This window comes from Hippoglossus hippoglossus, chromosome 7, assembly GCF_009819705.1.
Source record: "Hippoglossus hippoglossus isolate fHipHip1 chromosome 7, fHipHip1.pri, whole genome shotgun sequence".
Classification (NCBI taxonomy): Eukaryota; Metazoa; Chordata; class Actinopteri; order Pleuronectiformes; family Pleuronectidae; genus Hippoglossus; species Hippoglossus hippoglossus.
This window is the reverse complement of record NC_047157.1, coordinates 10,088,903-10,351,380: the sequence shown is the minus strand read 5'-3', so window position 1 is coordinate 10,351,380 and position 262,478 is coordinate 10,088,903. Positions and strand designations below refer to the sequence as shown.

General features: G+C 40.8%; 12 protein-coding genes, 2 long non-coding RNA genes and 9 other non-coding genes across 29 annotated transcripts; 3 read left to right on the top strand and 20 right to left on the bottom strand.

The window, feature by feature from the left end:
* Nucleotides 1–47,962: 47,962 nt before the first annotated feature.
* LOC117764196 lies at nucleotides 47,963–60,296 on the top strand. The gene is made up of 3 exons (XR_004614342.1): nucleotides 47,963–47,973; nucleotides 52,128–52,133; nucleotides 60,162–60,296. It is a non-coding gene; the product is annotated as an uncharacterized LOC117764196 (long non-coding RNA).
* Nucleotides 50,760–60,167, bottom strand: zgc:136971 (S9 family peptidase). Its single transcript, XM_034589766.1, has 21 exons — nucleotides 59,622–60,167; nucleotides 58,115–58,250; nucleotides 57,708–57,783; nucleotides 57,548–57,623; nucleotides 57,328–57,440; nucleotides 57,086–57,220; nucleotides 56,844–56,935; nucleotides 56,607–56,644; nucleotides 56,384–56,505; nucleotides 56,221–56,281; nucleotides 55,403–55,497; nucleotides 55,014–55,065; nucleotides 54,166–54,269; nucleotides 53,670–53,802; nucleotides 53,502–53,585; nucleotides 53,306–53,386; nucleotides 52,559–52,647; nucleotides 52,151–52,344; nucleotides 51,966–52,068; nucleotides 51,237–51,343; nucleotides 50,760–51,078 (listed from the first exon to the last, which is right to left on the bottom strand). The coding sequence occupies exons 1-21, from the start codon at nucleotides 59,737–59,739 to the stop codon at nucleotides 50,979–50,981; spliced, it is 2,109 nt and encodes a 702-aa protein (XP_034445657.1). The 5' UTR covers nucleotides 59,740–60,167; the 3' UTR covers nucleotides 50,760–50,978.
* A 1,864-nt stretch (nucleotides 60,297–62,160) lies between the features above and the next one.
* On the bottom strand, nucleotides 62,161–76,463 carry ifrd2 (interferon-related developmental regulator 2). 2 transcript variants are annotated; one of them, XM_034589769.1, is made up of 13 exons: nucleotides 75,937–76,463; nucleotides 74,950–75,006; nucleotides 70,185–70,301; nucleotides 69,970–70,054; nucleotides 69,403–69,527; nucleotides 69,076–69,233; nucleotides 68,345–68,398; nucleotides 67,417–67,595; nucleotides 66,633–66,741; nucleotides 66,224–66,358; nucleotides 66,000–66,128; nucleotides 64,390–64,482; nucleotides 62,161–63,025 (listed from the first exon to the last, which is right to left on the bottom strand). In XM_034589769.1, exons 1-13 carry the CDS (start codon nucleotides 75,977–75,979, stop codon nucleotides 62,945–62,947), a joined length of 1,365 nt encoding a protein of 454 aa, XP_034445660.1. In that variant the 5' UTR covers nucleotides 75,980–76,463; the 3' UTR covers nucleotides 62,161–62,944. The 2 variants fall into 2 exon arrangements, with proteins under 2 accessions (XP_034445660.1, XP_034445661.1); XM_034589770.1 differs by lacking the exon at nucleotides 74,950–75,006.
* On the bottom strand, nucleotides 71,185–88,448 carry amt (aminomethyltransferase). Of its 2 annotated transcripts, XM_034589772.1 has the most exons (10): nucleotides 88,195–88,448; nucleotides 85,632–85,799; nucleotides 85,082–85,162; nucleotides 84,856–84,987; nucleotides 84,567–84,645; nucleotides 84,166–84,311; nucleotides 83,734–83,914; nucleotides 83,193–83,348; nucleotides 82,366–82,574; nucleotides 71,185–71,209 (listed from the first exon to the last, which is right to left on the bottom strand). In XM_034589772.1, the coding sequence occupies exons 1-9, from the start codon at nucleotides 88,321–88,323 to the stop codon at nucleotides 82,399–82,401; spliced, it is 1,248 nt and encodes a 415-aa protein (XP_034445663.1). In that variant the 5' UTR covers nucleotides 88,324–88,448; the 3' UTR covers nucleotides 71,185–71,209; nucleotides 82,366–82,398. The 2 variants fall into 2 exon arrangements, with proteins under 2 accessions (XP_034445663.1, XP_034445662.1); XM_034589771.1 differs by lacking the exon at nucleotides 71,185–71,209 and having other exon boundaries at nucleotides 82,243–82,574.
* LOC117764189 (nuclear factor 7, brain-like) lies at nucleotides 76,724–78,106 on the bottom strand. Its single transcript, XM_034589768.1, has one exon. The coding sequence runs from the start codon at nucleotides 78,104–78,106 to the stop codon at nucleotides 76,724–76,726; it is 1,383 nt and encodes a 460-aa protein (XP_034445659.1).
* On the top strand, nucleotides 81,244–81,836 carry LOC117764195. The gene is made up of 2 exons (XR_004614341.1): nucleotides 81,244–81,474; nucleotides 81,568–81,836. It is a non-coding gene; the product is annotated as an uncharacterized LOC117764195 (long non-coding RNA).
* Nucleotides 88,449–90,320: 1,872 nt separating the features above from the next.
* On the top strand, nucleotides 90,321–92,904 carry si:dkey-20d21.12 (uncharacterized protein LOC556245 homolog). The gene is made up of 4 exons (XM_034589774.1): nucleotides 90,321–90,492; nucleotides 91,198–91,340; nucleotides 92,119–92,337; nucleotides 92,507–92,904. Exons 2-4 carry the CDS (start codon nucleotides 91,208–91,210, stop codon nucleotides 92,641–92,643), a joined length of 489 nt encoding a protein of 162 aa, XP_034445665.1. The 5' UTR covers nucleotides 90,321–90,492; nucleotides 91,198–91,207; the 3' UTR covers nucleotides 92,644–92,904.
* Nucleotides 92,905–93,577: 673 nt separating this feature from the next.
* Nucleotides 93,578–110,187, bottom strand: hyal3 (hyaluronidase 3). The gene is made up of 7 exons (XM_034589767.1): nucleotides 110,007–110,187; nucleotides 96,361–96,663; nucleotides 95,333–95,768; nucleotides 94,950–95,097; nucleotides 94,669–94,795; nucleotides 94,074–94,163; nucleotides 93,578–93,975 (listed from the first exon to the last, which is right to left on the bottom strand). The coding sequence occupies exons 2-7, from the start codon at nucleotides 96,634–96,636 to the stop codon at nucleotides 93,670–93,672; spliced, it is 1,383 nt and encodes a 460-aa protein (XP_034445658.1). The 5' UTR covers nucleotides 96,637–96,663; nucleotides 110,007–110,187; the 3' UTR covers nucleotides 93,578–93,669.
* Nucleotides 97,522–114,151, bottom strand: LOC117764193 (N-alpha-acetyltransferase 80). Its single transcript, XM_034589773.1, has 2 exons — nucleotides 114,005–114,151; nucleotides 97,522–98,516 (listed from the first exon to the last, which is right to left on the bottom strand). Coding segments are annotated over exons 1-2 (954 nt in total). The 5' UTR covers nucleotides 114,007–114,151; the 3' UTR covers nucleotides 97,522–97,564.
* Nucleotides 102,454–102,567, bottom strand: LOC117765426. Its single transcript, XR_004614575.1, has one exon. It is a non-coding gene; the product is annotated as a U5 spliceosomal RNA (small nuclear RNA).
* LOC117765446 lies at nucleotides 103,831–103,944 on the bottom strand. Its single transcript, XR_004614595.1, has one exon. It is a non-coding gene; the product is annotated as a U5 spliceosomal RNA (small nuclear RNA).
* Nucleotides 105,214–105,327, bottom strand: LOC117765429. The gene has a single exon (XR_004614578.1). It is a non-coding gene; the product is annotated as a U5 spliceosomal RNA (small nuclear RNA).
* On the bottom strand, nucleotides 106,546–106,659 carry LOC117765455. The gene has a single exon (XR_004614604.1). It is a non-coding gene; the product is annotated as a U5 spliceosomal RNA (small nuclear RNA).
* LOC117765424 lies at nucleotides 108,168–108,281 on the bottom strand. Its single transcript, XR_004614573.1, has one exon. It is a non-coding gene; the product is annotated as a U5 spliceosomal RNA (small nuclear RNA).
* LOC117765425 lies at nucleotides 110,975–111,088 on the bottom strand. Its single transcript, XR_004614574.1, has one exon. It is a non-coding gene; the product is annotated as a U5 spliceosomal RNA (small nuclear RNA).
* Nucleotides 112,163–112,276, bottom strand: LOC117765456. Its single transcript, XR_004614605.1, has one exon. It is a non-coding gene; the product is annotated as a U5 spliceosomal RNA (small nuclear RNA).
* A 644-nt stretch (nucleotides 114,152–114,795) lies between the features above and the next one.
* On the bottom strand, nucleotides 114,796–114,909 carry LOC117765435. The gene has a single exon (XR_004614584.1). It is a non-coding gene; the product is annotated as a U5 spliceosomal RNA (small nuclear RNA).
* A 1,070-nt stretch (nucleotides 114,910–115,979) lies between these two features.
* LOC117765427 lies at nucleotides 115,980–116,093 on the bottom strand. Its single transcript, XR_004614576.1, has one exon. It is a non-coding gene; the product is annotated as a U5 spliceosomal RNA (small nuclear RNA).
* Nucleotides 116,094–117,651: 1,558 nt separating this feature from the next.
* Nucleotides 117,652–164,137, bottom strand: prkar2aa (protein kinase, cAMP-dependent, regulatory, type II, alpha A). 2 transcript variants are annotated; one of them, XM_034591854.1, is made up of 11 exons: nucleotides 163,476–164,137; nucleotides 162,350–162,636; nucleotides 133,396–133,431; nucleotides 128,263–128,399; nucleotides 126,007–126,113; nucleotides 122,780–122,921; nucleotides 122,288–122,389; nucleotides 121,947–122,021; nucleotides 121,191–121,256; nucleotides 120,675–120,813; nucleotides 117,652–119,021 (listed from the first exon to the last, which is right to left on the bottom strand). In XM_034591854.1, exons 2-11 carry the CDS (start codon nucleotides 162,597–162,599, stop codon nucleotides 118,897–118,899), a joined length of 1,179 nt encoding a protein of 392 aa, XP_034447745.1. In that variant the 5' UTR covers nucleotides 162,600–162,636; nucleotides 163,476–164,137; the 3' UTR covers nucleotides 117,652–118,896. The 2 variants fall into 2 exon arrangements, with proteins under 2 accessions (XP_034447745.1, XP_034447746.1); XM_034591855.1 differs by having other exon boundaries at nucleotides 162,350–162,632.
* Nucleotides 164,138–169,968: 5,831 nt separating this feature from the next.
* On the bottom strand, nucleotides 169,969–209,207 carry mgll (monoglyceride lipase). 2 transcript variants are annotated; one of them, XM_034591856.1, is made up of 8 exons: nucleotides 209,009–209,207; nucleotides 207,156–207,291; nucleotides 192,690–192,796; nucleotides 188,132–188,268; nucleotides 178,685–178,795; nucleotides 178,036–178,125; nucleotides 175,641–175,856; nucleotides 169,969–173,893 (listed from the first exon to the last, which is right to left on the bottom strand). In XM_034591856.1, the coding sequence occupies exons 2-8, from the start codon at nucleotides 207,281–207,283 to the stop codon at nucleotides 173,786–173,788; spliced, it is 897 nt and encodes a 298-aa protein (XP_034447747.1). In that variant the 5' UTR covers nucleotides 207,284–207,291; nucleotides 209,009–209,207; the 3' UTR covers nucleotides 169,969–173,785. The 2 variants fall into 2 exon arrangements, with proteins under 2 accessions (XP_034447747.1, XP_034447748.1); XM_034591857.1 differs by lacking the exon at nucleotides 209,009–209,207 and having other exon boundaries at nucleotides 207,156–207,513.
* A 3,759-nt stretch (nucleotides 209,208–212,966) lies between these two features.
* LOC117765354 (solute carrier family 26 member 6-like) lies at nucleotides 212,967–227,894 on the bottom strand. 3 transcript variants are annotated; one of them, XM_034591850.1, is made up of 20 exons: nucleotides 227,573–227,894; nucleotides 227,152–227,288; nucleotides 226,264–226,403; nucleotides 225,980–226,090; nucleotides 224,755–224,930; nucleotides 224,261–224,425; nucleotides 223,195–223,347; nucleotides 222,945–223,027; nucleotides 222,683–222,830; nucleotides 222,483–222,596; nucleotides 220,791–220,868; nucleotides 220,513–220,608; nucleotides 219,698–219,804; nucleotides 219,469–219,538; nucleotides 218,170–218,262; nucleotides 216,638–216,748; nucleotides 216,336–216,467; nucleotides 215,852–215,906; nucleotides 214,585–214,706; nucleotides 212,967–213,308 (listed from the first exon to the last, which is right to left on the bottom strand). In XM_034591850.1, exons 2-20 carry the CDS (start codon nucleotides 227,274–227,276, stop codon nucleotides 213,285–213,287), a joined length of 2,103 nt encoding a protein of 700 aa, XP_034447741.1. In that variant the 5' UTR covers nucleotides 227,277–227,288; nucleotides 227,573–227,894; the 3' UTR covers nucleotides 212,967–213,284. The 3 variants fall into 3 exon arrangements, with proteins under 3 accessions (XP_034447741.1, XP_034447742.1, XP_034447743.1); XM_034591851.1 differs by having other exon boundaries at nucleotides 227,152–227,269; XM_034591852.1 differs by having other exon boundaries at nucleotides 227,152–227,269; nucleotides 227,745–227,894.
* A 13,267-nt stretch (nucleotides 227,895–241,161) lies between these two features.
* On the bottom strand, nucleotides 241,162–251,955 carry LOC117765355 (solute carrier family 26 member 6-like). Its single transcript, XM_034591853.1, has 19 exons — nucleotides 251,843–251,955; nucleotides 250,795–250,934; nucleotides 250,497–250,607; nucleotides 248,995–249,170; nucleotides 248,532–248,696; nucleotides 247,971–248,123; nucleotides 247,767–247,849; nucleotides 247,517–247,664; nucleotides 247,322–247,435; nucleotides 246,811–246,888; nucleotides 246,394–246,489; nucleotides 246,126–246,232; nucleotides 245,864–245,933; nucleotides 244,934–245,026; nucleotides 243,783–243,893; nucleotides 243,456–243,587; nucleotides 242,944–242,998; nucleotides 242,278–242,399; nucleotides 241,162–241,303 (listed from the first exon to the last, which is right to left on the bottom strand). The coding sequence occupies exons 1-19, from the start codon at nucleotides 251,953–251,955 to the stop codon at nucleotides 241,280–241,282; spliced, it is 2,091 nt and encodes a 696-aa protein (XP_034447744.1). The 3' UTR covers nucleotides 241,162–241,279.
* Nucleotides 251,956–254,746: 2,791 nt separating this feature from the next.
* On the bottom strand, nucleotides 254,747–262,242 carry wdr6 (WD repeat domain 6). Its single transcript, XM_034590943.1, has 6 exons — nucleotides 261,860–262,242; nucleotides 261,190–261,327; nucleotides 257,678–260,405; nucleotides 256,784–256,861; nucleotides 256,000–256,116; nucleotides 254,747–255,734 (listed from the first exon to the last, which is right to left on the bottom strand). The coding sequence occupies exons 1-6, from the start codon at nucleotides 261,927–261,929 to the stop codon at nucleotides 254,759–254,761; spliced, it is 4,107 nt and encodes a 1,368-aa protein (XP_034446834.1). The 5' UTR covers nucleotides 261,930–262,242; the 3' UTR covers nucleotides 254,747–254,758.
* Nucleotides 262,243–262,478: the final 236 nt, after the last annotated feature.

Sequence of the window (262,478 nt, the reverse complement as noted above, 5' to 3'; positions counted from 1 at the left end):
TTCTGGCTGCGTCAAAGCTGGTCATAATACTGCCATAATTGGAAAAAACTGCTCTAACAGGAGCATCTGTTGTACAGCAAATGTCCTTCAGAATGGCCACATGCATTGTGTCAACTGAAATGACAATTCCTCCCTCGGTGCAGTGCAATCACGCCACACTTAGCTGGATGTACTGGTCCCTGGCTTCTTGTCCACCTTGTTTCACACTGCAAGTGATGCTGCTACATTTAGCCTGTCCTTTTCTGGAGAGACCTCACCGTCAGCAACCTTTTGCTACAACCTTACTCTTTCCTGTTCCACCCCACCGGATCTTTTCCTGGGCTCTTCCCATCAGGCTTTTTGTCTTTGCAAGGATTTTCCATGATGTGTGTGAGTGGTGTTGCTGTCCTCTGGAAACTACTCGCTCAGCACCCACTGCCTCACCCTTGTTTCACCCCCATCGCACCCAGCAGTGGAAAGGAAATAATTATAGCTGATCTAGTTGCATGGATTATTTTTGGTCTTTTGAGTTAAAATTTTTTGCACTAATTGTGTCTGGACTTTTTTCTTCTTTGACTACTTTTGAAATGTTTCGTTAAAGAGACTACTTTATAACATTCAGTAATTCTTTTAGTTTAGTGACTTATTTTGAGAGACCATGTGAGTTCCAGCTTTCATAAACAAGCCAAATTCTCCTGTGATTCACTTCTCTGGTCCACATTGTTACTAAAAATATACTCATAATAAAAAAATTACTTCTTTATCCTCAATAACACAGTTGTGCATGCAATCCTCAACTATTCAAAAAGTACAACTTAGAAACAGCATATAATAGTATTAAATACAGCACTGTAATGCTTAACATAGTAATATATGCTATAAATTTGAGCAGGAAATCATCCTACTGAAACTACATGTCTGACACTGACAAATGTACAGTAAATATGTGCGGATTGGTTCAGTTGGCCTTGTAGAGCACCTGACACTGGGAGGTGACCTCAACTCTCACCCTAATCTGTTGCAGTGTGGTGCTGTTACACGCTCCAGCAGCTTCCTGTTGGAGATCCAGGATTTATCCACAGTCAGCGACTAATACACAAACCACCTATTTTTCATTCACATTGTCCTTTTTTCCGGAAGCTCTCCAAAAACACACTCACTTTAACGCACCATTATCATTCTTACGGCAAACCATTGTCGGCTATTGTAAAGTTAAGGCAACACCTCTGCTTCCTTCTACAGTCCAGAGACATGCAGATTGGACCGTAGCTCAATTTAGAGTCTCTAGAATGGTTGTTTGTATTTTATACTGTCCTCTGTGTACCCTGCCTCTTGCCCAATGCCAGTTGGGATTGGCTCCAGCCACCCCAGGACCCTTTAAAGGATAAGCGGTATAGGTAATGAATGGACATAAGGAAAAATAGCAACAGCAAAACTAGAATGGCACACAGCAAGGCTCAACAGTCCCCTGCTGAAACCACACTAAAATATAGAAAAACTACAACAAGAAATCATCAATCAAAGCTAATTGTAACATCCACAACCTACTTCGAGAACAACTTGTCAAAAAAATCCAGGCAAAGGTGTCCGACATGAAAATAAATGTACATTATGGGCACAGTCTATTAAGAGATGTCAACTGACTGATCTTAATCGTTATTCTTAATATCTTAATTATCACAGGTCAGATGTTGCTTCAAGAATCAAAGTCAGAAGTAACAAAAAGACCTGAAGCATTAAAAAAAACACATCTTACTAATCTTGATCGTCGTTGCGAAAACAAACTACCTAAATTACACTTGAAGGAAAGGACAGTGAAATGTCCTTATTTAGGATTTCTCTATTTTGTGAGGATGTGTAAACCCTCATGGCTTCTGTGTAGATGCATGTGCAAGTACACGCACGCCTATAATACCTGCTCCTGTTGTTTCCTGGCATTGTTGCGTCTCCATTTCCCAACAACCTCTTATTTAACAGTACACCACCTGCACCACCATTTGCTATTGCGACACATTTCTTTTCAATACACCTTCTCTTTTCATCGCTCACAGATGAGGAGAGGCCCTCAGATGAGGAGAACCCTCTCCCTGTCTGAGCACAACCCATACATGTTCCTCATTACTTGTTCTAATCTGTGTTCTGCACATTTAGGGCTAGAGTTTATGTTTGGGACAAAGTGGTATATTCCACCTTTTATGCTTTTCTTAGATCTTTCATTTCCAACATGTGAAGCTCATTGCTCATGTTTACTCTCCTTCTGTCCCTTGCTTTATGTCACTTGTTCCACATGTTTCCAAATGAATTCAAATGTTGTTCATTGCTGGCTTCAATATGTGTTGCTGTTTAAGCTCAGTACCAGATCAATTGAGGCAGCATCTTTTTCTATTAAATACATAACAGTTGACAGGTGTGATTGACCAGACCCTCATGCCTCTCGCATTTCTTTGACCTGTGATCACTGTCTGTTCATTCAGTCAGGCAGTCATTTAGCATTCATGTCCCTGGCCTATGCTACTGTATGTTAGCACAGTAAAGCTGCTTTCAGACTTACCCTGAAGTCTGGACATTTTTCCTGCCGGACCCCTGGTAGAAAATGTCAGAGTGAGGGAGCGGGCGTGTTGATGGCATTTCTAAAACATACACAAAGTTGACGCAGACAAAGATGTCATCTTGGAAAGACAATGAGATTCCAAAGCTTTTGGCGATGAGGGCCGAAGCAGGTGTCAATGTGCTGTAAACAAAAACACTGTGCTGTTCACAGTGGAATTCACATCCCCCACCTAATTGTTCTGGACTTTTTCCTGTTACTGTGATCGCATTGGACCCGGACAATATACTGCTGCGTTCTTCATATGTGAAAGTCCAGAAAATGTCCGGTCCCAAGACAATTTCCACAGTTCATGTCCGAAAGCATCTTAAATGACCTCAGTCCAGAGTTTAGTTTGGTCATAGCAGATCAGATGTGGACGAGATTTGTTGCCTTTTTGAGCACTGCCCACAGCATCTTAAACTAAGTTCCATGGTAGTGGAAGTGAAACTGAAATTAACTTCCCCCAGACATAGGACACTGGCCATCATTCCTAACTCCTACTGGAATATGAATCAGCTTTCTGCTTTTACTTTCCTTATTTCTCTTCTCATATATCTCTTCTCTTCAGCTCTATTGCTCCATGCATTTTTGTCATTCTCCTCTTCCTCCTCTTTTTCTCATTTGTCTTTACTCTGCTCCTCTTATCCATGTGTTCATCCTCTTCTGTTTGTCTCGTTTCTTTTATCTAACCATTGTTTCTTGCAGGTCAGATTCCCGACTGCGGGAGTTACTGTGGAATAGAGTTGAATTCTTTTAAAATCATGTAGAGGTGCACTTGAGTGTGTAGCTGCTCATCTTTTATGATTTATATGAAATTGGCATACAAGCAATGCATCTCTAAAACAGATGTTGGCCCTTTATGCTAAGACAGCCTTCATTTGCCACTTTTCTTTACCCATAACACTGCACAATCTTTATAATGTCACACAGACACTGACAGAACTCAATCATATTTTAAAATGTCTGGATCTGAACTTTAAACCGATTTTGTTTCCATCTCCCATGAATATAACTCAAGGCTTCAGAGGGTTAACGTGTTAACCATTTCCTCACATTCATATATTTTTTTCTCTTCCGGCTTTTTATTCATTCTTTACTCTCTCCATATGGCAGCACTGGTGTGTTTTAACAGTCAATGTCTCCCCTAATTTTCACACTCCCTCTCTATTCTCCGTTCCTGTCCATATGGCAGCATCTCTGTGTTTTAACAGTTAACCTGCTCTGTGACCCCCCCATGGCTAAAGCAGATGTTGGCCTGCTCCATCCATTAACAGTAATGTCCCAGTCAATTTCCCCAGTCCTCTTTCTTTCTTTGAATTTCCCCAATTTCTTCTTCCTCCCCCCTCTCAGACTTTCCTTCCATCCCCTCAGACTCATGTTTCTGTTTGACCAGTGACCATGTGTTGACTCCAGCAGTGACTCATTTGTATTTGGGGCCGTATCCACAAAACTAACTAAAAGTCTAAAAGTAGCTCTTTAACAGGCTCGAGTCAGGAGACGAATGGAGCATGTGTCAGTTCAAACAATAGCAGGGGCATGTCTTTGGTCCAAGAGTCATTCATTTTAGCTCTTAAAGTAGATTCTAGATCTGAGAAGTAGTTCAGCTAAGAAGACACTAAGTCACCAAGACCTGTTCACAGTGAATGTATGCAGATAATCTGCCTCATCACATTTAAGAAGTGTATTTGATGGTGGTGTGACAAGTCATTAATTTACAATAAGTAGAAGAAGCTGGTTTCATGGCCATTGACGGATTCTTTCATTGTAGAATTAGAAGTGTGAACACCTTTACCCCTTAATTTCACATATAATAGCATGAAACAAATATGGAGCTTCTAAATGTTTAAGACTGGTAAACAAAGGTCAGCGAAACAAATGTCTTCTTTGTTAGAAACTAGAGATGTTCTGATACCGATACAAGCATCGGTAATTCCTCAGTACTGCCGAAAATAGCAGGTTGAGCATAGTTCGCGAAACTATGTACCAAACTGATACCAAGTAATTAAACTATATAACTTTCACCCAGAAAAAACTGCCAACTTTCTTTTCCCAAAAATCCTCTTTTCTTCACAGCTCCAGCAGTTGCTCTGTAAATCTACTGGCAAGTACTGTGTTTAGAGCCGCGAAGAAGTGGTTTCCAGTGGTGCAGTGTTGGCCAGATCTAGCTAAAATGTCAGTAATTCTGTAATATTTCACACTGGAAAGTAAAACAGTGACGTGTACGGAATGCAGGGCTTCAGTTTTAACTGGTAACACCAGTGTTGCCAATAAAAACACAAACAATGTCCAACAGCAGCAGCAGCAAACTTGATGCAATAAATTCAACAAAGACAGTCTCCAAGAAAGATATCAGACAAACCTGTCCAGCTCATTGTGTATTCCTAGATGTGTTTATTTGTGTAATGTAAATAAACAGATGTTTTACAGCATTAATTCTGAATATTTTATGCCAGGCAGATTTTTATTTGTGCATACAACCATGCATGAGGACAATTGAACAAAGTTTGACACAGCAGTACTCAGTAAAACAAGCTATGTCTCTATAAAACAAGCAATGGAATCTTCCCATCTTGGCTTGTGTGCATATGTGTGTGTGTGTGAGTGTGTGTGTAATCCCTCTCATCTGCCTTGAGGGAGACTTCTTCACTTTATCACCCTCAGACCATTTCACAATTTACTTTTTTTCGTCTTTCTTCTCCTTGCTCCAAGATCAATTGTTCATTACACCTCTAACCTCACTTTTACTCCTTCAACCCTCACACCAGTCTATCCTGCAGGTGTACAGATTAGCGTCCTTGAAAAACTCATTTTCATTTCATTTCTAGATTCAGTCCTATCTATCATTCAGACTGTAACCCGCTGCCCTTTCAATGATGTACATCATGTCTGCGCCTGTCTGCCTCTTCCACATCCAAGGCCACAGCTATATTTGTGCTGCATGTAGAGCAAACATAAATTAATGATTGCATTACATTAGTACACTGGGGAGGCTAATACATGTTTGACTGCCCATATTTTTAACCTTTTAATGAATTTGTTTTCACTGAGGCTTCACCTATTTTTCACTAGAGTTTTATTTTAGCCATGATTTAAAATATTTCACATTTAAGACCAGCTCCATCTCCCTCTCACACTATTCCCCTTGAACAAAGACCAATCACTGCAGCAACAACACCAATACAGAGACATTTAAGAGCAGGTGTGTGTGCAGTGTGCACACACGTCCATTCAGTGAGAAAGAGACCTGCAGGTGTAGAAATCCAGACCCTCTGACCACACGTGAATAATTGTTGTGTCTGGAGCAGAGTGCGTGTCTCAAGGTAGAAAGGCAAGAATCTACTAATGCATAGTTAACGTCCGTGATGAGGTGATGGATGTTCCTCTCTCTTCAAGTGATTTGGTCTTTTCACGGACGAAGAAAGGATGTGATGAAGCCTCCAAACCTCAATATACTCACTGCCTCTGTGAACAAAGTTGTGAAAACCTCGGTCCAGACAGCATGTGCATTTGTTTTGGAAGTAGTGAAAAAAAGAAACACACCAAGAAAACACTGCAGCTCTATTCGGATGTTTTTACTGTAATGATATAACATGAAACAAGGACTGCATCAGTTTTCATCCTCTTCTCAGACCAATGTCTCTCTCTGCTCCAAATGCAAACAGAGTGATTCCTGGGCGCACGTACCAAAGCGCAACAAGAGGGGGTTCAAAGATCAAAATACTGAACATAGTCATAAAGATACATAAAATGTGGATCCATTTGTCAGCAGAAAAAATATTCTAACAATATTAGAAATTATTTAACATAACCATTGAGTATTAAATACATTCATACAGGTGAAAGAAATCCATACTTCCCCCTCTTATGTGGGAAAATGGAACATCCCACTTGAGACAATACCAAGTCATGTATAGGGGCTTAAAGTTGGCTGGAATATCAAACCACACCATTACACACAGCTGTTTGCTGGATGCTTGGCGATAAAGTAATGTATTGTGATTCTCATTCTAATCTCATCCAACTTCGTTTGTAGGAGACATGGAGTTGGCGAGGACGGACTCGGGGGCACTGGTCTGTATGGGTTAGACCAGTGCCCCCGAGTCTAACCCATACAAGGTTAGACCGTATGCCTTTAGCCTCGGCTTTGGCCTAGCTCGTAGCCTGGCTTGCTTCACCCGCTTGATTCCCTCCCTTCTGTTTCCTCTCCCTCCACCTAAACATAGGCTTTTCCAGCCTGACTATCGTAAATCGTTGCTCTGACCTTGCGGGTAATTCGCCCCGGCTACAGAAATTGAGAATAGTTTATAGAGGCAGAAATATTCAAATAAAACCACTTCATAACCAGTTAAGAACTCCTTGTTGGGGCTTTAGGATAGTTCACCAAAAAATGAAAACTGTTTTGTGGACTACTTGTTGTCAAAGTACTGTGGGCTCTTTTTGTAAAAAAAAAAAAGTACATTGGGGGTAGACTTGTTTGCTGTCTGCTGGTTTATCAAGATTGGCAGAAGCCCTTAGGAGTAGGAGGATGTGTGACCCCACAGTTTCTGAGTGAGTGTGCGACCTCGACCATGAGATGCTTGTTCTTTGGTAGCACTATGTTCTATGTTGTTTTATTTTAAAGATATTTTGTCACCTTTATTGAAAGGACAGTAAGTGTTAATGGTCTGTATTCATTATGTTTTCTAGACTTGATGAAAAAGTGCTTTACAGTACAGATTTGGCATTTACCCATTCACATACACATTCATACAGTGCATCTATGTGCACTTCCTCTATCATACATCAGACCCACAGCAATGGGCCCTGTCAAAAAACGAACTGCAGAAGGACTCAGGCTGCAGGAGGACTCACACTACACGGTGAGTTACAGGACACCCTGGTTGTATTAACTCCTGCCATGTTTCTGCCTCTGTATCTTTAAATTTACTGTTGTAGAGTTGGCTTTCAAAGAATACCTGGGCAGGTATGGTCAAAGGACAGTAACCTTTTCAATTAGGATACATTCTTTTTAGGCTTGTGCCTAACAGTGGGGGTGTCTGCGTCCAAACTGTAAACTGGTTTCTTGCCAAAAGTTTTGTTTTCTATTTCCACATGTACAGTGTTTAAAACTAAAGAAATAGACCAATCCCTTTTTTTACCTTTACTTTATTCATATTTATGTACATTATACTAATATATTATTAACATACAAAAGAGTTAACGCAGTGACCTCCTCAGCCGTATCTAACCTCATCTGTCTTCCAGATGTGGACAACAGTAGAGGACAATCCAGAGCCAGACAGATTCCAGCGAAATTCAATGTTTTTCATTATCCGTCTCCTTGTGAGAGAGGAAAAAAACGGAGCCAGTTTATCACTGATGGTTCTTATTCAGACCAAAGCGATGAAGGACATTCTGACCTCATGTCCCCTCTACTGTCAGCTAAATGGTTCTTCCCACTCAGATGGCCTCTGAAGTGAAAACATCACATACCAACACGTCCAAAAAGCTAACCATCTCCTCCTTTCTTCAAATCGGAAGCAATTTAAAGTATGAGACTTGTCATGATCTACTATGGTCTGTGTGGTCTGTAACTGCCTGTCTTCCTCCAGCTCCTGTTGTGGAGCTACTTGGGGGAGTCTGACCCTGAGTTCCTGCTCTCACCCCTAAAACACACACCTCCTGCCACTCCTTTATCACTCACTGTTTTCCTCCCCTGCCGCTGCTTTCACTTCTTCACTCTCTCTTTTCTGGTTCTCTATTCAGTGGCTCGTTCTGCTCTGCTTCGTTTCCTTTCCAAACAAATAGCGCTCAATCCCTTTCCTTTTTTTTGTTTCTCAAAGGAAACTTTTCCCGTTTTAGGTGCTGGTTGTGTGTCTGTGTGTGTGTGTTTGCGTGTGTATTTGTGTATTTGGCCATGCATGCGTGCAGTGAACCACAATGTCTCACAATATGTCAAATTAGTGAAAGCTAAGCTGCTGCTCAGAAGTCACTACACCTGCTTGCTTTCATGCGTATAAGAAAAAAATGAAAACCAGATAAGGAATCAGCTTCATTATAATGTGTTATTTTATCCTCTTTGCTTTGTTATAGGAATCCAAATGAATCCAAAATCCCACCCTCCAGACTGAAACCCATGACGGGTTCACAGTCATCACTTCAAGTCTGCGGTGTGATACACTGCCAGCATTTATAAGCCACAGGTAGACAAATTCTCGCCCACTTTTCTCATCCTATATTTTTGTCATTACAAGGCTTTTATAGGCTTCAATCACCTACTGACTAAAATAATTTTAAAAAGTTTTTAGATTTCACCTATAGCCTGTGGTTCTACATATACCTGTACAATCTTGCCCTCTGCATCTCACATGGTGTTACGACCACTGGCAGCATAACTACAGCAGGCAAACGTCCTTCTTTGATCATATATATATAATCATGAATATAAAGATGGACAAAATGACAGCTCCCCAACGGTAAAGCCAAAGAGTCCTGATTGCCACCTGCGGTCTGGCTGCAGTGGAGGTCATACATCCTACCACCACCATGTTAGTTGACGGGACATGGACCAAACTAAAGAGTCTTAGTACACTTCATTTTTTCTGTTTCTGACAACGTTGGTCTGGGTCATTTTTGGTAGTTCTAATCACACTTGTGTTTTTCCAAGTGTCCTTTTTTCCAGTATGTTTGGTTACAATGCTATAAACACGATGAAACGTCATGATTGACAGCTGATACTGACTTACGATTGGTCGAGCATGTGAATCAGTGAGTCACAGATCCATACCACGGATAGCTTCTGCACACACTCTGGCTTCAGATGCGCAAGATGTCGGCGCTCATATAATTTGTGGATAGTGGGAGGAAGAGGAGATGCATCGTCCATCTTTAAAGACAGTTTATGGTTGACAATAAAGACGTGGTTATGGTTGTGGAACAGTCATGGTTTAAAGAAACAATGATAAGTGTTGGTTAAACACAATCAATCAAACTGCAGTGTCCTGCATTTTGTTGATGCAACCGTTCTCTTAACCCACACCTTGTCCTTCTATATCATGCATCACCTGACTTCCTCCTTTGTTTGCCTTTATAACTACTACATAACAATAAACCATAACTTTAAGTTGTGAAAAGGTGTCTGCACAGATAAACACTGTCAACTTCATAAGTTAGTGCACTGTTAATTGTTATTTTATGAATTCAAAAATATGGAAATTGCCCAATGATGCCCAAAACTTAAACTATATGAGGAGGAGGAAGCAACATTAGCACTGCATCAAAAAATGCAAACTTCATTTTCATAAATGGGAACACTGCATTGACATATAGCAGGGGTCCACTATTTTTTTACAGAGAAACAAAGAGTAATGTGTTTGGAAGAATCTATCAATTTGAATGTCATCGTTTTGAATGATATCCTGAGCCAACTCACCCACACACACTGTGGCAAGTTCAGCTGGTAAAAATGCATCACTCCTTATGAGTTTAAATATAGGTCATGCTGTTCCCGCAGAGTCAGCGCTTAGCTCTCTCTCTCTCTCGCTCTCTCTCGCTCTCTCAATACACACACATCGCAGTACTTAATGGGGATGAAGTGGACAGGCCCTCCAGTGTAAACGAGTGTCACGAAGCACTTTACATCAAGATTCATGTCAAGTTTGTTTTTCCTCTTATATTTCTGTGCCTCTGACAAGTCAATAGACTGGCTCTTCTCTGTCAGCAGTGACCCCTCTGTCGGATGTAGAGAGTCTTAGCATTAAAGATCAGTCCTTCATTATTTTGTATGAATATTAAACATTCTCCTTAGGCCAGTCTGCAATCTCTAGAGTATGTGTTACATTGAATTTATGAGAATTACAAGTCAAGATCCTTTATACTGTATCTTGTTTTATGTAGAATATTGTTGTTTTACTTCCCTTTTTCATAATGCACGAGTCTGCTGGCCTGGCGAGATGCAGCAAGGTCAAATTTGATTTAAAGTTTTCTACAACGGCTTTCACACAAAAACTGTTCAGACAGTGTACTTTAAAACACGCACCTGAGCCCGACAGTTAACCCTTGATGAAAAATGTACATAAACCGCAAATAAACCACGAAAGCACTTCATATCTCACCCATAAGCAAACGCCTTTTCCCACAAGACTAGTCTGTCACTCAAAGTATAAATAACTAAAAAATACTAACAATGTGGAGCATTGGAAGATTCATACATTATGCTTGAATATCCTCCATTTAGATTTTCCAGCCACGCAATTCAAGAATCTTTTCCCTCTTACCAATGGCATGACTGACTGTAGTGAAATTACACTTTTGTGTAAATTAAATTTTCTACTAAAAATACAACACAATGGCTCAACACAATATAAAACAAAAAGAACACCTAACAGCAATATTTTCACTCTGTACAGTAATTTACTGATATAATGTTGGCCTATCAGTAACATAAGTCTATATATCCTGTCTTTATTAACCTATATACATACACAGTTCAATGCAAGTATGACTACTTTTGGACAGATGGTAACAAGGCTACTAACAAAATTGACGGAATAAACTTTCTGCAAAAATCGGAACAATCTGTCGTTATTTCATCCACAGTAACTGAAGGTTCAATCTAAATGGCTGTAAAATGTGTTGTATGACCTAGAGAGGTATTCATGAATTCTGGAAGGAGTGATGATTGAATGTCATCACAATGATGGTGTTAAATTAAAATTCAACCGCACAACCAAACACACAGACACACACACACCCGTTTCCACTGCAGTTTCATTTGTTATGGAGACCAGCACCAGATGTACAATCCACTTTATTCTGGTAATGACCCGTTTATAAAAAATGACATATTTTGTCTTTTCCAGAAAAGTAGCCACATTTTTTTTACATTTGCCTCATCTGGAAAACGCCAAAGAGAAATCCCATAATATTACAGAAATAGCCACTGCTTGCCCTGGTTGAAGGGTATGGTGAGTTGTAAGGGTGGTACGATGTATTTCCATGAGACTGAGGGGAAGCATCAGTTCAGGCAATTTGGCTTGATCGATAAAGGTGAGGGAAACGTTGAGTCGCTTTAATTTATGTTAAGAGTGGCTGGTCTGGTGAGCCCAATATAGTATATAGAGTGTGGAGCAACCCATTGCTGTAGAGAGAACTGCTACAATCATTTTTATGAATTAATACATTTGAAAGAAACATTGGGAAAAGTGACTTAAATCAGGTGCCTGTCCACAACCGTGGATCTTTTTTCTGTGTGTATTCACCCATACTGGTTAGCACCTCCCAGTAGAATGCAGTTTGTTCAGTCAACACTAAACATTGGTGCAGGCTTTACAGAACATTGATTCAATTCCTAGACGCTGTATATTATTAAAACTGTTATTTCATCAAAACTCTATTCAAGCATTAAAATAAACCACATCACGGCTCACCTCCACCTATGAACACAGCAAGAGAGCGAAAATGACTTTGCCATCATTTCAATTGTTGGAAATAATTTTAAGGTGATTTTGTCATCTTTGACTTTGTCATTTGTCAGATAATCCCAACAATATATGAACAATTCTATGAGCTCTGAAAGTTAAAGTCATGTTATTCTCCTGTTCTCTCCTCCCTACCTCTCTCCCTATGCTCCCACTTCTTCTCCTCTGCTTTTCTCTGCTTTATACCCCGAGGCTGTTCAGCCCAGCATAGCCTCATTGCAAATGGTGCAAGTGTGTGTGCGTGTGTGTGTGTGTGCGCAAGCATAAAGTATAATGAAAAAAAAAAGAAAAAGAATTACAGTGGGGGGTGGAAACAGAGAAGGTCGGACAGATACAGGGAGACAGGAGGTGAAGAAGTAAAGTTTGAGGTGGAACCTGGAGTATAGAGGAGTATGAAGAGGATGTATGCAGTAAATAATTGAGAGGAGATAGCACCCAAAAACTAAAATATAGACAATAATCAAGCATAAAGTATCTTGAGCAGCCGATATGTTGCAGTTCATCAGATCCCACATTCCAGAGCTGCACAATAAACCTGCAGGCTTCAGTTAGGCTGGACATGCTCTTACTTGTATGCATGCGTCTCTATATGTGTGTTTGGATTTGTACAGTATGTGAACACGTGTATGTGTGTTCCTGCTGAGTTTATGTGAATGCTTGAGCAAATCTGTATCTGTACATACATGTGTAGGGAGTGCGTCCCTCCTCCTGTTTCCCAATGACCCTCTTTAGATACATCCTCCCACTCTGCCAAGTTATTTCATCATGGAATGAGCCGGGCTCTATAAACCTTTCACCACTGACAGGAATATAAAACCTCACCCTGCTGGGGAGGGGTGAGCATGATTAATAACAGGGGAGGAGCACTTGAATAAGTACATTCTACTTAAAACCTTTGTCTTTAAGTCATCTGTATAGAACATTTAGCAGACTCTCACACTAACTATGGCACTAGGAACGCTTTGGTGTTGTAAAAGTTTACGGCTAAAATAAATTGTGAAAAACCGGCAAACGCATCAGAGCTGAACACCTGACACTGGGACTAAAGATTTACACATTGTGAACTTGTTGCATCGAGGGGAAGTACTTAGTCACTTTTGAGGGATAGCTAGCAGCTTTATGGTTATGGATGGTTTAGGTTGGGAACATCTAATGAATTGGCTCCCATTTTTCTAGGAACAATCTTCTAGCCACATAGCTACTGTTTTATGTCTTAATATTGTCCGATTTCAGCGGAGAAATGAATCATCGACACCAGCAGCAAACATCACTCAGGACAGAAAGAGTTTCTTTAGGCTGAGCATACATGGTGTGACTTCAGAAATGTTGTTGTTAAATCCCACCTCACGATGTGAGTAAATAATCTGACATGTGAATCTAAAAGCTCACGATTCATGTGCTCACTGTCCAATCGTGTCACATGACCTGACTGCTCACACTGTACGTTACCATCAGCTCCTCCAGACCAGCTCCAGACCGTTGTCATTGTCAAATAATTAAAAGTTTGTTTCCAAACAATGCTCACAAGTGGAAAACACGCTGCATTGACCATATGTGTCATTCTGTGTCGAAACGTCCCAAAAAATAAGAGGCGTCAGCATATGGACATGCAGGTGGCTTGGAGGACGTGGGCCTTCTGATTTATCTCTTTTGCAAAAGTGAGGGGAAGAGGTGCTGAGTTTGGGAAATCTACTTGTGACTCATTGTGCGAGAGTATGAAGACAGCCAACCAAACTTTCTGTCATGTCAAAATGAATCTGACTAACCGACGATGGGTCAGTAGCACGTGAAATCAGGTGAAAATCAAGCTCAAATCACACAGTGTATGTTACTGTTATACCTGATATGTATGAGATCTTACCACATGAGAAAGAGCACCTAAGAGAAGCACCCGTGAGGGCAACATTACAAGTTTCTGTTTCTGACACTTACTTGTCAGAGACACTTAACAGTAAAGGGTTGTTTAGGTAGAGTGGAGATCCACTTACGCTTCATCTAGGCCACGTGCCAATCATCAAATGAATCCTCAATGTCACATCTGTTGTGAAATGAAAGGAGCTGGAAACAAGATCTGGGAAAATACCTCCATTACGATAAATCAGTTTCCAGCGGCACGGCTGATAGAGGAAAACAGATCCTTTTACACTGTTTTTGGGCCAGATGCCATGGAATTAGGAAACCTGTAGTGTGGAAATACTTTAAAGAAAGGTTGCAAATTCGAGCAGCGGGCAGCTCCTCGGGTTTCAAAAGCAGATGTGAATGAATTGGCCTCTGGTCGTGAAATGTTATGACTTAATGGAATAAATGTATGAATACAAAGACTGTATAAACACAGTATGACCGATGATAAAATATAACAAAGGTGTGTTGAAAACTATTTGTTCATTGTTGGAGTTCACTTTTTTCAGTAACAGTCAGTGACTTGTTTTTTGATCGTCTGTGTCGGAAGCGATTTGCCGTCAATGTATATAAGTTGTCTATAATATAAGCTGTTAAGTTTAATTTATTGTAATTTTCTGTTTTGTCTTTTACTATTTCAAAGACATGAAACTGTGATAAAGTGGGGATTCCAAAGTTGGCAATTAGCAACAAATAAACCAACCTACTGTGATATACAAATGAAGTATTGGCTTTGTATACAAAATAGTTAATTAAATTAAAGTTAGAGCATCTTCAGCTTCTGTAATATACCATTTTCAGGACAGCCATTTTGACATGAAAAAGGTAAACACAGGTATTACAAGCCACATTAATTAGGTTGTGCTGTGTCTGAAACCACTCACCAATCACTATGGTGACCCTTTTGTTGTGGTGTCCGTTTAGTGAAGTTATTTATACCCTATATAGTGCAATCTCTGTTTCCCATAATGCATCATGAAAAATTGTGTATGGTCACTAACCGAGGAATATCTACCATCATGCATTGCGCTCGCGGTAGAGAGAGACGAGAGGAGCGAAATGTAATTAAATGTAAATAAAAGCAGAGCATCACAGCACAAACTGAGACAAACAAGTTTACTTCTATATTTAAATATTGTCATTCAACATGTTTACTTACATTAAATTATTAATACTTAGTGTAAAATAAACAATTATATTTTTTGTGCGATTTCCCACTAGCTGTCATTGTACGTCATAAACCTGCGACAACGACGTCATTACCGGCACAAAAAAAATTTGCTGAGCAGTATCAGAAAGCGTTTTTTCTTTATTTTTTCAATGAGCTCACGATAAAATGCTCTAGTTATAAGTCCCTATGTAGTGAAGTAGGGAATAGTGAGTGAGTGGGTGGGTGATTTCAGACACAGTCTTAGATAGAGCCTTAATTCATGTGTCTACCTACTGTTTCATGTCGAGGCTGCCGTGAAAAGGGTGTATTTGCCATATTTGTAAAAACCCTTTTTTCTGTATTCAATATTCTCTCATATAAAATTAAACCTTAACTAACAACATCATACATTTGCATGAAAATAGTCATTTCCACATTAGTATTGTTCTTTATAAATAAAAAGGTTTCACACCCTCCTGAGGCGGATGAGGAGAGAGAAACAGTGTTAAGTTGTAAGAGTGATGGGGCCATCGGCTCACCTGGACAGGTAGGGACGTGTTTGGTCGTCAGGAGGGGAATAGGGAGGGGGAAGGACGGGGCTGAGGTTATCTTGCCCCTGGCAGTTCAGTCAAAACTCACTTACCGTGGACCAAAAGCATGGGGGAGGAAGCAGATGTCAGGCTAAAGAGGAAAGGGAAGTGATGGAGGGTGTAAAAACATTTGGGGGACAAGTTGATATTTGACGAGGATGCATCTTGTAACATATAATAAACTCTGATGCTGATCAAATGTGGCTCTCTAGCAGCATATGCATTTTATGAATTTACACAATAAATTGGCCATTTCTTAAATATATACATTCATATAAGTGCCAAAACTAGGGAGAAACAGTTTCTCCTGTTTATCAAGATGCTGAAAACAATCAGCCGTGTCGTTACCCAACCTGTAGTCCCCGAGGTTAACTTGTTGTTTGGCTGTCAGTGTATATGGTGAGGGGTCAAAGGTTAAGGGTTAGGGGTCAGAGAGATGAGCAGGGCAGTAAAGAAAGATCTGCACAAGCTTGCCTCTACGCCCTCAGGGCCTGATATCATGTTTATTCTTAAAACACTGATGCGCACGCGCACGCGCACGCGCACACACACACACACACACACACACACACACACACACACACACACACACACACACACAACCACGGTATGACCCCCATGTCCAGACACACACTATACAAATAATCACAAACATGATGAAAGGAAAGCAAAAACATTAGCCTTGCATTAAATTATTTACATGACCTCTAACATGAGTGTATAATTTACATTACACTCACATGCAGTGTGGGTTGGACATTTTGTTTTGCTTTACAGCACAACACTCACTCCCTTCATACAATCTCTGTTTCTTGTCTCTCACTCTATAGGTGGACTATTGTGTGTGACCTGGTTCATTCCTCTCTCATGTTGGACATAGAGGTTAAACAAAGAGTGATTAAAAATGAAATACATATTTAATGACAATGAGAGACAAGAAGATTAAATGCAGATAACACAAGAGATGATTTCACTCAAATGTCACATATGTAGATATAATTCAGCACAAATTCCACATATTAACATTAATAAAATAAGACCTATTATGTGGATAACGACATCTAGATGGATTAGCACAAAACTTGGTATATTAGTGGTTCCCAGATGATATTACATCGGTGATCCCCTGACTTTCCTTCAGCGCCACCCTAAGGTTCACATAAGTGGTTTGGGGACAAAAGTCTCACAACTAATGTATGGTTCTATTGCTTTTAAATATAACACAGAATTTCCCCTCATCGAATCAAAATCCAAATGTTCTTCGTTTTATGACCAAACAGCTGCTGAACATTCCCATCGGCCTCAGCTAGTTTGTCTAAAGTGCTTTTGGCAAATACATGCAGACACACTAAAATGAAACAGAGAGCCTGGTAAAAATTATACTGTACCTGCTAAACATAAGGATATTATCATTAGCATAGTCATTATTGCCATGTTAGCATGTGGGCATGTGGCTGTAGACTCTAGAACTTGAAAGCATAGTTATACGTTTTTTTGTTGAAAGGTTTTGCATTTTATCAGCGTTTCCCACAGAATTAATTCAATCTATGGCAGTAACAGAGGTGCAAGTGTACGTGTACGCCCACAAAGGTCCCCCTCAGCACCAGAGATTCCAAGTGACACAGACTGAAGAGTGAAAGTTAAGTTCTCGCATGAAAGAGAGAACTGCATTGCATGCCAGTGGCGTGTGTGCACACAGCTGCAGCTGACACTTAGAGACCTGACTGTCTGCATGGACGGCAGAAATCTTTTAGCATTTTGGACCATAGCGCAAGCAAGCAGTAACATGATAGCACGAGCGAGCTGGCAGCGTAGAGCACAGATTTACAATGCAGCAACAGAGCAAAACATCAACTTCGAGATCTCTGATATTAATATGAGCTGTACGAATAACTTCTTTGGTTAGCTATGAAACTGTGGTGGTATATAAATTTGAATATGGCGGACTGCCACAGTCTAGATAAGTAATGGGAAACGCTGTGTAGTTTTGTTTAACTGCACATAATGAGGTTCCAACTATGTGTTGAGTTCACATTAAGGTTGTGGCACAACTAACACCGTACTTTTGTGTTGAGCTAAAATGTTGTGGGCACCTATCTTTACACCAAAATCTCCTCTTATCTGCAGGCTGACGCTGTTAGGGCCTGCTAACACTCATCATGGACCAACTATGTCCTTGAACACACACCCACATATCACTGAGAGACATGTACTGTACATATGTTATGAAAATATACACTTATCTATACAATCTACATTAACAACCCTGCTCATGAAACTGACAGATCCACGTGGAACATTAACCACAAGCGGGTCATGTTGTTACACACACATGAATAGAAAAGTTGTCTGCCAGCAAGAATAGAAACTTCTCCCATTTCATTTGTAGCAGGCGTGAAGACATGTCAAACATGAAGAGCAATGTCTTCCTAGGAAATGTGAATTGTTTTCACTGCTAATATGAGTCAACTTCAAGTGTAGTGACCCAAAATGAGTAATCAAATAAGTATCATTTTACAGGGGAAAAAATTCACGATAGGCACTGAAATGCACCCAGCTGCCCGGAAACAGAGCAGACAACAGGACAACAGGAGGAGGAAAACACAGGTAAAGAGACAGAAAGACAAAACAGAGACACCGACTTCCTTTATACATCTTGGGCGCACACGGTCAAAGGTCGTGGTCTCATGGTGACCTCCGGGGGCCTGTGAACACTTAGTCTGATCCCCATGACTAAGCAAACAGCAGTGACTGACAGGACAGCAGCACCCTTACCAAGGCGATTGACGAGTCGCTGTGGTGACTGGCAGGCGTTGACACTGTCACCACAGTAACTGACAGGCGGTGATAGAGAGGCAATAAGGAAACAACGTGCGAGTGAGCTGATCCGCGCCGAGACGCAGAGAGGATGGAGAACGTGCACAATGGGGCTGGGATTAGTAATGATACTACCAACCATGATATCCTTGAGTTGTATTGAGACTTGTTTTTGTTTTTTGTCCGTGTGTTTACTTCAGCTTTCTTCTGATGACCAATCTAAGCTCTGACATGAAGGAGGGACATGCACAGGGTTAAGTGTTGCAGGTTTTAATAACAGATAACTGCTGAGTGCAAAGATCACAAACAGAGATCAAAGCCAAGAAGAGCTGCTCGCACACTTTTCACAAACTGCCATCTTAGTGTCGGCTACCAATCAGATTTGCTTTCTTGTTCGTCAAACAATGAATACTGATTTTAACAAATTTAACAAGAAATTAAATATAACCTGTTTACCCTAATTATTTTAATTCATCTTATAAAATAAAAATCATATGTGTGCTACAGATATATTTTTTTCTAAATGAGCTTTTGTGAAAATCACTTTAACTATTTTGTTTGTTGGATGGCTCTTGAATAAAAGCTATTGGCACTTGTTAGGTTGCCATCTTAACTCATCAAAACAATGTAATGTTTTGAATTAAGGTCCATAATAAACCTGTAAAAACTTTATTTCTGTCAGATCGTTTAAGCACATAATTATGGTTAAGATGATGGGTTTAGGCAGGTACAGGTGAGGAATAAACACTAAAGTTAGTGCATGAACATGAGTCATTGACAATGTGTGTGATGAAAAGTCAGTTCAGAGTTTGCCAGATTGTGTGTGTGTGTGTGTGTGTGGGTGTGTGTGTGTAATAAGGTGCGGCACACTGCATGATGCTACTTCGCCCTCAGAGCACATAAACCACAAGCTGGCTCACCTCCACATGGTAGATATTACTGCCAACACTTCCCCCGATACTGCAAACACAGCTGTAAACACACACACACACACACACACACACACACACACACACACACACACACACACACACACACACACACACACACACACACACACACACACACACACAGAGTAATCTGACAGAGCAAACACACCTGACAATGATGATACAAACCAAACTAACCTGGAAATATGACTAAATATACACCCTATAGGACAGAAAATACAGTGTAATAATGACGTCAATGAAGTTAGGGTCCAATATGATTGGACTGATCAGCAACTTAATGTAAATCTATATATCCAATATAATTGGATCCACCCAATCATAGGCTGCATTTAAAGATTGACAACATGTCTCCCCATTTTGAGTCTGAGCAGTAGAGATCGGAGGATGGAGCCGCAGTAGTGAAGTAGTGAGGTTCCATAAATAAACCAAAATTAAATGGAAAATAAACACTTGAACTTACATCATTGTGTTAGAAGCTACCTAAAAAAAACATAAACCTTTCTCTTTGAGAAAAAGTTTTTTGACGTCCATTTAGACGTTTGGTCCATGTCCTACCCACTAACATAGAGGGGGTGGGACTTATTACCTCCGCTGCAGTCAGCCAGTAGGTGGCATTTGAGACACTTTGTCTTCACTTGTGGGGAACAATCATGTTCTCCAACTGTATTTAACATCTATGCACCCAATTAACAGCACAATAATAATACTATAAGTAAGTACATTGTTGTAAGAGTAACTGAAAATGTGAATACACTATGAATAGCTTTTTAACCAGTGATACAGCAAGGTATCAGATGAATAATTAATCAGTTGGATTAAAAAAAAAAATCCTAATTTAATGCTTCTACTTATTCTTTTTTTCCTTCTCTCTATCCTTCAGTGTCCTTCTCCTCTCTTTCTTGTTATAAGGGAAACGAGAGAGAGAGTGATTTTGCCACACAGAAAAGAAAAGGATTATTTGTTGGTTAAAAATCCTCACGTCTCAAGTGTTTAAGTTCTACTAAGCTCTCTGAAAGACTGTGGGAATGACAGGAATGTGTGTGTGTGTGTGTGTGTGTGTGTGTGTGTGTGTGTGAGTGAGTATCAGGCTACTTGTGACTTCCATCCAAGTCCTAATGAAGCTCTGCTGGTGGTTTCATACCTTGCGTCCTAAAACTGACCAATGGCACACAAGGTCACCGTCCAGCCACCGTGTGGGCTGATCCAATCAGAGGGGAGTACAGCAGGGGGGCAATGAGGTGACCAGAGGACATGAGGAGGGGGAGGAGGAGGTGAATTTTCTCCCCAAATCCTCCTCAAACCCTTGTGATGGAATATAATCAGATTCTGAGAAGCTTAGTGGGAATTTCCCCAGAGAAATTGTCTTATTATTATGACTTCTTTGTTTAGCGGATGCCGTTATCTCTGGGCTGAATTAGGAGGATTATTCCTTTATTCCACACTCCCATAACCTATAATAGTGGGAAACTGTTTCCTTGGTAAATAGCTGAGTGCCCTTGTGTAGTCTGCCACAGTGTTACAATGCTGTTAGCGGCCACAGCATGAAATGTTACCATGAATTGGTGCCTCACGCTAGTTTATAGTTGAGGGGTTTTCAACTTTAACCTCTTACTCTGTGGGAAGGGTTTCTGCATTGTTTCCTTTCAATGGGTCGCCATTCATTAGAGAAACCACCAGGCACAGTCTGAATGTAAATCTTTTAACAAGGGAGATGTAAAGTGACCGTAAAGAACACAAGTGGCAAGGGTTTGTCTTTAACTTGAGACAGGAGCAAAAAAGAGGAGTTGCCTGTGGCCAAGTACAGAAGTAAATGACAGCTTTGCCTCTTTTAAACACTTAAAGTCTATTGTCGTGTCAAGCTGTGCATTTCTGTTCACCTTAACATGCAGTTGAATGACTGCAGAGATTTTTCTGGCCCTTTGTTTAGTCTTGAAAGTGTTTCAGTAAACTAGCAGGTGGATTATTTTGCCATGGCACCAGAGAACAAACGACAAAGTTTGGCAGCTGGTGACTTTGATGTTCTGTCTTTTGTGAAAGATATTAGCAGCTTGGTGTTCAAGACATGGCCTGGCATGTTAGGTGTATCGGAAAGTTGTGTTGTGGGTTTTGTTTTATACTTTCTTCTCAGTGTAGTCATCCACCAATAGACCATTTAGCTCTAACACCATAATACCATCAAATCAGTCTAAGTAAATAGACCCTGCTTAAAGAGGCATTAGTGTGGCATTAGGTTGGTAAACTGTGTGGCAGGTAGAAGAGAGGAATTAATGAGGAATGATCTCACTGTGTTCAGGAGTGTCCTGTCAAATAATGGCTGCTTAATGAAAGCAAGTAAAAAAAAAATGGAAATGATGTGGATGAAACACTTATTTCATCCACAGTTTATCATGATTGATTCAGGCAGACTCCAAGGTAAAAAAACAGCCTGAGATCTTCTGTGTGAATAAATTTGGCAGTAGTGGTACACAATGTTACACCTTATTGGGAAATCATTCAGATGGAGAGACATCTCACTTCCATGGGAAATCATCAGTCCCACAAAAGCAGGGAAGTGAGAAAGAGTCACTAAGAGTAAAATAAGAGCTTTAGGTGTAAAGGGAAAAACTAGAAGACTCACACCCGCACACTGAACTTGGCATTTTCTCTAGATGTCTAGAAGACGAATTGAAGTCAGTGCACATCCTCTTCTGTCACAGTTACGTTTGAGGAGTAACAAAACAAGCACTTCCTTCTGTTTTCCCTTTTCTTGTCTGATGACTATATATGGCATTCTCAAAATTTGACATCTAAGGTTTATGGTGGGTGACATAAGACATAAGATGGATGATATGACACTTAAGCTGCTTTCAGACGTGCTCTGAACTGGCCAAACATATTCCTAAATTTTCTGAAGGTGCTGTATGTGAGAACGCAAATGTCTAAGTCAGTTGCTCAAAACATTTTTCACTTTTAATTCCAGCCCACCAAGTTAAACCTTCAGGAAATGAGTGAGCCTAATACAGCAGGATGATGTCAGGAAAGTTTACTGTGAGCTAGTGGACATTTCTGACACGTGACAGCAGCAAATTTGAAAAAGGAGAAAACAAAAAGAATGCAAACATCTCAGGATTAAAAGGAGGTGTCATTGTGGCAAAGTCCCTTGCCACGGGGGATTTCCCAACACAATCACACAACAGCCAGTCATCACTTATCATCTTTACTAACGTTAATTTATAAAAGAAACGTAAATTGTCTGACACACAAACTTTCCAGGTGGTAGCTCAGCTCAGCTCTCTGGTTCCTCCTTGTTACTACTCTTCATGCATTGAGTTGTAAACTTGTAAAGACAAAGAGATTCTAGATCTTTTGGTGTCAATGTGCAGCAAACAAAAACACATGGTCTCCGTAGCTGTCTCCTCTGCAGACACGTTCAGCGACAGACACACATTATGAATCCGGTATCCTTGCACCGTGCTGTATTACCCCGCCGCATGTCCTCGCTCCTCACTCCCCCGCTGACCTGCGATCACTTTACATGTTAACAATAAACAGCGCCTGACGGAATGTTTGACCGGCCCGCCCCCGCTGCTGAAGAAAAATCCTAGTGGAAATACTCAGACACTACCCTTCACCTGAATGCTCCGGACATGTTCCTGTTGTTGTGAACGTGTCTGACCCACACAATCTCCTGCTTTCTTGTTCATGTTTAGACCCAATTTTCTGGACATTTTCCAGAGTTCATGTCTGAAAGTTAACGGACATCCAAAACATTAAAATGCCCCCCCCCCCCCCTACTTAAAAGGTCAAGTAGTGCATTTGAATGATGTCCATGTGGTGTGGTGTGTATGGTTTTCACATGTCCTCCATACTATCGAGAAACAAGCTGCAGGAAAGAGAAAAGAGAAGGTTGGGAGAAATTGCTCTTCCTGGGATAATAAAAGCCGTCTAAGTGCTTTATGTCTTGTCTCATTGTCTCTGAGTCCCAAGGACAAAGTGTGGCAGGCAGACCCGGCTGGTCACAGTCTGTCAGCTAAAGCGTTGTTCCTCCTCTAATGACCTCAGAATCGACATTCATCTCGAGCCACAGCAAGTGGGAACACACAAATACCTCTGAACAGTCTGTGCCTCTCCAGCCGTAACAACATGCATCCTAATACCGGTGCACACAAACACGTCCAAACCCCTCCACCTGTCTAAATGTGACCATCAGGCTCCAGGTGGTTTCCAGTGTAAAGATGCACTTCAACAGCTGTTCTGCCTTTCGCTCACAGTCCTCCTCCTCTCTTGCTCTCATTATCTCGTCCCGCTGCCGTTCCGATGAATGGTCTGTCTTTTAATAGAAAGGTGTCACATTTGCTTCTACTTTAAAACCTTACTTTATCCTTTCGCAAGATTTTCACCCTTGATGTAGCCACTGACTGTGTGTTGCTCTGGGTACAAATGCAAAAACAAAAAAAAAATCAGTTCTCTCTAAATCCCTTTCTGTCCTTACTCTTTTCTTCTATTCTCTTCTGCCAATGTTTTCCACATCTTCCCTGAGGTTTGACCATCTGCGGATTTATCTCCTATTTGCTCATTGCTATAGGAAATACTTGGCCTCAGCTGACACACGCAGGCAGATGCACCGCAAAATACACACACAACACACAATGTCCACTCCAGCAGGGACTCCTAACCTTTAACTGCACTGCTCCAGGGAGAGTAATGCTGGTTGGCTGGTTCCTCTGTCAGCTGGAGTCAAATATCTCAAACTATTGGATAAAATGAGAAAAGTTATAATTTCGTGTGTTTAAAATGTTTCTGAATCGTTTTATTATCTATGGAAGGTTCATATTATTAATCGCAAGCTTTATAAAGTTAAGTGCAACCGGCTAATGTTGACACGCACCTCCCACACACTTCTAGTGTCCACACATGAAGCCAACCGCAACACAAACAAGGTGTGTGTTATGCTACAAATGGAGGAGATAAAGTGAAGCTGAGTGATGGTGGAAAACCTCTTTTCCTGACTTGGCAGGTGCAACAAGTCAGTACAAAGAGCATATCTCACTCACACAGAAAATAACTGGGGAAACTCTATAGATAATTACTGCACACACTGTAATGCTGACAACTGAGCTCACTAGGTGGATTCACACACAAGCACACACATCAAGATACAGCTTTCACATGGTGGCAAACAAAACCTCACACACACACGCATGCATACCACACGACACAGAGAGAACCATGTCATTAATCATCAGGCCTGGAGCATTTGTCAACAACCCTGTGAACACAGGACTTCACCACAACACAGATGCCCCTGTACGTGGAGGTGTATGTGTGAGAGGACATGAGCCAAAAACACAACCCTCCTTCCATCGCGTCAACGCCACAAACAAATTAGAACTGCTCTTTGAGTAAAGGGGACACGTGCACTGTAGCCGGTTTGTTAGAAGAAGACTTTACAGCAGTGACTGGAATGCAGCATCTGTTACCTCTGCTTGATATTGAATAAAAGCGTGTGGTTAATATTGAGTTTATGAATCATTCATGCACAGATGCCCACAAAGCCCTTAACTACAAGCATGAATAGCTATATGCAGGAAACACACACACACCAACAGGTTTCTCTCGGCAGACAGTCAGATGCAGGCGGAGATGGAGCAGACAGACTTTGATGTGGAAATCAAAGTGTGGTGAGAAGCTACGATCTGATAAAATGCATTTAACTGTCATGTTAGTGTATGTTTAAAATGATCTATTAAAGAGTGAAAATAGAGATGGTTCGCTAATTGCACAGAGAATAGTTTAGAGACTTAGATGTAGAATCAGGGATCAACATGGAATTAAGATGCTTTCAACTGCAGCAGGCTGACGGCCCGTTTTGGTTTGGAAGGGCAGAAGTGGAGATGTTTGGAAGTGATGCTCACAACTTGATAATTGGATCTTTGTGGTCACGACGTAGCCTTCACTGATTCATCCGGCCCTTTTCACATGACCTAATTCTGGAAGAAAACCACCGACATTAGCCGTGACTACCAGTGTAGAACACAATATGGATAATAAATTACAAGTGTGACAGACTCTGTTGTCTTTGCTAACGACTGTTGTGCAGTTAAATTCCACATTTGACTTTTGGCGATTGCTGCTTCTCGTTTTTTAGCCTAGCTCTTTCTTCAACTAACAACCAAATGCTTCCTGTTTACACTGGCACACGTATGCCAATTATATGTGAGTGGTCATGAGATGTGCATTTCTAGGTTAGCATGAACAGGGATTCAAGCTAATACGGAACCAAAACGTGTGGACGGATCTTATTTTTGTTTGAAAACGTAGTAGTATTGATGTAGCCTGAGGCTTCACCCGTTTGCCTTGATTCAAATAATGAATGCAGCCAAAACCTAAAACTCAAGATATGATTTAAATACAAAAGAAATATTATATGTCTACATTATTCCTGGACGAAATAGGACGCAAGTAAAAACAAAGACCAGAGCAAATGGTGTCAGAGTTTTTATGTTGTGGTTTGATCTGCGGTGTTGTCATCAGTATGTGGTTCAGTATCCTGATTAAAGTCCAGCACTGCATTCCACTTCAGCTGTGATTAGAAGGTGGGTGAGCCTGTAGGGTGTGTCTGTGTACACCTGCCTATCAGAGGCTGAGTGTAAATGTCTGTACATTGCTGACCTAATGTGATTGTGACAAAAACACATACCTGTAATGAAGAACACACGGATGCAACAAAATAAAAGCACGGCTGTGGATGCAAAAGCAGAATCGGCAATTGAAAGACAACTTCTTCACGTCTGTTGAACGTCTAATGTCCACAGTAGAACTGACAGCTCAAGGGAAGCAACATTTCAAAGCAGCAAAATTCAAACTGGATCTTTGACTTTTAGATTTCTATCAATTTGTTGTTGCAATTTCAGGTTTCCAGTCAGGCTGGACAATAAAAGTGTGTCTATACTAAATCAATTTCAACCTAACTCAAGTCCAACATAATTCAATGTTTTGCTTATACATTGCCTAAGCACAGTGGACATAATGAAGTGCTTCTTTCTTTGGAATAGACATAGTTTCTTACAACATCTATTCAAAGTCCTGATACTTGTGATAATGTGGTGTGGATGAGACAAAAGATGAAGTATTTTGTTATTTCAGAAACCTTTACTAAAGTATAACTTAACAAGAAGCTAAATAATTCTCATGTTAATGCAGGCGACAGGCTGATCTTCTGATAATCCCCCTCTAACATGACACGTACTTAAAATTATGACTTAATTCTTTATATTTTATATATTCTCTTAAACTGGCCCTAATACTCTACTGTAAGGATTCACAGAGTAAATAAAAAGCCATCCATCCATTATCTACAGCTTATCCGTTGAGGGTTGTGGATGGAGCACGAGCCAATCCCAGGGCAAGAGAGCAAGAGGTGGGTTACCTCCTGGACAGATAGCCAGCATATCACAGGGCCAACACATAGAGACAAACATACATTCACTGTCACATTCACGCCTACGGTCAATTTAGAGCCTCCAATTTACCTAACCCCAATCTGCACGTCTTTGGACTGTGGGGGGAAGCTGGAGAACCAGGTAAAAACCAACACAGAGAACATGTACATTACAAGATTGTGCTGCCGAAAATAAAAATATATGTCACAATGTCAGTCATCATTGTCAATTGACCCAGGTGGTAAAACATGAAAAAATTTAAATTAAAAAAACAGAGACTCTGGAAGTTGTGTGTGAGATCAAAGTGAAGCACAACTTGAAGTTTTCATTTTGGTTGTGATAAGACTATATGGGGTGAAATTGCAGTTACAGCTATCGGACTGTATAGGCTTAATGCTTATCTCCTCCAGAGAAAGGTTGTGGGGAGTAAGAGGGGAGTGAAACAGGAGGAAAGTGTTAGAGGGAGGCAGGCAGAACGAGATGAATGTGCGACATCCACTAAATTAAAGTGAGAAAGAAAGAGTGACATGAGGCGCAAGACAGGGGGGGAGGAACACAGAAACTGTCACATACTAAATCTTCAACATGCTTTTTAGATAATAAGCTGAGTGGCTATTCGAGAAAATGAAGAGTGAACACATTTCACTTAAAGGGATAGTTCACAGAAAAATGGAAGATCCACTCATTATCTACTCACCATGCCGATGAAGGGGTGGGTGATTTGTTTGAGTCCACAGACGTAATAAAACAACAGAAAAAACATAACATGCCTCCATACTGCTCGTGTGGTGTCTTCCAAGTGTCAGCAAACCCTGACATTCATATTTGAGTCGAAACAAGGTCATTTACACAGTGTTTTAAGCCTTGAAGTCCACAGGAAAAGCTAAGCTAGCGGACTTAGCTACACGATGGTGTGTCCGAGGATCAGGGAATGCACCTCGTAGAAAGATATCAGCGGACATTTAGGCTGCAAACATGCAGACATGCAAAAGATTCTGAGTGACAGCTCCACCAACTAAAGAGTGAAAGACGAGCTCTCACGTGAGAGACGACTGCATTGCGAGCCACTTAAGGGTACGCCGACAGTTGCAGCTGAAACCATGATGGCTGACTGTCTGTGTGGATGGTAACAACTTTATGGATGAAAGTGTAAGTGCACGATTGAGCATGCAGCAAATAGCACAGCACAGAGCTGTACAATGCAGCAACGGAGCACATCAACTTAGAGATCTCTTATGTCACTATGAGTTTAAAAAATAATTTTGATTCATAATGAAACTGTGGCAGAACAAATTGGTCTGGATTTTAATATAGCTGAGGGCCGCCTCAGCCAAGATGGGAAACACTGACACAAGATTATAGGCCGAGGGTTGTTTGCCAGCAATTATCTCCCAATATTCACTTCCAGAAACTTTGTTGCCTTGTGAACCGTAAAATACTGCACGGAACCAAAGTGCTCCAGGTAAGTTGATCCAACCACGACAACAGACCCAAAGAAAACACTTTGGTGGTTTTAACCTAATCAGGAGGCAGAGATTGGTTCAAACTGACTTTCAACTACATTTTCTGTCCTCACAAATCCAAACAAGCCTCCATCCACACACACCCGAGCACAACACATTGGGTAACTCACACACTCAGAGAAAACAGTGCAACAGTCACACAGCTCTGTTATTCACCTTTGCCTCACAGCTCCTCAAAAAGCACCTCTGTAGAGGCGGTGCTTGTCCGGACCTCAGGGCTGTAACGCACTCCTCAGTAACAACCGTCACTTCTGTTACGTCTGTGGCTACATAATAACCAGGTACACACAGTGTCATTACGTTTTCATAGAGGCATTAATGTCAGACCATAGTGCTGAGGACTTTTTCTCCTTTTTTCTTTTCTGAAACATCATTTTTCTTCACAGAGTCAGTAAAATCCTGCTGTTACACAAGACGTCAGTCAGTGTCTGTTTCCACATACCGGGCAAGTCATAAATCGTCATTTCTACAGAAAGATATTTCTAAAAACATGTCACAACTCAAATAGATCACCAGAGAGAAAGAGAGAGAGCTGTGTCAAACATTACTGCTACAACTTTGACCTTTCTGCAATAAAAATAATAAAAATAATAGCAATTATGTGCTTTTTAGATCCCAAGTATCAGTTTATAAAAAAATATTAATATAATATATAATAAAATGAAATAAAGCACAAGTCAAATAAAAAAGAAACAGGTAAATGATCTGTATTCATATACAGCTTTTCTAGTCGATGACCATTCAAAGTGCTTCACAATACAATTTTGCCATTGACCCACTAACATACATTTATATAGTGAATCTATGTGCAGCACTATCTCTCACATGTCGATCACACACTGCCGGCACAGCCATCAGGTGCATTTTGGGGTTCAGTATCTTGCCCAAGGACACTTCAGGGCGAGGAATGCTGGAGACTGGGATCAAACCACCGACCCTCTCCTGAGCCACAGCCACAAAATCTGAGCAAGCTCTCTAATAGAATGTTTTAATCAGGGATTTAAACGATATCACTTGTCACTAGTTACTCAAATTTATCAATGAGATCAAATGAATTCCAAAATATAAAGGAGCCACGGTGAGGAAGTTAAAACAGGTGATGTGACCACTCTTCATGATCAATTTCAACTTGTCCGGTCACATCTTTCCCTCAATGCTCGAGGGTGGATTTGTGTTCACTGTTTTCCCACACACCTTCTTACATTATCACAACGTCCATAAAATCTGCAAGCTTAAATAAAAACTCATCACTTCTGTGGCCAAATTGTGTTTCTTCCACTCAAGCACCTCTATGTGTATGGCCTGTGAAGGCAAATCCAGTTATTCTCTATCATTCCTCATGTCCTGACAGAAAATACAGGAAAATGGCGAGGCAGGTACCGACATGGATGGAGGTGGATATGAATGTGCTGTACACCCTGCTCATGTTTGTTAAGCAGTGAATCCCTTCACAGCTCGCTGAACTGACAGAGCGAGCAGAGGCGTGATGGATGGAGCGAGGAATGACAGAAAAGAAGATGGGGCAAAGGCGAACGGGGGAGAAGGTCATGTGTCCCACAAACAACAGTTGTGGAAAGAAACCGCTGTCTCGAGGGCAAAAAGCTTCTTTTTTTTCTGAGAACGGGAATGCAATTTGTAAATGTCCAATGTGTTGATTGAAAATGTTATGTCACTGAAAGTTGCTGTGGAAAAAATGGCGGTCATACCATTTTTGATGTTTGGAAAGGTTAATAGTTCAAGGTCTTGACGTTGTTATTGCTCTTCCATATTTGCCCCAGTTTAAAATCAACGCAAAATATTTACATTACAATATATTTGTAAACAGTGAATAAAGAAATAAAGAAAACAGAGATGATTCACAATAAGAAGAATCTGCAGTTACATAGATAACAGTAATTTGTTTGTATTCATTTCTTATGAAACTAGAGAGCTTGAACATTGTCTAAAACACCAATCACACTTCAATTCTCTTGATTGGAGATATTAAGTATTTGAAAACATTGCAAAGTCTTTTGTTATTTTCTAAAATAAACCAGCATTTAAAACAGGCAAACTTGCAAAATGGAACTCTAAATCCTGGAGTTCTACAGAAGCATAATAAAAATCAGCAGGATGACATCACTTGTCTGTGTAGGGAAACATATACACATTGTATATCCTTCTTCCTGGGGAGAGTCTTCAGAACCTCCAACGTCTCCACCAGCTGAGCTACAGCTCCCACACAGATCTATAGCCGCTCTCACAAAAGAGAATTAAATATGAAGTTCAGATGAGGCTTCATCGTCTGATCTTAATAATATAAATTTTGCCATGTTCTAACTTTTAAGTTGACTCTCAGACTGAACTTAAAGACGGACGCTGTGTCTTCACTTACTCACACTATCCAGAAATGAAGCTAAAATATAGAAACACGCCCTTAACCAACCACAGGTCAGTCTCAGCTGTCAATCATGACATTTCCCCCCGTTTTTATTAAGGGTGTAAATTAACAGAACGATATGATATTGATTCTTTGGACAACGGTACAATATGTTCAGATATCATGAAATCTGCCACGATACGATTCCTTGATGCCATTAATTAAGGAGCATAAATATTCTCAGACGGGTCCTGGATGGAGATTATAGAGATTGTTGTTAAAGATGAGACATTCTGCAGGAAGTTACGGGAAAACTGCGACCGGTTTGTCAGGGCAAAGAAGTGCACAAGCCCAAAGTGCCAAAGTGCTGGTCCAGGAGGACACAAGCTGCTGCTTGTGTTGTTCTGTTTGTGATTTTCTTTTTCTTTCTTTCCCTTTTCTGGCGGTGTTGTTGTATTTTTCTCAGCGGCGACACTGGAGAAGACTGCTCAGTAAGGTTTGGGCTGATGGACGATGGCAACATCCATCTACGATGGCTGACGGCCATCAAGATGTTGAGCCAATATGTGTCTCTGTGTGTGTGTCTGCGAGTCGAGTAAGAACATTTTTTTAAATGACCAATCAACCCACTGCACAGAGTGCTCAGCCCTCAAGGGCGAGGGAGACAGAAATAGTCACGGTAACACGTTAACATTAGAAAATAAAGGCGCCTCAACGATACAGAAGTATGAATTGATGTTTATAGATGTTTTCCCTTTTGCGTCAATACATTATATAGTTGTTCATTCAATTATTATATAGATCTAGATCACTGAATCGTTACACCCCTTATTTTTATAGAATCAACTTACCAGAAAAATTAACACTTATACTTACATCTATCAGTGTGATAAGAACTAACTAAAATTACTGAAACCATCTTTGAGATAGATGTATGCATTATAGTTTGGCCGATGCTACCTTCGCTAATATGTAGGAGGCAGGGTTTTTTAACCTATATTTTAGCCAGCCACCAGGGGGCGAATTGGAAAGCTTTGGGAGTAGTCATGTTGTCCATCTTTCATTACAGTCTATGATATAAACACATACACTGGCTTTTAAATCACTACAAAGACTGAACAGCTGACTGAAACACAACTTGTGTTATTTCATGTGAATGACTTTAAACAAGTTGGAGCAGAGGCTGCTTCAGGGGCTATTATCTCTTTTTTGGCTCCTTTTCTTTCTCTCCTTGAAATAAACACGCACACAGTGACACGTCAATAAACACAAACAGGAGAATCTCCTTTGCAGGACAGAGTCTGTGCTGCGGCAGAGGACAAATTTCGCTCTGGGCCTGACAATGGTTCAGAAGCATGGGCCAGTGCTCTAGAAGAATGTGCTCGCGATAGATAAAAGTTGCGTCTGTAATAATATCTCCATCCTTAAATGGCCCTGAGTGCGCCAGACTTCTTTGTTCAACTTTAAAGTTATGGACTGTCAGAAGAAAAACACTCTGTGGATTTCGTTCCCATTCCATCTTTATTATGAAAATATTGCAGGGACGGAGGCACATTTTTTAGTGTATTACTTTAATATTTCATCTTTTCATTTTTTTTACTTCTCTTACATGATCCCTATTATTTTGACCTTTGTTCTTATTACTGATGGCCACTTGCTGTTATGTAAAGTACCACCATCTGAGAAATGCAAATAATAAAATGCTGCACGATAGTTTATAGCTTTTTATAGAAGGATGCAACAGAAAGCACATGTGAACAGATGTGTCACACATTTAAAAGCACATATTTAACCTATAAAAGTGGGTGGAATAATAACTAAAATGGGATGAATGAGTGGAACAAAGACCTTGAGCAGATTGGCAAATCTCCATTATGCTTCCTAATGTAATACTGCATTAATCGGTCCTGTATCAATATTAATTTCTCATTATGGCCGTCACCCTGAGCTGTGCTGCCAGGTGAAACCAGTGAGCATCTTGCAGGAGAAATGAGAGAGCATCCATCCATTTGCAACACAAATGAGCATCAAACAAGACCATATGTTTACCATTCATACATCCGTGCCACAGCTGCTGTTTTCTAAGGGAGCAGTTTACCAACGTGTTCAGTCTCCATCTTTTCATGCACCGATCACCAGACTCCATGCATGAAAACACCATATATTCCCTGACCTTTGAGATCCTTGCTCACAGACAGACATGTGCAAATAAAGCAGTTTTCCAGTAAGAGCAGACAAATTGCAAAATCAATAGAGTAACTACTGCATATATGTGAGTGTGCAAGTGGACTTGGAAAAAGCCGGGATGCACGTTTTTATAGTGCTGACAATTGTGTTTGCCAAGCATGACGGGCACCTTCACTGAATCTCCACACAGATGAACACACTACAAATGCTGAGGACACAGGGCTTCCTGTGCCAGCTGCCAGGGGGCCCATCTAAAACTCTACACACAAAAACTTCTCACATCCATAAAAGGTCACAAGCCCAGGGCCAATTCATCTCAATGTCAAATTTCACGCAGCCCCTCACATAGACGTGGCGAACAGTGAAGTGTTTAACCAACTACAAATGCAAATAAAAGCTTGTAAACAAAACAGAATAAATTCATACACCCATACTGTAGACTGTGTATAAAAATGGACGTACACTGTAAAGTGAAGTCAATGCAGACAGGCCTCAAAGTGTAAAACTAAGTTGTTATGGCATCAGTAGCTAATGTTCTCTCCTTCCGATCAGCGAGCAGCTGGTCCCCTTTTAATTTCTAGGACTAACAAAAAAATAAAATGAAGTATAAAGTACAAAATCCCAATGATTTAAATGCACAATATGTAACTTCATCTACTAGGGTTCTCTCAATTAAACCAATTACAAAATACCTAGTTTCGTGATGTCATGAAGCATGGTGGGATCATGGGAGTTGTTGTCTTCACCACCATTGCCAATGAAAATCTACCTGATGTGTAAATCATGTTCCCGGATGAGAATGTAATAAAGTGTTATTCACGTTACACAGCGAACAGTGAGAAATAATCCTGATCCATTGTGAGTGGCCAATATAAACAGTGGTAGGAAAAAACAGTCGACTGGTTAACAGTGTGTTTACGTTATTTGCCCTGAAAGTTAAAGCAGAGACGAACAAAGCTGCGGGTAAAGCGGATATGACGCAAGTAAAAGGCGACTAGAAGGGAACGTCCCATTACTTTGAATGAAACAGGGGATTTCTCTGGGTTTGAACATTGTTGGAAACATTTTGGATAATGTAAGTACATAGGTCAACAAAATATATAACACAGGGCGTTGTTAAAAATGTTTATGAGAAATTGTTACATATTATAACTTTAAGAGGCGATGTGGTTCACCTGATTTTTTTGACATGCGGAAGTGACTGTTATAAATCTTTTTCACACTCTTTTAAACGCAAGTCAAAAGTGAAATATAGACCTTCTGCTTTCAGGACGCTACAGGAGGCCCTGTCTCTCTCTGGCCTTGATGTGCCGTCTCCGGATCAAATGAATGTTTCATAAATGATAGGTTATTCAATAGCCTGGTATAATCTTTGCAAGTAACAGTCATACTGGTGTAAATCATCAATTTGATAATATTACGCCTGAGCAAAGGTCTTGTGTGAAAGGAATTACAGGCCCGTCACAAATAGAGACTGGTTGAGTTCAGTGATTGAAGTAAATAAAAGCCCAGGCTATTTATCACATTTTTATGGTAACTGACTTCTATATGTTAGAGCTGATGGCCATAGAGGATGAAAGAAATGTACCCATAAGGCTCAACATTATCAAATTGTGAAAAACGGTTTATACAGTTTATACATTAGTGAACTATTTTAGTTTCTGTTTCACAAAGACTAGAAGAAATACATGGCTGCAAGTATGTAGGCCTTCATCAGAGTATCTGATATACAATTATAAGTCAATGGCCACATCAAGCCTCCACATGGCCAACAAGGCCAAACATCAAGGCAAAAAAACGACAAACGCATGGGACAGTGTACTCTGAGTGAGTGATGTTCAATAAGAGTGTGTCATTTACCTTTACATAAGTATCATCTTCATCAGCGTCCTCCTCTGTTGAGCCATTACCCCAATCTCCAGCGTCTTCTGTCAGCTTGTCCTGCAGCGTCATCCAGGGCGTTAGTGGGTTTGTAATGTCAGCAGTACCTGCACACGTAATCTAAGTGTAAATACTAACATTTGCATTATAAAATGTCTCTGGTTTCACTTCAGAGTCGATTCGCCTACTTTTTTTGTAAATCCAGAATTTGCATGTAAGTCACCTTGTTCTCTTTATAACTTTTTCTTGAAGATAATGACATTAAAAAAGATGAATGAATAACGGCGATTCAGCACTGCTAACATTTGTTCTTCTTCTTCTCTAATGATTTGAGGTAGTTAGAAAGTCAAGTTAGGTGTAAGATTCTGTGACGCCACACTTCATGCCTGACTTCACGCCTGACGACATCTTTATTAAAGAGGGCATTCTTTACTTAACTAATATATACTGTTGAAACAAACAAAGTTCTGAAACTAATGAGGTGAACACAACAAAGTCTATTTGGTCGCAAATAAGAAAAAATACATTTTATATTACAAAATACAATATTTCCCTTAGATATAATTCAATTTTTTCTCTTTCTTTACATGTAGCTACAGCTCAGCAACTATAACAAAAGTTACTAAATAAAAATTAGACTAAATAAACCACGGCAGCCCCTACTCAATCATATACTCCAAATATTAGCTTAGACAAATATTCTGTTTGTAGTTCATCATAGAAAAAGATTACAACCAGTTTAACGGTGTATTTTACTGACAACAAACCTGAGCATCAGGCGGAAGTTACCACAGGTGTTCACAGTGACGTCTCTGTGCAGAATGAGGAAAACATCGCGATATCTCCTGAGATGTGGTTGGAGGCAAAAGCAACCGATCCCAGGTGAAGAGATTGAGACTAATCTGCAGATCACAGATTAATGATAAAACATTCGTGTATCATTGTTTTATTATAACTTGTCACGTGCTGATTAAGGTAGAGGTGCAACAATCAAATCCAATCCAGGAAGTCCAGTCAGAATAAAAGATGAATGTGCTTACATTATTTTACAGGTCTGGAACGTTATCACCATGGCAACTTCAATTAAATAATAATAATATAATCTTTTATTGTGTTGATAGTGAGGCAAATGATAGAGACATGGCATCCCTGTTGCAAAGTAATCTACCAGTGGTTATCATTCTTTCGAGGGGAACATGAATGAGTGTGTAAATCATTAATAAAAACCATCTTTCAAAAACACAAATGTCAGGAATAATGACGTTTAGATTGTCGTACATTTCTGCATGAAGTTCACTTTTTTGCACCAAGCTACTATATAGTAGTTCATACGTAGTTGTTTGGATATTTGTTTGTACCAAAGTGGTGAGTCTACTGACAACAATGACACAGCTGACTTGTTGTGTAAGAGGGTTTGTGTGCAGGTAAGCATGGAAACCCTGTTAGATCTACCCACCAGGACACCACTGATCCCCACTGGAAACACACAGCAAAAACAAATGCAAGAAGCACATAAAGAAGAACAAGCTAAACTTGTTTTTTTGTACTTCCAGTTACTTTGGGGTAAATATTAAGTTTGGAGTAGTTTGGCTTTATGACAAGTCGGCAATTATTGCACTGTGTTTAGATGTGTTTGTGGTTGAATTTTGTTATGAATCCATTCTTGTATATGTGCAGGTTTTAAATGGAGTGTGTTACATCGTTGTTAGTCTGTTTTGTGCCTTTTTGACATGGCTGTGTGTGTGTGTGTGTGTGAATTTTAAATGAAATTTGTCCGCAGTAAGTGCCTATGCAGAGTGTATGTGTATCAGTATATTTGAACTAGTCGAGTGTGTCCATGCTCGGTGTCTATTCAGCCGTGGGTTCGTGTTTGCGTCCTTAGTTTTTTCCATGACTCAGCGTTCTGAGTCATCCAGAGATCAAAGTGTTGAGAGCCAAATGAAAACTGCAGCAAAGTTTCAGCAGCTGATGAATAAACATGAGGCGGCACATTTATGCAACGTGCACATACACACAGCAGACAATACATACACACCAATGTTACTGCACACATACACTACACTGACGCAGTGGGATGAACACACGTGTGCTGTATACACACACATACAATGTAGAAGGTGGACTTACACTTAGAATTTATTCAGTCAGTGTACACTCACACACATTATTCAATAAAGGTTGAATAAAGTGAGTGTGTGTGTGTGTGTGTGTGTGTGTGTGTGTGTGTGTGTGTGTGTGTGTGTGTGCGTGCGTGCATGCATGCGTGCGTGTGCGTGCGTGTGTTTGTGTGTGTTTCATTAAGTGGACTCAAATCCTACGTGTTTGTTTTGGTGCAGAGCGGGGGCAACAGGGTAATCCTGCATTTATGAAAGATACACAGACACACACACATACACAACATTCTCACACACCCTCACTGTCTGAAACCCACCCATGCACCAGCCAAACTAAGGAGGCACACACACAGACCCCCAAATGCTGCACATGCACATATAAGTGCATGAGAGAGCAAACACACATTCATGCGCTCCTCTCTCTCCCTCTGATCCGACCCAGAAGGAGCAGAGGCCTTTGGCAAACACCCCCACTAATGGATAAAGTGTTACGGACTTGAGCAGCAAATGGCAGGCTAATCTCCAGACAGAGCAAACACATAACGCAATACGGCACGGGGTGAAAAAGAGCGAGAAAAGAAAGTTAATTAAAACAGAAAGAAGGCAAAGAGACAGACAATAGAGAAAGAAAACGTATTCAAACCTAAAATCTGTAACTCTACTCTAAAGTTAACAAAACACGTCCCGAGTGAGACGCCTTTTGAGAAATGTACTTTTCAGGTACCTCAGTTACATGAGAGGAGACTGGGACGCTGGAAGTCAGTCACAGCTGAGGGTTCTGAGACAAAGTCTATATAATGATGTCATAATAAATACGCCACAGCAGCAAGACATTCATGGTTTTTGTATTAATTTGAATGAACATTTTATTACAGCTTTTATACCATTTTAAACTTCAACAGACAGTAAACTTGGCTTTAGGGCACTTAAAAAAGTATTTTGAGACATAGCCAAACCACTAATACCGTCATTAAAAGTCATGTCTCACATTGTATCAGGCACCACATAAAATACACTGTGTTCTAAAATGAACAAAGTTTTTTTTTAAATATGAATCTCTGCCCTGTTGCCATACTTCTCAAAAATAATTTACTCTAAAAAATTACATTAAATTATTTAGACAATTTTTTTGCCTCACGGTTCCAGTCTCTTGCCTGTAGGAGGTGCTGCAGCCCCCATCCAGCATATACACCGATACTAATATATCTGTGTTGACTTAATGTCTAACTGCCATTGTGATGAATCAGTCAGGCTCTAGTCTGTAAGCAGTGCAATTATAATATAGCCAGCTATTTCAGACACATGTAATTATGAAATTATGAATACAATGAATATTCAATATAATGGCTATTATATTATTTCACAATGTAAATGAATATGTTCTGACACATATGTTCTCACACATAGGGTTATGTCCATATCTGCATATCTATGATGTACAACATAGCATTAAAAAAGGAGCATACAAATAACATTGTTTGATATATACAGTATCAAGATGACTGATCAGAGCAGCTACATAGTAAGAATGACCTGGTTGCCCCTCAAATCTGTCCCCAGAATGGCAGCCATTTTTGATATATTTTAGTTTTATTTGTTATTTGGTTACATATGTCCACAAGGATGTACCATTTATATTTTCAATTAATATTATCATTTATATCATATTTATTGCAGGATATTATTGCACACTACACTGTAAACCTTTTCAACTTGTGTCTTATTCGTATTGTTTTTTACTAATTTTCTTGGAGGAAAATCTGCCAAAAACAATCCCTTCCTTTAAGCATGTCACATGGATTTTCCTCTTCAGCACATGTCTCTGGATTTTAAACCCATGGTCCCAGATAACATCTGAGCAAAGCACTTATCTATTATAAAATATGGATTTGATTTGAACCTTCTGACAGGCATCACTGTACAACACATGTAGGCAGAAGCTGTTAAAAGGCGACTGCTTTATCCTAAACACAGCCGCAAACATGTGGGAATGTATTTATGTGGTACTTTTAATACCCATTGCAGAGTTAAAGATATATAAATTATATACATCAAGTCAACACAATGGCACATCTAGAATACACACACACACACACACACACACACACACACACACACACACACACACACACACACACACACACACACACACACACACACAGAATGAATCAGTGAGCAGTGTAATGATAGGTGAGTCCAGGATGGCATCCCAATTGGTTTGACTAATGAAACAGCATCCCATCTCTTATCAATGAATAATGCATCACGCATTACAAAATGTTTCACTGCATGGATTATTAATACAGACCCACAATCTGCATACATGTACAGACGCACACACATGCTGACACAAACACGAAAAAATGCTGAAATGAACAAAAAACTTCTAAAGTTTAAATAAAACGCCAAAAATGAACTTAGTGAAGGTTTTATTCATCAGTATGTGAATCCATCATTGATCATGTTGCAGGTTTCTGATATGAGGAGGGTTCTGCATGCTAGTAGCTGTGTGAATCAGCTTTAAGAGAATCTGTGATAAACTCAAGATTCAGTCTTTGTCACAGAGTCATAGAGGAGCAGGGCAGTAGCTGAGTGTATTCCTTCAGTCACATACACAGATGTTCCTTCTCAGACTCTGACCATGGTGGCATAATCAGGATTAACATAAAAAAAAACATTAACTGATATCATGACATGTTTAATAGACTCTCACGTCCACACGATCCTTAGCGATTTATCGGTTGGTCAATAAAAACTGGCCGATATGATCCTTCCACAGACATGTCAGTATGAACCTTTATGTTTACAGATATGCACCGATATGAAAAGTTTGATTTGACAGAATAAATGATGCAGAGAAGGTGTGTATTTATGTTTATTTTCTTAATTCATGTTCTATGCATTTGTGTTTTCTTTTTATAAATAGTTAAACTGTAAAATATAAAGCCTGTTGTCACAAGGGCTACACAACAACATCTTAGAAATTATTGTCAAAGATTATTATAAGTATATATCAGCCAGTATATCAGGATCGGCCCATAAAAATCCATGAGGGACTCAACTCCCAACTATATTTACTATTTAATGGGTATCTGCACTGGTCAGTGAAAAGTGAGCACAACATCTGCTCTCAGATATGGAGCGAAGCCTGCGAGCTAGTTCAGGCAGCCAACTGGAGCTGCGCGGCTCCAATCATGTGACATACATCATGTGACATACCTTACTCTCCACAGTCATCTATAATACACACCAACCTTATTAGGCGGTCTATTTAAGCTTCAGCCCCCCCAGCATCCACCTGTAGGCTCCGACGGGGGCTTACAAGTATTTGCTCATCACTAACATGTTCTACTGTTGCAATAAACGTTTCAACTTGAGTTGTCTGACTGAAATCATGACATTAAAGAAAGTAAAAACATTGTATAATCATACAAAGCGAACTCAGGAAAAAAAAACAAGGCTGACACTAAAGTGTGAGAACAGCGTTGGATTCCCGCTCCTCCGAGGTGGTCGGCAGCTGTGGTCATTTTGGCTTCACAACATTTAGAGCCACCCAGAACATCAGCCAAGAGGTTAAGGGTGGAGCCATTACCTGCTGACAGAACGAGAGTTACAGCAGAACACTGGAACCAAATACCTGAAGTGATTTGTGTTGAAAAGAGAGGAAGGATCTAAGTAATCAGTCATTTTTTACAACAGGACCTCAAACCACTGTGAACATTTATATTGATGCTGTAAACCTGCAGTGTATTTTACCACTTTGTAGATATATTAAGATAACACAATCATTCACAGAATCCTAACATATGTTGAATTCATTTTGTGTGTTCTGTACAGGCCGGAAATGGACCTCTAAAAGAATACACAAAAACAAAATTGGATCATTTGTTTGTCAGGTTTGTAAATATAAATGTTTTGACTGTTTTGACTTTTTTCTCATCCAACAACTTCTATGAAAGTGCACAAATTGATTGAATAATATAATAATTAGACCAATAAAATAATGATTCATAAAACCAATAACAGGAATAAAAATAAAATAACAGGCTACTTAAAGCACTGCAGCGAGAAAGGAAAGTTTTAAGTTTAGTATTAAAAGATGAGCTAAGTTCAATTCTCTCACTCCTTTCTTTGAAGGCCGTTCCAAATAAAGACTTGTAATAAAGGATTATTTAACCAGTTATATTATCTAACATCTTGCAGAGTCATGTCAGGCTTGAGTCTGTGGTGACCTGGTTCTCAAAGAGTATTTATTCGGTTTGACACATACTCTTTAAAACCCAGTTCACCCAGACTCAAGCCTGAGGTGGATGAGGTGGCTACTTCACTGTTGAAAAGGTTAACAAGCAAAAGGAAGTTCATACACAAGCTTATGTATTCCTTTCACTGCTGAGGGAGTCTCAATAACTTCAGGAGCTGCGATAAGCACTCATGGCTTTTATTCTGGATTCCTGTCATTCCTGAGTCCTGACACTGATCTGGAGTTGGAGAAGTAAAATGTTTTTCCCTGACAGTGATCGTGGCTTCAGGGACTGGGAGCACAAACGAGCTGAAGTGAGTTTAAAGTGAATAAACTTAAGTCATAACTGTTTTCAGCAGACAAATGACTGACAGTCAATCTACTGCTTCTATATTTATCTTGCACTTGAGTGACTCCACAATTACGACAAAGTCACTGGTCATGAGGAATTCATTGTGTTTGAGAATTGTCAGGTATATTTTAATGTTAGATTCCAACAAAGAAATGAAATGAATGATGCTTGTCGTTACCTTTTCAGACAGGACTGGTAAACTAATCCAGGCGTATAAATTCAGGTGTGTATGTTTTTGTTTTCTCTCTCTCTTTATTGAAGAGCATGGTCTTTCAGTTTGAGAGCAGGACTTTCACGTACAGATTCTTTAACACTCTCTCTTAAAACCCTGCGCTTGCATTTAATTATGCCCTGCTTGTGCTTAGATTTACTGCACTCAATCCACAAGGAGGGCGGGGCTATTTCATTCGTTATCATTACACCTGGCATTCTATTGGTTGGGCAATTTTGTCCGACTTATTGCACAAAAGATCCGAGAGCAGAGGCGAAATCCAATAGCAGACGTTTCACATGACCACAGAAGCAGCATAAACTCAAGAAGAAGAGCATAAAGCTGAAGTGAAGGAAATCTAAGCACAAGCAGGGTGTATGTGAGGGCGAGTGCAGGGTTTTGAGTGAGAGCATGAACAAATCTGAGCGTGAAAGTCCTACTCACAAACTGAAAGACCAAATACCCATAGGTGTTTCCCTTAAATTATGCTATCAAGAACTCAATGAACTGTTGCTCCTCCATCATCCGCCCATCTCATTATTTACACTAGATAAAGGCCCTGATGAACACTCACGTCTCATATCAGCGAATTCAGGGGCAGGAATGTTGCATGTAAACAAACTGTCCTATCACAGATTCTGCAACCAGCAGGTCATTGACACCTGCATCATCCCTTTAACCACAGGAGCAAACAACAACAACGGGCTCTCGTCCTTCTCTGGAGTAAGTTGTGTAGTAAGGCATTAATAAAAACATGTGGACAATGTACACAACGAAAAAACAATAACGAGAAATATATCAGCAGTTTAACATGACACACCACTGCAGACACTCTCCATCTATAGTTATTATGTCTGTTAGAAGCCAAAGTTCTACCAGAAAATTTGAATTAATGTGTTTTTCACCCACTGTGATGTACAAGGAAAAGTTCAGCTTCATGTATGTGATGCATTGTTGATCTGTTTCCATTGCACTTTGTCAAATTTTGTTTTTAATTAATACACCAACTTTTTAATCTCAGCCCAGATTAAACAGTTGTTATGCTATAGAATTTAAACCTTTAGTGTTTCCACTTAGGTGAATGAAAGTGCGTATTTTCCCTAAACAAGACAATTATTCTGGCATTACAGTAATAGTAATGAAACAATCGGATTTTTAGTGGAAACAGGTAAAAACTGGTGCAAAGCTCTACATATGGAAATAAAACTAAGTTGAGTAAATGTGATTTAGACAGGGAAGCATTAATATAATATGCTGATGCTTTTATGCTTTTATTCCACTAAAATTCATCTTGGAATCTTTTCTATTAGTTGTTTCCCCTATCATTGTTAATGATTGATGTAGGAGGAAATGCTGAAAAACATTTAGGACCACTGATCTAACTTGAAAACAAATGTGAACTAGAATGGCACTCAGTAGAGCACATACCTCCACCAGAGGCCAACAGTCCCCTTAGATTCAATCAAACTGCACCACATTACACTCACTCATAGATATCAGTGCCTGGTCTTTCTTGGCCCACGTACCAACATTCCACCAAGTTACATCCAAATCCGTTCAGTGAATCTTAACCCTGTTTATGTCGGAGGTAACCAGACCAAACCAAAGCCTTTATAGTGACCTCACAGCCACCAACACACCTTCCTCACTACATTAGACAACTGGTCCACCTCACATAGATGCAGAAAGAGCCCCAGCTGCAGTGTAAAACTATGTGAATCCCACCACCCCAAACGCACATAAAGATGGATAAGATGGATAAGATGAATAAGATGGACAAAGGGATTCGATAAGAGAGAGAAAGAATGAGAAGAATGACAAAAAGAAAATTAAAAGGTCACGCCCCTCCTTCCCTGAGCCGGGCCCTCACTGTTCAAACAGTCCTCTGCAGTCAAAGGCTGAAGTGAAACGGAGATGGTAAAATGCTATTAAAGCCTGTGGTCACGGGCTTGTTAACAAACGCTGTAAACACACACACAAAAATTGTTTTGAGTTAAAAACAGGGAGACAAAGAAAAGGCAGGAAGAGAGTTCACATACCGGGGATAAAGCGTAACGAGGAGCAAACGTTTTATTGGATGATGTGAAGTCAGGCTTTAAACACACTGCCTCTTCAAAAAAGATAAAACTCCTATTCAACACCTAAGGTCTTGGCACAGGCTCTGTGTCCTCAGGTGAACATTACGGCTCGGGGGCTTGGATGAGAAGTTACCATTACAAAGTGTGAACAGCCCTTTAATCCCAGAATTCAAGTCATGTCAAAACCCATCCATTTATTCTGTTGGCTCCAACAGCACAATACAATACTTTCTCAATCCCATAATTTGATGAGGTCTTCAAGGCCCATTTCCTCCTGTAAAGCGGCGCACAGCAGATTTACGTTCAGTCAAGGATTACAGCCAGGGCTTTTTATGCTGAGGGTTTGAGTCCTCCAGCACCAACAAGGGCCGTCCTCCTTCCAACATTAGACCTCAAACAGGACACATTCACTTTTTGCTCAAAATTAAACTCCAGCAGGTTGATTCTAATCCTTCAGATTAGGAAAAAACTGCATACTCTTAAAGAGTAGCTCCATGGTGCCACTAGAGGTCAAAGTTTCCATAAAGATGAAGCTACAGGCAGGAGATGGTTAGTATAGTCCAGCATCAGGGCCGGAAGCAGGGAAACACAGATAGCCTGAGCAGCCTGAACCTGACCTGGAGTCCAGGAAGTTACTTGGCCAAGAAATGGTCTGACACATTATCTCAACAAACAAGATATCCAGTGTTTAGCTGTGACATGAGATGACATAACTTTCATGAACTGTGACCCAATTCAGGGGCTGCCAGGACTGATTGAGGCGCCACTAGGCTGTGTCATTCCAAAGGCTCCTCCACACGCAGCTAATAAATGCGGCCTTTCATCCCTGAGCAACACGGAAGTCCTCTGTAGACCATGCCGTCCCTTTCTGTGTGGCTTTTGCAGTCTACGTGGACATTGCAGTCTATGTTAACGTTGGACAGGCTAACTCTTTCTCCTTGTTTTCGGTCGTTGTAAGGTGAGCAGCTGTATATCCATAGAGGATCAATCCTGTTGTCTTTGGTCATCTTTCCGATGATAACAACAAACTTTCCACCTGTACGGGAAATAAAATTCTATGTGTTGCATGTTCCACAAGCTGCCCACTGGCGCCTCCCTCAGGCTAAAATGTCACATTTTGTCCTGCTCTCTCTGCAGACCGGTCGGAGCGGGGGAAACACACCAACTCCAAAAGGCTCTTTGTTTCCCAGAGTGAGAAAAGACTCTTGAACTCTTTCCTCTCTTTGTCCGTCTCCCACCTACATACACTCAGCATGAGCGTGAGTCTTTCCTCTGTCTGCAGCTTTCAACAATGCTTCATCTCTGTGCCCCAGCCCACACACGCCAGAATGCCACAGAGGGACGCTATGAACTTCTCCTTCTATCTGGCTCATTCATTTTGTGGAACGCTCGCCTCTGTCTCGCTCTTCTTTTCTTCGTCTGTCACTTCCTCATCAACACAGTCTCCATCCCCTCCCCTCCCTCCAGCCCATCTCTCAAATTGGTGACCTCACCCACCGCCCACAGCCCAGTGACTTCATCAGGCGGCAGCTGCAGTCAAGGCCACGGTGCAAAGTGTTGGTGCGAGAGGGCAGTTAATCCCGATGCTGTGTCTGGGACAGCAGGGCGCTGAGAGGAAACTCCTGGAAGCCATCAGACCACCTCCATGTCTCATCTCGGACATTTAATCTTTTTAAAATCTGCATCTGTTCATTTCCTCTGTATCAGTACCAACTGCAGTAATGCCCACTTGTGTTGTCTGGGAAATGAGAGTGGGACTCTTCAAGGTCACTGGCGTCTCGACGAGGTCATCAGAGAACTGACAGACACAGGCTTTGTTTTCCTCAGCTACAGTCTCACCTCTTTTCCTCATCTCAGATCTCTTCACATTTTAGCTCTTTTATCGTTCTTTCGTTCTTTTTACAGATACTTTGTTACTGTACTTGAGTAGATTTTTTACTTTTTACTTTTACTATCTACCCTTCAACACAAATATCTATACTTTTGACTCCTTACATCTTTAAAAGAGGCTCGTTACTTTTGTTTTAATGCATTTTAGGAGTATCACTTTTTAAAATTTTGCATCATCAAGCTCCGCCTTCCAAGACATTAAGACATATTTCAACCTAAATGCACAATGACACACAAGAGACAAATGTTTGTTGTGTATCTATCAGTAACAGATGTAACTCGGCATTAAAGACACATCAGAGGACGCATGGTGCATGTGTCCGTGACAAGGAGGAACAACATAGAAGAAAGTGAAGAACCAGCCAACATCACTGATAGAAGCACAGCAACAAAAAGTTCCCCATCCCTGCCTGGGCTCATTCAAACGAATAATACTTCATTCAATACATTAAACACATTTCGCCCTGAACAATTTTTCATGCTCACAAATCTTTTCGCTTTAACCCTGTTTTTAATATGATGTTTGTTTTATTATTTTTGAAGCAAGAGTGGTTCAAGTTAAATAGTCTTTCAACTATATTAATGTGACATGAGTCTCATTTTGCTCTGCACAGATACAGCCAGTAGAAACGGCCGTCACTGGGGAACTTTCACTTGATTAAAGATGTTGAATCACTACTTATACTTATTACTTGAGACATTTTTAACACAAGCATCTGTACTCGTTATTGAGAAAAGAATATCTGTACATTCGCTGTCTCTGGTAGCTTTAAGATCTAAATCGCAAACCATCCTGACATGGAGGGTTGGGTTACTGAGCAGAAGAGACTCACAATCTATAATGGTCATGTTGCAAGACTTTGAAGGGAGAATAAATAACTTGGCTTAGAGGTCAGCACTACATTAGACTGTGTGTACGGGCAGCTCTGTGAGGTAGGTGGTCAAGAGCCTCAGCTAAAGGCTCCAGATTAGGTTTCGAGTGGTTTGGGGGGGTTTACAGCTCTGAAGTGGGTCTGAGTGGTTACAAGGCTTCAGATGTCACATTTTTGAAATGTTGTCGTTTAAGTTACATGAAACACTGAACTCTTAGTCTCTTTGAGTTTTCTAATTGGTAACTCAGATTTTAAAAGCAAGCAGCCATCAAGAGGGTCATACCTACACCGTGTGACTTTAATACCACTGTGAGTTGATGTTGTGCATTCACTCTGATGCAACTCATGTTCAATTTGTTTAGTTAAAAATATATTTTATAAAGTCATACATACATATTTGCTCAGTGACGAAGTTGCTATAATAAAAGGTTGAATTTGTATTTGCACTAGCTGTTCACAAAATTTAAGTTATATATATATATATATATATATACACTACCGTTCAAAAGTTTGGGGTCACCCAGACAATTTCGTGTTTTCCATGAAAACTCACACTTTTATTTATCAAATGAGTTGCAAAATGAATAGAAAATATAGTCAAGACATTGACAAGGTTAGAAATAATGATTTTTATTTGAAATATTAATTTTGTTCTTCAAACTTTGCTTTCGTCAAAGAATGCTCCATTTGCAGCAATTACAGCATTGCAGACCTTTGGCATTCTAGCTGTTAATTTGTTGAGGTAATCTGTAGAAATGTCACCCCACGCTTCCTGAAGCACCTCCCACAAGTTGGATTGGCTTGATGGGCACTTCTTGCGTACCATACGGTCAAGCTGCTCCCACAACAGCTCAATGGGGTTGAGATCTGGTGACTGCGCTGGCCACTCCATTACAGACAGCATACCAGCTGCCTGCTTCTTCCCTAAATAGTTCTTGCATAATTTGGAGGTGTGCTTTGGGTCATTGTCCTGTTGTAGGAGGAAATTGGCTCCAATCAAGCGCTGTCCACAGGGTATGGCATGGCGTTGCAAAATGGAGTGATAGCCTTCCTTATTTAAAATCCCTTTTACCTTGTACAAATCTCCCACTTTACCAGCACCAAAGCAGCCCCAGACCATCACATTACCTCCACCATGCTTGACAGATGGCGTCAGGCACTCTTCCAGCATCTTTTCACCTGTTCTGCGTCTCACAAATGTTCTTCTGTGTGATCCAAACACCTCAAACGTTGATTCGTCTGTCCATAACACTTTTTTCCAATCTTCCTCTGTCCAATGTCTGTGTTCTTTTGCCCATAGCAATCTTTTCTTTTTATTGGCCAGTCTCAGATATGGCTTTTTCTTTGCCACTCTGCCTAGAAGGCCAGCATCCCAGAGTCGCCTCTTCACTGTAGACGTTGACACTGGCGTTTTGCGGGTACCATTTAAAGAAGCTGCCAGTTGAGGACCTGTGAGGCGTTTATTTCTCAAACTAGAGACTCTAATATACTTGTCTTCTTGCTGAGTTGTGCACCGGGGCCTCCCACTTCTCTTTCTACTCTGGTTAGAGCCCGTTTGTGCTGTTCTCTGAAGGGAGTAGTACACACCGTTGTAGGAAATTTTCAGTTTCTTCGCAATTTCTCGCATGGAACAGCCTTCATTTCTAAGAACAAGAATAGACTGGCGAGTTTCACATGAAAGTTCTCTTTTTCTGGCCATTTTGAGAGTATAATCGAACCCACAAATGTGATGCTCCAGATACTCAACTAGCTCAAAGGAAGGCCAGTTTTATAGCTTCTCTCACCAGCAAAACAGTTTTCAGCTGTGCTAACATCATTGCACAAGGGTTTTCAAGGGTTTTCTAATCATCCATTAGTCTTCTAAGGCGATTAGCAAACACAATGTACCATTAGAACACTGGAGTGATAGTTGCTGGAAATGGGCCTCTATACACCTATGTAGATATTTCATTAAAAATCAGACGTTTCCACCTAGAATAGTCATTTACCACATTAACAATGTATAGAGTGTATTTCTGATTAATTTAATGTTATCTTCATTGAAAAAAACTGTGCTTTTCTTTGAAAAATAAGGAAATTTCTAAGTGACCCCAAACTTTTGAACGGTAGTGTATATATTATATATATTTTATATATATATACAGTCTATGGTCTTCATCTGTGATTAAAGTATGACTTTGAAGTTGATCAAAGGAACCCTCCTTTGATCAACTTCAAAGTCATACTAGTGTTGTAGAATGAAACAGATCATAGCAAATTAGCTCACCTATTTAAGAGAAACATTTGTCAGTGGAACCAGACACGACGACCGTGAGCCAACGTCAGACACACGAGAAACTTCTCTCCAGTGACTTTCGACCATCACAAGACAAGAGAATACTCTACAAAAACTTTTGTACACAGCTACAGAAGAAAGTACTCTACAGAAACCTTCTTGCTACACTGCAGCACCTGTTAATCGACATGGAGAGGATCAAAAGCTCAGGAGATGAGCAACACAAGTGCAGCATGAAGAAAAGGCTCCGCCGAGCCCTCCAGGACTCGCAGAGGGAGAACCAGGAGCTGGCGGCTGAAAACGCCCGTCTGAAGGAGCTTGAGGCTGAAAGCGCCCGTCTGGAGGAGCTAGAGGCTGAAAACGCCTGGCTGAAGGAGCTGGAGGTACTAAACGGCCGACTGGAGGCTGAAAATGGCTTGCTGAAGGCTGAAAATGCCCGGGTGAAAGACCTGGAGGCTGAAAACCAACAGCTGGAGAAGCTGAGGGCTGAAAACGCTGCTCTCAAAAAGCAGATCACCATGGAAAATATTTCCTGGGGAGAAGAGAGGAAGAAGATGGTCGAGAAGTTAGATGAAAGGAGGTCCACCGAGCACGAGGAGTCCCTAGAAAAGGAAATCAAGCTGGAGGACGCCATAAAACTCCCAATCCAGGAGAACATTGTGCTTCAGGTACGTTACACCAACTCATTCTGATTGAATAATATTGGATTGTTGATTTGTTTCTGATTCAGACTTTGAAAAAGAAAAGAGTGAAACTTATGTTGTCTCTGTGTTTTCAGGAACAGGCCTTGAAGACTGACAGCTACAAGGAGAGGGTCAAGAAGGAGAAAGAGGAGAAGAAAGAAAGGAAGAAGAGCGAGAAGGAGGAGAAGATGGAGAAGAAAGAAAGGAAGAAGGAGGAGAAGATGAAAAAGAAAGAAAGGAAGAAGAGAGAGAAGGAGGAGAATGAGGGGACGACGAGGAGGAGGTTCCCCTGTTTTCTCTTCAACTTCAAACCGTCCTAATCTCCTCTCCCATCCTTTCTCTCCCTCTGCCCTGTCAATCATCCCCTCATCCCAGCTCCCCCCACTCCCTTACACCTTAACCCCCTACCCTCCTTACCCTCTTCCCTCCCCTCCCCTCCTCACCCTCCATCTACCTGTATGTGTTAGAAAATGAAAAAGAATGACATATACAGTAAATAACAGTGACTTTTCCTCTGTCTAGTGATTCCAGAAAGCTCTGTCAGTATGTGACTTGTATATCTCAAGAACTGTTCTTCTTATCAGCTACACACGTTTATTCAAAGGCCGATTGAAGAGCAGTTTTTGTGACTGTTGTGATTTCTTTTTTAATAAACTTTGAATAAACAGACAACCAGCGCTGTGGCTGATGTTTGGTCCACAATCAAAATTATGAAAACCAAACATTTATATGTAAAAAAAACTAAATATCTATTTATATTTTATTCCTTTGTATTTTAGCTGGAAAACACACATTCTCCACAGCACTATCCTTTTATTAGATTTAATTATATTATTTTGAAAGACACTGACAGACTATGTATCTACTTAGCTAAGGTATGTTTACTTAGTTTTTCTGCATCAAAATATACAGAGGCTGTACATCACGTAATAACTCCGCTGCAGAGATCACATGGTTTTGTTGACACCCCATCGACACCGGTGTCGGCTATCCTCACAACAAACTCTCTTTACGTCTTCATCCCACAAGTAGAGACTGCCATCTACTGGACAATGTGCAAGTTACATTTACTGTATATGATGAGCCATGTTTATCAGGTTCAATCATATTTGTAGAAAAAGAAGAAACCACAAGCCACAAAACACATTAGGTTTAGCAGCGTTCAAGTCATTTGTTGATTTATTTGTTTGTTTATTCATTGTTAAAATAAATAAATAAATAATAAAACAAATTTTGAGACATTTTTGACGCTTTTTATAGATGTAGCAATACAGGTTTGTAAGATTTTCTTTATTTCATGCCATGTTTTTACAAAATTAGGTAGATGTTTTTTTGTTAAAAAGGCAGAAAGATTGAATACTGCTGTGATAGTAATCTACTGTAAACTTCATGTTCAGCAGCATTGTGTGTGTGTGTGTGTGTGTGTGTGTGTGTGTGTGTGTGTGTGTGTGTGTTTTCAGAGGTGCTGGTACAACCACAGCACCGTGTTGAGGAAGCAGTTGGCCTGTGTGTCCACTCTGGACAGTGAATGTCCCTCTTCTGCAAACCACAACAGCCTAGACAGACGAACAGAACAGTACACACAGATCAAATCAGACTTCATCACAATTAATAGTCTTAATGCTTTGATAATGTTTTTCTTTGTGAGAGGAATACTGGAGTTTAATTAAATGTTGGTCTCTTGTATGTTTTCTTTATCTGATGAACTTTGTACCTGACGGGTGAAGATCTGCTCTTCAGTGCTTTATAGAGCTCCAGACCTTGATGAGGGGACACTCGCCTGTCTCTGCCTCCCAGCATCAGCAGCACTGGAGCCTTGATCTACACACATACACAAACACACAGATTATGTAGTGTACAAAGGCACAGTTACACATACAAGTACAGTTTCTTTGTGAAACTGATTTCTGATCAGGCACTACACTGATCGACATTGTCAATTATGTTGCGCTTTTCTGAGTGATTATTCTTGGGGGCCGGATTAAAACGTCTTGCAGAGAGAAGCTGATCCTCTGATTTCCCTGTTTCCCACAGCCGTTTTCAGACAAACTCTGGAAAAGAGACTTTGTATTCTTTTTGTTGTTTTCAGTTTCGCATCAGTCACGTGTTAGAAACGTAATCAACTTGCTCGCTGGCAATTTTCTTGAAATATTATTAGTGGGCCAGTAAGGGCAAATGTTAGACGCAGTTGCTCTGGAAAAGGTCCAGAGCTACTGAGGCTAACATTTGCGTTCTCACATTTTGCCCCTCTAGAAACTTTCAGGATAATAACCAGAGCTCTGTGCATATCTGCAGCTTTTAAGATCAACTTTTAAAGATTCATAGTCTTGTTAATTAAAGAGAAAATAAAATTCAGAATAGAAATAACTTCTGGCTTGAGAACATGTTAGTCATTTGTACATTATGACTAAAAGGCTGTATTTTAAGTGTGCACGAGTCTGACCTGAGCAGCATGTGTGATGGGTGACTTCTCTAACATGAGAGCCAGGGCCTCAGCAGTGGGGATCTGGTCATACGAGTACTGGATCCCCACACTGGTGTAACGCCTTGAGGCAGGGAGAGAAGAGTCAAAGGAGCTAAAGCTTGTGTCCATCATGTGGATGAGTTGTTTGTATACACGTCTCTCACCAGTCCACTATGTCACTGGTTCCCAATAACGTAGCAGCATTAATGACAGGGTTCCTGGCTGCACACGCTCTGTAGAACTCAGGGTACTGACCAACCAGGTGACAGGATAGGAAACCCCCGTGAGAGCCACCAATCACGGCCAAGCGTTTGGGGTCAAGGGTCAGGTCGCTCTGCAGCGCAGTAAGCACGGCCCTCTGGGAAAAGACAGTTAGTCACACCAAGACAACAAATCATTTACAAGGTGATACCGAGAGGTTTACGGAGGACTGACTAAAAAAATGGGCATCAATTTGTCCTTTTCCTCCCTATTGACCAATTTATGAGATTCTCATGTTTTTCACTTTGGGGTTTTTCAGCACCTGCACATCATCCAGGTCTCTGAATCAAAACAGTGGAAACAGCTTGTACCTGCACGTCTTTTACATCCTGACTTCCAATGTGACCAATCAGGGACAAAATGTTGTCCTGGCCAAATCCTGTGGATCCCCGGTAGTTAACTGGATAGAGAGACACAGAGAGGAAGGGAAGATACTGTTAAACAAAAACTGAATGGTGTTTCAGACAGGAACATCAACATCTTTGTGAATGTGAATTTAAAAGGTTCAGTATTTTCACCTTTTACCAAATGGTTTGTGTTTCTTTAAAAAGGCCAGCTGGATTAAAAAGGGTTTTCATCGACCCTCGCACAAAAAAACATCTTGTCTAACTGTGTGCGAGTGTAAAATTCAAAGAAAATAAATGGAAAAAAATAGAACGACAAATGTTTTTCCTTTTACAAGTATTTAAAAAGAATTTAAGAAATCAAACAGAATTTCTGACTCCCCTTGCGGCTGTAATCTTGCCCATTGTGGGAGTAATAAAGGATAATCTTATCTAATCTTATCATATGTAGAAAAAAAATCTATTTTCAATTAAAATGTATTTATTTATTTATTTCATTTTTTACCCTGAACAGAGTCAGACTAGCAGTTTTCCTTTGTGTTCAGTTTTTATGTGTGAACCAGCTCCTGGCTGTAGCTTGATATTTAACTTTAATCAGTATCACTGTTCTCATCTAACTCACAGTGATAAAGCAAACAGGCCTGTTTCCCAGAATGACTAACTCGTTCTTTAAGTGACCTGCGTGCATACAGCTGAGAGAAACAGGAATCTCACCCATGAGCACAGCAAAGCCAAGTTTAACCAGTCCAGCTGTGGTGCAGTTCCACTCTGCAGGGAACTGGGAGTGAGGGCCACCTGGAGGAGCAAATAGACAAAACTGTTATAGTAGTGTGTTTTACTATGTTTCTTTCCAGTAAGCAGAAATACAGAAACACAACATCCTCACAGTAAAAACCATGTTTGGACAAACCATGGATGAAGACGACCAGAGGTAAACTGGCCTCATTCAGGGGATGAGACGGTTTAACCAGGACAGCACCAAAGTCTAGACCCGCTGAGGTGACAGAGAGAGAGAAAGTAAGAATAGAGCTAAACGTCGGACTGAGTCTTATTATCAAAGAAGTGACTGAGAGCTCACAGTAGTTTGTGTTTTCCTCCTCAGGTGCAGGTGTGACATCAAGAATTGTCCAAGGGAAATCAAAAGTAATGACGGGCGGCTGCAGGGTTCGCCAGGTCACAGCTTCACCTGCTGAGGGAAGGAAACCCACCCTCTGTACACAGACACACACAGACACACACACACACACACACACACACACACACACACACACACACACACACACACACACACACACACACACACACACACACACACACACACACACACACACACACACACACACACACACACACACACACACACACGTTTGATTGTGGTCGAATAAGGGGACTGTTGGGCTTCGGCAGAGGTATACACTCTACTGCGGGCCATTCTATTTTTTTATGTAACCAATTTCTCATTTTATTTCTTGATGTTTTATAAAACAAAGTGGTATATATTATTCAACCATATCAATTGGTGGTGCCTGTGTGTGCGCGCGTGCGTGCATGCGTGCGTGCGTGTGTGGTCTGACCAGAGTGGGTGGTGTATTGGGGCTGGAGCAGCAGATGATCATCATGTCCCTCTGGACTGTCAGCAGCTTCCAGCTGCCATAAACTCTGGAAACATCAGAGAGACCTGCAGAGGACGGAGAGCAAAACAGAGAGACAACAATAAAGTATATGAAGTGATGAAGAACAACAGGAGAGAAAAATGATAAGAGCAGGATCATTTACAGAGATAAAGGTCTCAATAGTGAATAATGAAGTGTTTAAATAATATTTAATGTGAAGCACACAAATATCCAAATCACAGATGTAGATGAAGAGCAATTTCTATTGAAATTAAATTTTTTTATTTGAATGGTTGAATGGTCTCAAGCTCAAGTAAAATATGTTTCAGAATACACAAATCTTAACCACTAGCAACATCTCAGTGCACATTTCAGCAACCTTTTCTTTTATTTTGAAATTTTCCAACAGGATGCTGATGGCGACCTTAAGCCTGTTGGTCTCGTCATACCTTTCAGTTCACTCTTGTGTTCCTGATGACGAGGGAGAAGAGGAGGAGGAGGAGGAAGAGGAGGGAGGGGAGGAAGAGGAGGAGAAGGAGGCGGAGGAAGGTCAGTGTCAGAGGGAGGGTGAGGAACTGGACCAAAAGGAAAAGAGGGAGTTGAAAAAAGAGGGGAAAGAGGAACAGCAGGAGGAGGAGGAGGAGTAGTAAGAGCAGGAGATGGGGGTGGATTGGGAGACCAACAAGGGGAGGGAGGAGGGGGAAGGAGAGGAGAGGGGGGAGGAGGAGGGGAAAGAAGAGATGGAAATGTGGACAGAGAAGAGAGACGAGGAGGAGGTGGAGGAGGTGTAGGAGAGGATGGACTCTTACTATCAGAGAGGGAGGAGACTTTTCTCGTTCTTCTGTCGACCATGAAGAGATCCTGAGAGAGACGAGGAGCGAGTGAACGAGTGTGTGTGCGTCGACATGATAATTCCACAATAAGAACAAATACACAAAGATGATGAGATATTTTAAGAAATACACTGATTTGCTCTCTGGTTGGATGAGAGGACGGATATCACTCTCACATCTATGTATTGATTATGAAGCTTCAGCCAGCGGGTGATTAGCTTAGCTTAGCATAAAGCCTGGAATACAAAGGGAACAGCAAGCCTGGCTTTGTTCAGTGTTGAACCAATGTTATGAGCAAATTTCCTCCAAGTTCTAAAAGAGCATATTTCCTAAAAAGTCAAACTAATCCTTTAAAACATTGTTACCTTCCAGTTCCTGCAGGCGCTGCTGAACACCACTCGCTGACTGTCTGCAGACCAGCAGCAGGACGCCAGAGACTCATATACTCCTGCAAACTCGCCTGAAACACACACGGACAAGGAGAGAAATATTCACCTGTGAGTTTAGATCATTTGAATTTCAGCTCTGGTCTTCCAACAGGCTCTATCATTCTCTCCATCACTGAGCAGCTCTCTTCCGCGAACTTCAGCTCATTCAAGGAATACCAGCATTATAAATAATGGTAGAGTCCAATGAACTTCTCTGAGTAAATTATTATCTATTCTATCTATTGTGCAAACATATCAACAAAGTCAAAACCAAAACTGTCATGGTGGTGCTCGATGTAAGATCAAGGGATCAGTAACATCAGTAAGATACATCCTCTGGGAAACATGAACATGTGTTCAAATATAGAGTCTGACTGAATAATCAGTTTGCTGAAACGATTTGTCAGTATGAGCTTTCACAGACATTTGAATATCAGTGTTCAATATGAACACACAAATGAAAACTTGTATTTTACACAATAGACTATGCAGAAAAGATGTTCAGTTGTGTTTACATATTTTTAAAATGTTTATTTTCTATAATTTCATTTTGATTTATTTTCAAGTTCTACAATAAAGTTTACAGTGAAGTTTACACAATGAATGGAAGTCAAAATATCAAGCCTCTATTCTTTGTCATAAGGGTTTGATAATAACGTATAAACTGCTCCATCTGCAGAATTGACTCATGGAGCAACACTGTTATTAGACTCAGCCATGAGCCACAACACTGGATATTTGTACATGTGACCTACCGGTCTGTGGTCTGTGGACAACATCCAACAGTGTGGATGTCTTCCTGCTCTTCAGGTCCAGCTGTGAAGGATTAACAGTCACTGTTTAACTGTTGTTACAAGAAACACACACACACATGCATGCACACGCACTCTCACACCCACTCACTCACACACACAGTACCTGTTGCAGACTGTGGCACTGGTTGTGAGGACCAAACACTCGTCCCTGCAGGTAGATCAGCGTGGACCCGTCTGGGCTCAGCCTCGGACAGGACACTGACAGGTTGTCCCCTGACAGACACTCTGGAGTGGAGGGATGAGGACGTACAGGGAACCGATTAACTGAGGTTTCATTAGTGAGTTCATTCATTCATCAACAAAAGGGACAAAGGCAACATCCTCACCACAGTGTCCATCCAGGTCTAACTTGAATAACGCAGACCTGAAACACAGTTTAAAAAGAAGCAGACATACAGTGAAGAAGAGGTAAATAGTTACATTTGGTAGTTAGAGGCCTGCTAGACCCAAAAACTGGGTCAAGCAGTTGCTTGCTTGAAAAGTTTGTTCCTCTTCAGTTATGATTAAGAATGATGTACATATAATAATAATAACAACAACAATAATAATAATAATAAATTCACCTGCGGTTGGAACAGAACTTCAGGCCGAGTCTGAAGGGTTCGTGGTACCAACCGACAAAAACCACAGACTGACTCCCGGGAGCCCACAGAGCCTGGGGAGAGAGAGAGGGAGAGAGGGAGAGAGAGAGAGAGAGAGAGAGAGAGAGAGAGAGAGAGAGAGAGAGAGAGAGATTAATTACAGTCCAAATGAATCCTCTCTGGGTCAGAAGATGAGGAAGTGTAAATCTCTTCGCCCTCCTCACCTGTCCAGGAGAGACATCCGGCGGTACGCCCTGCAGCACAGTGACGGTGCCGCTCTGCAAGTTCACCACACAAATCACTGGGCTGCTCTTGTTGGTCAGAGCCTCGCCCCAGTCCTCACAGTACACACTCCTGTCCTGTGTAACAGATAACAGACATGAGATGAATGTGAGACATGTCAACAAACATGTATTCTACAAAACGTTCAATGCTTCTGTCGTGTATATGTGTGTGTGTGAGATACCTTCCCACATGCAGATTCCCCATCACATGTTTCTGATGATGTGTTCTTGCTCCTCTCAGCGACATACAGCAGATGGTTCTCACACTCCGACCATGACATACACCCAAACTGAGCTGGAAACACACACACACACACATTGACATGAATATTTGTGTAATCATATACATGAACACTAACAAATAAGGGCACAAAACAAATCATTTACAAAAACACGTCTCACCATCGTCATATATTCGGCCATGTTTGTTGAGGGCAGTCAGGTTGAGGCATTTCCTGAGGCCGTTGGAGTCCCAGATCTAACAGTAACAACAAAACAGCAGTCTGTCCACATGTTCACACACACCACTCTCACAGGGCGTGTTCCCATCCACTCTTCTCACCTCAAGGAGCTGGTGACCACTGGTCTCTCTGACAACCGCCCTCAGGTCTTGAATGGGAGAGCGTCCACTCAGTAACCTGAAGGACAGGAGAGAGGTAAAAACTCTGTTTAGTTCAAACTATTCAGATCAGTTTGGCTTCAGTGAAAGCACAACACCAGGCTGAAAAGTGGTATTTTACTGCCCCCTCTGGTTAAAAGTTTAATCTCTGTCCACACCCAACATCACTGATATCTGATATCTAAGTGTAGCCTGGAGTGTGCTCTGTTCACTGCACATCACTGCACAGAGGGGACAAGTAAAAAGATTTTCAGCTCAGATTCCAAAAGCGCCAATAGATTCTTTTGCCAATTACATATTTCTAACACTTGAAATTGGTCCTGCGTTTTTTAAGTTAGGACAGAACTCACTCTCCAGACACTGGTGCACAGGACCCAGGAGGGAGGACAGCCCTGATGCTCTTCTGATCGTTGACGTCTGCGATCACTGTCCACTGCTGAGAGTAGCGAAGTCTGGAGCATCGGACCAGGTCGCTCTGACTCCACTCTGAATGCAGACACAGGGATTAGTTACACAATAAATCTTCTGCATTGAAGTTATTACTACAAATAATTAACTTTTACCACTTTTATCTTTAATATGACTTGTCATTCATTGCTTTAGCTTAAAATTATCCGCTCTTAGACGTCACTTTACGGCAACTCTGTTGATATTAAAGAAACACTGTGTCAATTTTAGAGCAACAGCACCCTCTGCAGTCACATGTGGTAATTAATTATGTTGGGCTCCATGTTGATCACATTGGTGTCTATCAGGTGAACCTGCAGAGACAGAGTAGAACCCATAATACTTCCACACGCAGCCTCTCAGATGCTTTGGTGTCGTGATTGTCTACTCAGGGCGGCTTTACTTGCCAGTGTCTTCCATGTTTGTAGCAAAACAACAAAAACATGACTGGTTTACTTTAATGATAGTGAGCTCCCTCTGCTGGATCACAAGGCAAACTACATCCGACGTCTGTTGTGCTTCTAGACTGTATATTCAGGTCATTACAGTTCAAATGTTAACTTCTCCACTCATGTGCGAATTAATGTTTGAATTTAAAATTAAAGTGACAGCCCTGGTGAACCATCAAACTATTTTTGAAGCTACTATTTTTAGGTAAAAACGTTGCATAGTGTTGCTTTAACCAATCCTTTGAAAATTGTTTAATTTGATGTAATTATGTAAAAAAAAAAAAGCCCAGTATTTCATTATTACACTGTTCTCAAAATTGTTTCATATATATTTTTTCTTCAGCCTCAAAAGCCCCAGTTTTTTTTACAATGTGCCTCATATAATCTGCTGAAAAAGTTGAAGCTGAATCCCACCAGGTCCATTTAAACTTTATACTTCAATCAGTGGTAACTGGTGTAATGAACAGGACATGAGTGCGCCCCCCCCCCCCTCTCGTCTGACCTCACAATCCAAAGCAGTAAACAGTGTGGATGGTATCCCAGCAGGGGAGCAGATGGCCTTGCTGTGTAAACCTTGTTAAACCTTTAGGACATGATCAGTGGTGTCAGTAGCAGAGCGCCTCTGAGCAGCAGGTTTCCATGGCGCCCAGAGACATGCTGGAGGTCAGAGTCACTCTCAGACCGCCTCATTAAACTCTCATTGGGCGAGGGTCTCTTTAACTTCCTGTGAGATCCACCTGCTGACTCTGGAGGAGGAGGACCAGGAGTCCAGAGCTCAGTGAGGCTCAGTTCAGCTCTGTGGTTCTGAGCAGGGTATCTGAACTACTACTGGAACAAACATGACATTTACGTCACTCTATATCCCCCAGTGTGTGACATGATGGCTCTCTTACTTTTCACGAGTTTTAAAGTCTTAAAGTCTTAATGTGTGTGTGTGTGTGTGTGTGTGTGAGCAGCTCACCAGCAGTCACGGCGTAGACCCGGAGCTCCGGGAGCTGCTCCTCTCTCACATGGGCAGAAAGAGGCGCAGGGAGGCCGCTGACCTCTGTGTACACCCCGCTGACTTCACGGGCCTCCATTCCTGTCTGCACGCACACGCACGAACCTCCAGTACTGGAACTGCAGCACACACACACTCAAAAACACTCACTCACACACACACACGCGCTGTCAGTGCACGTGAACACACTAACTCACTACCGGGAGCAGCAGCAGAGACGGTTGCATCACGTGACTATGTGGGTTCCCAGCAGCAGGTCACTTCATGGACTCAGCTCCGTCGCCTCCATTAGTCTGGACTGAACAGTTCACCTCAGTGTTTCTGCTGAAGCAGCCTCCATGTTGACTTCATGAACGGACCATACCACTGTGCTGCAGGCTGCAGGGGCGCACTGCACCACAGTGACCTCAGGGGGGCAGCAGAGAGTCACTCAGGCGCTTATCTTAGATTTGTTTACATTTTCAACTGGATAATATTTCTAATATTGACACTAATTATGAGGCTTATTTTCAAATACATGTTTTCTTCTGTGGGCTTAAGATAAGACAGGATAAAACTGTATTGATCCACACACAGGGGAAAATCTGTTATTTCAGCAGCAGGCAAGTCAGAATGAGATAGACACAGAATAAAAACATAAAATAAAAATAAAAGGATTAAATTAAAAAATGCAGAATATGTACATAATATACATATTTCACTGTAGAAGTGGTTTGTATAAAAAAGTTAGTGAGCAAAGTGCAGAGGTATAGGATGATTGCACGAGCATGTAAAAAACTGTTTGTACATAAGAATAAGGAGATATTGGGAATGTATATGTATTTTATACAGTATATAAATGTAGTAAACTAAGAACTGAATATTTTATATAGTACAATTGTAGAAAGTTGTATATACTTTATAGGTTTAAATTCAAAATAGTATGCAATATAGTATGCATATAGAAAGGTATGCAGGTATAAATTTAATTATAAATAGTCGTGAAATCAAAATAAGACGTATAATACGGGTAATGTGCAGAGGACACTAATATGCAAAATTACATTTTCAATATAAACTTATTCTCCACATGGGGCAGTCTTAATTATTATACGCATTTCATAATCTAATATAACAAATATTTACAAACACGTATGACAGACAACCATTCAACAACACTGGTGTTTCGACTAAATGACAAAGCTGTTATGTAAACAATGTGTGTGTGTGTGGGGGTGGGGGGGGGGGGATTATTTGCTCCAACATTACATTCACTAGTGTTCAATACAAGCACCAATACCATGAAATACAAATACCAATTGATAATTTTTTGTTTCTGCTGTAACTTGACAAAAGAGCTATTTTTCTAACTACTTTACATATGTTACAAAACAAATCTGATGGACACTGACATGATTAATTGTAGAGGCAAGAGACTAAAACAGTGGTTAAACACAAATGAGTTTCCCTCTAAAACATCACAAAGAAGTGAATAATCTCAGTAAATGGATATATTCAACTAATGTGAGGAAAACGTGTACAGTAATACTTTTGACTTTCCTACCACTGTTAAACAGAAGTAAATCTTTCGGTTTTTAATGTTTTATCATACATTTTAAATCTTTTAAGCAGCAAAATCTCAGTTTATCGTGTGATCTGTCTCAGGCTATAACATGAACCACTTATTCAGGTTATCAGAGTGGTAACATCTGTTTACTTTCTAAAGCAACACCATTAACTTCACAGTGTATAGACATTCATTCCACAAATATATCATTTCCAGGGAACGAAACACAACGAAAACCTCTTGAAAATCACAAAAGACAAAGAAAGTGTTCACATAGTCTTTTATTTTCTATTGATCCATGATCCCTTGAGCCTCAACACCAGAACTACTGATGAGACCGTTTGGAGAGGCTGTAGTACAGGAGTCAAACAGATGAAATATTCAACACGGTACAGAAACATCCAGGCAGCTGTTAGTTGTGTCATTTCAATTTAAACATTATAATGGATGATTTGTGGATGCTAACCTGACCACTGCTAAAAACAGCAACTCCACCAAACTCTTCTGATCAGCAGCTCCGGTTATAGTGGCCTGTATGTAAATGGGTTCACTGCCCATCAAGAGGGAAAATCATTCAAATGCATCCAATGATTCAAGTAGACATCTCCTCATGAGCCCCTATGTACAGTATATGTGCATTACATACACATGGATAGATTGTATGACCCTCCAAACCTGCATTAAAATACAATGAAAACAAAAATAGAATATTCTTCCCATAATTGTGTCTGTAAACAGTTCTTAAAAATCACACAGTTCCTTTAATAAATTAGAAAGTAAAATACCATTATCCACCAAAAATGGTTAAAATGTATTTTTCCTCTCAAAAATATGAATTAAAAAGATGACAATATTAGCCCATTGATTCACTTTTTTAATTAGGCATCTCTTCCTTTTTTTTTTACCCAATGATCTTAATTAAAATAAAACTCACACCACACACTTTTTCTTCTGAGTTGCACTGTTTCTAACGTCAGTTTCTGGTTTGGCAGCTGAAGTAGTGACTGAGTGTAAAAGAGGAGAGAGGACGAATTTGGGTGTTAGCGAGGAATAATTTAGCCCATCGAAGAAAAATATTTTTGTCAGAATATTTCCATGGCTCTTTTTGGTTTTTAATTAACTATAGAAGTTCAAACGCAAAAATTCAACCAGGACTCGTTACGTCCAGGAAAAGGCAGCAGAAATGAGGATTAAAAAAAGATTTGACTGACGAGCCAAACCCCAGGGCAGCAGCAAGAGCTGAGCATCAAAAACAATACTCATCAGCACCAAGGAGGCTTTTCAGTGACTGTTCCAAAGATCTGAAATGTACCATAAAGCTTCAAAATGTCTGACTCTCACAGGGAGACAAAATACTTCACTTTCCCTGTCTTCATTGTTAAAAGACATTTCTGAGGATCCCAGTAAATGTGTTCACAGAACATTTAGTCTTCTGTGAAGTCGAGATGTTTTTATCCTGCTTGAAATGAGTTTAATTATTGATGCAACATCAGGACTGTTACGTAGAAAATACTGTAAACTGTAAAGCCACTCCTCATCAAAAGAAGATTAAATGGTGGCCATCTTGAATCAGTAGAGTTAAGTTGCAGGTGAAAAGCACATGTGGAAAAAGCCCTGTCCAGGGATTGCTGAGTGTGTCTGACAGCTGAAACGTCGAAGGCATCATTTTGTATCCGTCTCAGTACAGCCCGGAAATTTCCTCGCTTACTCGTCCCTTCGCTCCGTCCTCGTCCGTCTCTCACATGACGTCAGCCCGTTTGTCCCTGACTTTGCTCCTCTGTTTTGTCCTGGCCTTGAAGGCAGCGGAGTTGAAAAGATGCTGTTGAAGAATAAGAGAAAAGACATGAGTATCACATTTCTATTCTTCTCAGGTTATAGTCACACAACTACCTAACCCTTTTAGCCAACCTGATTTTCCCTGTTTCAATAGTGTATTATCTAAAGCTGAAATACATTGTCATAGCGTTTGTTGAGTTGATGCACTCTTTTCGGTTATCATAGAGTACATATGGATTTGTGTTGCTGGCTCTGGTTAACATGTGGCTCTCTGCTGAGGAGTGTTTTGTTGTGGCACTTCTGCATCCCACTCTGACAACGAGGATCTGGACACAAATCTCCTACAGTATTGTCACACTTTAATGCTCAGAGCATGGTGCACAGGACAAAGGTTGGTTTGTAATTTGCACCCCCAGCTGTTCTTTCTCTTTATACATTTGGCTCCTTCCTCTCCCTCTGGTTGAGGTTGTTTCTAAGCCATGAGCTCCTCATCAAAATGAGGAAGAAGAGGCAGCATTGTAGCAAGGCTCACATAGACTGTCTGGTGATGCTCGCTGTCAAACACCAGCAGCTGCAGAGTTAAGAACCGGGTGCGAAAACCTGGAGGTCAGGCTGCACCAGTACTCTTACTGGTGCAGCCTGACCTCCAGGTTTTTTCGCTCGAACAGAGAGACCAGCAGAGAGGCTCTAAAAGAGGCAAACACAGCACTTGGACAAAAGCTCATATTGACTGCCTGACTTTGCTGGTTCTAAAATAAAACAAGCTCAAGAGCTGTGCGTGGTTCGGCAGAGGACGCTGCCCCCAGGTAGATGGATGAGGAAGAAGAAGGTGGATGAGGAGACCACGCGCACTGACTGTGAACTCTTGAAGGAGAAAAGGGAGAGTCAGCCCAAGAAGAGAGAATGGGGCGGAGGTCTGTCTTGAGTCCCATCAACCCCCCCCCCAAAAAAACAAACCCCCCACCCTCCTCGTGCATGTTATATAATGCACATTTTTCCTATCATTCAATAAATCTAATTGTGCATTACATCTGCCTGTGTGTGTGCCTAAATATAGATACAGGATTCATGGCTCTGATCAATTACTACAGCATTACAGTATTAATATGCTGTTTACATGCCAGTGTCTTATTCAGACTATATATTTAATCAGATAAAATCTGAATATTAGTGTCCATGCAAACATTGTCTTTGTCATTCACTCAATAACTAACTTATTCATTCACTCATTACGAGTACCTCACCGACTCAGTCTGATGGGGGTACGTACAGATGTACATACGTATGGACAAACGTACAGACAACACAAACACTGGCTGGCACGGAGGCATAAAAATGTAATAATACATAAAGTTGGATTGTCCTAATGGGCAAGTTGAGATTCAACAACAAAATAGAGGCTGTTACCTTCTCAAATCTTGAGATCTTGTTGCCTTTGACAGCAGGGTCCAGGATGAGGGGGGCGCCAAGGCCAAAGATGTCTCTAAGTAGTGGGTTGAACTGCACCAAAAAAAAAAAAAAAACATAAACGCACATTACGAACATAATTTATGGACATAAACAAGGTTTCCTATTTAATGAGCCGTTATTGGTCAAATCTTTCAGTCAAAAAATCATTTGGCAAAAGAGCTACCAACAGCATGCTCACAATGCTCTCAAGCAAAACGGGTGTTTATTAAAATTGATATAAATATAATTTAAAAAATGAAAAGGCGAAAACACACTGTATAACCCTACACTAACACTAACCATAGCGCAATGTTGACGAAACAGAAATCTGAAAAATAATTACAAGGTTCCAGTAGACTTATAAAAATAACAGAGGTTAAGAACACAGTGAAACATGAGACTGGAATTACTGTGTGTATGCCTCCGCTAATTTGAAGAAATTCCCTAAATGCAGATATATAATAGACATAATGTTCAAGGGGCCAACAACTTGTTTTGTGAGGCCACCATGACCTTTGACTGCCCAAAATGTAATGAGTTAATGTTTTAAGGAATCTCTCAAGACTTGAAGTTAACACGTTCCAAGAGCATAAAAAGGATATCTGAGGTCGCAGTGGGCTTGACCTTTGACCTCCAAATTGTAATAAGGTCATCCTTGAGTCCAAGTGAATGTTTGTGCCAGATGTAATGAAATTCCCAATGGGTATTCCTGATATATCACATTGACAAGAAAGTGAAGTCACAGTGACCTTGACCTCGAAAAATGTCTAATCTGGTCTTTGAGTCTATGTGTAACGTTTGTAACAAATATGAAGAAATTCCCTCAGGGCCTTCTTGAGATATCGTGTTCACAAGAATGGGACATACACTCGAAAACATAATGCCTCCCGCCACTAGATGTCGCTGGTGAGGTGGTATAAAAAACATGCACATTTAAAAACACACCCAACCGAATACAAAAAGACACTGCAACTAACAAAACAGACGAAAACAGGTGTTTCCAGGGGACACAAAAGATGATGAACCCGGCTGGAGTGTGCTTGTTGTTGAATGCTTTCTGTATTTGGTTGTGTTGTTTGTATTTGCAACTCATGTGTGGACAAATCGATAGAGATGTTTTATGAATTTGCTTTAGTTTTTTTCTATTTTCATGTGTTTTCTTAAGTTGCAAAATGAAAAAACTGAACTCTTTTTCCTCTTTACACAAACACTGAAAACAGAAAACATCTTCCCCCTGAGGGGTGATGTGTGAATGATCTGTTATCCCTGAACTAAAACAGAAATTACATGTGGACAAAAAAGCCAAAACATCTAGAAATAAAATTAGGGTTTTGAAACATTCCTGTGACCTCAGGCTGTTGGCTCTGCAGTCACATTCTCTGCAGCCTTCCTGCTCAAAATTTTAGTGGTGTCCAATCCAGATGTGAAAGCAGAAGTGTGTCAAACTATCAATCAATGAAAATAACACAAAACATATGTAGCACAATAGCAATCACATGAAACAATCGACCAGATGCTAGAGACACAAAACAGGCAGACCCCTCTTTTACATCAGTGTGTTTCCTGACCTGTAGGTGGTGTCTGACTCCAGACTCCAGGATCTCTTTGAAGGCATCATAGATATGTTTCCTCATCCAGCCGTCGATGTAAATGCTCTCCACTCCAAACCTGATCTTCTCCTCTGTGAAGTCCTCGCTCTGCCCGAGAAGAAAAGGGGCATCACAAAATTAAAGCCAAACAAGTGACATCATTCATTAGTAACAAATATAATCTTTGCGTCTTTAAAACAAACCTCTATATAATGTAAAACCTCTCTGAAGATGGAGCGTTGTTTTCTCCTGTCGTTCTTGGCTCGGTGTTTGTTGCCGTCTGTTGCTAAACTCTTCAGAGATTCACACAGACTTTCACTGTCCTTCACCTCAAATTCCTACACACACACACACATATCAGTGAAAAACTGTGGTACAGTAATGTAACATTATATACAGTAATATAACACTAACAGAGATATTGTTAAACCATAAATATGTATGGGTGTCATGGGAAAAGAATTAGAACACTTTTAGCTTCAGCTTCACCAGATTAAGAGCTTCCCTTCTTGCCCTTTATTTAATAGACTGTGTATGTGTCCAACATTTAGTTTATGCAAACTTGCATTTGCGTGCCTGCTGCAACAGGTACAGAACTGTCTATATGTTTACCTCATCTATTTCTCGGCCCAGCTCCACCAGAAGGGCGATGGTCTCTCCCACTGCGATCCTGTAGTTGACGTCATTGCTCTGCAGACACGCCTGCAGTTTGGGGAGGTGACTGCGAGTAAGAAAATGGAGCGAGAGAATAACTGTTAGTTACAACATTGTTCGAAATGTCATGCCCATAAAGGTTAACAGAAATGAGTGGAAGTGAGACTGTAGTGAGAGTAAAAAACAAGAAGAGAGAAGAGGAGAGTTTCTCTCATTTCAAGTTCACATTCTGCTTGTACACAGCAGATGGTCATAAATACCAGAAATACTTAACTGCTAGTGTACTAAAGTTATCTTTTTCCAACAGGTGGACTCTGCTAATATTGACAGGAAATACCGCATACAAACAGGTGTTGAAACACATATTTAAATTTATTACCACAAACGCAACGAAAACTGAGGGGCTTTCTCGCTCTGTCTTGCCAAATTAGCATGTTCACCCGGGTGTCTTGTTTCGATCACTGCAGATCAGGGCAGGACCAGATTAAAGCCCATGTCTAGTGCAGAGTCATTTGACCCGGGAGTGAATGCCAGTCGCATCCATTCCCTGGGACAACAGCCAGGTGTTAGTGACTGTTTTGAACAGTAGAAAAGGGGCTTAAGTGATGCTAAACTGCTAATGTGAAATTAGTTTGCTGTTGCAACATTTTCTTGTGAATGAGACCACTTAAACAATTTTACACCTTTGGACATTAACTCAGATTAGAGCCGTCATTGTGAATACTGAGTTTGTTGCACTCACAGGTCGAGCAGCACCGTCAGTCTAGAAGCAGGACACAGGGTGACCAGCAGTGACCAGGCCTGCAGAGCAGCACCGTGAAGACCCGCACTCCCAGGTTTAGGAGTGGGCAGCGTCCCCTCTCTGTTGGGGTAGGAAGACATGAATATGCTCTCCAGGAGGGCCAGTGACTTGATCAAGTCCTGTTGAGGGTTCAGCAGCAATGTCGGGGGGGAGAGAAAAAAACATTTAATGAGGAATGAGAAAGAGAAACTAACTGCACAATGATTAATTCAGCTATTGTTGAGTTGACCCTCATTTGATAAGGTTTTGTCTAGAGGATTTTACAGGGTTTTTGTTGCTTAGACCAGGTGAAACGTTTGTGTTCTTCTTCCCTGAGAGCCAGATGAGCTGTACATCTCATCCAAAATGTCAACATTTTCACGACATGAACTGATGAAATACATTGTGATTTTCTGAAATACAGCTAAGGCAAAATGCATTATGGGAAATTAAGTTTGTTTGTTGGAGCTCTTAGCCTGCAAAAAATGTTTTTAAAGCAGTGTTTCAGACAATGGCTGACGACAAGGGGAGCGACACTGAAGCAGGTTACAGCAGCTTTTCATAAAAATAAAAAAAACAATGAAGAAGATTACGATATCATATGTTTTATTTAACCTCTATTGGCTTCAAAGGCTAAAAAAAAAACGTAAATGTGGGAAATTCTGTCTCCTCTTCTCTTCAGGAAGCCCTCAGGTTTTAAGTGGTGGTTTTCAAACAACGCTAGGTTTTAGAGCGCGTTTGTATTCAGTGCCTTAGGTCTTAATTTTCTTAATATTTTAGTTTGTACGTTAGGTGTAACATTAGTAGAGTGTTGCTCTTAAGAGCAACACTCAAACGATTCACGGAGACGCACATATTTCCCTGCAACACTTTAACACCATGTTCTCACCTCTCCGTCCTCAGCAGCAGACACATAGCAGCACATCCCCAGAGCTCTGGCACACTGCAAGGAAATTCAGTTAACCAAACATGTGATTCAACAGGGACAGACACAATGACGCTGCAATTCCTCTCTCAACTCCTTATACAGTGTAAGGCTAGCTAACATCCAGTCATTTAAGAAAGAACCTGTTCTACCTGTGCATATTAAGATCCACTTTGACAACCATAGTTACATTGTTCCTTCTGTGTTTGCAAACTCCACCATGAAACACGTAAGTGGCTTCTACTTCAGCTAAGCAACAATTAAGAAAATAAACTATGTATTTAAAGACACATTACTCTTTATTTTACGGGACAGTAAGACTATGATACGAGTTCCCATCCCAGAGTCAGTAATGGCTGTTGGTAATGTCACACTGTGGGAGTGGTCCTCAAAAGTCCCCTAAACACGGCCCTGTGCTTTTATGTTTTTTTGTTTGTTTCCAAAATGGACACAGTTGACACAAAACAGAAGTTGACCAAGGTGTTATGACGCATAAACTGTCATAACTGCAACCCTGACAGGCTGGTAAACTCTGAATTATGAAATTATTTAAAAAAAACTACAACCAAAGAAAATGTCATATACTTTCCTTTTCTGTTATTTTCTTTTTTCCCCCTAAAGGTTTCTAGAGATAGTAGCTAATCCCAAACCCTAAATCTGGTACAATATCAGAGAAGGTTCACGTCATTACTCACACTCTGGCGGGCTGCTATACTGGCACTGTTGTCAATCAGGATGGCAGTGAGGATGGGGCGAAGCATCTTGAAGCCCTCCTCTGCCTCGTCTCCACTCCCAAGCTGGATACAGAGCTGGGCAAATAGTGTGGCAGCCGCCGCCTGCTCCTCTCCACTGCCTGGACACACAGATAGAACAGGAGGGGAAATAATAGGGATTATTTATGGTCTCAATTACTGCATCTGAAGTTTAATGTAGTACGACCCCAAGAAACAGAAAGTCCCATACGAAATGATATGCTTTCTACTACAGTCAGGCAACCAGTTCTCTATCTTGCCATCTCTCACCTTTTTTAAGGCTTCTTTCCAGGCAGTCGCCAACAGTGAGGCGTCTCTCTGTCAGGAAGTCGTACAGTACTCTGGAAGAGAAGGCCTGTCGCAACGACTCGAGGGCGGCAAGCCGAGTCTTGGCACTGAGAGAGAGAGCAAAGTAAAGAGAGAAGGGGAAATATTCAGCAACATCACTTTCTGTAATGTCTGCCATTACAATATATTTTTTATAATGTATTTAATCTATCACTTTTTAAGCTTAAGCACAAAGTGCAAAGAGTAGAAATTAAAATGAGAATTTTGGAAAATGACAGCATATCTACAGCACTGTATGTTGATAAATGAATGTACAAGTATAATATTGTTATAAATAAATTAAATTAAAACTAGGTGTGGTTAACAGGATAGATATAGGATAGAATAGGTTACAATATGCCCCATTTAGGCGTAAATTCAATATAAATAAAGGAATTAGCAAGGTACACAAGGTTGCAATAACAATTTGCATTTATCTTCTCGCTTTTTCTTTCTTGACATTCCCTACTTTTATTGTTGAGAGTAAGTGGGTTAAAAGTAATGCCTCACCTTTTATCCATCAGGTTGTCTATACATTGTTTGAGTTTGTCTTCTGTCTCCTCCTGGGCGGTCTGCTCATCAACCTGCTCAGCCCCTGAGTTTGGCACAAATTAACAGTTGAAGAGGAAAATATCTAAGGTAGGCTGCACACAAGAAGTAACATGGTCACTGTCCAAGATAAATAATATTCTAACAGTGTGTAGTATCTGCATTTATGTACTAACCTGTGCCCTCTTCCACCACAGAAGTGGTTTCGCTGGCACTGCTGCAGTGGCTGAGAATATCAGACGTCAGCTCATCGTCACTGGCACCCGACTCCCCCTTCACCCCATTTTTAACACCTAGAGAGAAGAAGATGATGTTGAAAATGTGAGACAGAGGGAAGTATACAGGAGAAAGGAAAGATATTATATTTAGATGATGACAGACGGCATAACAAATCAATCTGGCATAGGGTCTCAGGTCACACACAAGCTCTGATTCTGGGGTTATGTCAAACGTGAGCAAGTCCTCCTCGTCCCTTGAGGTGCAAAAGGCATCCAGGTTCGGCCTGCATCTGGGCCTGTCCTGGGCTACGTGTTGGGCCTCTCCCTAGGTCACACCCATCTCTTTCAGCTTGGCCGTCACAGTTTTTTTATTGTTTTGGGCTGACCTTGTTTGCATCATCCAGATGGTGTCCATCTTAGACAGGCCTTTGGTATGCGGGCGGTTCTGGTCCAATCTGAGGACTTGTCCAACCCATTGTATGCACGGACGTCTTATCTCAAGCCCCCCCCACACACACACACTGCAAGTCTTCCTGTGAAGTTCATTATTTCAGATCTTTTTAGACCAGATCATATTTTCCTGAGGTATCAATTGTGGAAGGCATTGATCTTGTTCATGTCTCAAGGCTCCAGACTAACTTTTTACAGAACACAAACACAAATTAAACTTCAGTACTGTTCAGGTCCTAATAACTTGTGATGAGTGTTGGTCTTTATAGTTGAAGTGTAAAGTGAGTGCAGGTCAGCAGGAGTGTGGAGGGAGGACACTCAGAAAGAGACTCTGACACGGTACAAACAAACCGCTGCTCCTGCTCTGATCCTGAATCAGCGGCACTAATCGTTTTGTATTGGCGGTCCGTAGTGGAAACTCTGTATTCACACTTTTTGTTGACACTGTTGGACATTTTCCACCTCGTTCATCGCCTCTCATCTCTGCTTTTTTGTCTGTGTGCCAGTGTGTGTGTGAGTGTGTGTGTGTGTGTGTAAACTCCGGAGAGGAGATGAGATGAGGAAGCGACACGATAGAGACACACCAGCTAAATGTTTAGCACAGATTTTTGGTTGCACTCTGGAGCCCTGGTTATGTCAAAGGATCAAATGTGAATGAATCACCCGTAAATTATGATGTGAGAGAACACATAAACAAAGTCTTAATGCTCCACAGTCCTGCTGAAAAACACACGAGGTGATAGGGGATTTAAAATCAGCTGATCTCAATGTTGAGCATCTCTAACATCACAAGTATGGAGAGGACTAACTCTTTTCGAGCAGAACAAAATTATATGTTATATTTATATAATTTATAAAAGATATAACATAAAATTATATTTGAATGTTTTCTACATAGAAGCTGCAGTATTATATGGAAACAACAGCTGTTTCCTCCCATTATTGTCCAAAATGTTTCCCTGTCCTGTGTTGTCTTATTCTCATCAGGCTGCAATTGAGGGGAGTGGACAAAATCGCTTTATATTTGCACGTTCGCAACGACAAGATCCCTGTAATAAATGACACCACTACATAGCTTACAATCGTCACTTTTTGTCTGTAAGAACAAGAAGAGGATTTATGTCATCTCTGTGGTGATTTCTTTTTCTGAGACTTTTAACAAGTATGTTCATTCCTGCAATGTGAAATAAAAGTAAGTGAAATAAAAACACCAACAAGAAGCAGCCAAAACTAACCAGAGGTTGGCTGGTGGCCATTCCTGAGTAATGGCAGGTTTATGAAGCTGACTGTACGCCTCCTCTGCTCAGCTGTCTTTTTTTGTCAGTAACTGTACACCAGCAGAGTTCTTCTTCAACACACACAAACCCATGGGGATGAATTGCATACCCCAAACTGTCATTTGTGAACCTCAGCAAAAGCTTCACGCTGAGACTGATGAATTCAAATCTTATTCTAAGAAGCAGATCTATCCCCCTCCTGAGACACAAGACTGATTCTTACTAATGAGGTCTCTTTTAACATATGAATGTGTTATTTATGTGGAATAACTGAAGTTATGCAAAGTGACATTCAAACTAAAGACATGAGGTGTAAGCGCTTCACCCCCGCCACCCCTGAACAGGGTTAGAGGCCAGGCAGGCGAAGCTAAGCTAACCCTCAGGTTCCTGCTGGCTCAGTGCTTTCTACTGTTGGTGGGATTAGACCACTGTGTACAATCCAGAATGGTCAGTATGAGAGTGTGTGTGTTTGTTGATGCTCAGGTCAAACAGTACAGTTAGGGTAACTAAGAGGTCACTGCTATAGTTGCAGCAATGCAGCATGGGGGTTGTAGTTGTGTAACTTTTTCAACTTTCTCAATAAAAAATAAATAAATATGGGTGTTTCCGTCTGTGCTAAAAATAAATCCCTGGATACAGGAGTCTATTTGAGCTGAAAACGTGGAAACTGAGTAAAGTGGGATAAAGTTCAGCCATGACTCGAGTAGGGTGTTGACTCATTGTTATCCCATCTTCTATTGTCCTTTCTTCACACTGAAAATGAAGCATTCAGAGGAAAAGATATCTCCAGCAAAAGCAGTTCTGAGTTTCTGCTGTGGTTGACCAATTCACTTTTAAATACCAGAATCATTTGCTCTTCTATTCCTGCTAAATAGATGACAGTAGCAGCAACATTTGCTCATATAATGTTGGAGGATTGTTGCTGTAACTCTGCACTGCTTGTTGGCTGCTGCTTGTGAAGTTATTTACAGTTGAGCCGACTGTAGAATAGAATAAAAATAAACACTACTGTGCCTGTGTGTAAGTGCATGCAGTGCTGAGCTGGCAGTGCACATTTCAGCCTGCAGTCTCAAGTTGAAATCATAAAACTTGTTGTTTTGGGGAGGAAACATCTGGGAGTGGGAAAGGCTTTGGATTTGCCAAAGTCAAATTTTTTTAGGAACGAGTTATAAGATGAAAAGGAGCCCAATTAATATGGATATAACAATAATGTTAGATAATATTATAGATATCATGTGGTACAACCAAAAACATATTTAAATAATCTTTTGGCATCTTACATTGACACTATTTTGCAGAGTATTGGTGGACAACGACTGTACACCTAAACAAGCACAGGAAGTCAATTTTAAATCTGAGAAAAAACTATTCCACTAAATTCAGAGAAATTAATGAATGAAAAAGACATTTTCATTCACATGCCTGAGTGATAACATTCAACAAAATCTAGTTTTTCACTGAAAATAAACCTGAATGCAGCCCGACAGTATCTCTTTCTTATGTAATATTCTCAGTTCTTTGACAGAACAGCCTGCAGGCACTCACTCATAAAACCTACTGAACACAGCTGAGATAAAGCCTGTAGCAGCCGGTTATTTCCCAGCCAACATCCTTGAACTCCCAACCACTGCAAAGGTTACAATACACACACACACACACACACACACACACACACACACACACACACACACACACACACACACACACACACACACACACACACACACACACACACACACACACACACACACACACACACACACAAATTACACACCTTCCCATGCAAGCCTGCCCACATACAGCATAGTTATGTGGAACGTGGGCTTCATGCAACGGCTCACGTGTCATCTCCACTTTGCTACTTTAAGCTTAGATAGCAATCAGTCACAAAGCTCTGGCCGTCAGTCAGTCCATGAGCAAGAGGCTCCGCTGACAGACCCTGAACCAAGAGGGCGGGAGCCTATTTCAGTCCCCTGATCGTGTAGTACAAGTGTAAAGGGAGGACACATAACTTTCAATGACCTTAAATTAGTCTATGTTCTCTCCACAAGCATATTGCATGTTGGGATTAACCAAAGGATATTCCCCTGAAAGCTTCAGAATTAAGGCAAGGAAATCAAATTTGGCAAAACTGATCTCACTGCAACATTCTGCTGAACTTCACTAATGGCACATCAGATTATGTCAATTATGCTGTGCAGAATAACACAAAGTTGCTGATTTCAATAATTTAAAACGCACATTACCTGTAAAAAATATCAAAATAAACATTTAGGTGAAGCATAGTGGGAGCCACAAAGAAAAAAACAATGTAGTGATTTGAACTCAGCATAAATAATATCACACTAACAGGACATAACGTACACATATGCAGAAGTGAGAAGGAAAATAGTCCAGGAAGCAAAGACTTCCTGGAACCTCTCCTGGAAATTCAAATTCTCCTGTTCTCCTATGTGCAGATAACAGAAAAAGGTGTTGGACACCTGAAAAGATTTCAAACAACATGATGGCATGATGGGAGCACACACGTGGGATGATAAGGGAACACTAGTTGTTAGCAGCCACCTTATGAGTGGAAGGCTGGATGAATGAGAAAGCCAGATATAGATACATATCCTGTGATGGTAATTTTTTTCAAAGCAATCAATCTCAGCATGAAGGTGGGGCGTCCGTTAACTCATGGTGTTCAAGCAGCATGACATGCATAGGGAGGACACTCAGTAATGGAGTGATGTTGACACTGCGCAGTAAAACCACAAAGAGGCTGTGACACAGTCAGGCAGGCAGTCAGACTTTAAAGCAGCCTGAGCAGGTAATGTATGAGGGCAGAGTTAAAACTGCTCAGTGCAGCTGGAACACACACACAGCGGGCTATCAGGCGAGTGAGGGTCTGCTGGGGTTTCTGCATGCACTGCAGTGAGGTCCAAGGGCTGCTGGACACGCCCAAAGCTGGACCTGAAGCTGAGATCAGGGGCGTCAAGGGGCAGAAGAGTTACCTTTCACAGACGACTTAGTCGACAGCTGCAGCTGAAGAAGCTCCTGACGGAGAGAGCCTGGAGATGACGTACGAAAGGAGGGGAGGATGGATGAATGAAATAAAGGGGGTACAGGTTGGAGGGGGAAAGGAGGACGGATGGTGGGTGGTGGATGAATGGAGGGATGGGTAAAATGCAGGAGTGACCATAATAGAATACATCAGAAGAGAGCTCCACTTTTCCAGTGATGATATGTGGCATTGGAAAAGACTGAAGCACAATTGAGAAAAACTGCACAACAAGTTCAGTTGGTGATAATCAAACTAACAAATATAATGAATATATCTCATCACTCAAAAATGCACACTTCACAAACATGTGTGAGTGCATGTGTGTATCTGTGCGTGTGTGTGTTAGCACGTGTGAGCGTCCAGGACAACGTCACACATAAAACGTGAGGGTGCTGCAACGCCTCTTCCAGGCACATGCATGGTCCACACCACCGCTGTACATGGATAGAAAACCATGTGTGGCTGCGCCCTAAAGCAGCCACTTCCCTGCCTGTCAGCTGTCTGTCATGTAAATATACAGTTGGACCATGATGCACTTGTTGCACGTGACTGATCCTGTACGGCACTCATCACCCACCTTTTTTTATGTGGCACGAAATCGCTGCTAAAATTAGCACATCTTGGTTAACTTTAACCCTACCGGGGCAACTTTTAGCACGCCTGGCTCCAGGGGGTTAGCCGACACACTCAGTGGATCTTAACTTGCTCACCCACATGAAGTGAGCTCATGGGGGCTTTAAAATAAGTCACACTGCTGAGCTATGATAAGCCACATGGATGGAGAAAAGCTGCTGCTGTACACTTAAAAACAGTGTGGATATCGCGGTGTAAAACGTGTCCTCTCACTTGGATTAAATCATGTTCAGTCGTTATACTCCTGTTGTTTTGCATCCTACATCAGTGAGTTAGCACGGCGGCTCAGCTACATGCTACTCACCCGGTTTGCCGGAGCCACGTTTCCCCTTTTTACTCCGCGGCATTTCCAGCAGCGGCGCTTTGATCCACCACGTCACAACAGAGCTAGCTGGGTTTAGCTAGCTGAAGTTAGCTAGCCGCGCTGCCCACAGGTGGTTTGTAGGACGCAGCAAAGAGCTGGATAGTGTCCGTAAATCTTCTCCACAGCCGGGCTAGAGAAGCTCTTCCTCCACACTTGTGTTGACACTTTGGCTAACGACGACTAGCGTCCTTCACCAACCGCCACCACGCTCCGCAACTCTCCGCCCTCTTCGCACCGGGAAATCAAGAGTTGCCCTTAAGGCGAAATAAGTCACTCTCCTCCGCGGTTCTCTGGGTGTATTATCTGTGATTGTCCCCGGGTAATCTGTATCTAATGCCGGGCTGAGACAGAGCGCAGTTTCCACTGTGTTTGGGACGGAGTTCAGAGCACGCTGCTGTCACGAAGTCCACCATCTTCCTCAGGAACTACTGGCCACACCGGCAGCCCGGGTTGCCAGGTTGGTTTCGTCAGCATCCCCCGTTAGCGGTGATATTACTGAACCATGGACTCTAAACACAGATTGAGTGTAATGCTGACTGGAGTAAAAGGTCAATACGTCATAATAGTTAGGCCCGAGCACCGAACAGTAGGAGACAGTGTATTGAAATTGTAAAAATGAGTGAGAAGTAAAACGAGAAATAAACAAAGCTTTAGAATAACGAGTTTAACATTTAAATTCAGCAGATTTCTCTTGAAGAAATAAACATGATGAATAAAATCTTTATCTCTAACTGCTCTGATCCAGCGTCACAGAGACATTCACAGGTAACAGCTTCAAGTTATCTCCAGTGTTAAAGTATGGAAACATCTTCTGAGTGAAAGTGTGTGTGAAGGTGTGAAAGTGTTTGTTAGTATCAGGATCAGAGAACGACAGTCTTCCTCTGTTCCAGTCCAGTTTCACTCTGATCCTCTGGATCTTCTGCACAGAGAGAACATATGATGCTGATGGTGACCATGCTGAGTATTCACCTTCATTGAACACTATTTCCCATAATCCAGACTGTGTGCTTTCCTTCCTCTGGACAGACTCTGCTCTTATACCCAGTGTCCAGTAAGTACTGTCTCCAACCAGGACGTCCCAGCTGTGAGTCCCTGAGTTAAAACCCTCAGATCCCAGGACTGAGTTGTAATGATCAAACCTCTCTGGATTGTCAGGAAGCTTCTGTCTCTCTCCTTGTCTCAAACTGGTCAGATCTTCAGGCAGGACGAGTACTGGATGAGCAGAGTTTGGGTCCAGAACCACAGGACTGTAGGAGACCACGTCCTTCATCTTGTTCCAGATGTTGAAGCTCAGGTTGCCCAGATGTTTGGCCTTGTCTATCAGAGCTCCTGAGGCCAGCTGTGGATCATCCAGCAGGGGGCGCTGCTGGACTCGTTCCACTGCAGCCTTGTAGTTGAGCAGGAACGAGACGTCTTCAGCTCTCAGCTCGTCCTCTGTGGTTCTGATTGTGTCTGAAAGAGCTGTTATGTCTCTGCTCAGAGCCTCAATCTTCTCCTTCATCATCTGACTCTTCTGCTCCTCTTCCTCCCTCAGTGCAGCCATCCTGGCCTCCTCTTCCTCCTCCAGAAACTGATGAAGCTTTTTAAACTGCGCCTTGATCTGCGTCTCTGTGAGTCTGGCCTGGTCCTTAATGTGTTCTGCTGTTTGTTCAAACTCTACTTTAACACGTTCAAAACACTGTAACTTCTTCCTCAAGGGCTCCAGAGTTTCCTGAAGCTGCTTCTTGTGTTGTTGTGCAGCTTCATCGATGGGTCTGATTTTGTGCTCGGTGTGTTTTTCTGAATCTCTGCATATGACACACACTGGCTGATGATGGTCCAGACAGAAGAGTCTGAGTTTCTTTGAGTGCAGACTGCAGAGAGCATGTGAAGAGCTCTGATCTCTCTCCTGTAAGAAGGTCTCACACAGGTTCTTTAAAGCCAGGTTACAAGGTGGTTCACGCATTGAATTTCTTCTCTTACAAAGTGGACACTCTTTCACTTCTTTGTCTTTCCACCATTTCTTCACACAGTCTTTACAGAAGCTGTGGCTACATGACAGAATGACAGGATCTCTGAAGACATCATGGCAGACTGGACAGCTGAGATCCTCTTCTAATCTGGAAGCCATTGAGTCTCCAGGTGAAGCTGAAAACACACAGTCAGTCAGCCACAGCTCCACGAACTTCACTGAGGTTTACTTCCACTCTGAGTCCAGGTGTTTGTTAAACTCATGGTCAGTGTGTGGAGCGTCGGCAGGTTGTAGTTTGACTCTTCTCTCCTGTAGCTGGACTCACTCAGGACGTTTGGTCTAGTTTGGTTTAGTTTGGTTTGGAAGGTGAATGTGATCGTCTGGTTTTCAGCCTGCCTCTCTTCAGGGAGGAACAGATGCTGGTTTCTCTGGTGTGTCAGGACACGATTGTAAAAAGAAATTCAAGCCTTGGATTTGATAACTGGTCAAAAGTAATTTGGCAGCAACAAGCTCACACAGACAAGAGACTTGGTTGTAAAATAGCTGCTTGAATATGTTTTTGGTCTGATCAGTGTTCAAAATTCAGAGGTCGTTCTGCCAGAGAGTGAAAGTGAAAGTTAAATATTAACAAGAAGTGCAGGGGAGGGAGTCTGTGACGTAACTGCAGAGCTGAAGTCACATTAAAGAGACAGAAGCAAAGTGCAAACAAATGGAAACAATGTCAGAAAATGAAAAGAATGTTTTATAAATTCAAATCAGCTCAAGTTTTCTTATTAATTTGTGTGAGTGCAGTAAAAAGTATGACATCATCAAATGATTGTACACTTTGGTGTGATTATTATACCTTAAGTGTGACACCATTATAAGATGTGACTTTGGGCATTCAATACATTTGGCTATCAGAAACATATTTAATATAAATATTAAATAGTAACTTTAGTTTGCATTAAAGCTACCTCGGGGCACCAGCCTTCAAAGGAAGGGAAAAGAGCCATATGGTGGTGAGACCCTGACGAAGACTGTGATCGCTGAAATACTTCAGTTACACAATGCAAAGATTTCCATATGTCTCATTTTAAAATGCTGCTTTCCTCTCAACCATTATCCCTTTATTGAGATTTTTCTTTCCTTGGAGCGGCCTTTTATTTTTTTCTTTAACATGCTCAAATCGTTACCAAAGTTTGCAGAAAATTAGAAAGTGGTGAAAATGTTGTGAAATGCATTTATTCAAATGGGATAAACCCCTTGAGTTGCACCAACTGGTTTTCAAGAGGTTGGTTGCTTTCATGACAAATGTGGGAACATTGTTGACGGCTTGTCTTGTGTTTTCTGCTGCTTATATTGATTCCTGTGGTATTCTTGTCATTTAATGTTGCTATTTAAATGAATGAGTGATACGTGATAGCGTGATGCTAACTCTAACTACAGTATTTAAGGCAAAGTCAAAAAGACAACAGCTGTCACTGCCAATCAAATTCAGATTCAAATTCAAATGGAAGCATCTGGTTGCCATGGTGACTGATGAGGGAAGTTTTGCCTCTCTCTCTCTCTCTCTCTCTCTCTCTCTTTCTCTCAAACCAGCCATCTCTCTGTGTGTCTCTCTCTCTGTGCCAATTATTTTATATTGAATGTCTGTAAATAGATCAATTTCACCTAAATCTTAAACACTATTTCATGTCACCTGCAGACAACCGTTTTTTGGCGCCAAGATCCAGACGAGAGCAGAATATTCTTGCGAGAACAAATCCTCGACAACTACTATTCGACAAGAAGTCAACAACCAACCGAACAGACGAGAGGAAACTGTGAATCCACTCTTTGAACTCGAGTTTCTTCCGTGCTTAATCAAGAAGAAGTTCTTGTCTCAGTTGTGAAATATGCAACAACAAGACACTGTGAAGAGCCTCAAAGCCGAACTCATCCGAGCCATGGATGAGATAAAGGCTCTCAAAGATGGAACCTCGTCTCTGAAGGAGCAGGTGGAGCAGCTGCAGGAGCAGCTGAGAGAAAAGGATGGTCTCGTGAAAAAAAAAAACAGGAAACGACGTAATCGCTTCAGAGCCTACATGGACTGCCTGGTCGAGCTCACTGAGTGTCAGGCCAAGTGTGGGAGACTGGAGGCAAGTCTGCACCAGGAGCCACCTCAGCCAGAGACGAGCTGGAGCAGAGAGGTGGAGGTGGAGAAGGAGAACCAGGTTCTGAAGGAGGAGGTCGACCTGCTGAAGGTCGGACAGAGGAGGCAGGAGGTGAAGCTGCAGCAGACTCGATCTGAGAGACTGAGCTGCAGAGAGGTGGAGGCAGAGACGAGCTGGAGTAGAGAGGAGGAGGTGGACAAGGAGAACCAGGCTCTGAAGGAGCCGGTCAACCTGCTGAAGGTCAGACAGAGGAGGCTGGAGGTGAAGCTGCAGCAGACTCAATCTTTAAAAAGTTCAGTGAGAGAGAGAACGAGCTGAAGTTTGTTGAGAGGATGTGGAGGAGAGAGGAGCAGCAGCTGGGGACAGTGAAGGTCTAGAACAAAGACAAACTCCTGAACCAGCAGACAATCATTGTACAAAGAAGAGAGGGATGTGTAGATAAAAGTTTGTCCAAAATATTATAATGATGTAAATATTGTAAATATGTTTAATTTTGTAAATAAATATAACAAGTAAGGTAACATCTACCTGTGTATGTCTTTCTGAATATAGATACAGGATTCATGGCTCTGATCAATTAACACAGTGTTGGAGTTAAACACATCGGTGTGAATGGTTTAGTGTGCTACTGTTCACAACAACACAGCAACACAAGACAAACAATGTTTCTTACATTTTTACTATTGGTTTTATTTATATATTAATTATGACAATAATACAATAATAATAACAATAAATGACCTCGTCATCAGTTAGTTTTCATATTTATTTTAACTGTTTGCTGATGATAAATGTAAGAACACGACATTAGGCAACCATCTGTTTTGAAAATCTTGAAGATTTCATTTTTTATTATTTATTTTTTTCAGGCAAATGAATTGGCTTTTTGAGGGCTTTAATTAAATATGTTTTAGCAAATTCAAAAATAAATTTTAGAGTATATTTACAACTGTATGTCCACACTTATTTTTGAATCCTTGATATTACAAATCAGAATTCAGCATTTCAGTAGTTAGAATTTTGACCCAAGAGGGAATTATGAAACCAAATACTTTTTTTTAAAAGAGACATAATTCAAACCTTTTTTTAACCAAAAGTTTTCCGTAGTCACATCAAGACAATTTCATCAAACATTTAATAATTTTCCTATTATTTGATGATTTCAAGAATGTTTTTATACACAAAAAAAAGACATAAGAATAAAAACTGTGGGTCACAATGCAGAGAAAATTGCCTTTATTGAGGAAAAGATATTTTAAAATGTTGATATTAAAATCCACACTCATACATACATTGCACTTTCAAGCAGTAGTATTATTTCTATCTTTAGTTATCATTATTTTAATAAAATATGACAAAGTGATCCACAAAAAGTCAAAAGTCAATGTCCTAGTTTAATAAAGAAATTACATTCTATCAGTAGTCAGAGATAAGACAGTTAACATCTTTAAACTAAGTTAGACTATCATTGTACCACACCTGGAGTAAACCTAGAGTTTATATGAGGAGATCTGGTGATTGTTCAAATCAACAGAGAAAACCACAACTCCCTAAAACAAGATCATTGTGAGAAAATCTGGTCATTAACACAAAAAGCCAACTGGACAAACTGGACTAACATGTTTGTGTTGATTAGCACATTCTCAGGGGGGGGATTTAAGAGTTGACAGGATTACAAGCTGGCTCCGTTTTGCCCCTTTAATCAAACTAACAGTAATGTCAATAGAAATCTGGCCTACTTACATTTTAAACACCTTAAAAAAAAGAAAAATGCTGATTTAATGTATAAAAAAAACGTTTTGATTTTCTTTTTCTTTTGGTCCAGCATTGACAGATACAAATTGCTTCATAATTCATTAGAAAAACCTATATTCTACAACAAAAGGTTGTATTAATACTTGGTGTTGAACTTGGTATATGAAGCACTTTTACAGAGCATCTGTTCACATGTACACTGTGGTCATACATTCATTCTCAGACTAATTTATTCCACGCATCTCATGTATAAACTGTTCACAGCTCACTACCCAACCATCAGCAAGTGAAACCATGTTAGTGTACACTGTGTTTCTTCAAAAAGCACATGTAGAATACTGACTGACTGTATGTAGAGTGACAGTCTCATTAGACCAGTACACACATACACAAACACTGTATTTCATTACAGTTTGAGAATCAACTTTTTCCAGTCTTCCATTGGTGCTGCATTTCTGGAGGTAATCAGAAGGGGGCAGCATTTCTTAACAAGGGACAGAGTGGAGTAATGCTCCAGTGTGTGTCTATGTGTGTGTGTGTCTGTCTATGTACATGTTCCTCCTATCCTGAGTAGTAGTTAGTGGGGACAAATGGCATCTTGCTGACGGTGGCCGGCACTGCTTTCTTCCTGACCTCGACCTGGATGTTTGTTCCGTTCTTAGCGAATGCAGCATCCACGTAACCCATGGCAACGTTCTTTTTCAGGCAGGGAGAGGGGCAGCCACTGGTCACCTCACCTAAATAAAACAGTGAATGACAGGTCTTTAAATCTCTTAGAGAATACAGAATACACCATTTTAGAAGAAGTTTTAAGTTGGTCCTATTTTGCATTGGGAATTTGCTTGTCTACTTTGTACTTTACTTGGACATTAGATTCATTCATTCAGTCAATAAATTCTGGCTTGAAATCATCAGGATTTCTTTCAGTGCATCACAGAGGTTCACGCATTTAAAAAACAACGTGACAACATGAAAATAAATAAAACTACATTTATATTTATCACATTCACACACACACACACATATATATATACATATATATATTATATTATATATTACATAATGTATGATGACAAACAAGACTAAGCAGTTACAATCCATTAGGCGACAATGTGTAAGATTTGAAAATGTCTGACTGTAGCAACCCCACAGGATCATAGAAGACACTTTATGAAAAAACTCAGCACATTTTGGCCTTAAAAAAAACAACTTATTTCCATAAGTGGTGGAACTTTGGCAAGTGCATTTACTTTGGTGTAAGTTCTAAATAATAAAAGTTGAATTTATTGTTTTAAGATTCTATAAAATTCTCAATTCTCTTATCTCACAGCTCTCGACAAACGGCCACTCCTCACCTATGACCTTCCCGTCAGGGCTGAGGATGGGTGTGTGCTGCCTGACAGGCGGGCCGGTGGACACCAGACCGACTCTCTTCCTGGCCGTCTTGGCTTTGATCTGGGGTACGATGATGTCAGCACCAGGGAAATCCTTCGTCTGTCGTCGACGTTTTCCTGCGGGAGAGAAGACAGGTTTGCCAAAAATGCTCTTAGATTTCAATGAAAATGGTCTGAACTTTGCTTCATCAATTTTCACTGGGATTGTTTCATTTCTCTATAAAGAAACTTTGCCTACAATCCCATTACAACTTCTTACAGGGGGCTTGAACACAACAACATGAATGGGGACTGATTTACATCTTAACATAGCAGCATTGACATTCTAAAATACATATTTAAATTACCAAATTACAGACAGAAACAATAGTTTCAACCCTTCCAGGTCTTTGGATATATTCATATGTATTTATACAAATTCCAGAGACAACTGTGTACTTAAAATATGACTTTTATGTTTTGCATGGATACAAATGTTAAGTAATTAACACTTGAACCTCACCTATGGTCCAGACCAGGGTGGCCTCCACAGGTGTGGTAGTCTCATCGATGTCGTTGCCATAGAGACAAAGCCCGGCTTCAAGCCTCAAACTGTCCCTGGCGCCCAGACCAGCCAGCTTCACCTCGCTGTTCACCAGCAGCTTCTCCGTCAGCTCCACCACTCTGGACTGAGGGACGGAGATCTGACAGACACACCCACACACACACAAGGAAGCTTTAATGGCTGTTATGAACTGGAAACAACAAATTTTAACTTTAGAAGTGTTTGCTGAGAGATTAGTGAGATGAGTACTTGGAATGTTTAACAGTGTTACTAAGGGACATGGCACCATGTTAACCAAGTTGCCCAACAACAAACAGGAATACAGTTTTGATTGACAATTGTGTCCATGGTCAAAATCTGCTGTGAAAGAAAAGTTTGACAGAAGCTCACCTCCACTCCGTCCTCTCCAGTGTATCCACAGCGAGTGACCCTGCAGCCAGGAACACCAAACACAGTGGCCAGGGCGGAGGTCATGAAGGTGAGTTTACTGAGGTCCTCCTTCAGCCCCTCCTGCAGCACCCGAGACATGGACGGGCCTGAAAACATACAGCTTATTATTAATCCACATAACCTGAGACATGGAGGGCGGAGGAGGACACACACACAGAGGAGGTCAAACAGTAACACTGATAAAGGATTCATAGAGGAAGGAGGGAAATAAAACTACAAGAATACGTGAAAAAAAAAGTGAAACAGAAACATCAGGCAACGGAGATATACCAACAAGGACAGACAGAACATTAGAGACAAGGGTGGACGTAAGGAAGGAAGGATGGAAGTAAGGATTTTACCCTGCACAGCAATCAGTGCCTCATCAAGAAACTCCAGATCCACATCAAGACCCGCAGCTTTGAACTCTGCCAGTCTGGTCTACAGGCAAAAACACACACACACACACACACACACACACACACACACACACACACACACACACACACACACACACACACACACACACACACACACACACACACACACACACACACACACACACACACACACACACACACACACAGAGTTACTATCAGTCTCCCTGACTCCAGACCTGTCACTCTACATACAGTGTTTGTCTGCATTTACCTTCATATGAGCTGAGTCCTTGTCGGCACAGCCAGCGTTGGAGACGACGTAGAGGTAGCCCAGGTCTGTCCTTGTCACTATGAGGTCATCAATGATCCCCCCTTTCTCAGTGGTGAGGAGGGACAACGTCCCCTTGGGGGTGAGGGAGGAGAGAAGAAGACATCACCAAGTGGACAAGCAATAGTGAGTTGACGCAGGTTCTCAGAGACACACCCCTTCATCTCACCTGGTTGTCCTTAAGTTCTGCAACATCTGCAACCACCAGAGACTCCATGAACTTCACTCTGTCTTTGCCATGGACTTTGGTCTGACAGGGGAAAACAAAGGGACATGATTAAATATAGAAATAGGAATAGTTTTATGTAGTCATGAACTGTCATCTGACTGATTACCATGTTATACTATGATAACACATGTCCCATATGTGATATGAAAGCTTACACGTGTATACACATGTTTAGAATATAAACTGTATAAAAAGATGGCCTGTTCCCCAAAGGTGAAGCCAAGGAGTCAAAGAGTCTCGATTGCTCCCTGTTGGCTAGATGCAGAGTGGGTCTTGGATCCTGCCTCCTCCATGTTAGTGGACATGACATTGACATTGCTACATCAAAATGATGTTGTTGGAACAAGATGGCAGCTTTTGTATATGGGATATATTAACTTCATTTGTGGATAGTGGGAGGAAGTGGAGAGGCTTCGTCCATCTTTATGTACAGTCTATGGTTCAGAGGTGCATGTGTCTGTCTGCCTGTGTCAGTTTACACTTGTCCCACCTGCAGCATGTGGCTGACGTCGAAGATGGAGCAGTGCTCTCTGGTGTGCATGTGTGAGGCGATGTGGCTGTCTTTGTACTGGACAGGCATACTCCAGCCTGCAAACTCCACCATCTTCCCCCCATGTTCTCTGTGGAAGTCAAACAGCTGAGTCTTCTTCCAGGTCGCCTGGGGGAAACACAACACTGTGATGAGTGTACAAAATAACAGAGACATTCAAGTTCCAGAGTTTTAATACAGTAAAAGAATTACCTCCGCCAAGTTTATATTGTCGCCGCTGTCTGTTTGTTTGTCAGCAGGATCACATAAAAACTACTGAACAGATTTCCATATAACTTGGTGGATATGCTTATAAAGAACCCATTTCATTATTTAGGAATAGTGATCATCAGTTTTGTAGGGAATAATTCAGGTATCCTGGTGAAAAATCAGGCACATTAGGGAACTGATATCTATGACTGTTAGCAATTTTGTGCAACTTGATTGAAGTTGCTAATTTGATGCTAGCCATTCTAGTTTTAATGCTTATAAGAAATAAACATTTGCAAATATGTATCTTAAAGGTGTTGATTATTTTGTTTAAATCTATACAATGATATAATACTTAAAATGTGTAATTTTAAAATCGGATTTTTGCAATTTCATATTAGTGCATAACTGTTTCAATGTATATATTTTGTTTACACTGTACAAATTTATACGTTTAATATTTCCTTGTCTTTATTTTCTACTTATTAACACCTTAACTGGTTCTGTATTTCACTCTTATGTAACACAGTAAATTAGATATGATAAACTATCTTATCATATCTAATTGATATATTGGTGTATCTGAATGTTATAACAAGTCAACTCCTATAATTGAAAAAAATTACTTAGAAAAGTTTGTTTCCTTAATTGCAAACAATATACCAATTTGTATATTTATGTATTATTAAAATGTTCTCTGTTGTGAGGAACAGTGAAGGTCTTATCTCTGCCCTGGAAGTACAGAGGGAAGGAGGGAAACCAGATGTCCTCCCTGATCAGGTCTCTTTCAGTCCCACTGATAAAACTCAGCTCAGCAGTTTATAGCCTGATCAAACAGTCAAATGTCAGGTCAGTCAGTTTCCACACTCATCATGTTCTGTTCTTCACACCCCAACGTCTGACCTTTGAACCAGCCAGTGAAAGGTGGGGGGGCTTATCAGCGCAGCACAAGCAGCAGTGCATTATGGGATATAGTGTGTCGGCATTCTACATCTATCTAGACTCAACTGCATTTGGACCAGACTGCTCAAGTCCAAAGTCGGCTGTCAGACACACACACTCACACACACACAAATTTCAACAATCCACATCGGCACTTTTACATTGTGCAACATTCAGAGATAAATCTCAGCTGATGAATTAGGTTCGACTGATAATATTTCCACATCCATGAACAATATCTTAACAGCTTGATAAACTACAGAAATCCTACATTTTGACTCATTATACACCCCCCTGCTGTGTATTTCATTGATAACCTAATCTGTGAATGAATGAATGAATAGATCTCACTACAGACTGAGATAACAGCACGTTGAATAAGCAGCAGCTCAGACGGGGCTGGCAGTGCTGTAGAGTCAGTGACTCGTGGTTGTAATAAAATCATGGTGTGCAGCTCAGTGAAGTGAAGCAGGCAGACGGCGGGAGGAGGGTCTGCTGGGACAGATGTACATTATATCTGCATGAGCTGCTGCGACACACTCCGGCCACACAGTCCTATTACTGGAATGTAAAACAAATCCAAAAAAGAGGAAGTCAGATTATTATTGTTACATTGTTCCTAAAGTTGAAAGTGGAACATAGCTCCTCCAACACTTTCTCCACTTATATCCTAAATAGCTTTACAGTTTTACAAGTAAAGCTTTGAATAGGAGCCAGGGACAAACTTATTAATGAGGTCAATATCACACATGATGGTGCAAACTTTAACTAAAAAAGAATATTATGAGAGAATTAGATAAATATCTTTTGAGAAGGTGTATATATGCATATGAACTCACCTCAGGTCTACGGCTGTCACGATATCAGAAATGATTGCGCTGATATTATTGAGACCCTTTTATACCACGGATATTATGATAATATAATTGCACAATAATGCAAGTGCACCATTTCGAAGCGCAAGTAACTTTTCATTCGAAAGAATATTCAGTCTGACATTGGAATTAGGATTCAAAACAATAAATAAAACGGTTATAATATAACCAGACAGAAACAAAACATTCAGTAAAATCGACTCTGTTGACAAAAAATAAATATGAAACATTTGCCACAGGGTGTATGTCCGCAGCTCTGTACACTGGGTGCAATGGTTAGATGAGCTGTAGGTTTGCATTTGGGCCACTTTTACTTTCAGATCAGGATGATCATGATATCATGACAGGACACGTATGGGTGAGGCTGTAGTTCACCACAAAGCAAAGCTCATCTGTTCAGATCCTCCAGTCAGGAACCTGTGGTTGAACTGGCTACAGTCTGTCTTCAGTACTTAGCAGAACCAGTAGCGGTGAAAGTAACGTTTCACTCCTCTCACCTCTGCACTGGACGCCGGTCTCTGCTGCTGCCTCCTCCCCGCACATCCAAGCCCGGCGACCCGCAGCAAATCGTCCCGTGAAACCCGCAACGCGAGCCCCGAGCCCCCGACCAGCCCCCGAGCCCACATGATGCCGCCTGAGTCCCCGCTGAAGAGTCCCACTCACACCCGGTGCTCCTCAAACTGCAACACTTCCGCTGTGCGACTCAACTCTGAGGACTAAACACTGAGGATCCCCTCCTGACCAAAACACGTGAAGCAACAGCGACGGAGGGGAGGCGCAAAGGCTCATGGGAAATGGAGTCGATGAGTCTGTTTTCTCTGCAGCATGTTTAGGCATAGTAGAAAGTTACGTTTATTATTATAGACAGTGGGCTTTATACACATAGACTGTGAGATCTATGATTATAGACTGTATGGTATATGCTTATGTAACGGGTGTCCCTGTCTTAAACAGTCTTTATTTTAACCTGGTGACACTTATATACTGTATGGTTTGTGCTTATAGATTGAGGAGTTTATGATTAAAGACTGTTGGGTTTGTGCTTATAGACTGTGAGATTTATGATTATAGCGTGTTTGGTTTGTGCTTATAGACTGTGGTGTTTATGCTTACAAGGTGTATGGTTTATGCTACAGACTGTGGGGTTTATGATTATCGCGTGTATGGTTTATGTGTACAGAGTGTAAGGTTTATGCTTATAGAGTGTAGTTCACGCTTATAGACTAGGGTTTATGCACATAATATGTGAGTTTTTTGTATCTAAAAAATGTATGGTTTGTGTGTGTATAGACTGTGGGGTTTATGCATATAGACTTTATCGTTTATGCGTATAGACTTTAGGGTTTATTCATATAGACTTTATCCTTTATGCGTATTCAATGTAGAGTTTATCCTTATATACTTTATTGTTAATGCATATAGACTGTAGGGTTTATGCATATTAGATAAGATAAGATAAAATAAGATAATCCTTCCAAAATGGGAAATTTTGCAACGTTGGCAGCAAGAGTCACAAATAGGTATCAGTAAGTAATAATAAGTAACATGCAATACCTAAGTGTAAGGAAAATAATACTTAAGTGTAAGGAAATATAAAAAACATAGAGAAATCTGAATGGAATAAAAACTAGTATATACATGTGTAAAAAACAGGAAAACACATGTGCAGTGTGAGAATAGGTACAGTGAATGGATTGCACATGAACCATTGTATTGCACAGACAGAATGAATATTGCACAGTTAAGTTAAACTTGAGTTAAAGTGCAGTCCATAGAAGGTGTGTGTAGTTCTACTGGGAGCAGAGCTGGTTGTACAGTCTTACTGCTGCAGGAAGGAACCACCTCCTTCAGACACTCAGGGTGGATCAGTCTGTCGCTGGGAGCTGCCCAGTGCTGTGATGGTGTCCTGCAGGGGGTTGTTCAAAAATAAAGACTTTATCGTTTATACATATATACTGCAGGGTTTAAACATATAGACTGTATGATTTAGGCATATAGACAGCAGGGTTTATGCATACAGACTGCCGCAGCTTCTCCAGGGCCACAGACTCTCTAGTCTTGTTTATGCTCATCGCCATTGAAACACCACATTCACCCTCAAAAAGCAATAAATAACCGCTTATATAATATCTGTCAATTATAAAACTGTGTTAATTTTGCATTTGAATCCATCAAATGAGGTCAGAGAAGTTTGTTCCACTGTGACTTTCCTCCCTGTGGTATTTGTGTGTGTGTTTACCCCTGTGTATCCCATCATGCTCTCCACCAGATCATTGAGTCATCCTTTGGCCTGAGAAACTAATAATACCCCCTGTCTCTGCTGCTATTTTGGGCTCTGAGGGCCTGTAGGGCTGGGTGTGTGCGAGAGCATGTTTGGGGGGGTAATGGGGCTGAGAAGACTTCACCTCCCTCTCCATAGCTCTAGCTCTCTCTACCTCTCTCACTGGGCAGCCAGGGTGGGCTAAATTGGAACACGGACACACACAAACATAGCTGGTAGAAGAGGGTGGCACTGGGGGCGTCCTACAGTTGCTCAGTGACACACAAGGAGTGGGAAGCAAAACCTGGAGGTTCCACGTGGTTTCACACGCCAAGGATTCTATTGGAATCACTTTTTCATCGTTCAATCGTGTGGATATTTAACTGTCATATTGCAGCTCCTGTTGCTGCAGATGCTTCTTTTTGGCACTTGAGCGTCTGGGTGTGAGACTGGTTTAACAAGAGGAGTGCTAGACAAGAACAGACCAGGAGAAACCCATACAACCGAACACAGCGCTTGTTCTTCGTGACAGAAGGTAAGTGTGAAGATTGTACAGTTGTTTATCTTGTAATATCTTATAAGACCCAGTCTGTCTACAGTCAGGTCGGCTGTAAATCAGTTCATTGATCATCCATTCATTCAGTAGGTTAGTCATTAGGTGCCTGTCCCGTACTTTGGCCCTAATTCAAATTCCAGTAGCATTGTGCCTTTATGGGGTTGACAACCAGCTCTAATAATAGTTCTGATAAATCAGCTTCTCATATAACCAATATGTTTTGTCTTCAAATTAAAGGCAAACAGATCTGTTCCCCCTCGAATCCCCTCGACCCACTGCCCTATTTTTATTTCCTACAGAAGTATTTCTTATTCCTTACATCCCATTTCTACCACTGTCTTAGAGAACCCACCATATTCTATATTATTCTTTCTATTAATTACATTGATATGTCTGGATATTTGAGATTTTGAGTACAGGAAACTTGGTTCCAATAGAACTAACAATCCCAAAAAATCAAAGAGAACGGCTGTAAAAATCTGTTGATTGACTGTGTATTAACACTTCATAAACAGCTGCCATGTCTTCACTAGTCTTATCAAAAGTACTTTGCCTCTTGGTCTTGCAGTGCTTTGAAGAAGATATATCGTCCAGATATACTAAATCTAGTAAAAGAAGTGTTGACTAGTTGAGTGCCATCTTGACTCATGTGATCCTTGTCCTAATCCTGAATTTTCCCTCTAGAGGAGGCGAGATGTCAAGGCCTCCTTCACAGACCACCCCTCAGTTCTACAGAGTCAGTGAAAGGGATCTCACTGAGATCGAGCTGCATTCTGTGGACTCCATCAACGATCTCCACCGAACACACCCCGAACACAGCCACAAAGGTACACACACAAATACTGTGAACACAGCCACAAAGGTACACACACAAATACTGTGAACACAGCCAGAAAGGTACACACACAAATACTGTGAACACAGCCACAAAGGTACACACACAAATACTGTGAACACAGCCATAAAGGTACACACACAAATACTGTGAACACAGCCACAAAGGTACACACACAAATACTGTGAACACAGCCACAAAGGTACACTCACAACTACTGTGAACACAGCCACAAAGGTACACACACAAATACTGTGAACACAGCCACAAAGGTACACTCAAATACTGTGAACGTAGTCACAAAGGTACACACAAATACTGTGAACACAGCCACAAAGGTACACTCAAATACTGTGAACGTAGTCACAAAGGTACACACAAATACTGTGAACACAAAGAAGTACACACACAAATACTGTGAACAAAGCCACAAAAGTACACACACAAATATAACGAAGACAGCTGTAAAGGTACATGCATAAATACTATAAACAGTCAAACAAAGAACATACACCAATAATAGGAATGCAGCCACAGAGGGACACACAGAAATACCATGAATACAGTCGCAAAGGTATACACGTAACTATTTTGAACACAGTACACAAGGGTACACACAGGGACACACACTGAGGCAGAAATTTATCAAAAAGCTAAAAAGGTACATCCACCTCAAAAACACAACAAAAGGGCACAAACACACGGTCCAAACACAAGGAAGTGACACAAACAAAGGGGACACTGACTGAGTCCACTGTGTGTGATTTCAGGGGTGAGGCCTCCTCGTCCTGCCTACACACCTTCTTCGAATGGGAACCTCTACACGTGTGATCCGACAGGTGTCAGTCAAAGAGGCCATCCAGTCAGCAGCAAATGGCAGAGCCGTCTGCAGGACATGTTGACACCCAGTTCATCACGCGCCTACGCCATGGGCTGTGCTATCATCACTTTGCTTCTACTTACAGTGTTTCTCATTTTCTACTTTTTGGGTGAGATTTCATATTGATTCATTTTCAATTGTTCCCCTTGATATACTCCTTTATGTATGGATTATACTTTGTCATGGTATTTGTCCATTTAACAGCATGTCATCTGATTTGATTTAACCCAAAATGGACAGACTGACATTATGCTTGTGTGTGTCTGTTCCTTCTCCAGTCCAGCAGGGCGGCGCAATCCAGATGTTGACAGAGGCAGTGAAGGAGAAAGAAGCTGCTGCCTCAGAACTGTCACTACTGATCCAAGAGCTGCAGGCACTGAGACACAACCTGACAGCAAGGAGAGGGGAGACATGACCAAGATATACACAGAACCACAACATGCACATGAACACACACACACTTTAAATATGGACATGTGACATGGGACAAACTGCAGTAAAACTGTGTTTTACACTGAAAATTCTCTTGAAGTGGAAACATTTGTCAAGACGTTCTCTCAACGTATTTTTGTTTCAAGATGAATTGTATGTCATAGAACCGTGTAATTAAGAGAAGTTTCTAAAACTTTCCATCTCAAAGTCACATTATTAAAACAGCATGACTGGTTGGATTAAATCAATTGAGTTGGTTTATCTCGTGATGTTACATCACACATTTAACATTTACAGAAATCTAATTCTTCATGATTGTTTCTCAAACTAACAAGTGGATTTAAATTGCAGCCACTGTGCCACACATAGTGTTTTAATGAACGGACTCTCTAGCTTGTTTTGTGCTGTCAATCACTTTGTGTGAGTAGGTGTCAGTGATATTTCACTATGAGCATCACTGAAAAAATCTACTCGAGGATCAATACACAGCAAAAATGTGATGGACTGTGGAAAAGGAATACAGATATTATTAATGTAGACGGTATTGTTATCTGAGTGTGTATTTATTAGCACTGGATAGTAAAAATATATGTATTTAAAATGAGTTTATGAATTGTGTGTAACCATGTCATAAAGTAAAGACTTTCACTGAGATTATATCTCCTGAACGAATCTCTGTTCTCTGCAGATAAAATAAAATCTAATAATGAACAAAGTTAGAAAATGCTTCTGTAAGTAACACTACGAGTGAAGAGAAAATGGAGGAGAATGAACCAATGATGTCAGAATCTGTCATTACAGTAATAAAATAAAATCAACAAATAATGAGATGTTCATGCAAGCGTTTGTAAAATTTAGTTTTATGTGATTTCCACGTTGTTTAAAAAGAAAAAGCTAAATAAAACCAAATTCACAAAGTATTTATTTATTTTATATTCCAATTAGAAACTGACATGTCCCTGTTCTCTCATGAACACAGACTGACAACACTTTGACCGAAAGGTTTGTGTTACTTCTGTCCGTTCTTTGGCCTGTGGTCATCCTTCATCATCTCTCCACACTCCTGCCCTGTCCAGCCTGGGAAACACTGACACATGAAGTGGCGATGAAAAGCTTTGACGCTGGAGGAGTCATGAGGGTCGGAGAGCACAGCTTGACCCGAAGAAACCATGTGACCGGAGTTGGGGTGTCGCCTGGTGCAGCGCCCGTTGCCGTGACAAAGCTGAAGGCTGCAGCGGTGGGTGTCAGACCTCAGTGATCGCACAAACGGACCCAAGACGGCGTGGATGTAGTCTCTGAGAAAGATGCACTGCTCCTGGAGGGTGGGTGAAGGGGAGAGGGGTTACACACAGATACATGCAGTGATACAATCACACAGAAACAACCATTTCTCCCTCACATCACTGCACAAACCTTGGATTTGGCAAATTTCCGCTCTCCCCACAGCACCACTCCAGCAGCTCCCAGTGAGGCACTCTCCCCAAGTGTATGCTCCAGGTCTGTCTACACACACACACACACACACACACACACACACACACACACACACACACACACACACACACACACACACAATTGTGCCACATACTGACTCAAATGACCATTAACGTTGATAACGTTTCGAAACAAAGATGAAAACTGTGATATGCGCGTCCACAATCTTGTGCCTAGATACAGGAGGAAAGAGCCACTTCCACTGTTGGTGCAACTGTAACAAAACAAATTTTTCCATTCCAAAATTCACACAATAAAACAGGTGAACCATTAACTTACATTTCATTTGTTCAAGTTGGAAATTATTAGTATTCTTTTTAAAGATGGGTTTTTTAGATTTCTTCGAACTGCATGTGTCATGTGACTATTTTGGTCCAATTATTGAGATTGAGTGACCATCCCCTTGGTAAAAGTTTGAAAATATGATTCATGGATTTGGAGAATCGTTACCTGTACTCACTTTATTCAAATGTGAATAAAGTCAAAGTGTTCATGAGTTGTAACAAGCTCGTACCTCATTGAGAAAGTTGAGCGTGTGTGTGAATGCTAGTCTGGCATAGGGAAGAACTGGTGTGGCGTGGTGGATGTTGTTGTCGTGGCGCCACAGTGATGCCACCCTCAAAGCCTCCAGCAGTCTGTGTCTGAGTGAAAGAGACAGAAATGTCCATCAGTAATTCCATTATCGACCTGTGTGGATAAAAAGATCGATAACAGTTTTTTATCCCCAGCTTCCACGAGGTCCTGTAGGCTGTTTGTATGACATAACACTTCTTCCTGCTTGTTATCTCTGTGTACCTGACCATGAGAGCTGCGTCCTGTGACCCTGCCAGCCGTTGAGGCAGGTAGATGCTGGGATAGAGAGCAGTGGACTGACTCCAGAGCCACGACAGACGCTCGTTCTGCTGTCTCGTCCCTCTGTGACAGCGTCCTGTGTAGCTCTTATCTGGGCACATGTGTGAAACAAAAAAGACACAGGACTTAGAAAAGATTTCAACTTTGTATTTTCAACTTTAACTTTCGTTTTTTATCAGCAGTTAAATAATGGTAACATAAAACCTCTCATCACAGTCGTGTTATTTGAAAAGTGGCATACTAATACCTTCCTATAGAAAAGGATTTAACAAGGTGATTACATGTACAAACAATGCCGTTCACAGTCCACTGACCATTTGTCCTACCTGTCTTTATCTTGTGCTTATTAAAGCAGGCAGGAAAACCATAAAACCCCCACAATCCCTTGGGATGACCTCTGACCGCCGACCGCAATGTCTCCTCCATGAACATCTGAGCGCTCTCTTCAAAACTTTTTCTCGCCAGTGATGTCACAGCCCTTTCAGACAAATCCGGTCTCGCCTGTCTCACCAGGTGCTTGGACAGCCTCCGATACTCCATCTTGGATCCAAAATTTCTCTCCCACAGTGGGCGCCACTCCTCCCAGTCGATAACGGCCAAACCTGCGAAGTTTGGCTGCAGCAAGCCAGACATCTGCATCGCCGTAAGGGAAAGATGGGCGGCGAGGTCGCCCTCCTGCGGTACTCCTCCGTTCACCTTCCTGCCGTCTCGGGAGAGGTATGGATATTCCCCCAGGCGGTCACGGTAAAAGATGGTCATTTTCTGGAAAGATTAAACATTTACCCAGAGAAGATTATCACACAACATGTAAAAATACTCACGAGTCAGTGCTTTGTTTGTCCGTTCTGGGCTTCTGTAGAAACATGGTGGTGCAACACAGCGGACTCCGTTAAAGACGAGTCTGTGAGGAAGAATCTTTCTAAGCTAATGACAACACAACGGCCCCTATTTTCAGGTGATTGTATACTGGTGAAAACTTATTATATTTCAATGGATCCCCATAAATTCTACACACTGGACCTTTAAAATTGGGTTCAAATAAGACAGATCGGACCATAAAAGGCTGTTTGTAGAGGACTTTCAACAAACAATAGACTTGTGCCTGATTACATTTAGAATACATTTTAAAGAAACACTGTAAAATCACATTTTCCAAAATACACTATTAAGTTCATAACCAGGTACATTTAAAGTACCTTTGATAAATAGATATGTCCAGTTTTACATTGATTACTTTAATGCAATAACAGAAAGGTTCAAATAATTTTACATTAAGATAAATATATATTCTAATTATACAGGGATAAGGAAAGTATCACATCCACTGGTGACACCTCCCACTGCGTGTCATCACCTGTCCCTGGAATCTCTGCTGTCGGTTCTCTACAATATCAAAGTCTCCCAGGTTCAGGTGGACGTTGTAGCGTTTCTGACAGTGCGACGTGGGCATGTTCCACACCACGACAAAGGGCCGGTCCTTCAGGATGGTGCCTGCTGCAGCCACAGCAGGGGCGGGGGTGAGAGGGAGAGGATTTCCATGGCTGAAGTTCCCAGGCAGTGATGTGAGGGGGAGGGGGGAAAGGGAAAGAAGGAGGAGGAGGAGGTGTCGATGGAGGTGAGACAGCACCATGGCTGCTCAACAGATGATTTGTCCTTCCTGGCAGGAGAGAGGGATGAGCCAGTCAGATCGAATGATGAGGGACTTTACTTTGAGCAAATACAAACTGTTGACGATGTAAATTAAATACATCTTAACACAATGTGAGTTTATACTTCATGATCAAAAGTCCTTGCAATAAAGTCCCAAATAAAATGAAAGAATAAACACACACCAAATAAATATTTCATTAAATTTATTTCAATCATTTTACACCATGGAAAAACCACCATGTCTCAGTTTAATAACATAACAAATCTTATAAATGTTAATAAGGCTTAAGATCTCTGGCAGTTCAAAAGGCACATTCAACCTTCGAGTTGAACATAACAACATGTCACAGGATGTCACAGCATGCAGCAGTTCAATGATCGTTTCAAGATAGAAATAATTAATTTGAATTCAACAATGAACATATTTGTCAGCGTGCAAGTTAGCTAACCAACTACCCACAGGGAGAAAACCAATTATTATATTTTTGAGCCCATCTCTTTCAAGAAAAACTTTCAAAATATCGAAATGATTCGACTGAGCAGGTAAAGATGATTAAAATGATATCTACACCTTCTCCTCAATTGAAAAATACATCATGTGTGAACGTCAAAAACATTTTAATGTCCAAGTCTGATGGGTGAAAATGAGATGTGTTCACTGGAAGTTCCACTCTCATGTGTCCTGATGATGAAAGTTTCCTCCTCATGATCTGTGTTAGCTGCATTATGGGACAGTGAGTGGCTTTTAACAGTAGATGTAGTTCCCATGTCACAAAATCCTCAACGTTCATCCAAGTCTTACACTCTGATTCAAAGAATGTGAAAACAGTCTCAAACTCACGTTATTCATGAATTAACAACAACAATGTGGGTGTAGGCACTGTCAAGTTTATACGTTTGTGTGTTCATCAAATGTCTTTGTGCATCCAGTAGATGGGAACTCCTTTGGCGTCACTGTAGGGAGTCTCGTTCAAGGTCTGAACTACGAGCACTGCAGACAGAGGAGGAGGAGGAGGAGGAGGTGGTGGAGGTGGGGGGATGGAGGAAGGCGGTGGGATCGAGGGTGGAGGTGGCGGGATGGAGGGTGGAGGAGGGGGTGGAGGAGGAAGAGTTGGTGGAGGAGGAAGAGTGGGAGGAGGAGGCCGAGGTGACCCTGCAACATAAGCACCTTCTGAGTCTCTGTTCACTTGTGGTATTTGAGCGTCCATCATTGTCCGTGTTTGTTTCTGCGTGCTCCTCTCGTCACTCTGTATCCTGGAGAACCTCAGAAGCGTCTCCATGGGAACGAACGATGTCATGCCGCCTGCGTTCTGCACTGGCGTTGAGAGCATGTAACCGAGGTGACTGTAGAAGTGCTGCTTATCGTGGGTGGTCAGGCACAGGCGCTCGAACCCTCTGCCTTTCGAGTAGCGCTCGGTCTCATCCATCAAAGTCCGTCCGTAGCCCTTCCCTCGCTCCGCCTTGGACACGACCACGGACTCGACAAACAGGCTGCTGCCGTGACCCACGACCTGGGACAGCCGGACGTGGCCCAGCAGCCGCTCTGACTCCCCACGGCCCTGCAGAAGAACCAGGCAGAGGGGGAACTCTGGACAAGACTTCTGGAGGGAGTGAACCCGGGCGGCCTGACTCCTCTGCCACTCAGAGTTCACCAGGTCGGCGCAGGGAACCAGCAGATCTGGACGCTGGTGGATCGGGACCGCATGGATCCTCCCCGGTGGTTCAGAGTCAGCGTTTGGCTTCACTTTCTCTTCTTCAACATACTGTGTCTGACAGTCCGATAGGGAGGTGGGCGGCAGGTCAGCGTTCAGCTCCTCTCCGGTCAGGGATTTGGAAATTGCCGATGTTATGGGTTCAGACCTGTGGTGATCAGGGTTTAACTCAAGTCAGTTTTCATTCAACTCCTGCAGCTGAGCGCCAAAAAGTCAGAAACTGTTCTGAACATGCACTTCCTCAATTTAGCGGTTAGTCTGACTACATCACCGTCTGTATGACACAATGGGTCTTTTGAGCCAAGTCCAACATGAGCTCTGTCTTCCTGACTAATTTCACAATAACAACATGACTCTCATTCTCCTGATTACACACTGGGATCAGATCTTAATCATCCTGCCTCCTGAGCTCAGTCCTCTCTGCATTCACTTCCCAATACAACTTAAACCATCACTTTTCACCTCCTCTGTTTTAGATATTGTTGTGGGAGGAATGTGCCTTGTTAAACCATTTTTTAATCTGTGGATAAAAAGCAAAGGATCGGTGTTCAGGGGTGAATGTGACTCATAAAACTGCTTCTCTAAACATTAGCCCACTGTGCAGAGGAGCTCCAAAGTAAAACAGCAAGATCGATTCAATCAATTATTATTAGGTCTGAGAAATGTCAATAAATAAACATACAAAATGCCCATCACACTTTACTAAAGCCCACAGTCCTGTCTGAGGGGCGAGAATAACAACACTTTTGGTCCACGTTCATTTAAAAAATATGTTAAATGATTATTCAGTTACCAAAAAGCAGAAGTGACAGGGGACGTGTACTGTATGTCCAAGTCTGCACTGTGACACAGCACATGCATGTGTGTGCTGATTCATTAATATGAACCACAGCTGAAAACTCTAACAAGACTCTCAGGCTGTGAATTTTAACAGAGTGTGTATGTGTTAACATTTATTTTGACAAAATAGCCAACCTTTTGCAGTGAGATTTATCACAGATATATACTGATGATTGTAGTTATCATGTCTAGAGTTTAAAAATAAATATAATTTTGTGTTATATTTTATTCTATGATACATTCGATGACAGTGTATAGTACAAAAAAAGGGAATAAAATGATGGATAAGATTAAACTTGAAGGTTGAGTACAAAATACAGAGACTTTTAAGCTAATCCCTTAGTGCTGATGGTACGCTAATCCTCTTTGATTTTAGAGATAAAACATGTGGGAACATCAACTGTTAAATCTCAAATGAGAAAATGCAATCATTCCTCTTCCTTCTACTATCGTGGGATGAGAGGACGACCTGAAAAAGTGGCTTCAGATAACGTACACCACCACTGCTGATTCAGAACATAACAACTACTGTTAGCAGTTGCAGCACTACTGTGAAAAAGGATCGTGGGTATAGTGAGATAGTGGTGTTAGCATTTCCAGCAGCTAAGACAGCTAAGACTACCGCTAACCCAAAGAGGATAAAGAAATAACAAAAAGCTGGAGACCCTCATGAACAATGGTGAGCCTTTCAAGGGTAGAGAGATCACCAGGAGTCGGCTCTGGACTGTGCTGCAGGCAGCCTCCACCCCACACCGGTGTGTGATCAGCAGCCAGTAAGAAACACCAGTGGTACAGAAGTAACATACATCAGTGTCTGGCTGTCTGCTGCTTCCAGGGCACTCATTGTCGCGGCTGATTCTGGTCGTTGAATGTAGTTTGTGTAAATTCAGAGGGTGTGTTTTGTCTACAGACAACGCTCATATATACAGTGGCTAATTCCAACTTTTTGCAATTGCACGTACATGAATGTCATCCCCCAGAATGAGTGCCCCCCCCCCCTTTAAAGCTAGCGGACCTGTTTAAACCACATTACATATATATAGATTGTCCATTTGATTTATTAACTAAACTCATGAATAGGGACATTCATTTCTAGCATGATTCTTTTTAAAGCTAACTCACTACATCGCTCAGCTACTGAATATTTACTGAAGTTGTCAGAATGCGATTCAGCTGATGTCTCCTACAGATCCGTTTACTGTGGAGCCACAGAATGATGCCGTCTTCACTCGGTCTCATCCGTGTGAATCTATTATCTGACCCATTCTGCCACATGGTTTCTTCAGAGACTGAGCTGTGACGCAGTGAACATTAAGTACACTAGCTTCTTATTCTGTCTAATTCTTCCTTATGCTATTTTTGTTAATTTTTCAGGCTAATTTAAATTTTAACCAACTGCTAATGTCGAATTCTATACTTTCTTGAGAAGAGTAAACTCATATTCTCATATCAAATGTTACTAGAGCAGAATGTCTAATGTCGACACTGTGCAGCACAAACTGAGTGAACAGTTTGATGGGAATCAAGGAATCAGGAGTCACTAACTCTTTGCTACACCAACTTAAAAAAGGCCGAGTCGAGTTCATCTTAAAGCTGCAAGAAAACAACTTAAAGAGTTTCTGTGTTTTCTACTTATCGGTAAAGGTTCAATGAGGAAATAATATGAAATCTAAAATTGGTCCCAACAGCCAGGGATTCAATTTTGCATTTCAGTAAAAAGAAAAGGAAACAGAAATAAATAAACAAAGATAATAAAAAGATAGAAAAGAGGAAAAAGGGGAAAAGACCAACAGTTTAAAAAATACCAACTCACCGACAGAGACAAGCTGATGAATGTAGTTCTGACTACTCAACGCAAGATCACATTCTCGCAACATTCAGTAAAAAGGATGTTGGAGAGATGCAACAGGAAACTGGCAGTTGACTGATAATCGCACTGAAGTTTAAAATAACTAAACTCACGTTAAAAAAACAACACTTCAGATGTACACCAGCATTAAAATCAGGAAATAACACCTACATTTTCTCACTGATCGCGTATTTTTAGTGCCACCTTCAACAGATGACTCAAACAATATAAAGGTCCTCGGTAACTAATTTATGACCAGTCATTAATGACTCTTGATGCAGTAGTAGTGAATACATCGGCACCTTTTTTAGAAGTTATAGTTTTAGGCCTTTGACTCGTCACAGAAGGAAGGAAGTTGGAAATCAGTCTGATAATCGATCTGATACCAAGTCCACATCTTTGTTTAGTATTGGTGATTGCTACCAAAAGAATTTCTGCATTCTTGCTTTTTATTGCTGTAAAAATGTGACAGTGGTCAAATCCTTCCCCAGCACCATGTCAGCGGAAGAAGGAGTTGGGGAGTTGTATCTTACTTGATTGTTGTAAATTACTTGACAAAATGAAAGGGAAGCTGGAACGTAGTCGACAAAACATGGTCACCTTATATAAGCATTAAGGTTATGGATGAGTTGTAAATATGTATTTTGAGCACACATTCTGCCTGCTCTCAGCCCTGTAGCTCTAAGACCAGCTCCGTCATGTTATTTTCATCTGAGAAATATTTCTAGATTGTCAATTTACTTTAATGATCTCCACAAAGTGTTTCATGCTTTTATTCCTGTCCGGCTAGATTATTGTAATGATTTGTTTACACTGTCTGTTTTTAAATTATCTCTCAAAACTTACTTTTAATTAATGTCTCATATTGATTGTTTTCTCATGTTTCCTTGATCTTTTTCTTGATGTTTGTCTCAGGGTATCCCACACACATATTACTGACTCTCACTCCGCATAGGCCAATCAGTCTTTTCTTCTGTAATTCAACCCCACCTCTGTCAGAGGTAACACTCTTTCTTAAAATTTAAATAATAAGAAGTTGACAGTTCTGCACAAAAAGAGTTCAAGTGCACTAGTTCCCATGGTGACTGAGACCTGAACGAAGTCTGTATTGGTATTTCCCACTTCAATTATCATTGATTGGGGCACCTTTCACTTGTAAATCATCAGTTATGCTTTACTTGTCACACTTATATGATAATGCTGACACAAATCTCACTAAATTGCACTAATTTATCATAGTAGAAACATTCATTTCAATGTTAAGGATATTGATTTTAGATTTCTGAAGAAAGCATTTAGATTATTTTTGGATTTACATAATAACATTAATATCTTTTAAATTACATTAATCCTGTCATAACTTGATCATTGGGTTTATTATTAAACAAGTAAAGGAAGCCCCGCATGAAGCAGGGCATCAAAAAATTGAGATAGACTCTTTTTGGTCCTCCCCACGGAAATCTTTAGTAAAAGGCGAAAGATTTATGCGATCTGAAGAGAACCAAGAGCAGATACTTGAAACACGGGTTGAACCTCGAGTCTGTGTCTCCGTCTAGACCTTCTCTGTTATGGTTCAAGTTTGAAGGACACATCTGAAACATCGCGGAAATAAACTGAAACATACAGAGTTTATATTATGTGGTGAGCAGACCTCAGCATTTTGAGTAGAAATCTGGTAGAAATGTATAATTTATTAAATACACCGTTGCACAAACGCTATGCATTATGGGAACATGGCGACGACGGCCGCGCCTCTACTTTACCGTTTCTTTAACTTTTCTAGAAAACTAAAATTCTTATCGATAGAAGAGTTATAGCTTGATACGTTGATGATCGAACCAAACCAGGAGGTGAAATGTTTGCGTCGTATTTATAAATAGCAAACATTTACTCTTAACAGCTAAAGTTGTGCGACTGCGCATCACGAGCTCCGAAGATTAAAGGTGTCAAGAGGACAATCGTCTCTTGTTCAGCCTGGGCGGACATCTTTCCTGTTTTTAGGATCGTTTGGGCATCAAGCTGATTTTCTACGCAGTGCTCGTGTCTCCAGGATTCTAATTAACGATCAGTCTTCAGTGATTCAACAAAATATTACAGTTATTGTAATAAAAACGATGTGGGTGGGCAGTAAAATAAAAGCACGGTGGTGTGTCAGACTGAGGAAGACACAGCCTAGAAATCCTCCAACTAGTTACATGATCTACAATATGCCTAAATAAATTACATCATGTTATATTACATATAATATTAATACCACTCTACAGTGAGCTGAATATTCTGCACACTGTATAATAAGTAGGAAGCGTGTTGCATTCAGCTGAGAAAAAATGCTCAATTTTTCTGGATGATGCCTCGATCCCCAAAAAAGCTCTTATTTAACATAGAGAGCATTGAAACATTTAATTGAGAAATGTATTTCGTTAATCCAGAACAACTGCACTTTGTTTTCAAGTGAATGCATCATGCTTCTGTAAATATGGGCCAACCTGTATTTTATTATTTTATACCTTATGAGGTTGAGTCTCTGCTTTTATTGTTTGTTACCTCCTCATTATTTTTGTGTCAGATCTATAAATAATATGTTGTGCCACGGTTTCATGTGAAGAACAGTTTAAGGATCAAGGACGAAATAAATTTCAATTTTACAGTTACATGATGAGTCTGTATTTCTTAATGCACGTGGAACATTAAAATTAGATGTATTAAAACAGAGAGTATTGACAGTGTTCCCTTCAATTATAATCAAGTGGTTTTATATTGAACAAGTAGAGTAAGCCCCGCATGACACAGGGCATCAAAAAATTGAGTTAGACTCTTATTGGTCCTCTCCACGGAAATCTTTAGTAAAAGGCGAAAGATTTATGCGATCTGAAGAGAACCAAGAGCAGATACTTGAACACGGGTTGAATCTCGAGTCTGTGTCTCCGTCTAGACCTTCTCTGTTATGGTTCAAGTTTGAAGGACACATCTGAAACATCGCGGAAATAAACTGAAACATACAGAGTTTATATTATGTGGTGAGCAGACCTCAGCATTTTGAGTAGAAATATACATTTTATTTAATACAACTTTTGTTTTACAAACGCTATGCATGATGGGAACATGGCGACGACAGCCACGCCTCTACTTTTTGAAACTTTACCGTTTCTTTAACTTTTCTAGAAAACTAAAATTATTATCGATAGAAGAGTTATGGCTTGATACGTTCAAGATCGAACCGAAGAAGGAGGTGAAATGTTTCCGTCGTATTTATAAATATCTAATTTTTACTCTTTACATCTAAGGTTGTGCGACTGTGCATTACGAGCTCCGAAGATTAAACGTGCCAAGAGGACAATCGTCTTCTGCTCCGCCTGAGAGGACATCTTTGTTGTTTTAGGAATTTTTGGGCATCAAGCTGATTTTCTACGCAGTGCTCGTGTCTTCATGATTCTGATAAACGATCAGTCATCAGTGATTCAACCAACTATTACAGTTATTGTAATAAAAACGATGTAGGTGGGTAGTAAAATAAAAGCATGGTGGTGTGTCAGACTGAGGAGGACACAGCCTAGAAATCTTCTAGTTACATGAAGTACAATATGTCTAAATAAATTAAATCATGTTATATTACATATAATATTAATACCACTCTACAGTGAGCTGTATATTCTGCACATTGTATAATAAGTAGGAAGTGTGTTGCCTTCAATTGAGAAAAAATGCTCAGTTTTTCTGGATAATGCCTAGATCCTAAAATAAAGCTCTTATTTAACATAGAGAGCATTGAAACATTTAATTGAGAAATGTATCTCGTTAATCCAGAAAAACAGCACTTTGTTTTCAAGTGAATGCATCATGCTTCTGTAAATATGGGCCTACCTTCATTTTATTATTTTATAGTTTATGGGGTTTAGTCTTTACTTTTATTGTTTGTTACCACCTCAGTATTTTTGTGTCATATCAATCAATCACATGTTCTCCCACAGTTTCATGTGAAAAACAGTTTGAGGACCAAAGATGAAATAAGTTCCAATTTTACAGTTATGATGAGTAAGTACGTCTTCATACAAGTGAAACGTTTGATTTAAGTGTATAATAACATAATGTATTGATGGTTTCCACTAATACACAATCTCATTCAAATCAAGTGGATTTATATTAAACAAGTAGAGGAAGCCCCGCATGACACAGGGCATCAAAAAATTGAGATAGACTCTTTTTGGTCCTCCCCACGGAAATCTTTAGTAAAAGGCGAAAGATTTATGCGATCTGAAGAGAACCAAGAGCAGATACTTGAAACGCGGGTGGAATCTCGAGTCTGTGTCTCCGTCTAGACCTTCTCTGTTATGGTGCAAGTTTGAAGGACACATCTGAAACATCGCGGAAATAAACTGAAACATACAGAGTTTATATTATGTGGTGAGCAGACCTCAGCATTTTGAGTAGAAATCTGGTAGAAATGTATAATTCATTAAATACACCGTTTGTTGCACAAACGCTATGCATTATGGGAACATGGCGACTGAGATCGCTCCTATAGTTTTTGAAACTTAACCGTTTCTTTACCTTTTCTAGAAAACTCAAATTCGTATCGATAGACGAGTTATTGCTTGATAAGTTAAAGATCGAACCAAACCAGGAGGTGACATGTTTGCGTCGTATTTATAAATAGCTCATTTTTACTCTTTACAGCTAAAGTTGTGCGACTGCGCATCACGAGCTCCGAAGATTAAACGTGTCAAGAGGACAATCGTCTTGTATTCACCCTGAGCGGACATCGTTCCTGTTTTTAGGATCCTTTGGGCATCAAGCCGACTTTCTACGCAGTGTTCGTGTCTTCAGGATTGTAATAAACGATCAGTCATCAGTGACTGATTCAACAAAATATGTGTCAGACTGAGGAGGACACAGCCTAGAAATTCCCCATCTATTTACATGATCTACAATATGCCTAAATAAATTACATCATGTTATATTACATATATTATTAACACCACTCTAAAGTGAGCTCTATATTCTGCACATTGTATAATAAGTAGGAAGCGTGTTGCATTCAGCTGAGAAAAAATGCTCAGTTTTTCTGGATAATGCCTCGATCCCCAAATAAAGCTCTTATTTAACAAAGAAAGCATTGAGACATTTAATTGAAAAATGTATCTCGTTAATCCAGAAAAACAGCACTTTGTTTTCAAGTGAATGCATCATGCTTCTGTAAATATAGGCCTACCTTCATTTTATTATTTTATACCTTGTGGGGTTGAGTCTTTACTTTTATTATTTGATACCTTCTCATTATTTTCGTGTCAGATCGATAAATGACATGTTGTCCCACAGTTTCATGTGAACAGTTTAAGGCTCACAGAGGAAAGGTCCAATTTTACAGTTATTATGAGTAAGTATTTCTTAACACATATGGAACATTTAAATTAGACGTATAATAACAGTATGTACTGACAGACAGCACTTCAATTGAAACTACGTGATTTTATATTGAACAAGTACAAGAAGCCCCGCATGACACAGGGCATCAAAAAATTGAGATAGACTCTTATTGGTCCTCTCCACGGAAATCTTTAGTAAAAGGCGAAAGATTTATGCGATCTGAAGAGAACCAAGAGCAGATACTTGAAACACGGGTTGAATCTCGAGTCTGTGTCTCCGTCTAAACCTCCTCTGTTATGGTTCAAGTTTGAAGGACACATCTGAAACATCGCGTAAATGAACTGAAACATACAGAGTTTATATTATGTGGTGAGCAGACCTCAGCATTTTGAGAAGAAATATCTAATTCATTAAATACACAATTTGTTGAGCAAACGCTATGCATGATGGGAAAATTGCGACGACAGCCGCGCCTCTACCTTTTGTAACTTTACCGTTTCTTTAACTTGTCTAGAAAACTCAAATTATTATCTATAGAAGTGTTATGGCTTGATACGTTGATGGTCGAACCAAACCAGGAGGTGAAATGTTTTCGTCGTATTTATAAATAGCTATTTTTTAGTCTTAACAGCTGAAGTTGTGCGACTGGGCATTACGAGCTCCGAAGATTAAACGTGTCAAGATGACAATCGTCTTCTGCTCCGCCTGAGCGGACATCGTTCCTGTCTTTAGGATCTTTAGGGCATCAAGCCGACTTTCTCCGCAGTGCTCGTGTCTTCAGGATTTAAAACACTTTACTGAGCAAAGACATATATTGAAGTCAGGTCCTTTTAACACTGGCGTAGTGTTCCAGTGGCGGAAGCCATTATTTAGACAACCTGCAGCAACGTCTGTTACGTAGCTTGAGCTAACATAATGACTGGTTGTGCAGGACAACATAAATATTCTGGTCCATATTCCAACTTAAAACCCAACCGAGTGGCATTTTTATCATTATTATTACCAGGCCTGTAAATATTTATAATTAACGACCAGTCTTCAGTGACTGATTCAGCAAAATATTACAGTTATTGTAATAAAAACGATGTGGGTGGGCAGTAAAATAAAAGAATGGTGGTGTGTCAGACTGAGGAGGACACAGCCTAGAAGTCCTCCAACTAGTTACATGATCTACAATATGCCTAAATAAATTACATCGGGATATATTACATATAATATTAATATCACTCTACAGTGAGCTGAATATTCTGCACACTGTATAATAAGTAGGAAGCGTGTTGCATTCAATTGAGAAGAATGCTCTGTTTTTCTAGATAATGCCTAGATCCCCAAATAAAGCTCTTATTTAACATAGAGAGCATTGAAACACTTAATTGAGAAATGTATTTCGTTAATCCAGAAAAACAGCACTTTGTTTTCAAGTGAATGCATCATGCTTCTGTAAATATGGGCCTACCTTCATTTTATTATTTTATACTTCATGTGGTTGAGTCTTTACTTTTATTGTTTGTTACCACCTCTGTATTTTGGTGTCAGATTGATCAATAACCTTGTCCCACAGTTTCATGTGAAAAACAGTTTGAGGCTCACAGAGGAAATAAGTTCCAATTTTACAGTTATATGAAGAGTTACTATTTCTTAATCCACTTTGAACTATTTACTTAAACGTATGATAACTGACTGTATTGACAATTTTTAAATTGTACTTATTCTAATCAAGTGGCTTTATATTAAACAAGTAGAGGAAGCCCCGCATAACACAGGGCATCAAAAAATTGAGATAGACTCTTATTGGTCCTCTCCACGGAAATCTTTAGTAAAAGGCGAAAGATTTATGCGATCTGAAGAGAACCAAGAGCAGATACTTGAAACACGGGTTGAATCTCGAGTCTGTGTCTCCGTCTAGACCTCCTCTGTTATGGTTCAAGTTTGAAGGACACATCTGAAACATCGCGTAAATAAACTGAAACATACAGTTTATATTATGTGGTGAGCAGACCTCAGCATTTTGAGTAGAAATATATAATTTATTAAATACACCATTTGTTGCGCAAACGCTATGCATGATGGGAACATTGCGACGACAGCCGCGCCTCTACCTTTTGTAACTTTACCTTTTTTTAACTTTTCTAAAAAACTCAAATTATTATCGATAGAAGAGTTATGGCTTGATACGTTGATGATCGAACCGAAGAAGGAGGTGAAATGTTTGCGTCGTATTTATAAATAGCAACTTTTTACTCTTAACAGCTGAATTTGCGCGACTGCGCATCACGAGCAACGACGATTAAACGTGTCAAGAGCTTCTGCTCCGCCTGAGCGGACATCGTTCCTGTTTTTAGGATCTTTAGGGCATCAAGACGATTTTCTACGCAGTGCTCGTGTCTTCAGGATTTAAAACACTTTACTGAGCAAAGACATATATTGAAGTCAGGTCTTTTTAACACTGGCGTAGTGTTCCAGTGGCGGAAGCCATTATTTAGCCAACCTGTAGCAATGTAAACTACGTAGCTTGAGCTAACATAATGACTGGTTGTGCAGGACAACATAAATATTCGGGTCCATATTCCATCTTAAAACCCAACTGAGTGGTATTTTTATCATTATTATTACCAGGCCTGTAAATATTTCTAACTAACGATCAGTCTTCAGTGACTGATTCAACCAACTATTACAGTTATTGTAATAGACACGATGTGGGTGGGCAGTAAAATAAAAGCATGGTGGTGTGTCAGACTGAGGAGGACACAGCCTAGAAATCCTCCAGTTACATGAACTACAATATGCCTAAATAAATAACATCATGTTATATTACATATATTATTAATACCACTCTACAGTGAGCTGTATATTCTGCACACTGTATAATAAGTAGGACGTGGATTGCATTCAATTGAGAACATTTTTCTGAATAATGCCTCAATCCCCAAATAAGCTCTTATTTAACATAGAGAGCATTGAAACAGGTTTTTATCATGAAAACAGAAATTGATCTCGGCCATTCAGAAAAAAACATTTAAAGTGAATGCATTATGCTTCTGTAAATATGGGCCCACCTTTATTTTATACCTTATTAAGTCTATAAGTTGAGTCCTTGCTTTTATTGTTTGTAAACACCACAGTATTTTTGTGTCAGATCGATCAATGACATGTTCTGTTTGAGGCTCAAAGAGGAAATATGCTCCACTAGTGCTGCAGATACATGGGTTGAGGGTTCAGTTCATAGTACTCATGGAAGACTTCACTTCCAGATTGCTTGAATGGAGTCAGTTTACATCTTCTTTACAGGGCTGTAAGAGTTTCTCCCACCGCTGTTAGTTGGAGGAACAGCCACTTGGAACAGATGAGCTGTTAATGTAACATTCAGTTCATAATCACATCTTCTATTTTACCATGTAAGGTCAAACTATAGACAACTAGGGACGTGGCTACATGCTAACTAGCTCCTCCTCTTCCTGTCATCTTTAAAAGTACACTCACAACAGTCAAACTATTTCAATCCCATAAAGAACCACAACACTGGTATTGAACAACACAACTGAATCTACATGTGTGCATGTCTCAGCACCATGAAAGTGAACCTACATGTTGGATCTTCTCCGCTGCTCGTCCTCCTCCCAAGCGCGTGTTTACTCAGCTGTTCTCAGATCAGTCTGTTCTTTCAGCGACAAATCAGAGATTTCTGGACCGCTGTCACCGTCTCTGAGATCTGTTCCCCGGTCAGTGAGTTACCGAGATCACCGCCTCCTCCCGGACAGGAAACGTTTGTGTTCATCATGAGTAATTCCAGATGTCCCGTCTGCCCCCTTGCGGATGGGAGTGGTATGACATAAACAAAATGAAAAAGTCCACCCACATGTTGGAACACGAACAGCCCTGCATGAAGTAACTGTTCTGTGAGACATGATGATCACCAGAACATACATGGCGCTTATATATACCTGTTAATCTGCATTAGAATCTATTCACATTATTATATTTAATGATGTGTTAAATCAGTCACGTGCAGCCACAGTAATGACAGTATGCTGTGGTAATTAGATTTTGCAAATCCTGCAAAACAAACATAAATGTTCCCTGAGGAAAAGGTTAGTACAGATGTAATAATGCAAGATTTTCACCTGCAAAGTTCATGCTTCTGTTTTTCACAAGGCACAAACAATTTTTTTTTATTGCCACACATAAAATAATAACAATAATAATAATGTGGGGCTTTAGTAGCCTTGACACTTTATTGCAAAGAGTAGAGGTATAATTATACACTTAGAGCGGACAGCACCTGTCCTCTGTGAATCAAAACTTTATTTACATACAAGAAATCAAATGCAGTTGAAAGTTCTTTACAAGCGATCTACTGGTTCAAACCCAGTGGTTGCGATGGGATTTTGCTGTTGGCTGATCTGGAGGCAGATGACAATATCTGGTAGCAGCGGAAATAAGTTCAGTATTTCTTCATACACGTGGAACTATTACTTATACGTATGATAACTCAATGTATTGATAGTTTCCACTTGTGTTCTAATCAGGTGGCTTTATATTGAACAAGTAGAGGAAGCCCCGCATGAAGCAGGGCATCAAAAAATTGAGATAGACTCTTATTGGTCCTCCCCACGGAAATCTTTAGTAAAAGGCGAAAGATTTATGCGATCTGAAGAGAACCAAGAGCAGATACTTGAAACACGGGTGGAATCTCGAGTCTGTGTCTCCGTCTAGACCTTCTCTGTTATGGTTCAAGTTTGAAGGACACATCTGAAACATCGCGTAAATAAACTGAAACATACAGAGTTTATATTATGTGGTGAGCAGACCTCAGCATTTTGAGTAGAAATATCTAATTTATTAAATACACCATTCGTTGCGCAAACGCTATGCATGATGGGAACATGGCGACGGCGGCCGCTCCTCTACTTTTTGAAACTAACATAATGACTGGTTGTGCAGGACAACATAAATATTCTGGTACATATTCCAACTTAAAACCCAACTGAGTGGTATTTTTATCATTATTATTACCAGGCCTGTAAATATTTCTAATTAACGATCAGTCTTCAGTGATTCAACAAAACATTACACTTATTGTAATAGACACGATGTGGGTGGGCAGTAAAATAAAAGCATGGTGGTGTGTCAGACTGAGGAGGACACAGCCTAGAAATCCTCCAGTTACATGAACTACAATATGCCTAAATAAATAACATCATGTTATATTACATGTATTATTAATATCACTCTACAGTGAGCTGTATATTCTGCACATTATAAGTAGGAAGCGTGTTGCATTCAATTGAGAAAACAATGCTGTTTTTCTGGATAATGCCTCGATCCCCAAATAAGCTCTTATTTAACATAGAGAGCATTGGCACATTTAATTGAGAAATGTATCTCGTTAATCCAGAAAAACTGAATTTTGTTTTCAAGTGAATGCATCATGCTTCTGTAAATATGGGCCTACCTTCATTTTATTATTTTATACTTCATGTGGTTGAGTCTTTACTTTTATTGTTTGTTACCACCTCAATATTTTGGTGTCAGATTGATCAATAACCTTGTCCCACAGTTTCATGTGAAAAACAATTTGAGGCTCACAGAGTAAAAATAAGTTCCAATTTTACAGTTATATGAAGAGTTGCTATTTCTTAATACACTGAACTTTTTACTTAAACGTATGATAACTGACTGTACTGACACTTCTCAATTTTATTCATTCTAATCAACTGGCTTTATATTGAACAAGTAGAGGAAGCCCCGCATGACACAGGGCATCAAAAAATTGAGATAGACTCTTGTTGGTCCTCTCCACGGAAATCTTTAGTAAAAGGCGAAAGATTTATGCGATCTGAAGAGAACCAAGAGCAGATACTTGAAACACGGGTTGAACCTCGAGTCTGTGTCTCCGTCTAGACCTTCTCTGTTATGGTTCAGGTTTGAAGGACACATCTGAAACATCGCGTAAATAAACTGAAACATACAGAGTTTATAATTTGTGGTGAGCAGACCTCAGCATTTTGAGAAGAAATATCTAATTTATTAAATACACCATTTGTTGCGCAAACGCTATGCATGATGGGAACATTGCGACGACAGCCGCGCCTCTACCTTTTGTAACTTTACAGTTTTTTAAAACTTTTCTAAAAAACTCAAATTATTATCGATAGAAGAGTTATTGCTTGATACGTTGATGATCGAACCGAAGAAGGAGGTGAAATGTTTGCGTCGTATTTATAAATAGCAACTTTTTACTCTTAACAGCTGAATTTGCGCGACTGCGCATCACGAGCAACGACGATTAAACGTGTCAAGAGCTTCTGCTCCGCCTGAGCGGACATCGTTCCTGTTTTTAGGATCTTTAGGGCATCAAGACGACTTTCTCCGCAGTGCTCGTGTCTTCAGGATTTAAAACACTTTACTGAGCAAAGACATATATTGAAGTCAGGTCCTTTTAACACTGGCGTAGTGTTCCAGTGCCGGAAGCCATTATTTAGACAAACCTGTAGCAACGTAAGCTACGTAGCTTGAGCTAACATAATGACTGGTTGTGCAGGACAACATAAATATTCTGGTACATATTCCATCTTAAAACCCAACTGAGTGGCATTTTTATCATTATTATTACCAGGCCTGTAAATATTTCTAACTAACGATCAGTCTTCAGTGACTGATTCAACCAACTATTACAGTTATTGTAATAGACACGATGTGGGTGGGCAGTAAAATAAAAGCATGGTGGTGTGTCAGACTGAGGAGGACACAGCCTAGAAATCCTCCAGTTACATGAACTACAATATGCCTAAATAAATAACATCATGTTATATTACATATATTATTAATACCACTCTACAGTGAGCTGTATATTCTGCACACTGTATAATAAGTAGGACGTGGATTGCATTCAATTGAGAACATTTTTCTGAATAATGCCTCAATCCCCAAATAAGCTCTTATTTAACATAGAGAGCATTGAAACAGGTTTTTATCATGAAAACAGAAATTTATCTCGGCCATTCAGAAAAAAACATTTAAAGTGAATGCATTATGCTTCTGTAAATATGGGCCCACCTTTATTTTATACCTTATTAAGTCTATAAGTTGAGTCGTTGCTTTTATTGTTTGTAAACACCACAGTATTTTTGTGTCAGATCGATCAATGACATGTTCTGTTTGAGGCTCAAAGAGGAAATATGCTCCACTAGTGCTGCAGATACATGTTGAGGGTTCAGTTCATAGTACTCATGGAAGACTTCACTTCCAGATTGCTTGAATGGAGTCAGTTTACATCTTCTTTACAGGGCTGTAAGAGTTTCTCCCACCGCCAGTAGTTGGAGGAACAGCCACTTGGAACAGATGAGCTGTTAATGTAACATTCAGTTCATAATCACATCTTCTATTTTACCATGCAAGGTCAAACTATAGACAACTAGGGACGTGGCTACATGCTAACTAGCTCCTCCTCTTCCTGTCATCTTTCAAAGTACACTCACAACAGTCAAACTATTTCAATCCCATAAAGAACCACAACACTGGTATTGAACAACACAACTGAATCTACATGTGTGCATGTCTCAGCACCATGAAAGTGAACCTACATGTTGGATCTTCTCCGCTGCTCGTCCTCCTCCCAAGCGCGTGTTTACTCAGCTGTTCTCAGATCAGCCTGTTCTTTCAGCGACAAATCAGAGATTTCTGGACCGCTGTCACCGTCTCTGAGATCTGTTCCCCGGTCAGTGAGTTACCGTGATTACCGCGTTTGTGTTCATCATGAGTAATTCCAGATGTCCCGTCTGCCCCCTTGCGGATGGGAGTGGTATGACATAAACAAAATGAAAAAGTCCACCCACATGTTGGAACACGAACAGCCCTGCATGAAGTAACTGTTCTGTGAGACATGATGATCACCAGAACATACATGGCGCTGATATATACCTGTTAATCTGTATTAGAATCTATTCACATTATTATAGTTAATGATGTGTTAAATCAGTCACGTGCAGCCACAGTAATGGTGTGGTAATTAGATTTAGCAAATCGTGCAAAACAAACATAAATGTTCCCTGAGGAAAAGGTTTCTACAGATGTAATAATGCAAGATTTTCACCTGCAAAGTTCATGTTTCTGTTTTTCACAAGGCACAAACTAGTTTTTATATTGCCACACATAAAATAATAACTATATCCTTAAATCCCCTTTCTCCAGCTGAAAACCAATGAATGTGGGGAATCTGGTAGCAGCGGAAATAAGTTCCAATTTTACAGTTATATGAAGAGTTAGTATTCCTTACTGCACCTGGACCCTTTTAACTAAACGTATTATAACTTAATGTGTTGATAGTTTCCACTTGTATTCTAATCAGGTGGCTTTATATTGAACAAGTAGAGGAAGCCCCGCATGAAGCAGGGCATCAAAAAATTGAGATAGACTCTTATTGGTCCTCTCCACGGAAATCTTTAGTAAAAGGCGAAAGATTTATGCGATCTGAAGAGAACCAAGAGCAGATACTTGAAACGTGCGCTGAATCTCGAGTCTGTGTCTCCGTCTAAACCTTCTCTGTTATGGTTCAAGTTTGAAGGACACATCTGAAATATCGCGTAAATAAACTGAAACATACAGAGTTTATATTATGCGGTGAGCAGACCACAGCCTTTTGAGTAGAAATATCTAATTTATTAAATACACCATTCGTTGCGCACACGCTATGCATGATGGGAACATGGCGACGGCGGCCGCTCCTCTACTTTTTGAGACTAACATAATGACTGGTTGTGCAGGACAACATCAATATTCTGGTCCATATTCCCACTTAAAACCCAACTGAGTGGTATTTTTATCATTATTATGACCAGGCCTGTAAATATTTCTAATTAACGATCAGTCTTCAGTGATTCAACAAAATATTACACTTATTGTAATAGACACGATGTGGGTGGGCAGTAAAATAAAAGCATGGTGGTGTGTCAGACTGAGGAGGACACGGCCTAGAAATCCTCCAACTAGTTACATGATCTACAATATGCCTAAATAAATAACATCATGTTATATTACATATATTATTAATACCACTCTACAGTGAGCTGTATATTCTGCACATTGTATAATAAGTAGGAAGCGTGTTGCATTCAATTGAGAAAACAATGCTGTTTTTCTGGATAATGCCTCGATCCCCAAATATGCTCTTATCTAACATAGAGAGCATTGAAACATTTAATTGAGAAATGTATCTCGTTAATCCAGAAAAACAGAATTTTGTTTTCAAGTGAATGCATCATGCTTCTGTAAATATGGGCCTACCTTCATTTTATACTTCATGGGGTTGAGTCTTTACTTTTATTGTTTGTTACCACCTCAATATTTTTGTGTCAGATCGATCAATGATATGTTGTCCCACAGTTTCATGTGAAGAACAGTTTGAGGCTCACAGAGGAAATAATTTCAAATTTTACAGTCATATGAAGAGTTAGTATTTCTTCATACACGTGGAACTATTACTTAAACGTATAACAACAATGTATTGATCATTTTCACTTGTATTATAATCAGTAGGTTTTATATTAAACAAGTAGAGGAAGCCCCGCATGACACAGGGCATCAAAAAATTGAGATAGACTCTTATTGGTCCTCCCCACGGAAATCTTTAGTAAAAGGCGAAAGATTTATGCGATCTGAAGAGAACCAAGAGCAGATACTTGAAACACGGGTGGAATCTCGAGTCTGTGTCTCCGTCTAGACCTCCTCTGTTATGGTTCAAGTTTGAAGGACACATCTGAAACATCGCGTAAATGAACTGAAACATACAGAGTTTATATTATGTGGTGAGCAGACCTCAGCATTTTGAGTAGAAATATCTAATTCATTAAATACACCATTTGTTGCGCAAACGCTATGCATGATGGGAAAATTGCGACGACAGCCGCGCCTCTACTTTTTGTAACTTTACCGTTTCTTTAACTTTTCTAGAAAACTCAAATTATTATCGATAGAAAAGTTATGGCTTGATACAATATCTGGAAGCAGCTGAAAGGTGCAGTGTGTAAGATTTAGGTGAAAGGGATCTATTGGCAGAAATTGAATGTAAAATAATCAAAGTGATTTTTTTCACTAGTAAGTTTCATCTGAATTGTACAAATTTCTTTACCCTAGAATGGGCCCTTTATATTTAAATACTTTATATTTACATTGGGAGCAGGTCCTCTCTAGAGGCCGCCATGTTTTTTACAGTAGCCCATTCTGGACAAACCTAACACCTTTTTAACAGTTTTTATGACCGCAGAAAGGCTACCACAGGTTCCCTCATGTTTCAAAGGTGTGGGTGAGGTGAGGGGTATTCAGCTGCAACATGCAACTTCAACACTAGATGTCACTAGATTCTACACACTGAACATTAAAAGGGCACAGTCAAACATTTGCCAATGTGTCAGTTGAGAACCTTTGCCTCCAATTCACTTCAATCTGTGCGAGGGAGGAGCTGAATAAAACATTTGCTTTGTATGTTTTGTGATATACGTTTCTGCGTGAAAGCTCTGGTATCTTCAAGATGCTGCAGTGCTGTGTTCCTTGTTGTTTCTGGATGTCAGAAGATTAAATATGACGCAAAAAAAAAAGTTTGTGCCAAAGTGTGTAATGTTTGCAAGCTAGACTTAGCTGGGAAGCACAAAAACAACTTTGTGAAGATAGAAGGTAAGTTGAAATGAGTAGAGTCCACTGTGCTCCTGCTCTGCCGGGAAAAAACATCCTTAAATAAAATGTGTCCCCTTTTTACCCTCATTGATGCCTCACTAAAAAGACACAATGGTGAATAAATCCACAGGTTCTGCAACTGTTGTGTGGACATGGACATGACGTCACTCAACAAGCGGATACACAGACACTGCCCAGGAGTGGATACACAATTTCCTGTAAGGAGGCTCTCCAAAAAAAACTTCAGGGTGAAGTGACATTTTAAAAACAAACACTGGTTGTGGTATCATTAAAATTCTGAGTATTTGTAATATTAGTCTTACAAATGACTGTTGAGTTCAGTCAATATGTCTGACCAACTCTCAACAAAAGCAGAATGTCAATCACTGAAGTGGTATTTACTGTAGAGCTGCTGCCTGCATTGAAGTGTTGTCCTTTTGTGAAAACCATGTAGTTTATGGCTGAAGCTGTAAAACAAGATTTACCGCACGCAGTTTGCTGAACATCATTCAGCTGAACATCCTTCAGCTGAGTTGAGTAGAATTCCAACAAAGAGGCAAGATTTTTAACAAAATCTTTGCTTTATTTTTTCAGGTTTCTTTTATCCAGGACAACTTATTCAAGGATAATCAAGGAGAAATAAGCACTATTTGTTTTTTTTTTATTAGAATTTTTTTTCTCTTTTTACATTTTGTCAGAGATGGATGGTGAACTCTATCATAATTGGTCAAAGCAAAACAAAAAATAATAAATGAAATATATAATAACGATACATTAATAATTAATTCAATACAATGAAGTGTGGCGTTGATGATAGAATAACAATTGCCCAGAAAACATAGGGTTGTTATCGTTTTCACTGCTTCTTCTGTGGTACTGCAATAATCACCAGCACTAACTCAACTCAATCAACAACAGTAGAGGAAGAAATGGAGCGCACTCACAAAGTTCTGCACCCCGCCCTCCCGAAGAGGAAACACTTTTTTATTTAAATAATATTTTATCAAAGCTTCTGTTTTTTATCTTCATAAAACATTTCTAAAACTTCTGTCTTCTTTAAACATATCAATTTTTTTGCATTTTTGATTGGTTTTCCTTTTCAGAGATTTTTAAAGTTTTTTGTCTTCATTTTACCACAATGTGTCCGTTTTTGCAAGTGTGGCTGCCTATGTGTATGAGAGTCTGCATCTGTACCCGAGTGTGTGTGTGCATGTGTGTTGATGTGTCCTTGGCTGAGGATAGTTTGAACAACTTTGAGTTGTTTAAGTGCTCGTGTGAAGCTTGCACATATAAAGCATAATGATGGTTGTTTTTTAAGTGTATGGAGTGTGTGTGTGTGTTTGTGTGTTTTATGTCCTTACACTGCTCTACCTGTATTAAGGTCATTGCAGCAAAGACATTCATACTGGGAGGTTGAAGCTGGCTCAATAAACAAAGGGTGTGGGCCTTTAGCTAGCTGTGTGTGCGTGGCTGTCTGTCCACAACATAAGCCTGTCACTGAGTGTGTTGAGCTAGAATGTGTACGAGGGTGAGCAGACTATAAGTGTGCTTCTCTCAGTGCCTGTATAGGTGTCAGTGTAAATGTCTGTGTGTATGCGACTGTGTCTGTTTGTCTTCATAGGAAGTGAGGATTTATGTACCTGCATGTGAGCCAAGTACAATTTCTCATGTGTTTGCACGGTTGTGTAAAGCTTATTATGAGTCTGTATGATATGAGTGTGTGTGTGTGTGTGTGTGCGTGTTTGTGTGTGTGTGCGTGTTTGTGCGTGTGAGTGTGGTAGAAGGCACGGAGGGTGGTGTGGGAGGCTCAGTCTCTCAGGTCCATGCTGGAGCCGAACAGGGCTACCAGCTGCTCCTCGTAGTGGGTGATGTTCCTCTTCATGATCTCCTTACAGGAGCCCAGGAGGCGCTCAAACGCCTGGATGTCTATTACTGCAGAGAGAGAGAGGGAGGGAGAGAGATGTGTTAGCTTGGGTATTAAAGACATAAGTCACAACAAATTAAAAAATCCACTGAACTAAATGTCGATGGCTTTAAAATGTTTCACAAAATCTCAAAAACAGTGACAGATAAAAGAACTAGTTCATGTGTATGTGGATAAAGTTTCTGGAGATTCCCAGACTTTATCCATCCACGACCACTGCACCAGAGTGAAACAATATCCTAACAACATGCTAATCAATTCAGGGTTTTGCCAAGAGAGTCTTCAGCATAACCTAATCTGTTATCAGTGGAAACATACTGCGAACAAGGCCAAGTGCATAGGTAACATGAACCCAGCAGATGATAACAGGGTCTAATGTTCATCCCGTCACAGCAGAGAAAGTTAAGAAAGTCAGAGAAACATATTTCAGATGATTCAAAGAAGTGAGAAAAACCGGGAACAGACAAGGTTTCCCCCTGTTTTCCTTCAGCACAACAGCTCAGTCCAAACACTGAGCTTCTCTTCTGGTACCCTCAGAACGGAATACTTAGATCAACAGTGAAATGTTTCTTAAGTTCAGCTGACTGTTTTATTTTGTGTTTAGACTTTTGGCATCTCCAGTCTAAATGTTCCTAACGTGGCCTCAGGGGGCCCTCTAAGTCCTGTTCGTCTTTTACATCTGCAACAGAAGGAGTACGGTACATGTACAACAGACAGCACATTTCATCTCAGCTGCTCAAAACAAGGTGCTGCACCATCACAACAGTAAACTTGTTCTAACACTGACAAACATGATGTGCTGATGAGTGAGTGTAATGACTGATGCAAGGTTAATATTGAAAGGGAGAAAATGAGAGCACAGAGACAAAGAGTAACCAACTGCATACACTGACAAAAAACTGGGTGGATAAAAAACATTTTAAAAGCTGAAGTAGATTTCATGGGAGGTGTCAGAAAAACATGACCAGCGATTTAAAATCCCGTGTTGATTTAAAAGAGAGAAGAGCCGCTCATCGACTGTAGAGCCTGAATCAGAGCCACTTTAAAAGTGAAATAATTACTGAGCGGCCTTCAAATCAACAAAAAGTACAAGGTGATGAGAGCGAATCTAAACACAAATACCACTTGATATCTCATTGCAGTCTGCATGTAGCAGTTCAACTAGAGGAACAAGAGCACGGCAGGTTTTGTTGTGGGATTGAGTGAATTACTGCGTATTAAAACAAGTTTAACTATATACTCAGGATTTATGGAATATTTTAAAGCTTCATAAAGACCTGGTTGATAATGAAGTAAAACAATACCTTTTTCTTTTTGAAAGCTTTTGGGAATGTTGGATTTGCATTTATTTACAAGGTTTTTATTTATTTTATTTTTCGTCATTTTCACTGGTTTATCTCATATGTGGCAAATTTCCTTCAGTAAACTGCCTTGTCTGGTTTTTAATTTGTGGGTTTTACTTCTTGTTATTAAGCACTTTACTAAGTATAATGTTATTAAAATCATGTTATTATTACTATGATCACTGGTTGAAACTTTAAAACTAAGCTACTTTATATACACATCTAACTTCTTCAAACTTCCATATCAGTTTTATTGTGACTTGGTATTGAAACTGGCAAATGGGTTAAAGGAGTGCTGTGGAGTGTATCCTTTCTTACCCAAACACTTGACATTGCCGACTGCGTAGGCTGAGGCGGCCCGGGGCTTGTTAGTGACCAAGGCCAGCTCCCCAAAGTACTGACCCCTGTTACAGCGCGTTATCTCCACCTCAGCATTGTCTGCATGGTCCGCCTTCGTCTGTGGCGAGGGGAGAAGAATAGGAGCGGATTAAAGATTAGGAGCCGAGTGCCTCATTCTTTTTTCCCCCAGCTGGAAGCACTTGCAGGCTGAGACTATTGTGATTCCCCCTGTTGCTAGGCAAAAACACTTTTGTGCTCTGGTGGTTTTTAATGGGGAGTGTGGGCTGTCACTGTCAAAATCTTCTGCATAGAAGCTAGCTGGTAGAAGAATAAATCAAGTGATTTATTCTTCTAATAATTTCAAGTGATCTTTCCTTTTTTAACCAACTGGTTGTTCATTAAAACTGAGCCAAGAGAGAAAAGACAGCTGGAGAAATAAATTCACATTCACAGTAAAAATCTTTCAACTGAAAACATGGGATAAGGTGATCTTACTTTACTCTTCATCATGATCTTGACCTCCCCAGATTCTACAACGTAGAAGCACTCAGCCTTGTCTCCCTGAGGAGAAGAAAACAGACACGTTATCATTACTTTGAGAAAAAGTTATGTAGTATTATATAAAAATGTGGAAACTATAAGCATTTCACTGCTGAGCCGTTTTCCGACATGAACTCCGGAAAATGTCTGGACAATTGGGTCTAGACTTTCTGCAGAGTTCAACTTTCACATGTGAACAACTCAGCAGGAGATTGTGCGGTTCTGTCACATTCACAAAAACAAGAATATCTTAAAAACATTCAGGTGAGGGGTAGCGTCTGGGTAGATCATGCAGGAGGTGGGACATGATGTATAAATTCCACTGCAGTAATCAGTAGGGTTTTTTTAAACAGCACATCGACACTGTCGTCAGCATTTATCCCCAAAAACTCTCGAATCTGGTAGTCTCTCCGAGTTGACATCTGCATCTTTTACATGTATGACACCTCTTTTCATCTTGAGATATTTGTATTCTTTACGTTATTTCTGTCACATGTTAGAAACGTCATCAACTCGCCCACTCGCTGTCTGATAATCTCCTGCTGTATTCTCACATGGGCTCGTTCATTATCTAGAGGTTTTGCTAGGGAGCAGGCAGGGTATAAACTCCAGAGAATGTCTTGATTTGCCTTCTCAAAAAGAACCCCTCCGGATAACTTCGGACATTACCCAGAGGTCAGTTCGTGTCTAAATGCGGCTTTTGTGTCTCACCTGTGTGATGATGCGTTCACCATCTAAGAACTGCTTTGCTCCTAATACATCCACTATCTTCATCCTCTCGTTTGCCTGGACAGAGAAATAAGGGAGAAATGTAGATGAGGATGAGTCAAGACAAATAAAGTAGAGACATGGAGTTTATGCAGATTATGATCACGTAAACACTGTAGACCATTAATGACAAAATAAAGTTTTGCGATCATCAGAATTAAATAGACAATTTCTTAGTGAGTGTAGACTGTGCTGCGGTTAGCTGGATGACAAACTTCACATGTTTGGTGGGACAAAAGAAAACAAAGAAGCAGCAATGAGAGGATTACAACAATTAAACTAACCTCCAGTGATTTGAGTAAGGGCACAGACTCGATGAACGTTTCGTACATCCTCCTCTTCTTGGCATTGGTCTTCACAATGAGTCTACGAAATGTGGCACGGTCCTAAGGAAAACAAACACGAGTAAAGAAACCTCCTAGAAGCAGATTGTCTGACTGTTTCTGGTCATCCCCCGTCTGGCCACAGGGGGGAGCAGCAGCAGCAAAAACCATCAGAGCTGAACACTGGCTCCATTCATAGATCACAGGACTCCATTCTTAAAATGTCCATGCATCACAACTCAATGTGCTGTGTATGGTAACTGACAGTGTTCACAACTGGACCATTTAAGACTAAATAAAACCTCAGCAGTATCAAGCAGTGGTTTACATGATCAGTGAATAACTACGAAATAGTCAGTATTTGCAAATACAATAAAAAGCACTAAAGTATCACACATGACGCTGTCTGCTTTAGCACAGTGTGTGTGTGTTTGTCTATTTTGACATTCTTACCAGTCCCCATAGTGACCCCTCTTCGGTGGCGACGATGGTGGCGGCACGTGGCGTGTTGTACATGAGGGCCAGCTCCCCAAAGCTGCCCTTATTATTATACTGCCCCACACAATTTCCCGATACCACGATGTCGAACACACCCCTGGAGCGAGAGAGACAGTGATGGAGAGTTGGGAAAAGAGGAAACCAAATAAATGGGGAAAGAGAAACAACAACTTGGATTGTTTTGGATTAAACAGAAACATTTATTGATTAATCTAACTTAGTAGTTAAGAGGTGATTGGTGTTTAGTTTAATGACCCACTGACTGGTTTAAATAGATCTAATTACAGATCAAAGCCTCAGGACAGGACCCTGTTAGTCTGGCACACTGGGTATTTGACCAAGTTTGCACAGTTATGTCCATATTTCTTTTAAAGCAGTTGTTGTACATCTGCATGTACAGTATCAATAACTCCATATGCTGCTGATTCAGTATAATACCGCACTCCCCCTCTCTCTGTACGAGGATTAAACCTGGGGAAGGTAATTTACAGCATTGTTGCTCGCCAGGATTAACCAGTCATTTTGAAAGATATCCTGTCCCCCCATTGGTTGCGTAGTAGGGCTTATAACCCTTGTCGCTGGTGGAGTATTAAGTATTACTTAGTTTGACTGGATTACCATGAAAACAGGGACGATGATCACTTGTGTCCTGTCAGTTTAGCTTAGCACAGTTTAACAGGTCGGTCCACAGACTGTTTAAAATACTTTGTTGCTTGTTCTTTAATAAGAGCGACAGAGCCAGAGTGAAAACTGTTGATCATTGATAAATTTCACACAGTGAATCTGCCTGAGCCAAGAAAGGCAGATGTTAAAAATATAGACCAAGATTCTTGGAATAACTATCTTTACTTTTTCATAGAAACAGGAAACTCACCCACGACTAATTTAAACCCAGAAGAAGTTAAAATAAACAGAATTTCAAATTCTTACACTTTTCTAGAAAAAGAAGAAGAACGCTACAATAAAGCCGTAGGGCAAACGGATGTGACTTCTTGCATTGAGAGGCTGTGCGCATAATGAAGATGTTATCTGCCTCGTCAGCCCCTGGGCCTTCAGATTCATTCAGATCTCACCATTTACCAGAATAAAAAAACTCTTAGTTGTCAACAACTAAGAGCTTTCAGCATAATTAGAAATTTGCAGGCAGGACATCTTTGATGAAAATGACTGATGGAACATCAAAGAGCCCAACTAAGCACAATTATTATTTATACTAGTGATGACTTATAGTTGAAGGGTTGCTTGTCTCTGTATGTGGGCCCTGCTATACACCAGTGAGCTGTCCAGGGTGTACCCCGCCTTTCTCCCAAGGCCAGCTGGGATTGGCTGCAGCTCCCGCCGCAACCCTCAAAATGATAAGCAGTATAGATAATGGATGTTTGACTTACAGTTGGAACATCCACCCAAACTCATTTGTGTGGTTACATTAAAGCAGCTTCAAATGTTTTAAAACCAAAGAGCTCAATACCACAATGATTATTTTCACATCATTTCCATGTCACCACTCTTGTTTTATATTTACTCCTCCTCCCTGAGGGCTTCTCCAGTTCCTTCCTTCCTTCAAGGCTTCAGAACAGGATTGTTCAGGTTTGTGTGTGAAGGCTGCTCCTTACATATACATACACATTACAGACGATCTCAGGCTGGGTAAATGCTTGGAGGGCACACTTATGCTTTCAGTCTCTTCCATGCCTCATGAAACTGTCGAGATTGATCATTTTTCAGACAGTGGCGTTGTGGAAATTGCATAATATCCCCACTAATAAAGACTTAAAACAGTGTAGTACATCTGACAGCAGAGACAAATGTGTTTATATTGATGGTTAATGTGACGCCAACAGGACTGCAGAGATGTGTATATATAAGGTTTAATGACTTAATACAAAGTTTGAACATTTAAACATGTTAAAATGTCCTCTATTCTTCCCCTGCTTTCCTTTTTTTTTGTGCAGTTTATCCCTCCATCTCTGTGTGCGTCCATGCTCGCACCCCACCCTGCTGGTGACATTAACTACCACCTACCCTTTTAACAGGTCAGGGAAAACTCTGGGATAGTATACGACCAGGCAGGCGTGCTGCTATTAAAGGTCGTCGCATGTCTCCTGTAAGGCCGCACGCTGTGTTAGACAGAGTGTTGGTAGATGGCAAGATATAGCACTCAACAAGAGGAGATAAACTGCTGTGATAAACTGATCTGTGCCATACCAAGAACGACTAGAAGCTGCGGTGGGATAAACAATGACCAGCCACTAGCCTTAGACTGGTGGGTCTCTTCTCCTTTTGCTGACGGAGGTCAAAAACCCCCATCAAGGTTAGTTCATCACTTATCAGCATGGTGTAAGACAATTGAGGAAGTTTATCGAAGTTAAACCATCATTTTAAAATAAAGATTCTAACCAACAATGCGTTTTTTGTTTTTATTTAATCTTTTTACAAAACAAGTCCCTGGGAACTAATTTTCAGAAGCTAAATGCATAGTTTTTTTCAGTCTTTTACATCAAGAGAGATGAGATCCACTTTACTACTCCTGCAATGTAACAGTGTAATCTAGCCCAGGCTACAAAACCTCAGCAGCTGTTTACATTAACAATAAGGGTGGAAAATTACATCTACAATAGTTTTTAATCTTCAGGACAAATTTTAAACCTGTAACTAATAATACTGATAATATGTAATATTTTATTCCTCTGTATGTGAAAAAGCCCTTTTTTATACAATGCAATTTATAATGCCACCCTGCATTGTTCCAGATTCTTGGCTGAAGACTAAGAGGGACAGAGCTTTTCAAATCTGGAACATCCTGCCCGGAGAAATACAGTAGGCTGCTTTGGTAGCTTCATTTAATTCAAAGCTTGACGCAAACTTTTAACGTAAAGCTTTCGCTAATTTTACCTAATTCAAGTTTGTATTATTGTCTTGGAATATCATGCTTAAATTTCTGTAACAAATTTAGTATTTATATTCTTTTAGAACTGTGTTTTTTCATTATTTTCTAATGTATTTGTACTTCTCCGTTTGTGATTTGTGAAGCACAAGTGCTACACAAAAGAGCAGCCTCAAACCAGAAACTATGACTGTAAAAATACTGTCATCTCACCAAAAACAAAAATGAAGAATTTGAATAAACAAACTTTAATGACCCAACATGTGTGTGTGTTTGTGTGTGTGTGTCTTCCTCCTACCTCTCTATGACGTAGAAGTTGTCTCCATCATCTCCCTGGTCGATGACGTGGTCCAGGGGCTGAACCCGTGACTCAAACATGGCGTCTAGCACCTCAGAGAATTGCTCCTGGATGGGCGATGGAAGGAGTGATGTCAGACACAGACGAGGCAGAGAAACAAATAGTAGGAGTGGAAATGTTTCCGTGTGTTTGTGTGTGTGTGTGTGTGTGTGTGTGTGTGTGTGTGTGTGTGTGTGTGTGTGTGTGTGTGTGTGTGTGTGTGTGTGTGTGTGTGTGTTTACACTAGCAGCTCAAGATGCTATCTATCCATCTGATATGAGTCCTGCTCCTGAGCAGAGTCCAGATGAGGTTTTATTATCCCAGTGGGGAAATAAAGAACATAAGGTAAAGTACAGTACACATTTTCATAACACTGATGTCTTATTTTGCATACATCCATACTCACTCTTTCTATTTTGAGTGCATAAATAATCTGCTCTCACTGACAAGTATGGTAACATACAGTGTGCTATGAGGGTGTCCTCAAATCGGTCAAAAAGCTGAGGTGAAGGGAGGGACCATCAATTTGTGGTCAACAAAAGATAACCTGTCATTGGCACAGATGGCAGCATAAGACCCATGTCAGAAAGTAAAACATTAATTGTTTAGGCAAGTGAACAAAGCAGCAATGTTGGCAGGAGATAATCGTGGTCACATGTTGCGATCGTCATTCCTGGTGAGTGCACAACAGCCTTATTTGACACCACCCTATTGTTATTCACACTACACCAGTGATTATACTGTGTACACAGTATATGTGGGTGTCCTGACTGAAGTATCCAATGAATGACTGTTTATATTTTACCGCAATATGCAAATTTCAGGATATTATTTCTGTCACTGGGGTTCGAGTCCTTTGCATTTTATTATGATAAATAGAATAAAAGTGGTTTTAATAACATCAAATTATTTTTAAGCACATATTCTAAGCCAAAACAAATCTATTGATGCTCAAATAAAGTAGGGTCTTACTTAAGTCTTTTTACAACACCATCAAGAATCAAGCACATAATCACAGCACTGTAGCCTTGGCTTTCAAGCCAATGAGACACGCAAATTAAACAGACTTTTACTGATTCAAGATACAATGTACACACCAAAGATGTTTAACAAGTGTTTGTTTGTCCTTTTCCCTCTGCAGTTTATCATCTGACCTGCCCCAAGAGCAGTTTCCTCTGAAGCCAGTGTTACACTGTAAATGACAGCCCACTAAGCTCCGCGTGACACATCAGACGGTGTGCGCGAGGCTCCGTGTGGGCGGCCATGTATCCATCAATTTGTTGTGTCCATTCAAATAAAAACCATGCAACATCACTGACTGAACACACAAATACCTAAGTATTAGTATTTAATAGAACAGTATTATTTGCAGGGCTTCTGTTCTCAATTGTATGGTTTCTTCTGGTGACTCCGTGAATGTAGAATGAATGTAGATGTGATGTCAACATGCAAGGATCTTAGGGCTGCAATGATCCTGAGCCAGAAACGGACATTTTGATAAGAACGTCCAGAATTTTGTATCGTCATACAGAATGAAAGAATCGCAAAATCCCATACCACGATTAACAATATCACATGTAAATCACAAAATAACTATCTTATTTAAACTTAGAGAAAGCTGTATATTACACACTACGCCTATTTTTATTTATTAAGTTCAATCATGATTTGTTTTAAAGATATATATGGGGGTTTTCAGCTTTTATTTGACAGGACAGAGTTAAGGGTGAAAGAAGGAGAGAGAGCAGGGAAGACATGCAGCAAAGGACCGGATCAGGATCCAAACCTGCGGGGCTGTGGGAGGACTCAAGCTTCCCGAAATACAGCACCCGCTCAACCAGGTAAGTGATTGGTTGCCCCAGTCCAATCACGATTGAGTGATCATGCCTGCAGTAAGTGTAATTGATGGATAATATCTCTGAAATGTCAGAATACCCAGACACATTCATATCACCAGTGTGGGAACTTTACATTTTTTCAATAAGAAACTCTAGTGAATCCACATTCAGGTGAAGGATCCATGTAAATACAAAAGTGGAGAAAATTAATCTTCATATACGCACCATGGGTCACTGAATGGTTTGATGAAGATCTCATCCCTGTAGTAATCTATATGCACTGAAGCACTTCTGGGAGTTCAACATCGAACTAAGACAGTGATGTTTATCTTTCACTCATCTGTATGTGGACAGAGTTTTGTCTCAGAGTTTTATTTACCTGATCTAATGTTTTGAAGAATAGAATGTCTCGGCAGGCCTCCTGCAGTCTGCAGCGCTGTTCGTCTGTTTTTGGGTGAACCACTCGGGGCTCTGTGTCCTCATCGTCGTCATCTGGGTTGAACGCCTCCGCACACACTAGAGGGAAGACAAGCAAACCCACTTAACACACTGCAACATGTCCTGTGTGATCACACTGTAATCAGACAGAGCAAACAATCCAGGTGAGAGAGTATTAGACAGACTTGTTTAGAGGTTAATCAAGTCACAGAAGCGATTACGTGTTAATGAAATGAGCCTCCAAATAGCCTTGTAAACAAGGATAAAAAAATGCAAGAAAACAAATAACAAAGGGCCGGTCAACAAGTTGCTGACAGCTCAGGTAATGACAACCTTTTAAAAATACACCACCAACAGAGGAATTGATCCTGAAACAACAGGGGCTTCCGCCCAGCGCAAAATAATTTAAGAGGTGAGACATTGTGCTTCTTTTAAATGGTGACAAATTGTAACTCGGTCTGAACCATCCATCTGATGCTCTCCTCTTCTTCACCTCTCAAGTATCTCTCCCTCTTTTCGTGTTTCATCTGTCTTTCACACTTCTCATCTCCTCTCTCCTGTCCGGACCATGAAAAGGAGGAAATCAGGATAACACAATCAAATTACTAGATCTCTTATTTTTGAGGTGATGATTACATCATACATATGTATAATTTATAAATTATAATAAGAAGAATTTACCAGTCATCTGAATTTAGACCAAGATCAGATTATGCACAATTTGGGCCGACAAAACCCAGCAAAACAACTCGATTGCTATTTATGACTTACTGCAGTGCAATCAGTGGATTCTGTGCTCTCATTACATCTGTCTTCCATAAAATCCTCTATCACACCTCATGCCTTCCTCTTTGTGCTCTCTCTCTAGGAATCAGTTGCCATACCCACTTCAAATATATGGGTTTCAAACTTAGACAGCTTGTGACAAAAACTTTGGAGAACACCGAGCTGAAGGCTTCTCTTCTTCAGCAAACTGAGCCTGTTCTCACGTCCTGAACCACCTGCTGCTACAACAGGAGAAAACACTTCCTCTACCTCCTCGTTTCACCTGCGCCTGCTGCCTTCAACCTTTTTCTTTTTGAAAGGGCTTCTTATAGCCACAGCCTTCAAGTCGTGCCACAGTGAATTAGCTTGCTAGTTGCCTCCAGATGCCGACAATGACAAGTAATCAGTGCACTCTCTCTCTCGCTGCCTCTCTTTCTCACTCGCTCAAACAACATGCACATGTGCAGAGTAGGAAGATGTAGATCAGCTGATTGAATGAGAGTAGTTGTAGTTTGTAGTTTATGATCAACTATATCATTAGGGCTTTACAAACTCCAGCATGTCCAGAACTCTGCCGCCCGCCTACTTACCAGAACCCAGTCAACTGATCACATCACCCCAGTCCTCCATGACCTCCACTGGCTCCCGGGAAAATACAGGATAAACTTCAAAATTCTGCTCACCACCTACAAGACCCTCAACAACCTGACTCCCCCCCAACATCTCCGACCTCCTCCACCAGCATACCCCCACCCGACACCACAGACCTGCTGATGCCAACCTCCTTCAGGTCCCTAGTACCAAGCGCTCCTAGGGTGACAGGGCGTTTTCAGTCGATGCCCCCTCTCTGTGGAACTCATTACCACCCCACATCAAAAATGCCCCAACACTGCTATCATTCAAAAAGGCCCAGAAAACCCACCTGTTCAGACTTGCCTTCCCCAGCTACACCCCCCCACCCCATGTTTTTATTGTTTTATATTTTTCTTAGTATACCTCATTCTTATCCCTTTCTTTGTTTTAAAGAGTATATTGATTGTTTCCTTATTTTATCCTTCACTATATAACGCGTCTTTGAGAGCTTTGAAAAGCGCTATATAAATGTAATGTATTATCATTATTATTATTAATGTATGCCAGGTATGACCAATGAAAAGATCCGGGGCCAGGTCTGGAGCAGCAGATGCCCAAGCCAGACGACGGCTAAGACTACCAAGCAACGAGTAATACAAACATTCACTTCCTGTAATAACCTTGACAGAGTCTTTTTTCCAGTAACTTGCACAGCCGACACACAAGGCTGTGGGATCATTGATTCTACACTGATGTAAATACAATCATCATAGTGACAGACATTGTTTGAAGATGCTATAGATGTGACTGGTAAATCACATCTTGAAAATACAATCATCATCATGACAGACATTGTTTGAAGATGCTATAGATGTGACTGGTAAATCACATCTTGAAAAATCTAGTCACAAGATGCAAAAGGTATCAAGAGATACACACACACACACACACACACACACACACACACACACACACACACACACACACACACACACACACACACACACACACACACACACACACACACACACACACACACACACACACACACACACACACACACACACACACACACACGACAAGGAAAGGTAAGATGTTACACAAGCACTGGCAAAAAGCAGAGAGGAAGATATTGTATAACACAACACGAGGCAATGGCCTGCAGGAGAAGGGAATAGAGGACATCAGCACTACAGGACAGTAAAGGAGCCCAGAAGTGAGGAAATGACACATGCACTGACACATGTTTTACCACACTGGATGACAAACACTGACAAGGTCATTACAAGTGGTCATTGATTATCTGTGTTTCCTCCAACTTCCCTACAATTCTCACATGACATTTACCACATGGAACAGTGTGTGTTTGTGCAATCATGACATTGTATGTATGTGAATTCATGCCAATCATGTTTGGAACCATGTGACCTCATACGTTTTGACGTGTTAACTCCTTTAGTTCAGCTTGATCAGGCAGATTAACACAAAGGACCAAATAAAAAGCAGTTACAGTGTAAGTCTAAACCCAAATTTGATGCAGTCACTGGTATGAACACAATTCAGAATCAGATAAGGCCGAAGGTACAGGCAGGTCCATCATGCTCATGGGTAACTTGTTGGAATGTGATTTGCCTGGTTTCCCTCATGCTGCCAAAACGTTTACAAGCCACAGTTCACTTGTAACCTGGGAGTGTGATCATATATATATATTACATCACCCTATTTCATGATATGGTTCTAGCATTATGTACCGGATGTGAGAAAACACAGAATTTTACTGACAGAAATTCCTGTGTAATGCATGTGTGTGGGTACTTTTACACTGAGATTGCGAGATAGACTTTTCACAATTCCGCAATGAAAATGAAAGCATAGTGGTGAGAAGATAATGAGTGAATTTTCATTTTTGGGTAAACTATCCCTTTAACATCTTTTGTCTACAAAGTAATTTACTGCCTTAATTTCCCAAATTTATTCTGAAAGTATTTCATTAGCTGCAAGGACATGCGTGTGTATGTACTTTGAAGGGGTATAGTTAGTTGGACTTTAAATATTCTGTGCATTTACATCTTTGTAACTTAAACCCTCAGTAACAGATTTATTGTTGTCAGTTGAGGGGATCAGAAACAACTTGTGAACAAAACTCTACCACATCATCTTTTAAGTTAATTTCTAGACTCAGCAAACAGTTACTTATTTATGCATCCAACAATAATAGAGCAACATTAGCATTCATGTGAAGTTGTGTTTCTGGCCATCTGATCAATGTGAAATCCAACATTCACCCTTTTTCAGTTCGTTTTTGGTCTTTGCCAACTACTGAGGAAAAGATCTGGCTCTTCAGCTGCTCCGTGTTCTAACATGATCACCAGCTATTCACAAACTGTCTATCTTTCTGTTGTTTGGTGCTGAGCAGGTAGTGCACAGTGGGTTTTTAGAGCTTTTAAGTGGAAAACGGTTATTTGCTGCAGCCAAAAATGAGATAATGAGTGAACCACACAGTAAAACGGTGGTGGAGACAGTTAAGGAATGAGCGGAAATTGGCAATAAAGCTCCATAAAACAGAGGAAAGCTGGAGATCTGGGTAAAGATCTTTTCAATACTATAAACAACCTCTTTCATACTGTCATATTGTAATTTTATACATTGATACAGTTGAACATAAAAGATCTGTTTTGTGCCATTGCTTCATTCTAAATCTGTGTGTAGCATTCTTTGCCAAGCTTGACCAGTCTCTGTCATGTTAGACCGGCTATCGGCAACCTCGGGAGAATTCCTGCTGCGTTATTGGACCATCGCCTCATTTATCGGGGGCAAGATGGTTTCTCATACTGTTTAATATAGTACTTGTTTCCAATTTGAAATATGGGCTAATTCATTATTTTAACAAAAGAAAATTGACTGTAATTCTGTGTGTGGCATCATTTGGAGTTATTTTTATGGGTGTAATGATTTTGTTGTTGTACTTACACAATTCTTTAGAACTCCAAACAGATTTTACATCATTGTCACTACAGAAGGTCTACTTATACCACACACCATTTGTCAACAATTCTAACTGTGTTGTTTATTATAAAGGGACAAAAAATGACATCAGTAAATAGATAAATACATTAAAAAGAAATACATTATGCTAATGAAAAAGGGTATTTATTTATTTATGCATTTATGCATTTATTTGTGTCTATCTATATTTACTTATCTATCTATTCATGTACAGCCAACGAGACATTTTTTACAACTTTCCCCTACACCGCAGGACAACAAATTAACACCACGTACTCCTAACCTTTTAGATACTGGTTTAGCACGCAGGATGAACAATAATGGTAGGGCAGCTGTAAAGATAAACGTCAGTAGACACACCCAGAGCCTAATCAAAGTGCAGTGTGCTGTGACGGCTGACGACATTCATTTACTCGTATGTAAACACTAGACGGTGCGTGAGAAAACAAAAGCCCCGTTCACACACACAAGATTACAGACACACAAACACAACCCATTGGCACTTTTGACTCTGTTTTCTTTACATGCATGGCATAGGTAAATATATTCAAGTTGACAGAGAGAAACAGATCACCAGTGTCCCACATGCATGACACACACAATGATGCACACACACCCTATAATGTCCCTGGTGCGGATTATACTTACGGGACATGACGTCACACACACACATGCACGCTCACGCTCACACACACACACACACACACACACGTTGGTGAACACACGTTACCTGACACTCTCCTGTTGAATCTGCTGGGTGGTGGAGCTGTGGAGAGAAGAGAGGGAGGCATGGAATTAAAACCATTGTTTTTACACAATGACATTTAATACGATTATGTAATTGCTATGAAATTCTCATCATCGTGATCATCTCTTCTGATGAGGTGTTTATGACATTATGTGAAGTGAAAGTAGGAGGATTTAGAAAAAGGAAAGGGGGACAGAGGGCAGACAGTGAATCAGAGCGACAGTCAGCATTGGAGAGTAAGTGATGAAGATAGTCAAACAGATAAGGTGAAGAGAAAAGAAAAAGTAGGACATGCTCAAAAAAGCACATAAGCGATGAAATGAATTGAGGAAGGAAGACAAAGTATTGTAAAGTTCACAGTTTCTGAATACTTTATAAGCAGTGGCGACAGCCGACTACACGATCATCAGACACAGACGCACACACTGGCAGCAAGTTTTTCAAGACTGCAAACTACAAAAATCTTAAAATCGAACATGATCAAACTAGCAGCTACAATCACATGACCTGAAACCAGACAGATATGAGTGGATCAACTAATAACTTAACGAAAGCCCCTCACAGTTACCTCTTTACCAGTAAAATGTTTACAAGGAATAATGTATCAGGAGAGACAAAGGATGAGAGGGTTTTGACACTAATGTCAGTATTGATTCCATTACACTGTGGCTTCATAATACCATTTCCTAGCAGCACCATTACATCTAATCAATTAGGATCCAGCAACACATTTCCTTCCACAAATGACAACAGGTGTCGCATCTTTATTTTTGATGCCAGAATCGACCATTGCTGCGTCCTGTGTTTGTCACAAACAGAAAACATTGGGTGAGAAGACGTTTATGTTTGGACTTGCCTGCCTGTTCCACTGTAGCCTCAAAAAGCTTCAAGCTGTTCACTGTTTGGATACACAGATGCTGCCGTTAATGTTCCTCAACAACCAGGACGGCACATTTGATCTCACACTGTAATCGTTCAATGATTCATAACAGCACACATCTGCCCAACTGAAGGGCAAGTCACAAAACCAGGACACTCGTTGCCATTCTGAACTCTGACCCCGTGTAGGTCAGAGCTACTACAGATACAGCTACAGTGCTGGAGTATTGAGAGAGCAAGTATTGTTGTGTTCACTACACCACAAGTTAAGTCAGTGTTGTGATGCTGACCAACTTAACTCGCATGGGGGTTAATAGAATTGAAAAGACTGATGATAAAACACAGCAATCTCAAATCAGTAGGGGTGTAATGGTACTCAAAAAAGCATGGTTCGGTACATTTTCGGTACAGAAGAAACAAGGAACAGAAAACATTAAACCGATTTTTGATTTCTTTTTATTCAACACTGGTTTAGTGAACAGACCATGGCTGTGGCTTTCGTACCTAAAAAAAGTTAAATTTACAAAAGCAAAATAAAAATTCTCTCAAATAAATAAATAAAAATAGTAAAATGAATATCAACTAAGGTGCAGCATGTAGAAAATTAACTGTACTATTGTATAATCATAATAATAATTATTAAGAATATGGATTTTCTTTTTTGGGCAGACAGGGTAGCCCTGTGGCACTAATAATGTTTATAAAGGGCTGGTACGACATGCTGGCTGAAATGCAGACAAGAGGAAACGATTACTTTTTAGCTTGAGTTTGATCCCTGCATTCTCAACAACAGAGAAGGGTCACATATTCGCCCTCGGCATACGGCTTTTGTACGATACACTTGTCTTGTCCGTCGTCATTACAGTTGTAAATATATATGTTCATTTAGATCATCTAGAGATGTGCAAATTGTATTCTTCCATGACCCAATTGATTGGTTAAAGAATCAGTACGATTTTAGTCAATCAAACTTTTCTTTGGTTAACTACAGCCTTACTGCAAAATAACCACCACACAGAATATGAAGAATATGAGACTCTTCATGAGTCAGGTGACAAACTTAACCCGCCAAGATACCAGCACACACAGAAAAGGTAAGCAGAATCCTTCTGCACTAAATGCCTTGTGGCAAGAGAGCAACTGATGGCAAGACATAACAAATGCTGTCACCAACTACATCGCACGTCTATTCAAACAGTAGAGAGAGAATTTGGCAAAATTTGGCACAACCAGCAACAATTAATATCTTATTAACAGGAGTGAACGACGATAAGACTTTTAGAAACATATTTTGGAAGGATGCACAATATAATATTGACAAAAATCTAATTTATGTCAATAACACACACACCTACTTCAAATGCATGTCTCTCAAAATGACTGAACCCAGCATGTCCCAGACTTTTGCATACCTGACATTTAGATCACAGCTAATAACACTGTTTAGAAGGCAAACATTGTGTCAATGAATGTGTCTGTATTAACATGAAGACTGAAATAATATATAATTACTAATCTATTTAAGTGTTGGCTCATGAGAATGCAACACGCCTCTTACATTATGTGAGTACTACATATAACAGGTGAGAGACACTGATATTAGTCTGGAAAGAACAGCAATATAGTCTAAATGTATTATACACTTACGACAGTAATGGTTAATAATGGTTGAGTGGAAATATCCAGAATATTCCATGTACATGATGTCGGATCATGACTCCGGATCGTTCAGGTCACATTAACTCTGATGTCCTGTCTGTGTGCGTCACGTCATGTCTCGTGTTGTGTAGCAGGTTTAAACATGTGTCTCATATACTCTAATGCTACTCAAACAAACCCAAAGTAAACGTCAGTCCTGTACCTGTCCTAATAACTTGTGATCAGTGATAATCTTTATTGTTGAAGTGTAAAGTGAGCGCAGGTCAGAGGGAGTGAGGAGAAAATAGACTCTGATAGACCTTCAATGAGTGTCTGTCTGATCGTGAAGCAGCAGTGTTATAATTATTCAGTGGTGAAAAGCCGCTAAGACTATGAACGTAGCGGAAACCATGATTATTTTCAGTCACTGCATCGATGCAGAGTCGTCCACATCTATGCAGCATGTTTTAACGCCCAGCCCTAACAGAACCGTATGCAAATAAATAAATGTCATGTACATTTATATTCTTGAGAATAGTGGATGTCTAGTTCCATACACTACACATACCACAACCTTTCTCTTGGCAGTTTTGACAGCAGCAGCCCCACTTTGAAATGTCAGACTTTGCCCAACTAAATCCATTGAGCACAAAACTCCATCCTCTTGCCTGCATGCTTACCTCCCAGACCTGGCTTCAGATAGGGCATGGTTTCAATCTGGGGCAAGATGACCCTTGCACCGATTTAGGAGGTGCAAGGGTTGAATACTTAATGATGTAGCCTATATGCAAGCAAAAGCACACACTGTGAGCATGTTTAAATGCAATTCAAGTCAATTAATATACTACAGTAGCCTTAATGTTAATCTGTCAGAAGTCATTTGATCAATTCTTTTGAAAGATGGCACTCTCATTTTATAACAAAACATTTGCTTCTTGCATTTTTGGCTTTTTGTCAGATGATGATACAGAACCTTTAACTAATGTCTGCAACAACATCAAACTGAAATGGAAACGTCAAAACAGCAGCTGTAATTGAGTTTAATTCCGGGTCATGAATTCAGTGCAGTGCAATTGACACTAGAGAGTGTTCATCAGGAAGTATACTGTAGGGCTGGATATGCATACAAATTAGGGCTAATAACGTGGCATGTCAAGAAAGAATAAGGAGTTTTCTTAATAGAATAATAAACAAGGAGAAACAAAAGTCTAGGAATGTGTGTGTGCATGCACACGTGTCAGTGTGTACCAGTACGTGAAGTGTGTATTGTTGTACAGTAAAAAGAGTCTCTCTCTGCCCTCCTAGTAAATGGATTGTGGCTTTGTGCAGCATTGGTGTGGGCCTATAGGGGCATCCTAACCTTGGGCTTGTTTGTCCTTCTGATTGTGTGTCTGCCTGCAACAGGGTGTTGATTTAAACACACTGAGGTTGAGGTCAGGGCCCTAAACACCTGCTTTCTAACACTGGGCTGTTACTAGCCAGCAAGGACATAGTTCATGGCTGCTACACATATACACATAGTGTGTGTCCATTGCTACCCTATTACCATCCTGTCAGAGTCCATTAGATCTAGACTGTGAAGACAGGAGCCTGGGGGAAACTCACACATACACACCACTTTCACCCAGTCACCAGGAGGGATAGACAGAGTTTAACACTCCACTCTCCGTGGAGATCTCTCTTAGTATCACTCAACACAGATAAAGTCACAGGACAGTCTCGGCTACTGGGCACTGACATTTGTGGCATCAACAGGAAGAAATTACTTCATGTCACTGGTTGAAAGTAATAAAAAATATTTCTACAACACATTTAAAATCTCATCAAGAGCAACTTCTGCATTTTAACTATTTGTATACATGTGTTAACTTGCATATGAATAAATCCCATTCAGACTCTTTTGGCATCTGTTTCACCGACATGAATTCTCATTCTGCCTGTCCACATATCAGGCTTTGATGTTGTTTTAACACAGGGTCAGAATTTACAAGGTAACTGCCAAATGACTTATAACTGAATAAGTGCCAAGCACCAGCTAAACTCCTCTTTGGCAGATAATGATTTCCCTGCAGGCCAGAGTGCGTGCTGACCGTTAAACAATCAAATCAAAGCAAAAACATGGCTCCATTAAACAGGTGCCAAAATGACAGCTTGTTTTTCATGCAATGAGATTACTTACAATGCAAAGACGCGAATAGACATGAAAATCTCGACCTAAATATTTGAACTTCAGTGTGATGCGATGTCGCAAAGGCAAGGTCCTGGTACCAGCAAGTCATCAAACTGGCCTATGATCAGCCTCAGGTATACTTAAAACTGAAGTCATCCAGACAGCTTCTGGAGATGACAGTGACATTCTCTGAGCTGTGTGCACCTATGGATGGTCTGGTGGGCCCACACACACGACAGCTGGCTTCTCTGGCATATCCACAACAGGTACATCGCAGCAATTATAATTATTTCAGCCAGTAGTCCTCCTCTCCTCTTTACTGGAGGAGAACGGACGGATATTCTCCGGTTGTGTTTACTCTCACAAATAAAACGAAACGAAAACATTTTGTTGTGTGAACGTAGCATTAGGCTTTCAAAAGACTGGGTGGCTAACGAAAAATAAAAATTAGGTGAAACAGGAAGTGGATCCATTCTATCGTGGTGTGTTGCTGAGAAGGCGAGGAAGGGTCGACTGATGCAGTGTGGATGGGTTGTTCTCAAGACACGATCACAAGGACATTACAGGTTGTTGCTTGTAAATAGAAACCCAGCCATCAGGTTATTGTTTGTAACAGTGCCACACACAGTAAGGTACATTTTGAATGAGCATAAAACATAGTCACTAGTTAATAATAGAGGGAGAATAACGTATGAGGTTAAATTGATGGGTGGTATCTTTTTGTACCAATCCTCGGTGAGTCATCTAAAAAGTCCAGTATTTTTCTGCTTATGCATGCATTCCTCCTTCACTGTGTTTGATAGTACTTATAAAAGCTCTGCACTCTTCCTGGCTATTTTCCTTCAGACCAGTCCATGCATCTGCAATCATGTTTATTACGGTGTGTCTGTCGGTCTGTCTCAGGGCAGGACTTACAGATTGAATAGCTTTCCATCTTAACTACTCAATTTATTAATTGATTTAAGGATGGATAGCAATAAAGCCATGTTTGGTGCCTTCCAATAGACTGGCAGAGAAGTGAGTCCTCACCCTCCTTTATCCCTTTCTTCTACTTAAACCCCATTTAAGTACTTGGAGGGTATAGCCAGCACTGTGGAAAAGCTGTGACTATTCAGGTGCATGTAGAGAAAACTCATCATCTGAGGCCTCTTTCTACAACAGGGATATGGTGTAAGAAGCGTTATTACACTTTCATGAGTTTAACACTATTCTTGGTTTTTCAGGGTGTATTTGTCATGTGCAAGTTAACATAGGGTCAACAGCACAATGAAAGGTGTTGGACGAGAAGACACAGGTCAGCTCAGCAGTGCAATAATTAAATTAAAATAAAAGCAAGGTAGAAAGAACCGACTATAAACAAGTTAAATACAATACAATATTAAAACTATAAACATTCAAAAGGTGCAGTGTGACATTCGTTGCAAATGGAGCAACAACTTGTGTGTGAATAAGTTATTGCAGAATTGACCCTGAGCTCTCATCACAACCGGAAGCCACACTCTTTCCTGCTTCACCTGAGTTGTGAATTAGCTGGCAGGTAAAAGGGTGACTGGTTAAGGCCTTAGCATTGGAAGAATCAGCACATAGGTGAAAACTGCCATTACAGTACAGAAAAGTAGTCATTCAGAATTGGGGTGAAAACAATGGCTTGGGGAACCATGGTGGCCTATGGGTTAAGGTGCCAACCAAAAAGTTACATTTGCATCAGGGCAGGGATCTTCATTACATGTCATTCCTTGAATCTCTTATTCTCTTTCTTATTTCCCGTCAGCTCTCAAAAAATGGGGGATTGAGGAAAGGCATCGAGGGAGGAAGCAATCTTTAATAGTTAGCAGAACGGAGGTGTATTACCATGTAACACCACCTGGAAAATAATGATAACTATCATTTTTGAGACCTCACTTTCACCCTCCATCAATTCCACATTTTCATGTTTCTTTAACCACAATGCCCCTCCCTTCTGAAACTCTATTATCTGCAAAATAACCACCAGCTGGGAGGACGCATTCCAAACTGCTCAAAATGATTTGCTTTGATCCAAGTCCAACTCATGAACAGGTCAGATCACTGTGGGTAGCCCAGCAGAGAGGCATGAACACACACACACACAAATGAGAAGCTTCGAGTAGAAAACGTTTCTGGAACAATTTCTGCAATCATTGATCCATGAATAAAACACAAACTTGCAGATTATTAGACAAACTGATTAAATACGCACGCACACACACACACACACACACACACACACACACACACACACACACACACACACACACACACACACACACACACACACACACACACACACACACACACACACACACACACACACACACACACACACACACACACACACACACACACACACACACACACACACACACACACACACACACACACGTTTTAGTAAAGCCACTTATCTCCATTTGTCATTCTCGGTTTAGACTCAAGTTTCAATTTACATCACAGTTTGTCGCTCTTTAACTCACAGCTAGTTAATCCCACACACACACACTGGCAACATGTTTGTGTGAAAATAAATAAGAGTCTAAAAAACAGGATCAATGCTGATGAAATAAATCACGTTTTCCATTTGGAACATATTTTCGGGGGCATTTTCAAGCAAAAGCAGAAATAAAGCAGCCTGATCTACATGTGTACAGTCCCAGTGATCTGACCACCTTGAAAATGAATCATGAAATGTCTCCCTCCGTCATGTAAAATGCAGTTTTGTCCGTTAAGAGCAGGTGGACATACTGAAAATGTGTGCGTGCACATGCTTTTGTGTGTTTCAATGTGTGGGTGCGTAACTCTGAGTGTGCAATGTGTGAAGTGCTCTCCCTACAGTCATGTGCTAGGGGGTGTTGTGGGGTGGTGGTGGTTGTGATGGTGGCTGTATCAAGTGTACGTCTGAAGTTGCCTTGGCAACCTAACACAAAGAAGATCTCATCACCATAACAACAGGACCCCCTTCACCCTCCTCCCTCCTCCCCCCTTCTCGGCCACCATCCACCCCCTTCTCCTCTATCCAGCTCGTAACAAGTGGCAGATCATCCCTCCTTTTCCCCTCCCCCCTTCCTCCCCCCCTCGTCTCCCTCTATATCCAACCCTATACACCTAATCGCTGCCATAACAGCATTAACAGATAGAGAGAGGGGAGAAACGGAGGGAAGAGAAAATTGAGAGGGTGAGAGAGGGAGAATCAGAGGGGGAAAGGAAAAAAAGACAGACCAGATGGGGGGACAGAGCGAGATCTATTGTGACATGAAAAAATTAAATAGACAAACAGTGAAGGGGAAAAAACACACGAAGTAAACGTCAATATGATGGCAGTGATGAGTATTACACTGGTGTATAATCCTGTTGATATAGATATGAAGGAAAAAAGGGACAGGGAGGTAAACAGAAACTATGGTGGCGAGAGATGTGTTATACATAAAGAAAGAGGTAGATAAACAGTCATTGGATAAGAGGAAAAAAGGATGACTACGGCACATAACTGGGGATTCAGAAAAAAACTGTAGAGACAAATGAGGGCATAGATAATCACAGAGGCGATGGGAGAGAGAGGGAGAGAGAGAGAGAGAGAGAGAGAGAGAGAGAGAGAGAGAGAGAGAGAGAGAGAGAGAGAGACCACTGAGTGAATATGTGAATAAGGTGTTTTCCATTTATTTCTCTTACAGCCATTCTCAGTGTGTGACTCTCTGTCAACTCAGTCCATCAATACATCAGACAGTTTCTGGGAGAAAGACCAAACAAAGCATTAATCTGGCCATTGCGCCTCTGAAATTTAAAACTTCAATATTTTACATTTGGCTATCTTTGCATCGACAAAGTTTGACTGCGAAGAGAACAAATGAAGAAAAAACAAAGCAGAAAAACAAATCCAGGGACACAGTTGGCACGAATGAAATTCAACCTAACCTCAGCTGTGGAAGGAACAGTTGGCTTTCAAGTGGAGTTTTTTTAGGGAAAAGACAGCTTTGTTATTTGTCCATCAACCTGTTGCTGCTCACAATTCCTGGTTTTCTTCTTACTACTCTATTTACCGAAATAGAAACATTAAAATGCAGGAACGTTTTGAATTTTAAATGGATAAGTCTGTCCATTACGTACCAGTCAACCACCATTTAGTCTTTAATCTTTTTAACAGAATGAATTTGGCAGAATAATACAGTGGCAGGGTCTGGATGGTGTTCAGCCCATTACTGAAAAAAGTAGAAAGGTAGAAAATAAAGCTGTTGCCTTTGTGAGAATAATTTATTTTAGATAGTAATATCATGAACATAAGCCTGTGAGGAGTTGAGAAACTCAGTAGCACTCAGTTCAAAGTGCTACTAAGTTCAGGTCAAAGTCATCATCCATTTATTGTTCTTTTGTCTTTCCCCGATTCTGACAAAGTCTAGGACATGGTGACAACAGTTATCTACAAAGTAAAAAGGTTGTACAGGTAATTAAGCACAATCTGCAAACATCAGTTCTTAGTTTTAAATCTGTGAAAGTTGTCTTTTTCCAGTTTACCTCAGTAGCAAGGCTTCAAGTTTCATAGGAAATATTACAAAAATGCAGCCGCTCAAACATCTTGAGGCTCATCTATGCTGTCATTACTTACAAAAAGAGATGCGTCCATTTCAAGCTATGTAGCCGTCACTGCCCACATACTTCCATGCATCTTTGCTTTGGGTCAAGAGTTTCCGAAAACAACAAACCTGACAATGGTGGAGGAGGCTGTGATAAAGTACCTCTTAAGATAAAAAATACTTGAAATTTCTCAAATCTTGCATTGATGCATTGTAAACCTCTCTTGAAAGATTACGTCTTGTTCCAGAAAAGTGCATAATCATTTCATTCAAAACCCAGTTTGACATAATGAATGGCTGAAACAGTTTAATAAGACAGGACTGTACATATCAGGGTTTTCCCTGCCACTATAACATTTTGGTGGAACCTACAGTGTTTCTCCCCCCCCTCCCATGCTTCTCTCTCTTCCTCGGCAACAGCCCCCACCATCTGTTCCTCTTCTATCCTCCCACACTGTAGCTCCATCTCTTTTCCTGCTTTCCCTTCAGCCTCTCTCCACTCTGCTCATGGCTCTTCCTCACTACCTCTCCTCTTCTTGAGGCGTGATTGATAACAGCAGGGTCAGATGTGGAACAGGGAGCTTCCCTCACGTGTTGCCTGCCTCTCTTCCAGAGCTCGCGGCCTCGGACATCACTCTCAGTCTCTGCTGACACGCACTCACATACAAACACAACGGTTCAATCATGCACTTAATGACGCAAAGTAAAGCTGATAGAGCAAAGCTACACATACAGTACAAGATACATGAGCAACGCCTCACAAATCATGGATGGAAGACACACTACAGTTGAAGCTCAAAAGCAGACACAATAAAGCACATCATCAGCTTCAGTCTCCTCCTGCACACCCACGTATACACCGAAATCCCTCCAGAACCATGTCTCCAAATGCACACATGCAGCTTGTTACAGAGGAGAGGAGTTTATGGAAACCTTCCCTCTACTGTATTAGACAGTAGCTGAATTTGACTAATTTAACAGAGCGGAATACAAATAATTGTTTCAGATTTGCAGTTAATTGTGGCATGGCTTTCTAAGAGTGTGCATTTCTAGCAATCTTATCAGTGCTTTACCTTCTGCCAACTCTGAGCACTGTTTTTTTCATTCTAATCTGTTATCAATACATCTCTCCTCTCTCCACTCTCCTTATTTGTTCTTTTTTGCCTTGTTTCTTCGATTCCTAATACCTACCCAGAGGAACTAACATTAATTGTATTCCTGTGTGTCCCTCAGAGAAGACGTATGTAGTCTGCCTCTATAAATCTGCAGTCAATGTGAAGTGCTGATCTCAGCAACACCAACTCAAGGCTCTACAGCTTACACTCCAATACCAGCTTAATATGGAAATCTCATCCCAAACACGTAATGTGTGCAAAAGAGAAGTTTTCAAATTTGCATAAGTTATATTATTGTTTTTTTTACATGAGACTGTAAACAGAGTTTATATGTATTTTAATAAAGGAATTTAGGTTTAGCAAATGGACTAAATTAGCAGGGGAACAAATATCACAATGGAGACGAAGCAGACATTAGAGAATAAATCTGCTGACAACTTTTGCGTAGTTCTAGGCAAAATGTGCAGTACGAGGCAGGTATCAGGGCTGCTGACGTATCATGTCTGCTGGTTTCTGTGCGTCATACCAGACACAAATGATAAGTGTCAAACAACATTTCAATTACTAAAATTGGGGCCTTACCAAATGAACAGAGCACACGCTCAAAATGAAGAATATTCCAACTGTAGTTTGGACAACATCAACAGAATTGGGTTTTGCAGGGGAATGCTCCTTTATCATGATCACAGGGAGATAATGTGTATAATTAGTACAGGCTGCTTCAAGCCAGCAGCTGTTTGTATCATATGAGAGTCAGCTGGGGAATAGATGACATATCCTTGGAGTAGACTGTTAAGAAATACTACATGTGGTTGGCAAAAGAAGAGAGAGGTTACACAGAGCAAGCTACTGACCTTCTTTTCACCAGTTCAGATCCTAAAACAAGCAGGGAAAATTAGTGCAACTATTTAATATTATCTTAAATAAGTCACGGTTCAGTGTGTAAGATTTAGGTGAAAGGGATCGATTGGCAGAATTTGAATATGAAATAATCCTAGTGATGTTTTTACTAGTGTGTTTCATAAAAATTGGACGAATTGCTGTTTTCCTTACCCTAGAAAGAGCCCTTTATATTTAAATTATTTACATCAGGAGCGAGTCCTCTCTACGGAGGCCGCCATGTTTTTACAGTAGCCCAGACTGGACAAACTAATCACCCTTGGAGTTTTTACGACAACTGAAGACTACCACAGGTTCTCTTTCATGTTTGGAAGGGGAGGGTGAGGTGAGAGGTATTCAGCTGCAACATGCAACTTCACCATTAGATGTCACTAAATTCTACACACTGAACCTTTAAGGGGAGCTGCCTGAAAGACTGGGGTTGCACTTAGTAGTTAGCTGTCAACTTCATATCAAATATTGTAGAGCTGCCTGGATTTTTAACAGCCCACAGAACTAATACAAATTTTCAAAATGAACCAAGTTTACCCCCATGAGTTTATTAGTTTAGGAACTTCAGAAGTAAGAAGAATGATGTGTATGTAAGTATGTATGTAACTCAACCTAAAAGCCACAGTCCCTGTATCAAGGCTGCTCTTTAGACAGTTACAGAAACAAAACTGGCAATGAAATGGCACTCAGTAGAGCGCATAGCTCCACCACAGTTCCTTAACTTTAAAAAGTCGCACCACATTGCACACACATATTAGTCTCCTAAATACACCTGTTTTTTCATAATGATCTATGCATTATTGTCCGGAAAATTGGTGAAAAACTCAAAAAATTCTCTCTCTCTCGCTCTCTCTCTCTCTCTCTCGCTCTCTCAAAGAAGTGATAAAGAATTCCTGGATCCGCCCCTTTATCCAGATCCGAGTTAGAGCTAAAATCAAATGAGTTCTGTCTTGACCCATATCCCATCCTTCCACTAAGTTTTGTGGAAATAAGTTCATCAGCTTCTGCATAATCCTGCTAACAAACCGACCAACCAACAAATGGACAGGTGTGAAAACATAACCTCCTTGGTGGAAGTAGGTATAAGAGAACGGATACAAAACCAAAAATTAAGGTAGAATCCAAGGGAAAGGCAGCAGCAATGTTTGGTGTAGTACTGACTAGTTAAGGTAGTGGTTTACTGCAATAAAGATAAAATAATGGTGGATGAATATGACATTACACATCGCCTGTGGGCAGAATTTAGTTGACCCTGAGGTACAACAGTGTAGCAGAATGTGATGAATGCACTGTAATCAGCCAGATACTTTACAAATACAAATACAGCTTAAACACCTATGACGATAAAGCTTAGCACTTTACTGAAGTACAGTCTCTCATCATGACACATTGTGTTGTGTAGAAGGCTAACAGGATGAACTTGTAGTGTCAAGTTGTCGAATAGATATCAGGCAACAAGGTTATATGTTACACTCCCTGCCATGTGCTTTCAGATTAATTAAAATGAGCGGAGATCTCCCACTCTCTCACATGGGAACACTCAGGCATGATACATGGAGCATAGACACAAGGAGAGCATACATATGAGTTACATTAGCAAGCTTGACGTACCAATCAACAGCTCTATGATTTACAGCAATGAGAACTTGTCTGAAAGTAGAATATATTACACAGAAGTTGTAAACAGAGATATGCTGTTACATGATATCACCAACACTGGATAAGGGAAACATACAGATACACAGACCAATGCACAAATATGTAGCAAATAATATCTGCACTTTATATACACTTATACCACCAAAATACACAAAGGCATGCCCACAAACCATATACACAAACACACTCAGGTTTCCTCAGTGACAGATTAATAGCAGGGGTGCATTACATTACTCAAATAGCAGCTTGTTGCTATAATTGACCACTTTATTGGTCATGTTTTTCCCCCTGTCAGTCGAACCTTTCCTCTCCTCCATCATGCTGCTTGTCAAACAATGCTTAGCCTACACAAACTCACATTTTATTATTACTCATTACCCTTTGTATTGCTTTTGCAGTACTTCCTCTTTGTTTGTATCTTTGCTATTTCTGCCCACTTTTGCAACAGCTTTCTCTTTTGCTGAAACCACTGTGTACATCTGTCATCTGGTTGAGCCACTGGTTTTTTCTCTTCATCGTTGCCACAAAAAAAAAAAAAAAAGAAAAAGCCTATGCCACCCGTTCTCTATGTCATCAAGCTTCCTCTCTCCATTTATATTCTCACGCTCTGCACTGTTTTGGTCCCTGTTTCCCACCATGCAACTCCCTCGTCACTCTCTTTACCTTTTTCCCATTATTCAACACTGTCCATTTCCCTCCCACAAAATCTGCCTCTTGTTCTCTCTCCGCCCAATATCTGTCTCACTCCCTTTCCCACCATCTCCCCCTCTCTGCCTCTATCCACAAGACTTCAGTCCTTAAAAGGAAGTGGCCCAGTCCTGCTTATAGCTGCATTGTTGTTAACCCTTTCCCAGTGTAACCAGGTTTACTGGTGCCACTTAACCACATGAAGTTACACTTGAACGGCCATCCGTTTATCAATGTGTATGCTTCATCATGTTCCAAACAGAGAAAGACAGAATAACAATTCATTTAATTAATGATTAACTTGCTTCACTACATGGCCCACACATATAAAGTAATAAAAACAAACACCAAAAAAAATACTCTAAGCATTCTAGATACAATAAGTCACTAATTGAGGACAACTCAGCTGTGCTAAATAAATTATGCTTACTTAAATTTCACCCTGTGTTATTAACAATGTGATAAAGATGTTTAAAAGCTTACAAGAGCAATACTTATCGCACTATTAAAATAGGAAATCCCACAGCTTATACAGCTCACACCTTATCAATAGAGTGGCGACTGTTTTATGCACTGGTAACTGCAGTAACATTCTTATGCATATACCATTTAGCAGAGGCTCTTAAATTATATTAGCCAATAAAATTATATGTGTGGATCATGAGAAAGTTCTCATTTAGTGTCTTTGGAAATCCCTCCATGCTCCAGGCAGTGTAAGTATTATGCTTTCCCCGTTAAGTCACACACTGTTTTACAAATACCATGGAGGGGGTTATTTTTCACTGGACACCACATACATACAAATCAGCCGGCATACAGGCAAGCAATGATGAATGGAGGCAAGATGAATAGGTTACAGTGTCAACTTAATTTACAAGCGATAACTCAATCCGTTAATTCCTGCCCTGACCCTTCCACTTTACTACAGAGGACACGCAGCTCTGAGAGTGAGACAAGTAAGTTCACAGTTCTGCACATCATGATTAATGCCTGTTCACAAGAAAGACTGTTGATGTTCCTGGTGTAGCAAACAAATATATGAGTGTTCTTAACTGCTGAAAATATATAAACGTCATCATGCATGATATTCTGTTTGCTGATGCAAAAAATAATGAGAGGTAACGATGTTGGCAAGACAACTCTAAACAACGGACTACTTTAGTTTGTTTATGTGTCATTTTCCCAGACTTCTTTTCACAGTGGGAGCAGTAAGATGTTCCTTATGACAATGTTGCCTTTTCTTTGTGCTTACGTCAGTGATGGTGCAGTGTAATGTGAACTTGCTTGGGGGGAGCTACAGACACAAAATGTGGAAAATACCCCATATTTTTAGCACTATAATAGGAGTCTGGTATGTGTATCATCCAACCTTGATGGCCTTACCATATTCACTCAGTTTTCCCCATGTTATCAGTGATGGCCTGTATGATTATAAACCTGCAGAACCTGAGGGCTGTTACCCGGCGCCTGTAGAATGTGACACTGCAGAATGTGGATGACAGGATTCCTCTCTGACCTTATCAAGCACTGAGTTTATGAACCAAGCTGCTGCAGGTTTCCTGAAACATTTGCATCATCAAAATCAAGCATTTTTTCCCATTACCAGCCTCAGGAGCTTGTTTCATTAAAAGATTCGAGGGAGAGGTAGGCTTGTAATTATTTCGGGGGTCCTAACACACAGTTAAGGAGATGAGACCCTGGAGACATTACAAGGAGCAGTATTATCTGGTATTATAATATTATAGTTGGCAAATCTTGTCTGTAGCAAAGGCAAGCGAAAAGAGAAATAATGACAATGACTCAGGCCTAAACGTCATGGGTCGAAAGCATCAGCCTGCCACATGACAAGTACAGAAATATGTTTTCATATCCGCAGGATGATGCTTGGTATATTCATTTTGGCTTCCCACAACACATAATCACAGCAAAATATGTGGCCTCAAGAAGACCTGAGTGTTGGTAAAATGTTCAACTTTAGAAAAACACTAGTGGCAAACTTGCACTTGCATTGAATCTGACTACTAATGCAGCCATAAACAGACAAAGTAAGTCAGATACTCAACTATAGTGAACAGTTCAACGCGTTTCGTGTTACATTTCCAGTAACACAGGCTGGTAGGGGAAGGAATGCAGAACTTTTCTCTATTAATCTACTGTATCTCTCCCAAATCTACTGTCTTTCCCTCCTGCAAAACTGTATTCCTGTCCGACAGACATAAACAGTGCAGTTGACCTTTAGGAAGATAAAACATATGAGGGTTACACAAACACATTATCACTGCAATACAACGACAGTGATTTGAAAGGGGCTTTGAACTACTACTGACCTCCAGACTTTCTTTATCTCAGTCATGATTATACAAGGCCAATGCCTATCACTGTCACTTCTAGCAGCCATTGGCTGAGAGCAATTTCAAGGCCAATGGTTTCTAGGGTGACCATGAATGTGATTGTGTTGGGCATCATTAGGGTTGCAAAGGGGCGGGAAATTTCCGGTAAATTTCCCGCCCGGGAATTTTGGGAATTTTGATAAAAAAATTGCCGCAAATTAAACGCTGAGCAATAAAAACGTCATTCAAAACTCTATTTTAAAGATGTATGGAATGCAGCACACGCTGCACGTTGAATTTCAACCCTGCACTGTGCATTTCTCCATCACATGCACAGATAATTCCCAGTATCCTGCACACTACAGCAGGGCTATTGAGGCCACACTACTGCATTAGCCCAAGGACTAGTCAGGGAAGTTTTGATGATATTACTGGGGAAAATATATTAGCATGCTGATTGAGGATTGTTCATCCGTTCATCTAGCCTATTTCTATTCATTTATCCTTCAATTGTAAAATATTTTTAAAGACGATTCCAATTGTTTAGCTAACTATTTATATCTCTGGCATTGCATTAGTGTTTTTTACAAGCTTTTTTCTCATCTTATTCTACAGAACAATGCTACGTGCACTATCTCATGTGTGGAGACATTTCACCCCAGCCAATGTAGAAGGAAAGGCTGTGTACATTTGCAAATACTGTGCAAAGACCTATGTTAAGAATGCCACAAAGATGCAGAAGCATATAGTCAAGTGCCCAAAGTTTCCTCAGGGCTGAAATCAGCTTATGACAAAACAAAATGTTTATATTTATATCTGTATATGACAAGGTAAATACAGTTAGTATAAATTACCCACAAAATTTCCAGTTTATTCCCGTTAATTCCCGTATATTCCCGTTAATTCCCATGGAAAGTTTCCAACTTTGAATATTCCCGGAATTTTGCAACCCTAGGCACCATATTAAAACGCACAAATGGCCCAGTCTGAAAATTAACACTGAATCAATCTTTTTTGTAAATGCAACTTATATAGCCTCTTCACTGCAGGGTAATTTGTAAAAAGAGGATTTGGGACCCATCGGTTAACATTGACCATATTCTCTGCTTAGTAGAGTAAAAGAGAAATAGTACAACCTCTCATTGCCTACTAAAAGGACATTGTATTTTCAGTCATGTTTGTTTGTGTGTAAATGGGAGGCAGGATATAGGGTTCAAGGATTTTCCATATGACCTCAATCATGTGTACAAATGTGTCTGTGTGGAAATGATCAACCATCTTATATATGGAGCAACAAAGAGATTGTAGAAATGGCTTGGAATTAATAAAATATAAACTATTTTCAAATGTGGGATCTACTGTTCAGTTCACGAGTCAGAATGATGTGAGGCAGGGTGTGATACAACCACCAGCTACACGCTGGTCTTTTGTCTGTTCAGCTGTCTGCTCTAACAGCCAATTTGGCAGGAAACCAACCATCATCCCTTTCTGAAAACGCATCCTAGCTGGAGTTTGGTAAACTCTGTTGTTCACTCCCTGCAGTCGTAGGTGAATATTGCCGTTCATTTATCAACCTGTTCTGAGATTACAGTGAGCACGTGGGCTCAAATGGAGCGGCTAATTAATCTGCAAGTCCCCTGTAATACTGAGTTAGGCGAACATTTCTGTATATTCTTGTAATGGAATCCATATCTACAAATAGCTGTCATAGTCTGATCTGACCAACTTGAACACCTATATTTAGAGAGTTTATCAGCATATACCAAACTAGAAGCAGGTCATTGTCCCCCTAATTTAACCCATCTCAACACCCTGACCCATTCTGTAGGGCTGTGATTCAGTCTGCTGCACAAGTTTCTAGGAAGCTCAATAAACGTTTTGAATTGGAATTAATCAAAAACATTTCTCTTTACCCATAAATCCTCTGCATGATCACATCTTTGCTGAGCAGATATTAAAGAGGTCATGGATAGCCTCAGCTGGCCAGAGTGACTGGCTCACTGTTTGATTGTTAGTGCTTGCAGGTTTGACAAAATCCCAAACAACCTTGGCAACTGAGGCCTGTCTCTCATGTATCTATCTACTACTCCATGATTTAAACAGGTGGATATCAGGGCAGGTAATGAAAGACTCCATGATTCCTAGACACTATACTTTTCAGAATACCTCTAAATTAAAACTACACCCTGTTTGGCTGCCCAAAAAATGTAACTACATTTTGCTGCCGTTTATTGTTGGTTCTAACCCACTAGTTTCCCTCTCCCTCATTCATTCTCTTCTTCTCATTCATGGTATTTCTCTACATTTCTCCCCTTGTTAATTCTCACTTTCTTATCGTGCCAAAGAGGGCTCTGCTAAACCCGCCCTAATAACCCCTCTCCCTCTAAGCCATCTTGTCTAATGAGATTGGGCCTGTATATTGAGACCAACACAAGCAGAGCGAGGGAGAAAGGGGGATTGAGGGAATGAGACCGTAGGTTCAGAAGAAACAGGATGAAAGAGTGATGGATTTACATAAAATGGCCGAGTGGCAGACAGATATGTGAAAGATGTGGTCCTCAGTGCACTAGAACAGACTGTATGTATGTATGTATGTATGTATGTATGTATGTATGTATGTATGTGTATATATATATATATATATATATATATACACAGCTCAAAAAAAATATAAGGGAACACTTAATCGTCACAGTATAACAGCAAGTCAGTTAAATTTCAGTGATATCAATCTGTCCATTTAGGAAGCACAAGTGATAATGAATCAGTTTCACCTGCTTTGGTGCAAACTAAAGTGACAACAGGTGCAATGGAGAGGCAAAAGCAGAACAACCTCCAAAAAGGGAATGGTTTTGCATGTGCTGGCCACAGACAGCTGCTCTCTCTTCATTCTTCCTGACTAATTCTTCTTAAGTTTTGTGTTCTGCTAGTGTCCTTGTCACTACTGGTAGCATGAGGCGGTATCTGCAGCCCGATCAGGTTGCAAAGGTAGTCCAGCTCCTCCAGGAAGTCACATCCATACGTGCGGTAGCAAGAAGGTTTGCTGTGTCTCCCAGCACAGTCTCAAGAGCGTGGAGGAGATACCAAGAGACCGGCAGTTACACAAGGAGAGATGGACAGGGCCGTAGAAGGGCATCAACCCAGCAGCAGGAACGGTATCTGCTCCTTTGTGCAAGGAGGAACAGGAGGAGCACTGCCAGAGCCGTACAAAATGACATCCAGCAGGCTACAGGTGTGCATGTTTCTGACCAAACTGTCAGAAACAGACTCCATGAGGGCGGCATGAGGCCCGACAACCTCTAGTGGGACCAGTGCTCACCGGAGGACTAACTACCACATTCCACCACTAGTCCACTTATTCCTTCCCTCATTGTCTCTCTGTTTTGGTTTCCTCTCTTTCATTGTCTCTTCATCTCAACTTTGTTTCTATCCCAGGCACCTCTCATTTCATCTCATCTCTTTACTTCGTAGAAGTAAATTTAAATCCAATATTAGTTTTACTACCAATATTTGGTCAATAGTGAAGTATATATTTTTTTGTCTCCTACAAATGCATATTTTATAAATGTCACATAGCCTCTTTTCTAACTGAATTCCCACTGAGACCAAGCTCAAGTTGGTTATAGCAAGTATGATGAAATTTAGTTTAAAAATATTTCCTTATATTATCAGCATTAAAAAAAACATCTTATACTTCCTCTCTTTTTGCCCTTGACCCTTCAAGCACCCCAACTCCCTCAGCCCCCATAAAAAAAAATGTAAATGCCACTTTTATTTCACTCCCCCTCTCGCTCTATCTATACAGAGGGGGAACAGGGGGTCAGTTTGGGTCCACGGACATTGAGTGTTTCTTTTCAAACATTACCAACTTCTACGAGGCTTTGCCTCCTAGTTTAAAGACATAAACATCATAAGTTGCAGATCTCCACAAGAAAGTAGTATTAAAAGCATATTTTCTTTACAATCCTGGAGTCTCCTCAAAAAATCGAAGCTCTGATCCCTAACATTTTTCTCAGTTAATCAGTTAATATTTTACTTGGAAAGAAATAAAGTAAAAGAAATACAGAGATTATAGTCGTCTCCATGATTGAAATACATGGAATTTATTCCTTTTCCTTGTTGCTGACAACTCAATGACATTCAATGCCATTAGAGGTGAGGGATAACTTGTAATGGCTTGAAAATTAAAAATAACACTGGTGAGAGTGAAAGGAAGTGTAACACTAACAACATAATTGTTTTGAATTACTGCATGTCTGTCACTTTTGAGAAATTCTGGCAAGGCAGTGGTCAAACTCAGACAACATTAGGACCTAAAGAGAGATTGTGTACTGGAGCCAAAGGCCATGTGAACTCCAAACGGGAGCCTTAGAGGAAAATATACAGCCACTGCTAAAGGCCTGCCAACCCCCTCCATTTCCTCATTTTTTGCAGTGCCACTAAAGATGGCTTGAGGAAAGGGAATGAGGAGGCACCAAAGTTCAAACGATGTGTATCAGTAAATGCAAGCAGACCAGGTTGTAACGCAGTCTGTTCCGAAACAGCCTCATTTTTCTCTTCTCCTCCTCATGATGGGATTTGTTATTCTGCTGCCTATTTCAACTTGTTCTTTCTGTACTCCTCCAAAGGACCAGCTTTGCAGTATATATATATATATATATAAAAAATACGATCCCAAAGACAAATAAACGAATATTCTGCTCTGTGCTTTTGTCAACCACAAAAATGTCCTTGTGGAGCACAGCACGTCACCAAACATGGAGCTAAGATAAAGATAACACAGAATTAGTTTAACCCATTAAGTCAAGATGCAATGTATGCGTATCCATTGAAGACCGGTTACAATGTTTGTGTGCTTCTCCCTTTAGAGCCGGATGCAAAACAAACACATTATGTGTGATGTCATTCTTATGGCACGTGACCTATGAAATTAATCATGATTTTCAGAAATACATGTGGGATCACATAAATGATTATTTGTGTTTATGGATATACAGTGTGGTCAAAAAGTCAGAGTCCATGAGTGAATTTTAAAATGTTTTTATAAGAAGGTACATGAGAGTTCTCTATCCCCTCTGTGCTGAGAGTCTAAAGTGTGTCTTAGTGATTTGAACTGTGCCTAACAATTGACAAATACATTTCCTCAAATAATGGTATCTGACCTACTATATACACTTGTCTCTAGTCATCAGTGTTAATATTTCTAACATGGTCCTTATTTTAATAACCTGATATAAACTCAGAATGGGATATGAACACCAATTACCCATAGATCTAAAAGTCATGTTCATGAAGAAGGGATGTAGAAAAATACATCAAAAAAGATAAAGAGGCAGACGAAGAAATGGATACACAGAAAGGTAGAGAGATAAGGTTACAGAGAGATTAAAAATAAAGACACTAAAAAAGATCAGAAAGGCATGTCAGTGGGCAGGCACACAAACCAGAAGACTGGCTTTCAAAGCAATGACGTAAAAACAGAAGACAAACAAGACAGTTAAATAGGGAGGGTGAGCAATAGGTAAAGAAAAACGGACATACTAGTACCTTGGTAAACAATATATGGAAAAGAGGCACATGTACGCAATGAGAGCAAGACAGAGAACAATCCCTGTTAAAAAATACACAGGTAAGAGAGCCAGCTGGGCCAAGAGCCAAAATGAGCTGCATAAACTTTGACTTTACTGTTGGTGGTAAATATAAATACGGGCAGGAAGAAAGAGACAGACAGGACCTGAAGAGACGGGTCAGGAAGAGAGATGGTCACTGTGTTAAAAAGCAGTCAGACAGCCAGACGGAGTAGTGTGAGCCGTCTGAGGGCTTTTCCACTAAGCGCTGTCGGTCAGCAGGTCTCTGTTAGGATGCTAGGCTACATTAGATTTGCCTGTAAGCTAAAAGCACACTGGCCACACACAGCAGCCTGCTAATCAGGTCACCTGTTACACAACACTGCACTGAGACCAAACACACACACACACACACACACACACACACACACAGTCATGGTTTTTCCTTTTTAATCACTCATACAAATGTACACACATGCTTACATAGTGTTATGTCTGCATGACCTCAATGGACATTCATTTGACTTACATTATGACTTACCATGTCCCGGAGACTAACTATGACCAAAACTACTTCCCTCTGACCCTCGCCCGAACCTTAACCAAAACCTAAACTTAACATAAACTTGAAACATTTGTCTTCAGTGAAAATCGAATAACTTAAATTAAGTGGCCTGAGTCCATAATGTGACTGTGTGAACAGATTTAGGTCCCCAAAGCATGAGTATTACCTAGACCACACACACACAGCCCCTGCATTAAAATGAATATGGACAGCGCTGCTTATTACACTTCTTGCAGGTGGCAACTATAGGAGCTCAGTGTAACATCAATCTATCACACGCACGCACGCACGCACGGAAAATGTCACAAAGCAAAGCTAAAACTTCGGTCCAGAGTAAAGAACTGAATAGCACAAATGTTTGAATTTGAAGAGAACATTGAAGGATGACTGAGAACAGACAAACTCATACTTATGAATAGATAAATAAATATGTCTCTCTCTGCACTTTCTTAGACATCATGTCAGCCATAACTCACTCTATCTACTTAATACAGTGCCTTAATCACTACTATACTAGAAAGGTAATGGGGAAATCAGCAGTAGGGGATAAAGGCAGGAGAGAGAGGGAGTGAGTAAAACCATATAAGAAAAAGAAACAATGAGAGGAGGTGGGAGAGCAGGGGAGGAGACAGAAAGAGGTCAGAGGGGCAGAATTTCAGCGTGCTGCTGCGTGTGATCATACCCCGAGCTACATTAACCCCAGGCCTCAACAAGAACCAAGAATGCAATAAGCGTTTCATCTGCTCCACACACACACACACACACACACACACACACACACACACACACACACACACACACACACACACACACACACACACACACACACACACACACACACACACACACACACACACACACACACACACACACACACACACACACACACACTCACTCACTCTTCTTTTCACATTCAGATGCTTGCTGGCACATACAGCCTGCATGGACTCATAAACTTTGGGTTGTGAGCAGACCCTTACAAACAGGGACTTATGACAAATCTGTCACCACATGGACCCTTACAACCATGTGGATACTGAATAAATCCTCAGTGTAAAGTTGCAGAGACAGATGGTTCCCGTTTAGTCTTATTGGTACATAAACCAATATTCAGAGAATTTTGTAAGTAACTTAATTATTAAATTAAAATAAATGAATATTCTTTATGCATCGTCACAATTTGAAAACTCCAGGACTTGTCGCAGTCTACTCAGAATGGTTTCCATTTCCAAGGATATAGTCAGCGTTGCTTGTATTCACTAAGCAGTGGGACGGCCGTATGTCATTATTTGTGAACAGAGTAACTTCAGTCCATAATGAACTCTGTCCATCTGGGAAAATCTGCACTTAATGCTGCAAGTGGGCTTTTGCAAAAAGAAGGAAACCATGCTGCTGTTGATGTTACAACTCTTCCCAATACTTTGACCAGTGCTTTGAAATATTCAACACAACACATGGGCAGGATTTTGAAATACTGACTGGTGCTTTTAAGGGGAACGAAAACAAAATCAACAAGTTTGCTGACATTTCCCATAATCAAATATCATAATAAAAAAACTGCACTGACCAAGATGAATAAAACTAAACTTGAAGTCTGCTGTATGTTCAGATGACTGTCTTTTAAAGTGTTGTTCTGTTGAGATTTAGCATGGGCTGGTTTTTTCCCCTCTCAGCCTTTTTCCTCAATCATTTTTTTTATATGTCCTCTGCTTTATCTTTTCTGCCTTTCTTACAAAAAACACATTTAATTTATTTCTATTATCATCTCTGGGACTGATCTGTCCCTCGATCCATCTTTTAATAAAAAGCCCCACTCACTTTAGTCACAGATGCGTCTATTCATCCCCTCCTGTTTCTCTCAGACTGACACTACACAGACTCGCTCAAAAGGGAAGAAACATGCACATATTAGGAGGACCTCCTTTGTATTGCCGATTTTTTGTATGAAACCTATACTTTTCTTCATCGACCTTTAAAACTGAACTGCGAACAATGGAGGTCTACATATTTCACATGGATTCACCAGGTAAATCTATTTAAAGACAGCGGGCAATCTTTCTAATTAGCACTCAGTTTTAGTCCAACTATATTTCTTCAAAAACTCCACGCTTTAGTCTTCTAGTCCCAGCATAACATATCAGCAGTGAATTAAGAGTTTATTTCAAATCGTCAATCTACCATTTCGTTCAACAAACTCAGGCTCAACACAGAAAGGGTTACTCAAAAAGCGTTTGCATATCATCACCAGATAAGATGGAGGTACAACAGTTTGTATTCAAAACAATATCTGCTTTGGTTAAGCAGCTCTGCAGGCCCATGTAGTGATCCTGCTGTTGTTCTAGGCTGCAAGAGTCGGGAAAACAAAGTAAACGTAAAATAGGATGTCATGTTTTGGGAATACATAACCAGCTATCTAGTTCATTTACATTTTAGGCGTTTAGCCAGTACACTCATACACAGTTATTTCCTGCAGCAAATAAAAGGTTAAGAGCACAGTAGTGAATCATCATACCTCTAAACAGCCTAATAAAAGAAAATCATGTTCATGTTACACAACTGGCATTTCACCGTGAGGCTATCGAGACTTTTTTTTTCAGCCACTATGAGGGGTCCACAAAAACGACCTCTCTATTACAGAGAGCTGTTCTATCTCATTTCAGCTCAATAAAAATCTCACAATGACAATATTTCTTAATTAAGGGGTCAACACCCAAAATGAGTCATTGCTTTCGTTCCAGTGGGTCACCACTTGAAAGAAGCAGTCACATGTTTCAGTCAGCTGTGCTCTAAATGTGAGAAGATGACTTTTTCCCTTAAGCTGAACTTTTGTCCAAACCCCTGATGAGATGCTGATGAGCTACTGTGATGGAAATTTGACACTACCGAACTTTGTACTTTTGAGGGTACCGACCAAATAACATCTGTACTTAAGAGTACCGATTCACATTAAATCAAAATGTGGCAAATTTAGTCCACAGGAAGTGGCTAAGCAAGCGGACATTAGAATTTCCAACAGTCCCTGAATACACCTCGTCGGAAGATATCAGTGGACATTTAGGCTTAAAACAGGGTGCAAATGACCTCGAACATAAATTTTGGGGCTTCTGACCATTGAGCAGCTTTGGATCATAGAGGAAACTCTGTTTTCGATGTTTGTTTCCACTGTTCTTCAACAAAGTCACTGACCAGCTGCTTCACGTGAACGCACCTAGCATCTCACAACACAGACACACACACACACAAGCGTCCACTCTGGCTGGAGTGAAAGCCGTCACATTCAACATTTGTAAACTGATTCGTTTGGTTCAGCGTTCACAAAAAATATGAACAAACTGTCAATAACAGTCTCTGAACTCTCTCTCATGCTCTCTGAGTCTATTCCCTATACAAAAAGTTCACTCCCCCGCCCATCTGGATGGGAGCAGTCTGCTGTGAGAGGGGTATGAGAACAGAGAAGTGAGACTTAAAGAGAATGTCATGCTACTTAAAATATTCACGTGACAATTTATACTCGATGGTCGTGATATAGTCATTTTATACATCGCACATGATATCCGATATCCGTTCAGATAAGACAGCAGGCTCATCCTTTGAATATCAATATATCGCCCACCCCTACCTTAGAGCATAGATGTATCTGGGCGAGAGAGAGACAGAGTACAGAGCCAAAGAGAACGAGCAGGATTGACGCAACTACCTCATCTCCAATGCACCTTGTTCCAAGTTACAGTGGGTCAAGGCCATTGTGAGCCGAAAGTGGTCTCAGCTGTGATTACAATTTTCAAAGTTGACACAGACAATACGTCTAACCTGAGGAAACACATGGTAAAAATCCAAATATAAGCTGATGAGTGTACCATTTTGACAACCAGGAAAAAAAACAAAGTCCCTTGCTATTGCCAGAGCTCACATCAGTATGCCTGCAGCCAGCACTGAAGGAGGCGGACACTTTGAGCAGCAAATGGTCAAGTGAGGAATCACTAAAACCTGAATTGACATCTTCAGGTAATTAATTAGCTTGTTGGACTAAGGTGTTGTTGTAGATAACTGGATTTTCCATTGCCTTGGTTGACATTAGCTTAGCATTTTAAGTAGCGTTAGCCAACACTGAGCCTGCATGCTGCTGTATTTAGTATGCTAAATCCGTGTAGGAGATATTCCAAACTTTACAACAAAACCAACAGTATATAAATTACAAACTAGTGATGGGGAAATATTAAAGTATGCACTATGCAACACCCACAGAAGGGATGAAAACCACAACAAAACAGAAAATGCAAATTGCAAAATGCCGATAAAAGTCGCGTTGGGTACCAATACTGCGTTCTGTATACTGGTACTATATGGGATAAAATGTTTTTTTGATTGGATATTTCACAGTACAGATCTGACAAAAAAATAACACCAGAGAAAGAAAAGTGATGACATCCATCACTGACCGGACATTGTGATTACAAGGTCACCTTCTCAAAAACCTTCAGCCAACAGAAACTTGAAATAGCTTTACCATTAAAATTGTTCAAGTTTAGTTGCATACTGTGATACAGCCTTTACCATTCAAGGTACTAACACTGTGACTATCATTTTATTGTCAGAAGACGGTTCTGCATACCAATGTTTGCGATTGGGTATGAGTCACCTAAGAACTAAGAAACACCATGGCTGTTCTGCACTCCCAAGTTTAGAAAGTTATTTTGGTATTTTTTGCACAAGACCAAACCACTTTGGAGCATCGGCAGTTGAACTGGTGGCTTTATAGCATCTTTATACCTATAGGCTACAAGAGTAGTCAGGCAAGAGCACATGATGTCTTTCACTATACAGGACTGTATTCTTCCCATCACAAACTAATGCCTCAGGACAGTCAACACAAGCATGGCTGTATAATCCAATGTCATGGATGTCATGTGTGTGACCCACAGCATCCAGGCAAAAGTTGCTTCCTGGAGTGAAACAGTATCAGCTCCCTGTCCCTTTATTGCCACCTTGAATAAGCCATAGAAATACTCAACAACTGATCATTAATCAGAATGTACTAGGAAGAATTGCTTCACCAGGCTGGAATTTGAACGGGTGTGAAATCCAAGTCATATCACATCTGTTTGCTTTCACAAACATGCCCGTACACATGCAGCAATAATGTGCACAGAGCACTCAGACACACACACACAGAGGTAATGTGTATGTGCACATACACACAGATCCCTCAGCTGAGGTCACAGATGTTTTAAAGGAGCCAAACCCCACTTGCATGAGCATAGAAACCAAAACTGTAATCCCCCATTTACCCTGAGCCAGCTTGTACCAACCAACAAGGCTGGCCAATATTCCTTTCAGCAGAGATGAATATTTGCATATGGGGCATGATGAATATAGTTAACCTATAATTGATAAAGAGCTAAACTAGAACTAAAGTTTAAAACAAATACAATTCAACCCTGGACTATTCCGAATACCGACATGAGACACATTGTGGAGTCATAATCATCACTTATGCATTTGGATTATGTTGCTTGACAAAAAGCATTGTGAAATTCTTTCACTAGCTTAAAAATGTTACTTGCAGTTTTAAAAACATACACCTGTGACTCTTTCAGGGATCATCACAGACGAACAACTCATTGAGAAAACACAGAACCCCATTCACAAGGTAAAAGCCCCTGGCTCCACAGCACACTGATGCTATGTAGGACATGCTGTTCTCAGTAGCACAGAGGAGAGCTGAGCCCAGCTTACATCTTCTGTCAGTCTATCGAGGACTGAGGCATCTGCACAAAGTAACATACCCTGTTCAACCTTGATTGTTACATTATATCGTGCAGAGTGTGTGAGCGGCTAAATTTTAACATAAAAATAAACTGTTGCTAAAAAACAATCACAAATCATTCATTCATTCATTGAGAAAATACTTTTTAAAAAGCCCGGCTCTACTTGTACAACTGAGTCGAGTTCAGTTTCCTTTCATGGGTTTAACTTTCAGAACACATACTTTTAATATGATACAAGTGGTTAGGACAGGGGGTTTGCTGGTAGTCATTGAAAATTTGGATGCGCAGCCAAGATTTTCTTCAATACATTAAAAACAATAAATTTGCTTTTACTCACTTATAGCTGTTGCTCAGAGTCTAACTGCATGTGGCATTTGTTATTTTTCAATGTTTGCTCTTGTTCAATACTGTGCAACAACTTTCTAATTTAAGCTAAGAAAATAAAAAAGTGTTATGCGAATTGCTTTGTCAGAGCATAATTTCCACTTGCAGGGATAATATATTTTCGTAGTTCCTGAAATATTTAGAAAAGTATAGTTGATGAATTCAGACATTTAACTGCAAAAAAAATGCGTTCAGATCCTGACAGTCGGACAGAAAATAAGAATGGAGAGGCCGCAGGTTAGATGAGTGGCATGTGAGGGCTTCCTTGTGGAACTACCTGCTCGATGGAATTTTTTGAGCGCAAATATGTGTTTGGGAATGTGATGAGCGCGCACACACACACACACACACACACACACACACACACACACACACACACACACACACACACACACACACACACACACACACACACACACACACACACACACACACACACACACACACACACACACACACACAGAGAGAGAGAGAGAGAGAGAAATCTCTCTCTGAAGAAGTGATGAGATTTATTCTGACTACATCAGTGGCAATGTTTCAGGACTCATCTTCACATTCTTTACTTCCCTGTCCAGCCCATTCACACCCCCCCCACACACACACCCACCCCACTCCGTCTATATGCTCGCTCTCATTCTGTCCAGCATCACACACAGACATGTCCGACACAACTGATAATCATAACAACCAAACATCTACTTACGCTCAAAGTCAGAATCCTCATCGTCATCATCATCTTCTCCGTTGGACTCTGTTTGCATTGGCTCCCCATCAAACATCACTCCTTTCCCCGTTTTGCCGACAGCACTGGCCCCATCCTGACTTCTGGTGTCTCGCAAGCGGGTGAAGTACTGTACTGCAAATTCCACCAGGTCTGACGGCCTTTGTCGCAGCACCTCCACAGTGTAGCCCTGCAGCAGTTCTGTCAACCCCACCGGTATCTCAATACTCATGGCTGTGTGTGGCTCGGTGGCGGTGTTTGCCTTCTATCTACAGGAGGAGAGAAAAGTGTCAGAGTTTGTTTTGGTACAGAGACATTCTTGTGCTTCTGGTACAGGGCTGTGGTGTGACAATTAACTGCCTGCTTGTTAACTTGAAAGAAAACCTTTGACTGTGCCAGCACACTGTGTGCCGGTGTGTGACCTGTGGATGGTGAGTGGCTGAAAACAGCTTTGAATGACACCCGGCATGAAGTGGGAGAGGCTGGTGAACAAAAGAACTGAGCATCAAGTTTGACACTGCCATCTATAAGCAGGGTAGTGTGATGCACTACATGAAGTGTTGCTGTGTCACTGAGCGGCCACTTTATCTGAGCTTGAGCCAAGGAACACACCGTCCCCACGGCTGCACAGAGCAGATAGGAGCCTCACGTGTTCTGTGGGCACCACAGATAACTCGTGGCATTCCAGTAACATCGCTGCCTGGCATCGTCTGAAACGGAGCTGTCAACTTGGGTGGGTGGCCGGTTGGCGCTAGCTAGCAAAGCGGCTAATTAGCTAATACGCCTGTCAACTGGCTGCTGGTCGATGCACAGATAGGTGAGCTGAGCAATTGGCTGCACTTACTAATCTCACACAACCTTGGCTGGAGAATAATGGCTGCAGCAGATACAGCCCCACTTTCCACCCACCAGGCATTAGCCACCTTAGCCTAGCTAGTGTGCCACCTTTAAGAAAAGCCTTAACCGTTAGCTCGCTGGATAGTCTGACGCACTGGCCGCGGGAGCTAAGCCGCGGATAAAGGGCTTCCAGGGGAATCATAGCAAGCCGTACATGACCTGTAAGCCGTGTGGTATGCGAACCTAAGGTCGCTAACAGTGTGTCACTTACGTGCGGTTCTGTCTCCCCGGCTCAACTAGCCAGTCCCCTCCTTCTCGGTGTCTTCCTTGTTGTCCCTTATCTCGCCGCTTCTTTCTAGCCAGTCTCTTTGCCAGTGTAGCCACCGTATCCCTCCACGGAAGAGACCACTTGTTCAACCTAGAGCCAACAATGTCCAGGTTCGCGTCGCTGGGTCGACCTGTGTTGTATTATTCCTGCCGACCAGCTGTACACCGATGCTGACTAAGTTAAGAGGAGGAGGAGGGGGGGGGGGGGACGCACTCGACTTCACCGCCGCAGCCTCTTACGACGTCCACGCACTCGGCGAGGGTGGGACTTGCTGTGGCTGTAGGAGGTGGGGTAAGCAGGCTAGCTCTCGGGCTAACTGGCCGAGCTGCTCAGGGCTTCTTAGCGGCTGCCTGGCGACTCTCCTCGGGACGCGAGTAAATCCTGCCGCGGCTGCCGGGTGACAAATCCTGAAGTCGGCGGTTACAGCGCAGCGCCACGACGCCCGGTGAACGCGACGTGAGGTTACCGACGGGACGCGTCTGTCGAAGGCTCTTCCAGCGGCTGGTTTGACGAGGGGAAGCCCGGGAAGAGCGATGAGGAGACACGCTTCCTCCTCCAGACGACACACAACAGTTTGACTTGTAATTCACCGCTGGCACTGGCGAGCGTGAGGAGGCGTGGCCGGCGAGCAGACAGCGCTTGACATTGATCGACGGGACGCGCGGCCAAGCAGAGCCGAGGTTGGGAATATCCCAGCCAATCGGGTGCGGTCGTGCAAGTAGAGGCGGGAACGGAGGCAGGACCTTATTAGTCCAGCCAGCAAAGAACCACACCCACAGAAGTGTCAGTGAGATGGGGGATCTCTTAAAACGGGCAAATTAAAATGATATTATAAAAAGATATATAAGAGGTCTGTTATTCACACCCTTTACTGTTTTTTAAAAATGTGTTCAGAATTATTATATTGTATTCTGTTCACAATGTATATCTTTTGATTACATTTGACTTTATATCTCTATTCTATAATAATTTCATGTTTCCCTGCGTTTATACTGCATGTTTATTCATTATTACTTTTACTGATGCCTAGTTTTTGGCTGTCTTCTTCGCTGCTGCAGCACAGCAAATGTCCCCATTGTGAGACTAATAAAGGATTATCTAACCTTATGTTAATGCTATGTGCTGCGCCTTGAAAACAAAAGCTTAATTATGTTGCACCAAAACTATTCAACTGATTATCTTCCTCGTGTCAGACTGATAACATCACACACCTTTGTACAGCTGCGGCTCTTCAACTGAAGGCCTCTTTCGTGACATCTAAAATCTCTCTGGTATTTTCCCCCGGCCCATTTCCCTTCCTTCTGTTCTCCTTTCACTCACTCACTCTCTTCCCTAACCCACCATCCTTCTGTGCTTCCGTCATTCAGTCCTTCCTTCCTTCCTTCCTGACAGTCAAGTTTCTTCAGAGGGCCGTTCAGATAAGACAAGCAGGCTCATCCTTTGAATATCAAATCTTTTCCTGAATCATGTTTCATCTAAGTAAATCAGTGAGTTGTTTCCTGTCCGTTTTTGCCCATACAGTGTCAGTGCCTTCTGACAAATGGTTCTTGTCGTCCCCCCCCCCCCCCCCCCCCCCCCCCCATCCTCCGGCTCTTGTTTACTTTGTGTGAATCCAGACCCACACTCAGTTAAGATCCAGTTGAAGTGTGACAGGCTCACCCAGGGTGGATCTATATGCACCCAGTCTGATAGTTTGCTAAGCACCACCACAGTCCACGTAGCATCTCCTTTCTTCCATTTCCATTCCTCAGCTGTCACAGAGGTAAAGCCGTTGCCATGGCCACAGCGAGCCCAGATTTAATTCCTTGAACCCGCCGCTGATTGGCCTAGGTCTTTCAATCCAACAAACACAAAACAGGCCCGCAGGCTCCCTCTGCTGGGGGAATACAGTTTAGAAATAACACATTGGTATGAGAGTCTCGGGGGGAAGATGATGGGGAATTAAATTGCTAAATCTCACTGTTCTCCCTTGTCATAAATAATCACTGCTGTATGTACTGTATGGTAATCAGCCTGCAATAAGAGAGATCCCCGCTGGGCCCATAGCAACTTGAACAAGTGGCGGTTGGACCCTCACTGAACGTGACAGATGAATATTCACATGTGCAGTCAGAACTTTGGTCTTGGCTTTTCCCTGAAGTGCCATCCTATGGGAGTCGCTGCTAATGTGGTTCCAGTAAATGCCAAAAATGTCTCAAAGAGAGCTGCTGTAGCCTACATTCTCAGAGAGAAGGGGAGAGACAGCGGACAGAGGAAGCACAGGCAAAGATAGATAGAGAGAGATACAGTGAAAATGTGTGCACTGTCTGTATTACTAATCCTCATTCCCAGAATCCTCCATCTCATTTCTGAAACGTGCAGAAACCCAGGGCTAATTTAGAGGTTAATCAATAATACTTTTTAATTTGTGAAGAACATGTAAGTTTCGTTATTACAGTTTTGCAGCGTAGCTTTTATAATATGTCAGGTAATCATGAAATATTGTTGTTTTTTTGTTATTGTTTTTAATATTTAATGAAGAAATTAGACTATTCAAGGGCTTGTTAAATGTGAATAAATATCTAATATAGTGTCAATATATGTTTTGAGATCAATAGTCCAGGTTACCTAAATCCTTGTTTTTAATGTTGTAAAAGAAAATGACTATATTTATGCCTATTTGAAATTTTATTGTTGGAAATCTTTGAACTCACGATTTTGTGAGGATTGGCCATATGTACTGTGCATGTTGTATCATCTGTCCTCTCCAAACATCTCCATCTTGGACTGATGATAGACTTTCTTTAGTCACTGTAAGGTGTTGGTTTAGGATGAAGGATGAGAGGAGAGCGATTAACTAAGAGAAAACACAGTAATGATGAGAACTGTAGAATAACAGAGGGTTGTCTGGCCCGCAAACCTTGTTGTATTTCATCCCTACTCTACTCTCCAATTCTCCAGGGATTCAAAATAGCAGTAATGGCTCTTCTGCCTATTTCCTTTTGATTATTTGAATTTGTAATTTTTTCCCCCACTGTTCAGACTGAGAAACATGATCAGTAATGGAGGAGAACACCACCAAGGATAAATACAGTAGATCATGGGTTTGATGTACAAATCACTGCTTGGTCTCACAAAGGTTTGAGCCCAAAAAACAAAGAAAGCCAAATAAATGTTAAATCTTTGATTCATTCATGCTTTGCCTCTGTATGCCTGGATCAGCACTACAACCATACAGGCTGTCGTCAATGAATTCCGTGACACAATACCACCATCTACTGGCTGATGTGTGCATTTTAAATCCCACTATAAACAAGCCCAACCTCTGGAATGAATCAAATCACTTTTTTCCTGTTTTCCTGAATCGTTTTCCTGATTTTTTTCCTGAACACGATAGAAAACAGGTCGACCAAGTCCAGAAACTCTGGAGCTGGAATTGGCTTCATTGCAGTTAACCCCTGAAACCCCCCCCCCCAAAAAAAACAAGTGGTATAGATAATGGATGGATGGATGGATGGATGAATGGATATGTCCTGCAATGGAAGGTCAATCATGTAGCTGATTAGCATTCAATGAAAAGTATGCCAGTCAGGTTTCCTATAATAAATCATATGATTATTCTTATATAGTGCTATGCTATATATTATTTATTATAGTACTTATATAATAGGCCATATGTAGCAGAACTTGTTTATCTATTTTAAGCTACACAGAAGTTGCAGCCCCCCATCTCTTCACCAAGTTTCGTGGAGATCTTTGAAGTAGTTTTTGCATAATCTTGCTTACAAACAAACACTAAACATACAAACCAAACAAGATAATGAAGAGAAGATGTGAAATAATACCAGACAAGCAACACAGTTAAACAGTCATATCATTTATTCTGTCAGAGAGTATGAACATTCTAGTAACAAGCAGTTTGGCCGTCAGTGATTGAGAATATGTCCATTATTACATTAGACTATATACATCTTATATACAATGTTTTTTTCCACTTGAATGAAACTGTCCAACACTGCTATTCAACTAATCATGCACTGTTGAGGTTGAGTATCAGCACTGGACCCTTCAAATCAAGGGTCATCCAGTAAAACAGCAATACATCAAACAACACATTACTTTATAAGGAAGACTCCAGAATGTGATGTAACACGATCTTCATGTGGTCCATAATGTGCTGCCTGAAAACACCAACTCCCTTCTCATGAGTAATGATGCTGGATGTCATGTTATTCTTCAGCACTTTTAACTCCATCACATTAATACTGGATGTCTCTGCTGGGAGGAGCATTGCTATATTCTCGACAGTTCACACTTCATCTTCCGAGGTTTTACATCACATAGCTGGGTTTTCCTCCACAGACGAAAATCCTTGAAGGTGACGTTGCATCTTTACCAGTAAGTATGAATAAGGTTTTGTTTATTCATGAACAGGGAAGAATAGATTCAATACACAGTGAGGGTGAAGACAAACCATGTTAAAGTTTGTCTTCAGATCTGCCAACTGTGAATATTTGAATGCTATGTCACTTCATAGTTTTTGCTTAACTAGCCTCAACTTTGTGTTTGAAAATATTATTCGACATAAGGATTTTATTTATTTTCTGAACACTTCTGGATTGACTCAGGAACTTTGAAATGCATTGCCACCCCCCCCCTTTCCCCTTTACAAAAGCCTCCCAGCACAAACATGTACAAATAAGGACAAGGAGAAGGAATGCAGCCATTCAATACAAAACAGTAACCGCGATGGACTCATAAACCCCATATCTGGTTCCTGTTGTTCACTGCTGGAAATCAATGAGGGAGAACAGGCACGTTCTACATGTTATTTAGTCATCGTTCCATTAAAGTAACCGCAGCAGAGACAGTCCTCTTTAATGTTAACTTCTGTGTTTCTTGATACTGTGGGCGTATCAAAGCAGATTAACAACTGTTTTGATTTGTGTCAATTCCTGAAAGATTCAGAAACAGCTTATGACCTAAATCTGCTTAGACTCCTGATTGGACAGAAACACGGACAGAGAGCGACAGACAGACATGACGGACATGAAAAAGACAAGCAGATGGACGCAATTGCTCAACCAGAAACAGAGACAGATATAACAACAGTCAGAGAACCAGATGCTTAGATACACATTCGTCATCGTAATAAGGCACAAAAGACACTGGACCACAATCCAAAAATAGATCAACACACAACACATGTTCCCATAAAATGTGGAATATTGAAGGAAATATATCTGAGTTTTTTTCCCTAATAAACAAGAAGCTCTTGGATGAAAACCTGATATCTGCAATTTAGTCTTTAAACATACTTTATTGTGACCAAACTGACTTTGTTATGAGACAGTTTTAACAATTTAAAAATTGTAAGAAGAGATTATAGTGAAGTCAAATTGTGGACAGAAGAACAAGAATTTCCCCAAACTTATAGAAATATAAGTTGTTAAAAAATAAAAGAATATTAATATCAGTTGATTTTAACATTCATCGTTCTCTGACAAACTGCGATGAGACACGTGGGTTTTCAACACGACGGCAACTTAAAACACACAGTGGTAAAATACTCAACAAGAACCAGTTAGAAACACTGTCGTTCATTTTTCAATCTTACATGCGCATACAGCACAATCCTGAACCTGCCTCTACCTCAGAAAGTGTTATGAATCTTCATGTGGCTGTGCAACAACAGAATAAAATTACATGTATCTGCTTCATAGTATAAAAAAGTGACTTAGTAACATATATACTTCAAATGAATTCATTTAAATACTCTAAACAAGATGAAAAAAAAGATTTGTGTATTTCCATCAAGTGTTGTTAGCAATGTTATGCTCTTATACAGTGTATTACAAGCAGTTCACTCACTACAAATAAATCTAATTTGTTAATAATGTTGATTGAAAAAAAAACAGCATGACTTGAATTTGGTCTTATTCCAAAATGCATTATCAAAGCAAGTTTTCAGTGTATGAAATTATTACACGTTAACAGCTTGGGTCGCCTGTATTTTACAGATATCAAGTAGGGGTTACTTGATTAGGTCCTCAGGTGATTTATTTTTTCATTGTTTTTAGCATTTTGGAGAAAAAACCTCTCCAATTGACACATGAGCACTGACTTCATTCATGCAAACCTTGCAACAAACCTTCCCAGTGCACTTTAATCTCTGGCCTGTGGCCTTTAGTCCTTCAACATATATAACAGCTATTCACTTAGAAACAGTCATAAAGTCAAGATTAAAAAAAAAAAAACCTAACTGACAGGACAAATAAGTTTCACTCGATTAGAAAAGACCAATTCGATTATATGGTTTCCTGCCCTCGTTATTATCTCTTTTACTAAATATAGAAGCTCTGTCCTGGATACAAAAAGATGACTATATACTAAAAGAGCACTGTGTCTGTACATGGCTACCTGTCAGCATAGCAAACCTGCATACTCATCATGCTTATGTAGACATACATGCCGGGAGAAGAGGATATTGGCATGGACATGGGAGGTTTACATGGCTTTACAACACGTGAGGATCGGTGCACACCATAAATAAAGGTGAGCAGAAATGGAATATATTCACTCAAAGACTTCCTCCACCACTTTCGCAAAAAATAATGAAAGATTTGGGCCTCAAAAGCTCAAACAAATAATCTTTTGCTTCAATTGAAATAAGGGCTGGACAATGAAATAACATCAATAATTATCACAATACATTCTTTAACAATAGCAATATAGTAAAAGTCCACCATATATTGTTAACATTAATCAAGATAATTATCGATATTGACAAATTTTGATAGTGATATAATTTTTGGGCACATCGCCCAGCCCTATTGGAGATCATGTGTTTCCAGCTCAAACAGCAGACCAGTCTAATTTGAATTCAGGGAGCGTGTGTGTGTGTGTTTGTGTGTTTGTGTGTGCACCTCCTATTGCTCACTGTGAGCTGATGATGTTAATTGTTTGCTCTCTTATCTCCATGCTCACACAAAAGGGAATCCTCAGAGCAGCAAAAGGACAACCAGCCCTGAAAGAGCAGCAACGTGTGCTCCATTAACAAAAACATGGTTTTCAAAGGTTAATTTAACTGGGGGAGAAAATAAGAAAAAAGGTGCTACCATGGTTACTGACAGCCCTCTTCCCATCTTTCTCTCTCTCTCCTCTCACTCCATCTCCATCACTCTGTCCGCCCCCATATCTAACCACAGCGGTAATATGCACTTGTGTAGTCTGACAGGTTAGGTTCCTATAGGCTCCTGCCAGGTTAAATCCACTGCACTGATGCAGTACAGCAGGGGTGCTATTAGGAATATGAATACAACTGGGACTGTGTCTCCTTTGTGTGTGTCTCATGCCTGCTGCAGCTCAATCAGCAGCAGATTGTGTTTGAAGTGGCTGTGATTCCTACTGGGATCGAGGAACTCATCACATCTCTATCTGCACTGCAACAGTGGCATTGTGACCTGATATCTGGTCTGAAAAAAAGAGAAGAGGACGCCTATGTCCTGAAATCTCCTCTGTTCCTTTTTATTTGTTTTTGTTTTTTAAAATCTGTGTCTACGATTTCTTTTAGTTTAACATCTCGTGATCTATATTTCTTATTTGATGCATTATCTATCACATGAAGCACCCTATTTTGCGTTTTTGTAGGAATTGTACATTTTAAACTTGCCTTGGCTCAATTTTCCTACTTATCAATCTCAAATTTTCCACTGCAATTCAATGATTTCACTCAATTAACCCGAAATTATGGGTCTCACTCCTGCATTAAGACTCGGAAATGTCGGCTTATTTCTTTCTTGACCCGAATCAATGGCAGATTAAGCGATGTGACCTCTGTTAAATGAATGAGAGCTCATGTCCAAAAGAACTATAAGAAATCAGCTAAAAAATAAATAAATTGAAGAAATGTACTTGACCTGCTGCTTTTCTGCTAATTGACCACTAGGGGCAGTGTGGGTCGCTGACAGTAAAACATATTTGAATCTGTGGTAGGACAAGGGGCTCTGTGATGGACAGAACAAAGAGAACTGCTCCAACCAACTGAAGAAAAGAAGTGACCAGAGGAGGTCAAACAGGGCAAGACAAGGAGACACACAGAGAGAGAGAGAGAAAGTGAGAAAGTGAGAGAGAGAGAGAGAGAGAGAGAGAGAGAGAGAGAGAGAGAGAGAGAGAGTGAGAGAGAGAGAGAGAGAGAGAGAGAGAGAGAGAGAGAGAGAGAGAGAGAGAGAGAGAGGGGACATTTATCTCACTCAATCTGTCTTACAGTGATCACCGTGGTTACTAAAAAATTCTACCCCGCTGACGGTCTGCTGCCGTGGTTACGCGTGGGTAACGGTCACCGTGGATACTACACTGTGCCTCCCTTACACTCCCTGCATGAGTCCCTTTGAACTCAGAGTGACGGAAAAAAATAAATACAACCCTGGAGTGACACAGTCGATCACTAAATGTAAAGACATGTATAAACAGAAACACTAACATGTTGAATCGCCATAAAGATGATAATGTTTAATCCTTATGTTTGATGTCGGCAGTGGACGAACTTTGAAACTCCTGCTGCTGAAACGTTCTCATGCTTGATGAGTAGGCAGAGGTAGCACATGTAGCAATACCTGCTAATTACAGTCTTCCCGACAATATACAATGATGAGCTCAGTGTGAGTCTGTGTAGCTTATAATTAACGGCTACCACAGATCTAGGATGCCATGATATTATTGCTGTGGTTTTGTTGAAACCCTATTAGGAGCCTGGGTTGAATTAGCCCCTCACTGCAGGTCAGGTTTAGAGGTTTGGAAAATGCACTTTTCCTGTTGCTTGTGATCGAACATAAAACACGTGCAGAGCTGTTGGCTGAATTTTAGAAACACTGAGGTCAAAGGTCCAACTTTCCCTCAAACTAAGCCAATATGTTGACTCAAATGAGTCATGTGTAAAAACACATCAGTGTCCTCAGTGGCAGCAGTGGCCCTGTATCTGTTATTTAAAACCTGATTATCTCACACATATGGACTCCATAACAGATTGATGTTGTGTGTAGGTGCAGTCCTCAAGGGTACTTTTGAAGCCAAGAATTTCCAGTCCCTCGTCATCTGTAAGCTACTCTGTTGAACATCCTGTTTTCCAAAAAGAAAGAGATGTCATTGTTCTGAAACAGAGGCTGGATCCCCACTGGGCTCGGCCAAGCGAGGAATCAATCAGCCATATAACTAAAAAGTGGATTGGTGAAATGGCAGATGCTATGTGTGTGAAGGACATCTACCCTTGTCCTCATCAACGGATCAATGTGTGCCTCTCGTTTCCCAGCTGTGCTCCAGTCGGCAGCCGGAGTTTAATGATGTTACGGTTTCAAAGCGTGACTCTTAACAGAGAAGTCAGTGACTGACATTGAAGGTCAAAGGTCACAGAGAGGAGAGAACTTTTGACCTCTCGACCCGTACGCTCTCCCTGTAATGCAGAGACAAGGCCAACAAAACAGATTCACCTGTCAGTCTGCTTTCTCTTCACTCGCCAAGAAATATTAGTCAACGTAGTATTGGGAAAATTATAAAGAGGAGAAAAGAACTGCAAAAAAACTGAGGTTGGTGGGGGAAGTTAACTAAATGAATATGGAGACACCAGTGTTTACACAATACGCTTTCATGCAACTCTATAAGAATTGCATGGGTCAAAAGGGCAGTGGAGGAGGAGAGAAAACTGAGAGATTGAGATGACAGTTTCACCTGAGACGGCAAATCTAATTCACTAATATTGTGAAGCAGCAGGAGGAGCTTTTTATGAACTAATAAACCTGCACTGAACCCACAGTATGTCCTCGAGCTGATCCTGACCTCTGACCTCAGAGGGAAACGATCACTGATATATCACATTGCTAATTTAAAAAAGAAAATCTGTCCTGCACGTAGATGGAGACTTGACTACAGCTTAAATGAGTTAAATGAGCTTGAGTTGCGCTTGGGAAAGGGTCTGATGCAGATGAAATAAATAGATGATTCTAGGATTTACTGACAACTGCTGCTCAGTATCTACAAAAAGAAATGGTTTCTGACCCCATCACCTGATTTAAATGAGTGGGCTGTTGACAAGGGCTGTATTATTTCAAGTCAATTTTATCACACTGAGGAGAAGAGTTTTTGTTCCCCCTATGTATTTGTCAGAATAGAAGGTGTAGTGATACTGTTGAGCCCGAACGACCACTGGAAAGTGAACCTATCTCTTGGGACGAGGTGGGCTGGTGCGTTGGCGCGTCAACTGGGTTGGACAAGCTACAAGTCTACGAGGCGGGGAGGCGCTCTGTGATCCAGCTGGTCACCTCCTTCAGCGTGGACTCGGCCACCTCTGGGAGGTCGTGGTGGAGGGCGTGGAAGCCTCCCTCATAGACCTGGAGAGACATTTCGAAGCAATAAGAGAGAGGCGGAGAAAAGGATGGAAAAACAAGTAGGAAGCTGTACAGGTTGCTGGGAGTCAAAGTTGAGTTGTATTCATCTTCCTTAGCTGAAGGAACATAGAAATACTATACATCAAGTCAAACAGATCCTTTTTTCCTTAAAGGATCGAGAAAGAATTAATGTGTGTGTGTCTGTGAAGATGGCAATGAAACTGAACTCTAAACAAATGCAGTATGTTAGACAGGGGTGGGGGCAGGGGCAGTTTGGGCTGAATATGTGGGAGAATGTGTGGCCTTCACATAGTGACTGTTAGTAGCCGTTGCTGGCTGGTTTTAATCTTGAAGTTGGTTGTTGTGTGTGTGTGTGCGTCACATCGCAGTTCAGTCTTGCACCTGTCTGATAATGCCTGTTTGAGAAGACTGTACATCTGTGGCATACAATACACTGTACTTTAACTTGTTCTCATACCTAACTTACTATATTACAGCCTAAACTCCATTAGCTTTATTCAAACATCACACATACATGAATGCACTGTTTTCATAAGAAACTGTGACCTACCCTTAGAAAGAATTCAAGCAGCTGCCACTAGGGTCTGAAGGACAGATAGGAAAGGCGTTGTTTTGTCTAGAAAATGCGACTCACAAGGCTTCAGCCGGATAAAGGCTTGTTTTAAAACACCAAACCAAACACTGTCAGAATGTGAAGATTTGCCCAGCTACTATCAAAGGAGGGACGAACCTGGGAGCAGCTCCTCATCATTGGCGGATTCCAGTGCCAAGGGGCTGGGACCAGCCTGTGCACTAGCCACAGTGACTCCCCCTCGTTATTGACCAATGAAGTTCTACCTACTATTATAAATATTGCACCTGTCGTCCGTTCGGGGCGACTCTAGACTTCCCCGGCGGTATTAGACGGCCGGGGCTGTACGTTGAGTGCCCATAGCTATGTTGTAGCTTTTCATTGCTTCTAAATAAATACTTTTTGAACCAAGACCGACTCTTCTCTCTACCTAAGGATAAAAGAACACGACAAAAGCCCCAGACATTTGACTCTAATCTTTTTCTTTGTCTCATGATGCTGCAGGAGAAAATGAGAACAGCCCAAAAGACACAAAGTGAGCAGGCGTTGTCCTTCTCTCGTTTCACTTCTCTCATGTTTTAGGCCCCCATGTGATCGACCATGTGAGAATGGAAGCGTGTGAACTTCCTTCTTTGCAAATGAACATCCTTCTGCAGAATGTTTAGAGATTCATCAGTGTGTTTCACAGTGAACAGGCCTTGTTGGGGAAGTTAATGTTTTGACTGGAGGGTTTTATTCTATCATGGAGTCGTCAATGACTGAAACCTATATGTAACTCATCTAAACGTCAACAGCCAACAGGTTATTTTGGTCACTGATCTACAGTAGTGCCAGTAAGATGGATGCAGTATTAAACTACAGTGTTTTCAGGTGATGGAGCAATAACAAACCTTTTCAGGCCACGAGAAGTTAGTTTCTGTTTCAGTCAACCACCACAAAAGCCACTTTTTGTAACCTTTAAATGGAGCAACTTCCTGAATAATCAACTCATGTTACGTACTGTGTTTGACATTGTGTCTGACAAGTGGAGAAGCAAAGGAAACAGTGTGAACTAAATGAAGCAACAGCTGTTTAAAGGTTGGTGAGTTGTTTCTGAATAAAATCCAAAAATAATCACCATCACTCAAATACAATTCACGGTGAACAAACCATCCCCACCTTGATTTTCTTGTCTGAGCTCGGGGCGTTGTCGTACATCATCTTAGAGCCGCTGATGTCGCAGAGCTTGTCAGTGTCACCGTGCAGGAGCAGGAAGGGCCAGCCGATGGACGGGATCTCCTTCTCAATGCGAGCCGCGGCGCCCATCAGCTGCATGCCGAACGACACCCGCATCCCGCCGTGGTAGTTCAGCTCATCGGCATCATAAGCCTCCACCTGTTGTATAGGGAAAAGCAGATGAGGCTTTTTTAGGCTCACAGAAAACAGTTTGATCGTTTTCAAATAAACCAGACAGAAACTTTTCAAGAGGTCAATTCATTCTTATCACTGAAATTTGCAAACACGTTTCTTCTACCTGAAATTGTGCATTTCTTTAATTTATTTCTAAGTACGTAACCAAAGCAACTACATTGTTTTTTTTATTATATATGCCTGTGTTTTGATCACTGCCAAAAAAGATCTGTTTGTTGGTTTAGGGCATTTTTTCAACATGTTCACAGGCATTTTCTCAGATAATATTTCATTATTGTTGAAGAAAAAAATTTAGAGAACTGATATCTGTGAGTGTGTGAAATTTGGTGCAGCTTAATTGAATTTGAGGGGACTGTTTGGCCTTGGCAGAGGAATGCACTCTATTGAATGCCATTCAAAAAGAAGAGGGTGGTTTTATCACAGAGAAGAGGCGAGAATAAGAGGAATCCTGGGAGAACCATGAGAGTTGGCAGATGTGAGTAAGTGTTGGTTAATGAATGGCTGAGGTCCTCTTGATGCAAAGGGAAATTTAAATGAAAGAGGAATAAAGATGTGTTTAGGAGCAGGAGGACCTGATGAAAAGAGAGTTTACATTGGTGTAAATCACAGTTGGAGGGAAGAGGACACACCCCATTCCTTTGACATGAATTTGAACTTTCATAGACGCTCTCACATAAGTCACACGCCCGCCCACATCTAGTCATGGCGTATGTAAACACAGTGGATGGTCCTCTTCAACAGAAACAGCGTCGCTTTGAATAATGAATGACTGAGACCTGAGCTGTAACACAACACGACCTGTTTTGCAGCTTGGAGGAGACGGTGACACCCAGAAACACCGTCTGAAAGGTGAAAGACCTCCTTCCCAACTGAGACAACAACACATCACGGAATAAGTGGAACTTTTCGCAGACCAACTTTAAACTTATAAGATAGCTCCGATTTTGAATATAGACAAACAACAGGAAATGTTTTCTTTTTTGGTGGACTTACAAAGTAAATTAAACAATGTAACATCCTGGTAACATTCAGTCATTAAAAACAAGAACAGCCTGATTATGTAAACTAAGCTCCTGTTAACATATAGAGCTCAACAGCGTGGTTCTGGAAGGAATAATACAATTTTGATTATCAGCCATATTATTGTAACCATCCAATGTAGACTTACCAAAAGCTACGAGATTGTGAAACAATGTTATGTGCTCCTGTCGAAGTCACAAGTCCATATGATATCAACTGCATTTCAAGGAGAAGTACTACCCACAATCCTCAGGTGTAAAAGCGGCTTGCTGTTACCATGAAAATGTTTATTTTGTTCATATTTCCTCGAAAATCATATCTGCTATGATGGGATGGTTCAGTTTTACATAACGAAGCAATCATGATTTCTAACATGCTGCCATCAGACAGGGAGTCCAAGGGGGTGAAAATCACAACAATAAGATTAAATTCAAAAAGAAGCAAAAATGATCGTTGGAAATGGATCCTTCACAATGGTTTTGGGGATTCAGAGTTCCTTCACTCAGTCCAGCTTTACTTTGGCCAAACCCTGTTGCATGTCATCCTTTTTAACTCCAATGACTTTGACCTTATCGAATGAATCTATTTTGTCTATTATTTTACCTGGGAGGAGTAATGACACCATTTCCTTCAACCCACTGCAGGTAGCAGGATGTAGCAGGATGTGGGATCCCATTGTTACAGTGTTTAGGTTATTGCTTAAGTAAGTTCACACACAACCACAACAGAACAAAAACCTCACAACATGTTTACAGACACAAACATGCTCTTATACAAGAAATGTGGGTGCAAGAACTCACTGAATATACAGACACAACCAAATACACAGCAATTACACCTGTTTCTATAATTATAAATAACACAATACAACCCCCCCCCCCCCAACTTGGCCAGAGAACAAAACCCTTGAGGTCTGGAAAGCATTCAAAGTATCTGTCACAGGATGCTCTCTCCTCCAGGGGCTCGTCAAAAAAAGATGTTGCATGACTTCACACAAACAAATAAAACACGAGAGACCTTGTAATTTCTATTTTCTGCGGCCGACATACCTGATACTTCAATTACAGACAACAATACAGCTCAGCCACCCAAGAACACACACGCACCAACGACTGTCTCTCACCTGCGTCTTGTCCCGTGAGATCCATTTAGAGTCGAGGTTGCCCAGTACGAGGCTGGGAAGCAAGTGGTTCAGGACCTTTGCCAGAAAAACCTGTAAACAGCAAAAACACAAAACACTTTACTTATTAGCACCTCTCAGAAGAAGCGTTTCTATAGCTGCTTTCAGACTCTGAAGTCCGGACATGTTGTGCCACAAGGTGCCACTTGAAAGTTCCAGACATTTTCCTGTGAAAGCTGGGTTTCTTTATATGTGAAAGTCAAATTCTGGAAAATGTCTGCACCCAATTCTCTGGACATTTTACGGAGTTCGTGTCTGAAAACAACTCCCTCTATCTTTTTCATTTGCCATGATTAGTGTTACAAATAGATACAGTTATGAAATTTTGAGCGATGAATAACTCATCTTTTTCCATGCCATGCTTCCTCTGCACGTTTACGTCAATGTAGGAATCAAAAACACATCAACACTTCTTGTTGTTTGACACACTTGTGCTTCTTTTGGGTACACACTGATTCTTGCCATGGGAAACGTACAAAACAGAAGCTGTCAGCATTTTTCTCATCACCCGCTGAAGGCCTGGATGGAGTAAGATGACTGACTCCTGGTATAGTTAGGAAGGAGAGAGGAGAGGAAAAGAAGGATGTGATACCTTGAAGGGTGTGGCTGAGTCTGGGTTCATCTGGACCATCGGCGATATCAGAGCCACTCCAGCAAAATCATCGGGCCTCTCACAGGCTGTCAGGATGGAGATAGCACCACCCTGGGGGGGGGGACACACAGAATATAGTATGTTTCGTTAATACACTGAGCATTGATTTAAAGGTTGTGTTTCAGTTATTTGAATGATCTTTTCTTTAAAGACAGCGTCTTTTCAAAGAAAAAAACTGTTGCATGTTAAGTCGACTCTTAAGCGACTGGATTTTCAGTGCAGGAGTCTTGAGTTAAAGTGCAAAACAGGTATTTGTTTGCAAACAAAGACAAAGTACACGGTTTGAGGTGAGAGGCAGCTACTGAGTCTACAAAACACACATACTACAAAAAAATCTCAATAAAACACATACACAGATTTGGATTTGTGTAGAAATTAGTATATACAAATTGATGCAGTGCAAATATATGCAAATGTGCTACAAGACAATCCAAACATTCTGTACCATGTGCTGCAAAAAAGTCTCTTTGACTTTCACTGCAGCTCATATCAGAAATTAGGTTTACACCTAGTGAATGAACAGTATGCTAAAAGGCTGAGCATTTAGTTGTGTTGGATGCACCAGGCTTGTGCAATCAGTACAATTAGCAATATAAAACTATAGGAATAATAATAACAGTGTTGGGATTTGTTAATGTCCCAATAAACAGAAACTAGATTAACCCACAAATCTTCAAATAACAACAACAAATGTACACAAATACTCAGGAATGGGGATTTTCTTTCAGTGGATCCAGGTCACAAAACAGGTGTTCATATCACCTGGCCCTGGTAACAACAGAGTCACGTGACCTGCTCAGTGTTGCGAATAAATCAGTTCCATGTTATAACGTGCAGGGAGCCTTCCACTAGTTAGCAGGATTATGCTAAACCTCCTGGACAGATTACCATGCCACTTGGTTAAAGGATGTGTTATGGGTCAGGAAAAGAACCCATTCCATTTTGATGAGGATCTGGATCAGGAGGTGGATCCGGGAATTTCTTTCATTTTCTTTAACATTGTGAGATTTTCATTGATTTCTCTTTATGTATATTTGCATTTGGTGCAGATCTGAAAACGAATCAGGATCTAGTAAATTTAAGTGTGGTTTCATTAGGGGATTATTTCTTAGTATCAGACTTACATTACATAGAACAGGAATGAGGTGACACTTAGAAGAGCAGCTTGAAGTGAGGACATTTGTTTGATCTTTTACGTCTTTGAAGCTTAAAGCGAGAGATGATGAATACTGTATCCCAGTGCAGATTGATGATGGAGAATTACCAGGGAAATAGATAATAAAGGATTAAAAAGGTGCTATGAATAGGTGGTATAGTTTAGTGAGGGTTTTCTCTCGTCTAACTGGAGTAGTCTTAGCAAAGTGGGTGAGAGGTCCTGATGCACGGCGCAGTGGGAAAACGACTCCGGGGTCAAGACAAACATAAAACAATCAGTCTTTTGTTTAGACGGGGCCCAAGTTCCCACCCTCTTCCTTTGTCGCTGTCGCTCTACACGGACTGGGAGAGGAACGTGAACAGCTCTCAGGGGGCAGCGTGTCTTGCGCTGCTGCAACGAGCAGCGGCGCTAAGGCCACACCTTGGCGACATTTGTGATTGTGATTTAATTCCCATGATGTAAGGCCATGATGATTAGCTCCACTGTGACGGCCAAGACATGAATCAATTTGCCACGGTTAACTGTGGTTTCTCTTCTCGTCTGCAACTAGTGCAAGTGTCTGTGCAGGTGCAAACACACACACACACACACACACACACACACACACACACACACACACACACACACACACACACACACACACACACACACAGACACACACGCACACAGACGCACACTTATTCTGCACGGGTAAATCTCTCCCTCTCGCTTCTTTTCTGGAAACTAATTGGCTACCACGTTGCTTATGTGAGCGTTCTTTGTCGCTTGTGTGAATATTCATTAGGCTGGGGCCAATGGCAGGCTTGGTGCATGAAAAGAGCCACTAAGCAGAGGAACACAAAACATTTCCCATAAGAAAAATCTCACTTTCTAAAGACATAAGAACAGACTGGCACACTGCTGCTTGCATACACAAACATAGGTACACAGATTTGGAAAGGGTGGTTGCTAGCTCGATTCCAGCTCATACTGCAAGTTTCCGGACGAGCTGACCCTGAAACAGCCACGTGCAAACACTGTGACACATGCACTCACTGAAATGTTGCTGGCAATTTTCTGTGGGTGATGTAAGCTGGCCAAACTGGTTGGTCGCCTCAACGCACTTGATTCCTGGTTAAATATAGCAGGATGTCTGAGTGTAATATGGTGCAAAAGACCACTGCAGGTCATACACATTACACAGAGTGGTTTTGTGGAATGATAGAGAGAGATAAGCGTGAATAGTGAATAGAGCAGAGTGTTGAGACAGAAGGAGGATTGGAACAGAGAAGCTCTTCACGGAGCTCATTAGAGGCCTTCTTACACTCTGTCTCTCTGAACTTGGGTTGAGAGGATGAATGCTGGCATTGTACGCTGCAGGGCAGACTTCAACTGTCATACCCTGCCCGAGGAGCTAAAATACTGACATTGTATGGAGCTATGGTTCTCATTTCACAATGTCCATACAGCAAATACACAGACAATACATAAAAAAAGGTTAATCTGTATCAGATGAAACCATGAGAGAAGTGGAGTTCAAAGACATGGATTTCTGTAAAACAGCAGAAGGCAAAAAGGCTGGGAACTCTGACAGCTTGTTGGATTATCAGTTGAGTCACACAAAGGTAACTGGGACAGCACTCAGAAGAGCGTATTCCTCCACCAAGGCCCACTTGGTGTACACACTCATAAATATCAGTGCCCTAAATGTACCTGATTCATTTTATTTTCTTCTTGAAGATACATGAATTATTCTCTTAAAAATCCATGCAAATGTCCTATCTTGCAATGTCAAAGAAAGTGAAAAAGAAATCCTGGATCCGCAACAAAATTGAATGGGGTCTTTCTTAGATCAACTGCTGCTAATTAACTGTCAAACAAACACAGACAAAAACATAGCCTCCTTCAAAGATATGTGGTGAAATAGAAGGTACAATATTTCCTGTAGTGGTATAAATATACAGATGTACAGAGGATTGTGAGTTATATAAATGGAAATTATCAAGTAAAGTACAAGTACCTCTAACTTTTACTTAGGTTCAAAACAGTAAATTTACTTAGTTAAAAGGTAACATGCCTAATTCTGACCCAACACCTCAGCAGAGCAAACAACATGCAAAAGCATACATATATATAAACCTTTCACAAAGAACGGCTTATCTACTTTCTGTGTGAATCCGCCAAAACAGTTGAGCTGAGAGTGAATTACTGTGGCACACGTTAGGTTCACCAGTGCAATCAATGTAAACAGTTGGTCTGGAGACTTGCGAGGATATGAATGTTATGTGAACTGGGCTACTTTTAAATGGCTCAAATATACACATTATAGAGACCAAACAGCGGATAAATAGACATTATATGGGCTAAGAATAGAATTATGTCTGTGAAGTTTTATCTCAATCAACCAGGTCGTAAACTGCACAGAAAAAGTTAAATCTATATCACTGATTATTAGTCATTAGTCAGAAATTAATTGTTTTATGGAATAGCAGTTACGTTCAATACAAAACTCAAATGATGCAGAACAAGATCAAACAATTCAGTAAAAATGGAAAAAATACAAATATAATAGTTTAAATCAAAGTGAAGTATGGCTTAGACCTTAGAGTAAAATGAAACTGAATGAGGAATAGATACAGAGAGAGATGGTTTAAAAGCTGAACAGGGGTAAATAATCATTACATAAAACTCTGGCAGTGAGCGAGTAGGAAAAATAAGCCTGGGCCAGAAATGCTCATGAAGAAGAAGAGAAATGAGGAAGAGTGGGAAGGAGCCAGAGCTGGAGGCTTTTGTCTGCATTCCCATGAGCTGATACAACACTGTCCTACTTCCCCCATAACTGCTGAATGATAGAAGGTGCAGAGAAAACTGTGAGACCGTGTGGTCCAACACAGAGGATACCAGTTAGTTTATTTGTAAGTTTGAATTATTTTTGCATCTCTACTTCCCTTAGATATTTTAGACAAAAGTGAAAGTTGGAAAATTATGAACTAATCCTTCACATCAGGCTTTCAAAGTAAAAGCTCATATAGGCTAGTTGTTAATTTCAAGTAGAAACGTTTTGAAGGGAGATTGACTGCAGCCATGCAAACATTACCGTCTCCACTTCCTCCCGTTGTACAACAATGAAGCTAATATACGCTGGATATGGGTTCCACCATTTTACGATTTGGACGTCATATGGATCATGGTATCAAAGTCCCACCAATACACGCAAGTCAGTCTCAGCTGTCAATCATGACGTTTTTAAAGCATCAAAAGAATAACTAAAAAAGCTAAACTTGCTGGAAACATGAACACTTTAAAATACAGTGTGATATAAATTCCTGTCAATTAGAGAAACATCCGTGACCAATCCACTAACATGGACGAGGTTTGTGGAGGAGGTTGATGACTTATACTGCAGCCAGCCACCAAGGGCCAATCAAAATGATTTGGCTTCACTTTTGGGGTGCAGTCAAGTTGTCCATCTTTATATACAGTCTATGAATCCAACAGTGGAATCCACAAAAAACTCTCAAATCTCGTTGTCTTTCCAAGTTAACATTATTCTCTGTGTCTTCTACGTGTATGCTACCTCTTTTTCATCCTTAGATATTTGTTACCTTTTAGTTTTTTTCCATTTTGCATCTGTCATGTGTTAGAAAAGTCATCAACGAGCCGACTCGCTCAGGGCAAATTCTCTGGAGAAACTTTGGAGAATCATTAATAACTAGTTATTAATAAATTTGATTAGAGAAACTACTGGCAGTGCTGCAGGTGACGGTAAGGGGCGGATGTTTCTTTAGGTCTCCTCAGGATATTATCATTGGAGCAGGGCCTCTGCACATACTGTATCCACAAGTGGTTTCTATTGTTTGCACTTTCCTGGGACCACAGATATTCACACAAGCAGAGGAGCAGAGGAACAGTCTAAAGAAAACAGGATGAGCAGTCACAACACTGGGAATCTGGGAAATGTGAAAACATAGCACTCGCTTTGGGTTGGGTTTCCCAAACTTGAGGTATTTTTCCAAGAAAAGGTAATGCCAGGAAAAGAAATGAAAAGAAAAGTAAGCAAGAGCAAAGAAAAACAAAATGGGAGGAAATTACTCTAAAATAAAACAAATTAGCCATTTTCCGACATGACCTCCCGGTAAAATACGGAGAATTGGCTAAGGCCTTTACCCGCAGTTGGACTTTCGCACATGCACAACACAGCGGGAGGTTCTCTGCACAAAAACGTTCACAACAGCAACATCTCCTCCTCATTATTCAAGCGAGAGTTGGAGCAGCTCTGCTGCCGAGAGCATCCCGAAATCTATAACAACAAACTCTTCTGACCATTTCGTCGGCGTCTTCTACGTCTATGACGGCGCTTTCTAACTTGTTTTCTTTTTATTTATTTTTAATTTTTATGTCTGTTGTGTGTTAGAAGCGTCATCAACCCCCACACTTGCTCACTGTGAAACCAGCGGGGATCCCCTGCTGTGTTCACACATGGACTTCTCCTAGATTTCTACAGACTTTATACTCAGAGGTCAGGTGGACAAAGTCCGTAGAAACTGCGGCGCGTCTCACTCGGACATTTGCGTTCACACATGCACCTCCTCCGGAGAAAATATGGAGGATCTGCGTTGTCCAGTGCATGTCTGAAAGCAGCTATGGGAAGTGGATGCCAGGAAAGTTCAGTGGAGGACAGAGAACACAGGAAATGAAAATGGATAATGAAAAGACAGGTAAAGCTGTATAAGTGATTTTAGTATAGGAGAAACATCTAATAAGGCATCCCAGATGGAGGGAAAAAGCAAGAAAGAATAAAGATAAAACAGAAAAAGGGGATGAAAACAAGGTGGTGCTGTGAATTGGGACGGCACTGCCTTAATATTTACAGTCTGCTGTTTAAACAGATACCTCCAGCCTCCATCTGGGATCTCGCAGTTTCGTTTACAGAAAACTATTTGCGTCTGTGCTCACGCAACCTCGACTTGTTCTGAAGACAAGCCCGTCCTTTACATAAATACACAGTACAGCTGTATGAAACTCACGAGCCATAAATGGTTGTTCTGCTCTCCAGCTATTTTCCAAACAACAGTAAGGTGATGTAACCCCCATTATAAGGCATCTTATAAATCAAAAAGTGAGCAATAATGATAAAGCTAATGTTAAGCTACAGGAAGACATCTTAAGGATTTTCCCCACCAACCCAGGAAAGTGTTCAAGACTCCGAGATGGAACATGAGACTACCACAAAATGTACACAAATGAGAACCAACCACCAATAACTACAGTTAATAAGGACCGGATCCTTCTTTCCCAACAAAAGTTACTGGGCAATACAAATTCTAACACAAGCGGTCAAGATTAATATTCTCCATCAGGTGACTGAGCTCAGCCTTAGATACAGAGTAAAGAGTTTAAACATCCAGGGGCAGCTCGGAATAGAGCAGCTGCTCCTTCACGCCCAAAGGGGACAGTTGAAGTGGTTCAGGCATCAAGTAAGGATGCCTCCTGGGTGCCTTCTGTTAGAGGTTTACCGGGCACGCCCAACTGGGAGCAGACCCAGCGGTATAGACCCAGATATCGCTTGAGGGATGACATATCCCCTGGCCTATCCCTGGCCGAGAGCGCGGTCCCCCAGGGGGAGCTAGAAAGCGTGGCCGGGGAGAACGACGCATGGAATAGCCATCTTTGCCAGCACAAAGCTTTGCCTCCACAACCTGAGCCCGGTGTAGGTGGAAAAAAAATGTATGGATGGGTGGACCACAAAGATGTTCTTATGACTGGGTTATTACTGAGTTATAAAGCATTAATAAATGACTTTGTAACGCTATGGACAACACACACCATACAAACCTTTGATGAAGATACTCAAGACAATAACGTGAAAATAATAAATTCTTTGCTTTTGCAGTAAACTTTTCCTTAACAACTAGAAAAACTGAGATTTTCAAACCATGTAGAGGTAAGTTTCCAACAATGCTGCTGTAAACACCTCTTTCTGTTGAATCCACCCCACCCACCGAATGACTTGCTGTGCTGCGAGATAACAAGGCTCCACGACGCGTCTCATGGCAAAACAGGTCTGTAAGGAATTTGCGTTTCTCTGCTTGAAGCGGAATTGTGACTTACACAGGAGGGGCTATTTATAAAACAAAAACTAGCGCTTAGTTTTTTTGTCTCAATAAAACCAGCCTCTGAACAAGAAACGTGAGAACATTCAGGCACTTTGAATGAATGTGAGCGGCTCGATCATCCAGCAGAGAAAAGTTCATAGGACAGCACTCGATTCAACCCACAAACACGGAGAGTAATCATTATACAACTCATCACTACTGTTTGTGTTCTGTTCGCTGCACTGAGGGTCACTGGAGCAAAGCAGCCAGAGGCTCTGTGAAAAATGAAATACACTGATCAGTTAAAAATAGTTCCCTGGCCTGCCTCCATGCTTTTTGAGTCCAAGTGTTGTGTAATTTGTCTCAATGAGAATCCCACGGTTCATTTCTGTGTTTCTGTGGATTTCAAACACTGGACTTAATTTCTGTGTTGAATTTAACAGCAAGTTAACTCCCAAAGAATAATAAGGATTAGAGATAATAAGATATAAGCCTTGATGCAATTACAGGGAAGATCAGGCAAATGGGAAAAAGGGTTGTTTTTACTCTCTTAATGAATCATGGTTGTTCAGAACAAATTCTTCTTAGTCAGTTGCGCAAATGCTTTTCTACTTCCTCAAGATAACAATGTGCCAAAAATGCACCTGACCACGCCTCATGTTAAGATCAACACACACGTGGCATTTGCTACTTGAACAGTTTGGAGACTGAATGGAAAATGTGATAACTGCGTCGGTCTGGAACAAACTAAGACATTTTGGCTGCGATTTGTGTCAGACGTGAGATCAGGCCCTAAGATTAAAGTGTAACTTCACCCGTAGGTTTTGACTTTTTGACTGATTCAAAAAAAGTCTTTAGATCGCAGTGTTGAGAGGTGGTGCACAGTATATAGATGTCATGATGAGGAGAGGCTCCAGACAGTTGACTCTATGTAAGCGTTGGCCCTGAAAGGTCCAAGATGGTAGGAAACACTTACTGGTGTTATGAGCCATTTTCAAATGTAATAATGTAATATTAAAACCAGCATTAATGAATTTAATCAAAGAACAGTCATATTATTTAGTTTAGCTCAAGTAATAATTTCACAGATTAATTCATCGTTCCTTAATCCATCAATTAGTCTTAAAATCTTTGCAAAGTTAAGATATTCATTAGAGGAGCCCTACATTAATCTTATTGGATAAAACTTTTGCACATAGAAAATGTTGAGGCATTCTAATTCTGCGTTTATATTTTGATGCATGGATTTCATGATATCTTCAGGGAAATTGAGGATAAAAGGAACTAAAGGTCACATTACGTGGAACATTAAGCGGATTCCTGGACTGTCTCTGTAAAGCTAGAACACTTTATCTACTCTGTCAACAAATACAGCCACGTCACCCTTGAGCTGCGGTCACTGAATGTGTAGCTGCTCTGTGGGAACTCAGCAGCAGACTGAGCAGAATCTGTGTCACTGTGTAAAAGGTAAACAGGAGTTTAATGAGAAGAGCAAACACAGCAAACTGTCCCTGAGCTGATGTCCTGCAGATTCACACGATGGAATTCATCCATCATAGGAAAAAAATATATATCAGGTGATACAGCCAAGCAAAACAAAGAAATGCAGTTCCAGCTGGATAGTGTTGGTCAAAGTAAAATAACCAGATTCAATTGTATATTATTAATAGTATGTGTCCTTTTATCCATGTTTCATTCAGTTCTGAGCCGAACGCTGTGCACGCAATTTTTTCTTGGCTGAATATCTTGGGACTTAAAGGACAGCATGTGCCATTTCTTACATATGAATGTCACACTGCCGTTGAAAACCTCTCAACACCTATCCGTCTATTTTCATTCCTGCACTTGGACATGGAATGTCCTTCATGTTGTGCAGCTGTTTGTGTGCGTGCGTGTGTGTGTGTGTGTGTGTTTTTTATTTTTTTCGTACTAGGAGCTGTGAAATCCACTGGAAGCAGATCAGGTAATTTCACGCCAAACAAAAAGAGCAAACAAACCTGGACAGGAGTGAGAGTTTCAGTATTGGAAAAAACAATACTGTGATTAAATCAAAACAAAACAACAAATAAAGAAAAATCATCTGCCACTAGCCACAAAACACAAAAACACAGGAGGGATTGTTCCAGCTGCTGAAACAGATCATAGAAAGTATCCTACCATGGAGTGACCCACGATGAAGACGGGGAGGTCCGGGTGTTGGGATTTCATCAGGTCGATGTGCTGCAGGGAGTCTCTGATGAAAACCTGGAAGTCTTTGATGACCATCCTGTCGCCTTCACTCTGACCATGACCAACTGAGGAGGAAAAGAGGAAAGAAGAGAAGAAGAAGTGATGTGAGAAAGCTTGTTGCTGCAGTATATTCCCCCACACTGTAATTGAATGGTTTAAAGCGTCACCAGGTTGTTTTCATACCTTTAAATAACAGCTTCAAAATCATTTTGATGCTACTCAAACTTACAATAGACGTCTGTAACTGCACTTTGTATCTTTGGTGTACCATGCTGGCACATTACCACCTGCTTTGCAGCATACATCACACACCAACAACCAGAGCTGGAGCTAGCAGTTAGCTTTAAGACACAACTAGCTCGCGGAACCACAAAAGAAACCGAAGAAGACATCGTCAGAGGAGACAAGAGGAAACGAGAGGAACCGAACAAGAGTGAATATCGGAGCATATTCCTCACGTTGGCAAGAAAAAGACAACAAAGGATGGAGGGCAGATGCTGAACTGTTGTCGTTGTAATTGGACAAGTACGTCATAACATTTGCTTGTTTGGTGTGTAAGTGAAGTTGTCAACTTTAATTAGAGGTATAGCTGGGAAGTTAGCCAAACAGTGATGGACATGTGTGCAGCTGCATGCTGGGGAGGCTCAGACCACAGCTCGTATTTATGACAGTGAATTACATATCCCACCTGGAGGGGGAAGTATAGTCGAGAGCGAATTTTGCATCGTGTTGCTTTAATGGATTTTTAATTAACACATAAATAACACCATTTTCATGATTAAAGAGGCTGTTGCATTGTTCAGCTTGTGCGTAAGGGTTTCTATCTTTGTCATATTTTTATACTTTATAGAAAGGTGAATAAAAAAAACAGGATCGACAAATGGAGGGAGAGATAAAGGTGAGTAGATGGAGAGGGGGATAAGAAAATAGAGAGAGGAAGCAGCGATGAGAGTGAGAGTAAAGGAAAGATGGAGAAATGATGGGCAGGATGAGGAAGAAATAAACCGTTTACAGAGGAGGAGGAGGAGGAGCAATCTGGATGAGCGAGAAAAGAAGGAGATGAAGGAGAGAAAGAGGGTGTAGGGAAACAGGATGAGGAGAGGAAGGAGAAGAAAGAGTAAGACAAATTGAAGGCAGGAGTGAAAGATGAGTGTGAAGACAGGAGGAAGAAATGTGATTGACAGATGGAAAGGAGGAAAGACACATGAATATGTATGAGATGTATGTGTGTTTGCATAGACCTTTAATCTACGTGTGTTCTCCTCGAGCTCTCTGCAGCAGTGGCTGAGAGGTGAGGCTGGTTGCCACGGCGGCCACTGAACCAACAGCACATGAGAGCTTGAAAACATCACAACATGTGCAGCTCCCACCGCAAGTGTTTGTGTGTGTGTGTGTGTGTGTCATTGATTTGACAGGGGGGGTATAGTGTGCATTGATTTGAACTTTCCAGCTCACATACAAGTGGTGTTTTTTTCTTGTTAATTGGATCCGTTGGATTTTATAGTTGATACAGATGGATAGCGAAAACAGTGAGTGTAAACAGACTCATCAGTGCTGTGATTTTGAAAATCCAGTTTACTCATGCTAAATACATACATGTGGGGTTGATACAGTAGGATGCAGTAGAAAAAAGGAGCATAATATCACACATTCATACCATTACAGTGGGATCATGGACTCAAATACTCTACCAGGAATCTATTGTTGTTGTTGTGATTATCATTATTGGCGACACGGTGATACAGTGGTTAGCACTGTCCCCTCACAGCAAGACAGATCCCAGTTTGAAACCCGGTTCAGCCGGGGTCTTTCTGTTTGCCTGTTCAACCTGTCTGCGCAGATTCCTCCAGGTACTCCAGCTTCCTCCCACACATGCAGATTGTTGTTAGGTTATTTGGAGACTCTAAATTGATGGTTGGTATGAATGGTTGTTTGTCTCTGTGTAATGGACCTATGCTGACTGCCTGTCAAACCTGTCCCTGCCTCTCACCAAATGTCAGCTGAGATTGGCTCCAGTTCCCCCAACGTCTCTCAAATGATAAGCAGTATAGACAATGGATGGATGGATAATAATATGGTGGTGCAGTGGTGAGCACTCCGGTTTGAATCCCAGTTTGGACAGGGTCTTGTCTTGTGGAGTTTGCATGCTCTATCTGTGTCTGTGTGGGTTTTCTCTGGGTACTCGGGCTTCCTCCCACAGTCCAAAGATGTGCAGACTGGAGATTAAGTGATTGGAGAATCTAAATTGACCATAGGTGTGAATGTGAGTGTGGACGGTATGTTATGTTGGCACTGAGATACGGTGGAGACCTTTCAGAGTGTACCCCGCCTCTCGCCTAATGTCAGCTGCAATTTGCTCCAACTCCCCCAAGACCCTGAAAGGATAATTGGTACAGAACATGGATGGATGGATGGATTTGATATAATTCAGTGGTTAGCACTGTCGCCTCACAGAAAAACGTTCCCAGTTTGAATCCCACAGACAGACAGGTGTAAAAACAATGCCATGCTTCCACGGCTTTGTCACCGTGCAGTGTAACAAACAAATATTAACATTATTCCTGACAAATGAGCTCTGGGGCAAGTTTCTGTAATCCAATCAGAGCTGTGAGAAAAACAATCTTTGCAACAACTGATGAGGTCAGAGACTTTGCAAGTGCTGATCTGATTAAATGTCAAGATTCCATTAATTTGTGCATCACCAGGCCACATTACGCCGATACAGTATCAAGCACATCCACAATGAATATTTCCCCATTGTCTGATAATAAATTGGATTTTAAATAGAACAAAACATTCATTAATCACCATGCATACATTCTCGTTCTACAAAAAGGAAAATTCTTGTGTCTGTCAGCTCTACGATTTGAGTTTTTGTCAGAGAAATGTGAAGGTTGTTCTGGAAATAATGTTGACTGGTAAATAGAGGCAGTGTGGTGCCCAGTGGGAGAAACCTCCAGTCTTTGCAGGCTGTGAATGAAAAAGACCTCAAAGTCCTATAATTAGAAAGAAATACATGTGAGACAAGAGAAAGTGTGATGTGGGAAGAATAAGTTAAAGATCTTGACTGCTGAACTCTATCTGGAGCTGCCCTGGGTGGTGTGTGTGTGTGTGTGTGTGTGTGTGTGTGTGTGTGTGTGTGTGTGTGTGTGTGTGTGTGTGTGTGTGTGTGTGTGTCTCAGGGAGATAGATGAGGGACTACTGTGTACAGGGACTTGTTCCAGTTCAGTACTTTCCATTTAACAGTGTGACATTTCACTGCGAGCCGCTGAACAAATTGCTCCTCTGTGTGCGGCCTCAGTCATCCTCATCATTCACTCCCTGTTTTATTATCTCAGCCAGCTTTTCATTGAGATCTCCACCTCTGCAAATATTCCCTCATCTTATTGCTGCGGCTTCATTGCTTTGATTTCTCATCCTGTCTCTCTCCCTCTCGTCTTGCTGATCTGTGATAGTGAACGCGTGCTGCTCTTTTCCAGCATGGCACTGACGCACAGTCACATGAGTTCACACATTCCTGTCTAAAACCTGCCAAGTACAACGACAGAGCTTCGCCTCTGAGCTTCACTGGGAAGACACTGGCATGCCTTTCCTTAATTACTACACACCCAACAGTTTTGTGTTATGCCTCTGTGTCCTCTTCTGTTTCTTTCCAGCCTTTTTTCATCAACACATTTCTAATTTTTCTGACTACAGCGAAGACTATAGTGGGAAAACAAATGAAGAAACACGAGCAGGTTTTCTTTATATCAGCCGAAAAACACAAATCACATTTCTCCGTATGAATAACATAGATTAAGGCTGCATCCATACTACTATGTTTTTGATTGAACACTCAAACTAAAAAAGATCTCAGTCAGCAATGGGCATTTTGGCTCCATATCAGTTTTAATCTCTGTTGATACCAACACACCTGAACACACATATCACATGACCACTCACACACACACAGAGCGTGCCTTGTTGAATTCCGTTGTTGAGGAAATATTTCGGCAGACGTAATGTCTGACTGACAATCCATCATTAAGATGGTTAAAAACAATATTTCAAACCTTTATTGCAAGAAAATATTTGTGGCGGATGTTTTCTTGTAACATAGAAATCTGCTGTGTTTCGAGAGCTCAAAACCAGTTCATCCAGTAATTTCACTGAAACCTGAACAGAGTCAGACATTCCATTCAAACCAGTCAAACCAACTTCATAGTCACTTGTTCTGTGCAAACCACCTACACACTTACATAGAGTGGAGCTGCAGGAGAACAATGGAACAATGTGCCACCAACACTAATTAATTTGTGTCTGACAGTCTTCGACATTAACTCAGGACTGTTATCAGACAGAAAGGGGGATGATGAGTTTTCATTCTCTCTTTGTGCACAAGCTATTTAGCGTGTGAACCCCTGATGACTATACGAGGACAGCCATGGGTGTAGGTGTAAGTGTATGCATGAATTAATGTGATGCAAGGTGTGTGTTTGCGACTCACCGTGGTCGTGTGCAAACACCAGCAGGGACAGTTCCTTCAGTCTCTGTGCGATCTCATCATACGGCCCACAGTGCTCTGCGGCTCCGTGGGCAATAAACACCAGAGCCCTGGGAGGAGAAGAAGAGGGGATGGACAAAATGTTTAGTCACCATTTCATAAATGCATATTTTCCTAAATTTGACTTCTTTTTCTCATACAAAAAGCAAACGTCCTGCATTAGAGTGTCGTGCTGTGCTTCCTTGATTTGCTGATAAAGTGCTGTGTCGGTACAGCACGGATTAAGATGGGATGATAAAAGAAAAAGATCATTTCAAGGTTGATAGACAAAGACAGAGACCGAGAGCTACACAGGCTGTGTTTTTTAGAGACAGCAGCTTTCATCCATCTGTCCGTCTGTCTGCTTCAACACAAGCCTGCCTGCCCGGCTTAAAACACACACTGAGGGAATCCAGTAAAAACCCAAATGTGACCCACACATAACAGAAAACAGCCAGGACACCCCTGCACTCTTTATCCGCTTTTTTTTAATATCTCTGCCTCAAACTGTGGAACCTAGAGTTTGGTTTTATGAGAGGATCTATTAAAATATATAGCAACATTTATGCGGTATGCAGATATTTCTTCAGGGCAGCAGTTTCTATCCAGGTTCTTTTTAAAGGTGATTTATAAAGTAATATAAAAAAGAAAGCTGCATGGAATTAAGCATTTCAGGTCTAACATCCTCACAGCAGGTTTAAGAAAGAACCACTTTTGTTGACGTTATGCAGTAAAATGAGCCGGAATTTTGACTCACAGGTAAACAACGTTGTGAGAGATTCAGCTGGCTGATTTCTCTTTATCTCGACTCTGCTCATAGAGATGTACTCTCTACGTCACTCTCTCTCCTCTGAGGCTAAGCTGTGCCAAAGCAAGGCAAAGCCAAACTGTCGTCCAAAAAGGTTTTCACAGTTTATGCAGATCTGTGAAATTAATTTGGATGTTTAAACATGATCGTATCATATTTATTTATGGATTATAATGTACCCTTATTGTGTCAATATTGTCTATGGTGACCACATTTTATCCTGAAATTCTGGTTTGTTCATTCTGTGGCTAAAAGGGATTTGTAGTTATTATAATTTTCTTATAACCAGGGGGAAATCATGTGTTACAGCCGAACAAGTCTAAAAAGGTATGAAACAGATAAAGAACCACTCAAATTAATAAACACAAAAATAATGATAAATACAGCCATAACATTTAAACCAGTTGCCTGTTTTAATATTGTCACTGATCTGTCCATCCATCCATCCCGCTGAACCTTTAGGCGTCGTGGGACGAACTTGAACCAATCCCAGCTGTCATTGGGCAAGACAAACAACCATTCACACTATTCACACCTATAGTCAATTGAGGCTACATACCCACTACTATGTTTTAGTTTAAAAACACCATTGTCAAACTAAAACGACTACATGAGCGCTTTGGCTTCTTATCAGTTTTAATCCCCATCCATACGAAGACCCCTGAAAACACATATCACGTGACCAGTCATGTCCACTGGGCATGCTGGTGTAAACAGGAAGCTTCTGGTTGTTAGTTAGCAGAAAGACCTAGGCTACAAATGAGAAGCCGCAATAAGGAAAAGTAAAATGTAGAATTTGACTGAGCAGCTTCTAGCAATGACAACAGAGTTAGCAAAACTTGTAATTAATTATCCATGTTGCGTTCTACACTGGTAGACGAGGCTAATACTGGTTGTTTTCTTTGAGATGGGGGTCATGTGATAGGAGCCTGGCAAATTAGCGAAGGCTACATCGTAACCGAAAAGACCCAAACAGCAAGAGGTTGTGAGAGTACATCATCGTTTCCAAACATCTCTGTTCCTGCCCACGCAGACTAACTTACTGCCCTAGAGTTATCAAACGAACTAACTGAGCCAGCAACATTTCCCAACTTCTCCCATTTAGCATCTCTAAAACTTTGGAGTAGTGTGTATGGTGGGCATATCCACAGCAGAGTTAATGCATTTTCAAATGAATACGTACCACATTGGATGTAGCCTTAAAGGAATAGTTCACCCAGAAATGAAAATTCGGCGTCATTTACACTGTGTTTTATCCCTAAGTCCTCTGAAATCTTCCTACGAGGTGCATTCAAGGACCCTCGGTCACACCATCGTGTACCTAAGTCTGCTAGTTTAGACACTTCCGGTGGATTTTTAGGATGAAAACATGGTGTAAATGACCTCTTACGAGTCGAATTTGAATGTCGGGGCTGTATGGAGGCATGTTTTTTTTTTTTTACGTCTGAAGTCTTGGTCACTATTGACTTCAATTGTGACGGATTCGGCTGCTACAAAGTTTACCCCTGAGACTCCAGAAGTGTTTTGTGGACTCCACCCCTCCATCGGCATGGTGGTGAGTAGATGACGAGGGAATTTTCGTTTCTGGGTGAACTATCCCTTTAATCTGCATCCTGCTGTGAGAGGAAGCCAGAGTAACCACAGAAAACCCTCACAGACACAGGGGATAAGATGCAAACTCCACACAGAGAGAAGACATCTACACATTATATAACAATACTTGAGTATGACTCGTTTAGTGCAATGTTTAGGAAACTGTGCAAAATGTGCACAGCTTCTTTGCGCCTTATTCCAACAGTGGGTGTGTGTCTGTCATATGGAAATTACATTTTCAATTAATGCTGAAATCAAAGAGCCCTGGTGATTGGCCATAAGGACAACACTGTCTTTGTCTTCAGTGACTTTAAGGCATCGCAACAGTTAAAGTAATTAGTGATTTGTCAAACATGCTCTAAGGCTAAGACAGACACTGGTAGTCCAACACATGCTGTTCTCATGAAGGTATTATGTAACAACATAATCCTTTATTAATTTCACTTATTCAATCAATTTCAGAGATGATAGAAACAGAAAAGGTTAACAAGGGATTTTGTAAAGTATCGTCCTCAAAATGGAAGTTTCACCTTTAGCTAAATAATAGAGACACAATCGGCTCTAAGACCAGAGGTTTTTTTGGGGGGTTTTATCCGAGCGTATTCTACAGCGGAGCAGCTCTGAAATGCTCTGGTGTTGTTTTCTCTTATTAGCAGCCGTGCTGAGGAGCCCGTGAGAGCTTCAATCAGGGAAAGAGAAGAAGGGAAACAAAGAGAGAGAGTGAGTGAGAGGGTGAGGTAGGATGGTGGTGGATGGTGGTGGAGGGGGGACAGCATAAGAGTAGCTGTTCATCAGGCTTCACAAGCAACTGGCTCCACTTTCACGCCTTTTCCTTCCGTTTAGAAAGCCATCGCTGTGGGCTAAGTGTGTGTGTGTGTGTGTGTGTGTGTGTGTGTGTGTGTGTGTGTGTGTGTGTGTGTGTGTGTGTGTGAGTGCGAGCGTGCGTGAAAGAGCGTCTTTGTACAGACATAATGTTCTGTAACACACATGCCTATGGGTTTATAATAAAGACGACTGTACAGTGAATCGCAAACTGTTACACTGAGCTATAATGTGCTTCTTTCTTTCTATCTTTCTCTAAGATTATCTCCATCCACCCAAAATATCACATCTGCATTTTTTTTGAAACTTTGAAGCATTTAATTGCGGTGAGATCTAATCTTGGCAGATGTCTGCATCCATTCAGCTGCAGGCATCTGCAGACAAGTGACGGCATTCAGGACTTAGCAGTACATTGGCTCAGCGCGGCACTTTGCTAAGAGAGGTCTGCTGAGACTCAACAGGCATTTTCTTGGAACAAGTTCAAATTCAAATTCACACCTCGTATGTTGAAAGACTTGCTAACATGGCAGAATCCATTAAGAAAATAAACATAATTCTTTAAATAAAATGTAAACATAAATGCATTTTCTGCAATATTCTGTAAAATAGGACCTTTCATATAATTGCTTATTGGCCAACATAAACATTGATACTAACATGTCTGTGAGAGGCTATATCATATGATTTTTATTGGCTTACTGATGATTTACATTACATTACATATCATTTAGCTGACGCTTTGATCCAAAGCGACTTACAATAAGTGCAATCAACCCCAAAGTGCTACATGTAAGTGCAATATATAAGGGCAACTAACTTTTTCTTTAACACAGAGTTGATGATGGTTATTACGCCATCATCTTCTGACCAAAGGTGTAGTCGGAAGAGATGTTGAGTTGGTCGGTCCCTACCTTGAATTATTTCTCACACGTTTCCAAAGTTTTAGTATAGGCTGAGAGTGACATCATCCTCTGCACGACTCCCCATACTCTCATGACTAGTCTGGTTAGAGGTTATATTCATTATTGTGTGTGAAGCTGAAGTGTTTTTGATGTTCCAGGTAAAAGAAAATTTACTTTTTTCCTTCTTCTTACTCATTATCTCTCTTCACCCTCTCATGGGAACTGGAGACCCACTCGTCTCCCACACTGTTTCAGGGCTGTTGGAACAACACAGCTTATAACCAGCCTTATTAAAACACTCAGTGAGCGGTAGTGAGAGTTTAGTCCTCCCTCTGGCCTTACTCACAGCTACTCCAAACAAAAACAGGCCCAAATCAAAGCCAATGCCCTGATACCCTTCATGCAGTGCTGACTCACAAACCTCCTATGCCTAAATGCCACATTCTCCACGTTCAACGGTGAAACTGACAAGGAAAGATAAAATCGTTTTGATTGCCTACAGGCACAATGGAGGAAAAAAACAAAATCTGTCCAGGTATTGTTTATGCTGACTCGCTGGCACACTCTCATGCCGGACTGAGATATACTTGAATGTAAAACAGTCAGCATAGTATCATCTAAGCATTTGCGACTGTGTGGTGAAGAAGAAGAAGAACTCATTCAATTTTGGAGCAGATCCCGACAAAGTCGCAGATCAGGGCATTTTTTGACATTTTCCCCAATTTCACAGGAAATAATTCACGGATCTTGATTAAAAAATCTGGCCTGTTAGGGGACTGATATATATGAGTGGGTGATAATTGGAGATCCAAATCCAAATCTGGATTTAGTGAATTTGAATGTGGTTTCATCAGGGGACTGTTGGGCCTTGGCAGAGGTATGGAGTCTACTGAGTGCTATAGTGTAATAAGATTTTGCTGTAGTGGCCTTATACAAACATATTGTAGTGCTACATGAACAGTGGAGAGTTCAGTTTCCATGTGTCCTGACTTGGCAGGAGCCAGAGGACGAGAAAGAAAGAACAAGCACTGGCATGTTAATCTGATTAATGGACTAAGACTCTGTGGGTGTGGGTATGTGTGAGTGTGCACAGTCCTGTTTAGGGCAATTTATGGGGACAAAAAGCAACCACCTCTAACATAGTCCATTAAATTTGAAGTTTTCATAGGGGACATATTTCAGACTAAAGACCACTGGGTACGGATTGTCCAATTAGGAGCAGTGGTTGCCAGTAAGTCACCTCTAGGAGCTTCTCGCCTTTCTTCAATAAAACTTTTCTCAAAAAAACAATTTAATGGGAGTTAATAGCATAGTATAAAGAAAAAAGAGCTATTAAGTATGTCATGGCTGGCTGGCATATTTGTGGTTATCTCATATGATCACCAACACTCTTACAATTAGTTACAATACATCAGTAACTACATCACTAAGCTTCGGACAAAGTTGTGATGTATTTTGGACTGCAGAGCTGTTCTGTATTAGAGTAAGCTGAAATGGGGTCTGAGCGAGGGATGAAGGGCGACAGAGGGGTATGAAAACAAAAGCCATAAATGAGGAAGTTATTGTGTGTGTGTGTGTGTGTGTGTGTGTGTGTGTGTGTGTGTGTGTGTGTGTGTGTGTGTGTGTGTGTGTTTGTGTGTGTGTGTGTGTGTGTGTGTTGCATAGACAAAAAATAACACAAGAGCGAGACAGAGGAAATTGCCATCTGATGAAAAGAAATAGAGGCTGAGAGACAGCAGGGAAACTGTCTGCGGATTCTGACTCAGTTTAAATAAAATACAGAGGAAAACATTTTTCCTCAGTGCAGAGAGAAGAGGTCAAAAGGCCCACAATGGAGTTCATTGAATCTCATCAGTGTGTATTTATCAGGACACAAAGGCCCTGTCCCAATTCACCCCTCAGCCCTACCACTATATATTTCATTTAAATCCAGTAGTAGTTAGTTCCCTTGTGGTTCAAAACTGCATGCTTGAGTTAGAGTTAACTGATACTGCTATCTCAGCAGTGAATGCAAACCTGGTGTCATCATAAGTTCATAGCACACTTTCATCAGTGGATGCATAGATCCATTAACCCATACATTATATATACTGCCTCTCCTTTGGGGGCACTCCTATGGCTCAGGAGGTAGACTGGGTCGTCAACAACCAGGTTGGTGATTCGATTCCCGGCACCTCCAGCTTGCATTATGAATCCCAAATTGCCCCCGATGGCTGTGGCGAGGGTGTATAAATAGTGTGTAATAGAAAAAGTGCAGCCTATAGATGTGCAGTCAATGTGTGCGTATATGGGTAAATACGAAATGTACTGTAAAACGCTTTGAGTAATGGATAATACTGGTAAAAAGCGCTACATAAATAGAGTCTGGCTGACATACAAACACAAACCATTCCCTCTCACATACACACCCACTGTCTATGTTTAGCCTCACCCCAATCTCTATGTATGTGGACTGCGGGAAGAAACTGGAATAGAAAACCCACACAGTTGGATGCCGAAAGTTCCCGGCCTAACTGGAATTCAAACCAAGAACCTTCTCGGTCATTACATAACACACCCAAACTCTCTTCATGCAGAAGCAGAACAAGAGATTGTGGAAAAATATTTTGTCTTTTCATTTGATACAAATCTGCTTCAATTAAAACAAAAAACTGTGTCTGATTCCACTGCTGCTAAATGTCCTTTTTTGGCATATTTTCCTCTGTATGTTTGTATAATCCCTTTGCTCTCTTCTTATGCAACTGTGTTTTTATTTGATGCACTTTATCTCCACTTGCTGGTGCAGCGTTAGACTCTTCCCACAGTCAGCATCTTACCCTGAATCTATCCTAATCTTTAATATATCTGCGTAGTCCATCTAATTTATGGAAATCATAATAATTATAGAGAATACCTTGATACCTATTTACACTGTAGCCAGTTCTCTTACTGATGCAGGATTTATAACTCACTGTTACATTATTATTGAATTCATTATAATGAAGTTACTGTGAATACAAGCGTCAGTCTTTTCACATTAACTCCCAGCAAATGATCCCAGCGGGCACCTGAAAACACCTACTCAGTCAATTTTATGGAAATACAAGTGGCCGTAAAAACGTTATGGTCTGCATTATTCAGCTAAATTTTGCCCTGAGGCAGAGGCAGGAAAAGGGAGCCATTGGAAAGCTTTTAAATTTGTAAAGCGTCCTCCGCTGGTGAGCCTAACGGCGGCAATGAGCAGCAGGGACATTAAATAGTCCCAACGTACAAGCACAAAGAGGGAAGGAAACTAATACAGACACCATCAGCGAAAACATCGTCTGCAACAGGACCCATATGCACAAGCTGTGTGTGTGGGTGTTTGTAACTGTCAGTTGTATAGAAATATAAGTGTCATGTTATTTGTGTTAAAAACAAAAATTCATTGGCTGGTTCACAGGCCTCCATGTGGGTTCACAGCCTCAGTCAGACGTCAGGTTGGACGGCCTGTCGGTCATTGCTGCTGCTCCGTCCCTCCACCTTTCACCCACTTCTTGGTTCCTGTGATCTTTGACCCCATTTTACACTCATCCGTGTCCTATCCCCATTTACATAAGCTTTTGTTCATAGAGAAATCTTAACAACAAACAAGTCCATGCTTATTCCACAAAATAGGAGCACTAAAACTGTAGTTCATGTGATAGTACCAGTGACTGCCTTCAAAACTAAAACAAACACCAAAATCATTAAATGTCCAATGAATCACGTAGAGTTTCCCTTTTAACGTAACATTTGTGAAGTCAAGTGAGTGACCCCGAAAATCAATACCAGGAAGGTGACACCGATGTTTTGCCCTCTCAGTATATGTCAGTTATTATTAAAGCTTACAAAGCTACTGACCTTTACTGATGACATTTCTGTCCCCGTAGGTCATTTACAAGTATGTCCAGTGTCCAGTCTGTATTTGTTTTAGTGTTTTGATCTATCACCTACATTCACCTGCTTATGTGAACCTGTTCTATCATTCATCTACCACATTCTTCACATTATATAACTTTAGATAAAAAAAGGAAACTTTGCAAAGTGGCCACCGTCTCATGTTTGAGACCTTTTGGCCCCACGGCTCAGGATTTACTCATTCACAAAACCGTCAGACGGTTTCAAATTTAAACTACAAAAACAAAGGCTTGGTAAAATAAACAAAGACGGTGGGGAAATGGTTGGATTTCTGCTAAGGTCATTCATATAGCAAACAAACTTAAATCAAGCATTTATCTTATTTGATTTCCACATATTAATGTAAAAACCAACTACATTCATCCAACTGTGCCAATGCCTCTAAGCCGCCCTGTCATATCACACAGGTCATAAAGAACACGCTCTGTGTTGGTGGTTCCCCTCCTCTAACTGTGGGATTTAATATTTCTGTTTAATCCACATTCCTGCTAGACAAACACCCCACACAGTAAGGAAGTTGAGTCAGTAACTGTCAAACTATTAAGCTGACAGGGTTAGTAGGAATTGTGTAATCTTCTTTGCTAATGCAATCGACGTTAACTTTTAAGTCCTGCACTGCAGCTCCAAGATAATAATCATCACCCAATTAAATCAATGAAATAACCATTTGACGCAAACTTATGCTCATATCTTTATGAATATTCACAAACACACAAGACTCAGCCGATGTGATAACGACAATGTGAAGTTGCTATATGATCACACATGACTATTATCATCCATAAATTCCATGCATAGATCACTTTGAAACCTTTTGTGTTAAGAGTTTGAGTTTTAGCTCCCTGCAGGCTGCTGTTTGAACAGACTGTCAAACTGTGAATCTGCTGTCTGGAGTTTTCTTTGATCGTCGGAGCTTATCACTGCACCAGCTGCTGCAGTGGCTGATATGAAACTCCTCTTATCACAAAAGTTGAATGTTCTCGTTTTTTCTTCAGATATAAGCTATAAACATAAAAAAACGTATTAATCTTTGAATAAAGATTAATACAGATCTTTTGAAACTTGCATTTTAACATTTTAAAACCATCCACAACTTATACTTCCTATTTAATATGCAAACCCTCTGTCTGCCAGTGGCTGTGGTGTGATTAGGAGAAGCAATACTTTCAATTAATAAACGTTGCTCATCATCAACATCAACTGATTCTCCAGCTCTGCGTACGGAGTCGAGCTTCACTGATCTTTGAATAAACAGGTGAACAGCTCTTTGCGCAGCAGTGGTAAAGGTGCAGCTTCAGGGTTCTGAGGACTGAGTCCTACAGTCGGTCTTTACTTGCCCAAGCTCAATTACTGCAGTACACTTTTACATGTTTCATGAAGAAAGCTGCAACCAGCATCACCACAGGCCAAACCAACAGCCCATTCCAGGTTTACAACGGGCACTGCACTACTTCATACTAGTGGCTATAACCCCATTGTAACTTCAAAACTTATAGTGATGGTATGAGCCTCTGGCGAAGCTGCATCGACGCACCCTCTGATTTCATAGATTTGGCTCTGACACGCTGTGTCACATTGTGTTGAATCACTAATCTGACTGCTGCAGTGAGTGGGAAGCTGTGAGTCTGGAGGATCCATCATCCAGTCCAGTGAGAGCTCTTTTATTGTGAAACATCACAGTTTATGTTGAAACAGAAAGGTGTAGTAGTATGTACAATAGACAACAGCCAGGAGTGTTTGATTTGAGTTCAGCTGTTTTCAAATCTGGTAACTTTTTAACTTTTTATATGTGTTAAGATGGTAGTAGAAGATGCTGATCACTCAGGACCATAAAAACAATCTGACACATGAAACAAAGAGAAATTAAGACTCGTGAATCAGTGCACATTACATAAGAACCCCACCCTCGACGTTAGCAATATGGTGTAAGTGAGAATGTGATTTTAATAAATAGCTTCTGTTTTGTCACCCAATAAAAACCTGCATTAAACCTTCCTCAACCCAGCAGCAGCAGCTGGGTTTAAGTGGAGGATTTAAGGAGACGGTGAAAGTCTAAATGCAGCTTTTGGGTCTTTTCCACTGTGATGTATGCGCATTTGAGAGGAACAGAATAATTCTCACATTGTGCAGCAATTACAACTTTTAATTCAGGTCCACTACACACAAATCAGACACAAAATATCTGCAGCATCAATAAACAAATAATGGTCATCACCCTTTAAAACCCGCTTGTTGACTAACATCATGATGTCATGGACTCTTGCATGTTACACTGTACCATGACTGCATGCATTTTTAGCACAGTCACTGTCTGGCTTCCAGTGAAAAAGCTCTTATATAAGCGATCCAAAGCCTCAGCTATAAAACTGTTACAGCACATAGAGATCTGCAGCTATTTTAAGCCTGGAGCTATTCAGACTTTTACTTCCAAAATACATGATGTGCAGGAAAATAATCACCAGCATTTGGTTATTTGGAAGGAAAAGCAAAACACTTTTTTGAAGGTATGTATCTCCAGGAATGAACAGGAGTCAGAGGGTGCAAGCTTTAACAGGAACGAAGGTACATACGTATAGTAGATGGGAACTTTGACGATTTTCAACCCACTTTGTATTGTTACAATATCGATAGTATATGAAGATGAACAATGTTTAATTTCCCACCGTGTGATGCTTGGACTGCGATATATACTCTATCAGATGATAGTTTTTACGTCACTTTTGCCAGCTCTCTAGTTATATACTTGAACTTACAACATGCACTTCCAAATTTTTTGTACAGTCAGCCTGAGAGAGGGAGGGGGAAGCCGAATCAACAAAAAGGTCAAAAATCAACCTGTTAGAACAACAACAAGACGACAATAATCTGATACATTGAAGAACTACAGTGTATGGAGGAGGAAGAGGCCCCAACTGCTGAGAACACCAGACTGTGAAGATAGTGGTGGAGGAGGATGTCGGTTGCAAACATACCCTAAGCTCAGGGCAAGCACCAAATAGGATGTGTGTTTTAATGAGTCACGTCTTGACTGCAGATGTTTTGTGGGCCTTCAGCTTCTGTCACATCTCTTTCCATCTGTGCTCTTGCCCTGCGTCAACAGTAACAATGTGGTTTGGAAGCGAGTTGAAGTGGGACATCTGTGTTCAGTTTCATTCTCTGGCTTAAAGCATGGTGGAGGAGCATAGTCACAGTGCCTCCGACAGCAGATACCACTAATAAAATAAAAATACGCTTTTTTTTCTCTAATAAACTGAACACATCAATCAACTAGTTGTGTATCTTTCTGGTAAAGACACAACAGTGCCTGATGAGTCACAATCTCAGGATTTTACAAACAAAAATCGGATGTTGTTCATTGGGTTTGACGATATAATGCCAGTCAATAGCAAGGACCATCTCCAAAACACAAGGGTTTATGGGTGTGAGGAGACAGATGTTGGCACTTGATAACCAGCATTTCCTCGTGTTTTTCAAAGAGAAATGTGGGGGAAACAATATTAATCGTACTTTTCCTTGTGAGCTCCTTAAAAGTTATTAATTACTTAATTATAAGTACAGCTACACAGCCACTATAAGAAAACCTCTTAGGACCAACCAGGTCGGCTGCAACCAGTTTACACCACTGTGACGTTGCATCACAACCCAAACAAAGGTGTTATTACTTACATTTTTGTCAATATTGACATGGTAAACATGTGGTGTCGGTTAGACTCTCCACGGTTCGACAATTCTGTTCATTTTCCTGCTAGACGATGGTGACTGCCAGTCTTTCAAGAATCTGTAAAGTCTAACAGTTTTTTCAATTCCTCAATCATATTAATTTTGTCCATCGATCGAGCAGAATCTAAAGTCTTAATACAAAGACGTCCATTGCAGATTGGCACGACTGTCACTTTCTTTCATGTTGTGAGAGCTGTTTTTCATTTGATTTCTCAGTAATTCATGGATCTTGATGAAAAAAAAAATCAGGCATGTTTAGGGGACTGATCTAAATAATTAGCCGGCTCTAGAATATATGAATGAGATTTCACAAGGAGACTGTTGGGCCTTGGCGAAGGTTTGATCTCTATGCCATTCTAGTTAAAAATTTCAGCCCAGGAGGCTCAGGTGACGACGAGCACAATTCAGGGAAAAACAATGACAATCTTCTTCCAGTAATATGCTGTTATTGGCTATCATGTTGTCAATCATTCTGGCTTGAAGACAGACATGTGAGCAGGCAAGGGGGTTTGGGCACTTAGGGGCGTTCTTGCGCTGCTCAGAGTATATATTGTAAGCTCTGGTCTAATAAATGCAATGATGGCTGAAGGTCTTAGCAAGACACCAAAATCACCACCAGGCTCAGCCATTAGACCAGAGACAACGTACAATTAGCACCTTTAAACACGGTATAATAAGTTGTATCCTGACAGTTCAACACACAGCAGATAAAGTAGGCTATGTTTTAACTTACTTAATGAGTTAAACGAGTAACTGCTCTCGTGTTTTGTTTTTCCTAATGGGGTCATGACCCAATATGAGTCACTGGTGCATCTGTCGGTTTCCACTGCGAAGAGATTAACATAATTATGATGTTTTTAATGAGCTTGGGCGATTGAATGAGACTAAAGATTTACTACAGGCTACCACAGACTGATCCCATTTAATTTTGCTTTTTTGCTAATGTCCTAATGTCGTTTTCTTGCCTCTTTTGGACCCAATGATGTCTTTCTGTTTTTTCTTACAAAGTAAACTGTTTCCTTGAATAAGAGGTCAGACCAGGCTTCAATATGACTAACAATGAGCTCCCCTTATGTGAGCATGGTGTGTTGTTATATGCATAGACACAGGTCAAACTTCTACATCTGCATTTATTACTGTTGGGTTACTGAGTTACAGCTCGTAGAACTTTAACAGATTACTTTTCAGTTACTGAGTTATAGACTGTCACCAAATGAGGATTAAATGGAGGATTTATGTACAAAATAATAAAACATAATGTTGTGATGTGGGTTTTGATGTGACAAAGGTAGAAGACGATAAATGCTGATTGTGGAGCTGTTTGACCCGTCACACAGGTGACAGCACTCAGGAGAGTTTGAAAACAAGGGAAAAGTTGGATTATGTACTCTACTAATGTAAACAATTTTAAATGAATTTACAGATAACATTTCAACAACACTGAAGAACCCTAAGAAATGTGATTTCGGGAAATGTTTACCTGCATCTTTCAAAATAAGAGTTGGTTGTTCGAGTCGGTTTGAGCCATACGCAGTTCATCCAAAATTTAAAACACCCTCTTCAAAATAAAGTACAACACCACACAACTACATATACATTGCTCTAATACTAGACTAGGTAACCTAGGTATTATAGCTCAGTATATACCCTATAATAATAATAGAATAGGCAGAAGATAAAGAAATAACCACAGTTTATTTTCTTTGAAAGATTCCATCACAAAAGCTTTCACCTTAACTCTGGAGTATTTAGCATTACCCCAAACAATTACCAGAACCATCCAAAAAATTGTGAATACATCATACTTCAGTGGATTTTAAAGCTGTTATAGATCACAGAGCGTAAATGAACTCAAGCTTTAATTCTTTTTGAATGACAAGTTGTGTCATATGCTCATCAAACAGCAGCTGGTAGTGATAGGACACACCTATGAGTTGAATGAAAATCTGTGTTTGTCTTGTATTTCTATATTTTAAATAGATTTCATTTAAAAAAGTGATACTTTTCTCCCGACTCTCCGATATACACTGTGTGCTTGAATTCCAGCTGAACCGCAGACACACATGCCTAAAGATTAACAGAGCCAACAGGAGCCATTAAAGTTGAGCTCCTCATGTGACTCCAGCACTTAAACCAACCATGTGAACAGGATTACTTTCCCCCCCGACAGGAAAGAACAACCATTTCAAACAGCATCTAAAATTAACCCAAATGTCTTTACTCCATCACTCACACACACACAAACACACACACCAACACACACAGTTTCATCTACATAAGAGGACATTACACCCATTTACATTGTCTTCCTGCAGTAGTTACTGCTTGTCTAACCAAAATTAGAAGGGGGTGAAAGGTTTCAGGGGTCAGCAGCTTTGCAGCCAACCATCAGAACTAAATACCTAACCCTAACCTAAACCTTAGTCTAAACCTAACCCTAAAGCCAAGTCCTCACCCAAAACAACCCTGTGGAAAAGTAAGGACCTGCCAAAATGTCCTCACAAAGTCAGAATGACCTCACAATGATGCTATTGAATCAAAACAGGTCCTCATAACTATATATAGACATGCGCGCTCGCTCGCACACACACACACACACACGCACACACACGCACACCCGCACACAGTACAACAGACTGTAGTGCTTCTGCTCCGTCCTCCACTAACCTTGGCGGGCCGGCGGGCTCCCAGTAGCGGCAGAACAGGTGCAGTCCGTCGGCGTTGACGATGTGCTGCAGGTCGGTGTAGGGGACTCCCTGCGGGCTCCGCCACGGAGCAGCTCCCGGCTCCGGCATGGAGGGCTCTGCAACGGAGACACGGAGCAGCGATAAGAGCACATCGCTGCCGTAGAGGAAGCAGCTGAAGCCGGCGACGAGCAGGCAGGTGGCGGCGGTCACTGCGTTCATCATGACTACTGATGGTTATTCACTGAGCATCGGTTTGACATGACACAGTTTGATGGTTTAGATGTGAGGGATCTAATCCTGAGCTGCACACACCCCCACACACACTCACACACGGACACACACACACATACACATACACACGGACACGTGGACACACACACACACATACACACGGGCAGTGTTGCCAAAGCGTTACGTCACGAAACCATACGCGCTCGCTCTCTCTCTCTCTCTCTCTCTCTCTCTCTCTCTCTCTCTCGCTCGCTCGCTCTCTCTCTCAACCCACTCTCCACATTCTCTCTCTCTCTCTCTCATTAGCTTTATTGCTATGACCACACATATAATTATGACACTCATGAGTGCAATACTGCCTAAAGTAGTAGTCTCTTGGGTTGGCATAGGAATTGTATAGCCAATAATAATAATAATCCATCACTCAACACATTATACACTTTATGGGCTGTACACTACATGCTTCTAGTCCATAGATGACTGTCAGAACCATCATATAGGGGATGATAGAGTCTATGATCAAAATGAGATGTAATGAAATGGTCCCCCTCCTGCATTACACATGAAAGCCTTTTTCTGGTCCTACATACATGGTTCATGGTGTGAAAGGCATGTGCTGCATTACAATGGAGAGGGCAGTGTGTGTGTGTGTGTGTGTGTGTGTGTGTGTGTGTGTGTGTGTGTGTGTGTGTGTGTGTGTGTGTGTGTGTGTGTGTGTGCGTGTGTGTGTGTGTGTGCTGCCAGGCTCACCGCTCCAGTCCTGGAGTGGTGTCACCTTTCAGGTTTGGTGACCTGACGTGCATCCTTCAAACTGGCACTTCAATATTTACAGTCAATAAAAAGATGACTCAACTATGTGTCTGCCTGTATCTCTTAATGGGTTCCTGCTTGAAGCATCCACCTCGTGCATCGCCCTTGCGTAATGGCATCATTCGGACACACGTTGGTCAGCAATGGCACCGCGCACATCATCGTCCTGACTGATGTCCAACCCTCCACGGTGCATTCCTTATTGGGAGCACTTCGAGGAAATATAGTGCACAAGGGACCAACGAATTCCTCTGGGTGATGTGCAGCACACGTGCGAAAACAAGCCGTTATCACAGAAGTTGAATAGGCTGCGTGAGGAGTGAACCATCACTGGAACCTGCCGCGGTGTGCCATGTGTGTGTGTGTGTGCGCGCAAAAACCTCGCGTTGTTGTTTTCATCTTTGCTGCAATCCCACATTTCCACCGTCTCACACAGGGGGAGAGTGTGTGGACATTAGGATGCTACTGGTTCACTTGCTTGGGGGGGGAAAAAAATACCAAACGATCGCAACGCAAGTGGTAACAGAAACGATTCATGCGCTTTGGCTCTATATAGGAACACGCGCTATAATATGACCTGCGGGGTTTATACGGAAAATGATGAATGGAGAAATGCAGAGAAAATGCTACATGTGCGAATAACAGTTTAAAGTATTTAAAGTTATACTGGATAAAACACGCAAATAAACAGAATATAGATGCTGAAGATGAAAGCTGACGCACTGTCATACAAGTCATTTACGCACAAGCATCATGAGAATATTGTAGGAATATTTTAGAGATTGATCCAACCTGAGCAGGAGCGTCTGCAGTGAAGTTGCAGCTTCTCCTCGGACTCGCTCTCTCTCTTTCTCTCTCTCTCTCTCTCTTTCTCCCAATTTGGATGTATGTCTCTCTTTCTCTCTCTCTCTCTCCTCTCGTATGCTCTGCTCTCGCCACCCGCCAAGAGAAGAATGCAGTCAGCGACGTTTGAGGAGAAACTAAATGAGTGTTCACACATACCCCCTCCTCTCTCTCCCTCCTCTCTCTCTCCCTCTCTCTCTCTCTGTCTCTGTCAAACACACACACACGGGCTCACCCCTTCTGTTTGGCCTCATTCAGTGTGTGTTGGGAAAAAAAACCTTCTTGTAAAGCCCCTACCAAAATACCTCCTCCTCCAAATTAAAGGACATGTCATCATATTCCAAAATGAGTTTAGTGATCTGCCACATCACTAAAGCAGGTGATACAGAACAGACTTTCTGACTTTCTGTTTGTTTATATGAAAACTCCAAAGGGCACCTTTTAGTAGATGTGGTAAACACATTTCCATTTGATATGTAACCAATCCAATATTTACTTTCTTGTTAGTTTTAGTTAGTGGCCCAGAATGGTTTTTATGACGGTTTATTGATTTGTCCTCTAGAGTTGTTGTGAGCTAAAGTGAGCTAGATAAACAAAACCTGGCAAAGTAACTGTTATATAACTTGTTTTGTGTTGTCTCCTCCTTAAGTCTATTATCATCAATGTTCAAAATCGTGATGATAACTTGTAATTTTTCAGGATTATTGACTAATAAACTATAGAAATAGCGCTTAGCTTACTTCCTGATTTGTCCAATCCCTACTTTTCAGACAATGTCTAGAATATTGTATCCGAAGCATCTGTAGCCCAACCAATAGGGAAATGTCAAATATAAAAAATGTGCACCTTAAAACTAAATGGACATTATCTCATCAGTCTAGTTAAACCAAGTATGTAAATTGTATTCAAATGGCCAATAGGGGGCAATAATTTCTGGTATATCCTTGCAGCAGGGGAGGAGGAAAGTTTGGCCGTCCGGCTAAATGAGGCCCAAAAGACAATTTGATCCATCCATTCTGGTAATTTATTTGCAAAGAATTCTTATGTCTTCAATTACTTTTTTTGTAATAAAAGATAATTACTTAAAATGGTCAATAAATTGACTAACTTACTTATTAGCTTTAGGGTGGACCCTTCCAGCTGTGAACATGACAAACACATAGTGGAAACATGTCATCAGTGACATGTGTCATCAGACTGTTAAGAAGAGTATATGGAGAACATGGTATTTTCCAAGAGAAAGGGACAAACAATTTTCGTTGATAAAGCAACAATAAAGCAACAGACAGAGCAGATACTGCCCAACCAACCAGTACGCTGCAGCAAGCGCAACAGCAAAGGGTTATTCCTATTCCGCAAGAGTAAAAGCCTGCTATGAGTATCTGAATCAGCTGGTATGTCTGCAAACTCATTTGGGTAATTGGCCAGAAGTTTCAGGATGTGAAAAGTAAACGAAAAAGAAATAAGAATTATTTAAATTTGTTAACGTGGAGCTGATGTGTCAGACAACCATGAAATAAACTCAAAGCTCGGCACAACAACCTCCATCTGCTTGAGTTCTACATGTCTGTTAAGTTCTGAGGAAACGTTTGGAAAACTAGCGGCAAGTAGCATCATCATCACTACCATTTAACTTCAGATGTCTCACCAATCAGGCACAGTTGAATCCATAACATTGGTGTGGCCCTTAAAAGATGTTGTACAAATTGAAAAGGCCCTTGATAAGAAAGGGTTCCCAACCCCTGCCTTACACTCTTTTCTTGGGGATTTATTTTGAAACTGGGCTTGTTTTAGGAGAATGGAAGCCTCTGTCCTTGTGGCCTTGCTCAATTTCACACAAAGTTGTATGTGCATTTATTTGTGGAATATGTCTTCTTGTGCCACTTTACAGGTTTACAGCATAAGCCTAGATGGGAAGAATAATGAAAGGATATCATAATCACTAACATTAAGTTCCCAGTTCTCACAAAACGTTTCTATAGGAATGAGACAAACAGATAACATGCTACATAAATTAACTTCTTTATTATCTTTTTGTTTAAATATGTGACTCAAAACTGTGAGTGTCGGAATCAAGTTCAACCTTAAGAATGAATTTCCTTAACTGAAATTTTGCTCCACCTTTTATAGAATAGAGGCTTCTGAAAATAGGACTGATGGTGACAGCATCATTTTATATTGTATTAAATTACTTTAAATTAATGTTAGACTTTATATATGAGAACGTGTAAGTAAAACATACCTGGTCTGGTTTTTAACATCTACATTATATAACAGAACAGCCTGAAGGATATGATGGCTTAAATATTCACTGTTCCATATAGACTAGTGTTAAAGCCAATCAACAGAAGGATGCATGTTGCAGTGTTACATAATGTGAGAGATTCATTATGTTGCATTATCTGAGCTTGGATCCTTGTAATGAGCCTCATCTGGCAGAGGAACTGAAATATCTCTTAGATCAGCTTCGTATGTAAAACTCTGAGCGGGCATGAAACAACGTGTCACAGTGAGAGTGGAGAGGAGAAAACATTACATCCAGATTTAAAGCTTTTTAAAAAAAAACATTTTCATAAGTCCTGATCTTTTCAGAGGTATTTCAGAGATTTCCTGTGGCTGCATCACCAAATCTAATGTCTTTTCCTTGGAAGATGCGTCACATCCAAACAATCTGTATTCAGACAGGAAATGAAGGCCTTTCATTGTTTGGATTTTTTTGCTGACGACCTTATTCCTCAACTTGGTCCGTCACAGTTCACAGTCCTGACCTCAGTATATCCTCCAAAGATGTTGACTGGTTTCCTAATTCATAGCTGAAATTCTCCCTTTTTTTTTTACAGCCCCAGAGGATTTCAATTTGACTTAATTAGAATGTTTGGTAAAAGATGAGAGAACATCTTGATTCACAAATATTTGTAAAGACAAACATAACAATCAAATTAAAACTCATGCGTCATCAACAGAGGGAAAAACAATAGTGGATCATTTTAGGAGTTTCCTCTCTGCAATGTGTGGTATTTTAATGGCCAAAGACTTGAAGGGCGTGAAATATGAGCCAGATGGCTGACCAACATCAACTCAGGCCCTTCACCATCAAAAGAAGGAAAGCCCACGTTTTTTTTCTCCCTTTTTCACTGATGTGTCTCATATCATGTGCAGCTTCCACGAAGGAACAAACCTGGATACTGTTGTTCAGTGTGTGGTCATATGTTTCTCATCAGTGTAACTCATGTCTAACACACTGTCAGCAGGTGGAGGCAGATAACCGCTATGAGGCAACAGGCCACGTCATCAGGTTATGAAAACATTTCCTGTGTAATTTCAGATCTAGCCTTGAGATTTCAATTTTTACATAAGAGGTCATCTTGTGAAGTGAAGTGTTAATGTTTCTGATACGTTTGGTTTTAATTAGTTATTAGTTAACATAGAAAGAGTTGAGTCCCTATGTCTGCGGGAGATCAATACCACCATGATCACGACTGAGCAGACTCAGGTTCCATATGACATCAATAGTGCAAGATGGCGGCACCTGTATCCAGGATATTTGACCTCTGTTTTAAGTACAAGAGGAGACGCATCGTCCATCTTTATACAGTCCTTAGTACCAAGAAATGTTTTATACCAACATTATGACAATCTTACAAACAAAGTCACTAAGGGTCAAAGGTCATCAGCAAGTAGTTTAAACATGCTTTTGTATCTTGGTTCCCACAGTCATGAAATTCCAGGAAAAGTTAAGAAATTAGAAAAGCAAGCTATTATGAAATAGCATTATTACAAAAAAGGTAGTATTGCCCTATTCAGGTATATGCATCACCCCACCAATGCTTTCATTATATTTTCATAAATAAATGATTAATACACATCATTAATGATTAAATGACAAACTTATAAATTCATTTAAAAAGCTGTATTTGTGTATTTGTGTGTTTGTGTTACTGCTTTGATTTGTATCCTCCTCTAGACTGGAAAATTGCTGTGTGACTTCATATGTGTATTCTTTGGTCATTTATTGGCACTATGTGGCTTTGCCCACATAGTTACAGCGTGTGTGTGTGTGTGTGTGTGTGTGCGTGCCAGCGCACGTGCCTGCCTGCATGTGCATGTGCAGGTATGCAGATTTGTGTGTCTGTGCTTGTGACAGACAGAAGTCCCAGTTATTTGAAGCTCAGAGGATAAAATCAGCATCACTGCTGATACTGTCCTCCATCTTTCCTCTCAGGACTCAGAACTGTGTCATTATGTCCTCCTGTGAAAAAGAGGACAGAACAGGAGAAAGAAAAAAAACAGCCCAATTTTAGAAAAAATATTTTGAAAACATGAAAGACTCGAACGAGGAGGAGGAGCAACACCGGGCTGTGTGCATGTGATCTAAAACCTTGGCTGAACATTACACAATATCAGAAACAATGGTTTCTGTATTTCTGAGTCAACAGTTTGATAAAAGATGCTTTCACGTTGCACCATGTGGAAAGTATATCATTCAGTATATCAGGAAATGAAAATGTACTGAAACACTTCAGCAACCTTGTCTGTATTCATTCATTTCAACAGTTTAGTTTAATGAACTGAACTAAATAGATGTAAAATTAAATAAACTCAATGGACCAGGTTTTAGTTTGACCAACCTCTTATCTTACTTTAAAAACCTCCATCTCCCTCTTTCGTGATGCACCCAAATAAATACTTAAGATTAGCAGGCAGACACAAACACACATGGAAAGATATAAAGTAACATACACACACTTCTCATGTGTTAAGACAGAGAGTAACATGTCTTCAGACACAGATTCATGCTGTCTACTGGGATGAGCAGTATTTCTGACACATTGATGAAATAAAAAATGCTATTTAGGTGTTTAGCTGTGTTTTAAAATGCTAAATAAAAATAATATATTATCTCATACTGTAGTATTATAGTGTTACAAATCCTGTTCCTAATGTGTGCAATCAATTTGGAGGCAGGTCAGTGTGCAGAGTGAGGATCAATGCACCTGCACAACAACAACATTTTAATCATTGTCCACTAAGATGAGCTTAGTACACACTGCAGGCAGCTGAATGAACTCAGTCCTTCTCACAGTCTCTTATCAGTGACATGGTGGAGTAATTAGATGTTTACTTATGTATCTTATATTTTATTATTGTGCATTCCCTGGAGCTGGGATCAGTCAAATTCAAGCACGTGAACCAAACCCAATTCAGCTGCTGCTCCTGCTGAAAATGTATAGAACGTCATTTGTGGAAATAATGTCATACAGACTTTGTGTTTATATCACATTAAAATACCTGTTAACAGGAAGAGAAAGCAAGGCATCATATTGTGCCTAAACGTGATTGTGTGTGCATTAAAATGACCCTGGAGACCCCATGTTACTTACTGTGTTGACTTTTGATTTAGATCCCTAGAAGTGCAAAGTGGAAGAAGTCTTTCTTCCTGGAGTCTCCACAAACCTCTGTTCAAACTGCAGTGTGTGATATTTGAGGTGTGTATGTGTATGTTTGATGCTCAAACAGTACATCACCTCATCCATCTTTCTGGCCGACTGACAGTACAAAACGGCATCATGGATGGTGGAGAACAGGCAGGACTTTGTCACATTGTCGTTGAAGAAATCTCCAGTCTGAAGGTTGTCCACCACACCAGCTGGAAAGAGACAGAAATAGAAATGAAATGAAAATGTACATTCCAAATGCAAGCCCCAAAACTCACCGTTTACTATTTCCCTAGGCCAGAGGTCTTCAACAGGGGGTCTGCGAAATTTTTGGTTGATTAGACAATTTTGTATCTTTTTTTTAATTTTAAATTTCTTTTTTTAACCAATTTTTTTCCCCACAAATTTAAATGGCTTTAAATACACATTAACATGAATCCAACATATTGTAGCGAACGGATAAATGGAGGCAGAAGACGTTATCTTTCACTCAGCAATGCACACATTCAGCGACACACAATAATTAAAACATGAATATATGAACCTGTGTATTATTTGAATAGCTTAGTATTGAATGCACAATAACAGGGTAGCTATGTTTATACATGGCACTAGGCCCAGTTTAATATAAAAAACTATTTTATACAATATATAGTAGGGGGTCCCTGCTCCATCTCTCCATCAGTTTGGGGGTCCTTGGCCTGAAAAACGTTGAAGACCCCTGCCCTAGGCTATTACATGAAATCCACTATGGGTAATTAGAGCTGCTTATCCTCTGAAACTAGATGACTTTTAGTGTTAGGATTGTGGAAAGCCACATTACTTTGTGGAAAGCCACATCTTAAACACTCCCATTGTTTAGCTTTCCTTCAGAACAAATGCAATGTGGTCAATCTTCCCACTTCTGCATATCAGGCCAAACCAGGAATGTTCCCTGGAAAATCGACCATGGACTGAACAACTTCCTTTGCAGGAATAAAAAAAACAAAAACATAATTGAAAAGCAGAAATAACAACCAGTGTTGTTGGAAGAATTCAAACTGGGTGTGTCAAAGCGGATGGGTACTATAAATGTTAAAATACATGTGTTACATCCATCCAGGACCAAAAAAAGGGACAAAAATCGTAATGGGATTTTGTAGCATTCCAGACAAGCAGTCATGGGACCACCAACTCTTAGAGAGAAATACATTCTACTTTGAGGGATTTAAAGCTTTCAAAACTATCTCCAAATGTATTTAATAAATAAATAAAAATTAATTAATAAGGGAAATAAATCTGACCTAACAATCCACACAATTTCTTGGCAGTTCTAGTCAATTACTCTAAACTATTCTAGAAATGTAGAGGGACTTACTTTGGCAGCCAGCAAGAACCACATCTATACCAATTTCGCTGTAGTCTTTCTGGATCTGAAACAGACCAAAACACAGAGCAACGGTCAGACTGGGGTTCATTTAACTGGTCTGATGATTACATTTATTGTAACTGAAAGGCAGAGGAGCTAAATGATTAGGAGGACAGAGGTTTGTACGGAGGATAACTTGTAGTTGTATGAAAAAAATGGTATAATAAAGAAATTATTAGATAAGAATGAGATAAACTCCTGAATCAGTACATTTTCTAATGCTGGGAGGAATTTCATTATTAGCCATCGACCTTCTTCCTTTTTGTTCCAAACATTTCTTTATATGGAATGAATTTTAGATGAGGAATGATGAATTTTCTTTAAAAACAGATAATTATATTCAATTATGTAATACATATACAGATTCATACAAATTCAATTCGTAATTTGTAAAAGGGAGAAGGATGATTTGTCCTTCTTGCCATGCTCATACATTTCGTAGTGCCTTGATTCCAACAGTATCCAGGAAGTTGACAGGGCTGAGGTCAAGAATGATGCATTCTGGGTATGACGGCTCGCGCGCAGTTCTTGTCTCAATGACAGCAATGTCCATCTGCTCTGGCTCCTGAAGAGGAGACATGAGGGAGGCAACATTTAGACAATGAAGGTCTTTGCTGGAAAGTTTGTTTATTAAAAGACAACTGTATTTGGAATGTGCAATGGGCAACAATATTTTAATGTCAAAGAAATAAACTGAACATTTTTCATGAATGAACTACATCTGGTCTTTCTCACCATGTTTGCTCCGTTCTTCTTGGCTTTCTTTGCATTCTCCTTCTCAATCCTCTTCCTTTTGGCCTCAAGTTTCTTCTTTGCTGACAGGATCTTGGCAATATCAATGTCCGACTAATAGAAACAGCAAAAGACAATTGGGACAAAGTTCCCATTAGTTTTCTACATGGGGTCAAATTATAATATTTCATCTCCCAGAGTAACTATACAAATAACTTTCCAGTTGATCGAGACGAGAACTAACACTAACTAGGTTTAAATCTTTCCATTCATGCAAACTGTTTTTGAGGCAGCAGGAGAGAACATTTAACATGATGTATGAATCCCTGAGGTGTTAGATCCTGTGAACAGAAAAGCTTATTGAGATGACAATGTATCACTATAGTAAATACTGCAGGGCCAGGCGCAGCAAACAAATATTTATCAAAGGTTTCACAAGCTTCGTCGATTCAGTCCAAACAAACTAACAGGACAGGTCGTGTTTGTCCACACGACATTATGAGCTTTTTAAGAATGTCTTACCTGCTCAGGAAGCTATAGTGCTTTCACTTGAGGCTTCTGGTATGCAGTAAACTTGGAATGTTTGAAACGAAATGAACTTCACCGGCATTTGCATTCCACAACTAAAAAATAAGTTAACATTATTTGCTCAGACTCATTTGATAGTACCCACTGAACGGACACGTGAATTATCTGGAAGATTAAAACTTGAGTTATCTGAGTCAGAAATCTGAATTCTCATATATCTGAATATCAATATTCACATGGCCTCCTGACTATCATTTTAGGACAGATCTGACAAAATGTGAGCCGAACCGTTAAATGTTTTCATCTCAAGATCTATTAAAAAACATCATTACAACCAACCAGCTCAAGTCAGTCTCACCTGTCAGTCGTGACATTTCAACCTCTTTTAATAGCGTAAAATAAGTGATTGAAACCGAATTTTCAGTTAAAATGAACACTTGAACAAACTTGGTGTGATAGAAACACTTTTCACCCAGAACCAAAATACCATCATTTATATGGCGACAGTTTCTCTCTTTGTGGACAAACCTGCAGCCTCTGCCACTTCGATGGAGGCTTATTTGTGCATCAAACGGTGGAAAGAATAGAGCGACCAAGTGGCTTTGACATGTTGACATTTTAATGAATGAAGTGTTCCATTATCCCCCTCAATTATTCAATCTCGGCTTCTCCCCCTCTCCTATCTTTTGTCATCTTTTTTTCCGGCTTCCCTCAATGTGTCTTCCCATGTATCCCAAAGAGACGTGACAGAGGAGCAGGACAAGAATGGGTGGGGGAGCAGGATGTTTAAAAAAAAATGGGATGACATCTGAACAATGTCTGTCACAGTCGTAATGTATGAATTGTGGAAAAGTCAGCTCAGTTATTAGTGTCTGAAATAATGTTCGCAGGAGAGGAGTTAATTGCACGGAAATTGTGAGGAGGGACTGTTGGTTGTTTCTTCTCGTGTGTGTGTGTGTGTGTGTGTGTGTGTGTGTGAGTGTGTGTGTGTGTGTGTGTGTTCTCACCTTCTTCCCCAGGGCATCTTGATACATCTCAGCATTAGCGAAGTAGAGTGTAGCAGAGGAACGGAAGATCAAAATCCCTGGCACCTGTTTCACCTAAAATCGATAAGTTATGGAGTTAATCGTTTAAATAAGGAAATTAATCACTACATTTCCCATACTGACAAATGCTCATGATAACACAGCGTACAATCTAAAATCACCTAAGAGGAAAGTAGCACTGGAGCACACGTCTTAGCATAAACTTTGAACTTCCTAGCATAACGCTATTTTCAAGCTGCCAAATAATGGCAGTCTACCGCCTTGCTAGAACAGAGGTGTTTAAGTTAAATACTAAAGAAAGTTATTTCTTAGAGGTATTAGGCTATAAACCAAAGTACAACTGAGACCTTTTACCTTAGGATGGTGTTATATTACTAATGTTTTAGGGTTTAATTTGAAGATGAATGTCTGCAGCAAGTAATTATAGTAAATATATTTAACTAAAATCTATAAAATGTTTGCAAATATCAACCTTGTGTAGGTGCAAGAAGAAATACCAGGAATCCCCAATTATTTAGGAATGGTTCTTTATCCTAAAAAAAGTGTTGAGATGTATCACAAGTGAAAACTAGACAAAACGTCAGGGGATCACCAAAGTGAGAGTATGATTTATCCACCGGGAACCATGATTATTTACACCAGTTTTCATGGGCGGTCAATCTGACAAGCACCATTAAACTTAGGTATGATTTTAATAAGATGTAAATCTAACTTTAAAGACATCTCGTTTTTGTTTGACTGCCCTTCCATTTATGCAGCCTAATTAACCTGCCGAATTTTATACATTTAGGGTAAAGTAAGAAGCAGGGGGCTTTGATTATAAAAATGGTTAGGGGGTGCCACGAAGGCCTTTTGCCAAACCATTGTGCAAGACCAATAAAATATATATTCTTTACCAGACCAAACAGGTGATTTGTGAGTTTTTCGATAATGTTTCTTTCAAAAGACAAAAATACACAGTGTCAGGGATCAACAGGACCCTCACACTATTCTGTGCTCAGGCTCTACAATGTGAACTGCAGGAGTGAGGTCGAGCTTTAGTTGGGGCAAAGTGCAAATTATTAGACTACCTCCATTTCAAATTTCTGTGTTTGATTCTTCACTTTAAAGTGAGGGCCAGAGAAACAAAGGGGAGTTGTTAACAGTGTTAACTGATATTAGTACCTTCAAATATCATTAATTTATCATTTATCTCCGGGCATTCTGGCCATGTCTGGACCAATGCTTGTCCTGTTTTGAGGTAAAGACATTGTGTCATACCTGATTGTACTCCTCCAGTGGCCTGTAAATGTCAGTGCCTGGGACCTGCCCCAGCAGGGAATACTTAGGTCTGGAAAAAACAAAACATAGACCTGTTATTTTGATTAAACACTTAAGGTCAGTTAATAGTTGGGTGTGGTGTTTGATAGATGAACGTTCAGTTTGACACGTGGTCTGAATGTTGTCATTGATAGTTTATAATTGTGGATGGGTGGGTGTGTGTTCCTACAGCTGTGTCCTGAAGATGACGGTGAGCATGGAGAAGCCGATGGAAGCAGCTAGTCCCAGGTCAGGGTTCAACAACACGGTGAGGATGAAGGTGGCCACCCAGATTACCTGGGGGAAAACAGGGAGAGATGAGTTAAATACAAATGGGTGGTAAAATGAGACTAAAGTGAGTAGTTGATGTAATTAGAATATAATGCAAGTGAGGTATTCAACAATTCTCATCAGTAGTTGGGGAAAAAGTAAACTTTCACTTGACTATGGCACCACAGCAAGGGCCATGTTGTGATGTAAATCCTTATGTAGCTTAATCATTTGACGCAAATTTGTCAGTATCAGGAGTAATAAAGGCTTTAATGTTCACTGAGGGTGGCGAACCAAAGCACTGCACTGGCCAAGCCCATCGCCTGGCGACAACTGGAGAAGACACCCAACAGGCCACGTTGGGCTCTCTGGGCCTGCTGGGGGAAGACGTTGGGAAGTCTAGCTGGGAAGTTCGACTAATCAATAACCTCCCTAGTCAGGCAGAGTTTGTGTGCATGTAGAGATATGAGACATACTATTAAAGTAAAAGGACGGAATTAATGGTTGCAGGCGCTAACATATAGGAGATTGCCAAGGACCTAATTGTTTGGAAAAAGCGAGCCAGGGAAAGATACATTTTTCTCTGTCTTTAAGAAAGATGTCTGGATTTATTAGATGGCTGATCAAAACATGCACGGTGGTGCCATACATGATACCAAAATGTTCCTGAATAGTGTAAAAACATTCAACATCAAAACATTCCGAGTTTCTTTGTCTACTTTTAGGAACACTGACCGCATCAACTTTGTTTTTTCTCCACAGTACAGGGATGTCCAGGAATTGCTTCATCATGCCATGGAGGTTGACATAGATGATGGCAGCCAGCACTGCCTACAATGTCAAATATGAAATAGTTCATTAGAGCACTTTTGATTGGAAAGTCAACTTTTCTCAAATAAACCCTTCACATGTTACAAATGATGTGACACACACACACACACACACACATGCACATGCACACGCACACGCACACACACACGCACACGCACACACACACACACACACACACACACCTTGGGCAGATCTTCAAAGAGAGCTCCAATCCAAAGCACGATAAAAAGGATAACAATTGCAGATAGAGCTCCAGCAATCTGTAATGAAGAGAGAGAGAGAAAAGATGGAGGTACAATGAATAAAAATCATATAGAGGGATCAGTCAATGAGAGTCAAAGGCAAAACTACAGAAAAGATGGATGTTGTGGTGGTTATGAGTATGAACAAGTATGGGATTATAAAACCTGTTGTAGTTTCATCAGTCTTTCCTCTCCTCTGTAATGGGCCCTTAGCTGATTTATGGTGTTGTCAAACTAAATCGTTCAAGCCTCTCAGCAAATCTGTGTTTGTGTAGGTGGAGTTCAACAATGTGAGTGAAAATCAATTCCCAAAGTGTTTTTTTAATGATGCCACTTATCACAGCCACGTTAATTATGACTGGGTTTTACTCTGCTCAAGCTTTGTGATCACCCAGGTTTGTGGCAACATGCAGGGTGAGGTGTTAGGATGAAACTAAAGATGTTGAAAAATGTCAAAAATATTTTTCAGAAGTGTTGAATAATCACAGGAAGGGTAACACTTATGCAAATTAAATACAGATTATCCAAGGTTTAGAAATTGAACTTGATAGTGATGCATCACAAGCAGGACAAGTAATAATAATAATTATTATAATAATTATAGGTTGGATTTATATATTTATACAGCACCTTTCAAAGTACTTAAGGTAAAATTTAAACAAATCAAGGACAGTAAATAATGGTAGGACTGCAAGCTTGGGACAATGGAACTATGTGGTGAAGCCTCTGCAAAGTATTGCAGATCTCTGCCAGGAGAGCGTTCCGGAGGGTGGGGGGCTGCCACTCGGAATCCCCTGTCATGGTGTGTTCGGAGGCTGGTACGTTGGATGGTGATCAGACTGTGTTATCTGAGAATCATAGTTTCAGGATGGAGTATAGGGCCGGAGGAGGTCAGACGGGTAATGGGGCCGGGGCATGGAGGGATTTATGTGTGAGGAGGAAGATTTTGCATGTGATGAGGGACTTGAATGGAAGCTTGGTTAGGGTTAGACCAGAATGAGATGGGAGTCCAGAATGACACCCAAGTTTTGGAATTCTGGTGAGGGTCAGATGGAGTTGAGCTAAAGCTGTGTGTCACCAACAGAGCATTGGAAGCTAAGACGGTGGTGACAGATGATTGGACCAAGGGGGAGGATGTAGATGGCGAAGAAAAGGGGTCCAAGCACAGAGCCATAGGATACACCTACTTTGAATACTACTATGAATTGGCCGTTTTTATTTTCTCAGTTGTCTGTTGACTTATGTAACATAAAGTAATGAGAACCTTTTTTCACCTAGACCTTGATCAAAAAAATCATTCTGATTTCACCTGAATCACAAAACTTTTTTTTTTTCATTTAGCTCTTGTATCTACTCCCACAGATAGTTTTTGTTTAATTTGTCCATGTTACGAGATACTCAAACAATACCATGGGATTAAGGAAGTATATCCACAGCAGAAAGAAGTTTTGATAAAGATTGATAATAGTTTATTATTAGTGAATATGTGCTGTTTCATCAGATGGTGAAAGCCAGTGTAACAGTACTACACATATATATGTACTTTTAGCTAAACTTAAGCTATATTTGTCAATACCATGAGGTGTAAGTTAGGTAAACGGACCCTTTGCAGGTCAAATAGCCTCCACCAACCTGAGATCTCCCTCCTGTGCTCTCCTGAACCATGGTGCGAGACATGGAGCAGCTGACTGTGAAACACTGGAAAATTCCTCCGAAAGAGTTACAGAGACCCAGAGCGATTAGTTCCTAGATCATGAGAAATACACTATTTATGTACAGTGCACTAATTTTAAAACATCAAGTATACCTGTATCCATCTTTCACCTCCCTACCTGGTTGCTGTCCACCTTGTATCCATATTTTATTGCGAAAATTCGTCCCAGTGAGATGGCAATGCCGTAGCCAACCACGGACAGAGCGAAGGCGTCCCCTATCACCTGACCAAACAGAGAGACGTCTGGGAAAACCGGTGGCTGGAGACTGTTAGAAGGTGGAGACAAAGTAGAATAGATTATCCATTTCAAATACTTCACATTTCTTAAAAACACAGATTCTTTTATATTTGCTGTGGGTTGTGATTTATTCGTTTCTCACCCTGAGGGAATGAGTCCCACCACATCCACTCCATATTTCTCCTCCAAGTTCACCTGCCAGGAGACGACTGTACCAATAGTGACCTGGAGAGGCAAATAAGAGATACATGAGTGTCCTCACTACTACATTAGTGTGTGAGCGTGTGTGTGAGTGCATGTGTGAGTGTGTGCGCATGTGTGTTAATTTTTGTAAGGAACTAAATAACCTTGGAATGAATTATTAGGGCATGTACTTATCCCTGGATACTCACAGCGAGCAGCTCCACAGGTATAGGAACAGGTAGTTTTTTACTCAAGTATGCATTGAGCTCCTTAGCGAGAATAAGGCAGACTATGGTGACAGCACTAACCACCAGAGTACCAATGTTTGTTTGTGGAATGAGATAACACATCTCTAGCACCGTCTGGAGAGAGAGAAAGAGCAGGATTATTGGTTAAATGGAGGAATGAGACTGATAAATTGACATAAAATTCATGAAAATACAAAGTCCATTTTATATTCTGCCATATCCACTGGATATAATTATACGACGGAGGCAGTGGGGTCACTTGTGTGGTTCTTTTATGTTGTGGAGATCAAAGTATTCATATACAGTAAGAGGACCAGGAATGAAAGTTCTCTGCCGCTATGACAGATTTCCATGGGTTGGATTCCACAGAGGGAGAGGGCTCTGGTCTGCCTGCAGGGCTCGTCTTTGTGGGTATAGTGGCCTGTATCTAAAGCAACTAGACACAGAAGCCCTGCAGGCAGACAGTCAGAGGGCCTTTATTAACTCAGCGTACATCTGAAGGGGGAAAAGCACTGTGTGACACTGAGTGAGCTTTGCAGCTGTCTGAAACCTTCATTCAAGTTATATAAAAAGGTAAATAGACATAATGTGAGCAAAATGCAAATATTCACAATGACTAATGGGAATGTCCTGTATGCTTTTTTGTCAGCTGCCTCTGCCTTTTTACATGAAAACATATTCATAGTGAATGCACAGTGGAAAATGTGTTCACTCTAAGTGCAATGTCACCCATCTGACTAAGGTTAATAATGGGATGAATCTCAGAGGGTCGCCACATTAGTGGACTTCAACAAATGTTCTTATTCAATGATCAAAAATGTTTTATAATAGTACTGAGGCAATCAATTAACGAATTAACCAGCTCATCCTTTGAAAGGTAGTCAACAGCCATTGAAATTCTATTGTTATCGTCATTCTATGGTTAACACTTTTTTGTTTGTTTATGTTTATCAGACAAGAAAAAATATATCTTTTACTTTTTCAGGTCTAAGCAACATGTTAATGTCGGTGGTTGTGTCCTTCTTACATATATCAATGACAAGGGTCCACTGTATCTCACAGGGTTGATGCCGAAGGTGTATTTGAGCTGGGACACAATGACGTGGATGGCAGCTCCAGTGGTGTAACCTCGGACCAGAGGCTCAGACAGGTACGTCACCACAAAACCAAACTGGACCAGACCGAGCAAAATCTACAGTACATAGAGATTGAAATACAAGGAGGTTCACAGTGGCTGGTACATATATATATATATATATATATTCAAACCTAAAGAAAATGTATTTTTATTAAAAAATCTGAAAAACAATTCATATAGAGTTTCTAACATTTCACTGTCACTAGTAAGCCAGTGTGCATTAGATGCCTCCAACTTCTACACTGAGAGCCTGGACTGATCTACATTATGATGCAAAAACAAAGTTACTGTAATATTTATGGAAACAACAGTAGCATTGTAACATTGCACAATGAAAGCTGACTGTCTCCCATATGGCACACTTCCACTCATCTAATATTTACCTGAAATATTCCAGATAGGAAGGTGACAGCTGCAGCCACTTGGACTCTCGCTGCGTCTCGAGACATGATGTCAACTATGCTGGAGTTTGACACATTGCTCCATATCATAAAGTCTGAGTCCGGGGCTAATCGATCTGTCACTCCTCCTATCATCACACTAGTCACTGCAAATGTTCCTGGAGATGAGAGATAGACATATAAGCACTCATGTTTACTGGCCATGTAAAAACATACCAGATAGTCAGAGAAACAATTTCCTCAAACTCGCATTGGTCCTGAAACTTTTGTCCTCTGATTCCTGAGTGATGGTTTCTTACATGTATGTGACATCTGCTGGAAGGTGAAGTCCCATATTTCTACCTTGCAGTGAGAATTGAGCCAATAGAAAGGAATTACAAAGCTTGATGAGCTGTTTCAGGCAGCCCTGGTTCCCAAAGTAAAGGTCCCATCTGCTTCTGCTTCCAGCTGTGCCAGATTAATCATCAGGACAAAATATGAACAACTGTATTAGCCGAAGTCCTGTTCTAAGATAAAATAAACAAATACATAAATCTAAATGAAATAGCCACTGTACCCTGTTTGTAAAAACCCACTATTCTTTTGGATTCTAGAACAGCTCTGGATTAATTCAGCAAGTAGAGTCATTTTAGCCTTTGGATAGTTTTAAACTCTTCAATATGGCAACAGTGGCTATTGGATATGGATATTGTTGCATTCTACCAGTCTTCCATGACTGCTTCCGGATAAGCTGAAATGTATCAAAGGGATGGCTGTAACAATCACTTAAATAATTATTAAGTGGGAGAGTCTGCTTAGTTACTTATGTTGAGTAACATTAAGGACAAAGAAAAGTATGAAATAGGGAAAACACACGCTTTTTAGATCATGATGACTGTAAGATACAACAGTCAATCAAATCGGATCAAGTCTTTATATTTCAAACTTTATTGCTGATTCAAAATTAATTCTTCACTCAAGAGTATTACAACGATCACAAGAATGAACTGATTTTCAGGTGATGTAAAAAAAAAAGTAAGTCTATGGAATGACATCTCTAGTGTTATCAACACAAGGGCATATAGCGTCCTTGTGGAGAGCCCAAAAATGATTGCTTCAGTCTGTTACTATGCCTGCGTCATCACTTGTTCACTGAAGCAAATCCACTTATCTCTATAATAGATAAATTCCCACTTGTGCGGATGCAGCACTGTGCTGAGGTACAAACCTATTGAGATGTGCTTGGATGTGCCGAAGATGAAGTAGATGAGAACGGGGTAGAAGGAGGAGTAAAGGCCAAAGACTGGAGGAACAGATGCCAGCAAAGCATAGGCCATACCTACAGGGAAAACACAGGATAAATATTTATTACATTCCAGGGAAGAGTTATATTACAGATGGTATTATATATTGGGTAATGTAATGGGGATACACAGCATTTACAATATAAAACATCACTTCTATACCTCCAACCTTTTACTCCATCTCTAACCTCTGAACCTCCATCCTCACCCTGTGGCAGCTGCATGATCCCCACACTGAGCCCAGAGATCAGGTCACCAATGGCGTTTTCTCGGATGGGGTAGCGAGGCAGCCACGATAAGACAGGGATACTACTCAGCAGGAAGCTCTTCAGGCGGGGAGCAGAACACCTGAGTTTGTGTGTCAGAGTGACAGACGGAGCGAAAGAAGAGAGAGAAAATATGACATATGCTTTGATATCGGTGGTGCAGAATGTGTCAGGCCTCACCTCGTTCTCGAGGCTGACCTCCCGCCCTTTTGGTTTTGTGAAGCCTTCTTGCCGATTGATAAAAGATTAATAATCTTATATCCTCTCTGTTTGTATTTAACGGTTGGCTTGTTGGGGGCATTGATTGAGCAAATGATGCATTTGTCCCGTGCAATCTTTCTGGGCCAAAACAATTGTCATCAAAGAACAAAATTGTAGCCGTGGATCATCTTCCGTCATATCTGACATTTCACATTATTCATGTTAAATGGCCTTTTATAAATACGTGTATTATATTGTATTGTAGTCATATTTAAGCATGTGTGTTTACATTGGAAAGTGAAACTAACTTTGCGAAAGAAAAAAAATTTCTGAAAGTAATCAATCAATAAAAATATATTTGTATAGCCCATATTCACAAATAACAGTTTGTCTAATTGGACTCAACAAGGTGCGACCTCCTCTGTCCTTAACCCTCAACAAGAGTGAGGATAAACTATCACAAAAACTATTACCTATGTAACTGGCTATTAAATTATGAACAATGGGTGTAATCGCTGTATTCTTTGTGCTTTATGACAGAAAGAATACAACACAAGACACAAAATGTCTTAGTATGTCAGCGAGAGATTAGTTGAGAAGCACAGTAGATTGGATGTAGTCAATTTTACCTCATTGACGTTTTAACCTTCTCAAAAACAGGTGTGTGGACCTCAGACTTCTCTCCGATCTCATCCACAGCCCCTTCATCCAGGATCCTTCTGTGGACCCTGTATCTCATTGTCAAGTCTGCCATGGCGAACACCTGCTGTAACATAAACCCAAAAAGCATTTTAGCTGAGAATCTTCCCTTGTGTTGACTGCAAAAGTACAGCTTTTAAGATTCAAAACTGTTTAAATAAATATATAAAAAAGTAAATATTCAAGATAAAACGAAACAAAAACGAAACGACACACAATTGTTATTTTTAATATTAGTTGACGGGAGTATAGCTTTTTTAGTCTTAAAGTTTCATGCTAATTAAAGACCCCTCTGGGACTGAACTGTTCATCTCCACACAAGCAAGTCTGAACATTTTTAATAATAATTACCTTGTGATCCAGTGGTATTTAACAAACTTTTAAGTTCCAAAATAAAAAGGTTTGTGGCTTTTACAAAAATCCCAGAAGCCTCAAAAGAACTGAAATTAATCCCACAGGTTATTGTAATGAAATGTCTTCAATCCTGTTGTCTTCTGTCCGTTTTTCCTTTTCCTTCACTCACAATGTTATATCTCCTCTTATGAAGAATGACTCCTCTCTGTGTGCAGTGGTCCCTGTGCCTCAAATTTAATCTAATGTACAGTTTTCCATCAGATCCAAGTGGTAACAAGCAAAATGCTGCAGTCGTTTGCAGGAGTTCCAGCAAACAGCTAAGGCTCCATTTCAAAGCCAAGAGGGTTCTCTCCTGCAGTGCTCTACCTTAAGATCTTGAAGAGATGACTAGATAAGACATACATGGGCATTGTTGTGGTGGGAGAGGGCAAAGTTCCAAACGTCCAGCTGGAAACCAAAGTGTTACAGGTTGAACATTCAGTTTGAGCTTGTTTTATCATTTACAAAGTGAGTACATCACAGCTTTTATTTATTTATTATTTTATTTATTTATTATTTAGTTTGACTCTAGACAGCCATTTATCTAAATTATTAGTGTTATCAATGTTATCTTTTACGATTGGATTAGTCAGCCATTTCAGCCGGGTTGTTCTTACCTAACAAGAATGAACAGGAAGCTGCTTAATCAAGCAAATAGACAAACAATGTTTGTTCATACACTATTCTTTTCATTGATGAATTCTCCATGTACTTCATGTACCTATGGCTTTAACGCTCCACTTTGCACGATCGTCAGATAACCAGACGGATCGAACGCACAAACAGTATTGTAAAGCTGAAGAAAACATGGTCAACCATTTGATTACTGGTAACTAAGGCTTCAACTTTTTAACACAACATAAAATAACTGTTAAATAAAAGAGATCAAGAAAAATGACCATCACAAATTATCTTGTAACTCACTCTGATCCAATGGTGATGTCTTTAACCAACTGTCAAAAACAGAGGACAGACTGTTTGGAATGGGTTAATAATCACTGAACATTTGGCATTTTCTTCAAAAAATTACTTATCAGATCATAACCTAGCAACAGCCCAACTACTGACCAATCAGATCAGTGGAAACAATCAAGCAATCATTACCACAGGATCCCGACATGGACAACAGTGCAGAGTTTAGAATAAAGTGACAACATAGATCCATAATTTCAGGACAGGGATGGGGAACATTTTTCCTATCGTGAACAATTTAAAAATTTTCAAAACAACCCCCTCGCCACATAATATTTGATAGTCATTAAAAACATAATTATATCAACTACTGAAACTAAACTTGATTTTTAAAGCGCTTTGACTTAAACAAAGTGATTCACAAAATGATTAAAAATAAATAAAAATAAAAGTTTAGAGATGAAAGCCCCTAAAATAAAGCTATTTAACTGTTACATTATATGTTTTATTAGATATTTACCAGTTATTGAACAGACATCTCACTAACCTCTTTAATGCGATGGCTGGAACTGCTTCTCTTTGGCCAGGTGTCTGATGTCAGATGGTTGTGATGCTGATGCTATTTACAGTGGATTTTCCGTACTTGGCTCTGTCAGTCTTTAGAAGAGCCAAGTTGTTGCAGTCGTTTTTAAAAAGAACAGCTCACAGCAGTAAGTTGTTCCAACAGGCAAGTGTATGTCTCATCAGAGAAAGAAAATCCGAAGAACATACAGACAGTCAGAGCTGGAGGGACGTTTATGTGCCAAGTTTTACATTTCTTTCCATCTCTGATTTCATGTTGTTGATTCTCACGCACATCATAAAAAGATTTGTCATTTTCCCAAACCACCAAACTTTCAGCCCCTTTTCTAAAATATACATGCACTTTCCATTTTGTTATAAGTTGTATTATGCCATACTTTCGTACTTGCTTAACGCTGTCATGATTTTTAGAACTATGACAAACAGTGGATACCTTTAAACGTTGGTTGTTTTACTCACTTAGAACATACAAGGAACCAGATGAACACTAACTTGAGTTACACTAGAGACTGTTTCAGTAACTGCTTCTATGGTGTAGGATCAAAAAATACAGAAAAGAAAGTATATAGAGAAGGAATTCACGTGGAGTAATTTCTATAAACAAAGTAACCGCAAACAGCATCACTAAAGCATTGTAGATACTTGACAAAATGTAAACAGGAGCTGTGCAGTGTAATGAGAGAATCAAGTGGAGGGAACAGAGTTGTTGACAGGAAGTCACCGATGCTCGGAGCCCAGGCTGTTTGCCTTTGGAGACAGTTTGATGTTTTGCTATGGGACAGATGGTGGGTTTCAGCGGCAGATTTCTTTCAGTGTGTTTTGGCTACGTGACAGTTACATCGATCAGAGTGGTTCAGTATATAAAAGACTGACCTTCACTGGAGATTTTAGTGTTTTATTTGGTGTTAGTTTACACAATGACACAATGCAAAAGCCTATGTACACATATTTAGGGGCGGCTGTGGCTGAGGGGTAGAGCGGTCGTCTGCAAGGTCGGCAGTTCGATCCCCAGTCTTCACCATCTGCATGCCGAAGTGTCCTTGGGCAAGATGCTGAACCCCGAATTGCCCATCATAGAGCAAAAAAGTGCTGCTAATAGATTCACTGTATGAATGTGTGTGAATGGGTGAATGGCAAAGTGTAGTGTAAAGCGCTTTGAATGGTCATCAAGACTAGAAAAGCTTTATATAGATACAGACCATTTACATTCTTGTGATTTCATTCTCGTTTCCAACTATATTTCTAACAAACACTACGGTTTTGACATTCTTTTATCACGTGAAACAATTGAAACTTTCCCAGAGTGACATGATCCAACACTTTGACACACGCTTTATTTATACTGTATATATGATAAGATGCTGCGATCCAGTTACAATCGGCATGTGTTTCACTTGCATACACAGGACAAGCTGTGGACGATTCATTAGTGTTTCACACTGATGGTAATTTAGATATGCTCGTCCACAGCGTGTTGTCAGCTCAGATCATCAGGACTCATGTAAAGTCAGTGATTTATCTCCAGCAGCCAGTAAAGCATCAGCAGAGTCAACCTCGACTAACTGGTCACTCAATTACCAAACATTACAACATTAAATCAGACAGACAAACTTTTTGTCTTTGGATATTCCACTGCATACATTTTCTGTCGTGTTTGGCCACTGTCCTATTTTTTTCCATTCCCATACCAACATATTAGCATGTGAGAATTTTCTGTTGTTAGTGTGATTTTCAATGATCAAAGGCTTGAATAAACAGTTCTGCAACACTGATATTTGATTATTCACAGAAAGTTACGGTGACTTAAACTATTGACTTAAAACACACAAACCAAAACACACATGCAAGATGGCTACTCGACACTCAGTCATCCCAGCACAGCAGAAAGACCAACAAGCACATATACAGAAAAAAATCACCATTCAATGATTAGTTAAAGTCAGAATTTAATAAGACCATGAAAAACAGTAGTTGGCTCCTCTCATGGTGTCTATTTAAAAACTAAAGAAACAGAAGCACATTTATAAAGAAAACATTGCAAACCTTTTGTAATGTAAACATTTTTCATTATTTAAGTCTGGCTTTTAAAACATTTTATATAGAAAAAATGTATCCTACCAAACAAAGGTCTCAGGTGCTCTCACTCAAAACAGAAAAAAAAAAAGGCCCAGGTGATCTTCCTGCCCCCTTTTATAGACTCCGCCCCTTTGCCTGGGTCCTAGTGTTTGACTTCCTGTTACCTTTCCACCCACTTTAGTATAGTAGTATGTGGCTGCGATCCAAAAGCAGACTTCTTGATGAAGATGGTTGCATCACTTTAAGTATTGCTGCCAACAAGAATTGCCGGATGGCATTTTCTCCTTGATAAGGTGATAAGAAAGGAAGCATTAAGGCTCATTTCCTAATCATTTAGAAAATTCAAACAGCCTCTAAAATAATCCTGTTATCTTTCCTTCAACATTAGTATATTTGTGTCGGTTCTCGAGACCTGAGGTTAGATGGAATAAAATGCCCTGAGCAACTTGATGTCCTTGATGGAGGCTGCGAGCCAAAAAGCATAAGTCTAACAGTAAAGTTGTTTTACATGCTGAAAGTGCTGCTCGAGGTTTGACCTCTTTTCCTCTCCGTGCACCCTGGAAGTAGGTGAAGTCGTGCCAGAAACTCCACATTCCTCTGAGCAGCCTCTCAGAATTCACTCACAGCGGAGAGTCTGACTTTAGCTTTTATGGAAAATGCTACCAGGTCAGCATACTTTGCTTGTTTACTTTCCTGGACTTCCTCCATTCGGTCTTCCCAAGGGACAGTCAGCTCAAGTAACACCACAGCGTGGTTGACATGGACATCAGGATCATGTCTGGCCTAAGTGTGGTAACTGCAGTAGGGAGGGGGAACAACAACAACAACAGACACTTGAATACAACCAGCAGCTGACAATCCCTGGTTGTTGCATGCAGCCCACCCTGGATCTGATCTTCTCCCCTGCTCAATCAAAGGTGAATCAAGGTGAGGCAGCACAAGTCGTGTGTGTTGTTCATAATTACCTATTAGTAAATGAAGCCATAACTTTATTCAACAACACCAAACTTTCATCAAACAGCTTGAGGACTTTTCAAAAAGCGGGTTGTTGTGACAGTTGTGAGACAGATTGGGTTTACCTCGGTGTAGAGTCCCACGTCTCTGTAACAGTCTGTACCAGCAACACAACCCAAAACAACAGTGGAGCAGCTGAAAGATGAGGACGAGTTGAAAGACCGGAGAGACGGGGGGGGGGGGGCAACGTTAATGAGAGTCTGCCTCAGTAACTGGTGAGAGGAGGGAAAGAAATACAAAACTTTAAACTTGTGTGAATAAAGGAGAAGACATGAGCTGATTGGCAAATAAATGAAGACAAGACAAATCCACACAGACAATATTCCTATGGCTCATATTTACCACATGGTTTTCAAAACCCAGTCATAATCATAGAACACTAAGAACAACATTCATACTCCAATTTCCCCTTGATTATCTCTTTAGGACATATAGTTGTTGTGCCAGTTGGCAAGAGGTGTTCATTTATTTGATTAAGATTAAAGGTTTAGTGTGTAGAATTTCCAAACATGAAAGAGATCCTGTGGTAGCCTTCAGTTTTCATAAAAACTCGAAGGTGTTTAGTTTGTCCAGTTTGGACGACTGTAAATAACATGGAGGCCTCCGTAGAGAGGACCCGCTCCAGATGTAAATATAAAGTATTTAGTGAAAACATCACTAGGATTATACACAACATGAATTAATCCATATGTTACAGTTAAGCTACTGTTGTAAAGAAACACACCTGCAAGGACAATGTCCTCGTCCTCTTTTGTGCAGCAAAAACAACCAATTTATACTGTAGATAAGTGATGAAGAGGTTGTTGTGTAATCTGAGGGGCATACAGATTACCTGCCACTTTGAGTCTGTCAAATCATACACAATTTATTGCTACCTGTCTTAAATATTAATTGCATTGTTCACTCTCTTTTTCAGGAATACATATTTGAAGGCTATATGGGTAAATTATATATTTTTACACAAATATAGATAGATAGATAGATAGATAGATAGATAGATAGATAGATAGATAGCATCATCAAATACAGAAGTCTTATGATTGGCGGATAATTTAAGGAAGTATATGTGGATTTGTTTAATGTCAGTTCAGCAAGTCACCACTATGTGATAATCCATGAAATTATATGTAAAATCAAAGCCAACAGAGGCAGTAGTAGTATAAATGCCGATCACAGCTGTAAAATGATGACTGACTGTTGTGTGCTGTAGATGAGGGTGACCAGAGAGAGGACGATGGCCACTGACAGACTCTGGTGCAGGTTAAAGGTCAACGTGAACGTCAGCGACATTACCCAACACCTCCCACAGCAGCTGAAGGAATGGAGTGAGGTGAGAGGGGGGGTCTCTGATTGGAGGGAAGCTGATTCTGCTTGTGACCAGGTGTTACTATAGTAACAACCTATAGGCTTCTGTGCTGCTAGCTTGAATAATGATAATGATGATGATGGTGATTGTGCACATATGTTTGTGCGTGCATGCATGTGAGAGTGTTTGTGTGTTTGTGTGTTTGTGTGTGTGTTTGTGTGCGTGCATGCATGTGCGTACGTGTGTGTGCATAACTGTATGAGGCCACAGAGGAAGGTGAGTCGTTCACTTCAACCTGACTCTCTTCAACATTGCTAGTGTTAGAATCAAGAGCATTTGGTGATCACATTATATTTTACCGTGGGGCACTGAATCATACAATAACTTCAAAATAATAATAGTAATAATAATAATAATAATAATAATAATAATAATAATAGTAGAACTTTCTTTTATTTCATTTTTCATTTAATTCATTTTTTAAATTGTTTCTACCTGGTCTCATATTTAAAATCATATTTAAAAAAATCTAAATGAGATAGACAAATACAGGTTTGGTTTTGAAAAACACACACACACACACACACATGGCCATAGAGCTTCAGATAAAGGGTCTAAGCATCTGTTAGCACTAGAAACTGTTTACACAAACACATTCTTCAAGGACACAGACTAAACCATTTGACTGACCTACACTGTGACTTCACCTTCTCCAAAAATGTGAAGGACTCTGCCCGCTGAGAACGACCATTTTAATCTGATTAGTATCAGAGATCACGTTCAACTGTGCTTCTCTCAACACTGTTTGTGTAAAAAGCGTTTCTGAAGTTAGGTGACTGGGAAGAAAAATAGTTCTAACCTCTGGGGTGACCTCTGTATCAGCAGGAAGCCGCATGAGTACAAAGAGTTCACATGTGAATGAAACCATTGCCTCACACACACGCACACACACACACACACACACACACAGTCACACAGAGCCACACGTGAGTTAGGGAAGGTGCAGAACAGCCTTGAACAGAGATTAGAGCCCCCTTTCTCCTCCCCTTCACCCTTCACTCCCCCCCTATGGTTGATGCCTCTGAATGCCTCAGTTATCACAGCTCAGCTTTCAAAGCCTCATGGTCTGAACATGCAGTGCATGTGTGTGTGTGACAGAGGAAATACAGAGTGACAAAGAAAGAGAGGAAATGAGACGGAGAAATGTTTTCCCTGCATTAATGTATTTTTAATGGTTTTCATTTCGCACAATGAATAGTTATTGAAAGTCATTCCAACTGAGACAATGGGAAATTAATTGAAAACCTGATGTGAAAAGACATAAGAACTAAACACAACAGCACAAAACTACAAAAGTGCCTGAACACAACATACAGCAACTGTCTTATTAAAAACTCAAAATAAATGTGTGGCCCTGTTAACTGCCCTTTGACGTATCGTCTCTCACCACAATAAGAAATATGTGACCTCAAGAAAGGCAGGATTAATAAAAAAAAAAGAGAAGCTGTGGTTGCAGATCCTTCATGAAAAATATTGTCCTCCTACAGAAACTTCATCAACAGAAAAAAAAACTCGTTCAACCAGCCAGAGTTTTGAGATTCAGGTCAGCCACGTCCGGTTAAACAGCAGCAACTTCACATACGTGTGTGTGTGTAGAAGGTAAATGTACATTTGTATGGTTCCACAATCTAACCCCAACACTTCTTTATGCATTTTGTTCCACAAATTTACAAACATCTCTTTGATCTTTACTCTCTTGAATTGAAAAATAACCTGGTCACAACTTTAGAGTGACTTTGATTCAACTCTAAACATTGTTTACATTATATTAAAATAAATCATGTAATTTCATCACATTAAAAACACAAAATACACATTAATCTAAGGATTCAAATCATTAATAATAATTAAACTTCACTCACTGCACCACAGGTACTCTGACAGTGAGATTAACACGTTACCACTAACTACCACTGATAAATTAAAATAATATATCTGAGAACAAATGCCCCTGTCCTATGAGTATGTATAGAATTTGTACATTATCATTGTAGAATTGTTATTATAGAATAAACAGCTGTGGTTCTTCAGTAGTGTATCTGTCTCAAAAGCAGCATGAGGTTTCTGATGCGTTCGGCCCGGCAGCGAGGCGACTGGTGCAGTGGCAGCTCGAAGAAAGAGAAGGTGAAGCTCCGGGAGAAGCTGAGATTGGTGACTGGACGCAGCGGTGGGAGGCGAGGAGGACGAGGCACCCGGCGCTGGGGCAACACCCTCCGCCTCGCCCGCAACCCTCGACCTCCTACACCTGCAGAGACACACAGGGACAGAAATGTAAGAGAGTGGAAGTTTCAGGTAGGGAGTGCCAATTAAAGTACAGCAGCAAATTGCTACAGAAATCTATATTCCCTCAGTTATGGTTTGTTTGTTTGTTTGTAAGCACGTTTACACAAAATCAACTGAAGGATTTCCACGAAATGTGGTGGAATGATGGGTCGTGGGACACCTCCTGGTCCCAGTTATACCTGCATTGCCCTGAAGGACTGGCAGAGGAGGAGATGTAACCTCGGAGCTAAAGCTTGAACATGAATCTTCTTCATCTTCTTCATTCTGTCTCCCACGATAAGGGGTGCACGGCGTGGGCTGAGGAGCAGGAGGGGGAGGGGGTGGTTGCAGAGGAGTGGGTGGTGGGATTGAGGTAAAGGAGGATTCGGAGAGAATGAGGCCCCCCCAAGGTGCCATGGTTGTATCTGACAGGAGGAGGGAAGAAGGTCCTGGGTGAGGATGAGAGCAGGAGGTGGAGGTCTGTTGCCGAGCACGTTTCGGTTGATTGGCCTGGTGGGGCCGCTGGAGAGCTGAAGAGGAGTGTGGTACTTTGGCTGAGGCAGGAAAAGAATGAAAAGAGCATAAGGTAAAAAATGATATTATGTTAGTTAAGTTGGTTAAAAAAAACATTGATAAATGCTGCAACTTAACTTAACTTCCCATATGAAAAGGTCTGTTTTTCTTGAGCAGGACATTTAATCTTTTTACCAGCTGGAATTAAGGTTTTTCCTCAGTAATTACTAGAGTTAGAATAAACAAACACCGGAATTTCTTTTTGAACAGAAGTAATGTGTTACAATATCAATGCTGTGTTTCAATCCTATAATATAAAATATGATAACTTTAAATAACTCACCTAATACTTTGATTATGAATTTTCTATCGTACACTAAAAGGGAATTTTAAAAATGTTTTCACTTATTGTTGCAGCAAATCCGCTTAATGATTTCAGGTAATAGGACAATTTTATTCCGACACAATATTTTACAGCAACAACAAAAAAAGGAAATATGAGAAATCGGTCGTCTTTATTTATATCTGTCAAATGGACATAGTCTTCAAACCAATCAGGAATAATACTCAGACATGGAGCTGTGCCTGAAATTGAGTTTTGCTTATTTTTACTTGATAAATAATTGTATTTGTTTGTATGGCTCCTAATTGTAGAATCATGTCGTATCATACTACATGATTATAGTATCACAGTATCTTATGTTTAATCTCACATCTCTTCAGAAAAAATTTGGTTTTAAAACATTGTATACTTCTACCGTATAACACCCATTTACTGATGATGACGTATCTCCAACATGCATCACTAACCCCTCAGCAAAATAAACTCTGTAAAAACAGACTTTAAAGGCTCCTGGCTGAATCACCTGCTGTTTTACTCCCAGATGAATCAATGACAGGCAGCCGTTCTCGTGACATCTCCCTCACGGAAGCCTGAGAGCAGAGCATCTGTAAGACTTTTTCAAAACGGATGTTATCAGGATTCGTAGAAAGCAAGTTTACAGTTTGCATTTTAATCCGCCTGGAATATAATATGAGGGATATAGTAATTGGCATGTCCCTCCTTCGGACTCTGATCATTATATTTCTGGAGTCTCCCCTTGTCTCTTGACATTCTCTTTTGAATCTCTATGGTGTTACATTTTTTTCCAGTTCAGTGTCAAATGCAACCTTTGAGTTCTAAAATGGGAAATGAGGAAAGGTCACTGCCCTGTCCTTGCATGGGACACATTGATGAAGACTGAAAGATAGGATTAATCTGAAGGACCAAGGTTATTCAAGGCTAGCATGTCAAGTTACAGTGAGGGACAGTAAATAAGCAGTTAATGGTACATTGTGAGGATAATGTTGGAAATAGAATGTGAATGTACCTTTTTGATGGATGTAAACTGTCTCTCCTCCTGCCGGAGTCGTCAGAACGATGCAGAGGATTTTTTGCTACCAGCACACACACAGATACGGATGGTTTCTCAGGCTGGTTTCCACAAGTCACTTCTCCACATGATGTTTGAAGTATGAAGATGATTAATTCAGACCGACTCTAATGAGGGAACAGTCTTCTATTAATAAACTGCATTAATAACAGACATGCATCCTGGTTTTATAAAAGCATCTCATCTGAAACTCCTTCGCTCATTAATCAGTCCTTTACTCCATTTTTCTGCCTAGTATTTCCTAAGTTATTCACTTCTTTATGTCCCTCCCCTCTGTCCGTCTCTCTTGTCTTCCCCACTTTCTCTTCTGTGACCCGTCTAACATTGGCAGTGCAGCGGGTGCCTTTACTCCCCCACCTCCCTTTTCTCTCACCCTCTCTTTGCCCTGTAAACGATAGTGATGGTCACCCAGGTACTTTGGCTCCCGTGTTCTCCACCTCCCTTCCTTTCCCTCCCTCGGAACAAAAGATGCTAAGTGTGCTCATTGTTTTCCTTTCTCTCTGCCTTCCTCTCCCCTGCTACCTCATTTTACCCATCATTTCTCCTCCCCTCTTCCCCTTCACTTTTCAGTCTCCCCCTCCCTCTTCCTCCTTTCTCTCTGCTGCGAGTGACAGGGGGTGAGATGGGTGCTCGACAAAAGGCAACATGAGACAAGACTAAAATATTAAAATATTAATGGATACCTGCAGTTGGCCCCTTTCTGAGTTCTGACCCCCACCTAGACCTTCTCTCTCTCTCTCTCTCTCTCACACACACACACACACGCAACCTAGGGATAGAGGTGTGCACCTCATCTGGCAATTACATTTAAATCCGAATCAGCAGACAGTGAATCATCACAGACACATTCACTCTGATCTACGGTGTGTGACATCTAAGGTGTGGCACAGGTGAACATGCTGTCTCACACTCCATCTGACACAGCTACATACTGGACGGACACACACACACACACACACACACACACACACACACACCCTGGTGAATCTGAGTTAGATATGAAGGTCCCTGAGCGTAGACACTACGATGCACTGTTGGTTGGTCCTTTATCTATAACCTGACCTTTGGTACTGCTTAGAGAGAGAAGGGAGTGTCTGTGGAATTAGGCACTGTTCTCCTGTACAGATATAATATACAATATACATTGTATACATCATACATAGTGGCATATACAGTAATGTGTGAGGATGGTCAGAAATTCCTCAACAGACACACTCTGCCTTGACATCGCTAATTGAGCATTTCAGAGCATGAGCACATACACACACGCACACACAATACATTATGAGTATGAGTAGGCCAAGTTGTACAAATCCTCAACTTCAACCAACGCTCAATGCTTAAAATTATTTTCATAATCCCAAAAGAAAAACTATTGTATTACCCTGTGGCTGAAAATACACAAAACTGCAAATGCACATCACACAGACATGTTATTCTACATACAGGGAATGAAAGGTTACACACTCTGTGGTGTTTCTGTACATGAGAGCACCCCTGCTGACCCCTACCTGTTATCTAACGATGAGAACATCTAACATTGGTCCTCACAAAACTAGGATTATTAAGACCGAACACACATACTTATGTCTGCTCCCTTCTGGTTTATGAGCCCTTAAAACCCTTTTCAACGGCTCATAAGCCAAACTGATCACACAGGAGAAAAAAAGTAAATTTTTTCTTAGAACACTTGATTATGAACCAGTCAGGTCTACTCAGGGTATGATAATTATTAACTGCATTGTCTTGTGTACAATATTCCATCACGTGTTGTCTACTAGTTTGTGATTGGGAGAAAGCAGTTCTTCAAATGAACAATCTGGATTATTTCATGGAAATTATATGCATGCGCTTCCGAGAAATCTGACCCCAATCAGCCAGATGGTGGCACTGTAGTCAAGGCCTAAAAAGGTGATCTTTGAAAGGCCACATCTTTCACTCAGTAAGTCCAGCTCAATGTTCTCTACAACAAAGCTCCCTGGAACAAGATGCCCCAGAGAGATCCTGACTAAACTCATTAAACCACCTCCTGAGAAGAACGACTGTTTTGCTGCTCAATGCTTCACTATGATCTCCAGATAGTCACTTATTTTGTTTCTCTGCCATTTGGTGCTGGGTGAGTAGACAGTGGGTTTATCAGAGCTACCTTCATGTTGTAGATACTGAAAGTCTTATTGTTACTGACCTCTAGTGGTTTGAACTTCTCACCTTGATGCAGTGATGTATAGTGTACTACAGGATGTGGTGGTTACACAGTAACAGGTACAACACATTTGTAAAGACACATATTGTGGCCATATGCAGGTCATGTGTGAGCAAACTGTCAAACTGTCTGTCATATATTTGGTGAATTTACTGGAGTCTGTAGTTTGAGTGAATTCATGGACAATGGGAGGATCATTTTGTGACAAATTACTTAAACAGACTTTTAATCCAAGTCATTACTAATGTGTGACTGTTTTGTAGCAACTCATTATGAGAGTTCCAGTTCAAACTAACAGTGACTCATTATATCTGGTTTTACTTAACAGAGGATTGTTGTGGCTGTAGATCATTGGGGTGGAGCACTGGACATGAACCCTAACCCTAGTTCCCAATTTCCAGAACTGAAAGTTGCCACAGAGGCGTCTGATGAATGGAGATCAACTGAAGGATGCATGTTGCAGTTCTACATAACGTGATAACTTCATTATGTTGCATTATCTGAGCTTGGATCCTTGTAATGAGCTTCATCTGGCAGAGGAACTGAAATCTCTCATAGATCAGCTCCGTATGTAAACAGCACCACCGAACACATGTGCAGATGAGTGAGTTGCAGACTGGAGTCTGAGTGTGAATGAAACAACGTGTCACAGTGAGAGTGGAGAGGAGAAAACATTACATCCAGATTTAAAGCAACATTTTCATAAGTCCAGATCTTTTCAGAGGTATTTCAGAGATTTCCTGTGGTTGCATCACCAAATCTAAATGTCTTCCTTGGAAGACGCTTCACATCCAAACAATCTGTATTCAGACAGGAAATGAACTACGGAATTACATCAGGCAATATTATATTTATTTTTTAATGTAAGTACATATATATTGGATTTCTAATTTCATATTTTCATAAATAAATGATTAATACACAAATATAATGGGTGAATATTACTAGTTAAATGTCAAAGTAATGTAATAACTTAATTGTAAAAAAAAACATCACAGGTGTGTATGTGTGTGTTGTTTACTGCATGACTGTGTGTGTGTGTGTGTGTGTGTGTGTGTGTGTGTGTGTGTGTGTGTGTGTGTGTGTGTGTGTGTGTGTGTGTGTGTGTGTGTGTATATTGCTGCTTTGATTTGTATCCTTGTCAAGCATGGAACATTAATGTGTTACTGCTTTGACCATGTGATGTGTGTGTATCTGTAGATTTGTGTGTCTGTGCTTGTGACAGACAGAATCCCAGTTAGCTGAAGCTCAGGGGATAAAATCAGTGTCTGTCATCAGATGTCCTCCATCTTTCCTCTCAGGAATCAGAACACTGTCTCCATGGTCTCCTGTGAAGAATAAGATCAAGAAAAAGATGTTGAAGAAACAGACAAAAGAAGAAAGACGAAAAGTGGGAGAGAGACGGAGAAAGAGAAATAACATCCCAGTTTTAAAAGACATGTCAGGAGAGTTTAATGTGGAGGAGCAGAACAGATACCTAAAAACGTGTCTGACCATATACCACCATATTTGGAAACACCGCCACAATTTCACAATGAACTCAAATCTTTTACACACTCATATTAACTAAAGATCTCTAACTTTGTGTTTTCTGCCATTGCTTCATTCTAGAAAAGCTCTTTGCCTCATTATCTCCATTGGCAGCACTGGGAGGAAATCCTGTGTGAAAACACCCATAAAGTCTGTTCATTCCCACGAGGGTTATGCACATCTCAGCAGACAGAGAGATTGCACTCTAAACCGTCTTAACTGTCACTTGGTCTCTGTTACGCATTGAGGGAAACTGTGCTTGCGTTATTTACTTTCACATTATTTAGTGTGAAAAATATCCATCATTGATTTAGATGAATGGTAGCTAACAAGCTGTAAAATATCACATATAAAGTGGCCTTTAATACCCTGACCACCCTTGGCCACCCCTTGATGGCGCTGTTGCATATTTAATAGACAGATACCGGAGCAGTATAAATCTTCGAATCTTACAATTAGCAAAAAACATAATGAGCATATTTTACGAAATAGTCCTAGTTCTATAGCCACTAAACAATTTGCAAAATGTGCATGGTGCTGAGTTTTGTTTCTTAATACAACAAGGTTTTAAAAAATGATTCAGCCTCTGGAGGATACATTTTCCATGATATAAGCTCACGTCACTCAGGTCCACTTCAGTATTTATGCTGTTTTTCTAAGTGGAGTGGAAAAAAATCACTCCACAAACGTTGTTTCTCTGTTTTCCATCAAACTGCACTGTGATGTTCGACGTGTGTCTCTGTGTATGTTTGATGCTCGTACAGTCCATCACCTCATCTTTCATTCTGGCCGACTGACAGAACAAAACAGCATCATGGATGGTGGAGAACAGACTGGACTTTGTCATTTTGTCATTGAAGAAACCTCCAGTCTGCAGGTTGTCCACCACACCAGCTGGAAAGAGACAGAAAGAGAGAGAATAATGAAAGAACAAAGATAGAGTTGTGTATGAAAAGTGGTGGGATGATAGAAAGAGACAATGGGCATGTCAGCATATGAAGATGGAATGATAAAACCAAATTAAAGGTGCAAATAGCATCAAAGGACATTTGCACATGGGTGCACATGGGGGGGGGGGGGGGTAAATGCTTTGCCATTACTGCAGAGCAACACAATGGTTCTTCATAAAGGGGAAGACTGTTGTGTTGTGTGACAGGATCCTCCACATGTAATTGGTGGACATGGATTCTACTTTCTGAAAGAGACGTGCTTTGTGCTTTGATCCCGTGTAACAACAACAACAACAACAACAACAACAACAACAACAAAGATCCTGTGGAACAATGAAGTAACAATATCAGATATCTCAAGTTTTGTTGAGTGCTGATTTATAGTTGTGTCTCTGTGACTTCAGAGGATTATATTGATTTACATTGATTTCCTGGAGACTTACCCTAACCTTAACCCCAGTCACTTGCCTAAATCTAGATGGACTTACTTTGGCAGCCAGCAAGAACCACCTCGATACCAATTTCTCCATAGTCTCTTTGGATCTGTAGCAAAAACACAGAGAAAAGGTTCCTTTAACTAGTCTGATGATTAAATGTATTGTATCTGAAAGGCACAGGAGCTAAATGATAAGGAGAGGGACATAGGGATAAATGAAGTATCATTTGTAGTTGCAAGAGAAAAACCATGTTAAAAAAATGGTTAAACGTTTATACAGTGATGACAATCAGATAAGACCTTAAACTCTTGAATCAGTAAATTTTCTAATGCTGTAAACTGTCTACCTTTTTGTTCCAAACATTTCTTTAAATGCAGTGTTTGGATCAAATTAAGATAGAAAATGCTGAATTTTCTTATATTAACCTATACATTTTTGTCTGAATAATAGATAAATACAAATGTTTGTTTATAAGACAAATGATGGAATACATACAAAAAAGTTAATTGTTAACGTGTCAAAGTGACTAAACTGATTATTGGTCTTTCTTTCCATGTTCTTACGTTTTGTAGCGCCTTGATTCCCACAGTATCCAGGAAGTTGACGGGGCTGAGGTCAAGAACGATGGCTTGTGGGTATGACGGCTCAGGCTTAACATCCAATTTAATGACAGCAATGTCCTTGTGCTCTGGCCCCTGAACAGGAGGAGACATGACACAACACATGACTCACGTGAGAGGCAACATTTAGACAATGAAGGTCTTTCTAGGACCAGGAGTTAACACATTTGTGTAAAAAGACAGTTGCACTGGGAGTTGGGTCCAATCTTCTAATGTAAAAGAAATATAAACATGCATTTTAATTAATGAACTACATCTAGTCTTTCTCACCATGTTTACTCCGTTCTTCTTGGCTCTCTTGGCATTTTCCTTCTCAATCCTTTTCCTTTTGGCCTTGAGTTTCTTCCTTGCTGACAGGATCTTGGCAATATCAATGTCAGACTAATAGAAACAGCAAAGGACAATCAGGACAAAGTTCACATCAGGCAACTTTTAATATTTTATCTCTTGGAGTAACAAATAACTTTCTGGTTGGTCAAGATGAGGGCTAATACTAACTAACAGGTGTTAATGTCTGCATTCATGCAAACATATGATTTGGAGGAACGAGCAAACAGTTATAAATTTTAAAAAATGGCTTCGTGTGAGAAACAGGAGTCATGATACATTTTTGAGGTTAGTCTCAGTTATTCTGTATTACAACATTTGTTGAGGCGAGAGGAGAGAACATGTAAACAGTTATATGAATCCCTGATGTATTAGATCATGTGAGGGTAAACAGCAAAGTTTATTCAGAGGAAGTTTATTACTGAAGTTAATACTGTAGAGTCACACTCAACACACAAAGTTATAATGACTTAATCCCTTCAACTGAGCAAGTGATGTCAGGCTTGTATAACCACCAGCAGGCAGGAGCATGTGCTCAACCACCTGACATTTTGGCATCTGGCTTGATAAGTACCTCTTTAGCAAGACATAAAAAAGAAATCACTCAATTCTTGATTAAAAATCCGTACTGGCCCCCGCCCCTCCCTCTTCAACTTCCCTCATCACAGCCAATGCTATTTACATACGTGACTCAAACCTAATCTTCACTTACAAGTCGTTATTCCCTTAAACTACTTTTCATACTAAGTATGAAAACAGAGCTACAAAGAAATGGAAATTCCAGGAAAATTGTCATCATAAGTCATCGACAGGTGATCTGGTTTTCATCATTTATTTTCCGGGGTTTTGTTTCATGAATGAAATATCTGCCTGGAAATTGCATAACAACGTCCGTTATGGTCATAATGAGTGAATTGTGGAAAAATGTGGTCATTAATTAGTATCAGAAATTATGTTTGTAAGAGAGGAATTAATTGGATGGAAATTGTGAGGAGGAACTGTCCGTGTGTGTGTGTGTGTGTGTGTGTGTGTGTGTGTGTGTGTGTGTGTGTGTGTGTGTGTGTGTGTGTGTGTGTGTGTGTGCGTGAACTCACCTTCTTTCCCAGGGCATCTTGATACATCTCAGCATTAGCAAAGTAGAGTGTAGCAGAGGAACGGAAGATCAAAATCCCTGGCACCTGCCTCACCTGAAATCATTAAGTTAAGGAGATAATAAATTCAACAAGCAAATTCAATTCCACCAACAGATGTTCATGTTAACACAACATACAAAGTGAAATGAACTGAGAGGAAAGTAGCACTCGTCCACGCAGCTTGGCATAATGCTATATTCAGGCTTGTCTACAGCCATGACCTAAATGCTAAAATCCTAACGCTAACCTGTTCAAAGCACAATAAAACTTAACATGCTGAGGTTATATGTGATAGTTATTCATGTATAGAGCAAAGTGCTTACAAATCACTTTTACCTTTGAATTGGGCTAAATGGGAGTTGTAGTTACAGAGATGTAGTTTTCTTAACTACAGATTGGATAGAAATGACCCATTGCTGTTGTATCGTCTTATTAATTGTTCAACAATGTATTGTACTTCTAATATATTTCTTATTTGAATACAATGATGTATCCCGGGTGTGTTATTACAAAATAAAGTAATTTCCCATTTAAAACTCAGAAGCTGCTGACCAATAGTAACATTAGACAGTGAAGTTTTACTTTGCTTCTCTTGTCTATTTTAGAAATTTACTGAAAACAACTTATTTAGCTTTTAAGACTAAATTTGGCTTCATGCCAACACACACACGTGGAGTGAGGTCAAGCTTTGGCTGAGGAGCAGAGCGCAGAGCGGTGTGAGTAGACAGAGTGGTACAGAACTCTTGCCTCTGAAACTGAGGCAGAAGTTGCTCACCTCAAACAGCCCACAGATGTTACTAACTGTTACAAGTAACTCTGAATTCATAATTCAAATGTTCTCTGTACATTCTGGCCATGAGAAGTAAATGAGGTAAAGACCTTGTGTCATACCTGACTGTACTCCTCCAGTGGCCTGTAAATGTCAGTGCCTGGGACCTGCCCCAGCAGGGAATACTTAGGTCTGGAAAACACACAAAACAAAGACCTGTTACTTTGATTAAACACTTTGTGTTTTGGTGTGGTCTAAAAAGTGAAGGTTAGTTAATTGTTGGGTGTGGTGTTTGATAGATGAACGTTCAGTGAGACACGTGGTCTGAATGTTGTCATTGATAGTGTTTCATAGTGGGGGGGGGGGGGCGCTGTGTGTTCCTACATCTGTGTCCTGAAGATGACGGTGAGCATGGAGAAGCCGATGGAAGCAGCTAGTCCCAGGTCAGGGTTCAACAACAAGGTGAAGATGAAGGTGGCCACCCAGATTACCTGGGGGAAAACAGGGAGAGAGGGATGAGTAATATAGCAGAACTACATCGAGTCGTTAACGTAGTGGAGATAAAATGCAACTAGATACCAAAATGTTCTTTAATACTGAATATCTTTTCAAAACATCATCCATGTCGCTGTTTACTTTGAGGAACACTCACTGCATCTAATTTGTTTTTTCTCCACAGTACAGGGATGTCCAGGAATTGCTTCAACACGTTTTGGAGGGTGACATAGATGATGGCAGCCAGCACTGCCTACAAAGTCAAACAGAAAACAGTTCATAAGGAGAACTCCAGTGTGGATTCCTGTAACATGATGGAAAGTTAGTTAGTTAGTTAGTTTCTGAAATAAACCTTGCATGTAGTTCCTAGTAGTTTTGTGTACTTTTATGGTTCTTATAGTATGTGACCTTATGATTGTGCGCACACACACACACACACACACACACACACACACACACACACACACACACACACACACACACACACACACACACACACACACACACACACACACACACACACACACACACACACACACACACACACACACACACACACACAATATAAACGTACCTTAGGCAGATCTTTAAAGAGAGCCCCAATCCAAAGCACGATAAAAAGGGAAACTATTGCTGATAGTGCTCCAGCAACCTGTGATGAAGAGAAAAGAGGAACAATGAATCAAAATCATGAGAGAGATTTGTCAGAGTGAGGTAAAGTATGAACTGGTACATGATTATAAGACAAATCAGGGAACCATTATTAAAGTCTCTCGTCTCCTCTCCTATTGGAGGAATTCTACGACGTGAGCAATAATCAATCAATCAAGTTGTTTTTTCAATGATGACACTCTTCTGAGTAATGCTAATTATGACCAGTCTCCACTCCGGATGATCTTTGTGATGCTCCAGGTTTGTGGCACTCAGCAGGGGGGGGCTCTCAAAGCAGACCTACACATTTTTACACAGTGACTCTCTTCTCATCTCTCTGTACCTGTATTTTTACCTCCCTCCTCAGAAAGGTAAGAGTACATCTCTGCAATCTTGCGAAAGGCTTTTTCAACAGAAAAACGATTCGCACCAACCTGAGTTTTCCCTCCTGTGCTTTCCTGAATCGCAGTTCGAGACATGGAGCAGCTGACGGACAAACACTGGAAAATTCCTCCGAAAGAGTTACTCAGACCCAGGGCGATTAGTTCCTACACCACGAAAAATACAATATTTATGTACAGTGCACTAATTTTACAGTTCATCACTGTATCCATCTTTCATCTCCCTACCTGGTTGCTGTCCACCTTGTATCCATATTTCAGGGCGAAAATTTGTGCTATTGAGATGACCATGCCGTAGCCAACCACAGACACAGCAAAGGCGTCCCCTATCACCTGACCAAACAGAGAGACGTCTGGGAAAACCGGTGCCCGGAGACTGGTATGAAAGAATAGATTGTCCAATGCAAATATTTCTTGTTTCACAAACACACGGATTCCTGTATATTTGCTGTCGGTTGTTTTATGTTATATTTCTCACCCTGAGGGAATGAGTCCCACCACATCCACTCCATATTTCTCCTCCAAGTTCACTTGCCAGGAGACGACTGTACCAATAATCACCTGGAGAGGCAAATAAGAGATACATGAGTGTGTGTGTGTGTGTGTGCGTGTGTATCTGTGTAAGGAACTAAATATCCTTGAAGTTAATTATTAGGGCGTGTACTTATCCCTGGATACTCACAGCGAGCAGCTCCACAGGTATAGGAACAGGTAGTTTTTTACTCAAGCATGCATTGAGCTCCTTAGCGACGACAAGGCAGACAATGGTGACAATACTAACCACCAAAGTACCAATGTTTGTTTGTAGAATGAGATAAGACACCTCTACTAACGTCTGGAGAGAGAGAAAGAGCAGAATCATTGGCTACTTGCCACTACTTGTAATGGAGGAGGAATGACAGAGAAAAACTTGACAACAAATTCATACCCCCTCTGTGTGCCTTTCATTCAGGGGGAACAAGAAGTTTTTGATAAAGCAAACACAAAAAGTATTATAATTTTCAGTACGCTAGAAACAATTTCCTTAGCAGTTACATTACTCTTCTCTTACATGTAGAAATCTCAAAGGACTTGGACAATTGTTAATATCCAAATGATCGAAAATGCTTTGGAATAGCATTGAAGTAAATTAACTAACACGGCATGGAAAATCGTATATGATGAGACGTTTTTCCAAGTGTGTATCTTACTCTTACAGTCATAATTTGCAACATGTTAATGTCTGTGGTTGCATCTTTCTTACATATATCAATGACAGTGGTCCACTGTGTCTCACGTGGTTGATGCCAAAGGTGTATTTGAGCTGGGAAACAATGATGTGAAAAGCAGTTCCAGTAGTGTAACCTCGGACCAGAGGCTCAGACAGGTACGTCACCAGGAAACCAAACTGGGCCAGACCGAGCAAAATCTAAAGCACATACGCAACAGAGATTGAAACACAGTAGCTGTTTACATGAAGCTGAACACCTAAAAAAGTCAAATTTATATTTGACACCTGAGTTTCTTACTTTTCACTGTCACTAGTGAGCCAGTGACCTTTTAGCCTGAGAACCTAAAGACTCATAGGGAAATAAAAGATCAGAAATTATAGCATGCTCCCCCTCATGCTTTTAAACACATAAACTGTCTAAATAAACAAGGTATCTCAACAACTACAGACCAGATTGCCGTAAATTACTGAATATAACTTAGTGTCTAATATTTACCTGAAATACTCCAGATAGGAAGGTGACAGCTGCAGCCACCTGGATCCTCGCTGCATCCCGAGACATGGTGTCAACTATACTGGAGTTGGTCACATTGTCCCATATCATAAAGTCTGAGTTTAGGATTAGTCGATCTGCCACTCCTCCTATCATCACACCCACCACTGCATATGCTCCTGAGGAAGGAAGACAGAGACATAATTAATATTTTAAGAGACATTTCCCTTGACCCCCGCGACTAACAATGGTGAATCATGCATGTGAGTGCTGTGGGACCTAATCCAGAATAGGGAAAATGGGGCGCCTTCCTGGAGCTAGACCTGGGCCTATTCAGGCTCAACTCGAATGATCAACATGGAGCTGCCATCATATGGCCCCACTGCCCATGGGATAAGCATTGGGGTTGGGTGCTGTGCTGTGCAGGCTTGGCAAAGGGGGACACATCCTAGTTCTTGGAATGTGGAATGTAACCTCTCTGGCAGTGAGTGATGTCTGCAATATTAGCTATACATAGCTGGCCTCACCTCTATGCAAAGAACCAAACTCCCATAGGGCTGAACTCTCTCTTTTTCCAGAGTTGCCCAGAGTGATAGGTGTTGTGTATTGACAGCCTAAGTTTGTCCCTTTTGAGATACCGTCCAGCCCCCCTTGTGTTACTTGTATACATTGTTGTAATCCTCCGTCCTGAGTGAAAACTTAATACATGCTCACGAGCAATTCTCCCTGGTCTCACGTTTACTCATTATTAGTTGTAGTACCAAATAATAGAGTGAGTATACAACAATAAGCATCAGGCGAGAGTGAGGATACTCACAAATACCCAGCTATTTTTGAATTTTCCTCTGAGAGAAGAGGGGTATGGATGTGTTGTGTTATGTTGTGTGTGACTATGTACTGAACAGCAGCACAGAGTACCCAGGATTGTGTTTGTATAAGCATGTGTCATGCTCACAAGGTCATTAGTGCTGATTGAGGCAGCAACCCAAGTACCTGCTGGTGGACACCAGTGGTGAGGGAATCCTTATGGGCTTGCTTTGCTTGGTCATGTAGAGTGGCAGACCGTTCCCAATTTTGAAAAAAAGGGGCCAGGAGGGTGTGCTCAAATTATTGGAGAATCTTACTGCTCAGCCTCCATGAGAAAGTCTTTCCAGAATGACCAAGAAAGTTGTATTGGAGAGGAAGGAAGGTAGTAAGCTTAGAACAATGCCTTTGATTCTTGCCTATGTCTCTAGGGCAGTACAAAAGAATTACTAATGCATTCCATACATCAATATGAAGGTTCTCTGAGAACAAATTGAATAACCTTAAAAGGAACCAGAAAACATAACATCCTAAATGTCTTGAGCTTTAGGTGAAGAATATAAATATATGTTTACCATACCATTACCTTGTAGAAAGGCCCCAAAAAATATTATTTCAGTTATTAAGCCTGCTCTATGTTGTTTTATCAGCACGTTTGACACTAAATGTATTCCCACTTGTGCAGATGCAGCAATACAAACCTATTGAGAGGTGCTTGGATGTGCCAAAGATAAAGTAAATAAGGACGGGGTAGAAGCACGAGTAAAGGCCAAAGATTGGAGGAACAGATGCCAGCAAGGCAAAGGCCATACCTACAGGGAAAACACAGAATACATATGTATTACATTCCAGGGAAGAGTTACAATTCAGAAGGTATTGTATAATAGAGTAATGTAGTGGGGACATACAGCAATGCAAACTCTGCAGAGCACAACATTGCTTCCTTTGTCTCTTCCATCCCTCCACCTCCTCACTGTATCTCTAACTTCTAAACCTCACCAAACGGTAGCTGCATGATCCCCACATTGATTCCAGAGATCAGGTCACCAATGGCATATTCTCTGATGGGGTAGCGAGGCAGCCACGATAAGAGAGGAATGCTATGCAGCAGGAAGCTCTTCAGGCGGGGAGCAGAACACCTGATTTTTCATGTCAGAGTGACAGACGGAGCAAAAGAAGAGAAAAATATGTCTTTGGGTTATGGATTGATAGTCTGTTCATGTTCTTTATCTACCAAAACAGTAATTAAGCGATCGTTTATCCTCTCGATTTGTCAGTTTGTTTTCAGTTAAGCTCAAACCATTGAAGTCAGCATTTGAGTAAATTATGCATTTCTCCAACTAAATATTTCGGGTCGTCCTGGCTTGGAACAGAGGACCAGCTTTTTACCCTTGTTGGAGTGCTGAAGGGGTCATAGGGGTCATAGGGGTCATAGGGGTCATAGGGGTATATGACCATCCAGTCTACATTTGTTCTGTGGAATAACTTGTGTATGAACATGTCCCCCAGGGGACCCTGTGTGGGTTACTGCTGGCCATCCAGTCCTAGTATAAACAAGATGAGAGCTGTGTCCATATGCTTGGCAAACACATGTCCGGTGGGTGTTGGACTCTGCCAAGAGTGTCCCAGTCCCTTGTTGATTATGTCTGTGATACTAATGGACAGGATTTCAGGTGCAGCCTGGGTGAGGAGAGTGCTTTCGATCAGCCAGTTAATCTGTGTTCGCACAGTAGCACATCTGTTAGCAGTCCAAACAGAATTAATTCATGTATCAATCAGGTTAGAAGATGAATCAGGGTGAGTATAACCAAAACCACAAACAGAAGCAAATACATCAGAGTTCACTCGCTGACCTAAATCACAAAAGAAAAATGAAATTACCTGCCTCCCTGACATAAACAGGAGAAAACTGTTATTTATGATATTTACAACGAAGATCACTCTGAGCAACCACTTCAATCTAAATAGTACAAATGATGATTCAACATGATTACAGAGAAAGAGAGAGAGTTGAGATGCACAGTAAATTGGATGTAAGGAGCTTTACCTCATTGACTTTTTGACTTTCTCAGACAGAGTCTGTGTTTTTGACTCAAACTTTCCTGCCATATCATCCACAGCCCCTTCATCCAGGATCTTCCTGTGGACGCTGTAGGCCATCCATCTTTCTCCCATGTCGAACACCAGCTGTAACATAAACATAAATCATCCTTAGTTCTTTGCCAACAAACAGTTGGTTATGTAGGTTGGTAACGTAGTCGTAGGTTATGAAAATCTTCCACCAAAACGGCACATCTCCTTTTATGAAGAACGAATCCTGTGTGTGTGCAGTGGTCCTTGGGTCTAAAATCCAATATACTGTACAGTTTTCCATCAAAATACAGTCCCTGAACTTCCATTTTACAAAATACTAATATTTGCACCGATGAATTGGCCAAGTATTCTGTCTTTAACTCTCTTCATTGCATTACTTTGAAATAACCAAAATGTGTCTTTTCAGCTGTTTGTATGATAACGCTTCCTCTGGTCAGATTAATGTTTATTGCATATCTGAAAAAAGTTAATCTTTTGATTACTTGTAACGAACACTTCATCCAAATCCATTGTTTAATCTATTCAATCTATTTTAGGTTTAAGAAATGAAGAATTGCCATCAGGTTTTTTCGTGGTTATCTGATTACAACCTGTCAACATCCCAACTACTGTCCAGTCAGATCACTGTTATTGCTACAGGATCCTGACATGGACACCAATGCTGAGTTTACATAAAGTGACAGTAAAGAGCATCAGTGGTTTTACTATCAAAGACTATTTCAATTTTCAGAACATCCTTCTAGGGTCAATAACGATTCAAATTAGTGAACTTATATCACACAAACCTCTGTAATGTGATGACTGGAGCTGCTTCTCTTTGGCCGGGTGTCTGATGTCAGATGGTCGAGATGATGATGCCACTTTCAGCTTGCTTTCCAGACTTGGGTCTGTCAGTCTTTAGAACGGCCAAGTCGCTGGAGTCAGTTTAAAAAAATAACTCCTCACACTAGTTCCAAACAGAGATGCAAGCAGAACTGGAAAATCCTCCACAAATACATGAAGTTGGGGCTCAAGGGAATTTTAAGTTCAACGATTGTATGTAAGTTGTTGGCTCAGCTGGTTTCAAATTATTGACACAACTAATTTGTTCAATAAATTTTGTTTAGTGTTCATGTCCTGAAAGGTGACACCACACACCTGGAGGAGTTGTATAAACCCATCAGCGTGTTCAGATGTCATATCAGGCTCATGTTCTGTCAGCGTGAGAAAATGTAATGTTGCTACTTTTCAGTTGCAATTGCCACAGCATGCATGCCTCACAACAATGGTAAATACTTACAGGTATCACACTCGGCAGTAAACATACACAAAAAAAGGTTACATTTTTTTATGTCTGTGATTTGATTGTCGTCACAGAGAGAAAAACTGCACATTTTTTGCTGTGTTTAAAATGTTGTATATCTTGTGCCCTATCCGTAATTCGATCAAAAATGTTTTTTGAAGCAAACTGAGTCTTTGGAAGAATGTTACTGTGTTTGGTCCCAACAGATCCTTAGCAGCATCAAGGTGCTCCTTGACCAATTCTCCCTCTGAGTCAAGTTCAGAATGAGCCTTCTGGATAAGCTTAACTATTACTTCACTTACAGCAAAACTTGCCTGCATAACATTTAGAATATGTTCTCGTAAAATATATTGTTTTCCTCCCTCTTGCCCTTTCCCTCCTCAGATCCCTCCATCTTTTCTCCTCCCCTCTCCTCCTTCACTGTTCAGTCTACCCCTCTTTTCCTCATTCCTCAAAGGAAACATGAGACAAAGCTAAACTATTAACAAAATGAAATTGAATGAATGAATGACAGCGTGACATAAAAAGCAAATACTTGCTGAAATGGAAATAAATACACGGTGGTATTTCTATACACGCGAGGGCACCAAAGCTCAGCCCATACCTTCATCGAAACCAAATTATAACTCAGCCAAGAATAACTGAAAACTTTTTCAAGGGCTTATAAACCAAGCTCATCCTTTTATTTGACCATTTCCAGCATCATGAGAAAAAGAAAAAAAAAAATCTCCCATCTGCAAATACTATCTCCTAGGTTGGTAAATGCTATCACTTGGTATGATTTGTATACAGTATCTTTTTTTGTACAATATACTATCAACTACAATTTAATTGACGTAATTCCGGGAAAGCAGCTCCTCTCTAAATACATCTGAATGAAATGCTTTGCTCAAATGTAAATCAGGAGTATGTATTAGGAGGGGATGGTGCTCAAACTCTTGCTTAGATATAAAAACCACAAATCTCCCAATTTGTTTGAGGAATTTGGTGCATTGAGACATTTGGTGAAGGCAGCCTTTGGTTTGTCCTTGTTCTTTAACATTTCTACAGTCCCAAGAGTCTTTTCAAGTAAAAACTGCTTCATTTCCTGGCTGAGATGTAACAAACTGTATAAAAAATAACTGCAGTCATTTCAGCCATCGCTGAGCAGAGCGGTGCTTCTCCTTGAAAGAGGCCAAAGACGGCTCCAACACAACAGAGATGGTTTAAATGATTCTTTGAAATAGGCATGAAAGTGTATTTTTCCTTGATGCTTTTTGCAGGTAGTCACTGTGCAAAAGGAAGTCGAGTCTGATTCCAGGCAGATAAGCTGCCCACATCATATTTTCAGAGGAGTTTTCTAAGGTTCGCTGAAATTAATGACAAATTAAAACAGTTTCATATCTCTTCATACAGCTTTGATAATGTTCCTCCCTGTACCTGTCTGTCTTTGGAATCTAGAATGATCCATTTCTGATGCTTTGCGAAAGCTGAATGAAAATAATTTAATAAAATCAATAGAGTATTATTCCCTAATTTCTTTTCATTTATGCAGCTGCAATCTTATCATTTGACGGATGATTTTTAAATAACGTCAAAAAAATGTGTTCATTCAGGACCACTGTTATTTTCTGATTCCTCATACTTTGACTTTTCCTGTAAAGTCACTTTAACTGTGTGATTAATTTTTCTGTTTTTCTCTCTTTTTATTCTTCCCTCTGTCCATGTGTCTGTGTTTGGGACTCGGAGCAGCTGGAGGCCCTGACCACAGACCAGCACCCATCCCGTCTTCTCTCTCTTTTTCCTGCTCTCACAACAGTCTTTCCCGTCACCCTCTCTCTTAACCACACTGTCGGTGTGTGTTTGATTCCCTGTCTCGCCTCCTGTCTCATCACTGGTCCTGAACCTCCCAGCTTCCTCAGCCTCTGTGCTCTTCCTCTCTGTTTCTAATCCTGCCTCAATCCGTTCTCCACAAACTGAAATCTCCTCAGCCTCAAATATTGTGTTTTCATCTCCTTCCTCACTGTCCATCATCTGCCCCTCCCACACAGAAAGTCCTGCAGCGTCTGCAACATGGGAGCACAGCGTCTCTCTGTGGCTGATACCGGTACTGGATACCCTCCACAGGCAAACCCTCTGATCTGAAGAGGTAGAGACCACCAGGCCTGGGGTCAGGAGCTTTACCGCGGTAATAGGGGCAGCGTGGGCCAGTGGGATGTCCATGTGTCTGTGGAGATGGAGCTGAAGCTGGTTCCGGGGTTGGAACTCGGGTTGTGAAATCTGAGAAAACCCTCTGCTGCCCCCAGTCTGCCTGTCTTCTGGGTACTGCACCCTGATCGTGGACACTGTCAGCTGCCCATCATCCCCTCCACTAGCAACAGTTACCAGGCAACCACCCTCTTCTAGTCCCAGTTCCTCTGCACAAACAGCCAATGAGTTGATGCCGCTCTGGTGGGCAGGAATGTCGAGGCAGGGGGTCGGTGGAGTTGGAGCATCGATTGAAGTATCTTTTGAGGAGGAAGCGTCAGTCAAATCCCAAACTGCAATTTTGCCATCTGTCGCAGCACTGAACAGCAGCTTGTACCTGAGAGAGGGCACAGTGTCATAGATTTAAACATTACTGTACATTAGAGATGGTTTTCACCACATGTTCCCGACACAGGTAGAGTTAGTGCTTCCCTGTATTCAGTCCGTTACTACTCGTTTCTAAAATTGTGTGTTTAAAAATGATAAAAACATATATTCAAAACAATCCGTGGTTTGGATCAGTTGTTTTTTTTTTTAAAGGAAGAAAACCAATAAGTTGGTGAATGAATGAATTCACTTCGAGCAGATCAAACATGGATCACCTGTTGCCTTTTCTGTCCTCCAGGCTGCAGGTGGCGACACTGAGCACACAGCGCTTGTGGTGAAACGTCTCCCACAACAAATCAATCCGATGTTTACCTTCATTGACAGAGAACAGTCTGGAAAAGACAGTGATGGAGGTTAGAGAAGGACACAGGTTGGACAGCGTAATATGACGATGAAATAACTAATACAACAAGGTTACTCGAAATTGACAAAATCTCAAAGGAGAGATACAACCCATCATTCTTAATATTTGTGTTTTATGAACTCATTTAGGCCGAGTAAACTGAGTAACACATTTCAACTGTGTCTTACACTGAGTTACAACCATCAATGCTGTAGCCAGGGGCGTTGAAACAGGGTAGGCAAAGCAGACATGACCCCTGAGCCAACAGGGGGCCCCCCCCCGACAATGCTATTACATTCGTTCACAGCAACAATTATTTAGTAAGAACCGCATTAAATTCTGTGATCGGCTTTATACAGGAGACTGCAGCGACACCATAGTCGGAAACCCCCTGAGGCCACATACATTCTGCCTAAACTTCATAATTGTAGAGGTTTGTTTGGCCTCGAATGGTGGTGGGGGTTTACACTTGAACTTTACTACTTTACTAGTACTTGTGTGTGTTTTGTTTTGCCTGATGCCCCCAAAATCCCTTGAAACATTCCTGGCTGCAGTGAACGAAATAAACATAATAACACTTTAAAACTGCTTGAGAGACTCTGTGTTTTCTTTGTTCTCCCGCTGTGGAGAACAGTGTCTGCTGTGCTGTGACCAACCTGACAGCTCCGTCACTGCAGGCCAGAGCCAGAAGAACACAGTCTGCTCTCTCATCCACCACCACTATGGACATGTACCTGAAAACACACAGACACAACTGGTAGCACAGAGGTAGATCCATAGCTGCAGAAACAGAGAAGGGTATACATTTACAGGTAATCTATAGACATTTTGGAGAATGTGTAGCTTTTTTCTGCGGAAAGTTTGCACGATTGATTTTGGACTATCTCCAGAGTTGGTCTTTCACACAAGAACAACGCAGCAGGAGATTCTCAGGGTCAGACGTGTTCACAACAACACAGAAATCTCTGCAGTGTTCAGGTAGGACGTAACTTTGTAATTCTGCTGCAGAGATCACGTGTTTGCACAGCAGTGTTAACAGCACATCAACACCAGCGTTGACCCCTTATCATCGCTCTTTCCAAGTTGACATCTTCATCTGTGTATTATATGTGTACTGCACCTCTTTTTGAACCTGAGATATATTTATCGTATATGTGGCTTTTCAGTTTTGCGCCCATCACGTGTCAGAAGCAGTCATTAAAACGATGCATCAAAACTCGCTCAAAGTGAATCCTGCTGTTTTCTCACACAGGCTCATTCGGACACGATCACAAACAGCAACTGACTCGGACATTTGCGTACTCACATACATATCATCCAGAAAATTTCAGAAAAGTATCTGGAGTTCAGTGCATGTCTGAAAGCAGCTATAAAGAAAATGGAGACTAAAGAACAGGAAAAAGGAAAAGACACAAGCTAGAGGTTGTTGAATCCTTGATGGTTTGATTCTTCACACGTGTGCAGACAATAATAGTGGTGAAGCGACATTAAAGCTTCTTTATGTTCGTCACTTTGTGTGAACGTCTCCAACATTACAACCATGAACTTGCCTTGTTTCTGGATCCATTTTCACCGTCTTATGTCGGTTCCGCTTCCTCTCCCACTGTTCATCCAGTCGGTGACTGGCCACCTGGATCACCTGACAGGAAGGAATCAATCTCTGCTGGTCCCAGCCAATCAACAGCCGGTAACACTGCATTTGAGCCCGGCCGCCGGCTGAGAAGAGCAAGGTCGAGAGAGACTGTGACTGGTGAACACTCTCTCCCCCTGCATGCTTTATTGCCGTCACCGTCCTCACACTCGAGATGTGGTCTGTAATTACTGAGAGGACTTTGATGTTGCCGGAGTTGGGATGTACCGCGAGGACGGTTAAGCTGGTGTCCTCTCCTCCCGTCACCAACACCTCCCAATGCCCTCGCTCTCGCTCCACCACCTTTCTTTCAGTTTCCGTCACACTTGCAGTCGTTTGAATCACAGAGTCACAGCCTCTTCCCTCTATCATCCCCAGCCTGCATACACACCCGACCCCCTTCCCGTGGATGCCCTCTCTCAGGCCCCATCCTCCAGTCCTTCCTGTCCTACCAGCCCAGCTCGCTTCCTCTCCGGGAGGATGTGAAGCCAGGACAGCCCCGTGCTTGATGAAGACCAGAGCTCCATATCCAGGCCAAACCCTTTTGTGTGACGGCCAGAGAACCCAAGAGCGATGCCCCCCACCACAAGGCACCGCAAACAGCCTCTCCTGCCTCACCGGGTCCCACACCACAAAGTGGACAGCGTGGAAGCCAGCGATGACAAACCTGGCTTCTCTTGCCTCATTTTCTGCCTGTACATCTTCTCCTCCTGTCTTAGAGTGGTTCTCACCTTCCTCTCTGGCCTCCTCTTCCTCGGGAATTTCAGGTTGGAGAATCATAACTTTCTCCAGCCACTCCATACCTTTACAGGCCCGCTGAACTCGCAGAACCTCCAGCTGAAGCTGCTCGTGGTTCCCTACAGTCTTTTCAGCGATATTTTTACTGTTTTCTTCAGGTTTTTCTCGTGATGTTTGTTGAACTCTAAAAACTCTCACACAGCCATCCCTGCCGCTGCTGTAGAGGAGTCCTCCGTATTCACACACTGATGTTACACCCTGTTTTCCGTGCACCCCGAAAAGGCAGCTTAAAGGTTGCAGCTGTAGTTCGTGCACTTCACTGTTCTTTCTCTGCTCCATGATACTGCTTTTTCCAACTCCATCCCTTATGTTTTCCTCCTCTTCCCCTTCATATGCCTGTGCATCATCTCCTTTCTTTGGTGCGACTTCTCCTCCTTCTTGATACAAAAGCAGGGACCCTCTCCTGTCCCCGCAAACCCAGAGCGCCCCCTGTGACCTGGAGTGCAGGCACAATGCAGCCAACAGCCAGCGTTTGCCGCAGGGAGGAAGAAGGAAAGGAAGAAGAGGATTGGCATTGAGAGCTAAGGATTGGTTATCATTTAATTTAACCTCTACACACCAGCGATAGACGAGTCCTTCAGCACCTGACGCCAGCAAACACATGCCTGCTCCTCCCTCTTTCCAAATGAGACTGTGGATCTTCCCTGAACCACCTGAGAGAAGGATCCCAACGTGAGGTTGAGAGATGGGGAAGACCTGAATGGACCCACTGAGGTTTCCCACAGCACACAAATTAACTTTGGCTGTGGAGTCTTTAACATTGATGCAGACTGTTTCCATCACACAGTAAGAATGAAAGTCAGGAGTCCCTTGCCATAAATTCTCCCACGTCCCATTGCTGTATTGATAAATAGTTCCTTGGTCAGTGCAAGCCACAATCTTACTCTGGCTCCAACTTTCATTTTCATCCTCTTCTCCTGCTACACAAACCACTTTAGGCAAACTGTGACCCGGGAATTTCAGGTCCGTTAGTTTGTCTGTCACTGCTTCCTCTGTCTTCTCCTCAGTCCCCTGCAACCTCCACAACCTCACCCCTCCATCTGCCCCCCCTGTAGCCACCCATCTCTCTTCTTCTGTCCCCTCACTCACTGCCAGTGAACGCACGCCCCCTGCTCGGTGTCCCTTCAACGTCCGAACCACCTTCCCACCTGCAGCCCAGTCCCAGACTAAACAGGCCCCGTCCTCCCCAGCACTGAACACCTTCCCGGGGGAGAGACGCACGGAGAACACCCTAGCCTGGTGTCCATACAGGACTCGTAAACAAGCTGGATTCAGGTCCCCACATTTACCCCCAGGGCCCCCTAAAACCCCAACACCCCACACCCTTACGCTGCGATCATCAGAGGCTGAAGCCAGCCAACCCCTCTCCTGGAGGTAGGAGATGTTGAAGATGACCCCACTGTGCCCAAGCAGACGTCTCTCCACTGGAGCTTTGCATTTAGAATAACTGTCTCCTCCTCGATCTCCTCCACCAGGCTTCCAGACAACCAGCTGGTTGAAAACAGTCCCACCTACTAAGACGACATCTGCCCAAGATTCATGTACAAGAAGGAGGGCAGAGTACAGCAGACATCCCTCCAGACAGGAGCGCTGAACCAGGGCAGTGCCTGTGTTGACATCCAGGAGAAGAGCACTATTGTGAGCTAAGGCCACACAGAGAAGTGAGTGTTTGTCTCCAGAAAGCCAGCGAACATCCAGGGCCCAGTCCTGTAACTCCATGAGGGGACCCAAGACCTCCAGGTGGAACTGGTCCCCATCCTGCAGACCCACATGGAGCCTCACCAGCCTCACAGCCTTGCCCCCAAACACTGCCAGGTCGTAGAAGTTAGGCCCTGTGGTGGAGCTGAGTCCTGGGGAGTGACAGAGGAGAGGAATATTGTGAATATATAAGAGGAACAAAAAAACACAACAACAACAACTCCAAAAAGCAGTTTTTCCAACCATCTACTGACAATTACAGCCAAAGATAATATTCCCATCACCTGACATTCATGTAAACTTCAGCAAAAATATACTTATTTTACTTTTTACTTTCCAAACCTTTACTTTGAAATCCAATATATTACTTTGAAACAATCATGTACAACCATAGACAGAATATAGAGATGGCCGTTGCCTCCGTGACGTCACCCACAGGTTTCTGAGGAGCGGTTATGAAGCTCAAAATGAGCAGCTCACCCGTCGCCCTCTCCCCAGGGTCTGACTCCTCCTAGTCTATCGTATTTCGAGTCAGGGTAAGAAGAGGGGAATATTGTGGCGTGCACGGACACAGCTGCTCTCCCTTTATGGACTTTTGTTGAAATGTTACTATGTGCAATATAAATGAATGCATATCTGTTTAAAAAACAATGTTTTCTACTGTTTATTGTTTGTTTTTATATTAACTTCTTCATCAGACTATAATGTGTCTACTTGTGTGAGAGTTTTGTTACTATTTGTACCACTGGGACACTGTGCATGACAATAAAAGCATTTGTTTAAATCCTGCTGATCACCTCCACGTAGTTAAAAGGTTCCTTGCCCTAAGGCTTGTCCGTCTTACTTCATCAAATCTGCCTGTCAATTCAAAACTAATCATCATAACAATAAGGAATCTGAGAATGAAAGTGTTAAACAACATCTGCTCATGCTGACCATGTTTCTTCTGAGCTGTGACAGCGGCCTGACGTCTTGGTCTGACTCCATGGATTCTGTAGTGTTGGAGCACACTCAGTGAAGCAGAGGCTTTAGGACGAGGCTCGAGACTGTACACCGTCAGGACTGGACCCTCTCCTGCAGAGAAGAACAAACAACCTAAATGAGTGTTGTACTGGGGCTGGGCAATAAAACAATCTCAACAATAGATTAATGATTTCAATGTAATTCTCATCAATAACAATATAACAAAAGTCTAATATGCGTCAATATAAAGTGCATTGTGTCAACACAGTGAGGAGGTATTGAACACATCGTTGATTGACCTCGGGTTTGTAAAATGTTTTAGTGTTTATCAAGTGTCATTCTCTGCTCGTAGAAGAAGAAGAAGAAGAAGAGTGTAAAACCAGAACCTTCAGTCAGGAGCAAAAAACAGTCTTTCAAATATGAATGTCACATTAACCATGATAATTGTCAATATCAATACATATGTAAATGTTTATCTTAATATAATGTATACAGCCCACTGTTGTACAGTACAGTAGTGATTAGCCATACATAGTACAGCTCTACTGAATGTACTAAACAAATATAACTACATTAGCCTAAATAGATCAAATAAAATCACACATGAGATAGAAAAACCATTGTGAGAAGTTTAGAAACCAACCTGTGAGGAGAAATAGATCCTGAATGAACTGCACAGCTGTGACTGGAGCGACCAGAGCTGCTGCCTCCATCACTTTTACTGACGCATCAGTGTCACTGTCAGTGGAGGGAAATACAGCAAACAGGCAACATGAGGTCCAGGTCCAATGGTGGGTTCAGTCACCAGTAGCCTTCCAGTTAGCAGCAGGAGCAGCAGGAGGAGCAGCAGGAGCAATTTGTTGAATAAAAATAAAAGTGATTTCTCTGGGTTAATATTAATGTCGCTACACGTTTTACTGTTTAAACGCCTCAAACACTTTCTATATATATGTTTCTTATCTATATAAAAACACAGGTTTTAGGGTGCACAACCTGCACACACACACACAGCACCCATGTGTTATTGCTGTCTTCCGTGCCGCGTTTCACCAATCAGGTTACTCTGCCTGCTCTCTCGTCGCTGATTGGTTAAAAAAAGGAAAGCAGTATTTTTAGTGGAGGACACGATACATGTGACCCACTGCAGCTGGGATGTGATGCGTTTAGGTGTTTTCTGGAAAAGAATTAGTTTAGCGTCACAGGCACTGAATTTATTATAACTAACCTGAAATTCCACCTGAAATAAAAGACCTGCAGATGAT

Excerpts from the sequence above, each read along its gene's own strand:
- zgc:136971 (XM_034589766.1), bottom strand. The coding sequence starts at position 59,739 with ATGGAGGCCCGTGAAGTCAGCGGGGTGTACACAGAGGTCAGCGGCCTC. Across the intron at positions 54,270-55,013 it reads AGTCTCCTCCCTCTCTGATA|GTCTCTCTGATGTTTCCAGA; the intron begins GTAAGAGTCCAT and ends CGTCCTCTGCAG. Across the intron at positions 52,069-52,150 it reads ACCAGTGACATAGTGGACTG|GCGTTACACCAGTGTGGGGA; the intron begins GTGAGAGACGTG and ends CCCTGCCTCAAG.
- ifrd2 (XM_034589769.1), bottom strand. The coding sequence starts at position 75,979 with ATGCCGCGGAGTAAAAAGGGGAAACGTGGCTCCGGCAAACCGG. Across the intron at positions 70,055-70,184 it reads TGTGGTGGAAGAGGGCACAG|GGGCTGAGCAGGTTGATGAG; the intron begins GTTAGTACATAA and ends TGCCAAACTCAG. Across the intron at positions 66,742-67,416 it reads CTGACGGTGCTGCTCGACCT|TCACCTCCCCAAACTGCAGG; the intron begins GTGAGTGCAACA and ends TCTTACTCGCAG.
- LOC117764189 (XM_034589768.1), bottom strand. The coding sequence starts at position 78,106 with ATGGCTTCCAGATTAGAAGAGGATCTCAGCTGTCCAGTCTGCCATGAT.
- amt (XM_034589772.1), bottom strand. The coding sequence starts at position 88,323 with ATGTGGGCTCGGGGGCTGGTCGGGGGCTCGGGGCTCGCGTTGCGGGTT. Across the intron at positions 84,646-84,855 it reads AGGACTCAGCTCATATGAAG|ACCAGACTGGCAGAGTTCAA; the intron begins GTAAATGCAGAC and ends TTTTGCCTGTAG. Across the intron at positions 84,312-84,566 it reads GGCACTGATTGCTGTGCAGG|GCCCGTCCATGTCTCGGGTG; the intron begins GTAAAATCCTTA and ends GTATGTTTTCAG.
- si:dkey-20d21.12 (XM_034589774.1), top strand. The coding sequence starts at position 91,208 with ATGTCAAGGCCTCCTTCACAGACCACCCCTCAGTTCTACAGAGTCAGT. Across the intron at positions 91,341-92,118 it reads CCCCGAACACAGCCACAAAG|GGGTGAGGCCTCCTCGTCCT; the intron begins GTACACACACAA and ends GTGTGATTTCAG. Across the intron at positions 92,338-92,506 it reads TCTCATTTTCTACTTTTTGG|TCCAGCAGGGCGGCGCAATC; the intron begins GTGAGATTTCAT and ends TTCCTTCTCCAG.
- hyal3 (XM_034589767.1), bottom strand. The coding sequence starts at position 96,636 with ATGGTGCTGTCTCACCTCCATCGACACCTCCTCCTCCTCCTTCTTTCC. Across the intron at positions 94,164-94,668 it reads CGCTCAACTTTCTCAATGAG|ACAGACCTGGAGCATACACT; the intron begins GTACGAGCTTGT and ends GTGTGTGTGTAG. Across the intron at positions 93,976-94,073 it reads GGAAATTTGCCAAATCCAAG|GAGCAGTGCATCTTTCTCAG; the intron begins GTTTGTGCAGTG and ends CCCACCCTCCAG.
- prkar2aa (XM_034591854.1), bottom strand. The coding sequence starts at position 162,599 with ATGAGTATTGAGATACCGGTGGGGTTGACAGAACTGCTGCAGGGCTAC. Across the intron at positions 122,922-126,006 it reads AACTTCTACGTCATAGAGAG|GGGTGTGTTCGACATCGTGG; the intron begins GTAGGAGGAAGA and ends CTCTCGCTCCAG. Across the intron at positions 122,390-122,779 it reads AGGGGTCACTATGGGGACTG|GACCGTGCCACATTTCGTAG; the intron begins GTAAGAATGTCA and ends TGTTTTCCTTAG.
- mgll (XM_034591857.1), bottom strand. The coding sequence starts at position 207,397 with ATGATGAACGCAGTGACCGCCGCCACCTGCCTGCTCGTCGCCGGCTTC. Across the intron at positions 188,269-192,689 it reads GGTGTTTGCACACGACCACG|TTGGTCATGGTCAGAGTGAA; the intron begins GTGAGTCGCAAA and ends TTTCCTCCTCAG. Across the intron at positions 173,894-175,640 it reads GCTCAGACAAGAAAATCAAG|GTCTATGAGGGAGGCTTCCA; the intron begins GTGGGGATGGTT and ends ATGTCTCTCCAG.
- LOC117765354 (XM_034591850.1), bottom strand. The coding sequence starts at position 227,276 with ATGGCAGACTTGACAATGAGATACAGGGTCCACAGAAGGATCCTGGAT. Across the intron at positions 226,404-227,151 it reads AAGGTTAAAACGTCAATGAG|GTGTTCTGCTCCCCGCCTGA; the intron begins GTAAAATTGACT and ends ACACAAACTCAG. Across the intron at positions 222,831-222,944 it reads GTGGGACTCATTCCCTCAGG|TCTCCAGCCACCGGTTTTCC; the intron begins GTGAGAAACGAA and ends ACCTTCTAACAG.
- LOC117765355 (XM_034591853.1), bottom strand. The coding sequence starts at position 251,955 with ATGGCCTACAGCGTCCACAGGAAGATCCTGGATGAAGGGGCTGTGGAT. Across the intron at positions 249,171-250,496 it reads ATCCAAGCACCTCTCAATAG|GAGCATATGCAGTGGTGGGT; the intron begins GTTTGTATTGCT and ends TTCCTTCCTCAG. Across the intron at positions 242,999-243,455 it reads GAATCAAGGCGCTACAAAAC|ATCCAAAGAGACTATGGAGA; the intron begins GTAAGAACATGG and ends TTTTTGCTACAG.
- wdr6 (XM_034590943.1), bottom strand. The coding sequence starts at position 261,929 with ATGGAGGCAGCAGCTCTGGTCGCTCCAGTCACAGCTGTGCAGTTCATT. Across the intron at positions 256,862-257,677 it reads AAAATGGATCCAGAAACAAG|GTACATGTCCATAGTGGTGG; the intron begins GCAAGTTCATGG and ends GTGTGTTTTCAG. Across the intron at positions 256,117-256,783 it reads TGCAGTGACGGAGCTGTCAG|ACTGTTCTCTGTCAATGAAG; the intron begins GTTGGTCACAGC and ends TGTCTTTTCCAG.